General features: G+C 37.3%; 16 protein-coding genes and 1 pseudogene across 16 annotated transcripts; 14 read left to right on the forward strand and 3 right to left on the reverse strand.

The window, feature by feature from the left end:
• The first annotated feature begins 9828 nt into the window (after nt 1-9828).
• On the forward strand, nt 9829-11640 carry LOC140169197 (uncharacterized). Its single transcript, XM_072192455.1, has 2 exons — nt 9829-10372; nt 10586-11640. Exons 1-2 carry the CDS (start codon nt 9829-9831, stop codon nt 11638-11640), a joined length of 1599 nt encoding a protein of 532 aa, XP_072048556.1.
• Nucleotides 11641-22110: 10470 nt separating this feature from the next.
• LOC140169198 (uncharacterized) lies at nt 22111-28826 on the reverse strand. The gene is made up of 3 exons (XM_072192456.1): nt 28779-28826; nt 23591-24647; nt 22111-22325 (listed from the first exon to the last, which is right to left on the reverse strand). Exons 1-3 carry the CDS (start codon nt 28824-28826, stop codon nt 22111-22113), a joined length of 1320 nt encoding a protein of 439 aa, XP_072048557.1.
• A 1047-nt stretch (nt 28827-29873) lies between these two features.
• LOC140169721 (acid-sensing ion channel 1B-like) lies at nt 29874-37048 on the forward strand. Its single transcript, XM_072193016.1, has 3 exons — nt 29874-30373; nt 31289-31380; nt 32542-37048. The coding sequence occupies exons 1-3, from the start codon at nt 30179-30181 to the stop codon at nt 33662-33664; spliced, it is 1410 nt and encodes a 469-aa protein (XP_072049117.1). The 5' UTR covers nt 29874-30178; the 3' UTR covers nt 33665-37048.
• Nucleotides 37049-40379: 3331 nt separating this feature from the next.
• LOC140169720 (acid-sensing ion channel 2-like) lies at nt 40380-47824 on the forward strand. The gene is made up of 4 exons (XM_072193015.1): nt 40380-40466; nt 43758-44034; nt 44672-44763; nt 45898-47824. Exons 2-4 carry the CDS (start codon nt 43780-43782, stop codon nt 47021-47023), a joined length of 1473 nt encoding a protein of 490 aa, XP_072049116.1. The 5' UTR covers nt 40380-40466; nt 43758-43779; the 3' UTR covers nt 47024-47824.
• Nucleotides 47825-53935: 6111 nt separating this feature from the next.
• Nucleotides 53936-59829, forward strand: LOC140169722 (acid-sensing ion channel 1B-like). The gene is made up of 3 exons (XM_072193017.1): nt 53936-54198; nt 56657-56748; nt 57458-59829. The coding sequence occupies exons 1-3, from the start codon at nt 54004-54006 to the stop codon at nt 58587-58589; spliced, it is 1419 nt and encodes a 472-aa protein (XP_072049118.1). The 5' UTR covers nt 53936-54003; the 3' UTR covers nt 58590-59829.
• A 3800-nt stretch (nt 59830-63629) lies between these two features.
• Nucleotides 63630-69895, forward strand: LOC140169199 (acid-sensing ion channel 1-like). Its single transcript, XM_072192457.1, has 4 exons — nt 63630-63824; nt 64601-64692; nt 66087-67116; nt 69851-69895. Exons 1-4 carry the CDS (start codon nt 63630-63632, stop codon nt 69893-69895), a joined length of 1362 nt encoding a protein of 453 aa, XP_072048558.1.
• A 3088-nt stretch (nt 69896-72983) lies between these two features.
• Nucleotides 72984-82107, forward strand: LOC140168923 (acid-sensing ion channel 1C-like). The gene is made up of 3 exons (XM_072192239.1): nt 72984-73605; nt 74319-74410; nt 78568-82107. Exons 1-3 carry the CDS (start codon nt 73411-73413, stop codon nt 79712-79714), a joined length of 1434 nt encoding a protein of 477 aa, XP_072048340.1. The 5' UTR covers nt 72984-73410; the 3' UTR covers nt 79715-82107.
• Nucleotides 82108-84585: 2478 nt separating this feature from the next.
• LOC140169723 (acid-sensing ion channel 1B-like) lies at nt 84586-89778 on the forward strand (the record flags this gene model as incomplete). Its single annotated transcript, XM_072193018.1, has 3 exons — nt 84586-84834; nt 86720-86811; nt 87960-89778. Coding segments are annotated over 3 exons (1464 nt in total), but the record flags the coding sequence as incomplete, so codon positions are not given.
• Nucleotides 89779-112156: 22378 nt separating this feature from the next.
• On the forward strand, nt 112157-119720 carry LOC140169201 (acid-sensing ion channel 1-like; annotated as a pseudogene).
• A 5263-nt stretch (nt 119721-124983) lies between these two features.
• LOC140168924 (acid-sensing ion channel 2-like) lies at nt 124984-129722 on the forward strand. The gene is made up of 3 exons (XM_072192240.1): nt 124984-125185; nt 127109-127200; nt 128578-129722. Exons 1-3 carry the CDS (start codon nt 124991-124993, stop codon nt 129695-129697), a joined length of 1407 nt encoding a protein of 468 aa, XP_072048341.1. The 5' UTR covers nt 124984-124990; the 3' UTR covers nt 129698-129722.
• Nucleotides 129723-140228: 10506 nt separating this feature from the next.
• Nucleotides 140229-141626, forward strand: LOC140169202 (lengsin-like). The gene has a single exon (XM_072192458.1). The coding sequence runs from the start codon at nt 140229-140231 to the stop codon at nt 141624-141626; it is 1398 nt and encodes a 465-aa protein (XP_072048559.1).
• Nucleotides 141627-146926: 5300 nt separating this feature from the next.
• Nucleotides 146927-149990, forward strand: LOC140168926 (lengsin-like). Its single transcript, XM_072192241.1, has 2 exons — nt 146927-147025; nt 148356-149990. The coding sequence occupies exon 2, from the start codon at nt 148373-148375 to the stop codon at nt 149792-149794; it is 1422 nt and encodes a 473-aa protein (XP_072048342.1). The 5' UTR covers nt 146927-147025; nt 148356-148372; the 3' UTR covers nt 149795-149990.
• Nucleotides 149991-160942: 10952 nt separating this feature from the next.
• On the forward strand, nt 160943-168667 carry LOC140169724 (uncharacterized). Its single transcript, XM_072193019.1, has 2 exons — nt 160943-161102; nt 166770-168667. Exons 1-2 carry the CDS (start codon nt 160999-161001, stop codon nt 167074-167076), a joined length of 411 nt encoding a protein of 136 aa, XP_072049120.1. The 5' UTR covers nt 160943-160998; the 3' UTR covers nt 167077-168667.
• A 745-nt stretch (nt 168668-169412) lies between these two features.
• LOC140169203 (uncharacterized) lies at nt 169413-169823 on the reverse strand. Its single transcript, XM_072192459.1, has one exon. The coding sequence runs from the start codon at nt 169821-169823 to the stop codon at nt 169413-169415; it is 411 nt and encodes a 136-aa protein (XP_072048560.1).
• Nucleotides 169824-182055: 12232 nt separating this feature from the next.
• Nucleotides 182056-202056, reverse strand: LOC140169204 (uncharacterized). The gene is made up of 8 exons (XM_072192461.1): nt 201810-202056; nt 191256-191672; nt 189460-191203; nt 188194-188302; nt 187093-187306; nt 186385-186518; nt 184985-185266; nt 182056-184082 (listed from the first exon to the last, which is right to left on the reverse strand). The coding sequence occupies exons 1-8, from the start codon at nt 201934-201936 to the stop codon at nt 184041-184043; spliced, it is 3069 nt and encodes a 1022-aa protein (XP_072048562.1). The 5' UTR covers nt 201937-202056; the 3' UTR covers nt 182056-184040.
• Nucleotides 202057-204946: 2890 nt separating this feature from the next.
• Nucleotides 204947-230914, forward strand: LOC140169725 (signal recognition particle receptor subunit alpha-like). The gene is given in 17 exon segments (XM_072193020.1): nt 204947-205101; nt 207794-207877; nt 208594-208791; nt 209944-210058; nt 211356-211533; nt 213014-213167; nt 215739-215857; nt 217375-217496; nt 219406-219492; nt 222817-222989; nt 223887-223947; nt 223950-224021; nt 224024-224098; nt 225487-225572; nt 226270-226446; nt 226857-226907; nt 226909-230914. Coding segments are annotated over 17 exon segments (1947 nt in total). The 5' UTR covers nt 204947-204984; the 3' UTR covers nt 226987-230914.
• Nucleotides 230915-236148: 5234 nt separating this feature from the next.
• Nucleotides 236149-271197, forward strand: LOC140169726 (uncharacterized). The gene is given in 9 exon segments (XM_072193021.1): nt 236149-236354; nt 242127-242232; nt 248286-248406; nt 252276-252372; nt 259503-260402; nt 260404-260863; nt 260866-262915; nt 262917-266609; nt 266612-271197. Coding segments are annotated over 9 exon segments (8298 nt in total). The 5' UTR covers nt 236149-236245; the 3' UTR covers nt 267374-271197.
• Nucleotides 271198-284934: the final 13737 nt, after the last annotated feature.

Below are 284934 nucleotides of genomic sequence, written 5' to 3' on the forward strand. Positions count from 1 at the left end.
AAATAACATTTAAAAAAAAACATTTTTGAAAATTTGCTGCAAAACATTCTAATTGTTATTTAAGTGTTGACAAAATATTTTGTAAAACTCTGTGCCAAAGTTATTTTATAATGACATTTTGACAACAAAGGGGGAAATTTTAGACATTGTTTTGTATTGCAAATATTTTGGTCAACATTTATAAAAACAATTTGATCCTTTTTGATCCATATTTTTAAAATTAAGAAAAAAACCAAACATTTGAGAAGCAGGGTCTAGTTTTGTGTCTTGAGAACACAAATATGCGATTTTCATCAATTTGGATATTTAGGGTAAGGTGTCATGGTGATCCGAGAAAAAATTTGGATTCCTTGCATTCTTTCCTTTCTGAAAAGGTATACTATTATGTACTTACCATCATTACTTTCCAATACAAAACAATGTCTAAAAACCCACTTTGAGTGATCCTTAAATGTTGTTAAAACGTTTTGGCCAAGCCAAAACAGGTTTATAACACATTTATAAAGTTTAACGTGTTATCAAGAAGCTTAAATTTGTTGTGGTAGAGAAGAGAGATATATTCATTATGCAGTTATGTCTACAGCAGAATTCACCGCGACCTTTGCGGGACTTAAACCACATTAAGCCATGATTAAACTTATTGAAAACAGCTCAACTATGTTAAATCGGGGATGTGTCTCATATCCCTGGTTAAATCCAAAAACACATGTTTCTGATTTACCTGTGAGATGTTGCAATGGGCTGTGATGAAAAAGGTATTATAATTTCAGTTGGATGCACCATTACAAAGCAAACGCCAGGTAACAATACTGTGTCTGGCCTTTGTTTCCCAAATGAGAACAATAATCTGCATATTGTTCACAAGCCTTGTTGATGGTACAACTCATGTCAAACTTGTCAAAGTAATTGTGATTGTATCACACATGTAAATGAAAAACATGTGGTTTTAGACTTAACACGGTTTGGAAATAAGTTTTTGTTCTAAGTAGTAGAAGTTGAACTCAATAGGTATCAATTGTTACGTTTTGGGCTTTTGTTGCGTATTGGGCTCTTACAGACGCATTCAGAGTGAGACAGCTCTGTTGAGAGGGCATGTCGATTGTTTTTGCGATCATGCCCTTAATTATATTTAATGAAACCCGTTCAATATTCCCAACATTCGGTGATCATATTTCGTCAAATTATAACAAAAATTAGGATGTGACATTATTTTTTGGTAAACCGAAAATACGCTAAATCAACTAGTCAGTAACGTTGCCCGTCTGTCAACCAATCACGCGCGCCGTTAGATAACGTATATGTATGTAATAAGATTTTCTGGTCAACTTTAGCACGCTTTTATAATAATAGTCAAATTTGACCAGAAAATCATATGATATCGTTTTTCTAGACATGTTAGAAATTGTGTAAAATGATAACAGAACTAGACTGTGTTTTTCCTTCCGGGTAATAATTTTAAGCAAAATAGAAATTGGCATTATCAGAACGGCGTGGTTCAACATTTCTGCTCTTGTTCTGATAACACTGTTTTATCTAATACTAATATGTTCCTTTGCAGTGGATAAAGGTTTATAACCATATTTCAAAACTGTGACCATTGTACATACCATTCGCCAGTTTTTGTTTTTTTTTCCCCGTAGTCTTCTCCTCTGTCGTCATCAGGTTGTCCCGTGGCCCAGTTTGCCCAGCCCAATTCGGAACGATCCTCCTCCCATTTCCATTTCCCTTCACGCTCTTCATACAGACCTAAAATAGAACACAAATATTTGGAAACACATAACGCTTAGTCAAATTGCTTTTCTTTTTCATCAGATGGCCACCCGTTTACATGTACACACTCTTGAAATAAGTGGAGTAGATTTCTTTTTGACATTTGGGGGATGAGGTTTGAAAATAATTTCTTGAAGTATAGTGAATCCAGCACCTTTTGGCGAAAGAATACGCTTATTATACAAATGCGCGCGAAAAATTGGTCCATTTTGAAGCTAAACTGTTAAAATATGGTGCAAATACTCGCGAAGCGCGCAAAAATTGCACTTTTAGGGCTAAAATGATCACATATGAGGTTAATTTGGTCAGAAGCCCACATACAGGCGTCAACATTGGTGGGGAAGGGGGGGGGGGTGATTGTATGGACCACCCCCTGGCAAAATATTGGGGGAATTTACCCCCATCACCCGGGATCTACGCCTATGCTTGAAATTATGCTGTTAATGTTCTACTTATGTTATGAAGATGAAGAGCAGCAAGGAGTGGTTCAAAAATGGTAAAACTACAATAATTTTAGTTGGGTTATGTAGGAGTTAGAATATAAAACACCTTGTTATTTTGGCTTCAAATGGACAGAAATCTTTCCTGAATACTAATATTATTTCAGCATTTTGAGTAAAGAGTAACCAAATAAAAATTGATGGAAATCAAGGCCTATCACTTTAAATTTTAAAACCATGATGCTTGTGTGCGGGTGTGGGGTGTTTGTTCGTATGTGACTATTTGTATTACTATCAAACCGTTTCTGTAGTTGTGGGTGAGTGGGGAATATTTTGCTAGTCCGAAAAACAAAAAGGGTCGCTAGTCCAAGTTAGGGTTAGGGTAAGGGTCATGGTCAGGATCAAGGTTAGAGTCGGGGATAGGGTTGGGTTAGGTTGCTGACGAACTTTTAATAATAGCAACCCTTTTTATTTTTCGGACTATCGAGCCTTAGAAAATAGCGAACCCATCCGTGAGCCATATGGACAGGGGCGTAACCAGCTTTCTTGGTCGGAAGGAGGGGGGGGGGTTAAAAATTTGGGGAAAAAAGGCGAAAAAATATCCGGTTGCATCATTTTCACCCGGTAGTATCGGTAGGATATATACTTTTGTTTTGAGAAAAACTGTAGATGTAAACGTCTTCGAACTTCCCCAAAAAGGACTTTATTGGGACAATGTGCGCGTGTAAAGAAATTGGTATTTTACACTCTTTTGGACAATGCTCGTAATAAACTTTGGTGGGAAACGGGTTCCTCGCTCATTTTCTTTTCCTTTGCCCTTCCGATTTTCTCTTTCATTTTTTTTTCAGAGGGGCTGTTTTCTCTTTCATTTTTTGTCGGGGGCACTCTGCTCACATCTGCCCACCGCTGGCTACGCTATTGCATATGTGCTTAGGCTGTTGGGGCGCGTGTGCGGTGTGTATGATTAAATTGGTATTTGCGATTTCGTGGGCGTTGTTGTTTATTATAAGTATTCAATTAGGAACACTTGTGCGCGGGTTTGTCATGCTAAATCACCCACCTGTCCAGACGTACTCAGATTCTACCGTATTATTAGGATTGATTTCGTAGTTATCGGCTATGAATTTATTCTCATCTGCATCGTTAATAGTGACCAAATGTCCTCCTCTGTTCCCACATTTCTGGCCGGCCTTGTACTGTGGCACAAAATCGTTGTTGTTGAACCAATAACACATATTGTTGCGGAAGTTTTTCTTCCAACCAATAGGGCAGTCTGAAAAGAAGCATAAACAAGATATCCAAACCGATGTATTACTTAGGAACTACTGTAAAATTACGCCACTGACGTTCGTGGCTTCCACAAAGCCTTGACCGCTAGCTGGACACCCCCATTATAGCCTTGGCCTCTAGAAGCTTAATGTTTTGCATGCTGGCCATAGGCTTCAACACAAAATGTCCAAATGATTTTCTCTAAATATCAAGAGCTATCTTAAGAGCGGCTGAACCAATACCGGGCTTGTTTGTACTCATTTTAACGCATTTTTTATATTGATTCGAAATATGGTGATGAAAATTTACAATTCTGAAATTGTTGAATTAAAAAAAAAGAACTTGTCGGCTGCAATCAACACCCGCGTGGAGAAAGTCAATAATTATCAACTGATTATTGCTTACTCTGGTTTGAGGTCAGATTGGACGTAGAATATTTCAAGGGTTATCAGCGACTATATACAAAGTAAAGTTATTTACCCATTTACAGTGCTTACTGTTTCAGTGTTTAGTCATATATTTTCGTTGTGGCTGGTTTTGTAGTTGGAGACCGCTAGAATGGCTATACCAGTCGAAATCTATACACCTATGTAATACATGACCTTAATCTGCTACACAGGGGTGTTGGTTTCACATAGAGTCACCCATTTAGGTATTAAAATGTTGGTATTTATACAGCGCCTTTCACATGTGAACATGTACCAAAGCGCTTTACATTTATTCCGCCGTCGTTAGAATATGTCAGCTGCCATACAATGCCCAAGGCATGCTCATACCTTTGGGCGGCGCTCAATGGACAGTATTCATAACAGCTCCCCATTTCACACCTGGGTGGAGAGGAGTAATCGAGATAAAGTGCCTTACTCAAGGGCACAACACGATGGCGTCGCCGGGGCTCGAACCCGCAACCTTCCGATTATGAGTCCTAGCCCGTTCCGCTCGGCCACCGTGCTCCCTATAATTAATTAACCCTATTTGAAATTCATACTCCCTGTGCAGGAGATTAAGGTCATGTTTTCCATTGGGGGTGTATGGATTTGTACTGGAATAACACAATGTAGTTTGCAAGCCTAGTGGCCACCACCAGAGTCAGCGGCATAATTATGAAATGCACACTAAACTCATAGAAAGGCACGCTCTGTGTTTATTTTTATTTAAATGGGTTTGATTTATACCTAGAATGGTAAGTCAAGTTACTCAATTTACTACTGAAACAATAAGTAATCTTTTTTAGCGGTTTCCCCGTTGGACAAGTTTGGAACTGTCTCCTGACCAGTGTTCAAAATATGCCTCAAAAGTTACAGGCCAGCCGGGCTTGACCTTAAAAAGTTACCGGCCAGCCGTGCCGGCAACTAGATGCCAGTCAGAAAAGTTACCGGCCAGGCCAAAACGTTACAGGTTAATGGCCGGCTGACCGGCTCTATTTCGAACGCTGCTCCTGACAGTCCCCGACAGTTCCAAACTTGTCCAACAGCGAACCCGCTTATAAAATACTAACTTTGATGAACTTCCGTCGTAAAGGCATATCACACAATTTACTACTGACACATTTTGAGTCTTTGAGTGACAACAACAGCAAATCTACATTATTTTTGTTGCAGGAGAGTTGAAGGAGAATGTTTGACACACCAAAACTTACCAACGGGTAAACCAGGCAGCTGGCCTTGGGTGACGTTGGGTAAACCAACATAGAACACCACCAATGCGACTGCTAACAAACTCCTCATGATGCTACACAGTTGTCAGGTCTTTATCCCCAAAATAAGTCTTTTAACAAACAAAGTTTAATTTGGTTTGAACTGAAAATAACGTGTTTCAAACCCCGAAAACTCTACCGAAATGATACGTTATTGTGAGAAACAATGTTCAAAAATCCATATGTGGCATGAAGTGATGGTCACGATAAGCTTCCCGATTGGTGAGTAAAGGGAGATTGTACAAAGTAGCCTTTTGTATGCTTAAAAAGAGAATTTTTATAGATTTTAGATTAAAAGCTTTCTCCATGGTAAATCTTATTTTGTTTGTTTTTAATACCAGAAACGGTCGACAAAGTTGAACTAGTGGAGATGCAAAAAAAAAAGCTCTAGGTTTTGTTCTAACAAGTACTACTTGAGACAGCCATCCTATAATTATGCGTAACTATCACAAAACACAAATTTAAACATGTATTGAGCAATAATAAAACCAATAAACTGATAGTATAAACTGCGCTTGCAGCTCGAATAATAGTCAGTGAGAGTTAAAGGAACATTCAGAGATTGTCAAGGATGAAATACATTATATCCCACATGTTTGCACTTTTATAAACTTAACTAACCCCTACATAGACCCTCCCTCGGGTCCATGGAGAACGACTTGTAATGTAAAGTCTGCACAAAAAGAAACTCAGCTGTTATAAATACGCCTATAGCTTGAGATCTAATAATTGTTTTCACAATATTTCTACATAAAAAGAAGGATGATTTATATACGCGCATTTTGATACCCCATTTGTCAAATGTCGTTCAATATTAACAACACAGTAGTGCTTTTAAAGAAAAATACCCGAATTTAAAAGTTGCAGTTTACAGCGATCAATGGTTATTACGCAAGCATTGTGGCACGTAAAACCCTCCATTTATCTTCGCGCTGACTTCAAATCAATACAAATAACTGCAACTTTTAAATTCGGATATTTTTTCGTTAAAACCCAGCTGTGTTGTTAATATTGAACCAAATTGGACAAATGGGGTATCAAAATGCGCGTAAATAAATCATCCTTCTTTCTATGTAGAAATATTGTGGAAACAATTATTAGATCTGAAGCTATAGGCGTATTTATAACAGCTGAGTTTCTTTTTGTGCAGACTTTAGATTATACAACATTAAATAAACCCGATACATGGACCCTACCAATGTGTAGGCAAGTTGCCTTCCAGCTCCCAGCATTTTGTGGGAGTTCACTTTTACCGATCCTGGGTCAGACGAGTTTTCTATATATCACATCCGTGGTCTCACTGTATTGCCGTTTGTGTAAGCGGCTACTTAGCCTGACCAATTAATGTAGATCTCAGCAAGCAAGGCGATATTTGAAATAGGTTTTCATTGATCGTCTATTGATCATAACCAATGCGCGCGCAAAATGACAATACAACTGGGGCATGCATGTTATGTGCCTACCATATTTGAATTGACAACAGTGTCATCGACCCTATATCTTCATGGCAGAAATCGCCATGGTAGGTTGAATCCACAGCCACGATTGGCCATTTGGTTCAGACCTTTGAAGCTATTTAGACGAATAATTAGTCGAGGGACATGACTAAGGCTACTCACAATAGCCGGGTAATTGATCTTGGTTGTGCGTGAATAAGCTTGTATACCCCATTGAGGTCAATGGTCATCGACTTTTATACTGCCTAGTAGTGAGTTTTGGTTAGATTTTGAGTTCAAAGCGCACGGCCAATCTTCAAAGCGCATTCTAGCGACTATCATATCTGTTCAACACGTATTTTCAAGTGTATGAGACCACATCTGGTTTCTTGAGAAAAAATCATTTACGGGAGATATTCATCATTTTCTAACCCGGTATCTGAAGATTTTCGTCTGATATCAAAATCGTGCATAGCAATTCACGTGTATCGATCCCGTGTATTCATTTTAGTGTCTCTGCTGCACCAAATAATTATTAGCCAGGCGGTGTCGGTGTGCGGGGCTATCATAATTGACGCCACAGTCACGTTACATAGCTTGATAATTATTTGGAAGGGAGTTTACTATCAAAGCGGAATAGTCTGGGTTTAGGAGAGTTATTATAAATACAAATTCCTTTAAAAAGGAACAGGGCGAGCAAATGAGGAAGTGTCAAGATAAAGGTGTAGTTATTTTATTGTTTTAACTGTTTCTATAATTCGCATCGATCATAATGAGTATGTTTTTACCTCAAATGACAAGGACTACGGTATTTAGCCCATGATCTTGCAATGAGACTGTACTCAGTGTATGGACAGTGTAGCCTATTTGTCTAATCATGTTGACTATTTAATTCTGACCATTGTGATTAAAACAGGCTTTCTTTCTCAGATTGGTGAGCTATTGTGTACCAAGTGATAAGACCGGGCACGTGTAATAAAAATACACTGGATAATTCCTGACAGCCTATTTACTGGCAAAAGGTGGGCCAAATAAATCTTAGTTGATTCTTGAACACAATTTAAGCAGGAACCTTGAGGCAGAATTTGAATACATATACATAAACGTTTACTTAGCCTAACAGTCAATGAACGTTCATTGTTAGCATAATAAGTAGCTTTGGGTATCCTATGTTTATGAAAAAAAAGTGTTTACAAACGAATAACATCTGTTATACATATACATCTACTTGCTAATACACTGAAAGTCTAATAGAAATGAAGGATAATGAACAATCACAGAACATTTATTGTTGATTAAAGTACCTATGGGTTTACAATGTTTACAAAATAAGAGCGTTAATGTTTTGTACATGAAGTTAACATCTTTGCTACATAGCTAGTTGTTAATACATCGAAAATGTGACTAGAGATTTACAATTTGATGACATTCAAAATAATTTAGTATTGAAGAATTTCAACAAATTACAGAACTTTCATTTGTTGACATACTAGCAATATTGTTAACAATGTTGAAAATCATGTTCATAAGCGTAACATCCTCTATACATCTATTTATTAATGTTCATAAACGTATAACAATTTGATACATCTATGTCTTAATGCTCATAAACGTAACATCCTCGATACATCTATTTATTAATGTTCATAAACGTCCTTGATACATCTATTTCTATTTCAATGCTATTTTATCTCCGTGTTCTGACAATAAATTTGACCCGAATAACATTTGTAAGAGGTAGAAACCTATCAGGCGGCGAGTGGCATGATAGAGCCGGCAACTTGTGACACCGCCCGGCCGGCCGTATGGCATTTTCCAATATACTCGGTTAATTTTGTGTGGTTCATTATCGAACCCCAACGGTCTTAGCTTGTATTTATATTATTTATTAACATAGGCCTATTTGTTTGTGATATTTCAAGCGTTTTAAAATTTTAATATAATCCCATTCAATTACACGATTGACGATGGAAATTTACTGAATTTAGAGAATGCACTGCGACCACCACCTGAAACCTATCAAAATAATATTATTAACTAATCCCATAACTGTTCAAATAACAGCCTTCACTTAACAGACATTAATTCTCAATCGGCAGGATCCATAAGTGCTAAAGTAAATATATTTTCTCTTATCGCTTGCCTAAGTTTCCCCATTTAAGGGGTGGGGTATGAACGTTTGGACAGTATTTATTGTGGGATATTAGAGCACATCAGACATGTTGAATTGCATTCTGAATACGAAGAATGTCCTTTTGATATAAAATAATTTTGATTTTTTGAAATTCGCAAATGATGATTTTTACTTAAAGTGTATGTAGGTGGGATGAAAAAGCCGACGATCAATTGAAAATTTAGACCTTTCGTATTGAAGATATGGATCTTTTTCCCAAAACACAAACAAATTAGGTCATTTTGCGGAAAAAATCCATATCTTCAATATGAAAGGTCAAAATTTTTCAATTGATTGGCTTTTCCTCCCAGCTACATACACTTTAAGAATATGTCATTAGATTTATAGAATTTACTTCGAGGACTGTTATATATCAAAAATATGAAAAATATCAAATTTTAATAATTTGTCATAAAATTTGTATTACATCGTGATTTTCAAAAAATGAAAAATTATTTGATATCAGAAAGACATCATGTTTGGAGCCTGTGCTGTGTTGACTGCACATCACTTTTTACTCTCCACATTTGATCCAGAATTTCACTTTTTCTGGGCCAACACTCCAGCATCTACTAGACCAGTTTGCTATCATATTCATCTTAGTTGTGAAAATCTGGACCAATTTTCTTTGCTGCTGTTTTGCACATGTTGGACTTAAGCTTACCTACACAGTATGATATGGGATGCCAAGGTTGCTGAATTTTGTTACCTGGTGACATTGCTTTCTCTCATCATCAGTAACTCCCATGGTGGCATAGATGCCTTGTGTCTACACTAAGGTCAGTGGTATTTATTCCGATTATGTTTACATCGAGTGCCATTGCTGTCATGGACTTTTGCATCAATTCTCAACTGTGATATCATACTACAGTAATCAGGGCGTGGCATCTCTTCACTCTGCAGTATACGTGGTTCCCAGCTCACGGTTTATCATGCCATACTCAATTCAAAGTTATGCAGCTCAAGCAGAGTATCTTCCTAGCCAGTTATAAAATCCTTGGCCATTTATGTGTTTGCTATATATACTTGTACATTCTTCTGACTATGTATTCATCTAACACTGAAATGAACCCAGGTCCCAGCACAGGATCATCCTGCGATAGTATTTCTTCAAACTCAAGATCAAATAGTAGCAATACTAAATGGCATTGCTTGGTGTGTAATGAACCTTGCGTGTGGGACGAACCTGCTCTAGGATGCGATAAATGTGCCGCAATGTATCACAGGCGCTGTATGGGCATTACCAGCTCTGTATACCATGATATTGTCAGTGCTGGAGCAAGTTGGACATGCATTGGTTGCGAGACACCAAATTACTCCCTACATCTATTTGATACATTCACGATAGAGACAAATAACAGCTTTGAGAGTCTTGATCCTGTATCATCAGAACCACTTCAGTCACCTCTCGGCAGTGATATTGGCTTACCAAAATTTGCTTCATCTCCAATTCAACATTCAACCAAGGTTAAAACGACTAGCAATGACTCTCTCAGAGTTCTTGTCATCAATTTGCAGAGTGCTAATGCTAAGAAAGAAGCCTTTTGGAATCTTGTAGACTCTGCCCATCCTGATGTGATCATTGGATGTGAAACATGACTTTCACCTGCTGTACATAACAGCGAGGTTATTCCTCCTGGATTTGAGACTGTGCGTAAGGATAGACAAGATGGATATGGTGGAGTCCTCATCAGTACACGATCTGACTTAATATGCCAGCAGATCTCCATTGAAACTTCAAGTGAAATTATTGCCATCAAAATTGAGCTTGTTGATCGTCAACCACTTGTGGTCTGTGCAGCTTATAGACCTAACAACAACGATGTTGATTATATTCTGAAACTGGTCCAAGACATTGAATCGATAGCCAAGAATTATCCATCATCAACTTTGTGGGTAGCTGGAGATCTCAACCTACCAGATATATATTGGGAAAACTACTCAATCATCAGTTACCAATACCGCAAAATAATAAATGAAACATTCTTGGAAACCATCAATAATGTCGGTCTTGAACAACTGGTTGATGAGCCAACCCGCGGCACAAATATCCTGGACTTGTTTCTTACCAACAGACCCTCGTTTGTCAGTAAATGTAAAGTAATCCCCGGGGTAAGTGACCACGAGGCTGTATTAGTGGATTCTGCTACAAGAGCAAGGAGACAGCGACCTGTAAAGAGGAAGATCTACCTCTGGAACAGAGCCAAGTTAGACAAGATCAGGGAAGATGTTAAAGAATTCTCTACCGACTTTGTTGCGCATAATGACACATCCACTCCAGTGGAGGAGCTTTGGAATCTTATTGATAAGAAGCTTTGTCAAGTTATGGAAGACTGTGTACCCTCCAAGTATTCTTCTCAGCGCTTTAACCAACCTTGGATCAACTCATCTGTGAAGAAACTTTCGAGACGTAAGAAAAGAGCTTTTAGAACAGCCAAGAGAACCAAATCCCCAACTGACTGGCAGTACTACAAAGAACTGAAGAAACTTGACCAGGCAGAATGTCGCAAAAGGTACCATTCTTACGTTAACAATATGACAAGTGAGAGCTTTAGCTCAAACTCCAAGAAGTTTTGGCGATATATCAAGAGCAAGAAATGTGACAACTCAGGTGTGGCACCTCTCAAGCGGGATGGTATTGCACACAGCAACAGTAAGACCAAAGCTCAGATCCTGAATCAACAGTTCACTTCCGTGTTCACATGCGAAGATACAGATAATCTTCCTGACCTGGGACCAAGCCCCTACCCAGAGCTACCTGACATTCAAGTTCATGTTTGTGGTGTTGCCAAGCTTTTGAGAGACCTTAATCCTCATAAAACATCTGGTCCGGATGGCATAACATCAAGACTTTAAACTGAGGTGGCAGATGAGATTGCACCTGCACTGGCACTTCTCTTCCAAGCAACCCTGAATCAAGGTTGCATCCCAGCTGTTTGGAAGGAGGGATTGATAACACCTGTCTTCAAGAAAGGAGATCGTAGCACTGCATCAAACTACAGGCCTATCTCCCTGACATCAATATGCGGCAAAATTCAGAAGCACATCATCCATAGTAGCATTATGGCCCATCTAGATACACACAAGATCTTATCAGATGACCAACATGGTTTTCGCAAGCGCCGCTCCTGTGAGACTCAGCTCATACTTACTCTGAACGACCTTGCAAAGGGATTGAACTCCAAACAGCAGATTGATGCAGTACTACTTGACTTTTCCAAGGCTTTTGACAGAGTTCCTCACCAACGCCTACTTCTGAAACTGCATTTCTATGGTATCCGTGGCCAAGTATTACACTGGATCAGAGACTTTCTCACTGGCCGCACCCAGCGTGTCTTAGTTGAGGGTCAGTCTTCAACCACTTCAAGTGTTACCTCTGGTGTACCACAGGGCACAGTCCTGGGCCCTCTGCTGTTTTTGGTCTTTATCAATGACCTTCCTTCGATGGCTTCATCTGCTACCAGAATGTTTGCAGATGATTGCCTTATGTATCGCACCATTCATGATACTTCTGATGCTGCAGCCTTGCAAGCAGACTTGGACAACTTACAGCAGTGGGAACAGGACTGGCTGATGGATTTCAACCCAAGTAAATGCGAAGTCATCACCATCTCCAACAAGAGAAACTGCATCTCATTTCCATATACCATCCACAATGAAACTCTCAAGAAAACAGACTGTGCCAAATACCTTGGTGTAAACATTACCAGCAACCTGTCGTGGAGCACCCATGTAGACAAAATCTGCAAGAAGGCCAACAGCACTCAAGCATTTCTTCAGCGAAACATCAGAAGCTGCCCACAAAAGATCAAAGCCAGATGTTATACTACACTTTTAGCCGCACTGTACAGCACCTTCATCTATTTTCTGCACCTTTTGTGTTTTTCTGCACCGCACTTGCTCCATGGATGTGATAATACTCGGCCACCGAGGGATACATCTCACCACAAAGAAGAAGACATTCTTCGTATTAGGAATGCAATTCGATATGTCTGATGTGCTCTCATGTCCCACACAAAATACTATCGAAACGCTCATTCCAGATCCCTTAAGTACTCTCTTTAATTTACTCAAGGTTGTGTTTGTATAAATGAATTCAGTTATATAAACACAGCCTCGTGAGAAGGACATGTTGACATAAATTAATTGACTGCGTGGTTATAGTATCATTAACACAGATTCTATACGCTATAGCAGAACAACAAGCACATACAGGCAAGTATTTTGCCAGTATCAATAAAACTATAATGAGGCTATTAATGTAGCCCAACTGTACGTGGTGTAATACCGCTAAATCTTAAAGAAATGAAAAATATCTGTTGCAATTTTCGGATTTGCATAAAAGTAATTCTAGTTCATCCAAGTTGTAAAACAATTATTTCTTTTAATACAAACACATTCCTTGGTAAGACAACTTTATAGCACTGTTTGAATATCAACATGAAGTAGTAATGACAAATTTAAATGTACACTATCGCCTCTGTAGTTTCCTGATTACATAGACAGCACGATTATTTTATTTTTATTCTGCAACGCTGTGAGGGAGGAAATAAGTAGGCCAAAACCCATCGCAATAAGGACGAAAAAATAAACAAGTTGGTCTGTTGAGTTTTCGTTGACACACAGTGCTCTAGAAGCACTATAACTTTGTTGTCATTTATAATTAGGGCTTAGTGGTGTGTTGTTTTAATCTTTGGAGTGAAGGAGAAGATGGTTTTAGCTCTAATTATTTACCCACAGATGGAACCCAGACTGTGGGACAGTCTAACCCCTACAATGACTAAGCTAGACATTGCGTGTTCTTATTTGAAATTACTTGGTACTCTAGGTCGGTAAACATGAGTAAGATTTAATCTGTCCCTAGAGAAGTCCTTTTCAGAGGGTTGAGTTTTTGGAACTCTAGCGAGTGCCATCTTCAGAGCAACTAAATAAACATGATGATGCGCCAAATATACACTAAGGTGTCAAAATGCGCAGAAATAAATTCTGCTTCCAACGCATTTTACAGATTTGTAATGCAATAGCCCCTTTTTGAATAATGGCCATTATTTAAGGGGGGTTAGTTACTTTTTTTGAGATGTTTATTACTGGTATCGAGCAATTTAATTCAATTTAAATTTTAGATATCACTCATTGCAGGCATTAATGTTCTAGACAGATTTAAACGCACGTTCTACATCGGTATGAAAAACGATATAAAGCATTTCTTTTCATATGTAGCATTGGAATGATGTTATTTTAATACTTCCATATGGTTCACATTTTGTGCTGTTGTAGGGAGCCAAAAATGATTTGAATTTTTTACCTTTTCCTCTTTCTCACTCTCCCTCATGGTCCCTCAGCTCTTCCCTTGTTTTCTCCATCTTTTCTATGTGTCTCTGTTTTATTTTCTGTATGTCCAATTCGCTTCAAATTGCACTGCATATGACAAAAGACTGCTACGTGCTATTGTCTATCTTGTCTACACACAAGCACCGTAAATTAGATTTTAAAAAACTTAATATTGTTAAAATAATTATATTTTTACTTTACAATTGGCATTTCTTTCCTCAAATTGATATTGATATTGAGCCTGTACAAAAGCTCATATGATATTAATAGCGATGCAGGCATAAAACAAGAATGGAAACATTGTGTACCAAACCACCAATAGTGCCTTTACAAACCAAATTAGATTACGATCTAACGATCAGAACGATAAGGGGTCCGCATGTGAAACTGCATATCCATCTAGACAGAAGTAGACCATGAAAGAGATGCTCTTGCACGTCGATTGTAACAACTTTAATCCCAAAATTATCGACACCTTTCAGAGAGCTTGCATTTTATGTAGACTATCTTTACAAATAGTTTGCTTGCTTTTGTAGTTAACTACGGGTAAATCATATAAAATAAAGACTTATTTACGCTATACACTACTTGACCAAATTGGTCAGGCATCTTTAGTTGTTTTATTCTGTTAATAAAAAAGTGGATGTAGCCAGTGCGAAGCTTCATTATGAACAACTTCTCAGGTAACAACTCTGATCATCTTTGTAGTGGAGAGGATACCATTTATATTCAAGACGAAGTTGCAGCTCGCGATTGGCTCAAATCAGACACAGACATACTCGTCAATGGATATATCCTTCCCCTTATAGTCACTATGACAGGACTGAGTAACTTAGCATTCATCTACATGGTGTTAAGACTGAAACGAATGCATACGATAACCAATCTGTATCTCGTTGGTGTCTCTACTGCAGATCTACTCATAGGATGCATTGCACCAGCAAATTTTTTGCTCACCTTCTATGCCTTACCAGTGAGTCTTCATGTTCCTTTCAAAAATGAGTATTACTGCTATATTTCTTTCTTCATACCGTACTGTGGATATTTGACCTCAATTGGCATGATTACGTTGGTGTCCTTCGAAAGATATCTTGCGGTGTGTAAGCCTTTAATACATATGCGACTGCAGAGCAGGAGCCGAGCCGTTAAAATGACGGCTGTGGTGTGGATTTTAGGGGTAATCTCTGCCTTCACTCTTGCACCAGGTAAAGGAAAGGTGGTCAAGTTTTGTTTAATTTGGCCTGATGACGAAATCTATGCTAACTATTTGACTAACTTTCGCACATGCGGACCAATGGGTACTGGTGTTATCCTAAAGCTGTATACGGTAATTATTGATATAATTGAATTCGGTTCTCTTGTACTGGCAATGGTTATCAACAGCGTTCTTTACGCGTTTATAATCCATGCTCTGTCAACGCGTTCAGTGGCATCATCAGAATCATCAAAGCAGCAAGACCAGACCATTCAAGTTCGGAACCAAGTAGCAAGAGCTCTTGTTATTAACGGTATCGTATTCTTTGTCACCCAGTCACCATACAGAGTAAAGAGTCTGAACACCATTGTTCAAAACATTAATGGCTTTGGTTTTTTATCACGAGGCCAAGAAGTGACAATAACTCTTGTTGGCCGTGGTGGTTTATACGTTAATTCTGCAATTAACAGTTTTATTTACGCCTTCAGTAGTAAGTTTTATCGCGACGGTTTTCGTGAAGCATTTGGCTTCTTGTCCAAGAAAGACAAACTTGAGCAGACAAAGATGACAAGCATATCACAAGGAACATCTTCTGCAAGTCAAATTAATGCGTAGGTTCTATATGAATGAATGGCGTGTACACTGACCTTGTGTCAAGGTCACAAGCGTTAATGAAATATCATACGAATGATGACTTTAAAATGGTTGCATCTTGCAAGAGATTAAACATTAGTAAGCGTATATTTTCTTTAATACCATTAAAGTAGCAATCAGAGTACCCATACCACGCTACACAATTGAAGTACGACCGCCTCATGTGAATTTATTCTCGAACCTATTTAAAGTAAGTATTGGATTAACTTGACGAGGGGACAAGAACAATAATTACAGTTGTTGGGTGCGCCGATAATTAAATTAAATCAACCTTTGTTATATAAAGGGGTTGGCATTTTCTTCGGAAGGCGAGGGGTCACAAAAAGTCAGCTTCAATTTTCGGCAAAAAAAATTATGACCTCCACCGATACACCTTAACCCTTACACAAGCTAAAATTGTATTGAAATCAGTTCCGAAGAGAATGCCAGCTCCCTAAATAGCGCTCATTCGAAAACAATATACCGCCAATAGTTTAATTAGGCTTAATCAATCACAACTGATTTTGAGTTTACTGTTCCTAAAACTGAAAATGGCAAGATATTTAATTATTTGATATTTATTTGACATTTTCCCTGTTAAATGACATTTTAATTACATTGATTTGCTACTTTCTTACTTTGATCATCTTAACTATTATGCTAAACAAACAAAGAACACCCCCGCATTCGTATTAATGTATAAAATCAACAATGATTTCAATATTATTAAATTCATGTTGATATTGGGCTGTGACCAAAATAAAGTAATTAATAATTAAAAGTTTCCTCGTACCTTTTTAAAAATCTGAAACAGTAAATAAGATTAAATAAGAATTATTTGTGAAGGGCCTTAACGTAATTTATAGTGTTTTTTGGAGTCTTAAGTTTTTGCGAGTATGATTAGCTTTAATTGCGCTCTCTCAAAAACAAAATGGTGCCAATTTGTTTAATTAGCGTTAGCGTTATTAGCGCGGTTTCTTCTTAATTAGCGCTAATTATACGAATTAGCAAGCATCCGGTAATTAGTGCTATTGCGCTAATAGAGCGCGTGGGAGAGTTCTAAAATGATATTTTGAACGAGCGCAAGCTAACACGCTAATTAGCCGCAATTAGCGCGTTTTTCGGACTTTCTTTCTTGCTACAAACATCCTCGTACTTGTCATTCTCCCATACATTTATTTGCCATTAAACTGGCTTTTTAGCACTTTTATCAAATATGCATTAATAAACGCGAATTGTCCTAATTACTTCGAAAAATGAAATAAAATGAAATTATCAAATAGCACAATAATAATGCTAAATAGCGGCAACGTGTGGTAATTAGCGTATTGAGCTCAATTAGTCAGGACAATGAAAATGCCGTCAGAATGTTTGTTAAAAGCAAAATCCACTTGATTTTGTTGCTTTTGAGGATGTCAAGTGTTTAAAAAATAGGGTGCCTTTTTTTTTTTTTCAAATGGGCCAAGGGTGTCAAATCCAAGATGACTGCCAGTTAACCAAAATATATTGAACATGTTCCGATCAAGTTGTGCAATACCTCAACCTCATATCAATTTGTAAGCGCTTTGGCAAAATCATAGTTCTTTGAATTTACAACCGTATGGCAAAACAGGCGAAATCAGTAACTTTTTGCACAAGATTTGCAACTTAAAGAGAATTAGCCATTGCTCATTCTAATGTAGCTAGTAAATGGAAAATATAAGTGTGCTCTTTCAATTAATGACATAAAATTTGAAGAATATTGTAAGGAACACTTGAGGTTTTGACTTTTAAAACCTACATTTTGGTCAAAAAATATGCTTGGATAGGTAGTTTTCAACAGATTTACCACATTCGCCTTGCTATAACATTGAATTGTGTTATCTGTGTTAGCTTTCGTTCGATACAACACAATTCGGAGGTTTTGGCAAAAAAACAATCACGGATGTCTATATTTCATTAGATCTTACACAGCTCTTATGATGCTATGCATTCAACTGTGTAGTATAATACAGACTGCGTGGAGACCAGACTCGCTGTGCTGGAATATCTGTGTACTCGGGTGTATCGAGGTGGAAACTGTGCGTAGATGCATTTATAAGAGAATCGTTTTTGTAGTCAAACCTTTTCATATGCTTATCATACGGAACAAAAAAGTCAATGGCCGCATATCTCTAGGATGTTTAATGATAAAATAGGTAAAAGGTCAATGAACTTTAGCACAGGAGTCAAATTTCAAAATTCTCCGATTAAAGCGAGTATGAGCTAAATTATTTAGCTTGGTTCAAGGAACAGATAAATGTAGTTTTGCATTGATATGGATTCAAAATGTTAATGCTAGATGCTATATAAAGGGTCAAGATTTCCTACATTGCACACCTAGGTTTCATTATCACTGAGGTATAGGACTTTTTATTATTTCGGAGAAGAGCAAGTAGGGCAACTACTTGATTATATTTCTACATGTTCATACTACATACTCTGAAAATTTTAGAAAATTCGCACGAGGCCGTTTTTTTTTAAATCACATTTTGTTCCTAAAATGGGGTTATAGCGCCCTCAACGGGCACTCTCTCCATAGGGCTACATGTAAAGACCAGTTATAGACAAATGGCCCTAAAATAAAATGGACTCGTGCAAATTTCCTCAAATTTTGCGTATGATGTAGATTTAACATCTGGAATGTAATGCAAGTGATGTCGTTGCTGCTCTTCTAAATTCATTTTTAAAATGTCCGCCCCAGACCAAGGTGTGTAGTACATGGTGTTTGGTTTGTGACTTCAGTTCTATTACCATAGGCATACTAACATTGCAAAAATGTTAAACTATTCTATTTTGATTCCGTGTGTCAAGAGCAAAAATTTGTAATCATTTTTGGTTGAATCAGAGAATAACCGCTGTAAAAAAGTTCATTAACCTTTTTAACCTCTAACTTAGCATTCTATGCGACCATTGACTTTTTTCTTCTTTGAGGTATTGTATACCTTGGTCGCACCATGTTGAATATTTTATGGTTAACCGGCGGTCATCTTGGATTTGACACCCTTAGCCCGTTTGGAAAAAACTACATTCTAATTTTTTGAACACTTGACACCCTAATCAAGTAGAATGTTAATTTTAACAAACATTCTGCACGAGATTGCATTGCTGGTCAGACTAAATGTGTTAGCGCTTATTGTGATGATTAGCGAAAATTATGCTAACTAGCGGGACACCCGCGCTACGCGCGGGTCCCCGCTAGGTGAGTAAATGGGAGAGCGTTCACTAAAACAGGAGTAAATACTGAACAGGTAGAATCATTGAAACGGTAAATTTTATTTATCTGAACCTGACCCTCCTTAAGCCTACGTTTCCATTTGAACTTCTTTCTTTCTTTTTAGTTTCTTCTACATGGGCCAATTTTGTTCCATTTAAAAAATTCTGCTGCTAAGCTTGCGATTTTCCGTTGACCATGTGTTTTTATTTATTCAATCCCGTTCCCGTTATTTTCTAAATCTGTCCTTTCTTACATTTCCCTTTTAGCTTCTTTTTTTATTTGCTGCATAGCTTGTGATTTCCCGTTTTCATGTTATTTATTTAATTCTGTCCTCAGTTTAATAGCCTTTTTATTTAAATTTCCTGATCTTATTATAGCTTTTTTTTCTTACATTTCCTGAAGAGTTTCTTTCTTTCCTTCTTTAGCCTATTTTATTCCCGTTTTCATTTTGTGACTAACTATAACCCACATACTCGTACAGCCTGTTTGTCCTCATTTTGTTTTCTTTTTTACTTATAGTAGGCCTACCTCAATATGTTGTTTGTACTTTTTAACACACATCTTTTTTCCCGTATTTATTACGCTACGGTCGTTAATATCATTCATTACGTGTCTCTGCGTCGTTTACGCGTGCCATGGTGTAGTGCTGCGTTACCCGCGCGGTATCGCTTCGCTACGCGAGCGGCTTGGCATTAGATACGCCCGTGCGACGCGCAGGGCTAGCTTAGTAACTGACTCCTTTTTTGTTTACCTAGTATAGCAACGGACCACATTTTCACTGATTTTGAGGCCAATTCTTGACCGTTTTCAACCAAATTTTCGCATTACCGTTTCCGTATATTCCGCGATCTCCCGTATGAATTTGGTGACATTTGGATCGAAACTGACGGAGCCTTTATGTGCATACATAGATAGATACATAGATAGATACATATATATAACATTCCCCTATTTATAGTAAGATTCGCGAGCATGCGCTGATTGTGCTAATTAGCGCTAATTGTATTTTTGCGCTAGTTGTGCTTATCCACACTTGTCTACGGAACTCCACGTTAATCTGAGTTTCAAAGGTAACACGGCGATGCATATTTAGTATAACTGGTATCAAGCGAGTTAATTCAGTTTACATTTTAGATATTACTCATTGCAGGCATTTATTTTCTAGACAGGCGTAAACGCATGATTTACATCGCTATGAAAAGTGATATGAAGCATTTTTTAATGTAGCCTTGAAATGATGTTATTTACTTGCATACGATTCAGAATTTTTTCTGTGGTATGTAGCCAAATAATGTTTTGTATTTTTACCTATCCTTCTATGTCACTCTCTCCATCTTCTCATCATACCGCGGAAACATGGCAGGTTGCCTATGGGGGTCGACGCTAAGTTAGGTACAGCGTGAGCAAACTCAAAAATAGCGCATATATTCGCGAGCGTTCACAAGCTTCGGGCATAATATGAGCGATGTCGCAAGGTCTGAACGCTGTACCGGCGTCAGCTGAATTCAAGTACGCTTAGAGAGTACAGACATGGAATATTCCAATCTGTGTGTTGTTAATCTAACAGTTACGTCTTTTTCGTAACAACATGATATATACCTGGCATGTGACGTAGTGATACGCAATCATGGTTGAATTCGTATGATATTGCACAAAATCAGTAAATGTTTCACCACCGATTGTTACGTACCTTGGCTCGTTTTATCTTTTCAGTTTCCGTAAGTCTATTGTTCAGATACGAAAACGCAAGGGATTTAGTAAGTTTACTCTAACATGACTTCATTGTTAACTTTGAAGTACCAATCAGCTTATTTCAAAAGAGTTAGTTGCTTATGTCAATAAAAGCGGGAGAGACAACGCCGCTGTTTTTAATGGCCTAGCGCCCTCTCGTCTTTGATGCATGCCAATCCGAATGACAAAGTCCACTTTTTTCTGTAAAACGTTGAAAATAAGCTCTAAAATCACAAAAGGCCCGCTTATGAGCATATCGCACCCCTATGCACTTGTGCAGGGCCACAGTGTCGCCCTTCCCTCGTATCAATGTCTATCTCCCTATTTTGCTTCCTCCTGCCCCCCCCCATGATCAGTCTCCCCACTCCCTCCCCGTCCCCCGGTCCCTACTCTCTCCTCTCGAGTTCTTCTTTTTCTAGTCTTTCCGTCTCTCCCTCTCCTCTCTTTCTTCCTCACCCCCTCCCACTCTCGCTTGTTCAGTCTCAACTTAAGTCTCTCCCTCCCTCCCTCCCCCTCGCGAAATTTATCAGTATGATCCATGCCCGAAAATAAGCTCTGCAAAAATAAACATTTAAAATAAACCCGAGTCTTGCATATAGGCCCAACCAATTATCAGCTTAGCTTGCCATGAATAGAATACATTATCTTTGCTCCAATGCAAATTCTTTTGTATTGCATTTCAATGTAAAACATGATTACCAAATCACCACTTGTACGCGCCTCATTGGGAGATTTTAGACGCTCGTTTCATCGCCAATATGAAAGACTTTTGCTTATAACTTGGCAACATGGTTAGTATTATATTTCAATGCAAGACTTTTTTTACAAGCCACTTACGTCTAGGCGTAAGTGCATATACACCAAACACAAGTCAATTGAAGCCGTACAATTTACCGCGAATTTAGGACCGTAACATTTAGACTCTTCTTTTGTCTAGATTGGCACCCAACCGCACATCTCAAGGTTTTATGTAAAAATCAATATAACTTACCAAAACGAAAACTGAAATTCACGAGCTTCAAATTTTCAGTAACTAACAAAAGGCTAGAAGAAAAGATTGGTCATACCTGGGAGACTACCACTTCAGAATAACAATGACTTACAAAAACTATTACGGATACGGAAACAGAAACTGAAAAGATAAAACGACGGCTTGTCAGAAGGTCATTGCATTGTACGCAGCATCCCATCCATACATAACTTACGGATTAATTTTACTAGTACGTGCTGAAGGCGTTCCTTGCGAGATGTTTGTCATCTTTGTCTGTTCAAGTTTGTCTTTCTTAGACAAAATGCCAAATGCTTCACGAAAACCGTCGCGATAAAACTTACCACTGAAGGCGTAAATAAAGCTGTTGATTGCAGAATTGACGTACAAACCACCACGACCAACAAGAGTTATTGTCACTTCTTGCCCTCGTGATAAAAAAACCAGTACCATTAATGCTTTGAACAATGGTGTTCAGACTCTGTATTCTGAACCGTGACTGGGTGGCAAAGAATACAATCCCGTTGATAACCAGAGCTCTTGCTACTTGGTTCCGAACTTGATAAGTAAAACCAGTACATTGATGATCAGAGTGGTTACCCGAGACGTTGTTCATAATGACGCTTCGCACGGGCTACAACTACTTTCTAAATTTATTTATGTCTGGTCAGGTTGTCTGTAGCTTAAATAAATATTATATGATTTATCTGCATAAATCAAGCGAACTATTTTGAAAAAAAATTCTACATAAAATACAAGCTTGCTGAAAAGTGTCGATAATTTTAGTATTAAAGTTGCTATAATCGGAGTGCTAGAGCATCTCTTTCAGGGTTTATTATACCTCTGTCAAGATGGATATGCCGTTTACACAAGGACACCTTCCCTTTCAGCCCTCTAGATCATAATCTGATTTTGTTTTATAAAGGCACTATTGGTGGTTTTGTTTCCATGCTTGCTTTTATGCTTGTATCGCTATGAATATTATATGAGCCTTTGTACAGGCCCAATTTTAATATCAATCCGAGAATAAAATACCAATTTACAAGTAAAAATACATTTTAACAATGTTAAATTTTCTTTCATTGATTGTAATATTGAATTTTTAATATAATATAAGGTGTGTGTGTGTGTGTGTTGACAAGATAGATAAACGCATGTAGCAGAGTTTTTGTCATATCCATAGCTACATAGAGACAGAGAGGGAGAAGACAATGTATGAGCAGAAGGAGTATGAGAAGATTGAAAGAATGACTCAATAAGTCAAAATACAAAACATTATTTGGCTACATACCATAGAAAATAAATCTGAACACATGCAAGTTAATAACATCATTCCAAGGCTACATTAAAAATGCTTCATATCACTTTTCATACCGATGTAAAACATGCGTTTACGTCTGTCTAGAATATTAATGCCTGCATAAATGAGTGAATGTTCTTAGTCATCCAGTAATTTCAAACAGAGTTTTGGAATTAAATCTAATACTGGAACTTACTTTTTACAACTATTGCGACGTTGCGTCTGGAACCACCAGACTTCATCAGGCAACTGACCCGTTGGACTGGTCACGTGATAGACGGCTAGGTATCGACCCGATGGCCCGGTGACATGCTTGAGATCAATTGAAGCGGAGTCCCCCTTTCTTGTTCAGCGACGGTTGCTCAATGCGTTCCCAAATGGCTTCTTTTATGCCTCTCCTATGCCATTGTTCCTCCTTGTCAAGAATAACGACTTCCTCGTTCTTAATTGAGTGTCCAGTGTCCTTTAAATGGAGGTAAACAGCTGAGTTTTGCGCTTTGTTGGTACTCGGTCTCCTATGTTGACCAATGCGGGTTTTTAACGCCTGTTTGGTTTCTCCAACATAAGCCGCTGAGCAATCGGTGTCACCACACACAACTCCGTACACTAAGTTTGAGCGTTTGTCCTTCGGCTGCTTGTCCTTGACATTGACCAGTTTCCCGCGAAGCGTGTTCACTGGTTTGAAGGATGTTGTGATTCCGAAGGATTTGAAGTGATTCTTCACGCGTCCCGAGATTCCCGAAATATATGGTATAGTAACGCGGGCCCTGTTGGCTTGACCACTCGCGTCTCCGGTCTTTGGCTCCTTACTCTTGGTGGCTTTGAGAAAGGCCCAGTCCGGATAACCACAGTTATTAAGGGCTGTTTTGATGTGGTCCTTTTCCTCGGGAACTTGTTCAGAGTCACCAATGATGGTATCAGCTCTATATTGGAGAGTTCGAATTACTCCTAACTTGTGTACGAGTGGATGGTGGGAACCAAACTGAAGATAATGGTCAGTATGTGTGGGTTTCCTATACACCTTATATGTCAGGGTACCATCGCTTTGAACGGATATTAAGCAGTCGAGAAACGCAAGGGTATCGTCTTTGCACAGTTCTTGAGTGAATTTTATGTTGTCATTGACACTATTGATGTGTTCGAAGAACCCGTCGAGCTCGCTACGGTTGAGTATGACGAAGGTGTCGTCGACAAAACGCAACCAAACCCTTGGTTTTGTACCCGGGTACGACTTCAAGGCCTGTTGTTCGAAGCTTTCCATACACAAATTCACCACTATTGGTGAAACGGGGGCGCCCATAGCACAGCCATGTTGTTGTTTGAAGTATTTCCCCTTGTACGAGAAGCAGGTAGTGTTCAAACAAATTTCAATCAGTTCAACGATTTGTTCAATCTTCAAGATTGTCCTTTCACTCAGTGTATTATCACTCTCCAAACACTCTTTCACAACCTTGAGGGCAAAGTCAGGTGGTATACATGTGAAAAGAGCAGTTACATCATAGGATGTTATAATTTCACTTTCGCTTAACTTGAGATCTTTTATTTGGTTGACAAAGTCTTGTGTGTTCTTGATATGATGAGGTGACCGACCAACTAAAGGGCCAAGTATTTTGGCAGCGTGTTTGGCGAGGTTGTAAGTTACGGACCCAATTCTACTCACTATGGGCCTGACAGGTATTGGGTCAGGTTTGTGGATTTTTGGAAGCCCGTAAAACGCCGGTACCACAGGCTCAGAGGGGGGGTCTAACGATACCTAGCCGTCTATCACGTGACCAGTCCAACGGGTCAGTTGCCTGATGAAGTCTGGTGGTTCCAGACGCAACGTCGCAATAGTTGTAAAAAGTAAGTTCCAGTATTAGATTTAATTCCAAAACTCTGTTTGAAATTACTGGATGACTAAGAACATTCACTCATTTATGCAGGCATTAATATTCTAGACAGACGTAAACGCATGTTTTACATCGGTATGAAAAGTGATATGAAGCATTTTTTAATGTAGCCTTGGAATGATGTTATTAACTTGCATGTGTTCAGATTTATTTTCTATGTTATGTAGCCAAATAATGTTTTGTATTTTGACTTATTGAGTCATTCTTTCAATCTTCTCATACTCCTTCTGCTCATACATTGTCTTCTCCCTCTCTGTCTCTATGTAGCTATGGATATGACAAAAACGCTGCTACATGCGTTTATCTATCTTGTCAACGCACACACACACCTTTATATTATATTAAAATTCAATATTACAATCAATGAAAGAAAATTTAACATTGTTAAAATGTATTTTTACTTGTAAATTGGTATTTTATTCTCGGATTGATATTTAAATTGGGCCTGTATAAAGGCTCATATAATATTCATAGCGATACAAGCATAAAAGCAAGAATAGAAACGAAACCACCAATAGTGCCTTTATAAAACAAAATCAGATTATGATCTAGAGGGCTGAAAGGGAAGGTGTCCTTGTGTAAACGGCATATCCATCTTGACAGAGGTATAAATAAACCCTGAAAGAGATGCTCTAGCTCTCCGATTATAGCAACTTTTACTAAAATTATCGACACCTTTCAGCAAGCTTGTATTTTATGTAGAATTCTTTTTTCAAAATAGTTCGCTTGATTTTGTAGTTACCTACAGATAAATCATATAATATTTATTTAAGCTACAGACAACCTGACCAGACATAAATAAATTTAGAAAGTAGTTGTAGCCCGTGCGAAGCGTCATTATGAACAACGTCTCGGGTAACCACTCTGATCATCAATGTACTGGAGAGAATACCATTTATATTCAAGACGAAGTTGCAGCTCGCGATTGGCTCAAATCAGACGCAGACATACTCGTCAATGGGCACATCCTTCCCCTTATAGTCACTATGACAGGACTGAGTAACTTAGCATTCATCTACATGGTGTTAAGCAATCTGATAACCAATCTGTATCTCGTTGGTATGTCTACTGCAGATTTACTTATCAAGTTCGGAACCAAGTAGCAAGAGCTCTGGTTATCAACGGGATTGTATTCTTTGCCACCCAGTCACCGTTCAGAATACAGAGTCTGAACACCATTAATCAAAGCATTAATGGTACTGGTTTTTTATCACGAGGGCAAGAAGTGACAATTAACTCTTGTTGGTCGTGGTGGTTTATACGTCAATTCTGCAATCAACAGCTTTATTTACGCCTTCAGTAGTAAGTTTTATCGCGACGGTTTTCGTGAAGCATTTGGCATTTTGTCTAAGAAAGACAAACTTGAACAGACAAAGATGACAAACATCTCGCAAGGAACGCCTTCAGCACGTACTAGTAAAATTAATCCGTAAGTTATGTATGGATGGGATGCTGCGTACAATGCAATGACCTTCTGACCAGGTACGTAACAATCGGTGGTGAAACATTTACTGATTTTGTGCAATATCATACGAATGAGCACTATCTGCCGATCTAATACCTCCAATTGGTCAAGTAGATAATATCTTCATTTTAATCACCAATCAGAATGGAGCTTTGCAAATAATTCCCCTAAATTGTTATTGATTATTCAAACAATGTTGCTGATTGGTCCAATTAATAATGAAAACTTCTTTTTGACCAATCGGCAGGTAGTTCTGGGATGAATGAGAGCCTGCGCAATAATTACAGTTGTTGAGTGCGCTGATTGCTAAATGAAATTAACATTTGCTTTCGTGAAGAATTTTACTTCTTGTCATAGTTGAAGATAAAAAGATGACCAGTATATTGCAAGCAAAATCTTCTTCAAGTAAAATTAATACATAATATCTGTGGCTGAAATACTGCGCATACAGTAACAATATTGATGGCAACACATTTACAGATTTGTCTGCAATATATTCCTTTCAAATGTTGGTATCTCGTATTCATAGCAAGCAAAAAGAGCTTGAACCTCATCAAAATGCCATTAAAGTAGCATTATTAGATATTATATTATTTCAACATTTATTTTCGGCATTAATGTTTCAGGTGTTCAATGTAAAAACTGATTGCGATGTACTTTACATTCGGCACTCCATCCTGCTGTTATCTTCGCTGCATCCTGGATCCAAGGCCATTTGACAGAGACTAGCAGATTACCAAAAATATAATCTCAATCATGGCATTTCTAAATTTTTTGGTGTTTTGGGAAAAAAATCCATATCTTCAATACGAAAGGTCAAAATTGTCAATTGATCGTCGGCTTTTCATCCCACCTACATACACTTTAAGTATAAATCTTCAGATTTATAAAGTTTACTTTATATAAAAAAATATCAATTTTTAATCATTTGCCATAAAATGTGTATGACATTGCGAATTTCAAAAAATCAAAATTATTTGATATCAGAAGGACGCTCTTCGTATTAAAAATGCAATTCGATATGTCTGATGTGCTCTGATGTCCCACAATAAATACTGTCCAAACGTTCATACCCCATCCCTTAAGATCACAATTGAAAATTCAAGGTGAAAGTTGGTGCTTCAAATGTGTAAAAAGTAAAGACTGAAATAGGAATTTTCGTCTCTGTCAAAAACTAATTTTGGGGATTGTAAAAATACTATATAAACACGACCCTTAAAATTAAAATTGGTATGCATGCAATTGCGAATGCTGTAGTAGGGACACGCAACCGAAATTAATGTAACATGACTCTAAGGTAATTAAGGCTCATATAAAATTAACTTCGAAGAAAATATGGATGCGAACATTGAAACTGTGCTGAACCCAATCTCCACTTTATTAGGCCGTATAAAATTAATGTTTTGGTTCTCGTCCTGGGGATTTTCATGAATTGATGAAGGAGGGAGGTGTTTTTGTTTGTTTTTTTTTCAATGTAAAATTAGCATTGTCAGTAGTTTTCGGTCTTCTCCAACAGTGGTCGAGGAAACGATGAGGCCCTTTTTTTTCAAATGTGAGATTCTGAGGATAAACCCCTAGAGTACCACAAAAAGACTTGGAAGTGATGCTTGTTCTCTAATAAACTTATTTATGTGTATGAAGATTTCATAAATCATTCCAAAGTCTAAAAAAATAGAAAAATCTAAAAAAAAAAAAAAAAAATATGACAAATCCCAGAAATTGAGGAGGGAGGGGACGAGAACCAAAATATTAATTTTACACGGCCTTATAAGTAATGTAATAGACTTGCGTGTGGATAAACTGGATCTTGACTTTCCGCACTAAAACCTACATATTGTTTTTTACCTCGGTTTCTTTTCCTCCCGGCTTTTCTTATTTTGCACCACATATTCTGTAATACATTAGATAGCCCAATACTTCAAGAATAATTATGTAATTATACCTTGAAACCAATTTGTAAAGCATTTAAAACATAGCTTTGAAAAATTGTTTTAGTTTGACCACCCTGTATAAACACAAAAAACAGCGAGCATGTTACTTCAAGCGCGTCTCTTGATTTATCATAATTATGCTTCTTTAATAGCCGTCGTTGCATATTTTGAAATGGTAAAATAACAAATTGCTTTTTGAAAAAAATACTAAATATTGCGAAATCAGTGGAGGTACGTTAATTTTCCTTCCCATTATACGTGTTGCTTATTAACATAGAATGCCTGACCTCACCCACCTGACTCTCCTCCGGGTTTGGCTGTTGGAAACTTTCAGATCTGCCCATTGTACTTGAGACCCACACCGAATATTGTCAGTTGTCGGAAATCATTGTAAAGATAATAATTATAAAATATGTACTTAATAAAGAAGATACGTTGTCTGTACAATTAGTGTTACATAAAATAAATATTATATTATATGTGGCAACCAGATTTGCCCAAACATTCTTTCGATTACCGATATTTCACTATATCTGCCATTATTTTGAATCTAATCCTTATTTTGTTTAACGTTTACGCAGGGATAAGCAATGTTTTTATTCATGAATTATAAAAAATATACAAATAGTATTACAAGTATTTAAGAAAAAAGTAAGATAGGAAAAAATTGCTGTTATCCTCGTCATTCTCTCGTCACTCCATATAGCTATACGAATATTTTTACGCGGTACTATAATTAGCCTGACATGACGATCAAACTTGTTTTCAAGATGCTTTAGTTAATCTGTCATACCATGTGAAACCGAATATTAAAAGTGACCAAAAGCTTCTGACAATCTAGATATTACTCATGTTATATATATATAGGAAATATTTGTAATTTTTTTAACCAAACAGGCAATTGCATAATTTGTCTACAGTAATAAAATAAAAGCAAACACGGGCAAATTCGCCGCTTTTCCGCCAAGAGTCACCCAAGTCGTATACATCTAATTATTATTATTTTTTTGGTCTTGGCGAATACAGCTGCATTCATTGTGTGCTTAATTAATTATATTAAGCTTAGGAAAGACATGAAGGCTGATTACAATATTTTGTTCTATTTCATTTTTCATAATTACAATTGGAGGAGAAAAAAGTACGAGTGTTCATTAATTTATTGCTGTTACTTTTATATTACCGTATACTGGCATGAGTAGCAGGTGTTTTAATACTGCCTTAATTTAGTTAAAGCTATATTTCTCAGAAGGAAAATACTTAATCTAAATTATGTTTACTCAAGCAGCCCACAGAAACATGAAATGCAAAATTACATCCTTTCATGCATGCAACAAGTTTATGTTATATAAGTGCTGTATTAGCTTTCCCGTTCGTTTAATGTAGATCTCTTATGGGAGAACACAAAGGACAAAGGACGTCAAACAACAATATCAGTACATTTTTACAACTGAGTCCAACTCTTCGGATTAAAAAGAAAAAGGATACGGGAAGCAGAGGGGCAGCAGGAATCAAACCCAGGACCTCTCGTTACTTTTACAATTAACTTAGCCCAATTTCAGTAAGCAGGCCTATGTCGGAACAAATATACAAATGAATTCAACTAAAACAGCCTTGTAACGGTTCCAGATGACACTGAAAAGGGAGTTTCAAGCGACTTTTATTTATATTACGAAAATTCTTAACTCCTCGTTTCGACATGAAACTGGATCTTGAGAGAGAGTTTGCGGAAAATACCAGTCTTCATGGGATTGCTCGTATTTTCCAGTCTGCAGGGGTTATTTTAAAGCTCATATGGTCAGTAATCTTCTTGACAGCTTTTGGTCTGTTTATTTGGCAGTTTTCAGAGCGAATTACAGCATATCTGAAATTTGATTACAACACTCTTGTTGAGGTATGTATCCCAGTATCATGGTTATGTTTAGCTCTTGGGTAAGTGGACATTTTTTTGCTACTCTGGGCAGATTCTCCTTTATTGGAAACATTATTTTGCCGAGAGAGTGCAATATAGGTCGTATCAACCATTTTTATCATCAGAATAAGGTTATTTGTGATGTGATCAAGCAAAATCAGTCGAAAATGGGAAATATTGATTTTGAGATATAACAAAACAAAGGATGTATTTCCTTTTGTTTCCAACTGTTTTAGAAATGCAGTTTTGCAAATGCTGTTTACAATCCTGTAAGAAACTGAAAATTGAATATGTCAGACTTCAGACTGATTTTACTTGATCACACCACATTTGTGTTTTAATTTGTTTGTTTATCTTTTATTATTTATTTTAAATTAAAATCTAATTATTGCTTCTTAGACTTATAAAATAGCTTAAAATGAATGTGTACATTTAACTGTATTGTGATAATTATTTTATAACTCAGTTTCGCCAACAAATATACACGACTATGTTGCACTCAGTCGTCGATTTTTCCTGTAATTTTTTGAAAATATTACATTTGCTTTTTCACATCGTCGTATCCTTCTAATACCTGAATAAATAAACATGATAAAGAACGACATGAAACAAGTATTATGAATATAATGCCATCATTAAAGAAATGATACCAAGACACCAACTAAATATTTGCTTTTTTGTAATTGTAAAAGAAATGTTGCAGTAGAATTGCATTCATAAAGGTAATTGATCTACATGGTGTGGGGGTCATGTGATGTATGGTGTGTGGTTTTAGTACGTGCATGTGTTCGTTTACTTGTGTTCATTTATGTGTAAGTTTGTAGCCTGGTTTGTGGGTTTGTATGGTGTTAGTGTGATTGTGTTAAACTTTCATTTCGTGGATCTATTTTTTACCAGGTTGAACATCGATCCAAATTAACTTTCCCAGCCGTGACAATCTGCAACTTCAATCGCTTTTATAGTTCCCGAATAGCTGAAGAATATCAAACGTAAGTGACGATCATTTCAACTAAATTTATATAAACTGGGCTCAAAAAGAAACTTATCATTTTTCCCAAGGTCATAACTTAAAATCCTGTCCATAAAAAGAAACCAAAATTGCACACAGGATTACTTTAATACTCTAATCTAAACACTGGTCAGTAACCAAACAGTTGTCCAACGGACACAACAGCAAAATGCACTTACATAGAACAGCTTCCTAGACCACATTCACAGCCCAATAATTGGCACCCAACACAAGAAACCCGTGAGTAAGTGGAATAGTGTGGAACAAGACCTGTTTCTTGAAGAAAGTGTATGAAAAGTAGAAGCAGCCACGTTCCACACTATTTCACTTACTCTTTGGAAAGTATCACCTGTGTAAGGATTTTGTACGCATTCTCACAAATTTCTTTTGCTGAATGCCAATTATTCACCTGTGAATGTGGTCCAGAAAACGTGTTCCCTGTCAGTGCATTTTCCATCGATTCCATCTATTCTATTCCATTTCTATGGCAACAGTCACCCTATTGAATTATTGTTCTCCATTTTACCTACAATTTTATATTATAACCAGCTTCTTTGAAGCGAAAAAGGGCATTCAAATAGGGTGCTTTCATCCTGAAAAATTCGCGAAATGAGATGCAAAAAGGGGCGTTTTCAAAGTTCGCGACAAGCATGTGTACCCGCGGATACACGTAGTGCCGTAACCAGGTTCATTTACTCTTTATGTTCATGTAATCTTTATAGAAATAGTTCGAAGTAGAACCTAAAACGTTCCTCCGCTGTCCTCTATGTATATAACCTTAAATAGTTCTACAAAAAATTAAAAAAGGTTCTGCAAAGGCCAGAAAGAACCATAATGGTGTTTGTTTCATTTCCTAGAATCCCTAAAACCCTAGTTGTCTTGTCTTAGTACCGCTAAACCCCTTCTTTCTAAGAGTGTGATTTTGTAGGAAATCACCGGATTGAATGGACTTTATAAGGTCATCACTGTCTTTTTCCAAACAAAACTAAATATCTCGGACATATTCCGATTTTTTTCGGGGAGGGGGTAATCCGACGTCATTCCATAGTAATAGCGTCTCCGTGTTCTGTTTTTAATGAATTTGGACCCAATTTGGATTTTAAATCAATGTTTGTTCTCTGGTTTTCTCAATCTCCTGCAGGCAATTGGACAAAGTGTTCGGATTTGCAGACACTTTGAATTATTACTACGCATATTCTTCATATTCTGAAAATCAACCTGAGAGTTGGGAGGATTTCAATAGCGATTTTGATTTTGAACTATTTGGTGAACAATCAGGATTCCGCCTCAACGACAGTCTGCTACGATGTGATTGGAAAGGGAAGAAAGACTCTTGCTCTGCAGACAATTTCACTGCGATATTTATACCAGATTATGGTGTCTGTTATCAGTTTAATACTGATGACAAAGATGAGAATCGACTGCGGCAAACTTTACCAGGAGCTGGAAATGGATTGAGTATTTTATTAGATATTAAGCAAGAAGATTATACAGAGACTTTTAAACAAGGACATCATGAAGCAGGGTTGAAGTTTGTTGTCCACGATTGGCATGACCTAGCTCTTGTTGCGACGCTGGGACTTGCCATTCCGCCTGGGTTTCATACATACGCTGCTGTGAGGAAAAAGAAGTACGAAGAATTGCCCAAACCTTGGGGTAATTGTAAATCTGTAAAAGATGGTTATAATAAGAAAGTTTGTCTTAGTGACTGTCGTCTTGATCACATCGTCAGATCTTGTAACTGCCGACCATTGGGGTATACAGGTAATACCAAGATTTGCACCCCAGACCAACAAGCAAATTGTGTAGCTAAAGCGCTCCAAGAATACCGCTCATCAGGCATCAGTGACGAATGCGATTGCCCTACTCCGTGTACAGAAATTGTCTTCACGTCATCACTTTCAATGACGTCATTTCCGAGCGACCAACTAGCGGAAGAATATCTAAAGGAATACGGGACACTTCAAACTGTTGTTGAAGATAACTCAAGTTTTTCATTCAGAGATGATCTCAACCTTCGTAAAAACTTAGTCTATCTAGATGTTTATTTCGATGAGCTAAGTGAAACGAGGTTTAAGCAGGTTGAAGCTATGAGTTGGTCAGCCTTGCTCTCTGATTTAGGTGGACAAATGGGATTGTTTCTGGGTATGAGTGCAATCACAGCGGCCGAAGTATTGGAGTATCTTGGGAGAAAGACATATCGTTTGTTTAAGGGGAAGCGGTCAAATGACAACAGAGTAATGGAGCTAAATCAATCCACGTAAATGTATAATGGACTATTTTTGTCATTCCCGAAATTCTTTTCAAAGAAACTAAAACTACGTCATCGTCAATGCTCACAATACGCACGTTTCGAGTTTCTGATCTATTTCAAATGATTATGACGCAGTTTGAGTTTTATTTCGGCACTTACAAAATGGTTTTAACAGATTAGTTAATATCCTAGCCAGCGATGTTATGTACAGAATTGTTGTCTACCCAGTGGGCACAGGTTGAATCAACGTTGATACAACGTCAAAGTTTCAACCTAACCTGATTTCAATCTGATTTCAACCTAGAGGTTAGTTGAAATCAGGTTGAAGTCCATTTGCAAATACAACGTAATTTTAACCTGATTTCAACGTCGAAATAGATTTCGACGTCGAAATTTCAACGTGATTTCAACGTCAGGTGTGCCCACTGGGGCTAGCTACACTAACGACCGGTTATATAAAGACAGATTTGATAACACGCTCTGAAAGTGTAACTTGATATCCTCGATATCTTTTGCTATAGCGCCATACAATGTCGAATACAACAGCAGCGCTCGCACGATGGGAAATAAGGGGATGTGCAATTATTATGAGCTCTGTTGAGGGTAAAATTGGAGGGGGAGGGTACAAGAAATTTTTGCCCAGCCATAAGGGGATGGGCAAGCAATATTGGCAACCCAGAAGGGCAAGCGATTTTTGGCATACATTCATGCATGGTGCGCCTTTTATATAAAACGCCCTAGATAAGGCTCAGGAAAACGCTTGAATCTTCCTGCTCGCTGCACTCGCAGTATATCTAGACCATTAAGGTTTACAAATTGGGATCTCAAAATATTTTCTTTTACAACGGGGGAGGCAAAGAGTTTATTGCAGGCCGAGAGAAAGGGCAAGCGATTTTGGCGGGCCGAGAGGGGGAAAGCAATTTTTGGCTGGCCGTTTGAAACTTTTACCACTACCACCCCCGGGCTCATAATTATATTGCACAGCCTCTAACACGGAAGTGTTCTAAAATGCAAACATCTGAATTTTGAATGTTAGATTGTTCTAGATCAAAAAATTGGCTGAAAATGCTTTTAAAACGAATATGACTGCTATATATATTTGCGCAAATATTAACATAATAGATTATAAAATAATCACGAAGGTGAACTTGTGTGTATTACCTTTGCATACCGTTTATAGAGCATAACTATAATAGAACTATATAATTTATTTGGCCAATTACGCTATTAAATTACATACTCTTAGGTTTGGATGGTCTGGAATCACATTTTGAAATACACTCTTAGAACAAATTTTTGTCTGTCCTCTATGTAAAACTCTCAAGAGAAACGATTTTAAAATGGCTGTACACCACGAATGAGCCGTATTTTCAGTTACAGTGTATAATATACATTAAGGTCGTATTCATAGGTACCTTAATTTGGTGCTACATGTATCTTATTCTGATAGCGCCAGTCAAACACCTTTTAAACCAATATACAATCCTATTGCTGAAGAGGATAATATGCTTCTATCTAATAGCTCTAGTCTCTGTTTGGTTTGGTTAAATCCTGTTCAAGTGGTGTTTTACAAAGCATTGCATTTAACTATGTAATGTATAACCAACAATTAACAATGAGAGGACATTCCTGAACCTCGTTGACTTGGCGATGATTATGACTGATTGATATTTATAACCATCAATGTGGAAAAAGAGACACATGTAGAACCGAAAAAGGTACCAAATGTTATAAACTTGTTGTACACAAAGAAGTGTAGGTACCACTTTTTAGAGTCATATTTTAAGCTCCTTCCACGTTCAAAAATTGGTAAATTGCAATTTCAACTGTGATAAATATAACCTCAAACCCCTATAAATTTGATAATAACAAAATAAATTTGCATAAAGTCTGAAATTGTGTTCTTCATAGAGCATTATAATGTAAACTTATGGTAAGCACATTTTCTATCAAACAAAACAATTATTTTGCACCATCTCCCGACACACCCCAATTAATATTTAGCCCGTGCGGTTTATACAGACCCCTTCCAGACCAGTCTTAGAATTAGCGAAAAATTTTTTTTAACTTTTTTAAAAACTTCTTAAAACCCGACTCGGGTACCGTTGAAATGTCAACCAAGCATTTCACTGTTTCGTAGTGAATCAAGGCCATGGATGACGTCGTCCTACCATTTAGGCTATACTACAGTTTATTCATAAATAATTGGCTATACAAACTCGTTCAAAATGTATCTCTTTTTGAAGCACAACGACGACAGTAGTAATATTGCTTTCCAGGACGTTCACTTCCGGTTCCGGGTCACCAGGTCAAAGGTCAACCCAGGTCAAAGGTCACGAGGTCATTTCCAGGTCATGGGTCATGAGGTCAACCGGAAATACCGCCATTGTGAGTCAGCGTTAATATTTAGGGACGTTAATATTTAGGAGCGTTAATGTCAAACGGAAATGATCAAAGGTCAACCGGAAATACCGCCATTTTGAATCGACGTTAATATTTAGGGGGCGCAGCACTAATTCAGCGTCCCATAGGATAACGTGTGAATTCGGCCTACTTCAAACGCCATTTCTGGTGTCCCTGCAATACTTGGCAAAATAAATTTGGTATCAAATTAAAGCTCTGTTTCTCTAGATTCCATAACTTTTGTCGGCATATATCGATGACCGTTGACTTTTTTCGCTATTTTGCGGTGCAAAAAAAAGAGCTAAAAATGTACTAAACTCACCACTCACATTTCAAAATCGGGTTTTCTCTTAATCCGCCACAGAGAATCGCTTTTGAGATCAATTGTCCAGTTTTTTTCTGCATGTTATCATTAAAGACACTTGTCGAATTCATATGAGCCGATATTGAGTGATTTAAAGTGAACATGTCGGTAGATATGGTCGCTACAATCTCATATTCACTATGGACTATATTAGCCGAATTTCGTTGTTACATAAAATGCGGAGTGATTTAGTGTTGCGTCCTCTTAGGGACGTTAATTAGTAGGCCTAGAATACCATCTTAAATTTTCATAGCTCCCATTCAATGTGTTCCGAAGTTGAACATCGTTGAGCGTCGTTGCGAGTTATTCCCTAAATCTTAACGTCCCTAAATATTAACGTTGACTAAAAATGGCGGTATTTCCGGTTGACCTCATTACCCATGACCAGGAAATGACCTCGTGACCTTTGACCTGGGTTGACATTTGACCTGGTGACCCGGAACCGGAAGTGAACGTCCTGGAATGCAATATTACTACTGACGACCTATACATACGAGTATATACTGCGCCAAAAAAGTATTCTTACACTTGGAAAAAATCCTAATTCTGTAGATAATGACACCACATTGAATACAATGTGACCTCAAGAAACAAAAGACCTGAAAAATAAAATAAAAGTTATGTAAAGTACAGAGAAGATACTGAAATAAAACTTCAATTAAGAAACTGTGTTATCTCTTTGCTGTGCTTGTTAGAATCTGTTGCGCCTTTGTGGTCACTTTTAAAACTGGACCTTCGTCTAATCAGTTGCTTGTAACTTTACATCTTGTGATCGCAGTATTAGAGTCTATAATCTCTCTTCATATTCTGCAAAGAGCAAACTCACTTCCTTTCCACTTTTGTACTCATAAAAAAACCTGTTAATAGACCATCAAAAAAAAATTAATAGTTTACAACATTTCATGTGGGTATTCCCCATATGATGTCATATCAACTTCACAATATCCCCTAATGGTGAAATTCACTGAATATTGTAGAGAGCAGGGGGATTTCAAAACAATCCAAATTAGATATAATACAATTTGTTTTGATGAATGAGTGTCATCACTCATGAAATAACTTTCATTTTGTAAACAAAGATAAACAAAATCAAATTACTCAGGCCACCTCATAGAGTGTAATCAAAGTGTAAGCAGTAGCTGGACAGTGAATTAAAGTTTTAACTTCAACACTACACTATTTTTGCTCACCTGGAATGTTTTCACTAGTCCGACTAGCGTCTTCAGCAGATGGTGATGCTGTGATGATATCTTGTCTACAATCGGGATATCTCTCACTGATGACGTCATATGACGCTAGTTGGACTGATGACGTCATATGACGCTAGTCGGACTAGTGAAAACGTTCCAGGTGAGCGAAAAATAGTGTAGTGTTGAAGTTAAAACTTTAATTCATTTTATCTACCACTACGTATGAATATCCACTCGTATATAGTAGCTGGACAGTTTGGTACTAAAATTTCCGCTTGCGACGTTTCAAAATTAATTCTCGCTTCACTTACCATTTTGTTAGTGAGTGTGACCCGCTTTTTTTAACCTTGACCTAGTCGGGTAAAATTCAAATTGGCCGCCATTTTCAGATAATGGAAATAGCATATAGCATGATGTAAATTACCTCTTCGACAGATGGTTTGAGGCAGTGGATAGTATAACAATAGTACGCAACAACATGTAGGGTTGTCGATTGAATGCGGTTCTTGTTCAATTGCCCAGATAACTGTTTGTCGTGTTTATTGAGCTGTTCACATAAACACTTTTTCATTTACTGGAGCTTGAAACTTGTCGAATTGTCGAGGTCTTTTTAGTGATGGACACTAAAATATAGATAAAATTTATCGAGTTTCTAATCAGATAGTGAGGCAGACTAAATATGGATACCTCAAGATGCGGACAGAATAAATATAAAAAAACAATTTGGCATGTATAGTCATTAATTTTTAATATGCCACAAAATTACTACTTCCGGAAGCAAATGTCAAGCAGTTACGCTTTTTTGACGCCAGTTTGATTTTGTAAAATTGACCTAAAATTAGACAATTTTGTTCGGAATTTCAAAATCTTCAACACCTTCTACACTTTTTATGGATGAAAATTGTTCCGGAATAATTAAAACTGTTGAATTTGGCCTTGGGACAATTAGCTAGCATACCATCTAAATAATTAAAAACTAAAAATGTGTCTGGTTTCTTGTACGACAAGAATTTGATGATCATTTTAAAAAGCACTTATCACCAAAAATAAAATAAAACTAATATCGTTTCATGTCATGTGTGACAAAAACAAAGTTGTCATCATCATTAACATCGTTATCATCAACGTATGCATGAGTGATAATGCATTCATCATTAGTAGCAACAGGTACGCTAATTTCATGCAGAATCCGTGGTTATCATGGGATTTTTCGACGTAGCCGGCTGAGTAATTGACAATAATGATCCACAAAAGCATTAGGAATATCATCAAGTACAACTTAATCGACAGACCGTAAAGGTGATTGATATAGACATGAAATGACGATCTGCTGAATATTTTTATTGAAATAATTATACCGCCTACCACTTTAGATGTACTTTCATAGCTTGGTAGGAAATGAACAAACCGTGGAGAAAAAGTCCTTTTTATGGGAAGTACAAAAGAAATCAGAGATGTCTATGTACCAGAAAAGACCAAAAAGTGGATAATTTAACATTCGGTGGACTATAATTGATGCAGTGCTTTTCCAATTTTTTTGCTTTTGATTTTTTTTGGGTGACGCGGTAATACTCCTGTGCAAGCCACTTCAAATTGGAAGCATGCTGAATTTGAACCAACAATTTTGGTATAGTTTACAATTCTGAACCCATGAGTGCAACTCTTCGAATTGAATAGAAAACTGGTACAGGAAACAGAATGATAGCTAGAATCAAGCCAAGACATCCCTGACCTCGTGTTGCTTTTACAACTTTATGTAGGTTTGCATTTTATATAGGCTACACCAAGAAGAAAACTTTAAGCGTCAGGCCATTACCACTTTTGTTCCTATATCAAAAAATATTAGCTCCGCGTTTTGACATGAAACTGGATCCGGTGAGAGAGAGTTTGCGGAAAATACCTGTCTTCATGGGATTGCTCGTATTTTCCAGTCTGCTGGTGTTATCTTAAAGCTCATGTGGTCGGTAATCATCTAATCAGCTTTAGGTCTGTTTCTTGGGCAATTTTCAGAGCGAATTACAGCATATCTGAAAATTGATTACAACACTCTTGTCGAGGTATGTATTTCATTTAATTATAAGATAACACTGCGTGAAAAACATAACAAATCATCTTAAAAACAATAAATTTTTTTGTCAATTTTCTGTGCTCCCCTTGCTGATTTAATACTAAAAACACGGGCATCTCCATTTGTCCTCTCCACTGTCGCTTCCCGGGTTGTATCGTCGTAACAATGATTATCGGCCACACGACAGCGCGGTTTAATGGCTGGCGCATGTCGGATACCTTCTAAAGACGCCTAAGATGATACGCCAAACCTTACACGTCTAAGATGCAATCTTAGACGTCTAGAGTGCAATCATAGGCAGATGGTAGAGCAGTGGTCACGCAAACCAGAGGTCTTTTTTCATTTAATATTGTTACCTGATCAGTAATTTTTCTCTGTATATTGAAACTGTTAAATATCACTTAAATTTATGAAAGTATGCATCTTTAGACAAAGACCTGACGAATCCATATGTCAGGTCAAATTTGGGCAATATTTTCGGGCAACAAAGCAAAACAATTATTCAGTATAATTTTTAAAAACTATATATAAATAAATAGGAAAGAATTTTTATCAAGTTTGGGTTAAAAAGGGGGTGGGATTTTTTCCAAGCCTGAGCATTTTTACCCAATTTTTCCCTCATAGATGGATTCTTCGTATGTGTGTTTGTGTTCAACTTTTTTCTTTTCTCTTTTGACCAGGTTGAAAATTAAACCAAATTAAATTAAACCAAATTAACTTTCCCAGGCGTGACAATCTGTAACTACAATCGCTTTTATAATTCACGAGTAACTGAAGAACATCGAAAGTAAGTGACGATCATTTTTCAACCTTTAAGGAACAAACCAAAAGATCGATGACGTCCTATAAACGTAACTAGTTTCGTTTCTCGGCCGACCCCTCCCTCCCTGCCAGAAACGTAATCCTGAAATGTTGACAATTTTGGGTCGTATAACTTAAGGTATACTAAAGGGGTATTATTAAGCTGGACATATCATAGAGGGTTACCCCTAGTATCGCCGTGGATGGGTAAATAAAGCCGGTACAACTTGTGACACAAGTACACTTACTGATTTCCTAACAGAATTTCTCAACTTAAAAACTTGAAATACGTATAATGTAAATCTAAGTCTAAATTGGGCTATATACGTATGTTTATTTATATTTGGCTATTTTTCTTTCGCACAATTCGATTTTGTCTGCACACATTGTTCGGCATTGTCTAATGACACGTTGGTTCAACAAGTCAATGACTTGTAATGGACAACGATGTTGATCAACAAAGTATACAAGAGATTTACGACCTATATGTCATTTATGTTATCATTATGGTTTGGTCGATTACAATCTCAGTTTTGAAATTGGTGTTGCATGCAACATAAACATGAGACTTCATCCTGTGTCCCTCAAAATGGCATTAGCTTAATTAATTGACTTTGCAATATAAGCGCTGTTAAACTTCAACATTATGAAATTATCATATTATTTGCCGCTTTTCTTCCCATTCTGGGTATTCGGGGGGGGATTTCAAAACCCATTTGAAGCATGATGAGTTATATTGTCCTCCATTCTAATGCGAGATAATATTATTAGGGATGACCAATGAACCATCAACTTGATTAGAACACTCCCATAGACATGCTGGGAGCTCCGCTGATACTTGGACACCTATATATAAATAATTTTATGGACTCACTGCAATAAACGGATTAAAAGTAAATGATCATTACTGATAGGTGGGACAATCAGTTTCTGCTTCTTGATTTCAAGTGTTTTAACTAAAACTCAAATTCAGGCCAGCTATCATTTCATGTTAGAGTTCATTCCTGGAACAGTTTCACCTGAAATTTGTAAAGAATTAGAGTCAATTTAGAATACAAACCATGATTTTGGCCCAGTCCCAATTCTTTCCTTTTTTTTTTATTTGTATGGTCAATATTTACCATTAATGATTTCTCTATTTTTTAACTTTACATTTTACGATGCTGATTACTTAGTATTTAATTTTGTATTTATATGTTTGATGTGTTTTGTTTATATCATGTGCATGTATATATGCGATTATTATCTTGTAAATTTGCAAAATATGTAAAATCATATTATAATATTTAAACTGAAATAAGGGCCTGATTGGAAAGCAGTGCTTGTCACTGAAGCTGTTTTACTCTCAATAAAGATAGAATTTGTGTGCTAGCTATTATAGTAAGGCTTGTGTATTTGATATGGTTCACACCACCAGGTACTCCGGTTCCTTCTCTTTCCAAAACTGGGTCATTGTTTTCACTTGCATAGCTAATAAGTTAAATTAAGCTTGCAAATGATGGTAACCGATATACGGTGTTTCATGATGATTGAGCACAACAAGAATGACGGGGAAAGTTTTGGGTGATGCTATAAAGTGCTTAAGTGTCGCATGTAATTATGCGCCCTCAAATGCTTGCATTTAAAATTGCTCATTCAGTGAGTGCTCAGGCCAAAAAAAAAAAAAACAAGTTTGTTTCCTGTAGCGCGCGCACTTCGTGTTTGACGGCTTAATATAAAACACTACTGGAGTAAACATTTACACATTACAAAACAAATAAACAATATAAATATTCTTGAATATGAAGAAATATGATGTTTTTTGTGTGTGTCGGAGAAACCCACTGTAAATTCCCATTCCAATTTGCAGCGAAAAGGGTTTTGTTTTTTTCATTTCAAGACATGGATTAAAAAAACGCATTTCGCATTTGACTTTTTGGACACCTTTGTCATCATAGTCATTGTCATAGATGTGGTAACATAGCATGATAGTGGTTCAGCCGAAAGCCGTGTATTAAAGACAAAATAAGGCATATACATTTTCGTTTTTGCCAAAATTTTCATTTCAAAAATGATGACAAATTGAATGACCTATCCTTCACTTTTAAGCACTTTATAAACAATTTAATTTTTTTACACTTGCGCTGGGATCACTGAATAAGCCTTTAATGTAATCAACTGATACAAATCATGAATAAAATGTTTATAAGTAGTTTATTAAATATGTTTATTTAGATATTTTTAAACAGTTTTGCAATGTTTGCTTTTGATAAAATAAAAACCCATTTTAATGATTTACAAATATACAGTGCACAACTTATAAGTTCCCCCTAATGTTCTTTCCACCGGCATGTCCAGGATCTGTTCCTGCGGGGGCTCAGAGGGGCTTTCAGGGTTATGCGGGGGGGCTTAATGGCTTAAATCGCCATAAAACGGCTGATTTTACATGATGTTTAACAAAGTGCGGGGGCTTCAACCCCAAAGCACCCCCAGACATGCCACTGATGATGGCTAGCTGGGTCAAGGACTGGGTTGGGTAAGGTCAATGGCGTCGGGTCTCTGTTACTAGGCAGAGGATACTCAGGATAGAAAAAGGTGTCTAAAGTAGGAGTGGGTCTACAAGAACATGACGAGGATCTAGCTACTTGTTATCTATCCAAAAGCATGGAAAGAATGTGAAACAGCACATCAGATCAGTGTATTGATTGCAAAATTTAACGAAATATGATACCACACATGCCATATATGCGCAGCTCTACTTCATCTGATACCCCCCCCCCCCAGAGCGCCCCCCCCCCCACCACACACACACCCCAACATGGTGGCCCAGTCCAATCAATGTATGGCATAATTTTAAGCATTAATTTACTAATCTTTGTGCAAATAAAAGGTGATTTTAAGTATATTTCGCTGCAAAAATGGGTTTCCGGTGGGCAAACTTTGCCCCCCCAATAACACCCCCTGTGCAGCTGATTTCAAAACGTGTCCACCCTAGGGATGTAGCCTATAGTCCATATAATCCATCTGTATAGGACACGTTTTTATATCTTGCCAAGTCAGTTTGCATCAAAATATGGGGGTTTGCTCCCTGGGTATGTTATGAAAACATTTTATACCCTTATAAACATGATAAACCGACATTTAAACTTTTTTTGGCAACCCTTTCTTACCTTTTGCGAATGATGTCGAAAACGTTTTGTGTTTGCTGGATTTCTGGTTGCGGTCCCAGAAATACATTTTTATCGGTGATACAACAAATAAAAGGAATTAAACTATAACATTTTCTCAACGTTTCCAGATGATGCCATAAAAAGGGATTCATGCGACAGACGATTGTCATTTTTGTTTATATCAAGAAAATTCTAAGCTCCGAGTTCGACATGAAACTGGATCTAGAGAGAGAGTTTGCGGAAAATACCACTCTTCATGGAATTGCCCGTATTTTCCAGTCTGCTGGGGTTATCTTAAAGCTCATTTGGTCGGTAATCTTCTTGACAGCTTTTGGTTTGTTTGTTTGGCAGTTTTCAGAGCGAGTTACAGCATATCTGAGGTTTGATTACAACACTCTCGTTCAGGTATGTATTCCAGTATCATGGTTATGTTTAGCTCTTGGGTAATTGAAATTCGTTTAAGGGGGTACTACTACACCCTTCGATAAATTTGTGACTATTTTTGCACTTTTCTCAAAAACTAATAACACACTTGTGACAAAAGTTATGTATATTATAGGGGCAAGGAATCCAGTTACTACACTGAAATTTCAGTGACCCAAGACAAACGGTTCGTTATTTATGATAAGGAATGAGGTACCGCTAGGATGTACCTCATTTTCTATCATATTTACTGAACCGCTTGTCTTGAGTCACGACCATCACATCGTCGCGTCCTTCTTCTGATGCCTGAATAAATAAACGTGATAAAGAACGAAATGAAACAAGTATTACGAATATAATGCCATCATTATAGAAAGGATAACAAAGCATCAAATGAATTTTTGCTTTTTGAATATTGTAAAAGAAATTTTACGGTAGAATTTCACAGCCTTCATAAAGGTTACAGACCTACATGGTGTGAGGTCATGTGATGAAGGGGTGTACTTGTGTTCATTTATGTGTAAGTTCATGGACCGGATTGTGGGCCTGTTTCGTGCGTTCGTTTGTGTGTTTGTGTTAACATCAGTTTCGTCTTTTCATGGATTTATATTTTTACCAGGTTGAACATAGATCCAAATTAACTTTCCCAGCCGTGACAATCTGCAGCTTAAATCGCTTTTATAGTTCCCGAATAGCCGCAGAATATCAAACGTAAGTGACGATCATTTCAACTAAATTTATATAAACTGGGCTCAAAAAGAAACTTATCATTTTTCACAACTTAAAATCCTGTCCATAAAATAAACCAAAATTGCACACAGGATTACTTCAATACTTTACTCTAAACACTGGTCAGTAACCAAGCAGTTGTCCATCGGACACGACAGCAAAATGCACTTACTTGGAACAGCTTCCTGGACCACATTCACAGCCCAATAATTGGCACCCAACACAAGAAACCTATGAGTAAGTGGAATAGTGTGGAACAAGACCTGTTTCTTGAAGAAAGTGTGTGAAAAATAGAAGTAGCCACGTTCCACACTATTTCACTTACTCTTTGGAAATTATCACCTGTGTAAGGATCTTGTACGCATTCTCACACATTTCTTTTGCTGAATGCCAATTATTCACGTGTGAATGTGGTCCAGGAATCGTGTTCCGTGTCAGTGCATTTTCCATCGATTCCATCTATTCTATTCTACAGTCACCCTATTGAATTATTGTTCTCCATTTTACCTACAATTTTATATTATAACCAGCTTCTTTGAAACGAAAAAGGGCATTCAAATAGGGGTGCTTTCATCCGCGAAATGAGATGCAAAAAGGGGCGTTTTCAAAGTTCGCGACAAGCATGTGTACCCGCGGATACACGTAGTGCCGTAACCAGGTTCATGTACTCTTTATGTTCATGCACTCTTAGAAATAGTCCGAAGTAGAACCTAAAACGTTCCTCCGCTGTCCTGTATGTAGAACCTTAAATAGTTCTACACAAAATTTAGAAGGTTCTGCAAAGGTTCTAAAAAGGTCAGAAAGAACAATAATGGTGTTTGTTTTCATTTCCTAGAATCCCTAAAACCCTAGTTGTCTTGTCTTAGTACCGCTAAACCCCTTCTTTCTAAGAGTGTGATTTTGTGGGAAATGCCTTTATATCATCTTTGAATGGACTTTATAAGGCCATCACTGTCTTTTTCCAAACAAAACTAAATATCTCGGACATATTCCGATTTTTTTCGGGGAGGGGGTAATCCGACGTCATTCCATAGTAATAGCGTCTCCGTGTTCTGTTTTTAATGAATTTGAATTTAATCAATGTTTGTTCTCTCTGGTTTTCTCAATCTCCTGCAGGCAATTGGACAAAGTGTTCGGATTTGCAGACACTTTGAATTATTACTACGCATATTCTTCATATTCTGAAAATCAACCTACGGAGAGTTGGGAGGATTTCAATAACGATTTTGATTTTGAGCTATTCGGTGAACAATCAGGATTCCGCCTCAACGACAGTCTGCTACGATGTGATTGGAAAGGGAAGAAAGACTCTTGCTCTGCAGATAATTTCACTGCGATATTTATACCAGATTATGGTGTCTGTTATCAGTTTAATACTGATGACAAAGATGAGAATCGACTCCGACAAACTTTACCAGGAGCTGGAAATGGATTGAGTATTTTATTAGATATTAAGCAAGAAGATTACACAGAGACATTTAAACAAGGACATCATGAAGCAGGGTTGAAGTTTGTTGTCCACGATTGGCATGACCTAGCTCTTGTTGAGACGCTGGGACTTGCCATTCCGCCTGGGTTTCATACATACGCTGCTGTGAGGAAAAAGAAGTATGAAGAATTGCCCAAACCGTGGGGTAACTGTAAATCTGTAAAAGATGGTTATAATAAGAAAGTTTGTCTTAGTGACTGTCGTCTTGATCACATCGTCAGATCTTGTAACTGCCGACCATTGGGGTATACAGGTAATACCAAGATTTGCACCCCAGACCAACAAGCAAATTGTGTAGCTAAAGCGCTCCAAGAATACCGCTCATCAGGCATCAGTGACGAATGCGATTGCCCTACTCCGTGTACAGAAGTTGTCTTCACGTCATCACTTTCAATGACGTCTTTTCCGAGCGATAAACTAGCGGAAGAATATCAAAAGGAATACGCGACACTTAAAGATGTTGTTGAAGGTAACTCAAGCTTTTCGATCAGAGATGATCTCGATCTTCGTAAAAACTTAGTCTATCTAGATGTTTATTTCGATGAGCTAAGTGAAACTAGGTTTAAGCAGGTTGAAGCTATGAGTTGGTCAGCCTTGCTGTCTGATTTGGGTGGACAAATGGGATTGTTTCTCGGTGTGAGTGCAATCACAGCGGCTGAAGTATTGGAATATCTTGGGAGAAGGACATACCGTTTGTTTAAGGGGAAGCGATCAAATGACAACAGAGTAATAGAGCTAAATCAATCCAAGTAAATTTGTAATGGACCATTTTGGTCATTCCAAAAATCCTTTGCAAAGAAACCGAAACTACGTCATCGTCAATATGCATGTCGTTAGTGCACACTTTCGAGTATCCGATCTACACCAAATGATATTACGCAGTTTAAGTTTTATTTCGCTAATTTCAATAATTGTCAATTGGTGGTGGTTTTAACAGATTAGTTAATGTTCTATTCAGCGATTTTATATACAGAATTATTGTCTAGCTACACTAACGAACGATTATATAGGTCGATATTGATAACATACTCTGAAAGAGTGACTTGATATCCGCGATATCGTCTGCTATAGCGCCATACCAGGTCGAATTCAACAGAAGTGCTCGCACGATTAGAAATAAGGGGTTGTGCAATAATTATGTATCTTGGGGGAGGGTAAAATTGGAGGGGGCAAGAAATTCCTGCCCACCAAAAAACCAATTTTTTGCATATATTCATGGGACGCGTTTAAAATAAACCGCTCTAAATAGGCTTAAGTAAACGCTTGAATATGCACATTTTCTGCTCGCTGCCCTCGCAACATAGATCTAGACCATTTTCGGTTTGCAAATTGGGATCCAAAAAAGTTTTCTTGTGCAAAGGGGGAAGGCAAAGATATTTTGCAGGCCGGGAGAAGGGGCAAGCGACCTGTAAAAAATATTATTGACAATGTTGAGAGTAGAAATTACAATCAATCAAACTATCAGACAATATTTAAAACATGTATGTATAAATAAAAAATCTTTTAAAAAGAATTGGTGGCTTAAAGCCATAATATGTGATTTACTCCACAGCGACGCCCTCATTTTTTTTTTTTTTTTTCATTTTTGCATGATTGTAATGCCCAATGGTGTTCTAAAATGCCATGTGAAAGACTAAGCCTAAAGTGTTTTAACTAGAGTAACATTTTTAAATTTTAAAACTTAAAAGTTTTTATTTTTAAAACCGGAGATCTCCGGTCGAGTGGTGGCTATACACGTCGCGTGCGTGTGTATTATAGAATCATTGAATCAGGTGACTGTGTACATATCGCTATTCGTGTTACGTCTTGACGTATAAACTGTGTGTATATCGCTATCATTCTTACGTCTTGTTTGTTCGTCCTAGCTGTGTGAAGTACGTCAATATTCATGATAATAGTACGATCGCATTGTAGGCACTGGAATGAAGAGGATATCAATTTTCTTCGTTTTACCTCATTTGTTTGGCTCATTTGTTTGGCTCGACAATGTGATGTGAATTTAAACAGGTATCTTTTATATGCAAATCACATAATAAAAATGGCTTTAAATTGTTTATGGCATGTAATTGTAGGGTTTGTATTTTTGAAGGTTGCGAATGGGAACGTATTTTATATAATGCAATTGACTGTAACACAACATTGTAAGAATGAATGGTTTGTTGATGAATAAAATGTTCTCAAGATTATAATTTGATACGCCATAAAAATGGATGAAGGTTGTGAAGTAAATATAGAGATTGCATTATTCCATTGTGCGTGGACCGTGTGTTTATACAGCGTTCAAAAGGTGCGTATATATTGCTAGTCTCGGTTCCAAACTGGATTGTGCTCCTTTTCAAGAAGAAGAACAAGGCGGCTGGAACAAAGACTAACATCTGATCTGGTCACAAGATGGCAAATTACTTCGTGACATCCGGGTCCTATGTCTACTTCAATACAGCATGCTTTTTGATTTTAACTAAAAACCAAGGGTAACATACTGCTTAAAATTAATTAGAATTGGAAAGATTGCGATTTCCCAACGCCGTAATCGTAAGCCCGTAGATCTTTCAAAACTACTCTCCTGTATCGAAGCGATTTTCATGTTGAAATGAACGTTGAAAATGCACAAAATGTGTCCATTTTGGAATATGTAACAGACAGTCAAGGATAATGAACATACGAAGGAAAGTCTAACTATTATTATGATACTTTCTGTTTGTACGAAATCATTACAATAAAACAACAGGGAGGTGTGCAAATTTGACTTCATTCATACGCGCGGTTCATTCGTACAAATTATCCATTGAAATGCATATGAGATCAGCTGTATAAAAAAAATGACATTACGATGTGCCTTGAAAGTCAAATTTTCAATTCTTACGGTTGCTTTATTATAAAGATTTCTTACAAACAAAAGGATCATATTAATAGTTAGACTTTCATTTGTATGTTCATTATCCCTGAATGTCTTTAATATATTGTTAGTTTTGTGCGTTTATAGGTTAAATACCACTAATAGGCCTGGGCGATACATTGAAATACGACGAGTAACTATTTGTTTTCATGGCATCTGAAAAGACTGCATTAAAATCGCTGAAATTGATTATATAGCCAAAAAAGTACTTTTTAAGGTTTGTTGCTTCAGAATGGCATATTTTCTCTCATTATATGACATTTTTGTTGTAATAGTACCAAAATTCATACGCACGGCTTCGGTTTTTAGTAAATATTTGCCCTACCATATTGTACCTTTCAGCTTCGAGGGCGCACTGACACTTTAAGGTGTTTACGGTTCAGTGCGTTAAAACAAGAAAAGTCTCAGGTCAACCTATGTTGAGTTTTTGATCATTTGGCATCTAAATCATATAATTTCACCTGATATTAGTGGCATTTAACTGTGAGAGTTCTGAATATGAGAACATTCCACCCGAAATTAGCCATTTTCCCATTGAAGCCCGTGTAATACATAATTAGTGGTATTTAACCTTCAACGTTGTCTCCTCGTTTATTTCGGACGTGCAAAATCTGGCTTCGGTACAGGAGAGTGATTTTGAATAGATATACGGGCGAACGATCACGGCGTTTGGAAATCGCAATCGCTCTAATGCAAAGATTTGTACATAGTAAGAAAATAGTACCGAACAATACAATACTTTACTGTTAGAATTTTAATATAGTTGGGTTTAGTATTCATAATACAGGTTGTATCAAAATATTTTTTCTCCGACTGATTTTGTTGTTTAAACACGTTGCTGAAATGTATTGGTGACTTGTTTGATATTCAAATGCCTGATTTAAATTGAGAGCTTTGCACGGACTTCCTTCTTTGTACTTACTTTAAGGGAAGGGGTATGAACGTTTGGGCAATATTTATTTTGAGACATGAGAGCACATCAGACATGTCGAATTGCATTCTGAATACGAAGAATGTCCTTCTGATATCATATAATTTTTATTTTTTGAAATTTGCAACGTAATACACATTTCATGGCAAATCATTAAAAATTGATATTTTGGATATTTTTCAGTACTTGAAGTTATACTTAAAGTGTATGTACGTGGGATGAAAAACCGACGATCAATTGAAAATGTTGACCTTTCGTATTGAAAATATGGATTTTTCCACAAAACACCAAAAAAGTCTTTTTGAGAAAAAATCCATATCTTCAATATGAAACGTCAAAATTTTCAATTGATCGTCGGCTTTTCCTCCCAGCTACATACACTTTAAAATGTATCATTAGATTTATAAAATTAATACAAAAAATACTGTCGAAACGCTCAAAACGCTCATTCCAGATCCCTTAATCACAAAACTGGCTTGGTGACGTACAGGGTGGTCAAAAAGAACTAATCAAAAAATTAATTAATTAATTAATTTTGTAGAGGGGGCATTTTTTTTCATGTTCCTCGTATCATGCTTGAGAAGATAAGGTCTTGTTTTATATTTATTTCACCCCTTATTTATTTCTTTATTTTTGTTTTTAGCGTTTCATAATTGCAGCGCTCTCTATAATATGTTGGACGTAATTTATTTCCCGAGCCGGACCGACGTGTTTTTTTAGCTGTTATTGTCCCCGTTACAGAAAAAAAAAAGTGCACAAAATATATTTCCCAATATAATGTATACATTTTCACATAAAAACAAATAATTTAAGAGTTAAAATGGATGTGAAAAAAAAAAAAATTACCGAAATTACGCCACCGGGAATCGAACCTTGGCCTCCAGCGTGGCAGGCGAGAATTCTACCACTGAAACACGAGAACGGTTGAACAAATACGGGAATTTTAAAAATCATATATTCAAGTCAAATAATTGCAGTCTCTTCAGCAGCGTTTGGTTCCGCTCTTTCCAGCCACGATGTATACAAAGTCACAAGTAGCATTATACAAATTATAATGAGGCGGTTTACAGGGGTGAAACCCCTGATTCCCAAAACGCCGTCTGATTGCGAAAATGCGACCCTTTTCCCACGTGTTTATTACAGGTACACGTAGCTCCTATATATCTGAGTGGGTCCCCCAGGGGCAAATGATAATATTTTAAACAATGGTGTGACGTCACGGCTTCTTTTAAAATTGGCACTCAAACTCAGTCCAATACAAGAATGAACTGCTGAAATTCATACTTTAATAATCTATCTTCATGTATAACCGGTTATTTGGGATCATTACCGTCCCGTTATCTTGCTATTTGATGACAAAATCAGCGGGACAAAAATACGTACCGAGGAAAAATATGACACGGCTCACCGGAGATTTGCTGGCTAGCGCCTATTGGCCGTTGCCGGCGGAGTGGAATAGCGTCCAGAAAGATGTAGATCAACAAACTCTTACACAGACCAACGAGAGCAGAAAATAGCGTGTGCAATGTCAACATAGCCGGAAAGCGTAGACGATGACGATGATGAGTGGAAGCACTGTTGTATTAAATCTGGCAAACAATTGCTGCATATGATTCCTCCAGGACAATATCTCCAAATTGTAAATTCCAACAGAAATGACAGATTAAGTACTATAATTATTTAAGGTATTTATAATTATTTGCAGCAAAAACACCCATTTATGGTCATATTTCATTGTCATTCCAGGTAAAGAAGCAGACCGTATTCTTTCACATACTTTTTATTCCACAAAAATCGCACTTACGGATCCCAAGAAACTGCAATTTGAAATGAAGCATCTTGCGCGATCAAATGTATTATTAATGCATTTTATTGGTTTTCAAGCAGTGATATTTATTATGTATTTTATTGTTTTTCAAGTGGCGATATATAACATTTCTACAGTCAAAAATCTGTATCTCATAAAGCAAATAAGCTTTTATCATATTATCTTCACAATAAATTGTAATAAATCAAGTGCCTGCTTCTTTTACATGTTGTGTGTAATAAGTTGCCATCTAATGTGCAAATTAGGTTTTGGACTTTTTTTCAAAAAAAATTAAGCATTTTATAAAATATCTGCTCTCATACTTTTTTTTGCTGCTTTGTAACTTTCATTTAAAAAAGAATTACAGCTCTAGCATCTACAGTTGCGTTCAGGTTCTATTTTGAGACCCGACACCTAAAATCCAAGATGGCCGCCAAATAAATATGCAAATGAGATTTTTTTTTTTTTTTTGCACTTTTCTGATTTTTTGGTCTCAAGTGTCATTTATACCAAGTATGGTGTTCCTAGCATGTTTAATTTAAAATAAACAATTTTTGTTGGACTTCTTCCCTTAAAACCTAGCTATGATATTAATACAAAGTTTAAAAGTGCCTCAAATTATAATCATGATAATGGTAAGAATATTTTCATGAGGTGAAATGTGGATTATTCGATTCAAACAGTACATTTCACCGAATGAAATGTTCTTTCCATTAAACGAATGAAAACAGTTAAGATTTGTTTTGTATTACTCCTTCATAAATTCCCTTCCCTTTCTTCAACTTAATTTCATAAATCACGAGGAAAACGACACAAATAAAAAAAAAAACCTCTAAACTATATGCGCCTTTGTGTAATGGGCTATTCCATTTAGAATCCACTCCACACCACCCATGTGGAAGATTTTGGAAATATGTTCCACAGAGGGAGTATGAATTTTAAATGGAATATGCACATTAGGCAGCTCCATTTGAAACTCACCCTCCATCTGTGGAAGATTCAGGTTGAATCTTTCTCAGAGAGTGTATGAAATTCAAATGGAACCGCCAAATGTGCTAATTCCATTTAAAATTTATACTCCCCCGTGGAAGATATTTCCAAAATCTCCCACAGGGGTAGTGTAGATTTCAAATGGGATAGTCCAATTAGCGACCATACCATCTTAATAATTGAAAATTAATAAAGTATATGTCGCGTTATTTTTGGAAAAAAGCTTGATGATCACTTATAAAATCACTTATTACCCCCACAAATATAATTAACATGTGATTAATTAAAATCACATGCCATGCGTAAAAAGAAACAAAGTCGTCATCTTTATCATCAAAATATGATTGAAACATTCAACAGGTACGTTGACGTGCAAAACCGCGAACAGTGGACAGTTTTTTTCTCAAATAAACTCACCAAAACCTGCGCAAGCCCTTGATTACGCCACTACGCTACTATAATTATGACATCAATGCTCAAAGAGAAAGCTACTAAATTTGAACCAGTAATATTGATACAGTTTACGACTCTGAATCTAAGATGCAAGTAGCTAGCAAACCATCTTAATAATTAAAACCTAATAATAAAATATAAAATTAAAATCACTTATTACCCCCATATAATTAACATGGCATTAATTAAAATCACATGTCATGCGTGAAAAGAAATTAAAGTCGTCGTCGTTATCATCAAAGTATGATTGAAACATTCATCTTTAGTAACCCAGGTTTCTCAAGGCGAGAACAGAGGATTTATTTGTTTGTTTGTTTGTTTTCGAATTACCATTTCGGCATGGTGATGGGACACCATGCAAGCCCTTTGTTGCGCTACTATCTAACATCAGGGTTCAAATTGGAAGGTAGTGATACAGTTATACGACTGAAAGTCTCATCAACTCCTCAAATTGAGTAACAGGACACGGCAAACTGAAGGACGACAGAAATCTGGCATTGCTTTTACAATTACGTGCGCCCAACTTCAGTATGTAGTCCTATATCGCAAGAAATATAAAAAGGAATTCCACTAAGACATCCTTGACACCGAGAAAGCGGATTCGCGCGATCGACGATTATCCTTTTTCGTATTAAAAATTTCAAAGCGTTTTCGGCATGAAAGTTGATCTTGAGAAAGAATTTGCGGAAAATACCAGTCTTCATGGCATTGCTCGCATTTTCCAGTCTGCTGGGGTTACCTTAAAGCTCATTTGGTCGGCAATCTTCTTGGCAGCTTTCGGTCTGTTTATTTGGCAGTTTACAGAGCGAATTACAGCATATCTGAAATTTGATTACAATACTCTTGTTGAGGTACGTATTTCATTTCATGGTTATTGTTAGATATAGGTGAGTGGAAAGTATGTTTATAACAAATATCTAATATCTGGGTACCCAGCAAACACTAAAACGCGTTAAAAACGTTTTAAATAAGTTATATTTTGGCTTTTGGTTTAGGTAAAAATGTTTTAATAACATTAAAATGTCGGGTTATATAGATGTCATGAAAACGTTTTAAAACGTTTTGTATGAAAACACACTACAACAATATTTTTTAAATGTTTTCAAAATGCTATTGTAAACTATTTTTGCAAACATATTTTGTCTAATATTTTGTCAACGCTTAAATAACATAATGTTAAAATATTTGCACCCAGCAAACACAAAAATGTTTTTAAGATGTTATTTTCAAAACGTTTTTTAAATAACATTTAAATGTCGGGTTATTTTATTTGCTGAGAAACGACCGGCCCTTTGTTTTAACATTTGGGCCTTTGGGGCCCCTAGTCTTAAACATCTGGGGCCAAAATGGGCAGAAGACACATTACAACTTAGGGCCCATACATGTGCCACATATGAGCCCTAGTGCCCTTGTAGTTTTATATGCATAATTCTCAAGGCTATCAGTAGACTCCAAGCTGGCCTTGTTAATCTGTTGCCCCTTATTTTAACATTTGGGGCCCTGGGGCCCATAATATATGACATATGGGGCTCATGTATACTTGTATATATAGAGTACCCCTGAGCTATCAGTGTACTAACTCAGGACCCTGAGGCTGCTTCATTTGATGAGAAACAGCATGCTTTGTATTTTTACATTTGGGCCCCTGGGGCCCGTGACCTTGACCTCTGGAGCCAAGATGTGCAAAGGATAAATCTATGGGTAGGGCCCATAAGTGTATCACATATGGGCCCTGGGGCCCTTATAGTTTTAGCACTAGCCTTGTCAATCTGTTGCCCCTTTTTTTAACATTTGGGGCCCTGGGGCCCATAATATATGACATATGGGGCTCATGTATACTTGTATATATAGAGTACCCCTGGGGCTATCAGTGTACCAACTCAGGGCCATGAGGCTGCTTCATTTGATGAGAAACGGCATGCTTTGTATTTTTACATTTGGGCCCCTGGGGCCCGTGACCTTTGACCTCTGGGGCCAAGATGGGCAAAGGATAAATCTACGGGGTAGGGCCCATAAGTGTACCACATATGGGCCCTGTGGCCCTTGTAGTTTTAGCGCTAGCCTTGACAGAATGTTGTGTTTAATGGAGGAGGAGAAGAAGGAGGAGAAGAAACCATAGAATGGCAATATACCCGTTCATGCTTCGCATGCGGGGTATAAATATTTTGTAATGTGACCCGGCAGCACAAATGAGCCGTAAATTCCCTAAATTGTATTCTGAGTTACGGTGTAAAATGTGTACGAAGGTCGTATTCATCGGTAACTTAAGCTGGCCCGACATCTGTCTCATTTTGATAGTCAAAAACTAATCAATAATCCTATTGTTGAAGTGGATAATAAGCTTCTACCTTAGATGGCTATAGAACTTTTAATAGCTCTGGTCTTTGTTTGCTTTTGCTAAATCCTGTTCAAGTGGTGGGTTACCAGGCATTGTATTTTGTACAGGTATGCATAACCAACAATTAACAATGAGAGAACTTTCTTAAACCTCGTTGACTTGGGGATGATTTGAAATGACCGCCAATTATGACTGTTTGATATTTATTGCCAGCAATGTGGAAAAAGAGACACATGTAAAACGTAAAAGCTATAATTTTGTTGAAGGAGCAAAGTTTAACAAACCATAACCCCGCTTCTGGATATCGTTTGAAGTCAAATGATATACCATTTTAAGTTTATGATGTTTATTTTTAAACACGAAATAAAACAAAATTGACCGGGGAGGAATTTACGGCTCATTCGCCGTGAACGGTCACATATAATATTATGATGTATTGTTGACCAATTCAAAAACACATTTTACAATAACATGATCAATGTTGTTGTAGTGTTCTATTGATAAACAACATGTTAAAACGTTGACCTTTATATAACCAGACATTTTTAGCGTTTTGACCAATTGAAACACGTTTAAAAAAAATGTTTGCTCAGAAAATCCACCCTAAAAGAGAGAGCACCAAAACATCAACGACTGATTTCAATTTCACTTTTTTGCTTTCTAAAAATCTAAAAAGTCACTTTGGCGCAGAATTGCATTCCTAAAGGTAACACAATATACCTGTATTCTTTATGACGTGTGTTTGTATGATGTGCGTTGTGTGGCGTGTACGGTGGTGTGAGAAGTATGCGCGAGGGGTTGGGAGTACAGAGAGAGGGTTGATTATGTGTGGCATATAAGCTTTCGTATGTATGTGCTGTGGTGCAGGGGTGTGCATTTATGTGGCAGCTTGTGTGTTTGTTTTGTGCGTTCGTCAGTGTGTTTGTGTTCAACTTATTTCTTATCTCTTTTTATGGATCTACTTTAACCAGGTTGAACATCGATCCGAATTAACTTTCCCAGCCGTGACAATCTGCAACTACAATCGCTTTTATAATTCCCGAATATCTGAAGAATATCGAAAGTAAGTGACGATCATTTTTACACAATTATTTTTACACAACAGCTACCTTCGACTACGTCTATAAATACGTATTTATAAATACGCTCGTGACCCATGGGTATTGGGCACGACATACTGTTACGAGTCGTACTGACTCAAGGCCAAAATCACCTCTTACCCAAATTCACACGAATGCACAACACAGATACACTGTTTGATTAAGCTAACAAAATCTAAGTCTTTAATTGAAAGCAAAATATAATTCGTACAATATATGACAACAAATAAAAATACAAAAGTAATCAAATAATGATATTTCACTCTTTTAACTAATTAGTACTTAGCCAGCATTCTTCTTCTTGAAGATAACATAGAGTTCTTGCAATGTTCTGGACAGCTAATGTATATATCCTTGTGCTCTTGTCCTGCGAAAATCAGCGAAGTCCTTTGTACATTTGCACCTTTTTTTTTATCAAATTAGTCTTTTTTTTTTTTTTTTTGCGGTGATTTTTAATCTATATACTGTACATTTTGTGTGCATATTGAGGGCGCTATATTTTAAAGTTGTAAATACATGCCGCGCAATGTTGTTATACTCATTTTTTGGACATATTCAGCCCTTTTCTTGTTTTTTTTACCTTTTTTAACATTCTATTAATTGTTTACGTATAATTTGGATCCAAGTTGGATTTAATCATTGTTTGATTCTCTGTTTCCCAATCTTCTGCAGGTATTTGGACCGAGTGCTCAAGTTTGCAGATACTCTGAATTATTACGACGCATATTCTGAAAACAGCGAGGGATATGAATCAGCAGAGATTTGGGACGGTTTGAATGACGAGTTTGATTTTGAGCAATTCAGTACCCAATCTGGTTTCCGCCTCAATGACAGTCTGCTACGGTGTGATTGGAAAGGAGAAAAGGACTCTTGCTCTGCAGAAAATTTTACTGCGATATTTATACCGGATTATGGTATCTGTTACCAGTTTAATATCAATGATAAAGACGAGAATCGACTGCGGCAAACTTTACCAGGAGCTGATAATGGATTGAGTATTCTAATAAATATCAACCAAAAAGAGTATACAGAGACATTTAAACGAGGACATCATGAAGCAGGGTTGAAGTTTGTTGTTCATCAGTGGGATGACCAACCTCTCATTGAGACGCTGGGGCTTGCCATTGCGCCTGGGTTTCATACATACGCTGCTGTGAGGGAAAAGAAATATGAATCATTGCCCAAGCCGTGGGGTAAATGTAAATCTGTAAAAGATGGTTATAATGAGAAACATTGTCTTTTTGACTGTCGCCTAAAACGCATCGTCAGTACTTGTAACTGCCGACCATTGGGGTATACTGGTAAGTCCCAGATTTGCACCCCAGACCAACAAGCAGATTGTGTAGCAAAGGCGCTCCAGGAATACCGCTCTATAGCCAGCAGTGACGTATGCAATTGCCCTACTCAGTGTACAGAAGTGGTATATACGGCATCACTTTCAATGACGTCTTTTCCGAGTGATGAACTCGCAGAAGAATATCAAAAGAAATATGAGACATTTATAGGGGTTGTCGACAAAGACAACTCAAGCTTTTCGAACAGCGGAGATCTCAAACTTCGTAAAAACTTAGTCTATCTAGATGTTTATTTCGATGAGTTAAGTGAAACTACATTTAAGCAGGTTGAAGCCATGAGTTTTTCGGCCTTGCTCTCTGATTTGGGTGGACAAATGGGATTGTTTCTCGGTATGAGTGCAATCACAGCGGCTGAAGTATTGGAGTACCTCGTAAAAAAGATATATCGTGTCTTTAAGAAGAATCGGTCGACTGACAACAAAGTAATAGAGCTAAATTCATCCACGTAAAAAGTAATAACTATTTAGAAAATTCCAAATTTATTGACTTTTTCAGTAATCCCATAATCATTTGCGTGTATACCTGTAATGTTGTCACGCACGCCGTGGCGCGCCGTCACTTCACGCCTTTGACTTTGAAATGCGCAGTAACGATGTTCGTTAAGGGGAGTGCACATCGACGTGACGTCAAATGACGAAATCTCAAGTCTACCCGCAAAGGCTTACGGAATTTACCGAAAGAACCAATTGTCGAAAGCCTTTGAGCATATCGGTAATTCGTGAACTTATTTACTAAGAAACTAACTGCTCACTTTGATCGGTCGAGTGCGCGCAATGACGATGTTATGATGTAGTTTGAGTTTTTGTACCAGAGGGTTTCGGAAATTACATAAATGATTAATCAGTGATGGATTTTACATTTTAATTGAAACGAACCTGGCTGCTAATGTACCTGTCAAATTTATCAACTGGCCCAAATCATAGCATTATTTTTTTTCATATATATAAATAATATTCATCATTAACATACTGCGTCGCAGGGCAGGAAATACCTCATAATGTACATTTTTGCTTTTACCCATTTGGCAAATATAAAACCTAGACCTACCTTGACCAATGGCGTTCACCCAAGTTGGGGTTTAGTGGTGTTATCCGCTTCATGATGTCCTGTCATGCCACTTCCTTCTGTCTTTAGATAGCCTGCTAGCTCTGTCAAAAGAGCTGCTTTTCACTTTGTTAAAGTTTGTTTTCAGGCCGTCAGTCCATCGTTTTGGTAGTCTACCTCTTGGTTGTTTAAAAAGGATATGTGGCACAAATGGCTGCATTCTCTGTATACCGGAGCCTTTTTGTAGAAATTCTGTCCATGATGGGAAACTCCATGTCAAAGGAATACCGAATGGTAGTGTTTCGGATCCTGTGGAGACGTGACACTCCCATTTTTTTGCGAAGGCACATCATTTCAAATGCTGACAGGACAGGTGTGTAGAAATAAATTCTGCTTCCAACGCATTTTACAGATTTGTAATACAATGGCCCATTTTTGAATAATGACCGTTATTTAAAGGGGGTAGGTTACTTTTTTTGAGATGTTTATAAGAGCAGTTTAGTTGGGAGCCTCGGTAGCCTCCATCATACTATCGGTACTAGTGGTGTTTAAATGTTTTCAAAAAATGTTATTTTTGCAAACATCTTTGCCAAATATTGTGTCAATACTTAAATAACATTATGTTAAAATATTTGAACCCAGCAAACACAGAAATGTTCTTAAAATGTTTTTTTCAAAACCTTTTAATAACATTTAAATGTCGGGTTATATAAAGGTCATATTGAAAATATTTTGGGCAAACATTTTTCGCAAAATATTTTTCCAAACCCATAATAACATTCTGTTTAGAATTTTTTGTATCAAGTTTTCAAGAATATTTTTGGAATGTTATTAAAACGTTTTTATACCCTTTACATAACCCGACATTATTTAAACGTTTTCAGAAAAACATTTTTGTTTGCTGAGCAGTAGATTATCAAAAAATGTTTTTTAAGGTTATGAAAACGTTTTATACTCTTAATATACCCTTTATATAACCCGACATTTAATCGTTTTCTGACAACCTTTTATAACCTTTTGCGAATGATGTCGGTTCTCCTGGTCTCGAGGTCTCTGTGCGAGACCGGGTTCGAGACCGGCAAAATAGCACCATTCTGGTCACTTCACAGCAATTCTGCTCAGACGGTTTTCATCAATTGAATTATTAAATATTAACTAATTAAAATTCTCAATCTTATATCAGGACCTACCCATTTATTTTCAATTAGGTCCAATTAGTAATGTTTAAAACATTGTATGAATTCATTGTAAATAAACTCAATCTCAATCTCCAAAATCCAGTTCTGTTAAAATCTAAAGAAATTTCATTGGTGCGTTTGCCCAAATAATCATAAGTATACATGCCAAAAAGTGGCAACATGAAAGGACTAACAAAGGTTACCAGATAATGGTAAAATGAACATTCTAGTAACAGTTATAAAACGTTTTCATAATATTTTACAATAACGTTTTCCGATTTCGTTGCACAAACTTTTATTTTAAAGTTGAAAAAACATTAACATTTGGCAGAAAACAGTTAACAATAATATTTACACAACATTTTTATAATATTTATGATAACTACATGTATTATTTAAAAATCATTTCTAAAGTCCACATTAAAGGCCAAAGTTATAAAAGCGTTATACAACGTTGTGTTTGGGGAGAAATTATCTTGAAATATTATATGAACGACTTAAGTGCATTAATTATATCTTCAAAAAGGGATATTTTGGGGCGGGTGGATCATGTTTTTTTTTTCAAATTGAATTTCATACTTTATAATGGTAGTGATAGCAGATAATGCTACATGCAGCTTAATGCACTATGATCAAAGACGCATTGCATCTTAGAGCTTTTTATATGTGCATTCTTTTATAGCTTTTGGGCCCAATATTATCATTTCGATGTTACTAACGGGTCATTTGAACAGCTTTATTTCTCTTGTTTTGGATCCTAATATTTTGAAAAATGATTGGATTGTTGGTATCCTTGCTTAAAAAACCAGCACTAAAAATGGATTGTATGGCCCATCATGTACCAGTCACCGAGATAGTTATCATTCATTTCAAGCCCGGTCTCGGTTTCGGTCTTGGTCTCTGACCTGCCGGTCTCGGTCACGGTCTCGGACCAGTCGGTCTCGGTCTTGGTCTCAGTCTCCGACCAGCCGGTCTCGGTCTTGGTCTCGGTCTCGGACTGCCTGGTCTCGGTCTCGGTCTTGGTCTCGGATCTCGACTACAACACTGCTTAAAGGTCAACAAGAACATGACAATGTGAAATAGGAGTATGCATGATTGATTATGCTAAGTGATACCAATATATTTAATTTTATGAGTTGTTACTGATTTGCGGTAATAAATACACGTCAAATACTTTATAGATTTCTCGTTCTCCGTTTGTCTAACCAGTTTTACTAGCTCTTCGAGTGATTTTTCCTCGGGGTTTCGCGGCAAATCCCAAAATCAGAATTCTTCGATAAGTGAGCCCTCATTATAATTATGCTAAGATATGTTGCAAACGATAACAAACGTGTGCTTCACTTTATTGTGACTGATTACATTCATTATGTATCATACAACTTATTTGTTCCCAAAACATCTGTATAATTTAGTGCTCAACTGAATGCGATCATCATGATTAATGTCATATGTTTATTTATCAAAAATCGACTATGATATAATCGATAACTATAACGACTTAATAAGATTCATAACAAAGCAACAGAAGTTCACTACTATCATTAGTAAGCGCCGCTTATAGTGGTTTGGTCATCTGCTGAGAATGGATGAGATTTACATCCCTAGAACATCTATTTCTGGTATCCAACCCACGAAAGAGAAGACAGACCTGACGTGCAGAAATGGTAATAGTAAATGGTAATAACTAAGTAAACTTTAATAGTTGCAGTTCAACGATTTTAATTAAGCACCTTGGTGCAATTAATGACATTCCATTTAATTGATTAAAATTTGAAAAATATATCGAGTTTCTAATCAAATAGTGAGGCAGACTGAAGATAAATTTCATCAAGATGGGGACTAATTGGACAAGAGCAACAATCTGAGCATTTGGTGATCAATTTGGGAATTTATAAGCCCTAAAATGACTAACTTCGGAACACCAAACTGTTTTTGATTGGAATTCTTAAATCGAAACTGTTTATGATTGGAATTCCTAAATCCTCTTGACAGGTGTGGTTAGCCCTTGGTTCAATTAGCTAGCATACCATTTTACGTGTTTCTTATCAGACGATAACTTGATGGTAACTTATAAAATCACTTATTACCAAATTACCAAATTACTGCCCATCAACATAATCACCATACTCATCCTCCTCGTCGTCAACACTATCATAATCAATTTAATCATCCTCCAGGTCATCATCATCATCATCATCATCATCATTATCTTCGTTATCCGTGTTCTATAAGTGCATATCCTATCAACGACTGCTATACCTTGTTTAGGACTTTCAAAAGAAGTACCTGCATGTGCAACCATGAGTGTTTCAAAATATCCCGCCAAAGTCATGCAGGTGACTCCGAGGTCGTGCATTGAATTGGTTTGAATGAGGAATACCACGGGAACTAGCGCCTTTTGTTAGAAGTCACACATGAGTAAAGTGGATAACCTCTATTATTATCATTATCATCATAGTCGTCGTCGTCATCGTCATCATCTTCGTCGTCGTCGTCATCATTATCTTCATCATCATCATAATCATCATCATCATCATCATCATCATCAACAACAACAACAACAACAACAACAACAACAACAACAACAACAGCAACAACAACCTAATAGATAATGATATACAGATATCAGCGCAAGTCTGCCATATCAAAATACAACAAAAGATCCACTTAGCTTACCTATTAATGGTATACGGAGAATGGTCATTATGATACAGCCTGTTTAAGAGAGTGGTTCATCAGGGTTCATCATTGTTTGTTGCCGGCGTTGTCATGGTACTTTTTCTACTTTTATCTCTTGATTAATTGAACAAAACTGATCAACATGGTCAAGATAATGAATTAAACCAACAGACCTTAAAGTTAATTTGTACCAACGAAATGATAATCTGCAGGGCCTCATCACATGTCTCTTCTTGGCTGAAGCATTTGACCACTCACTGTTTGCGGTGGCACACATCGATGTGGACCTAAAGCGTAATTTAGTGACAACAACGAACATAATCCATAGCTTGGTACGAAGTGAATTCAAAGAGGTCATCCCAAAATGGATTCGAACCAACAGCAACTTTTGTATAGGCCTATAGTTTACAATACTGGTCCTGTATAAGTGTGAATCTTCAACGTCCAACGAGAATAAAAAAGAGACAACGGGAATCGACGCAATGCACGAGCCAAAAGTATAAAGGACATCAAATTGGCAGAAATTAAGATATAGATCTCTAGTTGACACCAATCACGATATTCAAAAACATTCAAAAGTTTTTCGACATGAAACTGGATCTTGAAAGAGAGTTTGCAGAAAATACCAGTCTTCATGGGATTGCCCGTATTTTCCAGTCTGCTGGGGTTATCTTAAAGCTCATTTGGTCGGTAATCTTCTTGGCAGCTTTTGGTCTGTTTATTTGGCAATTTTCTGAGCGTGTAACAGCATATCTGAAATTTGATTACAACACACTTGTTGAGGTATGTGTTTCATTATCCTGATTATAGTCTATTCATAAGTACCATTGATTGGAAAATATAAGAAAAATAAAATGTTCAAAGTTAAAATTCTCTGGTCAGGTACATCTTTTTATTGCAAACAATACGTTTCCCATATTTTTGAAATAACATCACTTTGGCTTCGTAGCCTTTAACTGCTTGAATAAATAAACACAATAATAAAAGAACCGAAAGAAATAAAACAACTATAACATCAACGCAATAAGGAAATCATTATGATAGAAAGAATAGGATACCAAAACATCAACTGCAGATTTCAAATTACTTTCTTGAAATTTCTTGCTTTGTTAAAGTTTTAAGGGATAATTTTGGTGCAGAATTGCATTTTTAAAGGTTACAACTTCGTAAAGGTTACAACTTCGTAAAGGTTACAACTTCGTAAAGGTTACAACTTCGTAAAGGTTACAACTTCGTAAAGGTTACAACTTCGTAAAGGTTACAACTTCGTAAAGGTTACAACTTCGTAAAGGTTACAACTTCGTAAAGGTTACAACTTCGTAAAGGTTACAACTTCGTAAAGGTTACAACTTCGTAAAGGTTACAACTTCGTAAAGGTTACAACTTCGTAAAGGTTACAACTTCGTAAAGGTTACAACTTCGTAAAGGTTACAACTTCGTAAAGGTTACAACTTTGTATCGTGTGTGGGAAGTTAGGATGCACTAGGGTTATACTTTAAATTATGTTAGTCTTTTGTTTTGGGTTTTTACGTTTGACTTATTACGTCTTTTTTGACCAGGTTGAACATCGATCCAAAATAACTTTTCCAGCCGTGACAATCTGCAACTACAATCGCTTTTATAACTCCCGAGTAGCTGATGAGTATCGAAAGTAAGTGACGTTTATTTTTCAACACAATAACAGGCACTGGAAGAGATGTTATTAATTTCAACGTTTTATCCCCTGGTGTCTGTGCATAAATGAATCATCCATTAAGTATTCTATTTTAATCCATACACCTCTTAAGGGAAAAATGCTTGCTTGCCTTCCACCGACGGACCCAAATTGTCCAAAATCAGGGTCGGCACTTTAAAAAAAAAATCAGTTATTAGTTTATAATTTTAATGGTTTTTTATTACTTTTTCTGTGTCTAAATTTCATATCAAAGCTAAATTTGACCAACAAGAAGAAAATCATTAAACTCATTATAACATTTATAACAATCCATTCATGCATCAATGTTTCCAATAAACTTGGCGTCTTATGCCTGTAAGCAGAGAAGATGACTGTAAGTATGCAGTTGTTCTAATTGAATAAATATCTATTGTGTGTCTTGTGTATTGAACGTCTGAATTGGAGTATTGATGTATCTTTGCGCATGACCAATGTTCATTGCCTAAGAGGCCTATACAGTAATAATAATATAATAAAAAAATATTTTTGACCGACCCACCCACCCACCCCAAAAATCCCACTGGAGGGCAAGCAAACATTTTTTTCCTTGGCCTTGTGGAAGACATAACCTTAATCTCCCACACACAAGGGGTGTAGACTTGAAATGAAGTTACCCATTCATGTTTTCCCGTACCGCGGCCTTTTTTCTCTCCACTAAAATGATTACCTTCTGCTCGCTTTATCTGCGTTTTCTATATAAAGCAGAAGACACCGCACACGGTATTTAATAGCCGCTGATGACGATTCTGCGGGGAAAACAGTGTGTGACAATACTAGGGCTGTCAACTCAATATGTATTGAGCGTGGGCACTCTCTCACGCTCTAACGCCAAAGTAGTAAAATCTCACGCCAGATAAAGTAGATCTTACACGAAGAGCTACCAAAGTAGGAAAATCTCACGCATAGTCAAAATTTTACGTAAAAATAACCAATAATAGTCTAAAATTGGTGCACAAAATGCCTTCATATTTACTTTCATTTTGACAATCTTTCCAAGGCTGAGGGGGCAGACACCTTACTGCGCCGGGCAAGCGCGAAGGGTGACGGTTCAAATTTATAATCTTCAGACAATATCTCACTCCAGCCAATTCCAAAAAATTGACAGCCTGGTGTATAGTTAAGTTCGACCTCTTTGTTTGAGTAGCCAAACGTTAAACTTTGACCATTTAACCGTTATTACAGTGGACTTGAAATGCACATTACTGTATATTCCTGTGTTATTCGATGTCTGGAATCAACTATTGCATAAAATATAGGCCAACTTGGCTTTTTTTTCTTTAAAAATTAGTTTTAATCATATTTGGTTTTCTGGTTTTCTCGATCTCGTGCAGGCATTTGGACCGAGTGCTCGGGTTTGCAGATACTCTGGATTATTACGAGATAAATTCTGAAAACAGCTGGGGAGATCAATCTGCAGAGAGCTGGGATGACGAGTTTGATTTTGAGGAATTTGCAGATCAATCCGGTTTCCGCCTTAATGACAGTCTGCTGCGGTGTGATTGGAAAGGGAAGAAAAACTCTTGCTCTGCGCATAATTTTACCGCAATCTTGATACCGGATTATGGTACCTGTTATCAGTTTAATGTCGATGATAAAGATGAGAATCGACTCCGACAAAATTTACCAGGAGCTGGTCATGGGTTGAGTATTTTATTAGATATTAATCAAGAAGATTATACAGAGACTTTTAAACAAGGACATCATGAAGCAGGGTTGAAATTTGTGGTGCATCATTGGAATGACCCACCACTTGTTGAGACGCTGGGGCTTTCCATTCCGCCTGGGTTTCATACATACGCTGCTGTGAGGAAAAAGAAGTACGAATCATTGCCTAAACCCTGGGGTAAATGTATATCTGTAGAAGATGGTTATAATAAGAACCTTTGTCTTCTTGACTGTCGTTTAGACTTCATAGTCGATAAGTGTCACTGCCAACCGTTAGGGTATGATGGTAACACAACGCTTTGCACCCCAGAGCAACAAGAACAGTGCGTAAGCAAGGCGATCCAGGAGTATCGCTTATTAGGCAGCAGTGAGGAATGTGATTGTCCTACTCCATGTACAGAGGTTACATATAGGACGTCACTTTCAATGACGTCTTTTCCGAGCGACGAACTCGCGGAAGAATATCAAAAGAAATACAGCACACTGAAAAATACTGCGGATAAAGACAACTCAAGCTTTTCGATCAGCGAAGATCTCAAGCTTCGTAAAAACTTAGTCTATCTAGATGTTTATTTCGAAGAATTAAGTGAAACTGAATTTAAGCAGGTTGAAGCCATGAGTTTTTCGGCCTTGCTATCTGATTTAGGTGGACAGATGGGGTTGTTTCTCGGTATGAGCGCAATCACTGCGGCTGAAGTATTGGAGTATCTCTTTAAAAAAATATTTCGTTTATTTAAGGGGAGCGATCAAATGATAACAAAGTTATAGAGCTGAATCCATCCGCGTAAAAGTGTAATAAAATATTTCGCTGATTCCCGAAATCTTTTGCAAAGGAACCGAAACTACGTCATTGTCAATGCGCACAGTGTTTCGACTGATCGGGATTATCCCATGACAATATGACGTAGTTTAGGGTTTTATCGGCAAGGAAAAAATAAGGTATATTGCTGATCGAGATTTTTGAGCAAACGTGATGCATGCTGGGAATAAAACGTGCTCAAAAGTTACAATAATTCCAATCAAGCGTCTACACTGTGCATGTACTGTGTTATGCTTCGTAGTGACGATTACTTCATGCTGGTTTCATACTTTATTCCGCTTGCCACTGTGCGGCATGACGCTTCATCATGCCGCTTGTACTTTTCTACAAGCGGAGCGGCACACCGCTGAGCGGCAGCGGCATGCCTATATGAAAGCCAATGTTGCCGCTCAGCACCGCTCCAAAATCGTATTTTGTTCTCATACGTCAGAGCGGCCCCGCTCCGAGTTGACATGAATTCAACTCCCAGTGCTGCTGCCGCCGCGGCAAAGCGGTGAAGTGATCGATATATCGGCTTGCCGCTGGTCACAGCTGGCGTTTCTGGTGCGACTGCGTAGCAAAGCAAAATCATCTTCAGAGTGTCAAAGCGGCAAGCGACAGGAAAGTATGAAACCAGCATTAGTTAGGCACCAGAAGCAAATTAGTTCGATCTTTCAATCGACCATCGATGCTTGATCGATCCTTATTATTAATGAAATCAATTAATTTACTATTGTTAATTGTGATATTATAGTAATTTTTACCTGTTGTGATATTGACCAATATAAATTTAGCATTAATTCTCATAGTGGATATAGTGGATATAGCTTATTAATAACAAGCATCGAAGCAGCATCGACGGTCCATGAAAGATCGAACAAATTTGTCTCTGGTTCGTTCATACTACCACCGCATTTGCGATGCGTTGCTTTGCGATGCGGTGCGGTGCCGTACTGAAAACTACTGCATTGCGATATCGCAATGAAGTTAAATAGATTTTAACTTTCAATTGCGACGAGTTGCGTCGAGTTGCGGCAAAAAGTAATCGATATATCGGCATCGCAAAGCAACGCATCGCAAATGCGGTGGTAGTATGAACGAACCTTTACAGTCCATATCGCGACGGACTTCTGAAAATATCCAATGCGACTTTGGTTGTGCGCCATAGCGCAACTGACAAACGGCGCCCGTGTACCGCGTAGCTGTACCGCGCCATTGTGACAAGATCACGCTGTGAAGTTCTAAAAATAACAAACTCGGTCAAAAGGTCAATTTGGACACAACTGCGTATGCTCTATGCCACAGGAATCCTGTTGAAAAATCCGTCACTTTTTTCCACGTTTTCTCAGTCCTCAACCCAGACGGTTAACGACTGAGGTCTACTAAAGTCTACTAAAAAACGATAGAATTCGTTACCCGATAGCGCGAATTTGAGCCCTTTTTCTTCCCAGCATCCATCACTTTTGCCTATCGATCGCTAGCAGCAATATACCTTATGGTCTATTGGTGATTGTTTGTGATGTTTATTTAATGGCATATTCAGCGATTATATACACAAAATTATTTTCTATCTACACTACCAATTTATATGTGTAGACCTACGACGGGCGGTCAAAAAGTTCGCCGAACAAGGTGTGCTACTTTGACGCATGGTAACAGAATGTGGTCTCATTTGAAAGCATGTTCCTTCAAACATTACTGCCAAAATATGTTTGCATCACTGTATATGGGTAGGACACCACAGGCGTAGCAAGCGGGCGGACAGGGTGGATGAAGTCCATGGGCCCGATGATTCAAGGGCCACGTGATGTACTCTTGACTATATGGCTAGGGATAGGGCTGTTAAATTAGATGATAAAAGGACTCCGGACTGTTCCTTGTCCATGGGCCCCGAGGCTATTGCTACGCCCCTGTAGGACACCCTACAGAGGAAGCCTACCTTCTTGAATTTACAGGTTATACCAGAAGTGGATACAGGGTCATCATGGAATTTGATCCCGAAAGAGGTGTTGAAATGCTATGAATGGTGATGAGGCCCTTAATATTCAACAGCAACGAAATTGTCCGTCGAGTTCAAGGATGAAATGAGCGTCCTTGAAGATCATCCAAATTCCAAAAGTCTTTCTGACGTCACCACTAATGATATACGTACTGGTACAATGGCATTGGTAATGAATAAAGAACTAAACAAGAAAGATGAGATAATGTCGAAATATATCAACTCTGATGAAAGTGTTTAAAATTAAATCCATTAACATTTGGGTATTCCAGGGTGTCTTCCAGATGCGGGTCCATGAATCTTCATGCAAAAAATTGATACCAGTTGACCTAATCAGGTCAACACCCCCTATACACCCAGAATGAGAACCAACACCAGTGTCGTCTATATTTTGCTAAAAGTGATAAGACATACATTAATCATTGGAATCTTGAGTCCAATTAGTGGAGGCACCTAGATCTCTCACCCAGGGAGTGTCTTGATGACAGATCATTTGCCAATTGAAAATACAAGAACAGGCATATATCATTCAATTTTGATAGCAAAATTGAGACAAGCTATTAAGTGAAGAAGGTTGGTGGTAGGAATGGGACTGTTCTCGGATTGTATTTTGTGTTGTGCACTCTTCTCAGTTTGCCAAGCTGCCATATTGTCGTCTAGGCATGGCCTCCAGTTAGCGAAACCTATTTTAGATTTTAAATCCTACCTTCATAATATCAAGTTTGTAGGTGATCAATACTGGTGAGCCTTCACTGAAGAATGTCTCATGAAGCAATCGGATGACTTCCATTTTGTTGAAATAGAAGGTTTCAAGAAAAAAAATTGAGATGGGTTCATTAAGGTATGCAGTGATCATATTCAAGAGTGAGATAGAAAGCATTTTGCTAGTACTCTTCCCAAGTACCTTGTTCTACGAACTTATTGACTGCCGCTCGTATCACTTTCCACTTTCTCAGTTTGATATCAAATTTTGCCGTAATCGGATTGCTTTTCGCTTCAATGGCACATCTATGCTAAAATCTGAATTTTGATTAAATTTGGGGTGTTCTGGTTCACCAAATCGCTGAATAAGCCTATAAAACGAACGCGAATGGTATGCAAAGGTGTAGACTTTTCCGTAGTCCACTTGCCCAATTTGTATACTTTGGCTATTTACATTTAAGCATAAAACTCTGATTTGTATTAATTGTGTGCAGTTGATAGAATTTCACATCTGATCTTTTCGCCACCTTACTCCCTCTGTTTACTAGCTTCCCAAGTGGACTAGTTACTTTGGGTTGCGGTTAATATTCTTAACACGGGACTCTATGGAGAATTAGGCCAATTTCTGGCCTAACTAAAATTGATGTAATGCATCTTTAAAAGGATCTGGCTTGTGATTGGTCGCCCAAGGTGTATGAGCGCGTCTTGTACGTCCAGGCTTTGTGCCTGCTGTTAAATTGGATTGATAAACAAGTATGATTGACAGTGTGTGTTAGGGACTAAGTCTCCGGTCAAATTCCTGTTAAACTCGGGCTTTCGCGATTAATAACCTGGTAGATTCTAAAATCAGAATTGTTCAGCTTTAAAGTGCCATTATAATTATGTCATTATAAGGAAGGTTTTTTAAGGAATGTTTTTATTTCTAACTCTAATGGTGACCCGCAGGTCAAATTGCTAGAATTGTACATTAACACTTCTAAACAGACACAGTGCAATTTGTAGGCAGCAGCTTAATCAGCGCCAATATTGCAACATTGAAACAAACAACTATACAAACATCCAATCCAACTCAACCCCATCACCCAGTAGACAATGAGGATTAAGTGCCTTGCCCAAGGACACAATACGTTGGCACGAGCGGGGCTCGAACGCGCAACCTATGGATTATGAATCGGGCGCCTTATCCACTCGGCCACACGTACTATAATATGTTGCATTCAATAATATAAGCCTACGTATAGTTTGTTGTTACTGTCACTAATATAATAATTGTATTAAACTTTTTCATAACCATTTATTAGAATTTTGATGTCATAGATATAGGTATAATTCGAGTTCAACTGAATGCGTTCATCATGATTAATAACATATGTTTATTTATCAAAATCGACTATGGCATAGTCTAGCAAAGGTGTAAGATTAACTGAATGTAATGTTGTATATAGATTAATTACTAAGGTGCAATAATTGTGTGCGTTTCTTGGCATACCATTTTTATAGCATAACTCAAACATAGATTCCTTCAGAAACAACACAATAAAAAAAACCTACTTCTTTGGACTTTTACGTTAATAAATTAGGGGTTCATTCATATATTTTCATGACTAAACAACCGTTTAGTCATGAAAATATATGAATGAACCCTGTTCATACATACCAGCTTCTTATTTCATCAAAATAATAACAAAAATGCAAAGTAACATCATTAAAAACCGTAAATTTCCTTCGTTTTCCCTACCCCGTGATCGCACATCGGGCCACCGGGCATAAACGCTGTTTATGCCCGGCTCTCGACCAATCACGCGCGCCGTTACATAGCATGTATGTATGAACAATTTTTATGTCTTATTCATATAATTCCTCAATCTAGAAATAAGTGGTACACTCCTAACTTGTGTTTTGTACAGTCTAGAAATAAAAGAATTTAGTAAACTTGTTACCGCATTATAATTTAGTAAGTTGAAATTAAGTCTAGGCCAATATGTTAATGATGTCCTTGTTCCTCCTCATTTTCAATAGAATAACAACATACTGTTGGGTATATACTGCTCACCATTTGATATTTCACAGTTATAATGTTTTGTAGTACAGCAATTTTGAATAAGCGCTTTGGTGTAATTAGCTAGCATACTATCTACAGAATTATAAACTGAAAAAGTATGTTGGTTACTTATCAGATAGTGAGGCAGACTAAAGATGGATTCATCAAGATGAGGACAGAATAGACAAAATACCAATTATGGTTTGTATTGATAGTTTTTTGAATAAGGAGCAAAATTACCACTTCTGGAAACCATAGAACAAAGTGGACATATTTAAAGTAGCTACACTAAAATAAAATCCAGTTTAACTTTGTACAATTTGGCCTAAAATTGGACAATTTTGTTCGGAATTTCAAAATCTTGCACACCTTCTCCACTTTTATTATGGATGAAGATTGATCTGGAATAATTTAAACTGTTGAATTTGTTTGGAATTCCTAAGTCTTCCACAAGGGAATGTGGTTTTCAAATGTAATACCGTAAAACCTCGACGACAAGCATATAGCGTGCTTTCGATGAAAGCTAAATTAATCCAGACGCATTGACAAAATTATAATATTATGGAATTTGAGCATATACATACACGTACTATTGTAAGATCAATTTATTGTGTTGGCATATCTGCGGCTGCTTCGTATTAATTTAGTTTTCACCAAAAACACTCTGTATGCTTGTAGACGAGGTTTTACGGTAAGACGAAAACTTGACGATTACTTATAAAACCACTTATTACCAAAAAAACCTAACATCGTTACATTTCATGCGTGGAAAAAACCAAGGTCCTCATCATCGTTATGACCCTGAGTGATACATTCTCAGTAGGAGCAACATGTATGCTGACTTCGGGGTTGTCATGACAATTTTACAACGTTGCTTCCTGATTAATTAAGTTAATTGACAATAATTATCCTTTAAAACATTAGAAATGTAATTATGAATATAGACGTAAGATGACGATCTGGTAAAAATCGTTATTGTTATTACAATTATTATACCGCCTACCACTTCTGTTTCCAGACATGCATGGATATATTTTCATAGCCTGCTATAAAATGAGCATATCTTGAAGAAAAACAAAGTGGACTTTTTTTTATGGCAGGCCATAAAAGAAATCCGGGACTTCTTCATATGAGAAAAGGCCGAAAGGTGGATGATTGGTGTCCATAATCTGATATTTGGTCGACTTTTTGGGTGCGTGAACAGTGGACATGTTTTCTAAAAATATTTGTTTATGAATTGTCATTTTGTGATGCTGGATTTGAGCCAACAATTTAGTATAGTTTACAATTCTGAACCCATGAGTGCTACTCTTCGAAAAAAGAGTGGCAGCGAGATAATACAACTAATTCAACGTTTTCAGAAGACACCGAGAAAGAGAGAAGATTTTAAGCGCAAGACGGTTACCCCTTTTGTTCGTATATCAAGAAATTATTAGCTCCGTGTTCGACATGAAACTGGATCTTGAGAGAGAGTTTGCGGAAAATACCAGTCTTCATGGGATTGTTCGTATTTTCGAGTCGGCTGGGGTTATCTTAAAGCTCATTTGGTCGGTAATTTTCTTGGCAGCTTTTGGTCTGTTTATTTGGCAGTTTTCAGAACGAATTACAGCATATCAGAAATTTAATTACAACACTCTTGTCGAGGTACGTATTTCATTAACATGACTATAGCTTATTCATAGTTAACATTGTGTGGAAAATGTAATTTTCTTTGCACCGCTTGTTCATGTTGTTCATTTAATATTATTACCTGGTCAGTTTCTTAAGTTCAAGTTCAATTTCAATTGTATTAAATTCATTCTGACCTTTAATCATATATAGTACTAAAAATATTTTCCATTAAAAAACAGCACAAATACATAACAGTTATAAGTTATTTTAAAATACAATGTGATAAAACAATATAATGATGAATGCTTTTTTATGTAAAGTGTTACCATTAAATGTCAAGTACACTATTTCTTAGAAATGAATGCGTGAAAAACAAATGCAGCTAAGCCCAGGCCCGTACCCGTACGCAGGGGGGCGCGACGCACCCCCCCCCCTTTGGAAAAGTATACAAAAAGTCCCAAAACGGGTTTTTACGCTTCTTTGGACAAAAAAGGTCCAAATTTTATCCACTTTTCACAAAATCACTATATATTTCTCAGAATAAATGCGTAAAAAACAAATGCAGCTAAGCCTTCTAAAGTGTTCGAACCTAACGTGGCATTTTGACGCAGAATAATTAGATTCTTAAAATGTTACATGTTATCATGATATCTACTTACATGGTGTGTGGGGTGTGTGTAGGGGTGCGTTCGTATGTGTGTTTGTATTCAACTTATTGTCTCTTCATCTTTTTCCATTTTGATCAGGTTGAACATCGATCCAAATTAACTTTCCCAGCCGTGACAATCTGCAACTACAATCGCTTTTATAGTTCCCGAATAACTGAAGAATATACAAAGTAAGTGACGGTAATTTTGGACAATAATGTTTGTACAAAATCTCTCCTCAAATTTGAATCACGTAGCCAGCAAACAAACAATGTTTTCTAGGTTGCCAGAAAACGTTTAAATGTCGGGTTATATAATGGGTATAAAACGTTATTATAACATTCAAAAACATTTTTACTAACCTATTGCAAATATCCTAACATAATGTAATTTCAGTGTTGACAAAATGTTGGCCAAAAAAAATTTGCAAGATATATTTTACAATAAAACTTTTTAAAAATATTATTGTAGTGTGTTTTCATACTAAACGTTTTAAAACGTTTTCATGACCTTTATATAGCCCGACATTTAATGTTATTAAAACATTTTACCTAAACCAAAACACATGATATAACCCGTTTGAATCGTTTTAAAAATGTTTTTGTGTTTGCTGGGTAGTTTCATTCAAAATGATTTTTTTCTGAAATTCAAAGTGGATCTTAAATGGAAAGGTCTAGGAATTCTTATTTTGTTATTCTGAGCCAAAAGGAAACATTTGTTGATAGTGCTTGAATTTTTTACTACTATCAACGGATTTCGTAAACATTTTGGATACACGTTAGAGAAATATGTTAAAGAAATAATGTTGTATGTAAAATGGGAATAAAATGTTCCTCATTTCTTTTATGACTTGATGAACTTGATGTGAACTTTCAGTGCTTCACACCTGTCAAAAACCGAATTGGATAAAACGTTTCTATTTTCAGAGTTACTGAGAACCTAATTAAGCCATAGGTAAACCATTTCCATGACCAAACTATTATAGCAATATTGAACAAAATAGCATTTCTTGTCACCTATACCACCAGTTCTGCGCAGCGATTTTGGTCAAACGCGCTACGACATTGTTCTCTTCGCCCCCATAATTAGCTTTTTTGAGACTTATAATAATAATAATATTTATTTGAATTACTTGCAAAAATACAAAAGTAACAAAATAACAGTAGATTTATACACACTTTACATTTCTTACACATGACAAAAGCAAGTAATTCAGGATGAGTGAATGGGCTGAAAAGTCCAAACACAGAAGTGCCCACTCATCCTGCACATGAAAGAATAATTTAAAATTAAATCATAAAATACATCATAAAATAGAAAAAAGCAACATTTTGGAAAATAAAACCATTATGAAATGTTGAAACAATATTATAAATGTGTAAAATACAGGCATTTGAAAATACATAAGCAAAAACATGTTACACCACAAAATCATTTAAGCATATTCAAGTAAAACGATTTACATTCAGACTAAAAATACGACAAGGCTGTTAACATGATGTAATTCAGATGGAATTCCATTCCAAAGACATGGAAGTGAAAAAACATAGAATTAAAGAAAGAAGAAGATTTGGCAGTTTGGTGCAATAACCTAGAATTATCCAAAATACTTCTTTGAACCAGAGAACTAAAAGAAGCAGCCCCAAATTCATTGATTATTTTAAATACAAAGGCTAATCTTTGACATTTGTAAACATCCTCAAGCTTAATCAATTTAAGGCCTACAAGCCTCTCAGAATAAGATGGACGATCTTCAAAATCAACTTCAGGAAAATCTTCGTAGAACAAAGTACGAGTGATTTTCCTCTGGATTTTTTCTAACCTATCAATATGATTCCTTTAAATGGAGACCAGACACAAACACAATAAACAATGTGAGGCAAAATAAGAGATTTGTAAAGATTGAGTAAAGCATCAGAAGTCAATTCCTGGTACATCTAACTATGAAACCAGAGAGTTTAGAAATCTTATTAGCGACATTACTAATATGAGAGTCAAAGGAAAGGTCCTTACTGAAAGTAACTCCAAGCAGCTTGAATTCATCAACTTTTTAAGCTCATCACTGCCCATAATATAAGAACTACAGAATTTGGGAGACTTAGATCTAGTCATGTGCATGGTGGAACACTTTGAAAGATTCAAAGGAAGTTTGTTACAAATTGACCACTGAAAAATGTTTTCAATGTCCTGCTGAAGAATTTTATGGTCTAAATCACCATAAATAGGACGGACAATTCAATTATCATCAGCAAACTGGAAAAAGAAGAAGAAACCACATCATTTAAGTCATTAACAAACAGAAGAAATAAAATTGGACCAAGAACAGAGCCTTGAGGAACACCTGAAGTTACATTACACCATTCAGAAACTACACCTTTGAAAATAATCCTTTGCTTACGCATGTACAAAAAGTTTTGAATCCACAAAAGAAGTTGACCTCTAATTCCCATAGAATGAAGTTTACCAAGCAAAAGATTGTGATCGACTTTATCAAACGCAGAACTAAAATCTAAGAAGATACCATCAACTAGCCAACATTTACGATCATCCAATGATTTACTAAGCAGTAGGAAAAATGTTGACAATATTTGCTCACAATTTCTGCCACTGCGAAAACCAAATTGATTATCAGACAAAATACCATTTCCATTGACATAATTCATTATACGAGAAGAAACTATCTTTTCCATAACCTTACCAACAATGCTTGTCAAAGAAACTGGGCGGTAACTACTAACATCATCCTTGGGTTTACCAGAACCCTTATAGATAGGGACAACATTGGCCTCTTTCCAAGCACTAGGTACTTGACCATGTTGCAGAAAAATATTGAACAGATTACATAACACTGGAGCTAACTCATTACAACAGACCTTCAAAAAGACAGGAAGAATGCCGTCAGGCCCAGGAGATTTGGATGAATCAAGATTATTAAGAACATCCACCACTTCACTTACTGTAATAGGCTCGAAAGAAAGGGGGGCTGCACCATGCGAAGGAATAGAATTGGGCACTTTATCAACTTGCTCGCTTTAACAACGTCTTCATCAGCGGAAGACACTGCAATAAATAACAGTTGCTGATGAACCCAGCAAACACAAAACGTTTTCGACATCATTTGCAAAAGGTTATAAAAGGTTGTCAGAAAACGTTTAAATGTCGGGTTATATAAAGGGTATATTAAGAGTATAAAACGTTTTCATAACCTTAAAACACATTTTTTGATAATCTACTGTCAGCAAATAAAATGTTTTACAGAAAACGTTTAAATATCGGGTTATATAAAGGGTATAAAAACGTTTTAATAACATTCCAAAAACATTCTTGAAAACTTGATACAAAACATTCTAAACAGAATGTTATTTTGGGGTTGTAAAAATATTTTTCGAAAAATGTTTGCCCAAAATATTTTCAATAACGTTTTAAAAACGTTTTCATGACCTTTATATAACCCGACATTTGAATGTTATTAAAAGGTTTTGAAAAAAACATGCTGGGTTCAAATATTTTAACATAATGTTATTTAAGTATTGACACAATATTTTGCAAAAATGTTTGCAAAAATAGTTTACAATAACATTTTTGAAAACATTTAAAAATATTGTTGTAGTGTGTTTTCATACAAAACGTTTTAAAACGTTATCATGACCTTTATATAACCCGACATTTTAATGTTATTAAAACGTTTTTACCTAAACCAAAAGCCAAAATATAACTTATTTAAAACATTTTAAAAACGTTTTTGTGTTTGCTGGGGAAGACGTTGTGATAAATTAACCGCTGCGCCTGTCGTTAAACGGCAATACATCCGCCAAACGTCGGACTATACTGTGGCCGTAAGGGCCACTATATATTGCGAGCATGTTGCCCTTCCCCTTTGTCCGCGAACAAATTGCGGAACAAATTGAACGTTAAAACGACCGTAAAAACATCGGACGGTATACTGGCCATTTTCTAACCTAAATAGCAAATGGGCATTAAAAGCCACAGTATTTATTTCAATGTCGACGTTTAACACTTATGCTTTAGTCTTTACAGTTGCAAAAACTAAGGCTTGACATATTCCCGGTTTTCTGGGGATGGCTCAAACATCAACTTTAAACGGGCTTTTAAAGAAAATCGCTGTCTTTGTTCCGACCAAAGGTGTTTAAGATATTACCAAAAAAATACTATTTTGGACACATTTCGGACACATTATAGGTTTAGTTGTTGTTGTTGCTGCTGTTGTTGTTTCGAACACCCTCTATTCCGCAAATAAGTGTGTTATAAACGTGCTCCATTTCCGATGACCCACGCGACGTTGGTATTAATCATTGTTTGCTTTTCTGGTTTTTTCAATCTCCTGTAGGCATTTGGACCGACTACTCGGGTTTGCAGACACTCTGAATTATTACTACGCAAATTCATATGTTTCATCGCTTGAAAACCGCTTGGGAGATCAACCTGTAGAGAACTGGCAGTCTTTCAATGACGAGTTTGATTTTGAGCAATTCGCAGCCCAATCGGGTTTCAGCCTCAATGAGAGTTTGATATGGTGTGATTGGAAAGGGAAGAAAGACTCTTGCTCTGCGGATAATTTTACCGCAATCTTTATACCGGATTATGGTATATGTTATCAGTTTAATATCGATGATAAAGATGAGAATCGACTGCGGCAAACTTTACCAGGAGCTGAAAATGGATTGAGTATTCTAATAGATATTAATCAAGAAGAGTATACAGAGACTTTTAAACAAGGACATCATGAAGCAGGGTTGAAATTTGTTGTACATCATTGGAATGACCCACCTCTTATCGAGACGCTCGGGCTTGCCATTGCGCCTGGATTTCATACATATGCTGCTGTGAGGAAAAAGAAGTATGAATCATTGCCCAAACCTTGGGGTAATTGTGAATCTGTAAAAGATGGTTATAATAAGAAAGGTTGTCTTAGGGACTGTCGTCTTCATCATATCGTCAGTAAATGTGGCTGTAGACCATTGGGGTATACTAGTAACTCCAAGATTTGCACCCCAGACCAACAATCAGATTGTGTAGCTAAGGCGCTCCTGGAATACCGCTCGATTGGCAGCAGTGACGTATGCAATTGCCCTACTCCTTGTAAAGCAGTGGTTTATACGGCATCACTTTCAATGACGTCTTTTCCAAGCGACCAGCTCGAGCAAGAATATCAAAATAAATATGGGACATTTGTAGAGGTTGTCGACGAAGGCAACTCAAGCTTTCCGACCAGCGGAGATCGCGACCTTCGTAAAAACTTAGTTTATCTAGATGTTTATTTCGATGAGTTAAGTGAAACTAAATTTAAGCAGGTTGAAGCCATGAGTTTTTCGGCCTTGCTGTCTGATTTGGGTGGACAAATGGGATTTTTTCTCGGTATGAGTGCAATCACAGCGGCTGAAGTATTGGAGTATCTCGTGAAAAAGATATTCCGTTTATTTAAGTGGAATCGATCAAATGACAACAGAGTAATAGCGCTAAATCCATCCGTGTAAAAGTGTAATTGACTATTTCGGTATTTCTCAACAACCTTTGCAAAGAAACAGAAACAACATCATCGTTAATGCTCACGTCGTTACTGCGCACTTTCGACCAGTATACCCAATACCGTTATAATTGAAGACCGAATTAAAAAGACTAGTTTACGTCTGACGTCAGGGCAAAGGCGCGGCATGATTGGTTGCTGACTTGCGCAGTACAGTATTTTTGGTCTGGTTGACAGGACGTTATACGCAAATTAGTCTTTTTAATTCGGTCATCAATTATACGTATACCAAATACCGTTACTGAGCTCGTTGGACTGCTCGAAATTTCCCAACAACAATATGACATAGTATTGATATGACATATATGATGGGGCCTTTATTGCAATAACAGAAAGTATATTGGTGATGATTTTTGTAGCTTACTTAATACCTATTCAGCGATTTTATGTAAACAAACATTTTTTAACTACACTACCAATCGATCACCAATTTAGACAATACATATGAAAAGGTTTGGTTATAAAACGATTCTCTTATCAATGCATCTGCGCACAGTTTCCATCTCGATACACCCGAGAACACAGATATTTCAAAGCACAGCGAGTCTAGCCTCTACGCAGTCTGTGTTTATACTACGTGGTTGAGTGCATAGCATCATAAGGGCTGCGCGAGATCTAGTGGAAAATAGGCATCTGTGATTATTTTGTGATTGTCAAAACCGCCAGTGTTCCCTTCATCCAATCAGAATTGTTTTATATCGAACGAAAGCTAACACTTCTCCCTAAAACACTTTTTTTTTTCATTACGTCAACAGATAACGCAATTCAATGTTTATAGCAAGGCGAATGTGGTAAATCTGTTGAAAACGACCTATTCAAGCACAATTTTTGACCAAAATGAAGGTTTAAAAGTCATAACCTCAAGTGCTCCTTAGTTCCTTACAATATTTTTCAAATTTTATGTCATTAAATTAAAGAGCTCACTTATATTGTCCATATACTAGCTTCATTTCGATGAGCAATGCCCAATTCTCTTTAAATTGCAAATCTTGTGCAAAAGGTTTTTTCGCCTGTTTTGTCATACAGTTGCTAAAGAGCGCTTACAAATTGATATGGACCTACCGCTTTCAAACGTACTTGAATTCTATTTTCAGTTGGATATCCATTTTGCCGTTATCAGGTTGTTTTCACGTTTGCCATTTTTCCGCTTCATTAGCATATCTATGCTTGTTCAAAAAATACAAAAATCTGAATTTTGATCGATTTTAGGGTGTTCTGTGTCACTAAATCGCTGAATAAGCCTTTAAAACGAACATGACTGCTATGTATATAGTGTATATAGGTGTAAAATGAACTTAATGTAATGCTAGATATAGATTAAGGGGTCTGCTAAAGTTTGACAAAATTTTGCCAAAATGGGAGGAGTCTTTTATGTTTGCTGTGAATTTCTGCCCAGAAATATTGATCACAGGTGGTTCATGTAAATGAGAAAACTTAACAATTTTAGCATGATCACTTGCGTAAGGTCACAGAAAATTATGTAAATAGGCTTGTATTTGATGTTGCATTTTAGCTCTAGCACTTTTTTTGCAGACGCGATTTCATGATTTCGTGATTTTCATGTTTACAGATTCCAAAAATTCAATAAAATGGAAAATATTTACTCTTCATTGCAAATGTTACTGCTATTTCAAATTGCTCACATTGAATGGCTATAATGCTTCAAGATTCTGGAAAAAATAGTGCTCCTTTGTCTATAAGCGGAGTAATATTTTACAGTTCAACGTTTTAGTTAAGCGAATTGGTGCATTAATTAAAGGTGGGTAACCTGCTTGACAATCTCATCCCCCACTTTACCTCATCAAAATTCTGATTTTGGTATCAGATGAAAGCTCATATTTTTCTCATAAACATATTAAAATTTGACGTTCCAAATCGGTATATTTTCGAAGAAATCATCAAAAAACTGTCGAATTAGTCTAAAATATGGAATACCATATTTGAGACTAATTAGGCAGTTTTTGATGATATCTTCGGAAATACACTGAGTTGGAACTTCTAATTTCCATATGTTTATGAGAAAAATAGCGCCTTCCGCTTCAAATCAATATTTTACATGATCATGATGATTATCATTAATAAAAACAGTGTAGACTACCAATATCACGCTGTATAAATGTCAGTAATTCCATTAGGAATTAGTCACATTTACAAAAAAACATTTACATGTTCTTTTTGCATGAATGTTTGAAAGGGACGACATTTTATGTTATACGTTAGTTTTAAAGAATTTGATTTTCCAAATTATATCAGGTCACTTTCCTTTAAGTTTACACACCATCTTAATTAAAGATATATTAAAGTATATCGAGTTTCTAATCAGATAGTGAGATAGGCTAAAGATGGATGCATCAAGATGGGGATAGAATAAACAAACAAAAAAACATTTGGCATGTAGTGATGATATTTTAATATGTTGCAAAATTACCACTTCTGGAAAGTGGCAAAATGTCACCAGCTACAAGAAAATATAACCCACTTTAATATTGTACAATTTTACCTAAAATTAGACAACTTTTTTCGGAATTTCAAAATCTTCCACACCTTCTCCACTTTTCATGGATTACATATTTGACTGTTAAATTTGGTAGGAAGTTTGGTTTTCAAATGTATTAGAATAATTAATTAAACGCATTGGTGCAATTAGCTAGCATACCATCCAGTGGCGTAGCTAGTGGTTGTGGCGCCCAGAGCAAGAATATACAATGGCGCAGTCATAACAATTATTAATTGTTGATCCCTTCGCTACGTCAGTTATACGATCTAAATAAAGACAAACTAGAAAGTATGTCGGGTTTTATGTACGAAGAGGACTTGGTAATCACTTTTAAAATCACTTAGTACCAAAAATGAAATAAAAAGTAACATCGTTTCATGTCATGTGTGACAAAAACAGAGTTGTCGTTATCATCACCATCGTTATCATCAACGTATGCATGAGTGATAAATTCATCATTAGTACTAACAGGTACGCTATTTCATGCAGAACCCGTGGTTTTCATGGCATTTTTTCGATGAAGCCGCCTGATTAATTGACAATAATGATCCACAAAAACATTAGGAATATCATTAAGTACAACTTAATCGACAGACCGTGAAGGTAATTGATATAGAACTTTTTCCCTAATTCCCGTCATGCACTATTCCAGAGGGGGGGGGGACTTCCGCCCGACGGGTGTCGCAAAACACATCATCTCCCCGCGAGTGTACAGAGTTCTGATAATTACATTCTGAAATACGGACATTTCGGCTGGTGCCGTCATCGGGAAAAAGGAAGAAAATGAAAAACACAGATGTTCTACAACGCTCTGTATCTGTATCATCCGTGTATTCAATAATAACATAATAGAGAGATTGCGATGTTCCAAACGCACCACGTGGAACGTACGTTTTCACGTACGTTTTTACGTTCGTTAATACGGTGTTAAATATTGCAAGTCTCGGTTCCAAACTGGATTGTGCTCATTCGTCACGAAGGAGAACAAGTCAGCTAGAATAAAGACTATAATATTTTGATCTAATCTAATCTAGGTCGATAGAGGACAGAGGGCATAGTGATTGAAAAAGACAGTAATCTGAGTCTCTGCCTAATTCAAACAGGCCGCTCTTGATTCTGGCTAAAATTTTGACCTACATGCTGATTAAACTTAATTGTTTTTTTGTGCTCCCCAAATATTATAGTTGCCCCAAAACATATATTTTGGTAGATTAAAGATCACTACATCCATACATCATGAATGAGACCTGAAAATTGGGCGCGTTGGGCGCGTTGCATGGACAAAATCAGCATATTTCAACATAGTATCTGCGTTTAATTCTACGTTGGAATCCAAAATGGGAAATCGCAATGTCATTTTTTGTACGCAAAGTATCACACACATTTCAATGGGCAATCTTTGCGTATGAATATTGCGTTTAAATTTAGTCCATTTTTAACACATCGCTGTACCTTTATTATAATGATTTGTTACAAACATAAGGATCATAATAATAATTAGACTTTCCTTCGTATGTTCATTATCTTTGACTGTCTTTAACATATTGTGAAATGGACAAATTTTGTGCATTTTCAACGATGTATCTACGTCGATTTTGCACGTGGAATATCTTCAAAACTAGTTAAATACGTGACCTCGCTTCGATGCAGGTGAGTGGTTTTGAATAGATCAACGTACGTCCGATATCTACGTTTGGAAATCGCAATGTCTCTAATTAGCAACATCGATGGCTTTTTACGAAAATCCACATAATATGGAATCAGTATGCCCATTATTAAGACTAAATAATTGCCAAGACCATCGGATCTATGAGGTTGATTGACTACGTCATACCCCCTCTTGGAATAGTGCATGACGGGAAGAAGGGAAAAGGTCTATAGACGTGAAATATCATTACTTTTATTGACATTATTATACCGTCTGCCATTTCTGTTTCCTGGCATGTGTGGATGTACTTGTTTTGTGGACTTGTTTTTCAAATCTTTTGCTTTTGAAATGTTTATGAAATAAGAATATAACAACAACAACAACAACAACAACAACAACAACAACAACAACAACAACAACAACAAATACCAAGGCTCAAAGTGGAATCATGATGTATTTGAACCAACAATTTTGGTATAGTTTACCATTCTGAACCCATGAGTGCAACTCTTCGAATTGAATAGAAAACAGAAACAGGAAACAGGGTGATAGCGAGAATCAAGCGAGGATCTCGCGTTGCTTTTACATCTTATGTATAGGTTTGCATCTATTGATACACATTAGAAAGAATTCATCTATTCAACATTTCCAGATGACACCAAGAAAAACTTTTTAAAGGCGATTACCACTTTTGTTCGTATATCAAGAAATTAATAGCTCCGCGTTTCGACATGAAACTGGATCTGGAGAGAGAGTTTGCGGAAAATACCAGTCTCCATGGGATTGCTCGCATTTTCCAGTCTGCTGGGGTTATCTTAAAGGTCATTTGGTCGGTAATCTTCTTGGCGGCTTTTGGTTGTTTGTTTGGCAGTTTTCTGAACGTGTTACAGCATATCTCAAATTTGATTACAACACTCTTGTCGAGGTATGTATTTCATTAACATGAGTATAGTTTATTCATAAGTAACATTGTGTGGAAATTATAAAAAATTTTCACTCCGCTTGTTCATGTTGTATTATCTGAGTCAGTTTCTGAAATTCAAGTGCAATTCTATTCAGGCTTAGGCCCATAGTGTTGCAAAATATTTTCATTATAAAAAACCACAAATGCACAAACAGTACAGGTTATTTTTAAAATATAGTGTAAAAACAATAAAATGATGAATATATTTTATGTAATGTATTACCATTTCTTAGAATGAATACAAGACAAACAAATACAGCTAAGTATGCTTAAGTGTTCGAGTCTCCCGTATCAGTGGCGTACCCAAGGGGGGAGGGGCAGCTGCACCGCGTTTGGTCTGTTTATTTGGCAGCTTTAAGAGCGAATTACAGCACATCTTTAATTTTATTGTAACACACTTGTCGAGGTGTGTATTTCATTAAATCATAAAGTAACATTGTGTGTAAAATATAACAAAACATATAAAAATAAATAAATAAATAAAATAAATGTAGATATTTATATAGCGCTTTATGCCGTAAACAGCCTCAAAGCGCTTTACATTTATTCCGCCGTTATTAGAATATGTCGGAACCACGTTTGCTGCCTAAAAATGGCGCAGGGTTCACCAGTACAACGACTGTGACTACCCCTAACAGCTTCCCATTGCACCTGGGTGGGGTGAAGCAAGCGAGACAAAGCGCCTTGCCCAAGGGCGCAACACGGTGGCAGGACGGGGACTCGAACCCACGCACGTAAAGCAAGCTCTCAGATTATGAGTCCAAGGCCGCAACCACTGCGCCACCGTGCCCTCTTTATATCTTTGCCAATTTTCTTTGCTTCCCTTGCATATTCTTAAAATTAAAATTTGTTACCTGGTCAGTTTCTCAGCATATATTCAAGCCGCTTCTTTATTTTGTCCCCTGTCGCTTCCCGGGTTGCCTCGTCACAATTATTGATATGATCGTCGGTTTAATGACCAGCGCCCGAGCAATTTCGCCGGCCATCATAATACTGGATAGCTCAGATGGTAGAGCACTGGTCACACAAACCAGAAGTCGCTGGTTCGAATCCAGCGTCAGGAAATTGTCTTTGCTCCACTTTTTTACGTAGTATTTTATCTGGTCAGTTTCTCTGTGTGTATTTTTTACCAAAAAAGTATTTGAAAGTCAAATCTTCATTTGTCCCAGGTTGTATCGTAGCAATTCATAGGCGTGAGCCTAGGCCACACGACAGCACGGTTTAGTGGCTCTGATCAGCGTCCGAGCAATATCGCCGGCCATCATAATACTGGATAGCTCAGCTGTTAGAGCACTGGTCACGCAAACCAGAGGTCCTTTTTTGAATGTAATAGTGTTACCTTATCAGTCATTTTTCTTTGTATATTGAAACTGCTAAATATCTATATGTCCAATTTGAGCCAAAATATTTGCAGCATTATGACAAAACATTATTCACTATAATTGTTTGAAAACTATTTATAAATAAAGATGTATCTATAGGGAAAGTCTTTTTTATTTCTTTGAATTTTGATCAAATGTTTGTGGTTAAAGTGTTTTTTAGGATTTTTCCAGACCTGGAGAATTTTTGCCTAATTTTTTCTCACAGATGGACTCTGTACCTTCAACAGATTAGCAGTCATAAGGCTCAAATGCTTCCATAATACTGGCTTTAAGACTAATCTTAATGCTTGAACAAATAAACATGCGCAAGAAAGAAATGTCGAAGATATTTTGACACAAGTCAGTTGCATGGTGTGCGTGTGGACCACTTGAGATATGTGTAAGGTACACAAATTTCCCGTGTGGGTTGCGTATGTGTGTTTGTGTTCAACTCATTGACTCTTCGTCTTTTCTCTTTTGACCAGGTTGAACATCAATCCAAATTAACTTTCCCAGGCGTGACAATCTGTAACTACAATCGCTTTTATAATTCACGAATAGCTGAAGAACATCGAAAGTAAGTGACGATCATTTTTTAAACCATTGATAAGCACTGCACTGGAACGGCAAGAATCAAGTTCGACGTTTAGTGCACGTTTATCTCCTGGTTGAAATCCACACACCTCCTATGGAAGACGTTACCTAAGCCTTCCACACAGGAAGTTTAGATTCCAAGAATACATTAAGGGTACCGAAGAGGGAAAGGATAGGGACATTCATATGCACTATAGGGTCCACAACTTATAAGTTCCCCCTAATACTTTTTGATAGAAATCAAATTGTAAAATCTTATGAGTAACCTTATTTGTTTTACAAATCTGAACCAATTTGTAGTGTCACACACCATTGCGTTCGGTCACAATGGTTCATTTTGTAAAAGAGAAGCAGTTTTAAAAGTTGCACCTGAGTTCATAGGAGTCAAATGTCAACAAATACAGTATGTCAGGCCTGTTTATGTGTTTATAATGGAAATGAAACTGAACGTCTAAAATGTTCAATAGAAAATGTATCCTACTATATTGTTAACAAGTGCATTACAACGTCGGCGCATGATCTTTATGAAAGTATGGATTCGTTGCTGGATTCAGCCAGATTTTCTATTGACATCTCCTGACGGCTAATTTTTCACTTCTCCTGGCAGCTGTAATTTTGTTTTCAATGTTCGAATCGCATTAGGCGTATCTCCCATATGACGAGCAATTTCTTTCACTGGTATATTTTCATCCAGCAAATCGGGCAAACGAGGCATTATTAAAAATGTGACTTTTCACATTTGATGAACTACTGGCGATGCATGGTCTATTCTCACTGCAGTAACTATTCCTCCCAGTTCAGCCATTGTTATTAAAAAAAGAAAAGGTTTAAACACCTGCTTTGCTTTTGAAAATGAAGAATACCAAATATCAAGTTTTCTTTAACAAACACATGAATATTCCTAGCCTACTGTATTGTATGTTTAGAAGAAATAAATTAAATTCAGCGGCTATTTTGCATTTCTGGCAGCCATTTTTGCTTTCATTTCAAAAATATCAAATAACAATTTTAATGACTTATCCTTCACTTTTAAGAAATTTATACACAATTTAATTTAATTTTTTACATTTGTGTTGGGATCACTGCATAAGACTTTAATCACTGTTTGGTTTTTTTCTCGATATCATCCAGGCATTTGGACCGTCTACTCGGGTTCTCAGACACTTTGAATTATTACGACGCAAATTCTGAAAACAGCTGGGAAGATCAATCTGCTGAGAATTGGGATGACGACTTTAATTATGAGCTATTTACAGCCCAATCCGGTTTCCGCCTTAATGACAGTCTGCTACGGTGTGAATGGAAAGGGAAGAAAGACTCTTGCTCTGCGGATAATTTTACGGAAATCTTTATACCGGGCTATGGTATCTGTTTTCAGTTTAATATCGATGATAAAGATGAGAATCGAGTGCGGCAAACTTTACCAGGAGCTGAAAATGGATTGAGTATTCTAATAGATATTAAGCAAGAAGACTATACAGAGACCTTTAAACAAGGACATCATGAAGCAGGGTTAAAGTTTGTTGTTCATCATTGGAATGACCCTCCTCTTGTTGAGTCGCTGGGGTTTGCCATTGCGCCTGAATTTCATACATACGCTGCTGTGAGGAAAAAGAAGTATGAATCATTGCCTAAACCCTGGGGTAAATGTGAATCTGTAAAAGATGGTTATAATAAGAAAGATTGTCTTAGGGACTGTCGTCGTGATCACATCGTACTTACTTGCGACTGCCGACCATTGGGATATCCTGGTAACACCACGATTTGCACCCTAGACCAACAAACAGATTGCGTAGCTAAGGCACTCCAGGAATTCCGCTCAATAGGCAGCAGTGACGCATGTAAGTGTCCTACATCTTGTACAGAAGTGGTCTATAGGACATCACTTTCAATGACTTCTTTTCCGAGCGACCAACTCGCGGAAGAATATCAAAATAAATACGGGCCACCTAAAGAAGTCACTGATAAAGACAACTCAAGCTTTTGGATCTGCCAAGATCTCAAACTTCGTAAAAACCTAGTCTATCTAGATGTTTATTTCGAAGAATTAAGTGAGACTAAATTCAAGCAGGTTGAAGCCATGAGTTTTTCGGCCTTGCTGTCTGACTTGGGTGGACAAATGGGGTTGTTTCTCGGTGTGAGTGCAATCACTGCGGCTGAAATAATGGAATATCTCTTGACGAAGATATTTCGTTTATTTAAGGGGAAGCGATCAAATGACAACAAAGTAATAGCGCTAAATCCATCCACGTAAAAAGTCAAATGGGCATTTTAGTAATTTCTAAAATGTGTACCTTGTTAAGCTGAATTTATACTTCGTCGCTGAGCGATGAGCGATTGGCATTTGACCAATAAGGTAGCTCGCTTTCCCAACGCAACAAAAGGAGCCTATCTCATTGGCTAAAACCCGTCGCTATCTCTCAGTGATGTAGTATAAACTCGGCTTTACTGCTTAAAAGCTTATACACAACGGCGACATGCCATCGTTTTTGTTTTATTTCGGCAATTACAGAAATGGTTAAATGGCGCGATGGTTTCGGCAGTTCAACTTATTGCATATTTGTCTTTTTTTGTGTACAATTATTATTGTCGAACTAAACTACCGACCGATCAATAATTGTATATAGAGATATGTATTGCATAAAATATGTAAATAACCATACAATTTTCACTTAGAGCGGGTTATTTATTTTAATTCAATTGAATTGCTATTATCGATGTCTATAGTGGGCAGTGCCATGCGTCAGCGCATTAGGTTCAAAAGATTCAATAAATTACACTATAAGGCAGTTTAAAATGGAAAAATAGGTAATTTTAAGCACGATTATCTCATACTAGGAACTCTTACAGCCCTGACAGCAAAAAAGGACATGATCAATTAAGGCATGTAAGGGTAGAAGGAAGTTTTATCATTTAAAGTGTAAAGGTTGCCTGTAAAATATTGATTCCATTTATAATAATAATAATAATAATAAACCATGCTTATATAGCGCTTTACACCAAAGTCCCTAAGCGCTTAAACAAATTATACATAGACAAAAACATAACAAATAAACATTAGTATGCAATTTTAAATAAATAAGTTTTCAGAGATGTTTTAAACTGATTAACAGTCTGAGAGTTTTTCACATGTAATGGTAAACTGTTCCAAAGTTCAGAGGCAGCAATAGAAAATGAGCGATGACCATACTGAGTAGAATATGATGAGCTAGTTAGACGAAATTGTGTTGACGATCGAAGACTACGTGGAGGCGTGTAATGCTGTATGAGTTCTTGTAGATAGACAGGTGCAAGATCATTAATACATTTATAAGTGAGGAGGAGAACTTTGTATATAATGCGGTATTTCACAGGTAGCCAATGTAAATCATGAAGGATTGGAGTAATGTGATCACGTTTCTTAGTAAGCGAAATTAATCTGGCAGCCGAGTTTTGAATTCGTTGGAGTTTGGAGATCTGTGAGTCGGGTAAACCATAAAGAAGACTATTGCATTGGTCAAGGCGACATGTAATAAAAGCGTGAACAAGCATTTCAGTACAATTTTTATCAAGATATTTTCTGATCTGGCCAATTTTATACAGAGCAAAAGATGCTGAGCGACAAATGTTATTAACAAAAGAATCCATTCTCAGATCATTCTGGACAATTACACCAAGATTGCGAGCATTATTTACAGGTTGGATAAATGAGTCACAAATTTGAACAGGTGGTAAAGGTGAATTGTGTCTAAAACGAGATGTGATATGGATTACTTCCGTTTTGTCCTCATTTAGTTTTAAATCGTTCATGTTTGACCAGGTTTTAATGTCGTTTATACATCTTTCAAGCTTTGGAAGAAGATATGAACGTTCACATTCATCGAGCACAATATATATTTGAGTGTCATCGGCATAAATCATTTTACTGAAGCCATGAGCATTAATAACATCTTCCAGAGGGGCTGTGTACATGGTAAATGATAGTGGTCCAATCACAGATCCTTGTGGAACACCCTCCTTTGGCACATGCGCTTTAGAAATAGTGTTATTGATTGAAACAAATTGTGAGCGGTTGTTGAAGTATGAAGAAAACCAGTTTAATACAGATCCAGTAATACCATATCTCTGGGTAAGGCGGTCAATAAAAATATCATGGTTGATAGTGTCAAATGCAGCAGAGTAATCTAGAAGTATTAAAACAGCTTCCTTTCCTTTGTCTACTGCCAACAACAAGTCATTATATACACGAAGTAGCGCTGTCTCAATACTGTGATCAGATCTATAGGCCGACTGCATTTTACCGCGAAGATGTTGTGAAGTGAGATACTTATGTATTTGTGAAGAACATGCACGTTCAATAGTTTTAGCGAGGAATTTGAGATTGGCCACAGGACGATAATTTTTCAGAGTTTCACAGTCTAAGCTTGGTTTTTGATGAGTGGTGTGATGAGTGCAGATTTTAAAACATCAGGAAATTTACCTTGCTGGAATGATAAGTTGATGATTTTTGTGATGATAGGAACAAGCTCATTTATACATTTTTAAGGAGCCATGTTGGTATTGGATCCAGCGTGCATGAAGAAGATGGTGATTTCATGATGATTTCCTTTACCGATTCCTCAGACACCATGGCTAATTCAGAAAGTGTCGAAGTGCAAGAATAGCTTGTTTGAACACTTAAATGTGATGGTGGTGATTCTTCCAAATTAGCTTTAATACGTTGAATTTTTTCTGCATTTATATATAATATATAATTGAAGACCGAATTTAAAAAAATAGTTTGCGTCTGACATCAGGGCAAAGGCGCGGCGTGATTGATTGCTGACCCGCGCAGTGCGGCATTTTTGGTCTGGTTGACAGGACATCATACGCAAACTAGTCTTTTCAATTCGGTCTTTATAGCAAGATAAAATGCTAATTCAAATAAAACCACACAGAGCTACAGGCTGATTCAAAAAGAAGTAAACTCATTCGAGTGAATGTTCATGTGTTGGTACAGGGGGGGCCGGCCAAGATTGGCTCAATTTTGACGTTGTCATTGGTTTTACACGTAAACACAAAAATGTCTCAAATTATTCCAAAACTGTACGTATGTTATTAAGCACTATTTTATCAGTCTAAATCCGTTGAGGTTCGCCAGTGAACCTCATTGTAAGTACTGTTTTTTGATTTTTTTGTATGAATAACGCACGATATGTTACGATATATACTGATTCCCATCCCCGGCGATTATTAAAAATGTTTTCTTTGAATTTAAAATTATTTATTTTCATGTGAAAATGTATATATTGCACTGGGAAATATATTTTGTGCATTTTTTTTCTGTAATTGGGCCACCCGGCCAATAGAGCTAAGAACGGATCTTGGCTCCGGGAAAAAATAATTGCGTCCATCGTGCAGGCAGTGTTGCCGTCATATTGTCTGTTTTGTTTACGCTTTTGTCTGTTGCCACATTGAATAATGTAGTCCACCATCGTCTATGTTGGTAGTTACAACAGCAATTAAGGTTTAAACAGTCATGCAACACAAAAAAATAATTGAGACCAACCTCAATATTTCGACGTGAAGACACACATCCTCATCAGGAGAACTCCAAAGATGTTGTGAATGAGTTGACTTCACGATTGACCAAAGATGACCTTCATTCATTTGACCTATGGTTCAGAATCTGCTCTATTAAATGGTATTTTCATTTAAATAAAAATAAATAAAAACAAATAAATCAATTTCGGATTTATATAGCGTCTTTTTCCAGATCTTGCCGGCTTCAAAGCGCTGTAATTTCGCTGCCATGGTGAATCATCACAATCAGATGGCATCAACTAGGCCAGTTACTGCCAAACCTGACTCAAACCTATTCGCACTTAGATTGAAACATCCACCAATTTTCTGTGCAGCTCCCCAAATTCCATTGGGTGAAGGACATTTTTGATAGCCAAACAACTAATCACCGAGTTTTGTAAGCAAAGAGGAAACCGGAGATCCCGGAGAAAACCTGCGAGACCGAGCAAGGAACCGGAATAAACCAAGTTCAAATACAGTTCTTGCCCGACCGGTCGGGGCTTGAACCCGGGATCTCAGTGGTACAAGGCGAGGGAACACCCGCTGCGCCAACTTGCTCATTTACAGCGGATTCCGTACAAACGTGCTACAAGCAAGAGTATCTTTTTGAATCACCCTGTATATCATCTCTATAAAAACAACGTGTATCCATTTATAGCATTTCTTCCTTCTTGTCTTTCTTATTAATTACACAAATTAATGTTTCCACTTGAATGGATGTGTAATGAACAATAGGGGTAGATACTTATGATGGTCTACGTATGAGAGATGTGTGCCTTCTCAAGTAAAAACGCAATATTCTGAATTTAAGCTGCAAACAAAGATACTGCCTTTTTACTATTAAAGGGGAAGGTGAGGCAGGTGTTTTTTCAATCAGTCCGCTCTTATTTTCTGAAATTAAAATACAGTATCTACATACTGTATATCTACATTATTAGCATTTACTTTGTATTAAGGGAAAGGGTATGAGCGTTTGGGCAGTATTTTATTGTGGGACATTAGAGCACATCAGACATATCGAATTGCATTCTGAATACGAAGAATATCCTTCTGATATCAAATAATTTTGATTTTTTGAAATTCGCAATGTAATACACATTTTATAGCAAATCATTAAAAATTGATATTTTTGATATTTAACAGTACTCGAAGTAAACTTTATAAATCTGATGATTTATATTTGAAGTGTATGTAGGTGGGATAAAAAGCCGACGATCAATTGAAAATTTTGACCGTTCGTATTGAAGATACGGATTTTTTGGGTTCCCTTAATGTTTTCGAATTTACTAGAGATGTTGCAATTTCCACTCGACGTGATCGTAGACCATCTGTGACGGCATGATATCGCTTAGTGGTATGGATTCAGATTACGTACGTACGAAACGAAAGCGCGGACAATGTAAAGAAAATGCAAAATATATGTCAGTTTTAAATGATATTAAAGACCGTCACAGACAATACCAGTCCTTTTGTTATGATCATGCATTTCCTTTATGAAACAAGTTAAGACATACTTTTGAGGTACAGGAACCTGAATAGCGCCACCCTTATTTACAGCTGGCACGGATGCTTCTTTCATCTTCGGGCGCGGATTAGTTTTGGGTGCCCAACTCTTTGACTAGATCAAGATACACCATTGTGTGATGTTCTGAACATTTCTCAATTGCAAAAATAGGCGTAGATGCCGGGGGTATATGGTCAATTCCAGCCAAAGCGGGCCAAAATTCTCTCTGGGGCCATTTTGAAAATGTTTTCCTTTTCAATTCTAGACTTATCAAATGAGACGATCATGTCTAGTGAATCATCAGGTGGAAGTGCCATCGGATTGAAAAATAACTTTTCTTGCTAGACCAAATAAAGTGTTAAATGCGCATATGCATGTTACCCACGAATTCAAGCATTTTTCACCAGTTGTACGCCATAAAATTTCACTTTCTTTTATATCTTTCAATATTTTATGTGTGACTCATATACACTAGAAATCGGTGAAGACTTTGAACGTAAAATAGAATTTTATTACATATATCTACAAAGAAATATTTTGGTTATTACAAATTTTAAGAAAGAACCAGGTGTACAGTTAAGATTGTGTCAATTCTTCGAACTCTTTCCAAAGTGGCTGTCATTTAACATTACTGTATTATTTCGAAAGATTAGAATAAATGCTTCATATAAAGTCAGATTTTGTATCTCGTCGCAGGATGAGGATCTCGGATGGATTCGTGGGTAACAGCGTCTGGAAAATAGCAATTCCTATTAATTTTTTTAAATAAAAATAAAAAATACTTTTCCGTATGTCAATAATTCAGGCTGCAATGGCACTAAAATGAATTTTAATCAAAATACAGACTACATGGGCTATTTAGAATGGATCATTATGGCATTTTGGGTATAAAAATTTTGAGAATAATGAAGTTGCCAAATTTAAATAGACAGAGCAAACAGTTTTATATTATTATTTTAGTAAAATCATTCCATATTTTCATGCAGCAATATTCTATTAACTCGTGTTTGACAGTTCCTATGAACTAAAACACTATCAATACATTGTTAACTATAATTTAAGTAGGGATTCGTGGGTAACCAAAATGTTCGTGGGTAACACATATTTGAAGGTATGTATTGGTAAGCGGCAACATAGAAAATATTACAGAAGGTTGGAAACCACCATGCGGTTATTCCTCCATTGTGTTTCAATGATTCCTGTTTCTCTAACCAATTGCATTTACCCAAAAATGGTAATTTAGGATAATCAATCAAAACTTCATGATGCAGCTTCAGTATACCTTCAAGAGGACGCTATTAAACAGGACTGTTTTGGAACCTATTTCGCATGTTTTCAAAATGTTAAGATGCATAAGAAACATATAATTTACGAGTAAATCATTGGATTCGTGGGTAACGCCGAATTCGTGGGTAAAGCTATAAGTACTATAGTACCGTTTGGGGTTTGCGTTTCTTAGGTGTATAAACTGTAAGTACTGTCAAAATTATAGCATACCCATGGCTTGAATATGTGCTGATTTAAACTTAAAATAAACAACCTCCTTATTTTTCAAGGTTAGCATCTATTCGGGATTCGTGGGTAACAAAAGTTTAAACCGTCGTAGATTCTTTTTTAAAGCGGTGAACGTATTTTTATGATTTACAATTTTAAGCGCTTGTCAAACTAAATTCAGTGTCCAAATTCATTAAATATCAATTTAAGTTATGGCAATTATATTTGCTGGACTCGTGGGTAACAGTTGATACGTGGGTAACGTCAAATTTGATTTTATGGAATTTTATGGGTAAAACGTATTTGCATAAAATAATCACTTGGACCTCAGAATTATAGAACGAAACTTCGTTTCATGATATAGTCATTTATGGCATATTCACTTAATTTTTTTCAGAACGATCATTTTATTTTTGATACGCGGGTAACAAAATTATTAGCCAAATTGACTTAATGGCCTCTAGAGTCCACAAACTTTGGTGGAATTCAATCGTTTTACATATGATGAGAGATCATGCAAACGTCTATCTAACGGTAATAATTTCATTTTGATTGAAGGACATTCAATGACATATATGGTGCTTTATCTTTGAATTCGTGGGTAACGCCAATTCATTTAAGCTATCATAACTTGTCCCCTGGTATGACTTGCTAGTAAAGGCCTATATGCACAAAGAGAGCACATTGGACGTGACATGATATGCTCCATCAATAACGTGATTTCCTTTATTAATGACATTTTAAAGTGGAAAGTTAACATAGAGAGAATTTTGTCCCGCTTTCGCTGGAATTGACCATATATCCTCCCAATATTTTGCCAGGGGGATGGTCCATACAATCATCCCCCCCCACTCCCAATTTTGACGCCTGTATGTGGGTTTCTGACCACATAACCTCATATCTGGTCATTTTAGCCACCAAAGTGCAATATTCGTAGCTTCGCGTGAAATTATTCCACATGTGCACCGTATTTCATCAGTTTAGCTTCAATATGGCACAATTTTACTCGCGCATTTGTACCATAAACTTATTTTGTCGCCAAAATGTGCTGGATTCACTATACTTCAACAATTTTTTTCCAATCCCATCCCCCCAATGTCATAAAGAATCTACGCCACTGATTGCAAATCTTTTCATTTAATTATATGAGGAACTGTCAATATATTCCTGCAATTATTATTTATATCCGCTCAAGCATGACTTTGATGAAAGGTACTAATGATAAATGCAAGTTTGTACCTTTGTCTTTCAAAACATCCAACAGTTATTATTAGAGTACCTTGAATTACGTAATCTCATTTGCATAAAGCAACTGTCAGCATTGGCGTGAAATTTGAATTGCAGCTAAGAAACGTGTAATAAACGAAGCAGAAGTATGTACCAAAGCAGTTTACAAGCCCTATCGTTTTGTATGAGGTAATATTAGTATATTCAATTGATAATTGTGAAAGATGAAATGGATCCATTTAACGACAAACCAAAATGGTGTGAACAACAATCAAAATTATCTCCAAAATGAAGAATATGAGAGATCATAATCAGGACAATAGAGATTGATGCAATACAAATATGAATATGCGCATGCGTTAATGGTATGGATGATTAAAAGTACCGAAATGTATGAATGAAGGATGATTTCATCAAAAAAGCGCTATAAATATGATTAAATAGTATTAAATATGATTAAATACAATGTTACAATGTTACAATGTTACAATGTGAGTGATTTGCTATACTAAGTCTCATGCTAGTTCCTCCCAAATGCGCCTCTTTGCAGACGACTGCTTGTTGTATAGGTCAATAACATCTGAGCATGACTCACTGGCCCTGCAGAAAGATCTCAATTCACTTGTTGAATGGTCTGACAAGTGGCAAATGTCATTTAATACACGTAAATGTAAGACATTGCGAGTAACTACAAAGAAAACTCCTATCATTTATATAGCATGGGCACTGATAACCTGGAAACCGTATCTCATCACCCATATCTGGGGGTTGAAATCAGTAGTAATCTAAAGTGGTCAAATCATATCAACAATATTACTGTTAAAGCCAACAATGCTCTATGGTTTATTCGCAGAAATCTCTGGAGGTGCCCAAAGTACGTAAAACAGCAAATGTACTTCGCATTGGTAAGACCGCACCTTGAGTTTGCTTGCGCTGTATGGGACCCCCATAATGTGTCCGACATCCAATACAGCGCAGGGCAGCTCGGTTTGTATCCAACAATTACCGGAGAACAGAGGGCACGGTCACTAGTATCCTTCAAAATCTGGAGTGGCCATCCCTTGAGCAGCGAAGAAGACAACATAGATTAACAACAATGTATAAAATTCAAAATTGCTTTCATGCAACTTTGTTGAGTATGTAGATGTAGATGCTAAAATAAAACGAACCTTTTGAAATTCAAATTTCTTATTCAATCCAGAGACTCTCTATCATGTACTACATGACCTTTTGAAAATAAAGGGTTCAAAACGGAAGAAATGTTTGGTTGAACAAATTCATCAGGATCGGTAGAATAAAGTCAATCAAAAGGTTCTTGTTTCTGATCCAATAAATTGTACTTACTGAGGACATTTCGATAACCACTCTGTTATCTTTATAAACACTGAATGAAGACTGCTACTGTGAACTGGTCATCCAATCACCTATTGATTTCTTGGTGATTGACTTGGTGTTGCCACTTTTTTCCTGTTGAATCTTTAGAGAGATTTTTCACAGGATGTAACAGTTCATCAAAAATGTGAGAAAGTTGATATTGACCTTCATCTCTGTTCATGGTGGCGCCCCTTCTCTTCCTGCCCTCTATAACCTCCTTGACTCAACGTTTATATCTGTCTTGCTCCGTGCCTATGACCTCTGCCTCCTCCCAACCGATGACATGGTTCCTCTCTGCAACATGATCTGTGATGGCCGATTTATGTTGTAAGCGATTCTTTCCTGCTTGCTCTGGTGACTGTTTTTCCCAGTTCTTTTTCTGCTTCCGCGCGGTGCTCATCCAGTTGAGTGCCAAATTTCCTTCCTGTCTCACCCACGTATGTGAGATCACAATTAAAGCAAGGATTGTTGTATATAGCTTGAATTGTCTTCGGATCACGTTTATCCTTCGGGTGCACCAGATGTTTCCTAAGGATGCTGTGCGGTCGCATAGCAGTGGAGATGTTGTAGGATTTCATGACTTTCGACACTCTTTCGCTGACGCCGTTTACATACGGCAGGACAACCATCCCTTTGCTCTTTGTCTGTTCTTTCTTTCTTCTGTACTCTTGGTGGATTTCTTAGGTTTGACTGCCTGCATCTGGTCTTTCACCCGTTTAAATGTCCAATCAGGATAACCACACACTTTCAGCGCTTCCTGAACTTTTGTCTTCTTCTATGATCTTATCTTCCTCATCGGTTATAATGCGTTCTTTCCTGTCAAACAGAGTTCTTATGACACCCATTTTTTGGTGCAGGGGTGGTGGGACTGGAAACTCAGGTACTGGTCAGTATGGGTTGGCTTGCGGTAGTCGAGAAGCTTAACCGTAGAGTCTTTCTGACTATGAGGGTACCCAGAAATGGGATGGTTCCTTCTGACTCTTCCTCATACTTTATGGAGTCTGATTTATCAATTTTGTTAATGTGGTCCGTTAGCTGTTGGATAGTGTTTCTATCCCAAGGATGTCTATCCCAAGGAGGGGAGCCGTGGTAATAGCTTGTTGTTCCAGTGCTTCCGCAAAGATATTAGCCGCTATCGGTGATACTGGGCTTCCCATCGCAGTCCCAAACAACTGGCGGTAAATCTTCCCTCTGAAGGTGAAATAGGTGGTGGTCAGAATAAAATCCAGAAGTTTAACCACATCCTCACTAGTCAAGTTGAAACCTGTTTCTTTGTTGTATACTCTCAACACGTTTTCTTTTTCCAGTTTGTGTTTCACTATGTCCATAAACTGATCAATTTTTCACATAATGCTGTGTATTACCAACCAAACCACCCAAGCTATCAGCCAGCCATCTAGAAGTGCTGTACCCAATGGTCGCCGTGTATAAATCCACAATTGGACGCAGTCGGGTGTAGGCTTATATATTGGGGGGGGGGGGTACAATACAACCTAGGTACATTCTCGGCCGTCGGGTAAAGATCTTTATAATTTTCTTTCTGTGATCTTATTTTCCTTCTTCAAATCTGAAAGGATAAACACAAGTTTGCGTTTGCATTTTGGCGTTGGGTCAGCTGGTAGCTCTTCATACATTTCTTTTCTTTATCGCTCAACTCTCTTCTCCTCTATCTCTCTTCTCTCTCTCTCTCTCTCTCTCTCTTCCTCTCTCTCTCTCTCTCTCTCTCTTCTTCTTCTTCTTCTTCTTATCGGATGTGTGTGTTTGTCTGTCAACGAGGTCTCTGCACCCCACGCCCCGCGTTTAGCAGAGTCCTCGTCAATCATCTTTCCCCCTCCCATTTTCATTTTGCTCAACAACCTAATTCTAAAATATAATCTCTGTCATCATGTATAGCCCCTCTTACTGTAAAGTATGCAGAGATTGACTCATTAACATTATTATCCATTGTATCAATGCATTTTGTAAAAATATCTATTGTATCATACTTACGATTCTTATCATGCATTACTATGCAGTATATTATGCATCCATCATATCAAACATTTAAAATGTACTCTGCCATCACTATAAGAGAATTAGAAATATTATTATTATACTATTTTATCATTATGTTATTATATTATTATATTATTATAATATTATATTATCATTACATTATTATGTTCTTATAATATTATATTAAAAACATTAAAAATTTTATATTTATTTTCATGTATTACTATGTTATATTTTGATAGTACATGTATGTATTATTCACTGAGCGTGTTTGTAGAGAGCCAGCTTATCAGTTGTTAGGCGCTTATCATCGTAGAAGTACTTCAAATTCAATTGCCATTGCAGTGTGGTATTTCCGTGATAAACTACTAGTACTACAAGCACGCTCGTAATATCATTATGCATTATGTATTTTGGTCAATCATACATAGTAATGTTATTCTAATTTAAGGTTACACGAAGAAACGTATAAAAACGTATAAAAGACGTATAAAGTTGTTCTCTAAAACCGCGTTTTCTCAGCAATCAAATATCGCAGTGAGTCAAATGTTGGTGCATGGATGTATCTTAACATTATTTTTGTTTGTTTATATAAATTTTTAGAATCCGTTTGAAAATCCTTCGTTTAAATCATTTTTACGCACCATGTTCACAAGATCAAAAACACGTTCCATGCAGTTTTTTTCAAAAATTCGCTCCGTATAAAACTACGCCGGGTGATTGTTTTCTCCTTTTTTTTTTTGTACTACAAATCGACCAAAGAAATAATGTTGCCATGGGGAAGAACCAAAAACAGTACCGATTAAATTTTATTAGCCCGTTTTTGGACGCAGTCGGGTGTAGGCTTATATATTGGGGGGGGGGGTACAATACAACCTAGGTACATTCTCGGCCGTCGGGTAAAGATCTTTATAATTTTCTTTCTGTGATCTTATTTTCCTTCTTCAAATCTGAAAGGATAAACACAAGTTTGCGTTTGCATTTTGGCGTTGGGTCAGCTGGTAGCTCTTCATACGTTTTCTTATCGCTCAACATTTCTCCTCTATCTCTTTCATTCCTCTCCCTCTTTCCTATTTTCTTCTCTTTCTCTCTCTCTCTCTCTCTCTCTCTCTCTCTCTCTCTCTCTCTCTCTCTCTCTCTCTCTCTCTCTCTTCTTCTTCTTCTTCTTATCGGATGTGTGTGTTTGTCTGTCAACGAGGTCTCTGCACCCCACGCCCCGCGTTTAGCAGAGTCCTCGTCAATCATCTTTCCCCCTCCCATTTTCATTTTGCTCAACAACCTAATTCTAAAATATAATCTCTGTCATCATGTATAGCCCCCCTTACTGTAAAGTATGCAGAGATTGACTCATTAACATTATTATCCATTGTATCAATGCATTTTGTAAAAATATCTATTGTATCATACTTACGATTCTTATCATGCATTACTATGCAGTATATTATGCATCCATCATATCAAACATTTAAAATGTACTCTGCCATCACTATAAGAGAATTAGAAATATTATTATTATACTATTTTATCATTATGTTATTATATTATTATATTATTATAATATTATATTATCATTACATTATTATGTTCTTATAATATTATATTAAAAACATTAAAAATTTTATATTTATTTTCATGTATTACTATGTTATATTTTGATAGTACATGTATGTATTATTCACTGAGCGTGTTTGTAGAGAGCCAGCTTATCAGTTGTTAGGCGCTTATCATCGTAGAAGTACTTCAAATTCAATTGCCATTGCAGTGTGGTATTTCCGTGATAAACTACTAGTACTACAAGCACGCTCGTAATATCATTATGCATTATGTATTTTGGTCAATCATACATAGTAATGTTATTCTAATTTAAGGTTACACGAAGAAACGTATAAAAAACGTATAAAAGACGTATAAAGTTGTTCTCTAAAACCGCGTTTTCTCAGCAATCAAATATCGCAGTGAGTCAAATGTTGGTGCATGGATGTATCTTAACATTATTTTTGTTTGTTTATATAAATTTTTAGAATCCGTTTGAAAATCCTTCGTTTAAATCATTTTTACGCACCATGTTCACAAGATCAAAAACACGTTCCATGCAGTTTTTTTCAAAAATTCGCTCCGTATAAAACTACGCCGGGTGATTGTTTTCTTTTTTGTATTGTACTACAAATCGACCAAAGAAATAATGTTGCCATGGGGAAGAACCAAAAACAGTACCGATTAAATTTTATTAGCCCGTTTTTGGGAAAATTTTTCGAGAATATTGTACCACAAAACACTGTTATGTTACATTATCGATATCTGGATTGTGGAACATTAATTTTGATTTCTAACTGCCTACATTATTTCTCAAAAGTATGTCGATTCCTTTACCATTTGAATTTCACTCCAAATTTAAGCTACTTTTGCAAAAATCGAGGTTTTTCGCCATCGATACCTCCGACATTTACAGCGGTGATGAGATTGTTTATCATAAGAGCGGCTGGTATGCACTATTCCATAATAGTCAGTTTAAGATCAATCGATTTCACAGATCACTCGGTAGCTCAATCGGTTAGCGCGCTGGCTGGACTCACGTTCGACTATATAACACTATAGTTTTGAGCTGGAAAACTTTGGTACGGGTTCGAGTCCATTCCATTTATTTTATTTTATTTTTCTGTCACTTTTTTTCTTTTTTCTTGTTTGTTTCTTTCTTTCTGACTGCAGCGATTGATTGTTTTTGCCCGTTTTTTTTCATTATATAATTCAGGAATTTTTAGGCTATACTAGTCTAATAGGCGCGGCCTATGAATATTTTTACAAATTAGATTAACAAAATATTGGTTGTTGGTTTTATTACTGTTGTTGTAGTTATTGTTGTAGGCCTATATATTGCATAATCAGGGTATAAATAGGCATACTAGCTATTTTAGCCTATAGAAGCATTGATTTATTTCACGACAGATATCATCCAGGATAATTTTAAAATTGAAAATTTAGAAAATCCAAAGGAAAATTGCCGAAAACGGCTGCCCACAATCACACCCCCCCATCAGCCCATATGGTCCTATCATGGTCGCCCCTTCCCTATCCCTGCAACATTTAGGATGACTCACGAGACGCGGTTTGTCCGTGGCCCTAGTTCAGATTGATACACTCTTGTACGCGTGAGTTCATTCTTTTCTGCATGGCTGTTTCCATTATTAACTTGCGCCCCTCTGGAATCAAGCCTTGAAAATCAATTGTATTTAACCTTAATTATATTGATTTAATTGTTACTGCCTAAATGTATTGAGATTTATTTATATACCAATGACTCTTGTTTACATTTAATGTTATTACTTTGTTGAGCTATTAGTATCACTTGTATATTGATGTTGATGATATTGATGAAAATAAAATATGAATGAATGAATGAACATGGACATTACTTGCTCGTCATATTTGTCCTTGTCCAACACGACAGTGGAATTTCCCTTGTCCGCCAGCAAGATTGTAATATCTACCGCTTGTTTCAGGTCTTTTATGGCCTTCCTTTCTTCTTTGGTAACATTTTGCTCTTATACTTTTGAAGACTTTAACGTGCTCGCTACTTTTCGCTCTTAGTTGGATTTTATCATCCTGAGGTAGGTGTTTACATGCCAACTCGGTAGCCAATACAAATTCTTCCCCACATATCTCTGGTGGCAAAACGGCTAAATTGAGTCCTCTTGCTAACACGAAATGTTAACACGAAGAAATGTTTATGATTTCACCACTTTCATTTTTTAATAATCAGTAGTTTAATACCTAATTGTACCTGCTCAAAATAAATTATTGGTATATTTCACATAATCCTTTATCTTTAAAAAAAAAATAGCATAGGGCTTAGAGAAGTATACAATCAACCATGTGTTATCGTTCTACCAAATTGCAAAACCACGCAAGATTCCATACTCTGGGTTAGAATTATGTAACAATGCCTCGATTAGGCTCGTCATTTTCTCCACTACTTTCACCATAATTCAGGAAGTGTCAATAATGCTTTTGTGTTTATTATTTATTAAAATATTATAATAATTTATTACGTAATCAAGTATTCAACCTCGCAATTACACATTTGTTTTGAAAGACAAACTCGTATTTATCATAAGTCATAGCATGGAAGAAAGAGATAAGAAGGAACCACAACGAACGCATTCACTTTGTCCACTCCCTTTACCGACATTTAGTTGACATTGTTATTCATGAGGATTTACTTTGATCAATACCCCGCGTTAAATAGGTGATTGGTATTGTATTCCATGTATTTGCATGTCTTCTGGAGCGTGTGTGAAGGATGATTTGAACTAATGACCTTCCGTGCAAGCACCCTATAGGATTTTCTTTGGTGACGTGATCATCGGTCATTGATGGCCTACATCTTTTTCTTCCATTTTGCCCAATTTTTCCGAACTTTGATGACTTTTTTCTCAGAGTTGGCAGTCTTTGGCACTGAAACGAGTTAGCTAGTTACGATTATACACATATAAACTATTAAATTAAACAGGTTTTATGTACCGGACTCAACCGGAACATTGTGCATTATTTAAGAACATTTTACATCTATTTTTCATCGAAAAAGTCACCAAAATCTTACCTTATTTGCTAAAGATGAAACTCAGCAAAAAATCGGCCGATTTTGATTACCTTTTCGATGTTTTATAGGACATTTTCTACACAACACGATCAAGAAAACAGTTTGACTGTAGATCCCAAAACAAAGCTACTATACATGTTCAGAGCATCAGTGAAATTCCATAATCTTACTTCTGGGTAGCGTTTGTTTGTTCGTGGATGGGTTTGTTATAAATTTTTTCCAGTAATAATTTTGCCAAGCATCGATCGCGGTAAATGGATCATACATGAAAGTAAGTACCATTAATAGCTTTTCTTTTCATGCGTCAATAGATAAGCGGATTAAAACTTCGCCGATCGAAGTCGTTGTGGTTCCTTCTCATCTCTTTCTTCCATGGTCATAGGTACTCTAGTCATGCTTTAGCGGTGATAAATAATAGTTGCGGAGATATATTGACCGTCCCTCGTAATAAACAATCATGGCTAATCATCTTGCTCCGAAGGGACACCCATTCTGCTACGAAGCAGTACCGGAACTATCAGAACAAAAATGCGGAAGAATTTTGTAGTGTGGTGCCTGTAGGAACTGAGCATTTACTGCCCTCTAATTTGTATGTATATCTTGAAGCAAAAGTTATAAATTATGCATCAAAATAGAGCGCAGCATTCAACTCAGCACCATGAAAAATCCTTAAGGTTACACGAAGAAACGTATAAAAAACGTATAAAAGACGTATAAAGTTGTTCTCTAAAACCGCGTTTTCTCAGCAATCAAATATCGCAGTGAGTCAAATGTTGGTACATGGATGTATCTTTACATTATTTTTGTGTGTTTATACACATTTTTAGAATCCGTTTGAAAATCCTTCGTTTAAATCATTTTTATACACCATGTTCACAAGATCAAAAACGCGTTCCATGCAGTTTTTTTCAAATGTTCGCTCCGTATAAAACCACGCCAAGTGATTGTTTTCTCCTTTTATGTATTGTACTACAAATCGACCAAAGAAATAATGTTGCCATGGGGAAGAACCAAATACAGTACCGATTAAATTTTATTAGCCCGTTTTTGGGAACAATTTTCGAGAATCTTGTGCCACAAAACACTGTTATGTTACATTATCGATATCTGGATTGTGGAACGTAATAATTTTGATTTCTAACTGCCTACATTATTTCTCAAATGTCTGCCGCTTACTTTACCATTTGAATTTCACTCCAAATTTGAGCTACTTTTGCCAAAAAACGAGGTTTTTCGCCATCGATACCTCCGACATTTACAGCGGTATTGAGCTTGTTTATCATAAGAGCCTGTTATGCACCGGGGTTATGCACTATTCCATAATAGTCAGTTTGAAATCAATCAATTTCATATGTCTCTCAGTGGCTCAATCGGTTAGCGCGATGGACTCACGCTGGACTATATAATGCTAATGTTTAGAGCTGGGAAACTTTGGTACGTGTTCGAGTCCCGATGTGGTCCATTTAGTTTATTTTTGTCTCACTTTTTTTCTTTTTTCTTGTTCGTTTCTTTCTTTCTGACTGCAGCGATTGATTGTTTTTGCCCGGTTTTTTTTTCATTACATAATTCAGGAATTTTTAGGCCTATACTAGTCTAATAGGCACGGCCTATGAATATAGGACCTATTTTTACAAATTAGTAATAACAAAATATTGGTTGTTGGTTTTGTTATTGTTGTTGTAGTTATTGTTGTAGACCTATATATTGCATAATCAGGGTATAAATAGGCCTACTTGGCCTATTATAGCCTATAGAAGCATTGATTTATTTCACGGCAGATATCATCCAGGATAATTTTAAAAATTGAAAATTTAGAAAATCCAAAGGAAAATTGCCGAAAACGGCTGCCCACAATTACCCCCCCCCACACACACACACATCAGGCCATATGGTCCTATCATGGTCGCCCCCTCCCTATCCCTGCAACATATATAGGATGACTCGCGAGCCGCGGTTTGTCCGTGGCCCTAGTTCAGATTGATACACTATTGTACGCGTGAGTTCATTCTTTTCTGCATGGCTGTTTCCATTATTAACTTACGCCCCTCTGGAATCAAGCCTTGAAAATCAATTGAATTTAAACTTAAGTATTAAATTGGATTGAACTAGGCCGGGAAACTAGGGATAGAGTAAGGGGTTCAAATGGGATTTTTTTTTAACTTTGACCTAGTCGGGCCAAATTCGAATTGGCCACCATATCTAGATATTAAACGGAAATTCTATATTCGCATATTGGCAACGTGAGCAGCTAGCATGCACTCATCACTTGTGTTTTGTACACTTCAGGAATAAAGGGGTCTAGTGAACGTATTATCATATGTGATGCGATCAAGCAAAATCAGTCGGAACTCGGAAATATTGATTTTTGAGATATAGCCAAACAAAGGAACTCTTTCGTTTTGTTTCATATTGTTTTGGAAACTCTTTAATTGCTTATATCTTTGGAACTGGTTGTTTAATTTCAATGTTGTTTGCTGCAAAATCCAGCTTTGTAAATGCTTTTTACTATCCTACAAGAAACTGAAAATGTAATATTTCCGAGTTCCGACTGATTTTGCTTGATCGCATCACACATTATAGTTGAAATAAAGTCAAAGTCATTGTTCCTCCTCATTTAAATAATATTCTGCATGTCCTTCAGTTGGAATTTCTCATAGAACAACAACATACGGTTTGACCATTTGGAATTTCCCATTCCAATAGAGCAATAAAATACTGTTTGGTTTGGATGTTTTGGAATCATATCTGGAATCTCGGGGAGGGGGGGGGTTCTTGGAAAATATTTGTACGGGGGTGATGAAAGTATATTTCAGAATGTTGACCATCTCTATACCTGCGTAGTGCACAAAAACCACCCGATTACTATACTTCGCTTGTATGTTAACCATCCCATCTCTTTACCATTTTTACTGAAATGGTGACCCATCATTATACCTGTTATTAAAGGGTGACATTGACAAAAAAGATTCACATAACATGATACATGTACTTTCAGTTTTACAATCATTAAAGCAATAATGTGTGATTTGCAAAAAGAATAGATTCCTATTTAAATGTTTTAATTATCCCCTTTTAATTTCGAGCCAAACAAACGAAGAAAATTGCGATTTCAGTCCAGCGCCTACAATGCGTGTACTACGCTCGCCGATCATAACATGTAATACTGCACGGAGCATTGCGCTCGACGTGTGCACACATAAGCTGGCATCCACGGGAGATGTTAGCAAGCAGTCGATCGATGAACTATGAGTAAAACCGGGTCGACCCGGTTTTAATATAAAAAGTTAAATTTTACTGTTATTGAAGCACTTCAGGCTTAGTCTTTTACGTGGTATTTTAGTACACCACTGGGTATTATAATTATGCAAAAAGTAAAACTCCGAGTAAAATTGAGGGCGTCGCTGTGAAGCAAATCACACATTATGACTTTAAGTGCCTATTTATTTCAATGTAAGCGCAGGGGAGTAGCAAAAAATTACAGTTGCATCATACAATACATAGAGACTGTATGTCTTCGAGTTTCCCAAAAACATCTCAATACCATCACAGAAATAAGGGGTCATGAATATACCCGAAAAAACTTCAAAACCACCCCCTCCCCCCCAGTATACCAAAAACGATGAAAATGCATCTCAAACACTCCGGGTCTGGAATTCACTCTTATCTGTCATGTAGAACCCTTAAGAGTTCAACGTTTTAGTTAAGCGAATTGGTGCAATTAGCTAGCACACATTTTTAATTAAAACATAAAAAATATATCGAGCTTCTAATCAGATAGTGAAGTAGGCTAAAGATGGATGCAACAAAATGGGTACAGAATAAACAAACAAAAATTGGCATTTAGTGATTAATATTTGAATAGGCCGCAAAATTACCACTTCTGGAAACCATATAAGAAAGTGGACAGATGCCAAGCATCTACACTAAAAAAATCCAGTTTAATTTTGTAAAATTTCCCTAAATTTATACAATTTTGTTCGGAATTTCAAAATCTCCACTTTTTATTGAATAAAAATGTTCTGTAATAATTTGAAGTGTTGAATTTCAACCAAATTCAAAATATTCCTCAAGAGGGTTTTCAAACTAAGGGCCTTGATGTAATTAGCTAGCATACCATCTAAAAAATTAAATACTAAAAGTATCGGGTTTAACGACGATAACTTGGTAATCACTAATAAAAATCACTTATTTCCAAAAATAAAACAAACACTAATATCGTTTCAAGTCATGTGTGATAAAAACAAAGTTGTCGGCATCATCATCGTTATCGTCAACGTGTGCATGAGTGATAATGCATTCATTAGTAGCAACAGGTACGATAACTTCATGCGAAACCCGGGGATGTCATTGCTTGTTTTTGACGTAGGCCCTTGGTTAATTGATCCACAACAGCATTAGAAATATCATTAAGTACAAATTAATCGACAGACCGTAAAGGTGATTGATATGGAGATGAAATGACGATCTGGTAAATATCATTATTTTTATTGAAATAATTATACCGCCTACCACTTTAGATGTACTTTCGTAGCTTGGTAGGAAATGAACAAACCGTGGAGAAAAACAAAGTCCTTTTTATGGAAAAGTAGAAAAGAAAACAGGGAGTTCTACGAGAATCGACCGAAAAGTGGACGTTTAATGTCCATAAGTTGACATCGGTGGACTTTCTTGGTGTGAGAGCAGTGTTTTTCCAAACCTTTTGATTTTTAATTGTTTTGGGTGACGCGAGAATACTCCCACAAGCCACTGGTTACGCTAATGACCAAGGCTCAAATTGGAAGCATGCTGTATTTAAACCAACAATTTTGGTAAAGTTTAGAATTCTAAACCCATGAGTGAAAATCTTCGAATTGAATAAAAACAGGTACAGGACACTGAGTGATAGCAAGAATCGCGTTGTTTGTATACCGTTATGTAGGTTTGCATTTATATACACCAAGAAAAAAGTTTAACCGTCAGGCGATTACCACTTTTGCTACTATATCAAGAAATTATTAGCTCTGCGTTTCGACATGAAACTGGATCTTGAGAGAGAGTTTGCGGAAAATACCAGTCTTCATGGGATTGCTCGCATTTTCCAGTCTGCTGGGGTTATCTTAAAGCTCATTTGGTCGGTAATCTTCTTGGCAGCTTTAGGTTTGTTCGTTTGGCAGTTTTCTGAGCGAATTACAGCATATCTGAAATTTGATTACAACACCCTTGTTGAGGTATGTATTTCATTATCATCATTCTTATTGTTCTTGTATTTTATAATATCATTTCTGCAATTTCCTATATTGATCATCGGCTTTTCATTCCAGCTACAAAAACGTTAAGTATATATCATTCGTTTTATAAGGTTTACTTTGAGGACTGTTAAATATCAAAAATTTTAAAAATATCAAATTTTATTAATTTGTATTATATCGCCAATTTAAAAAAATCAAAACTATTTGATATCAGAAGGAAATTCTACGTATTCAAAATGCAATTCGTTATGCCTGGTGTATTCTCAGCTCCCACAAAAATACTTTGCAAACGTTAATATCCGATTTCTTAATGCCTAGATAAATAAACATGATAAAAAAATAAATAAATGAATATCAGATAATATGAAATGAAATATGTGACTGGACACCACGAATCAGCCATAAAGTCGGCCCCAGTCAATTTTGTTTTATTTCGTGTTTAGAAAATATATATCATAAGCTTTATTTGACTTCAAACGATATCCAGATGCGGAGTTATGGTTTGTTGAACTCTGTTCCCTCAACAAAATTGTACCTTTTTTTTGTTCTTCATGTGACTGTTTTTCCACATTTCTGGTAATAAATATCAAACAGTCATAATTGGCAGTCAGTTCAAATCATCCCCAAGTCAACGAGGTTCAGGAATTTACTCTTATTGTTAATTGTTGGTTATACATACCTAGACAAATACAATGCTTTGTTATCCACCACTTGAACAGGATATAACCAAAGCAAACAAAGACAAGAACTATTGTATAGAAATTGGTAGAATCTTATTATCCTCTTCAGCAATAGGATTATTGATTGGTTTGAACAGTGTTTGATAAGATACTTGTCACACCGAGTTGAGATACGACCTTCAAGAACATTTTACACTGTAACTCAGAATGCAATTAGCCGAGTTTACGGCTCATTCGTAGTGTCCACTCACATATTATACAGCCTGTAGCCCGGGCCACCAATACAATGGTGCAACCAAAATGATTCCAGACCGAATATTCAAACACTAAGTCAAACCCTATTTTTTGTATTATATACTGTACAAGAAGCCCTTCATTTTTCTTTTAGATTATTGTTCAGTCCTGCGTTGCAATTGAATACGATCAGTCATTTTATTTAATATCTTTTTGATACCTGTGGAACTGATGGTATTCATACAGTCATACAGTACGCGGATTTAGGGTTTCTCTACCGGAAGTCAATTGGTGCCGAAATTCCTTCCCAAAATGCAATAAGTGTTTTGCATAACAATAGATACAGTTCGGAGGTTTATCAATATTCTTTGTTATGCAATACGCATATTGGTGGGAAGGAATTTCGGCACAAATTGACTTCCGGTAGAGAACCCTAAATCCGCGTATAGATCAAACACAGATGAACAGATCCTGCAACATTCATTCATTACTTACATTAACCAACTACACTGACTTTTTCTTTTAATTTCTTGTTTCTTTTGACCAGGTTGAATATCGATCAGAATTGCCTTTCCCAGCCGTGACAATCTGCAACTACAATCGCATTTATAGTACCAAAATAACTAAGGAATATGAAGAGTAAGTGACGATCAGTGTCGAAAACAATAACAAATTTTTATATTTACTGATACTAAAAGAGGTTTTACGGGAACACGGTTACATTCTAGTTAAATTTGAACATACTCCTGCAAGACCAAGACTTTTCAAAATAATTATTACCAAATTGGGGCTTACTTTTGGGGCTTACTTTGTATGCGCCACCCAACGCATTCCTGTCCTAATAAATCTTCACATGTTCACATATGTGACCCGGCAGCACAAATGAGCCGTAAATTCCCTAAATTATATTCTGAGTTACACTGTAAAATGTGTACGAAGGTCATATTCATCGGTAACTTAACCTGGCCCGACATCCGTCTCATTTCGATAGTCAAAAACTAATCAATAATCCTATTGTTGAAGTGGATAATAAGCTTCTACCCTAGATGGCTATAGAACTGTTAATAGCTCTGGTCTTTGTACAGGTATGCATAACCAACAATTAACAATGAGAGAACTTTCTTAAACCTCGTTGACTTGGGGATGATTTGAAATGACCGCCAATTATGACTGTTTGATATTTATTGCCAACAATGTGGAAAAAGAGACACATGTAAAAACGTAAAAGCTATAATTTTGTTGAAGGAGCAAAGTTAAACAAACCATAACCCCGCTTCTGGATATCATTTGAAGTCAAATGATATACCATTTTAAAGTTTATGATGTTTATTTTTTAAACACAAAATAAAACAAAATTGACCGGGGGAGGAATTTACGGCTCATTCGCCGTGGACGGTCACATATCACATATAATATACAGACTTGACATTTAATATGGTATATTTCTTCACGAAATGCCAAGACTAATCTGCAAGGGGTGTGTATAAACCGCACGGCTAAATATTGATTGCACATTGAAAGTGGATTTCAGTTCAGATGAATACCAGTTTCTGAGGAAGTTTAGGAAAAATCACCTTAAACCGCTATAAATGTGATAATAACAGAACAATGTTCCATAAAGTCCGACAATGTATCCCCCCACATATCTTAAATTCAACCTCCTTAAATCCGCCATTTTAGGCAAATGCATTACATTATGAGCACCCTTATGTAATTTCAAGGAAAGCACATTTCCATCGAAACATTTATTTTATACCATCTCCCCACACACACACATTAATATTTAGACCATGCGGTTTATACAGACCCCTTCCAGATTAGTCTTGGTACTTCGTGAAGAAATATTTCATGGTAAATGTCAAGTCTGTATATACAATTTTCATCTGCATGTGGACCTTTTTGTGAATACGTGGATAAGAACCAAACGAAATAAGTGAGTGAGTGAGTGAGTGAGTGAGTGAGTGAGTGAGTGAGTGAGTGAGTGAGTGAATGAGTGAGTGAGTGAGTGAGTGAGTGAGTGAGTGAGTGAGTGAGTGAGTGGTGAGTGAGTGAGTGAGTGAGTGAGTGAGTGAGTGAGAGAGTGAGTGAGTGAGTGAGTGGGTGGGTGGGTGGGTGTGTGAGTGGAGTGAGTGGAGTGAGTGAGTGAGTGAGTGAGTGGTGAGTGAGTGAGTGAGTGAGTGAGTGAGTGAGTGAACGAGTGAGCGAGTGAGTGAGTGCTCCGTTTTCTATGAATTTATTACTGTATTATTCGGTCATCTGGGGTTTTTTTCTCGATCTCATGCAGGAACCTAGGAAAGTATCTCGGTTTCGTAGACAATTCGAATTATTACTACTTATATTCTGATAATAGTTGGAGCGATATATCGTTTTTCGATTTCAAGCAATTTGCTGAACAATCTGGTTTCAGCCTAAATGACAGCCTGGTATGGTGTGATTGGAAAGGGAAGTTAGATTCTTGCTCTGCTGATGATTTCACTGCGATATTTATACCGAAATATGGCATCTGTTATCAGTTTAATATCAAAATGGCAATCGACTCCATCAAACTTCACCAGGAGCTGGTAATGGATTGAGTATTCTAATAGATATTCGCCACGACGAGTATACGGAATCTAGTGAATATGGAAATCAAGAAGCAGGGTTGAAATTTGTTGTGCATAACTGGAATGACCCTCCTCTTGTTGAGGCGTTAGGGCTTGCCATTTCGCCTGGGTTTCATACATACGCTGCCGTGAGACAAACAAAGTACGAAGCATTGCCCAAACCTTACGGTAAATGTAAAACTGTAAAAGATGGCTATAATAAGCAAGACTGTTTAATTGATTGTCGTTTAGACTACATAGTCGATCAGTGTGGCTGTCGACCGTCTGGGTATCCTGGTGACGTCAAGTTGTGCACCCCAGACCAACAAATAGATTGTGTCGATGAGGCGCTTCAAGAATACCGCTCATTAGGCAGCAGTGACGAGTGCGATTGCCCAATGCCGTGTACAGAAGTTGTGTATACAACATCACTCTCAACGGCTTATTATCCGAACGACGAATTCGCGAAAGTATTGGATCAGCTAAATTTTTTGGGCTTAAGCTTGTCAAACCTTCGTAAAAACTTAGTTTATCTAGACGTTTATTTCGATCAAATAAGTGAAACTAAGTTTAAGCAGGTTGAAGCCATGAGTTTCTCGGCCTTGCTGTCTGATTTGGGTGGACAAATGGGGTTGTTTCTCGGTGTGAGTGCAATCACAGCGGCGGAAGTATTGGAGTATATCGTGAGAAAAATAATTCGTTTATTTAAGATGTGATGTACCCTGTATAATTGTGTTTCATGAACTAGGGGAAGTTACCTTTATAATCATGCAATAATTTGTTTATTATGACATCATGGGGGAAACCCAGATGAATGCAATAACAACATCATTTGTGAAGACTATTTATGTCATGGGAAAATCCCTGAGACCGATTGTGAAATGGACATAATAGTGGGGAAAACCCACAGGAAGTGATGTAAGGTGAAATGTGAATGTCTATGATTAGAACAGTGGGAAAATCCCAGATGGGGGATAAAACACAATGTTAATAATAATTCTAGGCAGACCTGTATCGATTTGATTGTAAAAATGTGGTTGGTGTAGTTATCTCTCAAAAAAGAGATCAATAATAATTAAGCTGGGTACTCAGAGAGTATTACAAAGTGTGGCCATGGAGGATTCCTACAGTGCTACAAGTTCAGCCTTGACTGAAATTATGATTATTATTTCGGAGGTACGAAAATGGACCAAAGTAAGACATCAGGGTCTACTGCGGATTGTAGAGGCGACTTTATGAAATTTTGTTACAATTATTATCATCTGGATACAGATCTGACAGGCTGCAATAGCCTTTATTATTGTCACAGTTGATAGTGTTGATCTGGGCTATGCTTACAGTCCAATTCCTTGAAAGAAAGGAAATTACAAACCAGAAATATTTTATGTAGTCAAAGTGCTACTATTTACCAGTGTTGTCGGAGAAGATCTAGAATACGTCAAAGAACGTTATTCTTCCAAGAAAGGAATATATATTCTTCTGTCGACTTGCTGAAGTCTGGTGTTTTGATTCAACGCAACTGTCAAAATAAGTGGGGACAGCTGCATCGCAGTCCTGCTTCCTGAAGATATTGTGTGAAAGGAGGAAATAGCACCAAATTTGGAGAAAGCAGCGCAAGGAGTTAAATTTGGAGAACTGCACAAGGAGTTTAGCATAGGAGAACGGCGCAAGGAGTTTAGCATAGGAGGACGGCGCAAGGAGTTTAGTATAGGATAATTGCGCAAGGAGTTGTAAACGTGTTTGGAGAACACCATTTTCGTGTAAGGATTTTATACGCAAGGAGTTATCAATGCAAGTGTACAAAGGACTTCGCTGATTGTCGCAGGACAAGTGAATAGGGATATATTACATCAGTCGTCCAGAACATTACAAGAACTTTATGATCACCAAGAAGAAGAATGCTGGCTAAGTACAAAATAGATAAAGAGTGATTATATTTGATTAATGTATATGTGCATTTGTAGTCATTATATTGTACCAAACGAAACTTGCTTTCAATTAAAGACTTAGATTTTGTTAGCTTAAACGAACAGTGTATTTGTGTTGTGCATTCGTGTGAGTTCGGGTAAAAGGTGATTTTGGCCTTGAGTCAAGTACGACTCGTAACAAAATTGGGGGCTCGTCCGGGAAATACACTGTAAAAAAAGTTAACATTAATTTACTGAGTCTTGAAAGTGAAAGTACAGTATGGAGTTCAAAGCAGGAGAGTTTCTTGAAACTATAGATTGGGAGAAGTTTGATAAGTTGAAGAAACCTGATTTAGTAGCATTTGCAAAATACTATGAATTGGATGTAAAGCAAGCCAACAGAAAACAAATAATCAAAAATGCCTGAATTGATGTTTTGGTTGATGAAGAGTATTTTGAAGAATCCATTTTGGAGAAGAGAAAAGAGGTCAAAACTGAAATCGGGGATGCAGTTAAGTTGAAAGAACTAGAAGTTCAGGTGGAAATGGAAAAAAATGAAAAAGCAATTGCAGTTGGACATGCAAAAGCTAGATATGCAAAATAAAGAAAAACAAGAAAGATTAGACATGGAAAACAAGAAATTAGAAATGGAAGAAAAAGCACACCAAGAAAAGATGGCGCTTGAGCACCACAAATTAGAAACAGAAGAAAAGGAAAAGGTAGCAAAATTGGAACTTGAAAAACAAAAGTTGGAAATGGAAGAAAATTTGAAACAAAAAGAAATTGAAGAAAAGTACAAGTTTGAACAAGAGAAGTTGGCAAAGCTAGGTGACAAATACTCATCAAGTTTCTCCTCAAAGTCAGGGTTTGATGTTACAAAGTATGTAAAGCTGGTGCCTAAATTCAAAGAAAAAGATGTTGACGAGTATTTCCAACATTTTGAAAAGGTAGCTACAAATTTGAAATGGCCTCCAGAGCATTGGACCCTACTTTTACAAAGTAGTTTTGTGGGGAAGGCCAGGGAAACTTACTCAGCTCTACCAATAGAGAAGTGTAACAGTTATGAAGAAGTCAAACAGGCAGTCCTTAAGGCCTATGAACTGGTGCCTGACGCATACAGACAAAAGTTCAGAGATTCAAGAAAGAAGCAGAACAAAATTCTATTTGCTTTTTACAAACAAAAATTCCTTTAAAAAGGAACATGTGTGTGACAAGTAGTCACTGTATAAAGTGTAAGAGGTGTAATGTAACTTCCAAGTTGACATTGTTATAAGTTCGTGTGAATGAGAAAGACTTTAAGAAAGTGTTCATTACATTCAAACTTTCTTCTTTTAAGGGGGAGGGTGTGATCCCAGCTAACCAAATAACGTTCTCAAAACGTTCTGAGAAAGTACCGTTGACGTTTTCTAGACGTTTCGATAAAACGTTTTAAACACGTAATTTTGTTGAAGGTGTTTTACGTTCTAAAGACGTTATTAAAAGACGTACTAAAAACGTTTTCACAACGTAAACAACGTTTTAAAAACCTTTCTTTCTGTCACCCAGGACGTATCCAGGACCTACAGAAAACGTAGCGGACGTTGGAGCACGCAACGAACGTACTACGAACGTTGTAGAAACGTCCAAAACGTCCTGAAAACGTTATAGGAACGTAAAAAACGTATTGTATATTTTGTTTTTTATTGCAGGACGCACTTATGTTCGTTTCTACTACGTATTTAGAACGTTATAATGACGTATTGAAAACTTTTATTAGTACACTTTACAAAGTACCAAAAATATCATACATAATATACAAAACTATAAGTCCGGCTTCTAGAAGAAAAAACGCGGTCCATGGCAGTTTTACAGTGACCAAGTGACGAAAACTCCGGACGAAAACTGTAGTATAAACACGAGAACCGTTTGTAGTGATACGTCTACCATGATGATGATAGTATTCACACCAAAGGTAATACGTATGACCTCAACAGTTACGTGTTCGACAGCAGCAGCAGGTTCTTCATTTTACCGGCAGGAATATCAGCATGATCCCGGGAAAAATATACACGATAAGCAGAAACACATCCCTGTATGCATAGGCCTACCTGTTTGGGATAATTATTATGTTTGCACCTTAATAATTCCGCCAATACATGTACCGACAAGATACTTGCATTACAAACACTACAACACACTTTCCGTTTTCACAGGGAAGTGGTTAGTCGGTAACACAAATCAAGGAAAAAACATCACTATAGGCCTACCTGAAAATGTCACTTCTTGGAAAACGTTGATGCTTTGATAATATATATATAGAGAGGAATTATTCCCGGAGCCATGTGTCACAGTGAGATTCCGGCATACATAATAATACAGTTGATACATACACGTTGCACATAGTACTGTACTTGCTTTGGTGAGTGACCGTTTAAGGTCAAGTTCAACCTGATGCATTCTTTCCATATTCTAGCTGCGTGGGTGCTATCATAGTCTTGCTCTTGAGGTCAAGACACAAAGTGAAAGTGTATGTGTATACGCACATATACACCGTTTTCATGGGACCATTTGAAATCTTACTTCCCTTTCAGTTTTTGAAATGTTTGCGTTCTACGTGTACATATAGGCCTATAGAACTATTTATGCATGAGTATATAAATACAAAATTATATTGACTCCATAGGCCTATGCAAAATGCAAATAAACGCGTCATCTTCTTGTACACGTTTATGAATAAATTAAAATCAAATTTCTACTTGTAGAATTTAAATTCTTCTTTTAGGCCTACATTCTATTGTACATTTCCAATATTCTATTGATAAAGAAACGTTTAACAGACGTCAGCACAATACGATTTGAGAAAGTTGCAGGCGAATGTTTTATACACGTCGCGAAATAACGTTCAGTTTATAACGTTCACAATACGTCTTGTGAACGTCCTAATAAGACGAAATTAAAGCTTCAACATTATAACCAAATCGCAACGTTTTAAATACGTTTTAAACACGTTTTGGAAGACGAAGACGTAAAAGACCTAACCAGAACCTAACAAAAACGTTTTGTAAACGTTTTGTGTTTGCTGGGATGTACCCTGTATAATTGTGTTTCATGAACTAGGGGAAGTTACCTTTATAATCATGCAATAATTTGTTTATTATGACATCATGGGGGGAAACCCAGATGAATGCAATAACAACATCATTTGTGAAGACTATTTATGTCATGGGGAAAATCCCCTGAGACCGATTGTGAAATGGACATAATAGTGGGGAAAACCCACAGGAAGTGATGTAAGGTGAAATGTGAATGTCTATGATTAGAACAGTGGGAAAATCCCAGATGGGGGATAAAACACAATGTTAATAATAATTCTAGGCAGACCTGTATCGATTTGATTGTAAAATGTGGTTGGTGTAGTTATCTCACAAAAAGAGAGATCAATAATAATTAAGCTGGGTACTCAGAGAGTATTACAAAGTGTGGCCATGGAGGATTCCTACAGTGCTACAAGTTCAGCCTTGACTGAAATTATGATTATTATTTCGGAGCTACGAAAATGGACCAAAGTAAGACATCAGGGTCTACTGCGGATTGTAGAGGCGACTTTATGAAATTTTGTTACAATTATTATCATCTGGATACAGATCTGACAGGCTGCAATAGCCTTTATTATTGTCACAGTTGATAGTGTTGATCTGGGCTATGCTTACAGTCCAATTCCTTGAAAGAAAGGAAATTACAAACCAGAAATATTTTATGTAGTCAAAGTGCTACTATTTACCAGTGTTGTCGGAGAAGATCTAGAATACGTCAAAGAACGTTATTCTTCCAAGAAAGGAATATATATTCTTCTGTCGACTTGCTGAAGTCTGGTGTTTTGATTCAACGCAACTGTCAAAATAAGTGGGGACAGCTGCATCGCAGTCCTGCTTCCTGAAGATATTGTGTGAAAGGAGGAAATAGCACCAAATTTGGAGAAAGCAGCGCAAGGAGTTAAATTTGGAGAACTGCACAAGGAGTTTAGCATAGGAGAACGGCGCAAGGAGTTTAGCATAGGAGGACGGCGCAAGGAGTTTAGTATAGGATAATTGCGCAAGGAGTTGTAAACGTGTTTGGAGAACACCATTTTCGTGTAAGGATTTTTATACGCAAGGAGTTATCAATGCAAGTGTACAAAGGACTTCGCTGATTGTCGCAGGACAAGTGAATAGGGATATATTACATCAGTCGTCCAGAACATTACAAGAACTTTATGATCACCAAGAAGAAGAATGCTGGCTAAGTACAAAATTGATAAAGAGTGATTATATTTGATTAATGTATATGTGCATTTGTAGTCATTATATTGTACCAAACGAAACTTGCTTTCAATTAAAGACTTAGATTTTGTTAGCTTAAACGAACAGTGTATTTGTGTTGTGCATTCGTGTGAGTTCGGGTAAAAGGTGATTTTGGCCTTGAGTCAAGTACGACTCCTAACAAAGAGGACAACAAATAACAACAGAGTAATAGCACTAAATCCGTAAAAGTCTAATTATTGACCATTTCGGCGAAATTTTGACGAAATTCGGTCGATTCATAATACGATGCGCCTCCAACGTTTGCTTGGGTAAGGTCAAAGTACGCAGTGCATAATGGGAAAATGTCGACATCCAAACCTGCGTAATAGTACGAATACATCATAAATGTCATTGTGTTTTAAATGTCAATAAAAATTAATGATGTTACACGCAAATCCGTGGTAAAACACTAATTTACAATAATAGTAGATGCATGTCTATCTATTGATTACACGGAATCCTTCGTGGAGCTGTTTTCAATTCAGCATTATTATTATCACACTTGCGTGAAAATGCAGTGATGGCTAGAACGGCTTTGTCGACTCTGAAGGTCAAAAATTGGACTGGTAAGAGCAACCGCTGGTGGCGCATCATAATTGTGAATCGCCACCAGGTTTTGAAGTTATTGGATGAAGACAAACATTTTGACAATTTTTTTTGACATATGGCCCCCTCTCCATAGAGGGTCACGTGGGGGTCAAAAAGAAAAATTGTCTAATGTCGTCAAGAGACATGTCAAATTACTCGTCTCATCACAACGATTACGAAAATATATAATTTATCATACATTTTGAGCTCGTTTAATGAGTTAGAGGGTCAACTGAGTTCAAATTTTAAAACAACCTTCAAATTCAACAAACAAGGTGTAATATTGCTCGTCTTTGCACCAATATGGTTAAATATTTCCAACATCTGTATTCAGTTTTGAGTTATAAGCTTTTGTTTCAATCCGAGCGCAAAAACACCGTAAGTCCAAAAATGATAAATCAAACAATATCGATCAATATTGCAGATATTTACTTGCTTGATATACAAAATGATTCTTCTTGCCTATTCCCATGTACCTGAGAAGTATCAATATTGTGGCTTTTTTGGTTTCCAAATTATTTTATTTAAAAAAGTTTAAACGATCATATATCTTAAAATGCCAAATATGGACTTACGGTCTTCTTGCGCCAGATGTCCAAATGAACAGATTTTGATTGTCAATTTAATATTTATATTCCTGGATGACTGAGAATATACACAAATATATTGACAGTGGTGGACGCTAAAATAAAATTAATGTTCCACTCCTGGCCCAAATGGCCCGTAATTGCAGCCATCCAGTATTATGATCATGATTATCTTTTGCAAAATACTGTAAATATATAGGATGGCATTAAATTTGAACTGTTTCTAAATTTGTCTGTTTTACGTTAACGGCCCAAAATACAAACAAGGGAAGAGGCTTACCCATCATACACTGCAACATGGAACATTCAAACATTAGAGTATGCATTATGAGTTGAGCCAGCCGGTAGCAAATATAATCAATGCATCCCTTAAGCAAAGTATTGTTCCAACCCAGTGGAAGGAAGCCAATGTCATCCCAATCCTTAAGCAAATTCCACCGTCAATCGACAAACTACGTCCAATTTCTCTGACACCGGGACTTATAAACGTCGCCAAAGGAAGAGTTTGTAAATGTATTGTTGATGCCAGTCATCCCCGTGTTGATCAAAGACAATTTGGTAACCAAAGGGATTGTTTACCACCCACTGCCTTATTGTTGTCTATCACCATTTGATTTCAGGGGCCAAGAAATCAAACAATGTTGGCACACTTGTGCTAACAGATTTTTCGAAGGCTTTCGGTTTGATTGACCATAAGATCACAGTCACAAACGTGGTGTTTCTCCTTCGCTTGTGCAGTGGGTGGTGGACTTCATTTCTGGGAGGAAACAAAGAGTGAAGTACAAAAATATTTACTCTGATTGGGTAGAATTACATGGTGGTGTACCTCAGGGCACTATCATTGGACCTATTGCCTTTTTAGGCATGCGCTCAATGAGTTTGATGACAACAGAATGAAGGTTTGGAAGTATGTTGACGACCTTACAATTGGTGAAAATAGAGCCATCGATGATGTCACTAAGGTACAACAGTGTTTGGAATCTCTGCATGAGTGGTCTGTCAGTAACAAACTTAAGTTGAATCCAAGTAACTGCCAAGCCATGAGTGTATACTTTGGTAATAACAATCCCCGAATGTTGATCTGCGCATCTCTGAGAACTCTGTGGCAGTTGTCCAGAAAGTCAAGTTGCTGGAAGTTATCATCCAAAATGATCTGAAATGGCAAAGCCAGGTAGACAATATGCATTCCAAAGCTAATGGAAAAATGTTCATGTTACGTAAACTTAAAGAAGCAGGTCTCAACGCAGGTGAAATCCTCACTATCAATAAAGGTTATATGAGACCAGTGTTAGAGTACGCGGCCCCCTTATGGCATGCAGGTCTCGCTCAGAGCCAGGAGGACCGTTTGGAGATAATTCAGAAAGTTGTATGTAAGCTACTCCTTGAAAAGGAATATAGATCTTACTCCGACTCCCTTGCAACTCTGGATCTTGAGCCTCTACACACCCGTAGACGGCAGATTCGCAAGGAGTTTGTCTCCAAAGCACATGCATCTGAAAAATTCTCCAGACGGTTCCCTGCCACTGACTATTCATCCTCAATGACCCTAAAAAAAGCCCCCTAACGTCAAGAGTTACAGGTGGAAAACCAAAAGATTCAAGGAAAGCCCAGTTCCATACATGGCTGAACTCCTGAATCGGGCTTAGTAATCTCCTGTTCATCTAGTGATTTGGTTGAACCATTTTATTGTGCGAATGAATGGATGGGAGGGACCTGGTGTGATTTGTACTTTCAAATCCGCAAGTGCAATTCCCTCTCCTGTCATATTGTCATATTGTCATATCTTTTTATTATGCCGTCACATTGATATTTTAATAGGTTGAGTTTTGGTGCAATGATAAGTGTGGGAGTGCATCAGTGGATGGGGTGGGTGTGTAAGGGTATGCGAGGGGTGTATAAGCTACAGCTATATTTAACTTTTATTTTAACTTTTATTTTTGATTGTACTTTTAATATTGTTTCATTGAGCAATAATTCAAAAAATGCCTAATGACAAGTTTCATAACATATCCTTCACCGTAGTGAATTTGCTCTCAATGAGAGAAGACACAACTTATTTTGCTCTGAGTTTGCTGTCTTTTTTGCTACTTATTTCAATTTGAACTTGGCTTCAATTTTTGACTTGAATTTGTTTTTAAACTACAGCATGTAGTTTTTGTTGTTTGCTTTATATTTTGTTGTCTGTCCCTGAAGAAGAGCAGTTTATCTGCTCGAAACGTCGGTTGTTTTTTGTCTGTTTAGTGTTTGACTGCTATGTACACAGTGATTTTCATCACTTCCAGTGTACTGTTTTCCTGACACTTTTGTGGGCTCTGGAATTGGCAATTTTTGGCCATCGAACTTTGCCTGTTTTGTGCCTACTCTGGATGTTTGGTTGCTTGTCTGTTTATATGCACAGTGATTTTCATCACTTGTTCTAGTGCAGTTTTGTATTACCATTGATCCTTGTTGTTTTTGCAGGTTCAGCACTTCTGTGGGCCTTGGAACTGGTAAATTTTGGCTATCGAACTTTGCCTACTTCTTCTGCCTACATTTGCTGTTTGTGTCCCCCTGCATACTGTCTAGTCTGCATTTTACTTGTTTCCCCACATCAAGTTGGTGTACCTTGCTTTTTTCTTTCCTGCTGTTCTTATTCAAGGTATCCTCTTGTATCATTTATTGATCCTTGATGTGTTTTGTGTCCTCGTCCGTTGGATTCACCATTACCTACTTTTCCTTCACTTTTAGACAATTTATTGCAAAATTTTAATTTTTTACACTGTCGCTGGTATCACTAAGTGGACATTAATATGCATATTGAGTTTAAAATGGCATACTTTTCTGGTAGGTCCACTGTTCATGTCATCTCCGCTCTCGTAAAGAAAAACATGTGATAAGAACCCAATTCTTGTTATGAATACAACATGTATAATATATCACAAAGAAATAAATTGTATGATAAAAAAATGTTTAATGTCTCGGTTTTATTATTGCTTCCATTAGAGTAAAATATTGTTCAGTAAATTTTTCATTTCGGTTGCTAGTACCAACGGCCTTCTTTTGTTATTTGAGCAATATCCCCATAGCGATGGGGTGATTAATGTTCAAACACTAAATTGACTAACAAGGTCTAATAATGGGTTTTAGTTTGACGGAGTTTATTGATTGGAATGGTTACGTGTCATTAATACACACCTATGACGTTGTGCTATTGTTTTACCGCTCCGTTATTTTGCACGAATGGAGCAATGATAACAATAACAAGCCATTCTAGTACAGCTGCTAACTCAAAGCATTGTGCACTTTTTAGTAGAAGCATGAAAATTTCCACACATGAAGTACATGGTTCAATATTGATTTTAAGACGAAGAGCCATTTTGGATTTGACCCCTGGTGACCGCTAGAGGTCACCAAAGGTCATACAGGGGTAAAAAAATGCTCCGATATTGTTTACAGATATAACAAATTACTCGTCTTATCACAAGGATTAAAAACGTGTATAGTTACTCATTTTTAGGCAAAATATCAGACATATTTGGTTGCACAACATAAAGAATTAAACCTGGGAAGCTACCAATTGCAGAAATCGAAGATGTCTCAGACACAATGTTGCTCATATTGGCATGACTAATGAAGTTATTGGTTGTTGTTTTTATTTGACCTAGAAAATTAATTTCAAAGCAAAGAGGTGTATCTCAGAATTGTTTTCATTTCAACATCTATCGATCGACTTCCAGCACGACTATGCATAACAATAGAGGCTAGTCTGTAGCGTTCTGAGTGTATAAATAATTTAAACCTGGAAAGAATGTCAAAGCATGTTGGCAATTTGGATGCATGATTAATTTAAAATTGAAGTATATCAAGAAGTAGACTTACATTAATCGATAGACCTTAAATGTGATTGGTCGAAATGTAGTGACAATTTGGTATACTATAATTTCCAGCATACATTAGATTTATTGAAGACTTTTGCATGCGGCCTGGAGGTATCAAATGACTAAAATGTGATTTTGAATAGTCGCATAAGTAATCAGTGCCGATTTTGGAAGAAACAAATTAGAATGCTTTAATTGGCGGGAGAGCATCAAAGAACGCCAAAAGTACTAGACCATTGATGTCCATTTGACTTTTTTCCCAATGGTGATCTTGCGAGAACAGTGAATTTGTTATTGCTCCAAAATACATTTTTGTCGGTGACATAACATATAAACGGAATTATACTATAATGGCATCGTAACGTTTCCAGATGATACCAAGAAAGGGGATTCAAACGACAGACGAATGCCACTTTTGTTCGTATATCAAGAAAATCCTCATATCGACATGAAACTGGATCTTGAGAGAGAGTTTGCGGAAAATACCAGTCTTCATGGGCTTGCTCGTATTTTCCAGTCTGCTGGGGTTATTTTAAAGGTCATTTGGTCAGTAATCTTCTTGGCAGCTTTTGGTTTGTTTATTTGGCAGTTTTCAGAGCGAATTACAGCATATCTGAAATTTGATTACAACACTCTTATTGAGGTGTGTATGCATATTTCATTATCCTGATTATAGTTTATCTATAGGTATTTACATTGTGTGGAAAATATAACAAAAATCATTTTTGGCCAATTTTCTTTGCTCCCCCTTGTTCATTTAATAATGCTACAAAGTATTTAAAAGCCGCATCTTCACTGATCCGCTCTGCTGTCGCTTCCGGGGTTGTATCGTATTATGGGCGTGATCCTCGGCCACACGACATCACGCACAGCGACATCGCTTGGTAAATAATTACATTGTACAGCAGGGAGACTAAATCAATACCCGGGATCAATACACGTGTATAACCCATACACGGGCGATCAATGTTATTGATCAATATTGCGGACCCTAGATGCAGGGGTGGATATCAAGGGTCTTTGATATTGATCAATAATTTGAACGTGTATGGGCCGCATAAGGCAGATGACGTACCAGGCTCACTGACATCTACAGAGGTCAGTCACCAAGCTATTGTCAATGGCCTTTATTTATAGTCGGATATCCCTCGGCCCATTATACGTCTCAAATCTATTAAACAGGTCGGAACAAAAGCCATCCGTGGCTGTTGAAACAAGTGGATTCGATCTACCATCATGGTGATTTCTGCCATGAAAATATCGGGGCGATGACACTGTGGCACGGAATGCCACGGTTTAATGGTTCTGATCAGCACCTGAGCAAGGTATTGTAATTGGAATCGCCGGCCATCATAATGCTGAATAGCTCAGATGGTAGAGCACTGGTCACGCAAACCCGAGGTCCCCGTTCGAATCCCGTTTCAGATCATTTTTATTTGATTCCCTTTATCATTTGATGTTGCTACCTAGTTAGTTTTCCTGTATTGTTTACTAAAAAAAGTTTTAAAATAAATTCTGTGAAAAGTACATACTGCAGTTACTGTCCGTTTTCCTATACACAATACACAGTGCTCTCACCATTGACGCGTGACCCTACAAATGATGTATGTTGGGAGAATGGACACTTGCCTAGTTAACATCACTGTGTGAAAAATAACCAGCCAATATTTTATTTATTCTCCAAAACTTCTAGCAAATATATTTCTCTAACATGACCTAAAATTACAGCTAGGTTAGATGTTCAGAAATGGTCGTACTTTTGTAAAATATGAGTGAGGGCAAGGCATAGCTAGCCAACTCCCTGTGTTATTTGAATGGAGATTTGACCGAAAATATTGGTATCGGACCGCTCACTTCTGAAGGATGCCACAAAAAAACCGGTAAAAGCTACATTTAAATTATTCTAAATAGGTTCTAGAAAATAAAGTTTTGTAACATGTCCTAAATTTTTAGCTAATTTAGGTGTTTGGAGAGGGTCGTACTTTTTGTGTTTTAGGAAGGACATGTAAACGACAGATAACACCAAAAATATGAAGAAATTATTTCTAAACCGTGTTAAGTCAAAAATCATTATGTTGCTCATTTTCAAGAATGCTGGTTTACAAAAAGCACGACATTGTCTGATTTCGTGAACAAAGCCACACATAACATTGTTTCCTTTCGTTTCCTTTATAATCGGTTACCCAACTGAAGCTATGAATACCAGCTTTATTGCGATATCGCACATGAAAACAGTCACTTGTGCACAACCAGAGAAGATCCGATTTAATCAGTTGAGCTGTTTCAATGAGTGTTATCTTGGTTTAATAGCTTTTAATGGGGTTAAGTCCTGCAAAGGTCGAGATGAATTCTACTGTAGACATGACTGCATCATGAACACCTTTTTTGGAAACAATTGTAAGACATTTTGGCGAAGAATAACTGCATTCTGAAAGGTTACACACTTGCATGGTGGGGGCAGACTGTGGGATATGTATAAGGCTTATACATCGCCCGTGTGGGGTGTGCGTTCGTATGTGTATTTGTATTCAACTTCTTGTCTCTCCGTCTTTTCTCTTTCGACCAGGTTGAACATCAATCCAAATTAACTTTCCCAGGCGTGACAATCTGCAACTACAATCGCTTTTATAATTCACGAATATCTGAAGAATATCAGAAGTAAGTAATTAGAGAATAAACGATAGGAATTTTTATTTTGACTATCCTCTACCGTGTGATAGACGACAGGCAGGTCCAATATTTTGAGTATTGGATGCCGGCGATAAAAATATTGGACCTGCCTGTCGTCTATCATAGGTAGAGGATAGTGAAAATAAACATTCCTATCGTTTATTCTCATTCTTAGTCAGTTAAATATTATTTTAATAACTGTAAACTATTTTTTAAAGCAAAAGTTAAGTTACCGTCATAAAAACTCCCCTTATTATAAAATGAACGAATTAACGTATTCTGTTGCGCGTACTGCCAGCGCGTTCGCGTACTCCGCACTAGTCTACGCATACAACGCGATACATATGCGCACATCTACAAGCGTGTTACGCGTTATCAACACGCATGATGACGTGGGGTCGTCTACGGCCTGATAGACGGCACCCAAAATCATGCGATTGTCCAATCAGATTATGTGTCTACGAACTAGACCACTCCCACTGACTAAGAATGACCATTGTTCAACCTTACACAGTAATAAACAACCTTTGATAAATCACTAGAACCAGACCTGTAAATACGCTCTATTGCATCTCATTTTGCGCCTACAAATATGGCTTGCACCCTACTTTAAAAATAGTGCAAAAAGAGTGCAAAATTGCGATACAGTTTTTCCCCCTATTCTGCTGCCACCTCAAACCCCAAATAATATTTAAGCAGCTCTGCAAAAATATATCGCATTTCATGTAATGAATTAAATCACCTTAGTTTGTTTGCGAGTTGTTCGCTATATCGGCGTCAATCGCTGATGAAGACGATGGGTGAAAATTAACCACTGCATCTGTGGCAATGAAGCAACACGCACTATACGGTTGCCTATTATGGGCCATTATATAATTGGACGTTCTGAGGGCATGTTGCCGTTACCCTTTGTCCGCAACTAACGTCAATTAAACGAACAAAGCCCGGAACAATGGAACGTTAAAACGATCATAAAAACATCTAACTATGATATAGTGGCCTTTATCATGTTTATACTGACCTAAATAACAAGTAGGCATTGTATATAAATTTAGTTCGATGTCGGGTGTTTGACGCTTGTTCTCTATCTTAACAATTGCAAAGCATTGACATGATCCTGGTTTTCTCAAACATCAACTTTGAACAGGCTTTATAAGCAAATCGCTGTCTTTGTTGTTACCAAAGGTGTTGTGATATTTAATACCAAAAAAATACGATTTCGGACACATTTCGTTCGGACATATTCTGGGTCTTCTTTTGTTGTTGTTGCTATTTTTGGGTTATAAACGTGATCCATTTTCGATGACCCACGTGACGTTGGATTTAATCATTGCTTAGTTTTCTCGTTTACTCGTTATCTTGCAGGCATTTGGACCGATTGCTCGGGTTTGCAGATATTCTGAATTATTACGACGCAAGTTTTGAAACTACCTGGGGAGATCAATCTGCATGGGATGACGAGTTTGATTTTGAGCAATTCGCAGCCCAATCCGGTTTCCGCCTCAATGACAGTCTCCTACGGTGTGATTGGAAAGGGAAGAAAGACTCTTGCTCTGCGGATAATTTTACTGCGATATTTATACCGGATTATGGCATCTGTTACCAGTTTAATATCGATGATAAAGATGAGAATCGACTCCGGCAAACTTTACCCGGAGCTGAAAATGGATTGAGTATTCTAATGGATATTAATCAAGAAGAGTATACAGAGACTTTTAAACAAGGACATCATGAAGCAGGGTTGAAATTTGTTGTACACCATTGGAATGACCCTCCTCTTGTTGAGACGCTGGGGCTTGCCATTCCGCCTGGGTTTCATACATACGCTGCTGTGAGGAAAAAGAAGTATGAATCATTGCCCAAACCGTGGGGTAAATGTGAATCTGTAAAAGATGGTTATAATAAGAAAGATTGCCTAGGTGACTGTCGTCTTGATCACATCGTCAGATCTTGTGACTGCAGACCATTGGGGTATACGGGCGACACCGAGACCTGCACCCCAGACCAACAAACAGATTGTGTGGCTAAGGCGCTCCAGGAATACCGTTTATTAGCCAGCAGTGACGCATGCAATTGCCCTACTCAGTGTACAGAAATTGTTTATACGGCATCACTTTCAATGACATCCTTTCCGAGCGACCAGCTCGAGCAAGAATATCTAAAGAATTATGAGACATTTATAGAGGTTGTCGATGATGAAGGCAACTCAAGCTTTTCGACTAGCGGAGAGCGCAATCTTCGTAAAAACTTAGTCTATCTAGATGTTTATTTCGATGAATTAAGTGAAACTAGGTTTAAGCAGGTTGAAGCCATGAGTTTTTCGGCATTGCTATCTGATTTGGGTGGACAAATGGGATTGTTTCTCGGAATGAGTGCAATCACAGCGGCGGAAGTATTGGAGTATCTTGGGAGAAAGATATTTCGTTTCTTTAAGGGAAAGGGTTCAAATGACAACAAAGTAATGGAGCTAAATCCATTCGCGTAAAAGTCTATTTGACTATTTCCGTAATTCCAAACAACCTTTGCAAAGAACCAGAAACTATCGTTTGACCAGCTCGTAATCGACGGGCCTTATAACATCGCGGATTAATATCAATATATTTTATTTCGAGAGTTGTCTTGTGACATCCCGCATGAAGTATCACAATTTATTAATTCAAACTCCTATGATCTATCTACTTTATTTAACAATCACAAAATAGATCAGATATGCCACACTAAACGTGGGTCTACTTTTCGGTAAAAGCCTAACAATTACAGCCGATTACGATCTGGTCGCTAATGCGCACATCGTTACTGCGCACCTTTGATCGGTCGAGCGTGCGCAGTGACGACGGGATGACGCAGTTTCAGTCAATCACAGGAATCACAGAAATAGTCAATTGATGATGGATTTTGCAGTTTAATTAAAACTACCTGACTGACAATATATTTAGGTTTAAAACTTATTTTAGATATAGATCAATCACAGAGGTGGATGATAAAATAACTATTCCCACTGCTGGCCAAAATGGCCCATAATTGCAACCATTCAGTGTTTTAATCATGATTATCTTATGCAATACGATAGATAAATAGGATAACATAAAATTTGAACTGTTACTGAGCTTGCCTGTTTTATGAGAGTGGAGATACTGCCCAAATTACTTTTCCATTTTTTTTTTCAGTTTGGTGAACAGCTGTTGCATTGAGACCTACTTCAGCACAAATAAAAAGCTTTTTTTGTCTCATTTTGATGCCAAAATAGGCTAGGCGGCGCGGGATGAAGGGTGACTAATGTTGTTTCCGCGGGAAAAATAAAATATTTATGGAAAACACATACGTTACTCGATAAAAACATTAGAAAATAGGTCAATGTTGGAAGCATTTAATATTTAAACTATTATTGATAACGAAACAAAACAGATGGTTGTCTACCAATTTTCCGGGAACAAGGCGCTTTTCCGAATTGTTTTTGTTCAGTACTGTTTTGCCCCAAACATGCCAAAGGCTCATTTGTCGAAAATGTTTTAGTCCAAAGATCCTTTTGTCCGCAAATGTCTACCATTTATGCTCTGAATGGTTATTGTTCCTAAACTCTGAAAGGTTTATATACAGTCATGGACAAAAGTTTATATTAGGAACAGGTTTATTGTTCTGAAATAGTGCTTAGTTGAATTTAATTGAAAGATACAAATGTCCGTCGATTTTTATATCACACAGTTTGTCAATTAAACAAAGAATTGCCTGAGGAAGCGCATTACAATGTAAGGATCACAAAATGAGATTAAAGACACTAGCAAACTTTATTGTTTATACAAAAATTTAAACTCTCACTATGACTTGTTCAGATAAGTCTCTTGCTTGAGAAAACACAGCTCAATATTTGGTATGTCTACCCCTTGCCAGCTCAAGGTCATGTACGCGACGTGACATTCCTTCGATCAGGTTTTCCAAGGTTCCTTGTGGAATATCTCGCCAGCAAGCATTGAGGGCGTACCTATGTTCCTGCAGGGTGATTGGTTGGTTGTCCATGTTATCTAACCTGCGGGATACTTCTACCCATAAGTTCTTTGTAGTGTTCATATCCGGGTTCAAAGGTGACCAGTCCAGGCGTCCAACATTCTCATTTTCAAGAAATTCCTTCGCAGGGAGGGCTCTGTCCGCCGTGGTGCTGTCATCTTGGATCACGAAATTGTTCCTGAAGTCTCTTCTTGCAAACGGGAGCATAACTGTACCAAGAACATGCAGGTATTGGTCCTGGTTCATGTGTCCTTCTAGCATGTAGAGGTGTGATTTCGAACTACTGTGAAAGGCTCTCCATACTGTGATTCCACCACCATCTCCCTGGACTCTAGGCAGGATATAATCCTCAAGTAGGGCCTGACCAACCTGTCTTCAGACCTTGAATCGGCCACCATGTCTGTAGAGGAGGAACCGGGCCTCGTCAGTGAAGATCACATTACGCCAGTGGCCTACTGTAAAATTCCTATGTCTCTGTGATCAAAGTAAGCGCGCATGCCGATGTCTTTTCAGAAGTATTGGCTTTCTTATTGGTCGTCTTGCGCGAAAACCTGCACTAACCAGTCTATTTTTAGTTTCCTGGTAACAGGCACGTTTATGGACCTCAGCCATTCTGTTTGTAGCCGAGATCCAGGCTTCGTGCGGCCATTGCGACAAAGTCTCAGGAGAGATCGGTCTTCCCTGGCGGTTGTCTTTCGGGGCCGACCTGACCTTGGTCTAGGTGTAGTAGTTCCGGTCTCTCGACGTCTCTTCAAAATTTTAGAAACTGCACCTTATGTAATTCCTAAAGCGACACCAATATCCTTCTGTTTGTAGCCATGGTTACGTAAGTCAATGACGCGGGCGTATAAGTCTGCACTCAACTCCTCAACTCACACCCCATGATCAGAAATATCATATACAACAGACAGATGCAACAAATTAAAGCTGCTTTCTTCACACGGTAATGCAAAAGCCAATGTAACCTTAAGAATCATATCGCTAAAAAAGCCATTGTCCTATATTACGTATTATGTGATATGGAATGGTACCTAAGACCTTGCCAGATACCCGTGATCCATTTTGCATGGCTAACGGGTCATTGATGGTAAGAAATCTTCACTTAAAAACAGAAATAAAAAAAAAAATAAAAATATTCCAAACTTTTGTTCATGACTGTATAGTATGTGATGTGCAGGCAAAATCAGTCGGAAGTTGGAAATATTGATATTGATATTAATATTATTATTAAAGCACATTTCTATAGCGCTCTACAAATAACACAGCGCTTTTGCTAAAAAACACATATTATGGATACCAGAATAAAAACGACAACAATATATTACACATTAGGAAAAAGGCACGTCTTCAGAAGCCGCTTAAAACAGCCACAGATTCCGCTTCTCTGACATAAACAGGGAGCTTGTTCCAGAGCTGGGGTCCGAAAACGGTGAAACAGCAATACCCGGCTCTTTTATTGGAGCAAACTGTATAGAGCCTTGTTCTGTCAGATGATGAGCGAAGCCTGCGACTGTTTCTAGATGAATCTGAATGATTATAAAGCGTGACAAGATCTTGCAAATATGCCGGAGCACTATAGCAGTACTTGATATGCAGTTGTATAATGTGCATCATGATTTTGAAATTAATTCTTTCTTTCACCGGGAGCCAATGGAGGGTATTCAACAAATCGGCAGAGCACCTGTCTTGTCCACATGCAAAGATCAGCCTGTCTGTCATATTTTGGAGACGCTGCAGCCGTTTTAGATCCATTTTCAATATTGATATTGAATATTTCTTTGCTGACTTTGCAATTAAATAAGAAATGATAAATTCTTGTAACAACTTGAATAAAATATCGCATACGTTTATGGTAGGTCCACTGTCCATAGCTTCTCCGCTCTCTTAAAGACAAATTATAGTTGAAACATAGGTGATAAGAACACAAGTATTTGAAATGAAAAACAAATCTGATAAAATAATACAGTCATGTTATTAGGTATGCTTCTGTTTAACTTGTTATGAATAAAATATGGATGGTGACAAAGAAATACATTTTATGATAAAAAAAAAGGTTAATGTTTAATTCATCGGTTTTATTATTGTTTCAATAGATTAAAACATTGTTGCGTTTTTTGTCATTTCGGTTGCCATTATCGGTTTGAGAAAAATGTTTTATGGTGCGTTACACACAGGCACAACGCATAGACGTTGATCCACAAGCCTCAGCACACTTTATAGGTTGTCGCTGACCACTATGACCCATATCATTCCATAAATCATTTAACAACAATTCAGGGACTATGCAACTTTACGAGCGCACACCCTAGACATTCCATAATTGACCTTCACAACCAGGATCGTGCGGGTTTATAGACGCCGTATTCAACGTTAGCTTTGGACATTTAATTATTTTCTTTATTTTCCACCCGATAAAATATAAGATATCCAAAAGATAACGCTAAATACGGCACCTCCGCCTAATGGCCTAATGTTACAATGAGACGTTGCATACCATTTCTAAAAATAATTTCTGTATAAACTCTGTAAAATGTAATTGAAAATTTAAATATTAATTGGATTTATTTAGAAGGGTAAGGTTTCTGTTAAAACGCAAATCCATTTGTAATTGTGTTTAACCATCGAGCTATAATATCTCGATGTAACTAGCTACGACTCTATAAAAGTACACACAGCTGGTTTACTGATATCAAGTTTTAAAAACGGTATTATATTTAACATGCAAATTCAGTTAGTACTGGTATAGATTGTGACCAAGAAAAGTCGCACATCACTGAAAGTCGTCAAATCGATCAGCGAACTGCATCATTCTGCTGTGTAGTCTTAGCAACCGAAAATTACAGGTAAGCAACTTTGTGCAATGTTTGAAAAATTATATTACAAAAGTTAAAACACTGTTCATGAACTTTAAACTGTTGCGATTTGGTAGTTCACAGCATCTTGCAGATGGTAGTGAGCTTTGGTGGCAAAAATTGCATTGATCATTTTCATAGCGAGTGTGTAGAAGAATTCAGATATCACAGATATAAATTCAACCCCGATTATAGATGGTCAGATATATCGGGAACTGAAATATATAGCAAAAACTTATTTAATGTATATAAAGCGTAGCTTTCTCCTGCGCATTTTGATACATCTTTGTTCCTCTACGATATCGTTCAGTCCAGTTATGGGCGCTTGAGTGGCTTCAAGTCGGATTTTGAAAGTTGCACTTAGCTCCTATTCAAGCCAAATGAGTTGTACTGTGACCACGTGTTGCAGCCCTAACCAGAGAGTTCTTGGAAACAGAGAGGGTGGATACTCTCGACTGGCCTGCAAAGAGCCCTGACCTTAATCCACTAGAACACTTGTGTGACACTCTTAAGAGGAAAGCTAACAAGACAATCAAGCCTGACACCACCTTAGAAGGCCTTCGGCGCATCCTGCTCAGGAAATGGCGAGACATTGACCAAGGACATCTTGTTCAGAGCATGCGACGACGAATCCAGGCAGTGATAGACAGTGATGGTGGGCACACCAAGTATTGGGATGTCAGCAGAAAGAGTTCATGAGATAAGTCAGAGATAAGTAAAGGGTAGTAAGTATTGAAGTTGGAAGTCGAAGGAGTAAAATAAAGTAAAGTTCATGGTTAAGTAAACAGAGCACATCGGTGTCCTTTGTCTTGATTGTGTGGGGTGTGTGGGGGGTGTGGGGTGTGTGGGAAGGGGGGTGTGTACACGACAAATGCATTTGGCTTGAATAGGAGCTAAGTGCAACTTTCAAAATCCGACTTGAAGCCACTCAAGCGCCCATAACTCAACCAAATGATATCGTAGAACAACAAAAGAGGTATCAAAATGCGCAGGAGAAAGTTGCGCTTTATATACATTAAATAAGTTTTTGCTGTATATTTCAGTTCCTCGATATATCTGGCCATCTATAATCGTTTCGATACTTTCTGGGTTGAGTTTACTTTTGTAGGTCCTGTGGATTTGAGTTATGTTGTAAAGAGGGCTGAAACAACAACACTTTTGTAAAACGTAAGTAACTCATTACCAACAATAAATCAAGGAAGTTTTCAAAGTATATGATTTGTAGAATGCATTTTTGCAAAACATGAAAGTGTTATTTTTCAATAATGTATTCATGGTATTGATTAAGGTAATGAAAATCGATTTCTGGCTGCTTCGATCAACAATACCTCGTCTACCCTTAAGCATCACTATTATGTTAAATTCATAAACAGGGTGTTTTAGTTCTTACAAGCAATATACGATTTTAATTCTAAAAGACTTTGAGGTATTTATCATTTATTATTTAGAACGTCCATGTGTTTAACTTAGTGTTGACATTTTTTAATTTAGTACTTCCTATACCTTAAAGTAGGGATGACCAATGAACCATCAACTTGATTAGAACACTCCCATAGACATGCAGGGAGCTCAACTGTGCACTGCTTGCACAGACATTTCTAAATTAAGCTCATTCTTTTATTTTTCATAATTGTTCTGTAAAAATTGGAGATGTTAATGCCAATTATGTTTTGTAACTATCCTGCAAATTACAGCATCATAACTTATTTGGTTTTTCTGTAAGTGTGAGTCAAAATTGGTCCATCGCCACAGTGCGCTTAATTGCTAGTCGCCCAGTGCAGCACTGCTCAGAATGGCACAAAATATTCAGATGAATAAGATCAGGTGAACACCTTGACCTACTGAGCTGTAGTTTGGCAGAGTTGTTGTTATTACCTCTATCATACCCTCTGTAAAAAGGAAAAAAACGGACAAGTAGATCTCGAGTTAAAAATTAAATCACCAGCTTCCCTTTGGAATTTCCAAACACCTTTCGAATCATGTTAAATAGACACCTTTCTGAACATAAATATGAAGTTTCATGCTCATTTGTTGTATTATTCACCTGATCTCAACCCTAAACATTTTCTTATATTTATACCATCTGCACTGACTTGTTGCTATACACGCACAGGAGCTGTACTTTTAAAATACTCGCCTAATCAATAATGAGTCTTTCACTCCATTGTTAAAGTACTGTGCTCCCTGTAGCATATAGAGTGACCAGGCCCTGGAGTGTGATGGTTTTGTAGCACATGACAGTATTCATTCAAGCCTATCAAGGTCAGTTATTAGCCACTTGCTGAATGGCTGGGCATTATCAGCTATCAAAGAGATACCTTATGCTGCTGCCAATCACAATAGAGGTTAAACATTTTGTTAAAACCCCAGAAGTGATATCAGGACAAAGCTGTGCATGTTGGTACTTGATTGTTTGGATTCCTATGTTGAAAATCCCTTGTAGTACATTAGTATTTTTCTTATGTGTAGTGTATATTGTTGTGGAAAAAAAGTTCACCTGGACTTTTGATTTTGTGCCACTTTGGCCATTATGGATGATTTTTGGCAAATGTTTTCTAAAAGCATGATTTCAGTGCCTCGGTTTGAAGAAATACTTCATGCTATTGACTAGTAAAGTGCCATTTCATAAGAAACCCTTTGATACTTTCACAATATGCTTGTTTCATGTTTGCATATATATTAAAATAAAGAAATATAAAAAGGTAAATATATGCTTATACCAATTTTGCTCACATTGCTATATTTAGACTTTGTCAATTTATTTCGTTCCAATGACCGGTCAGAATGGGAAACTTTGAAAATTCATAATTCGAAAAGTTTTTGACCGATTTTGACCATTTAACCACCAAAATACTTCTGTTGATGAGTTCTTTCCAGAAAACAATATTTTGTAGCATAAGGGGCAACATGAAATTATGATGGTCATCCCTACTTAAAGGAAGTCTCCGGTAATCACGCCATTATGCCTTATATGTTAGGGGAAAAAAATCAAGCACGAATCACGTGGTTTTATTAAAAACAAACTCATTTGGCCATAAAAACGGATAAAAACAGTCGTCTCTCAATACGCGATATTCAAAATGCCCTCGCCAAATGTGTCTAGGGCAATGACGTCATCGTTATTTGTGCTCAAATGTCCCCAGCCTTCATTGTATTACTGGGACGTCATTGCATCAGACAATTTTGGCGCCCGGGAATTTTGAATATCGTGTGTTGAGACACGGCTAAAATGGTTTTTATGGTAAAAATATGAGTTTGTTTTAAATAAAACCGGAATTCACGCTTAATTTGGGTGTACTGTATCTTGGGTCACATCTGAATCAGAATTTGACCACATCAGTATAGTTTTATAAATGTAAAGATTGTTAATCGAATCAGGGTTTTTTTGGCCCCACCTTGAAAAAAAACATTTTTAATTGCAACATTTCGAGACTACGAAAAGGTGCTATGCCATGACAAAATTGGACAAAGAGTAGGCCTATGCATGTAGTCAAGTTGGCAGTTGTTTTCTACGGCAATAGGCTACTACATTTGAAATTTATACGCCTCTGTGAAACATGTTTGATTATCTTATAGCATTATGCAATGAATAACCGAGTAGCCTTCAACATGGGGTGTGTAAATTTCAAGCAGAGCAGCCGATATAAATACCCAGCAAACACAAAAACGTTTTAAAAACGTTTTAAATAAGTTATATTTGGGCTTTTGGTTTAGGTAAAAACGTTTTAATAACATTAAAATGTCGGGTTATATAAAGGTCATGATAACGTTTGAAAACACACTACAACAATATTTTTAAATGTTTTCAAAAATGCTATTGTAAACTATTTTCGCAAACATTTTTGCCAAATATTGTGTCAATACTTAAATAACATTATGTTAAAATATTTGAACCCAGCAAACACAGAAATGTTCTTAAAATGTTTTTTTCAAAACCTTTTAATAACATTTAAATGTCGGGTTATATAAAGGTCATGAAAACGTGTTTAAAACGTTATTGAAAATATTTTGGGCAAACGTTTTTCGCAAAATATTTTTTCAACCCCAGAATAACATTCTGTTTAGAATGTTTTGTATCAAGGTTTCAAGAATGTTTTTGGAATGTTGTTAACACGTTTTTATACCCTTTATTTAACCCGACATTTAAACATTTTTGTTTGCTGAGCAGTAGATTATCAAAAAATGTTTTTTAAGGTTATGAAAACGTTTTATACTCTTAATATACCCTTTATATAACCCGACATTTGAACGTTTTCTGACAATCTTTTATAACCTTTTGCGAATGATGTTGAAAACGTTTTGTGTTTGCTGGGTATGGATTGAATATTCGTATTAGACTCAGAAACGGATTTTATTATAAGAAAGTTATCTACAGTTTGTCAACTCTGAAGTACAAAGTACCGACGCGGACGCACACAATGTGCCGACTTTTAAGGCACGCATACTTGCAGCAGATACGCAGCACTACACACTGTTAACGCGCTGTATACGCGCGCGTTGTCACTTTGTACTTCAGAGTGGACAAACTGTATCCCACGTAGTCTCCTTCGCAGCCGGATTATGTCGTGTATGTTTGCGATTGAGCCTCATGCAGGCTATGATGCATTTCGCTAGGAATGCGACGAACATCATTCGAACCTAATATATACCTTAAGTTGGTACTTCACCCCCTGATAAATTTTATGACTAATTTTGCATTTTTCTCAAAAAATAATAACATTATTATTGTATATATGTTAAGAAATGAGGTACATTCTAGTGGTACCTCTTTTCTTATCATAAATAACGTACCGCTTGTCTTGAGTCACTGAAATTCCAGTGTAGCAACTGCATTTCTTGCCCATATAATATACATAACTTTTGTTACCAGTGTCTTAATTTTTTTTGAGAAAAATGCAAAAATAGTCACAAATTTATCAAGGGGTGTACTACCACCTTAATACCTATAGAGTTATGTCTTCCGCTCATCTCCAACGGCTCAGTTGGTTAGAGCGTTGTTCTAGTATTACAAAGGTAGTCGGTTTGAATCGGGCCACATGCACTGGGGTGGTTTTTTTTCAAAGTTTATGAGCACTGGCTACTCGGGGAAAGATTAAAAATTTGTTCATTTGTCATGAAAATTCGGTGGATGCGATCACAATTAAGCGCCAAAAATCTAAGGTCGACTGAGTATATATTGTTAAAATTGTTAAAATGTTCAAAGTCTTGTCAAGGTCATAGTTAAGCGTCAGAACCATTAAGGTCATATTATCAAGGTTAACAGATTGTTGGATTGTCATGAAACTTGGTGGATATGATCACCCTTGAGCAACAAAAATTATTAAGGTCGTCTGATAATAGATTGTTAGATTATCGTAAAACTCGGTGGATGTGATTTCCATTGAGCCCTTTGTTACAAGTATGAATTACATGTAGACCTATTTAGCACACATATCTTAATTCATCTTTCAACATGAAAGTTCTTGAGTATTTCAGAGTATTTCCCTTTCATTGGATGTGATTGCCATTCACCCCTTTGTTAAAAGTATATATAAAATGTAGACCTATTTAGCACACATTTTTCAATTCATCTTTCACAGTATTTCCATTCGAAGTATGTCATTGGTGGTATTTACCAATAAATACTGATATTTATCACCCGTTTTCACACACACAAAATTACTAGCATTTCTAGCAATTACTAGACATGCTAGATGAGTTTTTGCATAAGAAAACGGACTTTTTGAGGAGAAACGGATAAAATGAAGAGAATGTCAAATTTTCTCTGTTTTGGGGATGAAAAAAATGTTTCTGGTGAGCTCTCACCAGTTTCAATGAGAAAATAATGACTGACACACACCCCCCACACCCCCCACACACACCCACACCCCACACACCTATCCCACACAATACGATGAGAAAATTCATCGCGACACCACCAGCAATTTTCTTCATCAAAAACTTCATCTAATGACGATAAATATCAACGGATTACCAGGGGAACAGGCTATCCCTCTCATCTAGATCTTTATGATGTTGCTACTGATTCCACAATTCTTATCACAAAGTTGTTTTGAAAAATAAATATCAATTGTTATACTTCGTATTTTTTGTCCTCTGCACATTATCTTCTTCATACAGATATTGACTACTAACGCATGAGGAGAAAACAAGAGTATTAACATGGACCTGAAACAAGTCCTGGAGTCAATCATGACGAGGAGCAAGAGTACTGACATGAATCTGAAACAAGTTCTGGAGTCAATCAAGGAAAATAATATTGAGCAAATCCGACTAGAAATATCTGACCAATATGGCGTAGCAAGATGTAAAACAATCCCTGCTAGACATTTTGAAGAAAAATATAATTATGGTCACAACTTCGTTCAGTTAGGATTCATGGCATACGACCCAATGGGGCATAGGATCAAAGGCACTGGTTTTGCGGAGGAAATTAATTTTGGAGACACTGTCTGCTATCCTGATCTTAACACATACACAATACTACCATGGTGTGAAAACACAGCTCGTGTGCTTGTTGATTGCAAGACAGACGGGAAACCAGTGAAAAGTTTTCCTCGCGGGATCGCGAAAATCCAATGTGACAGACTCAATGAACTTGGATACTCCCTTCTCGCAGCTCACGAACATGAATTCCCCATTTTCAAGCATGGAACTCGAATTCCAGCCTTCGATTCCTACCAATGGAATGCAACTTCACGATGCACGTTTAACCCAGCTTATACGAAACAAATCTTACGTCAACTGCCATTGGTTGGAATTGATATACAGGCTATGGAAAACGAGGGTTCTCCAGGTACCATGGAAGTAACCTACAAGCCTGTTTTTGATATTTGTGCCGCCGATCATGCACATACCTATAAAGCTGCTATGAAAGAAATTGCCCAACAACACAACTACGTAGCCAGCTTCATGACCAACCCTGCTCCTGCTAGTAGTATAAAATCAGCACAGCTGAATCATTCACTTTGGAATAGAGATGGCAAGACTGCCTTGTTCTATGATGCATCCTCTCCAACAGGTCTCTCCACTGTAGCTCAGCATTGGATGGCGGGTATTCTTGCACATGCTCCTGCAATAACCCTTCTGCTTTGTCCAACGATCAACTGTATCAAATGCCTTCAACCAAACTCATTTATGCCAATAAATACAACTTGGGGTTTTGATAACCGGAGCTGCCTCTTACGTGTGAAGAGGCAGGGCCCACACCGCACGTACATTGAGAATCGTCTGTGTGGCAGTGCTGCAAGTCCGTATCTTAGTCTTGCTGGAATGCTAATTGCAGGAATTGATGGAATTCAACGTCAACTTCCACTTCCAAAGCCAGTCACTGGGTCTGCCTATGAAGACAAGAATCTGCCTTCAGGAACCAGTCGACTACCAAACACTATGAAAGATGCAATCCAAGCATTCTTAGGTGATAAGGTGGTCATTGAAGCACTTGGAAGTGATTTTGTCAAAGCGTTTATCGCTGCTAAGATGCATGAGATGCAATGTGAAGAGAATGCTAAAGCCAAAGGCGATGAACACTGGGAAGAAAACTATTATGCATTTCTGTAGACAATAAAAATTATATCTTTTTCATCTAAAATGAGTTGACATGACAAAATGTGCTCTAGAACTGGTTGAACTGTAAACAACATTATGTAGTGGAATTCGTTCTACTTCAATCTAGACCCTTAGTACCCAGCTATTATGTAAAAATTAATAAGAAACAAATTGGTAAGGCTAAACAAAAATAACGCTTTATCTCAAAGCCCATGGCAGTTTCAAAAAAGTTTTTTTAAACTTAATTTTGAATTAAGATGTAATTTTCGAGTGTTCAAAATTACACTATGTAAAATTGTTTTTGATTTGCACAATCCAGTAACTTTTCTTCCAAATTTGTTACAGAATTTCATGATTTTACGGCAAAAATCTATATAAAAAAGGAAATAAAATGAATTTGCTGCTTCAGCTGACATGGACGCGCTAAGAAAAACGAACGCGCGCGTGGGCTTTAAGACATAATATTTTTGTAGCCTAAATGACTAAATAGCAGACAAGGGTCGATCCTTCATGTAATTATTTCGTGTAATCTAATCCTAATCCTAACTCTAATCCTAACCCTAACCCTAACCCTAAGCCTAAGCCTAATCATAATCATAACCCTAATCCTAACCCTAACCCTAACCCTAACCCTATCCCTAATCCTAATCCTAACCCTAATCATAACCCTAAACTAACCCTAACCCTAATTTCGTGTAAAATTACATGAAGGAATAACCCAGACAGGTGTGAGCATGAAGATTTCACACCACCAAATAGAATTATATCGTTGTGCGCCCTTAATTTCACTTCTTAGAAAAACCCATGGATTTAAGCATTAAAATGAGCAGAAATTTGCATAATTTTAGCCAAATTTGGATTGGTCATGATTAGTAATATTATTTCCTGCAAGTGTACCACAGATGGGTAAGATCAAATAACTTTTAATGATTTTAAGCAGCCTTTTCTTTACAGAAACACTGGCATGGTTTTGCCTGTAAAATAGGCAATTCCCAGACATCGTAGACTTCGAGGGCCAGTCGTAAAAAATAATGACGGTCAACCTATATTTTTTCCCAGCCAGAGGGATCAGGCAAGGGCTGATTTCAACCATCATGCATAGCTGTCGCTTAAAACTAAGTCGCTCCTGTGAAGAAAAAATGACGTTTTCTTGAGGCAAATTTAGCACATATCTCTATGGGACTCTGATTTGGTGGTGTGAGATCTGAAAATCTAAGCCTATTAGTATCAGAAAAAAGAGCTTTTATTAAACCATGTATCAGAATAGGTTAACGTTCTAAAAATATAGATAACAAGTATGGGGTGAAATATGTAGCGCGTGGCGCAAGCATGCAATATTCATGCTAGTCTCTTGCCTATATATAATTGTGCTTACTTTATGTCTGCCTATATCTTGTACCAGGGGGATGAAACTGTATATTCACGGTTTTCTTATTAGCATTAAGCATTTCTATAGACAATAAACATTCTTTTCATTCTCAAAACGAGTAAACTTTTAATCTCAAGATTTATTGATAGTTATATTCTAACTTCAATTGAAATTTTTGTGAAAGACGTAATTGTTGTTTTCACTCTTCTATTACATGACTATATAATTAACACTTTTGTGACCGACTAATTTTCTTATTTCTAATCCAACAACTAACTAGTCAAATTAGATACTTCTGAAACACTAATGATAATAATAAAGAGTTATTGATTTGACTAATCATTGATGTGATGACTATTAAAAGATTTGACAAATCAGACCATGTAATGAGTAATTTAAGTTACCGTAAGGGCAGTTACGGCGTTGCGGACGTACATTTCACAGACTTTGAGGACCCATATCTTCTAACTTATGGAGGCATATGGATTTTGAACACTTTTGTTAGAAGTATCTCTGATAGAAATATAAAACCTAAAAATCTAATTCCAATCACTTTCTCAGTTTGCATGACAGGTCACAAAAACACCCCCGTTGCGGACGTACTCTCAGAAAATGTACTTGATAATGTCATAATTACTCTGAAGTGTACAGATCTTTGATGGAAACTAATACAGTTTTGTTTGCATGAGGGACCAAGCTAAAGAAACACAGCAAAGACAAAAGTCTGGCTTCTTTATCTTACAGGTTAAAATTACTCGGTTTCAGCTGTTGCAGACATACATTTTTTGTGTTGCGGACATACGTTCTGATTTTTGTCAATTCGTACGTCCGCAACGAGTTCCGGATCCATACAAAGAAGCATTTTCAAAATAAAGTATACTTAATTTTGAAAATGTGCCAAATTATTAATTTGTTTCAAACAACAAAAAGAAATGGTACAGGGTGGTTGAAAGTGGCATTTTTAGTAATGTACGTCCGCAACTTGTCATTTTTCATATTTGCCCATATCTTGAAAAACAAGATATTCCTGAAAAAAATTGGTGTCAGTTCCAATTTACAATATAATTATAATTTGAATGTAATGTTAAAGATAGAATTGCATGAGAAGTTTTGCACTGCAGGACTGACAGGAACATTTAGTGCCGTGGTAATTCATTTATCATTACACTTAGACCTACATAAGCCTGTTTTGGCGCAACGTCAGGCTTCAATTCTAGCTTATTCTTCAAATTTTCACAGGACGAAGATGAATCGAAGATCATTCGATATTTATCATGGACTAATAATATAGAGCACGTAGTGTGAGTGTCCTCATGATGATGACTTGCAACTTCAAACATACAAACCATCTCAAAAGTTAGGTCTTTATAGTAGGAAACTTTCTTTTGCGAAAGCACCATGTCAACAATGCCCAGAAAAGTTGCTTTTTGCCTTGTAAAAGTATGTAAATTTTCGCCATTTTCTGTTATTCAGCATGGAAGCAGGTCGATTCGGACCCAAACCAATTCGGCCACAGTTGACTTGGCCATATGCCATTTGGACCCAAGCTAAGTCAGCCACAAACCAATTCGATGTTGACAGAAACGATTTAATATGTTAATGAATATATGTGACCGTCCACCACGAAACAGCTGTAAAGTCGGATCGCGGTCAATTTTGTTTTTATTTCGTGTTTAGAAAATATATATATCATAAGCTTTAAAATAAAAAAATCATTTGCCTCCAAACGATATCCAGCAGTAAAAAAAAGAGGGTTAAGTGCCCAAAGTACAAAAAAGTCACTATATCTCATTAACCAATGATCCTACAGATATGCGACCACTGGCTTTTTTGTTCCTTATGACCAGAAGAAAAAATTTACATATCGCACGACTCTCTAGGGTATTTGGTTAAAAGATAGAAGGTTAAGTGCACAAAGTACAAAAAAGTGGCTATATCTCATTAACCAATGATCCTACAGATATGCGACCACTGACTTTCTTGTTCCTTATGACCAGATGAAAAGTTTGACATATGGCACGACTCTCTAGGATATTTGGTTAAAAAGATACAGGGTTAAGTGCACAAAAAGTGACTATATCTTATTAACCAATGATCCTACAGATATGCGACCACTGACTTTTTTGTTCCTTATGACCAGAGGAAAAGTTCGACATGTAAAGATAGAGGGTTAAGTGCGCAAAATTAAAAAGTTACTATATCTCATTAACCAATGATCCTACAGATATGCGACCACTGACTTTTTTGTTCCTTATGACCACAGGAAAAGTTCGAAGAATGGCCCGACTCTCTAGGACATTTGGTTAAAAAGATAGAGGGTTAAGTGCACAAAATTAAAAAAGTGACTATATTTTCATTAACCAATGATCCTACAGATATGCGACCACTGACTTTTTCTTATAGGGGAACTTGAAACTAGTCCCGGGTTAAGTGCACAAAATTTAAAAAAAGTGACTATATCTCATTAACCAATGATCCTACAGATATGCGACCACTGACTTTTTTGTACCTTATGACCACAGGAAAAGTTCGACGAATGGCCCGACTCTCTAGGATATTTGGTTAAAAAGATAGAGGGTTAAGTGCACAAAATTAAAAAAGTGACTATATTTCATTAACCAATGATCCTAGAGATATGCGACCACTGACTTTTTCTTATAGGGGAACTTTAAACTAGTCCCGTTAGGGGTTTGTTTTATAGAAATCTGGTCCCGCTGGAGGTATATATATATATATTTACTAAAAACTACTCCCAGCAGAGGTTACCAGAAAATCCTTGAAAACCCCACCCCACCTGTATGGTATCTAAGATTTCGCTTGCTATTTGAGTGGCGTCGCGGTTTGCGAACGGGCGATTTCTACTATTTCTCAATTTTTCAATTTTCTATTGTATTTCTTTCCTTCATATTTTCATATTTTTAATATTGATATTGAATATTTCTTTGCTAAATTCTTGTAACAACTTGAAAGACTAAATTGATATAAGATTGATTGATAAGATTGCCTATTGATTTAAAATATCGCATACGTTTATGGTAGGTCCACTGTCCCTGGCTTCTCCGCTCTCTTAAAGCCAAATTATAGTTGAAACATAGGTGATAAGAACACAAGAATTTGAAATGATAAACAAATCTGATAACATAATACAGTCATGTTATTAGGTATGCTTCTGTTTAACTTGTTATGAATAAAATATGGATGGTGACAAAGAAATACATTGTATGATAAAAAAAAAAGGTTTTAATGTTTAATGCATCGGTTTTATTATTGTTTCAATAGATTAAAACATTGTTGCGTTTTTTTGTCATTTCGGTTGCCATTATCGGCCTCTTTTTATGATTTGAGAAAAATGTTTTATAGTGCGTTACACACAGGTACAACGCCTAGACGTTGATCCACAAGCCTCAGCACACTTTATAGGTTGTCGCTGACCACTATGACCCATATCATTCCATAAATCATTTAACAACAATTCAGGTCTATGCAACTTTACGAGCGCACACCCTAGACATTCCACAATTGACCTTCACAACCAGGATCGTGCGGGTTTATAGACGCCGTATTCAACGTTAGCTTTGGACATTTAATTATTTTCCACCCGATTTACACGGGTGAAAAATAAAGAAAATGTTAGATATCCAAAGATAACGCTAAATACGGCACCACCGCCTAATGGCCTAATATAACAACGAGACATTGCATACCATTTCTAAAATGTAAACTCTGTAAAATGTAATTGAAAATTTAAATATTAATTGGATTTATTTAGAAGGGTAAGGCTTCTGTTAAAACGCAAATCCATGTAATTTCGTTTAACCATCGAGCTATTAATAGCTGGATGGTTTAACTAGCTACGACTCTAAAAAGTACACAGCTGGTTTACTAATATCAAGTTTTAAAAACGGTATTATATTTAACATGCAAATTCAGTTATTACTGGTATAGATTGTGACCAAGAAAAGTCGCACATCACTGAAAGTCGTCAAATCGATCAGCGAACTGCATCATTTTGCTGTGTAGTCTTAACAACCGAAAATTACAGGTAAGCATCTTTGTGGAATAGAATGTTTGCATAATTATACAAATTGTATTACAAAAGTTAAAACACTGTTCATGAGCTTTAAACAGCATCTTGCTCTTTTTGGGTCAACCTTTTCGGGCTGTTGAGGAAGGGACGGCAAAATTTCTTTTTATGAGCAGCGATGAACATGTACCCGGTGGTTATACCGCGGAGCGCGCAAAACTTTTCCTTTTACTCTATTTTAGCCCAAAATCAACCAGATGTGTTGTATTAATACCGGGCAATTTGAAATATTTATATTATCTTGATCAAAGTGTTTAACCAGCTAAAAAATAGATAGAGCCCGGTAAAGCCGTCTGTAACACCTCCCATCCCACCTCTAACACCCTAACACACACCCTCAGACCCCCCCTGTTGCGGCGAAATGGTGTTTCCAGAGGCGTTCGCAAAATTTATGTTTTACATTGTAGAGGAACTTTCCTTGTCATTTGTCGGTTGAATCTTTTTAAAAAAATAGATATATTTTAAACACGGATTTTTAATCTCATTACACTGTTTTTTAATCTCACTGCACGAACGTGCCAGAAAGCACGTTCAAATACCGCTGCACTACGATTGAAAGCCAGGCCAAAGCTGACTCGTTTGCTTGATATTATTTCTTTCTGACTTGTTTCAAAATGTATTGACTTTATGTCATGCACTAGACATGCGAGATGAAGTATAAAGTAAATTTTTTATTACTTCCGTGGTCCGAGCTGTGCGCCAAGCGTAGACGAACGTACACACAGAAGAAATAAACAATCACGCTGATTGGCTGATCAACGGACATGACAACAAGCCGGTTGAACCATTGGTCGTCGGCGCGGCGCGTAGTAGGCGACCTTGTCACTTCTACGCGATCGCAATTCACCAGCGCGTACCCGGACCACGGAAGTAATAACAAATTAACTTTAGGATGAGAAACGCACATTTTGAGGAGAAATTGCCGGTTAAAAATGAGAATGAAAATTTTTCTCTGTTTTTTGGATGATGAGAAAAATGCTGAGTTTCAATGAGAAAATAATCAGTGACACACACACAAACCCACACCACCCCGGCACCACCACACCCCAAATACTACGATGAAAAAAATCATCTCGACACCAGAGCAAGTGTTTCTCATCCAAAACGTCATCTAATGACAATAAGTATCAACAGATTACATTGTACTATGGGAACAGGCTATCCCTCTCATCTTGATCTTTTTGATGTTGCTACTGATTCAAAAATTCTTATCACGAAATTGTGTTGAAAAATAAATATCAAATGTTATACTTGGTATTTTTGTCTGCACATTGTCTTCTTGATACAGATATTGACTACTAACACATGAGGAGAAGCAAGAGTATTAACATGGACCTGAAACAAGTCCTGGAGTCAGTCATGACGAGGAGCAAGAGTACTGACATGAATCTGAAACAAGTTCTGGAGTCAATCAAGGAAAATATTATTGAGCAAATCCGACTAGAAATATCTGACCAATATGGCGTAGCAAGATGTAAAACAATCCCTGCTAGACATTTTGAAGAAAAATACAATTATGGTCACAACTTCGTTCAGTTAGGATTCATGGCATGCGACCCAATGGGGCATAGGATCAAAGGCACTGGTTTTGCGGAGGAAATTAATTTTGGAGACACTGTCTGCTATCCTGATCTTAACACCTACACAGTACTACCATGGTGTGAAAACACAGCTCGTGTGCTTGTTGATTGCAAGACAGACGGGAAACCAGTGAAAAGTTTTCCTCGCGAGATCGCGAAAATCCAATGTGACAGACTCAATGAACTTGGATACTCCCTTCTCGCAGCTCACGAATACGAATTCATCATTTTCAAGCATGGAACTCGAATTCCAGCCTTCGATTCCTACCAATGGAATGCAACTTCACGGTGTGCGTTTAACCCAGCTTATACGAAACAAATCTTACGTCAGCTGCCATTGGTTGGAATTGATATACAGGCTATGGAAAACGAGGGTTCTCCAGGTACGATGGAAATAACCTACAAGCCTGTTTTTGATATTTGTGCCGCCGACCATGCACATACCTATAAAGCTGCTATGAAAGAAATTGCCCAACAACACAACTACGTAGCCAGCTTCATGACCAGCCCTGATCCTGCTAGTAGAATAAAAGGAGCACAACTGAATCATTCGCTTTGGAATAGAGATGGCAAGACTTCCCTCTTCTATGATGCATCCTCTCCAACAGGTCTCTCCACTGTAGCTCAACATTGGATGGCGGGTATTCTTGCACATGCGCCTGCAATAACCCTTCTGCATTGTCCAACGATCAACTGTATCAAAAGCCTTCAACCAAACTCATTTATGCCAATAAATACAACTTGGGGTTTTGATAACCGGAGCTGCCTCTTACGTGTGAAGAGGCAGGGCCCACACCGCACGTACATTGAGAATCGTCTGTGTGGCAGTGCTGCAAGTCCGTATCTTAGTCTTGCTGGAATGCTAATTGCAGGAATTGATGGAGTTCAACGTCAACTTCCGCTACCAAAGCCAGTCACTGGGTCTGCCTATGAAGATAAGAATCTGCCTCCAGGAACCAGTCGACTACCAAGCACTATGAAAGATGCTGTCCAAGCATTCATAGAGGATAAGGTGGTCACTGAAGCACTTGGAAGTGATTTTGTCAAAGCGTTTATCGCTGCTAAGATGCACGAGATGCAATGTGAAGAGAATGCTAAAGCTAAAGGAGATGAACACTGGGAAGGAAACTATTATGCATTTCTATAGACCACTTGACATCATTGCATTTATCAACAAAAGGGACTGGTCTATCGATATGCTTGAACGAATCGCTACGCTGTTCAATGGCTTTCTTGTACTATATGAAATATGGTGGGCGATTTAAAATGCACGTGCCCTGAGCACACTACAGGGCAAAGAATAATAGAAATTGCCATAATTTGCGGGGGCAATGCCGGGCAATGACGTCACATATCAAATGTCCTATAGACAGTAAACATCCTCAAAATGACTAAACTTTTAATCTCAAGATTTATGAAAATTATATTGAAAGTTTAATTGTTTTTTTGTGAAAGACGTGATTATTGTTTTCACTCTAATTTCTATTACACGACTAGAACTTTTGTGACCGACTATTAGTTGTAGGTTTGAAGAATAAGTTGTCTTGCATAACTAATCAACTTTGTTGCATCACTTCTGTGTGAAATATTAAGGTTATATCATCCACAGGGGGTGTATGGCTTTCAACTCGAATGGCCCATTGGAGACTCTTATCTTAAAAGAGGTTGATATTATGACATTAGTACTAGTATAAGATAAGATGAGATAAGATAAGATAAGATAAGATAAGATAAGATAAGATAAGATAAGGATAACGAACTGAGTGCAATGCATTAGGCTCTCGAGCTAAATGCAATAACTCCACGGCGCGTGCGATTATCTTGACGAATGCATTTGCACGAGTACATTATCCGTCATATACTTTGAGTGTATTAAAACAATAGGCAATATTAAAGGAGGATTTCGTGATCCTAGCATCCTCTTTTTATGACATTTTCAGTAGATATCCACGAAAAAAGCTTATTTCCAAAATTTCAGTTGATTCCGATTTTGCGTTTGCGAGTTATGCATGATTATGTGTATTACACTGCTCCATAGACAATGTGTTGTAATTTCGTTCTGGTGCACCAGAACGAAATTCAAATTTAACGATATTTTTGCTAAACGAATTAATCTGCAAGAAATATTTGGTACATAAACATTATGTAGCCAGAGGTATCCAGTGGTGTAAAAATCTCAACTTTTTTTGGGAAAAGTGGGGGGATGAGGCTGTGGATCACGAAATGCCCCTTTAATTGCTGCATTCATTATATTAGTTTGAATATTAGGTAAAATATCTTATCTAGAAGTATAGGATAAGATAAGATAAGATAAGATAAGATAAGATAAAAAAGGAAAGATAAGAAAGATAAGATAAGATAAGATAAGATAAGATAAGATAAGATAAGATAAGATAAGATAAGATAAGATAAGATAAGAAGATGCGTCTATGTTCGAAACCAACATGTGGTATATATAAACACATGATCAAACCTGGATCTCCTATACTCTTTTCAGGCCAACTTGACATCGGCGGGCTTCACTATGGGGCTTTTACAGATCTTAGTAATCGTTGGTTTGGTATTTTTGGGTTGCGGATATGCACAAGATGGTGAGGCTACTATGTGTGTAATGTTGTTTTATAATTTATTTTGCTCGATAAACCTACTTGTATCATAATAAGTTGAACAGCACGTTCATTCAAACTACAAGGGGCCCCAGTGTGGCACCTTTGCCGATTTTCTAACAGCAATCGTTGTTTACGTGGTTATGGTGAATGCATATTAACCGTATCGAATAGTCGAAATTATAAATAGCAAACATTTCTAAAATAAGACAATTAATAACGACAATAGACACTATTGTATTATACTCTGTTATTCCGAGGAAGACAAAATGAGGAAAAAGCAAGCAAACACGAAACAAACACAAAACACAGGAACCTCTGCACCATGTACTTTCTCATTATGCTGTATTATTATTAGAAATAAAAATGTTTATTTGATCTGTATAACCACCAGGTGTTTCCTTTTTTGTTTTCATGGAAACCAAGTACATGATTAATATTGCAAGTTAAGTATAATCATGAAATTATATCCTTTTTCCTAGCACACGCTCTGTACTGGTACTTTGGTAATTGAATTCTGGCCGGGTACCCATACCAATTACCATGCTCGATCCGAAAAAAAGTGAGAAAGTCTCAGGACTCTCACAATCAAATTTAAAAAGTTCCCCCCTAATACTGTTTTTTTTTTTTTAAACGAAAAATACTTTACGAAATGTAAAAGTGTAAACGGTATAATGTAGCCTTATTTGTTTTACACAGATGGACTTAATTATAGCGCCACACTTTATAGTGTTCAATCACAATAGTTCATTATGTGAAAAAGAGTTGTTAAAATGGCAAAAAGTCCATAGGAGTCAACTCTCAAACAATACAGTACATGCAGGTCAGGCCTATTCATGTGTATGTTAAAGGGCATATATAATTGCTCGGACAACATCATATCATTGGCAAGCTAATATTATGAGGACAATGAAAATGACTCCTTTTTGAGAAAATAAGACGTTTAAAATTTATATTCCACAAAAACCAACTGTCAGCGGTGAGTTCTTTCGAACGAGACAGATGTGACCTAGAAAAAGTTGACGTCATGAAATGAAAGGCACCCGCTTTGAAAGAATTGGCTGTAAACACTCTCTATGCACAGAGCGTACACTATTGTTGTTCTCAGAAAAAAACCTTGGTTTTTAAACATATGGATAAAATCAGTCGCTTCTTTATTATTTATTAGTAAATTGTGATATTACAATTCAATTCATATGTATATTACCATCATGAGAAATATTTGGACTAAAAAATTAAAAAAATATTTTGAGGTTAGAATTTGAGCGTGATCAATCTGAGACGAGTATATTCGGGTATACTAGTCTCAGTGATCAATACTGTATTTATTATGCAAATAAACAATTTCAATGGGCCAGTAGCTAACCCTTTGGCCATTATGTTATCATGAACATAGCGGAACGGTGGGTAATCCCACTCTTGGTATTGGTATGGTTTATTCTATCTTACGTTGTTTTAATGTGTAGTGATAGGTTTAAATGAAAAGATGTTCGGGATTACCCCACTCTTCCCTATAGTGTCCGCTTAATTTACTTACGGCATTCAGCCCGCTGCCTTGAAAATTAATTTCGCTTCGAACGGGGGAAGGACCCGTAAGAGGCCTAACTTTACCAACACAATTTCTCTTTTTCCAGGAGAAATATTCATTAAAAAAAATTGCAACGAGTGTCAACTTGTAATGTAATAAATATTCTCTTCGAATGGAGTTAAAGTTGTTTTTGCAATAGATATGCCCTTTAAGAAAAACCTGCTATGGACTCAGGTGCAACTTTTTAAAAACGGTCTCATTTTTACACAATTAACCATTGTGACTGAACGCAATGACGTGTGACTCTATAAATTGGCCCACATGTGTAAAACAAATACGGTTACACTTAACTTTTTACATTTTTAAATTTTGTAAAATATTTTTCGATTTATTTTAGTTTTTAAAAGTATTAGGGGAACTTATAAGTTGCGGCCTTTATAGTCCTCAAAGGGTATACCAAATTTGCTGACTCAATGCCCACGTATCTTATTTAGGGGATTTTTTTATACAAAATAATTTCACAAATTTTGTGACTTTTTGACTTTCAATGGTCATTTCTGGTATAATAATTGTTGTATTTGTGCACCTGGTCTTATGGCGAGGGACCTTAAACTACAGGCTGTATTCAAAATGATCATCAATTTGGATGGTTATCTTCCGAATGCAACATAAGGTCACCTTGAAATGATCATAATCTATGTTCATATTACTGGTTATGGCATTAATCAGCAAATTATGCGGATCCTGTATTGCATTTTGATTTGGCAGTCATATTTACTGGAAACTGATGGGTACTAAAATTTTGATACAGCCTGTAGTCCCCTTAGGGGTATGTTTTGATAGAAATCTGGTCTCACTAGGGGTATATTTTTACTACAAACTAGTCCCGTAGGGGTTACCTCTAGGAACCCAGATCTAGCATGGGTAGTCAGCAGAAAATCTTTGAGAACCCCACCCTGCAGGGGCATAGCCAGCTTTATTGGGCAGGGGGGGCAAAATAAAATTTCAGGGGCACAAACGAAAATAAATTGCAGTTGCATCATACATATCACTCATAGAAATGACTTATTCGCCTTGTTGGCGCAATTCAAAGGAGTAAGTTTGGACAACTCAAAAATAGTGTAAAAGTTGCCAAAACAAAATTCATTTTAGTTATCCGAACTTAAAAAATGCTGAAAAAGCTCAAAAAGTTCCGTCAACTAATCAACTTTGTTGGCATTACTTAAAAAGTTGATGTAAGTCGTTGCGTCAACTTTTTAAGTAATGCCAACTTCTGAATTCAAGTTCAGGGAACTTAGAAAAATAAACAAGGTTCAAAGAACAAATTAGTTGAGTTATTGTAACTCAACATGTACGTTGATGTAACTCGTTCATATTAAGTTACTGGTACTTATTGTTTTGAGTTATTCCAATTTGGTACTTTGTTACTTAATTCACGTAATTGGATCATTTTCTGCACAATTAGCAGTATTCAAATATTTATTTTTGTAATCAGTGCAAAATTTTGTATACTATAGCATACCTCTAGAAAATTATGCTAACCTAGTTTCATTTTCTGAGTTGTAACAACTTAATAAAGTAAGTGCAAATGAGTGCGACCAACATAATGATATCGAGTCAGGGTTACTCAAAATTGTACGCGTTGGCATTACTCGGAAAGTTGACGCAACGACTTACATCAACTTACTGAGTAATGCCAACGAACAATTTCTATGAGTGATAGATACCGGTTTTGTTTATTAGAGAGACTATACATGTCTTCGAGCTTCCAAAAAAACTTTACTGGGACGATTAGCGCGCGTGACCCACAAAAATTTTGTACTCATTGTATTTTACACAATTTTCGCCAATGATCGGGATGAAAAGGGGTTTATTATGTTAAAGGGGTTTATATTATGTGCGCATTTTGCAATATTTTGGCCCATGTTCGGGGTGAATTTTGGTGGACAAGGAGCTCCTTGCCCATTTTCTATTACTTTGCCCTCCAGATTTTCTACTTCATTTTTGTCAGAGGGCACTTTTCTCTTTCACCCCCCACCACCACCACCCCCTCCCCGGTACGGTATCTGTACGATTATCTAAGATATCACTCGCTTCGCTCGCTCGCGGTTTACGTACGGGGCTAGTTCTAATGTTTCTCAATTTCTTTCTTTTGCTGTTGTATTTCTTTCCTTTATATTTTCGAGTCTGTTCTTATTTACTTTCCGTATCTTTTGCTATTTTTCTCTTAAATATTCAATCAACCATAACATGATAACAGTGTAGTTGTTTGCGACCTGAAATATACCAGTCCCACTGAACAAACTAAAGTTTTCACAGCACCCGCAAAAACTCTTGCTTTCACCGAAGTATTTTCATATGTGTCGACAATTCTTTCAATTGCCGTCGATGATTCAAAAAGTTGTATTTACTTTGATGATTTTGATGGAAAGACAGTAATGAAATATGATGCACAAGGGAACAAAGTACAAGTCACTCCAATTGGAAAAGGTAAGAATAATACTTAAGATATAGGATTTTGTCTTTGCCTATCCAATAGCGTGTCATAATGGATGCGCTGCCCAATATTTTGATTAGTGTATACCGGTGCAGCCAATATCCACTCCGACTAAAATAAAAGCACTACCACTACCAATATTGACCATTGGCCAGCCCATTATTATGACACGATATTGGATAGGCAAAACACAAAATCCTATATTTTATTCTCATTATTATTCAGTTTAGGTATACTTTTATGAGTAAAACTGCTTTTTTCAAGAAAAAAATAAAGTTACTTTTGTGAAGACATCCCCGTTATTTTAAATGAACGAAACCGTCACGAACATCAAAGATGCTGACCCAAGATCATAGAGGATCAACAAGCTTGCCGCCAATAATTAAGGTTAATGTTTCACATGAAGGTTACTCTTGCTTTTTTGCCCTGCGGGTCGCTTTTATTGGGGTCCCACTTGGAATGTTTTGTCGTCGTATGGGAGTCGCTGACCTCGGTGCTGCCTTGATGTTGTTTTCTTATTAAGCAAAAGTAACCTTAATACCTTAATGTAAAACAGTAACCTTAATGTAATTTGACACCACAGAATATATATTCTACTTCTAATTTTTATTTTTTATTTTTATTATTACTTTCCATCATTCTTAGTGGTTCTTTGTAGCCATGCGGGGGAAACTACATATAAAGCACTGAGCAATTAGTAATCGTGGTAGGCATACTCAATATCCACATTTCCTACTTTGGTCTAATAGAGCTGATCATGCAGATCGTGTTTTAACAGCCTTGGTTTAGGATGATAAATTGACGAACTTCAGGTAAACGTCATTTGTAAGACATTTTGTTTGTTTGTTTGTTTGTTTGTTTGTTTGTTTGTTTGTTTAAACGATTGCAGTGCGAGCCAAGCTTGGCCCTTGATGGGACCAGGCTCATACAATGAATGATCAAGCTAGGCTAAAAATGCTATTAAAGCATGTTGACCTATATGTAAGATAAATTTTGACTGCCACTATTATCATGATTATAGTAACAATTTATCAATTATTTTGATAAACAGAATCTGTAGAGCACGTTACCATAGATGAAACTGGAACTATACTTTACTACTTTGATTATGCTGGTAATGCTTTTAGCGTAGATCTGACCGACACGGATCCATCTACTATGGCACAGCAGATAGTCTCAACAGGCCGCGTTATAAGCACAACCGTACATAAACGGTGAGAAAAAATCTTATCTTTAATGATAATGAAGATTTTGAAGAAGATTTTGGAAGCATCCCAGAATACACCATGTGCTGTACATTTGACATTTTTCAGTCGGACATATTTCGGCGCGGGAATCTTGAATATCGCGTCTAGAGAGCCGGCTGTTTTTATTACCTAGTGGGCACGCGGGTGGCATATGACATATTCTGTATACACACGTCCACATATGCATAAGAAAAGGATTATGTCCTTTAATTAATTGCAATTAAAGAATCGCAACATTATACCTGAATCGCAACATTATACCTTAGGTTTAGCTAATGTAAAGATTAGAATTAGGTGATTTATGTCCCATATTTGAAACTATCATTAATTGATCTCGTATACACTGGTATGTAGGCTAATGTGTTGTTTGTATTACCCCGCATGACTGCTCATATCCATAAGTACCAGACTTGAGTCCTGTTTATCAGGGACAGTCTGTGTAGCTCAGTGGTAGAGCGCTCGCCCGACAAGCGAGAGGTCTGGGGTTCAAGTCCCCGCACAGGCAGGTATATGTCCGGAGTTTTTTCCCTGGTATATCTGCCTATGCATGTTATGTTTCCATTTGTTCACGTTTAATTGTGCTAGTGTGCGATGCGTAATTCTTCTTTCCCCTGTATATTGATTATAATTAAGAATAACGATTAAGCATCATTAATTTGATCTCGTGCACTAGTTTGTAATGTTTAAATGTTTCCATGTTCCAGTGTATGATGCGTACGCCTCTTCCCTTGTTTATATAGCTATATTTCTTGACAACTAAATGGAGTAGATGTGCAGAACACATGTCACAAGGATTAAAATATGCGAACAAAATCATCGCGTGGGTAAAAATGCCATTTTTTGGTAATTTTTGTTCAGTTTTGACCAGAAAATTTGTTTTGACGTATATAAGGTATACGGGGATGTGTCGCTCTGCGGCTCTAGAGGGTCGCTTTTTTTGCAAGAAACCCATAAACATGGGTCAGGATTTGAGAATAGTCTAATGGTCAAAACAAAACTGTCACATCGGCAGTTTTTCAGGTAAAAACTCCCTAAACATGGTCCCGATTTGAACATTTTTTTTTCAAATCATCTGGTTTTTTAAAGTCAAAAAATCCCTAAACATCATGATGGGTAGGGGTTTCAGATTATGCGTTTATGCGGAATTTAAGGGCCTTTCTTTGATAAGGTGCGTACATGTATTTTCAGACCCGCCACTTTCAAAGATCATAACTTTAATACGTATCAAGATTTAAAAAAAACCACGCAGTTGTTGAATATTGACATTAATTTTATATCTTAAAACATCAAAATATTGGAAGAAGTTCTTATTTTCGAGAAAATTACTTGTACAGGGTGTCAGCCCCCCCAAGTCCCGGTGGGCCGTTCATCAAAACTTTGGATGCTGGTATCTTTTATTGGATAATTTCAGCAGCGTAAAAAACACCGGGATTTACAAACTAAATTTGTTGTCTACACTCATAGAAATGACTTGTTCGCCTTGTTGGCGCAATTCAAAAGGTGTAAGTTTGGACAACTCAAAAATAGTGTAAAAGTTGCCAAAACAAAATTCATTTTAGTTATCCGAACTTAAAAAATGCTGAAAAAGCTCAAAAAGTTCCGTCAACTAATCAACTTTGTTGGCATTACTTACTTTTTAAGTAATGCCAACTTCTGAATTCAAGTTTAGGGAACTTAGAAAAACAAGGTTCAAAGAACCAATTAGTTGAGTTGTTGTAACTCAACATGTAAGTTTCTCACTCTTGTAGATAAACTCTGTATTTGGACTAAACCAAATATGATTACATCAGGTAATTTTAACAACTTTATAACTTCCAATTTACAGTCAGCTTATTGCAACCTCTGGACAGATAGTATTAATAGTGTTAATAGTAAACTTAGAACTTACTGTATGTTCAAGAGATCTTTTGATTTAGAAAATTATGTTACTATGTATAGCCGTTCACATAGATTAAATTTTAGTAAACTTAGAATTAGTGCTCACTGTTTAATGATTGAAAAAGGTCGCCACTGTCATCCAAAAATAGATGTTGAACAACGACTCTGTAAACTCTGTAACTTGAATGTTGTTGAGGATCAGTTCCATTTTATTATGAAGTGCTCTCATTATGACGATCTTCGTACTAAGTTATTTTCTGGTGTTAAGGAAATTTACGATATTGATAAACTCAGTGATAATGATGTTTTCCTTCTAATTATGAGTGCAGAGGAATATGATTGTATTTCTTTAATCCTTGAATATGTTAATGGTGCTTTTACTACACGGATGTCTCATGACATTTAAATATACCATACTTTACATTCCTTATAGTGTGTGCTCGTATTACAAAGTACTATAGCATTTTATTATGTTAAACTGTAAATATTATCTTGTGTTTTATGTACTTGTGTTGTTTACTTACATGTATTGTTTACATTGATTATACCTAATGTGTGGTAAATATCAATAAAGATTCTGATTCTGTAAGTTGATGTAACTGGTTCATATTAAGTTACTGGTACTTATTGTTTTGAGTTATTCCAATTTGGTACTTTGTTACTTAATTCACGTAAGTGGATCATGTTCTGCACAATTAGCAGTATTCAAATATTTATTTTTGTAATCAGTGCAAAATTCTGTATACTATAGCACACCAAAATTATGCTAACCTAGGCTAGTTTCATTTTCTGAGTTGCAACAACTCATAAAGTAAGTGCAAATGAGTGCGACCAACATAATGATATCGAGTCAGCGTTACTCAAAATTGTACGCGTTGGCATTACTCGGAAAGTTGACGCAACGACTTACATCAACTTACTGAGTATTATCAACGAACAATTTTTATGAGTGTATTGTGGAAAAAGTTATTGTAACGCATCTTTCATAGCAAGGAGTAAAAATAATTTCACCCTTTATGTCTAAAATTTCCTGTCCCGAAATTTGCGTCATTTACCGTCACGAAAATTGAAAGCGCTCTGAGAAGAAGACAAATTTTGTTAAGTCATATAGGCCTATTTGACACGCAGAGAACGAGCCAATCTGCTGTGATTAGACAAAAACGGCCCTCGTGTTGGCGCAACAAATTCATCAAAACTAACCATTTCATACAGGTGGGTACCTTTATTAATCGTCATCTCCGAACGCTTCTAATCACTAAAATGTTCCCATTATTTTACTTTTTTTTCTATTTATTTCTTTCACCTCCCTGATTGACCAAGTTCGTTTATTTCGTAAAATACCATCACGTCATACTCCGTCACCATTTTGTAATGGATATGACGTTCGGAGATGATTTTAGTATGAGAGAATCATTTCTGTCACATAACGGAGATGATACAGCAGCATCTCCATTCGTTGATATCATCTGCGTCACTCTACAAATAATGCTCCGTCACTCTACAGATAATCCCCTCTTTTGACCTTAAAACTGGTCAAATGGATTTGTGTTGCATAATCTTGTTTTGGTTATACTCCTTTCCTCTGTAGGTAAAAAACAAAATGTTCAATATACGACATATTTTTGCTCTAATTGAACTTCGGTGCAATTGTGACGGAGATGACGATGGAGATGACATTGGTAATAAAGATTGAGCCAAACACTTTTTTTACTACATTGGAGGCATAACTCTTTTAATCTGCAAAAAAATAAACAGAAAAATCATTTTGAAATGTCTATTTACCAAACCATCAACCATAAGCACCTTACTGAAGAATACCATAAAAATGGGGTTAACTTTTGGCACTTTTCAGAGTTTTTAAACCACTACTTCCAAACAAAACCAATTATATTTCTAATTATCTCTTTTTTATGACATTAGGGTGGCCTTCTCCCTTCTACACTTTGATTTTTAAAATGATTTTTTAATAATTTTGTAAGGGTGCCCTAGGGGTTAAAATAGCCTGACCAAAGTTACCCCACATTTGGGTCAATGACTTTGGTCAGAGTACGGTATTACATTCCATGAAAAAAAAATCTAAAAAATTGATCTTCGCTCTATGGGCAAGTTGTTGTTTTTTGTGACATTTGACCCCTTGCAAAATTCATCAAGCACACATTTTTGCTCACAAATATCGATTTTTATTTTTTCTGAAAAAAATGTAAAAAAAATACTAATTTTTGGTCAAAAATCAAGGAAAAAACTTCAAGGAAATTGGACATGAGCGACTATTATTTCTTCCAAATATATTTCTTAACAAATTGACACCAAATATGACTAAAAACAATATTTGCTGTACGAAAATATGACAATTTAAAAAAATATATTTGACCGACCAAAGTTGGGTACCCCGCTGACCGAAGTTACCCCATTTACGGTAACCCTTACGTCTAGTCAACATTTTCCAATGTCAGCGCTCAACTCGGACACAATAGATGAATAGACATAGTCCGTTCAGTAGTTTCAGGTCGTTGACCTCTCATGCTAATGTCACGGCACGAACCCGGAAGTTGTGACAAATTGTAAACAAACACACTCTTTTTTTTTTTTAAAGCAATGGCGGGTAATTTACCACCAAGTGGAGTAATTCTCAGGCTTCGCGAGGTATGCGAAAGAAGACCTCAAGAAATGACTGGGAAGTCAGTGAGGGTCATGGGAAAGTGAGTATGACTTTGATTTTGAAATGGTCACGCTGCAGTGTACGTAGATAGTATAGTATTTTTAAGCTTACTCACTCAGTACACATCATCACATGTAGACTCAGTTGCACTGCAAATTACAACTGATGTAGACTAGATATACATTATAAACTTGTCCACGAAGGCATGATTTAAAGGGGCATTTCGTGATCCACAGCCTCATCCCCCACTTTTCTCAAAAAAGTTGAGATTTTTATATCACTGGAAACCTCTGGCTACATAATATTTATGTACAAAATATTTCTTGCAGATTACTTTGTTTTGCAAAGATATCGTGAAATTTGAATTTCGTTCTGGTGCACCAGAACGAAATTACAACGCATTGTCTATGGAGCAGTGTAATACACATAATCATGCAGTAAAAAATATAGATTGGAATATAATCAATAATTATACAAATGTAGATGAAGCTCTCCAAACATGGACAACACTGTTTAATGAAGCATGTAATACTCATGCTCCAATCAAAGAGAAGCGTGTGAAAACCTCTCAACCCGAGTGGATAACAAGTGAATTTTATCTATTTGTAAAGATCGTGATTATTATTATGCAAAAGCACATAAAAGTAATGAACCTAATGACTGGCAGATGGCCAAAATGTATCGTAATAAAGCCAATAATTTACGTCTAAATCTCAAGAGGAAATTTTATTCTGATTCCATAGCTAATAATGTAAATAACTCTAAGAAATTATGGTCTACGATAAAGAAACTTTTACCATCTAAATCTTCATCAACTACCACTACTGTTAAAAATGATAATGGTTTTACATCTACTGTCAAAGAAACTGCTAATGTATTTAATGATTATTTCACTTCAATAGGTTCCACACTTGCAGAAAAATTTGATAATGTTCATATTAACAATAATATCCAAGATTCTGATAGTTCTTTCAGCTTTAATTCTATTTCTTCAGATTTTGTTTATAAGCAAGTTTGTGATATTCCTAACAACAAGTCAACTGGTATTGATGATATTAGTGTAAATTGTAAAACTTCTTAAACTTGCTGCACCGTATATATGTCATTCACTTTCTTATATTTGTAATCTTTCGCTTTGTACATCTATGTTCCCAACAAATTGGAAATTGGCCAAAGTTACTCCAATCTTTAAAGCTGGAGACAAATTAGATGTTGGGAACTATAGACCTATTTCTGTTTTGCCTCTTATCTCAAAAATTATTGAAAGATCTGTGCACAATCAACTTTATTCATACCTTACAATCTCTGGTATTCTATCAGCAGTGTTCGAATTTAGGAAAAATAAATGGTTGTCCCACGGACAACCAGATTACAATTTCTGGTTGTCCGTCTAAGTTTTTGGTTGTCCGTAGGCCTACAAATGTGACTTTTGGCTAGATTTATGGACAACCGAATCAGTATTTTTGGTTGTCCAGCGACTTTTTTAGTTGTCCCGGGCAACCGGACAACCAAAATTTCGAACGCTGTCTATCAGATAATCAGTCTGGTTTTCGTACAAATCATTGTACTGCAACTACTCTTATTGATGTTGAAGATTATATATTGAAAAACATGGATAGTGGACGTGCTTGTTGACCTTAAAAAAGCATTTGATTGTGTAAATCATTCTCTCTTGATTGAGAAACTTTATTGTTATGGTGTTCGAGGTAATTAGAGTGGTTCAAGTCGTACCTTAATAATAGAGCTCAAGCTGTAAATATAAATTCCACACTGTCTAACTTTAAAAACATCAATATTGGAATTCCTCAAGGATCTATACTTGGTCCACTTCTCTTTATTATTTTTGTAAATAGCTTACCTGATACTGTAAATTGTAAATGTACTATGTATGCTGATGATACCACACTTCTTTGTACTGCTAATGACCCTTCTACTCTTCAATCAGAACTCCAGACAAACTTCAATATTATTACTGATTGGTTCAAGAGTAACAATCTTACTTTAAATGCTAAGAAAACCAAGTTTATGGTCTTTGGTACTTCGTCATATATTAGAAAAGTTCAAAAATGTTCACATATATTATAATAATGATAACATTGAGCGTGTCGAAGAATTTAAGTACCTTGGTGTCACATTTGACCCTATCTTGTCTTGGTCAAATCATATTAATAAAATGTCTTCTAGTATTTCCAAACGTTGTGGTATTATCAGACGTATTAAATATTTTGTTCCAAAAGATACTCTCATCATGCTTGCTATGCACTTGTCATGCCAAACTTCGATTATTGTAGCTCTGTTTGGTCAAATTGTTGTGCTGATCTTTCAAACACTCTTCAAATTCTGCATAACAGATTAGCTCGCATTATCCTATCTGCTGATATTAGAACACCTGTTAATGATATGATGAGTATCTTACAATGGAACAAACTAAATGATAGATGGTCTAACCAAATGTTGGTTCTAATATTCAAATGCCTTAAAGGTATGGCTCCAAGTTACATATCATCTCAATTTAATTTCATGTATAGCATGCATTCTAAAGGCACAAGGAGTCAAACCAACTTTAATCTCCACGAAGTGTCATGGAATATTAATGCAGGGAAAAGGACTTTTAATTCACGTGCTGCTAAAATTTGGAACAGTCTTTCTGCTGATATTAAATGCAATTATGAATCCATGAGCCTCTCTCAATTTAAGCATAGGATTCATTCTTCATAATTTTGTTTATTCCATCTGCATCATAATCTATTTGTGTGCTCATATGTAATTTTTAAGTTGTATCGTAAAATAATTTATATTATTTACATGTATGTACAGTATTTATATGTAATTTTAAATTTGTTTTAACTTAAGAATGTTGTACTTTTTTTTTTTTTTTCTCCTTGGAAATCAGTGTTTTAGCATTGAAGGGGCTACCCTGCCTAAAGAAAGAATAAATAAATAAATAAATAAATAACTCGCAAACGCAAAATCGGAATCAACTTAAATTTTGGGAATAAGCTTTTTTCGTGCATATGTTCTGAAAAATGTCATAAAAAGAGGATGCTAGGATCACGAAATCCTCCTTTAAGAACTTCAGTGGCGTAGATTTCTTTTTTGACATTGGGGGGGATGGAATTTGAAAAAAAATTCTCGAAGTATAGTTAATCCATCACCTTTTAGCGACATAATAAGTTTATGTTACCGAAGCACGCGAAAAATTTTGCTATTTTGAAGCTAAACTGATTAAATATGGTGCAAAAGTAGAATAAATGTGCGCGAAGCGCGCGAAAATTTGTATTTTGGGGGCTAAAATGAGCAAATATGAGGTTAATTTGATCAGAAACCCATTATCAGGCGTCAACATTGGGGGGGATGATTGTATGGACCATCCCCCCTTGCAAAATATTGGGGGGGATTTATCCCCCCCATCCCCCCCGGGAGCTACGCCTATGAAGAACTTTATGGTCTTGCTTCAAGATGAAGACAGAAATTTAACATATTAAAAACTAAAAACTTATAGGCCTACATTGTACTATATTATTTGTGAAATTGCCATTTGCATTGAATGTCACTCAGCTCAGACTCAATCCCAATCAGTCATGAGTTGAATTCAGTGCAATAAAAGGCCCCATTCAGTGATTTGCTCTTCGGGAGGATCACAAAAATCATCAGAAGTGAGGTTTTGACTTTAAATATATATGCTTCAAGCACAATGTCGACTAATTACCAGAACCAGAAGAATACCTTATGCCCGTTTATGCCTGGGTGTTTATGATGTGGCTAGCCTGCCAAGCAGAAATCTGTGTATTATTTTGAAGACAACATTTTTGCAAGAATCTGTATTGCTTCAGAGCGACGCCCGGAATTTCTACTCTTTACTTGATTGTAATGCCCAGTGCTTTTAATAAAATTTAAGTTTTTGGCCATGTGTTTTGAACTCGCCACCCTTAGCGTTACATCACAAATATTATGAATTTTTACACCAAGAATATCTACACAACTATCAACCCTAAACTAGCAAAAGTATACATTTTTGACAAGCTGAAGGCATAAGCAATTCAAATATACACATTTCAACTCATTGTACAGGGTGACCTTGAAGTTATACAGGGTGGAATAAAAAAATTCCAAATAAAAAATGGGTCACTTTTAATGCATTGCTTATTACTAACTTGCAGTTATAAACTGAAAGTAAACAACATTGATTTGGATAGAGGTTGGGGGGCCTACTGACTTGGGAAGAAAAAAAATCACAGCTGTTTGGTAATCTCGAATACAGGGTGTCCCAAAATATGTTCAATTTTTTTTACAATTCAACATATTTTGAACTGCAACATTTTACCCCTAACCCATACAGAAAAAGTAAGTCTGTATTTAGATTCCTCGTCAAATTTCCTCTTAGAAAATGTATAATTTGACTATGATAGGATAAGTAATTAAATATTGACAGCAACTTTTAGATTTTGAAGACATCCGCATTGCTTACTACAGTGTTTACTATGAAACGGGTAGTTTTGTACGTAAAAGTTTGTATTTTATAGACTAAACCAATCATAAAGAGTTCAAAATGATTTAAAAAAACAATTAGCATATTAATTAGCAATCTTTCAAAAGAGCTCTTAACCATGCCTGTAGCCCATATGGATGCAAAACCGCCTCAACAACCACCTCGGCCATTCTGAACTCAAAAAACTAAAACTCCACTATCTTAACTGATAAACAATTCTCCTTTGGAGGTCTGTTAGGGTACTCATTTAGCTACAAAATGACACCAAACACACTACAATACCTTTTGTTTAAGCAGAGATATGACAATTTGTACGAGTCTTGATTTGGAAAAGCATAACAAACCCACCATTTTTGGGTGGTGAGTTCAAAACGTGTGGCCTTTTATATCGGAGATCTCTGGTTTCATTCCGAGTTCACTGATCGAATGATTGCTGACATGTCTCATGTGAGTGAGCTCATGCATTCAATCAGTGAGGTATAAACAGTGTACATATCGCTATTCGTCTTACATCAGTTCTTATTGATACGCCCCAGTTGCATGAACCATGCACCAGTGGCAGCACTATACTAACAGTACAAAATAATTCTTGCTCATCCCGTTAGCCCTACTTTAATTGGCCATGTCCCTAACAAGCAAATTTGTTGATCCCTCCCAGAAAAGAATTCACTTCCCTCATGCCACCCCCCCCCCCCCCTCCCCCCAAGAAATTCCTGGTAGCATCACTGAACTCCGCTGAATAGTACATAATAAGATAGGTGAGCTAATGTACACGCATTGTAAGCGCTGGAATGAAATATCAATTTTCTTTTTGTTTACCTCATTTGTTTGGATCAAAATTAAAAGGGGACAATGACAATTGTGATCAGCGTGTGATCAGTGAAACCAACATTTAAATATCTATTCTTCTTCATGCAAATCACTTATTATTGCTTGTGGATAGTATAGCAATGTTTGCACAGTTTTTGTGGGACCTGGGAGCACATAAGACACACCAAATTGTATTCTGAATATAAGGAATGTCCTTCTGATATCGAATAAAATTTTGATTAAATTTTTTTTGAAATTCTATGACCAGAATCGTGACGCCTATTTTGTACGTATTTGAACCCTTCAGACATGCACCAGATACAGTTTTTGCACAGTACAATGTACTTTGAAAAGACTATAAATTTATATTAAGAATTTTTTTCTCTCTCTCTTTTTTTCTCATAACAGGTTAGCATCTCATAACGTCATCCAAAGACAAGCTGCCATCACAAGTGCTGAAAGAAATGATCAACAAAGCCGACTAAATATTGACACCAAACTCATAGAACCATTTGATGCAAGACTAGGTTCCATCTTTCAATTTATTGGAGAACTTGAAATAAGCGCCCTCAGTGGCGAACTTGTGCTATGTGCCCGGGTGGTGCAGTGCATCGATGGTATTGATGTAGCTATGTATTATAATGCATTGGACTTGCAGAGGGAATACTTGGAAAGCAGTCGTAATGAACTTTCAGCAGGAGCAGTAGCGAGATGATTCCAGATGAGTGATGTTACTTTGATGATAGTCAGAGCTGTACGGTGCAACTATTTTAGTCACATTGGCGACTTGATTTTTTCTGATGCGACTAAAGTAAACCTTCAATCTGGCGCCAATGGCGACCAACTGTTGCGAGATTATATGGACAACATTCCAGCGTGATTCTAAACTTTGCCAATACAGATTAATACTGATCAGGGCACAAATTCTTGTACTGTTTACACGCTAGCTCCCAAGTTACATCTTAAACGTGTTGTATCACTGCCATTTTGTATTATATCACTCATACATAAATTCTAGACAGTTCATTGGTTGATTACCATTTATCATTTTTACTATCACCCTCTCCGTGTGATAGTCTTTACCATCATGTGCTCTGCCGTAGTGCGTAGTGCGCTGACTCTTGGACTCGCCGATTTAGTTATGGGGTGGACCCCAAAATGTGAAGTATATCATGGCAAAACATGGTGTTATGTTGATGAAAAAATGTATTTCCTACCTTAAATAGTATTTTAGTAATAGAATTTATGCATGAGTGATATAAAACAAATATTATCTGTCTTAAATTCGTGTAATGGTCGAAATATAATCACTCGGTGAAAGATGTATTGTTCCATTCCGGCTCGTGGAATAATCCATCTTTCACCTCGTGATTATATTTCGACCATCACACTCATAGACAGTTAATATTTGTATACTATGCGACCATTTTGGGTAAAACTGTAAGATTGTGACCAACAATCAACAAAATTAATAGTTGTCACACCTTGACAATAATTATGTTGGAACTCTTCATTGCCGCTCTTGATAGTTCAGTAAATTTGGATAAATATATTTGATGAGAAGTACAAATCTTTTCTTTCCCCTTCCCTCTCCCATTCCCCCTCAATCAATGTTGGGGAGACTGGAGAGCGAAATGAAAAAAGTGCTTTTATCAGCATTTAACTGGGGGAGAGGGGTGGCTATTTTACATTTAGTATGCCAGAGTGTGCCAACATTAATTTCCTTGATTGTACATGTATGTAGGTCAACTAGAGATATTCATTAGTTAAACTGACATGATGGACTGTTAGGTCTATAATAATCTAGGGCACTTATTTTATGACATATTTGCATCTACCATGTGACCTTAGCCATCAGCGCATCGCATATTAAGTTCAATCCACGTGATAGCAACAAATGCTGCACACACAGTACAGGGAGGGTGGTACTATTAGTTATTAGGTGAGGTTTAAGTGATACGGACTCCGAGACTAGATGTAGTCCGTATCACCCCAAAACCAAACCTAGTAACAATTTTATCATACCGTATAAATAATCTCTCATAACCAAAAAAAATCACGGGCATAATTCTTGGCTGGAACAATTTTACTCAAACCCGTCTACACGATAATCTTCGTAAAGTAGGCCTAATTCTACAATAAAGCTTAAGAGCTCAACCAGCACGGTCATCTTCAACACCCAACTCAACTCTGCTGAGACCACTGAAGCCCTGCAAATTTTGTTCAGAAAAGTTCTCTGTATTATTTGGAGTGGCAAACGTGTTTCAATACGGACACACCGGCTTTGTAGCCGATTATGGCGATTAGTAAGCCATACTCGGCAGTGGGGTTTGACTCCCACCCTTTTTATTTTACCCCCACCCTTTTTATTGAGGCACCCTTTATACTGAAAATTCCTGACCCCCACGCTTTTTACTGAGGCACCCTTTATACTGAAAATTCTTGACCCCCCACCACTTTTTGCTTTTTCCGCTATTTGTAAACATTGACGAAGTCACACGCAATTTGGTTTGAAGTAAATCAAGTACGCCGAATTCTGCACCTATTTCGCATGTGCGAGTCCAATGTTTTCTGGTTCTGGGTTCTGGTTCTGGTTCAGGTTCAGTCGGAATCACAGTCAAGCTGCATCTTCTCCAACATTCTTTGAAGATTTGGGTGGTCAATGTGCCGTGTGTGTCTCTCGTAACTTCATGGAAGAATAAATTAATTACTTATACATGTAGCTGCTTGAGGTCCTACTTTTGACCCCAACTGGTTCCAGTCTGTAATTGTTCTGGGAATGAAGCTGTATCTGTGGACGTCTTTCTTTACATGTGGCGGTAGATCTTCTGTGATCCCTTCTGTTAGCCCTGGTGGTCTTTGTGAGTTGAATGATGCTATCAGCCTTGATCCCCACCTCGTTGTTGATGATTTTGTTCATCATCTGGATTCTTGTTTCTTTCCTCCTGTGTTCTAATGTCTCCCACTTCAGCTCCTCTATCATCTGAGTGACACTATCCCTTTGTTTGTAGTTGTTGAGGCAAAACCTGGCAGCTTTCCTCTGGATTGCTTCTAATGACTGTACATCTCCTTCCTGTATGGATCCCAGACACTACTTGCATACTCCAGTGTTGGTCTCACAAGAGTTTTGTAGGCATTCTCTTTGATCTCCCTTGAACAGTGCCACAAATTCCTCTTAAGGAAGCCAAGGACACGGTTTGCCTTGGCTGTTGTCTTGTTGTAATGAACATTCCATCTCAACTTGCTGTCGAGTTCCACACCTAGGTAAGGATGGGAGTCAACTTCCTTCAGTGTTTCCCCACAGAAAGTGTAGGCCTTGTCAGGTGGTAATTTGCTGTTAGAGATCTTCATAACAGAGCATTTGCTGGGGTTGAAGGACATGGACCAGGTGTTTTGCCATTCTTCTAGCTTGTTTAGATCTTCCTGCAATACTTCAAATTCGCTGTTGATTTCCCGATGCATAAAGTACGCAATCGTCTGCGAAAAGTCTTGCAGTACAGCGTAGATTCTCAGGAAGGTCGTTTATGTATATCAGGAAGTCTAGGGGGCCTGTCACGGTACCCTGAGGAACACTTGATATGACTATTCTCTCCATTAAGTTGATACATTACGTGAACAATGCAAATTATATGGGAAAAACTACTACTGTACTGTAAAATAAGCATTTTAATGAATAACTGTACTTTTATGGCGTTCAAATGTTGTTCTTGTCATGAAACTTGACGTACGCTATGTTCAGCGACTATATCCTACTTCTTCCGTGCTGCTTCGCTCAATCAATTATGCATGATAATGACGTCACTCATATACGATCAATGTAAAGAAAAATAACATGTCATGGAAAATCGGGACATTTGCATATGACGTAGGTGTTTTGGCAGGGCTTCCGGGGGAGGATATTGTGTACATTGCACTGGATTCACGTAAACAAGCGCGCCTGCATCAAATGGAATTTTATCTTGCGACATAGTGTGCAAGTTTTGGTGATTTTTCTTGGAACTATGATTATTTGGGTGGCTCAGTGGTTACGGCCTTGGACTCATAATCTGAGAGCTTGCTCGGACGTGCGTTGGTTCGAGTCCCGTCCCACCACCGTGTTGCGCCCTTGGGCAAGGCGCTTTGCCTCGCTTGCCTCACCCCACCCAGGTGTTATGGGAAGCTGTTAGGGGTAGTCACAGTCGTTGTACTGACGAACCCTGCGCCAATTGTAGGCTGCAAACGTGGTTCCGACATATTCTAACAACGGCGGAATAAATGTAAAGCGCTTTGAGGCTGTTTACGGCATAAAGCGCTATATAAATATCTACATTTATTTTTATTTTTATTTATTTTATCATTCAATAAAAAGTATACTGTAAGTTCGAAGAAGCGCCACGCTTTTTATTTCAATCCCACGCTTTATATCAGTCCACGCTTTTTACCCAAAAAGTTTAAACCCCCACGCTTTCACCAATTTTCAGAATTTCGAACCGGCACGCATTATAAAGCGTGGACTGCCGAGTGTGTAAGCGCCATGATCTTTATGAAACAATCGTTGCTGTGCATAGTTAGTGTGTTACATGCGCTGTTTTGCCCTGATACAGCGCGTTGGGACACACTCAGGGGGTATGATACGAGAAATATCATGTCAGTAAATTGGGTCGCTTATCCAATGAAAACACAGAAAACTACTTGATGGTATGATCAAATCTGTTTTACAGCCTCTTAAGATATTGGTACAAGAATTTAGCCCATGACTTCAGCATACTATTTTTGTCAACTTGTCCATTGGCCAAGTTTCACAACTTGCCCACCAGCATCACAACTCTATATGGATCCTGGGTTTCTGTACTTGAAGTCAGTTTGACCAAAATTACCAATGACGTATCCTGGAGCAACAACCTCAAGCATATGTGTACTTCCATATCAAAACAATGCACTTGTCGGCTGCTACATGTGTCTCATTTTACATAATAGTTAGGAATAAATACCAGACTCATCTCAAGTGGAGGTCACCTCAAATCATACCAAAGTCACTTGATTTAGGAATACAGAGAACATGTTCCTAAACTATGTGACCTGGGGATGTTTTGAAGTGACGTCCACTTGAGATGAACCTGTATATTGTATTATGGGAAAAATTTGCAGTTTTGAAAGTTGGCCATCATCAAATTCAGCAACAAGACTCAAATAAGGGGTCCTAAGTTTTTTTTCCCAAAATTAAAAAATAAAGGTTATTATCTAACCTGTGTAATTCACTCCTTGTGCTATTTACAATGTCAAACATCAGGTGGCCATAATGGCTCATATTATATGAGAAAAGATGTTGCTTTAAAAATTGTGCTTTGGTCTATTTTAAAAATCCCATAGAATGCAACATGCAACTTTCTCAAAACTGCATCTTTTCTCTCATAATGAACCATTTTGACCAAATACAATAATGTGTGACATTGGACCAGTAGTTTCAAACAAAATGTGCTACCATAATTATAAACTTTATTTATTTTTTTAATTTCGTAAAAACTTTTTGATTTATTTTAAAGTCTTACTGGGGAACTTAAAACTTATTGCAGACTATTTAACATAAATTGTGCTCTAATGGGTAATTCAATTTGATATCCATACACCTCCTGTTGGAGACATGACCTTAATCTCTCACAATCATGGTGTCTAGATGCCACCTATTCACGATTCAGGTAATCCCATTTGAAATTCACACTCCCTGTGTGGGATATTAAGATCATGTCTTTCATAGTGGGTGTATATGCTGGCGAAGTTACGTAATTAATCGGATTAATTACCATAGCAATAGGTGAAAACAATTTTGAACACATCGCGCTTCACTACAAGCAGGTTACACTCATCACCTGTGTATCATCTGCAATCATAGATTGAATACAAATACTGGTCTTTTCAAAGATACTAATCTTACAGGTGCAAGTGATCAGCATGATATAGTTCAATGCAGAGGTACCGCGTAACATATCAGTGCAGCGCTGTATATTCAAAAATTGTTTTCACATATTGCTATGGTACTTCACCAGCGTATGGATTTCAAATGGATTAGATTTGTCCATTGTACACTCAATAAGTGGATCCTGGGTTTATTTACCGGAAGTCAGTTTGATTAAGCCCCAGAAGTTATGCTACACATCAGTAATCTTTTTGAATCACCAATGTTTGGTTGAACATTATACATTTACATACAGAACAATTACAGAAAATAAAATTCAAAAAATACAGATATTGCTTTTCTTGCTGTCAGATATATTTATTTTCCAAGAAAGTACATTTGTGCAACCTATATTATATTTGTTTTACACAATTTCTGAGTAATAAATGGTCCCATAATACTGCCCTACCATGACAAAAGAGCACTACTGACAATTTCGACAAAATTTGTTTTTCAATGACTACATTCAGTTGTTATCTACCTTCAAAATATATGAAACGCCTAAAATGGACTGTTCCACTTGAAATCTGAAATACTCCTGTAGAAGATTTAAGAAAAGTCTTGCTCAGAGGGAGTATATTTTTCAAGTGGAATTGGCTAGGATTAATTATTTTGAAACCTATACACCCCCTGTATATCTTCCACAATGTGATACCCACCAAATCAATGGGCTATTCCAGACTATTTCCAGTTCCCCTATGGAAGACATGACCTTAATCTCCCATACAAAGGGTGAAGATTTCAAATGGGATCACCCATTCAGGTAACCCCATTTGAAATTCGCACTCCCTGTGTGGGAAATTTAGGTCATGTATTCCATAGAGGTGGATGGATTTCAACTGGAATAGCCCAATATGTCAGTTGTACCTGTTTGTCACAGTAGGTCAGAATAGTACTTAAATATTATAATAATTAATATCACCATAAATTAGATTCCTATTTTGACATCCTTAAAATTACTGAAAACCAAACCTTGGAACTTTTCTCATCAAAGTTTCAGAGTATGTTCAATTTAAGGAGAAAAGCGTCTATTAGGTCTGAGGTATAAAAAAAGAATGGCCTGGTAGATGGATAAATTATGCAGGATGTCAAAATTTCTGGAATTTCCAAAGTTAGTAACTGTATTCTATTGTACCATTACAACTTCTTTGCTGAACTTCCAAAGGGGTCAATCAGTAGAGTACAACAAAACATTGTTAACGATATGCGGTAAAGGCCATGCAGGCTATAGTCCAAGTCCGACATCTTTGTGGGCAAATTATTTGTTGCAACAAACATAGTTCAGAAGTCAAGCCTCAAAATACTTTTGTAATTTTGGGGGCTACTTTTGAAGAAAAAAATCACCCCAATAATTTAAATTCAGGGGCTACTTTGAGGGCTAAATACCCATATTTGCCATTTATTTTGAGACACAATCCTCAAAATTGTTTCCTTTTACGGGCTACTTTTATCAAAAATTGTTGTCGTAGGATTTTCGGGAGAAAATCGTCCTTAGCCCCGTCTATTTTGAGCCCTGACTCAAGTGATTAGCTTTAGATGTCGGACTATAATACCCTGGCCTGGCTTATAAGTCTGAGATTTTAGACAATGCTATTCTGTGTAAATACTTAATACAAGACAAGACTGTGTTTAGAGTTATCAAACATCTTTTACACTACATTATACAATACTAACAACAATGATACACTATTGTTTGTTAAACCAGTCGGTACAGGCGGACACACACTTGGATCCTGATAGGACCAGCCTCAAACAAAATCTTCGAGCTATGCTAAAAAGCTTAAGCATGCTGGCCTGTATGGAGAGAAAAAAAACGGAATTGAAGAACAAAGAAAAGCCACTGCCAACAAATCAATTGTACAATTGTGCTCTTATCCCTTGGGTTGAGAAATAAGAAATTGAAAGCTCTTATTCCATGCCCTGATACAAAAGTAATGAGGGTAGAGTAAAAATTATTTGTCTCCGCAACCTTTGCCCAAAACCCGACTATGCACTGTCTTTTTTTTCAGTTGTTTATTTTTCTTCTTCTTTCTGCTGCTTATTTGAAGATGATGGGATACAAACAATTAACCATAAGCCACCCCCTCAATTTTGTTCCTCGTTATGCCAAAGTATGTGGAAACCATCCTAGACTGCAGCCCTTTATGTACCGTAACCACTCGGGTATAAGCCCACCCCCCTAGATGGCAGATTTCACTTCAAAATGGGGTGGGCTTATACCGGGAGGGGCTAGTACTTGAATTTAGAAATAAGAAAAATCATCCCCATTTGTATATGCCCAATGTACCAGTAATTTCTATCATCTATGTCAATTTCTTAACATTCTAAGTGTGGAATGTTAATTATCAGCTGATTTTTTTTTTATTTGTTCTTATATGTGAGAGAAAAGCATTGATTTGATTTAAGAACTTGGCCAAAATTTAGTACTGGGCTTATAGCCGAGTGCACCCTTGTTCCCAGAATGTTTCGAAAAATAGGGGATGGGCTTATACCTGAAGGTGGGCTTATACCCACATGGTTACGGTAATGGGCCTTTTTTAAAGGCTTTTTATTTTATTATTAAAAATAATGTGCCCACGTGCAACAAACAATGTGTTAACGCACACAAAATCTCCTTTTTTGCAAAATGGTTGAGAGACATTCTTTCATTTACCTACATGTACAAGTATTTCTGACAATTTTTTCTTTTCATTTCAAAATGCTGAAAAGCTCATCAACACCGGAACTTGTACATTCCTGAGAAAATTTCTATGCTACTAAAAGAAAGGCATTTGTTTTATAATAAGGCATATCTCAACAGCAACTTTGCAGACAACTGATTTGATTGCATTACAAGTTCAGCACACTGTAAGCTAGTCTAAATAATAGGAAAACATTAACATGATTTCACCTTCTATATATTATTAACCCCCTGAACACTACCTGCCGATCTCACATTGCCTCTGATTGGTCAATTACATGATATCTTCACTTTAATCACCAATCAGAATGGAGCTTTGCAAATAATTCACCCCATTTTTTTTGAGTGGTGAAATTATTCTAACAATGTTGCTGATTAGTCCAATTGATAATTATAAATTCTTTTTGGCCAATCGGCAGGTAGTTCTCTTGGGGTTAAAGATATGGTTATATAAACTTTCCATATGTGATCCGATCTGGTCCATGGAGGCCAAAGGAGGCAATTTTGAAAATTATTAACATATAAACATTAGGCTATCATATACATTTTGTACTGAAAACATCAAAGGTCTAGCATACTCAGGGGCGGATTTAGGGGCGCACCCGGCGCGCGCCCCCTCTATTTTTGCAGAACGGCGTCTGACTCTGTATTTTTGCAGAGTGGCGCCTGACTTTGTGTGGGCGCCGAGCCTCGGCGACGGCAGGCCGATCGGCGCCCCCTCTATTGAAACTTCCTGGATCCGCCCCTGATACTTGATTCTATGGTTTTGTGATGTCTACTTTCATATGTATTTTATGGTTTTTACTCCATATTTTTGCCTTTATCTCAATTTCAAATTTGCCGCCTTCGGCCTCCATGGACCAGATTGTGTCACAAATATAATCTTCTGTAAGTCTTGTTTAATAAAAATTTAATAAAAATGATCAAATGTCAGGTATATGTGACATCATCATGGCCATGTTTCATGCAGTAGCTGTACAACCAATCAGGGTTGCCAAAAAGATTTCAGCCCGAATCGCGGGTCAAATAATCGAAAAGTCACCCAATTTTTCTCTTTACCATTGGTTTCTATGGGATGTGAACCTATCGGAAGTCTCGGGAGACAATGTTGAAAAGTCGCCCAATTTTTTTTCTTAACCATTGGTTTCTATGGGACAGGAAATTGTCAAAAGTCACGGGAAAAATCTTCAAAAGTCACCCAATTGGGCTACCAAATCGCGGGTTTGACAACCCTGCAACCAATGGAATGACACAGCATTTACCAGAATATGCAGTGTCATCACTGGGAAGCTGATCATGATGCGAAACATGAGTGGGCATTGTATTCTGTTTCTTATTTAGAACACTTCATTCCCTTAAGCTGCTGTAATTGCAATATTTCATTGCTTAAAAACTATGGACAAACTTTAAAGAAATCTTTGTAAATAAGGGACCGTTCACAAACACTTGTAGCGGGGGCCTGATGCAAAAAAATTTTATCGCGAACATTTTTCAGGCGCCCCCTTTACAGACCTCGAAAATTTCAGGGCCCCCTCCCTTTTTGACATGAAAATCATGAGTCAACCCCATAGAAAAGCATATAAACTCAATTTTTCCAGGAAAATTTGTGGTCATTTTTTTCAGGCCCCCCCAGGAGGTTCAAAAATTTTCAGGGCCCCCTTTTTGCATCAGGCCCCCCTAACAAGTGTTTGTGAACGGTCCCAAAACTTAGATCAATATGTCAGCTGCTTGCAAAAATCAGTAGAAATCTAATTAACTTTTTAAAGGATATCTTCAAACATTTTTGACACCAATACATCTCTCCTTTGGACTCATTTGTAATTTACACTCTTCCCTATTTATAAATAAGCTATTCCACTTGAAATGCATACACCCCCTATGGAAGACATGACCTTAATGTCCCACACAGGGAGTGTAGATTTCAAATGGAGGAGTCACCCATTCAGGTAACCCCATTTGAAATCCACACTCCCTGTGTGGAAAAATAAAGTCATGTTTTCCATTTAGGGGGGTGTATGGATTTCAACTGGAATAGCCCTATATGAACTCCGTCGTTGGGCATGAAAAACCTCATGTGTCATTGGCCCCCGAACATGCTTAAAGCAAAACCTCCTATGTAACTTGTTGGCAGTTTTGTTTTAAACATGTCCAGGGGCCACAAACACATAGAAGGTTTTCCTGTTCAATGACAAAACATTACACACATTTCAAACTGACAATTAACAACAAACATGTCCGTGACATTGCATCTACTTTGTAGTGCTATAAACTAAGTACGGTATTAACATTGTGAAACTGAAAGTTGTCCTCACTTTCACTGATGACTCACCAGGCTAATCAAAGATAACACAAATACAAAACACCAAGAAATTTGGACTGCTTATTATATTTACCACATGTTTATCATTCACTATTGAATGTAATTGAGCAAAATTCTGACAAGAACTGTAAGCTACACAGCAGTCAAAAAACATTAAAAGCTTAAACTCTCTCCATGCAGGTGTCAACTGCAGATGACAAAAAATTTCATGACCATATTTGGAATCAGCATGAAAAATGCATTAAAATGAGTACAAACAAGCCTGGTATTGGTTCAGTGGTTCGTTAGCTCTTGATATTTTGAGAAAATATCTCAAAACTTTTGATGTTGAAGCCTATGGCCAGCACGTAGAGCATTAAACATGTTAAATGCACATTACAGTAACAGGTTTGTTTTTCAATGTTACACTGAAAAACAAACAACTTCTCAGTTCATCAAGGCTAGAATTTGTTTATGAGAATCTTTGCGAGAATTGAGTTGTGGATTCTCACCAAACATTACGTTTTGTAAGCTTTTGTTTCCTAGAGAGATTTGATCATGTCTCACCTTCTTTTTCAACCAAATTGACGGTAATAACTCTTGTAGTGAGGGATCAACATTTTGCCACCACAAATTGCCTCAGGCAAAACTCACTTCCTGAATACCACACAAGGTCATTTTTATGTAACTCATTGACCCATTTGTATAGCCTTTAGCTATAATGATATCCTTGTGATCTGGTCAACTCATTGACAGATACCAACCTCAGGAGAGAATTCAATTTTTGATCAATTCTCTCCAGGTAGTGAAATGTAATGAATTCTAGCCCTGCTCTGTTGTATGATAGGCAAATTTAAATGCTTTCAAATAAAAACCCAATTGTGAAAAGTTTATGCTGACTTGTGCATCCTGTCAATCTGGCCAGCAAAATACTATCATATACAGGGTTTTGATTTATTTGTCGGTTTGTTCTTGTCATAAAATTTGTTCTGTGCTTGTCATAAATTTGTTCTTCAAATAAACTTTCATAATTATGAAATATCAACATTCTCACAATTTTCACAAAATATAGAAACAGACACACATAATTTATGCTATTTACAGGCTTAACTCCAACACCCCACTTCCGGCATATAGCCCTCAAGCTTGATTTAACATTATATACTGTGTAATGTAAACAAAGCCACCAACAATTAATTAATACACTGGTGAACACTGCAACATTTCCTTTCCTGTATGAGCCCTAAAGCTAATAGAAATAGTATGTACATTTATAACAATCGAGATGATGGTATTCACATTTTCCGGAATTCCTAGAAACCTTGGCAAAGAAACAGAGATCATGTCTGCGTCATCATCGATACACAGGTTATTACTGAACACGTTCAACTGGTGGAGCATGTGCATTGCACAATAATGATCAGTGCATCAATGATAATGCAGTCTCGGTTTGTTTGCAGACGATTTACAAAATTAGTGAATTCTATTAGTACACAAGTGAAAACAAAAACGACTTCCTCTTGGTTTCCATATCAGTTTCAAGAGCTTGTATACAGTTGTCTCCATCACATACTGTTGTATCTCAAAAGGCTGCCTTGTGTGATTTTTAATATCATTGTTGTATTTTATATTGTTATTTTATATTTCAGCATGCTTCTTTCTTTATAAATGGACATGATATTATAATATTGTGATAATACCTCAAAATTGATATTTATATAATTTTACAGTGTATCTCATTCTCATCACAATTAGATGACTATAATAAAAAAAAGTCACACGAGGCAGCCTTTTGAGATATGACAATGTCAATATGTGAAGCAGACGATGAAATGATCACAATCTATGGACACAATGGGCTATTCCAGTTGAAATCCATACACCCCCTAATCTCCCACTTAAGGGTGTAGATTTCAAATGGAGTCACCCATTTGAAATTCACACTACGTGTGTGGAAGATTTAAGTCATGTCTTCCATAAGGGTATACAGATTTCATCTAGAATAGTCAAATCCTGAAATACAATCATTATTAATATCAACTTCATGACTCAGTTTTAATTGTTTTTGAAACTTTCTTTCGCAAGGTCATTAAAAGGGAAATTTCTAATAAACAATTAAAAACTGAGACTCAATGTAATAATGTGGGCTAGTTGAAGAAGTTAACCAACAGCGACAAAGTAAGAACAGTCGTATCATCAACGTACATGTACACATTCATAATATCAATATGTCATGACTCAAGTTTTAAATGAAACTTTGAAACTTTTCTTTCACAAGTTCTTTAAAATGAAAATTTCTAATAAACAATTAAAACTGTGGGAAAGTTAAATAATGAAAATATAAAATCTCAACTGAGAAACAATTTTATACCATGAATCATTTTTAATCATTATTTATATCATAATAAATTATATCCGGGCTCTATCCATTACAGGATATTACACATTAAATATAAATATATATTGTTTTAAAAATTAATAATATTTTCAATAACATGATAGTACATACTCCATATACTCCAAATCTATAGATCTACATGTATAACTATAAACTACTAACTACGATATACTTTGAAAATACAGTATGTTTTTTCGTTATATGCTTGCAACAATATTACATTGTTGACAAAGTGCACTGTAGTATACAAATATTCACATAGTAATTACTGACATGTTCAATACATGATATATATATAACTACCCATACAAAGCAGGTATCACATATCACATCACTTTAATTCTACACCATGTGTCTTAACCCCCTGGACATTACAGGTCATCTAACAGCATTTCTGATTGGTTGATAGCTTAAAATGCCCATTTCAATTGCCAATTATGACCGGGCTTTAAAACTATTTATGGTCAAACATGCATTTGCAGATGATCTTATTAATACCCTCCTTGATTGGTTAAAAATTGGACACAATATTCATTTTGGCCAATCGGCAGGTAGTTCTCATGGGGTTAATTGCTGGAATACATCTTGTGAGGACTCACTGGCCACTTCACAGCCACTCTTCAAATTCGACAATTATAGCAATCCACAAAGTATAGTTAACATTTTCTATCCAAATTTGTAAATCAATCAATTAAATCACTGGTATTTGTGAAGTGCCTAAAACCAGAAATAATTTAAAATTAACAGTTCAGTGAGTGATACCTACCACATGGGTATTACATGGAATAACAATCCTGATACAATTTGATCGACTTGTTTGTTTAAATAAAAATAAGAAACATAAAACGTAACATATTTTTGATACTTAAAATGAAACAGATTTGACAGTAATTTGTATGAATTAAGAATCTGTAGAATTGTTTTTATGCAAGCATTAGAGGAAGCAAAATGGATCAAGTCATATCAGGAATGTTATCTATCGCATACATTTTTTTCTTAATATTAAAAAAGGATATATATATGTCACTCTGTACAAAAATACTCTGTGTATCATGTCAACACTATAAACTAGAGATTTAAAAATCCAATAAGCTGATTATTTTTTAAAGGATATATAACCATGCAATAAATTCAATTGATAATATTTTACATAACAAAACATAAATGTATACTTACAATGTATACTTTACATAAAATCCAAAAATTACGTAAAAGTTGATATATATTTAGTTTCATGATTTCATATTTTCAGAGTACAGTAATATCTAGTACATAATATATAAAGACCACACAAAAAGTAATACAGCCGTTATAAATATGCCTATTCTGTCGGTCCGTGTCACGTCACTTCCGGTTGATGATGTTCGAGTGAAAACAAGTCCCTGATTCGATTTTTGTTGATGATTTCTGTCATTGGTGTTATGTAAATTTCGACCGCAAATAGTCAGTGGAATCACGCAACCGTTTCTAAGTCTTCAGAGTGGAAGAAACTTACTTGATTTACCGTTTATATACTGACAAACTTAAAATTAAATTCCATGGTCGAGTTCGAAATTGAATATCACTCCAACAACATCGCTATGTAGCCTCCTTCACAGTCGGTTTCTGTTGTTCATAACGTTCCGTGAGCCACATGCAGTTTGGGCCCGAGACTAGAGATAGCCCGGATGTCCGACCGACAGAATAGCGTCAGAACTAATAATTATATGCACAATATTTTAACACAGAAAGGAGGATGGTTTATTTATGTGTATTTTGATACCACATTCGTCTAATGTCGTTCAATATTCAGTATTATTATTTATATCAGGCTTTTTATCGATACAATAAAACTGTATATTGTACAATATTTGCAAAATACCGGATACGCGTATCGCGTACGCGTCGCGCGTTATCATGGTGTCAGCACAACGCGTCATGTTACAACAGCACAATACACTACAGACACCGTAACGGCTCACAGGAGATTTCGTACTGTAAACAAGTAAAATCACAAACTTAATTCACGGCAATTCTGGATGATGATAACCTTAGGAAATATAATCCACATCTACAAATAAACCTTTATATAATTATTCCGAAATTGTCTTTTGAGAGTAAAGAGCAGAAAACAAGAAGGTCAAAAGGTAAGCTTACATTACGATAGGCCTACACATTGGTTAAACCCGGTAGCTAGGTAAGCTTAAATTTTCATTTAACGCATAGCAAAAGCCTGATATAAATAATAATAATAATATTGAATGGCTTATTTTAGGTGTGATACAAGAATATATTGCACTTTCGATAGAAAATATTGCACTCGTCTTCGACTCGTGGAATATTTTTCTATCTCGTGAAATATATTCTTGTATCACACTCAAAGCCATTCAATATTATATAAGTGTTTTAAAAGAAAAATACCCCAATTTAAAAGTTGCTGTATCAATGGTTGTGGCATGTAAAATCAGACATTATCTTCACGCTTAATTCAAAAATATAACTTCAACTTTTAAATTCAGGTTTTTTCTTTTAAGACACTCCTGTGTTGTTAATATTGAACAACATTTCATGTATGGCGTATCAAAATGCACGTAAATAAACCATCCTTCTTTCTATGTTAAAATAATGTGAATACAATTAATAGTTCTGAAGCTATCTAGGCATAATTTATAACAGCTGTGTTACTTTTTGTGAGGTCTTTGGGTAAACAGAGGTATCACGGTAGTAAATGATGCCTGCATCATTTTACATAATCAAAAAATATGCAATTTGTTTTATCTTCATGTTTGCAATGATCTGGAGCTCAATGGACTATTCCAGTTGAAATTCATACACCCCCTATCAATGACATGTAACTACCTGCCCATTGGTCAAAAAGAAGTTTTCAGTCTCAATTGGACCAATCAGCAACATTGTAAAAAATAATTTCACCACGCAAAAAAAATGGGGTGAATTATTTGCAAAGCTCCATTCTGATTGGTGATTAAAGTGAAGATATCACACAATTGACCGATCAGGAATATGGGAAGAGGTCAGATTTTAGGATGTATGAGGAAAACCTGGGGAAAAACCTATGAGGATGGTCATGGATCGGCAACCATGCTCACTTACGGTACTGTGAGGAATTGAACCCAGGCCACAGTGGTGAGAGGCAGGAAGTGCATCAACCACTGCACCAACCCCTGGCCTACTCCCAGTACATGACATTAATCTTCCACACAGGGAGTGTGAATTTGGGGCTACCTAAATGGGCGACTCCATTTGAAATCTGTTGGGAGAGTAAGGTCATGTCTTCCATATATGGGGTGTAGGGGTTTCAACTGGAATAGCTCTGTACCTAAAATAAACATGATTTCACTTATGAAACCTTCTGTGGCTCAGTCACAAGATATTCATAATAACACACTCATTACCTCATCAGCTGGCAAGAATCACATAATCATTCCTTGATGCTGGAGATAGAGTGTAAAACTGCTACACTAGCTTCCAGAGAAGTATGACAGTCTTATGCTCTGATTGACTCAAGCGTCCTGTTTGTTAATGAGAAACATACTCGGAGCCTTTATGTGCCCTTCAAGAGCACCACTCTGTGCCAACGAATCCTTTGATGTGTAATCGGCCAATCAGGCTATCAGTTTGATGTTAATGATTGTCAAATGATTGAATCAGCGAATCAGAACCTCACTTGAGTCACTTCTATGTTTACGCTGATCTGTCAAAATATGAACAAGTGCCCTCCTTCTCTGCAGGAGATAGTAATGCCTCCACATGTAACATCAGGGAGGCATGCTTGGTCACAACTTTCAAAGTATCATTGTTATCCGACTTTTACAATTCTCATTTCTCATCATCGTTGAAGTTGTTAATTGATACTTCTTTTATTGTTTCACTGGGTTTTTTTTTAACTTTCCTATATACATGTAGTAAGCACTGCTTGTAAGTATCTTTACATTTCACTTGGGTCTGTGAGATTTCATTCCAAGTGTCATTTTCCCGTAAATAAAGTTTTACAAACAATGGCTTCATATTTGAACATCAACCTTCCTAAGCATATCTATCACAATACAGTATATAACATTACAATCTCAAGACAACTTATTCACAAGGTTATGCCTTTGGAATCATTTTAAGTGCACTACAAAAATGGCTTGCAGGACATAAAACCCTTCAAATTTTACTGCCTATAATAAAACCAGATTCATAATCAACATAAAATGCATGTAAAGCATACATGTACATTTCTCTTCCAAAACAGTTTTTGAGTTGCACATATCTTGACTTTATACACTATAGACCTCCAAATCGATAGAGACTCGTACAAAAATACAATACCTCAGTTAGTTACACAATAGCTCAGTTACATATTCCTTTCCCTGTTGGGATGTTCATCATTAACGACCACTGTGAGCCTGCCCTGAAAGATGCTTCTTTATCTATAGGGAGGAACAAAATAAAATAGATATCATAAATTAAGATTTGTTTTCACAATCTGAGACTGAATTACAAAGACTAGTTTGCGTCTGACAACCTGTCAACCGTAACCAATCACGCTGCACACTTTCCTTAATGTCAGACACAAATTAGTCTTTTTGATTTAGTCTCAGATTATAGTTATATACATTATCCATTGTTTCCAAATTCGACACTCTCACTTCACTTGCAAGATAATAAATGTACAGAAGTACTTTTCTTCATGTCAGATTTTGCCCTATCAGATTGCTTTCACATTGCTATTTGTCCCCGATTCATTAGCATGTATATGTCTGTTATGCACAACTCTGAATTTTGATGAGCATTATTATCTATTCAAGCTCCAGTGACATCGCATGAATATTGTCCTGGGTAGGATCCATTCCACGTGTAGATATAACTAGCACTACAGCAATACATCCAAAGTTCCAAGGAAATAAATGAGCTGGAACAGTGCATTCTGGGTTTTGAAAATCACTGATAATCTTGTTAATGTAAACAGTTAGAGTAGTGGTATCATGTGAATAGTAATGATCTCTGAAGAAACTTTTTGTGGCTATTTTGAACAGGGCTTGACAAAGAATTCAAATATCACAATTACTCTTTTGTAGGTTTTGTGGTTCTCAAGTTATGTTGTAAAGTGTGTCGAAACGAAACATCTTTCATAAAATGACACATATCTCAAGAACCACAATACATTATGCCATTTTTGAAAGTGCTTATTTTGCATTCCGTACCCATTCAAATCTTCAAGGTGTAACTTTTTATTAATCCCCTAATCTTTTAATTGACAATGAAAATTGATTTTTTTTTTTGGAGTTGAACGACCATGACTACTCCTATATGCCTTTGTAAAATCACTCACCACATCATGCCCATTTTGGACCAGCCTTGCCGCTGTATCTTTCTCAGCATTCTCAATGCTCACATTGGCACCAAACTGCATCAACGTCGAAACAACTCGTAAGATCTCCTCCACAGGTATTTCATGTCGGCCCACGATTAGATGGAGGGCGGTGTTCCCATTGTACATCTGACAGTTGACAAGTTCTCCCGCATTATCGCACTGTTCTAACAACAAGCGAGTTATTTCCCGTTTGTGCATTTCAACTGCATAGTGCAGTGCTGTCTTCCCACTTTTTCCATCCTTAAAAATAAACAAATACCACAAGAAACAATATTTATTTTCTTTTTCAAAACAGCAGTGGCGTAGATTTCTTTTTGATATGGAGGATGGGGTTGGAAAAAATGTCTTGAAGTATAGTGAATTTAGCACCTTTCGGTGACATAATAAGTTTATGGTACAATTGCAAGCGAAGCGCACGAAAACTTTTGCCATTTTGAAGCTCAACTGTTGAAATATGGTACAAAAATGGAATACATTTGTGTGAAGCGCAAACAAATTTGCACTTTTAGGGCTACAATGAACAAATATGAGGTTAATTTGGTCAGAAATCCACATACAGGAGTCAACATTTGAGGGGATCCTATGGCAAAATATCGGGGAGGATTTATCCCCCCATCCCCCGGGATCTACGCCTGCAAAACAGTAATACACAAATCCTGAAGTTGGAATGGATTAAACCATTCAAACAAAGCAGTTTGGAAATAGTTGTATTTAGCGCTTAGAACCCGGGGGGGGGTTCTCAGTACAAATGACCATACGGGGACGTGCCGCAAATATGGGTAGCATTTTCAGCCTCTTGGTATATCAATGACCCTTTTTCAAAGCCTATTTTGGTATATGAATGGGTCCTTTTTCAAAATTTTCTCGATTTTTTAGGAAAATAGCCCAATTTTTAGTTAATGTAGCAAAAATTTTCATTTTGGGAAAATTTGTAAAAACCAGGACAATTTGGGGTAAATTCGGCCGAAAATTTTGACTTTTGGTATATCAATGGGTCCAAATTTCTTGAAAAATTGGTATATTTATGGGTCCACTTTCAAATTCTCAGCGGCACATCCCTACCAAAACCAAACTTGAGTACCCCCCCCCCCCCGGGGCTTAGAAGGAGGTCATGTCTGTAATACAACCCTAACCCTAACTCTAACCCTAAAACTAACCCTAACCTCCTTCCTTCTAAGCACAGTAACACAATGTTTACTAAGCAGTTTGAGCCTACATCAACAATTGACGTTAATCTCCAATACAGGGAGTGTAGATTTCAAATGGAGTCAACCATTCAGACAACACCATTTGAGATTCAGATTTCCTGTGACGAAGATCAAGGTCATGTGGTTATCTCTGGTCATACATGTACCTACCTGACACATTGCTGAAGCCCCATATTTGATGAGTACTTCAATGGTTTGTAAACTGTCAATTGTTACCATGTCTCCCATGTGATCTACAACAGGTGTACCATGTGACTCAACTGCAATGTGAAGTGGTGACCTCCCTACAGCATGAGAAACAAAAATGGGGAAATCAAACAACTGTATGCCATGCAACTATGGTACAAAATTGTGAATCGAAGTTGCCTTATATACTTTTTAACACAGCAGTCCTAGAAATCTGTGAAAAGAGAATTTCACAAGAATGTTTTGATTCATACAAATAAAGTTGCAGTTCCTTCACACTGCCTACAATGGGGGAGATTAGATTGTTTATATTTCGTCGATGTTTACAGATGTCGAAGTTCTTAGCATACACAGCTGAAATTGTGTAAAAACTTACTGTAATATGTGAAGCTCAGGATCTCATGATTAAATCAATGGGATATTCCAGTTAAAATCCACACCCACAGGGGGAGTATGTTTTTCAAATGTAATTGGTCAGGGTTAATCATTTTGAAACCCATACTCCCTCTGTATTATGGCTTTACCTATATCTTCCACAACTAGAGTGAGCATTTCAAATAGTTACCCAACTATCTATTCTATTCGAAACTCATACTCCCTCTGAGGAAGACTAAAGCAAAATCTCCCACAGGGATATAGTGTGGATTTTAATTGGAATAGCCCAATCCTCACCTTCAAAATTCTTGGCATCAATAAAACTATCTGGTGATGATCTTCCCAAGCCTTGGAATATCGCTTCAATCACGTCCACAAAACCTTGCTCTGCTGCGTAATGAAGAGGTGTATTCCCTGCTCGTTCTGCTGGGATGGTTGGGTCAGCTCCATTAATAATCAAGTGATACACAAGTTCTGGTTGGTCAGTGGCTGCTGCTAAGTACAGAGGCGTCTGCATATAGAGATGGGTTGAAGAGATTGTTTTTTTAATGCTCTGCATGCTGGCCATAATCAAGTTTTGAGATATTTTCTCAAAATATCAAGAGCTACAATGTATTTCAAGAACCATTAAATACATGGCTTGTTTGAACTCATTTTAATGCATTTTTCATGCTGACTTACAGCCTAGTCAATTTTAACACCCAGTTTTCAATTACAAGGACAGTAATTATGAATACATGTAATCTGTATGTATTTGTAATTTTAGACTAGACAAGATTTCAATAGATTCTACTTCACAAGACGCTTGTGAGTAAAGGTTGGTATAGATGACTTGACTTCTGACGTCAATGCCTGGCAGTATGCGCACGCATCATCACAATTTCCATTGTTTTTTGCCTGGCACTATGCGTACGCATCATATTTTCTACAGGGCTCATGTTTTTAAAACTCCCGCCACATCACAATAAGGCTATTGAACAGTGTAGTGGTTGCATGGAGTTCACCCAAGCATATCGATATACCAGTCCCTTGCCTTTGTTGATAAACATTGAGGTCAACTCGTCTATACTAGCAATAATTATTTGGACATGCTGAATCCAAAAATGGTGGATACCACACTTTATTTTAATTCTACAACCCTCAAAATGACCCCTACAATGACCCCATATGATTATGCAGGGGTCAAAAATTAAACATCCTCAAATTTCACTCAACAGCATATCAAATTATCTGTCTGGTCAAACAGATTGCAAAAATATAAAATTTGAATGTGTACAATATGTGGTTGCGGAGTTAGGTGCCAAAAAGAGTCAAAAAGGGATGTACAGGGGTTGCACATTTTTTAAGTTGCTCCGATTCTCGCAATTATTGATTGATCCAAACCCTGCCACCACCTACCTGAGAGAGTTTGTTCCTGACGTTAATAGCATCTGGATATTTCAGCAGCCGTTCCACCAATGCAAACATGAGGAATTTCATTCCATGAATAATCGCAAGGTGAAGAATCCTGTGAACAAATAAATTCAGAATAAAATCAGCCAAAATTTTAACTAAAAGCAATATTGTCACATTTTTAAAATTATAAATTAGAATTTTTTTCCACAAAATCAAATATGTCCCTTATTTTAATTTTGAGCCCAGCAAAATGAGGTAAAACAAAGAAAATCACTATATCATTCCGGTGTTTATAACTCCTAACCAATGCCTCGATCGTTAATGAGGTATATTGGATGTGTCTATACTATGATCAGCTCGTAATCAACTCAAAACATAGTGTATTGATATAGGCGTTCGTTAAAATTAACGCATGCAGTAACAAAACCCGAACAATTGTTGCCTATTACGAGTATATGTACCTTGCAGGAAGGAATTTTGGAGCGATTGCCGAATAGGGTGCAACTCTACTAGTCTTATTACAAGACTGCCCCACCCCAACCCTAAACCCTAACCCTAAACTCCGTAAACGAGGACTGAACTCAAGTCTAGCAGGTTGCACCCTATTCGGTAATTGTACCGGAATTTTGGTACAAACTGACTTTCGGTAGAGAAACCCATGATTGACGTACTACCTGCCAATCTAACATTGCCTCTGATTGGTCAATTACATGATATCTTCATTTTAATCACCAATCAGAATGGAGCTTTGCAAATAATTAACCCCACTTTTTTTGTGTGGTGAAATTATTCTAACAATGTTGCTGATTGGGCCAATTGATAATGAAAACTTCTTTTTGACCAATCGGCAGGTAGTTCTCACCCGGTCCCCGCACTCTGCACATCCGCGGGTATTCATGCTTGTCGGTGAACTTTAAAAACACCCCTTTTGCATCTCATTTCACAAGTTTTTAGGGAAAAACACCCTTTTTTAGCGATTTCGCGAATTATTTACCCTTCGACAATACCACTATTTTCGCTAAAATGCGAACGATATTTCTAATATACCCTTTTCTGGCAGAAACGCGTAGGCTGCTTGATGAAAATACCATTTTTTTCAATTTCGCGAACATGTGGTTTAAAAAAACACCCCTTTTTTGTGTGTTTCGCGAATCGCGTTTCTTCATCTGAAAACACCCCTTATTTCGCGAAATTTTCGACGAGCATGAATACCCGCGGATGCGCGGAGTGCGGGGACCGGGAGTTCTCATGGGGTTAAATGTAACTTACGTGTCCTGATCTTGTTCATCCTGTTCCTTGAGCTGCGCATCACTAAGACACGCCACTTTCTGTCGCCATTCCTGCGCCTCATACTCCTGCTGATTGGCTGCTTGGATCGGCACCACAGCTTCAACCGGAACTTGGGGCTGATGTTGAGATGTCTTTATTACTTGTTGTGTGAAACCTTGGAATTGCTGTGGTACAACTACAGCCTGCTGGGGTGGAGGATATTGGTGTGCATGTACAGCTTGGGCAGGTGACACGCCCGGGGGTGGGGATCGTTGCGGCTCTTGCGACTGATGAGGCTGAAATTCCTTGGGAGATGGTGGGAAAGAGTCTACTGATGAAGCTGAATCTGGTGAGAGTGCCGCATGATAGTTGCTGAGATACACTGTGTCTGGTTCTAAAGCTGCTTGTGGACTACCTTGCTCCAAATAACCTATAATCTCTTTCACTCTCTGGTCCTTGTTGGCGTCTTCCACACATTTTTGTCGTTTTGGAGATGTTGGTTTATCGGTAATCTCTGTCACTACGCCAAAGTTACTACTCCCGGCCTTGGCCTTAACAGTGTGAGATATCGTGTACGGGCTGCTAGGGGAAGGTGCTTGTGGAGAAGGTGCTTGTGGAGAATTTGCAGGGGGTAATTCTGGAGACCGAGTTGGTACTGTCTGGTATGGAGATGTAGGGGGAAACATGGTTTGTGGGGGACTGCTTTGATTGCTGTATTGTGGACTAAGTGGATTTGAACCTAAGTAAGATGCTCCATCAGAACTGGTGGACTGAGGTGAAGCCATATCCTCCTCCAGATGAGTAGGTGAATCAGGCCAAAGGCTTTCCTCGGGTTGCTTTGTTGAGACCGCCACTGTTGGCATTGTTATCATGGACTGTTGCGGCTCTTGCAGTTGCATTAATGGGTATTGATTCTGATGTGGAGTAAACTGCTGATGATACAACTGCTGAGGTTGACTGTACCTTTCACTTTGTTGATATAAGCTTGACACTGGTGGTACAATGATAGGCTTACTTGAATGATGAGGTGATGATGGGAGCATGATCGGCTGCTGCTGCTGCATGTTGTAACATGGCGGTAGTATGTTCTTCTGCTGCAGCTGAACATTCCGTCGAACGAACTGACCTGCATGAGAATACTGTTCCAACTGATTTCGATCAATGAACGTCATCTGAAAACTTGGTATTGGGACATGTCCACTTATATTAGTTGTCGGATATGACTGTTGTCCAACGAAATGCCCGCCGGTCATTGGCATCGAAGTTGGGTACTGATTCTGAGAGTCATCATTGACTCCTCTAGCTATAATCTCTGGTCTCCTATCTCCTGACACACCTTTACTGAACCTCCCAGAGTCTTTTTTACTTCCACCATCTTCTGGTTCTTTCTTCACAATGGTTTCTTGTAATGAACGCTCTTCATCATCTGGTTCTTGTTTTATGATGATGATCTCCTCGTCAGGAGGAATGGTCACTGTGTCCTCCTTCTTGACCACAATAACCTTTGACTCCAAGCCATCATCTCTCACATTTAAGCCTCTGCTCAGATCATCTGCTAGATCGGACACCTGTTGATCCCTTTCCTGTTTGATTCCGTCTTTGCTCACTGCAGCAGGTGCTATCTGTAATGAAGCCCCCAAGCTCTCTGCCAACTGGTCAATGTCTTTATCATCTTTATTCACTTCTTCCTTTTCAGTTTTGATCCCTTCATTCCCTCCTTCAAAAACACTACCCGAATCCAGCCCTGTAGGATCGCTATTGGTATGTATCATACGATAGTGTTCCTTTTATAAGACCTTTCTGACGAGCCGCTGCCGCTGCATTCTTGGATAACATGATACGTTGCTGGGAGAATTGATCACCAAGAAGATCAAAGCTCGCCGGTTTCGTACACAATTTTCCAGCTTTCTCACTCTCTTCATCAGGACAAGATGTCGTCTTTTTCTTGAGCTCCGCAGAATCATCTGTACTTCCATTAAAGTCTGTAGCATCCCCATCTCCATGGCAACCATTGCTCACCTTTTTTCCATCATCCATTTTGTTGATTTCAGTTTTCACAAGTCCGTTTGTTTCTATCTTTACTGGCTTGACTGGGCTTCTGTCAAGACAAATCATATCAGTCTTTACCAAGTGAGCATTTACGTTCTTTGTTCGTTTGCCTTCCATCTTCACATGACCATTTTCCTTGCACAGCTTGTCATCGGCAACTGCTCCTGTAACAACAAGGAAAAAATGTAAATATTAAAAACTACATTAAAGGTGATCATAGAACAAATTCATCAGGATTGGTAGAGAAAACAAGTAAACAAAGACAGTTTGAAGTATCTGATCCAGATAAAATGCATTTAATGTGTACGTTTCAGCAACCACTGTTGCCTTTGTCATAGGCCTACTTGATGAGGAGTGACTGCAATCTACTGACAACCAACACTAGAGGGCTTTCCACCAGGCCGTTGCAACTCATATATACTAGCGCAATACAAAAAGGTGGCGACAGCGTCGGCTTTCCCTGTGTATTACTCTGCGCTTAAATGGCGTCCGATGGCGTCGCCAACAGGCACCAAATTGATTCATGGGCGGCGCCATATTGGAAAAGTAAAGAAAAATGCTGCCGCCACCACGATAGTACTAAAAGCTACGTAAAAAATATATGCGTAGTGCTGTGGAGACTTATGCTAATTAAAGAAAAATGCTGCTGCCATCTACGTCCACATGTTGCAGCGTGACGATCGCTGACCTCACATCGACGAACGGAGTTGCAATTCCATCGCACTTTGTGCTCTATTCTTCTTCCATGTTTCCACCGTGATTTTTTTTAGGTTGCCAGTTGGTTTCCTTCTGGGGATTTTGGTTTTCCTGCGACAGGGATCAGTTTTTATGACCTACCTTTAATAATTCATTGTAAACGGGAAGTTTGACGCTTGTGAAACCTTACTTGATTTCTTAAAAGTTTAACCCCCATTTTCATATTCACCATAATTTGTCCTGGAATCAAATGGGCCATTCCATTTAAAATCCACACTACCCCTGTGGAAGATTTAGGTGAAGTCTTCCACAGGGGGAGTATGAGTTATGAATACAACAGACAATTAGGTAACTTCCATTTGAAATACTCACTCCAGTTGTGTAAGGTATGGGTAAAGCCATAAACACAGGGGGATTATGGGTTTCAAAATGAGTAACTCTGACCAATTACATTTGAAAAACATACCCCCTCTATGGAAGATATTTCCAAAATCTTCCACAGGGGTAGTGTGGATTTCAGTTGGAACAGCCCAATACAGCGCAGGGCCTGCACTGCAAGCTGCAGCAGCAGCAGCAGCCTGGTAATAAACAGTTCAGAGGAAATTGACCAAATTTTTACATACCCTAATAATTCCCTATAAGGGATGTGTAAACTCTCGGGTGATTCCCCATATTTTTACATGTCGTGTACCCAAAGAATTCTTTGAACAGAGGATGTTTAAGCTTCCGAAACATTGGTTGGTTTGGCTTTTTAGACCCGCCAAAATTTTCATATTCACCACATTTTTATCATCCATGTATAATATAAATACTGTGAATAAGTGTACATGTAGGATGATAGGAAACATGTAATGACAGTACCAGTAGCATGGCCACTCTTATATTGAAGAATTTTAGCCCCATTTTGACCATGTTTGTCAAACTTCACCACACCCCCCCCCCCCTTCCACCTTCCTCCCCTGGCCCACCTCTGAAAATGTCCACCTTCCTTTGCCCCCCCCCCCCCGCCCACCTATGAAAAAGTCCTGGCTATGCAACTGGATAGTGTGTATGTACCATACCATAATACATGGAATCTCAACCTCCTTACCTTTTTAGATATAATTCTTAAATCCAACTCTTATGTGTATGGTGCTTATACAGTACACACACATGTATTCTACTTCCTTGCTTAACTTTCCTGATCATTAATATTTTCCCAACAATAAAAGCAACCACCCATCCTACAACTTACATTGATAGTATCCCCTAAAATATATAGTTACATGTATTATGGGAAATCAAAACTTTTTTACACAAGTTTCCTCGTCACAAACATGTCTACAAAATCAGTGTGACGTCTCAAAATAACCGTACAGGTCACCCACTTAGATTTTATGCATACACTTCCTCTTCCATAATTGGAGATATAAAATCAATATGACGTACTTAGTATTTAGCACGTTTGTCACTACACTAGCCTTATTATAGGACATTTACATTGTATTGTGTAATGTGGAAGTGGTAAAAATATGGGGAATATAAACTGATAACACTTCCCCATTCCTTCAAAATATATTTTAACCCCATGAGAACTACCTGCCGATTGGCCAAAATGAATCTTGTGCCCAATTTTGAGCCAATCAAGGAGGGTATTAATAATATCATCTGCTAATGCAAGTTTGACCATAAAAAGCCTAGTCATGGCAATTGAAATAGCATTTCAACTTAGGGGCTGTGCAATAATTATGAAAATATCCCAACGGCCTGCCAAAATTGCTTGCCCCCCCCCTCTCGGCCTGCCAAAAATCGCCCCCCCCCTCTCGGCCCGCCAAAAAACATCCCCCCTTTTGAACATGCCAAATGTTTGGGATCCTGATTTGCAAAATGGCTTAAATATATGTTGCGATTTGCATCTTTAAGAGTTTCCGTACTGTTTTCCTGAGCCTTTTTAGAGCGTTTTAAAAAAATCAAAAAGGTGCCCCATGAATGTGTGCCAAATATTGCTTGCCCCCCCCTCTCGATTTGCCAAAAATTGCTCCCCCCCCCCAATTTCACCCTCCCCCAGGGCTCATAATTATTGCACAGCAACAACCAATCAGAAATGCTGTTAGATGACCAGTAGTTTCCAGGGGTTAAAATTAATAATTCAAACCCGGGAATTCAAAGCAAAAGGTATTCTTACTAATTATTATTCTATCTACAGATTCTTCTTTCCATCAAAATGAGAAAGTACTTAACTAGCTTTTTTAGTACTAGCTTTTTTTTTTTACTTTTAGTTAAAACTTTAAAAGCATGCACACATCAACCAAAAAATCTACTTTCACTAGCTTCTCACACACGCTCATCCATCAAGACATCAGAATAACAAGTACATTCATTAGTTAATGACCTTGAATATTTGGGTATAAAAACTAATCCTCTACAACTTGAGGTCAACTTTGAGCTGTGATTGTTGAGTGTGGGTTATTGAACTTTGTCATTGAGGAGAGACTATTCTGGCTGGCTCATAGGGCTTCAATTATATACAGTATTATATTGACACTAAAAATAAAATTGATCGGTTTTGATTTCCACTTCCTGTTCAATTTTAAGTTAATTGACTGAGATGCCGTGCAGTTCAATGTACAAAGTGCTAATTGCTGAATGACCTTGCACTTGGCTGCTTTATATGGGAAATCCCCAAACAGTGCAGGGGATGTCCCTTGTATATAAACAAAGACACAAGGGAGATAATAACTATCATTGTTCATGACTTTGTTTACATTGATTAATAGTATTTTTTCACATGAACCTGAAGCTACATCACCAGAGTTTTGCTTTTTAAATATTAGGATTCATTTTGTTTGTCCCTGCCTCCAATGATCCTCCCTATAATCCCCAAAAAAGGCAACAAAAAAAATGGTTGTGTTGCCCTCAACCGACCTACCCTAAATCATGAAAAATCAGGGTCAGATGAGGCTGTGGATTACAAAATGCCCTTTCAAATCAGTCTACAAGAAACTAAACATCATAAAACTTTAGGGGCTGTGCAATAATTATGAGCCCCCGGCAGGTAAAATTTCCAAACAGCTTGCCAAAACTCACTTGCCCCCCCCCCACTGCACATGGTCTATATGTTACAAGCACAGCGAGCTGGAAAATTTTCATCTAAGCGTTTCCGTACTGTTTTAAATTTGGACATGTGCATGTTCTTTTAGCTGAAAACACGATGTTGTGGACCAAAATATGCTAAAATTGCAACATTTTGCGCACTTCGCGCACACCGGACCTTTCCATAGCAAAATTCGCCTTCATTTTAGGCAAAAATTGTCTGAAATTGAAATTTTCTTCGCGCACATATGTCCTAGAAAGATTGATCTTATAGTAGGTCCCCTATTTGTAAACTAAAACTTGGCCACTTGAGTGCACATGCCTTCCTCATGGAGAGTTTGGGGCCTCCGAATTTTGGGATGGCCCAGGCCCCCCCCCAAAAAAGGTAAATCTGTCCCTGGTCCACATGGAGCAAATCATGTCATTTAGATAAGTTTGAACTCAACATCACTCAGAATATTTTTGTAATCTTGAACAAATGTAAATATTGCAGGCCTGAACAATACATGTATTATAAGAAATGAGGTACATTCTAGCAGTACCGTACCTCTTTTCTCATCATAAATAACGTACCGCTTGTCTTGAGTCACTGATATTCCAGTGTAGTAACTTGCCCCTATAATATACATAACTTTTGTTACAAGTGTGTTTATTTTTGAGAAAAATGCAAAAATAGTTACAAATTTATCAAGGTGTGTACCTGTTAAAGCCATATATTGTACACTGAGGAGAACGCCCTCAATATTTGTCAAATTCTGTTTTTACACGATTGTAGTTCAACTTTTCTGTAGGCAACAAAAGACTAGAAGAAAAGGATTGTTCACACGTACCATGCTAACACTTCAAAATAACAATTTTAATTTTTCCACGCTGATCATAGGCCTACATTGTAGTACTGCTAAAACAGTGAGAGGGGGAAAAAGGTAAAGGAAATACAACATCCAATATAATTCAGATATCCACATATTTCAAAAGATGACACAGGTGAGAGTTGGGGAGGGGATAGACTGGCCCCAGTCTCGGTTCAGTTCCATCTCTGGATAATGTAACAATAAATAATTACATAATGCCCTATTCCTGTAACCCCCTCCCCTTAGTTTTCTCAATGCCCAAAACCCATTCCTCTTCATCCACAAATCGACGCCACTGATTACACACACAGTCAGTGCAGCAATATAGAAACATACTCGTATTATTAGTGAACGCGAAAGTACATTGAGCGCTGAATCCTCGACTGGTCCAATCTGTTTCAGATCTCCCATCCAAATAATCGTTCAACGAAGCCCGGTGATTCTGATGTCAATTACGAAAGCCCTGCCCCAGTTTCAATTCACATATGGTACAATGTAGCACAAAGCTATGCCGTGGGATGTGACGCAAGATCGGATGGGACACTTGTCAACAACTGAGAGGTATTGAGCTCAAGTGGCACGCGTCTGATAGACCCATGGTACGCGCAATAATAAAAGGCAACCACTCGACTCGGACTTTTGTCCATATTGCGTATATTATCGCGTGCGGTTTGCGAATGTTTGCACATTATTTAGGTAGGGAAGCCTTTTCAAATATCCCAGCGCTGCCAAGCTGCGTTGATTGGTCAGATACAATATCGTTCTTTTATGTAGTGAAAACATGGACGTGGTATATAGAAAGATTGTGTGACTCCAAATCCGTAAAAGTGAACTCCCAGCATTTTGTGGGAACTGGAAGGCAAATTGTTTACAGACTGGAAGGGTCCATGTATTGGGTTGATTTTTAATGCTATGTAATCTACATTACCAGTCGTTCTCCATGGACCCGAGGGAGGGTCTAGGGAGGGGAGAGACAGACAGACTAGAAAGAGAAGAAAGCGAGAGGAGAAGAGGCAGGGGTCCTTTTTAAAATGTCACATTAATATAGACCAGAATGACGTCAAATTTGCGTTCGGACCTGATGTAGGCCTATCCTGCCTAGTTACATGAGAGACACAAGTAAGATTGCCCACTTGAAGCACTTGACTTATCCAACCTTTATTGACAGACATAAGTGTGATTGACAGCACCTATTATTACCTCTTGAAATGAGAAACATGATGCCCAAACGTAACAATGAAGTCAAATTACACACCATCTCACTTAATCCGTTGCGTTTTCGTTTCTGAACAATAGAGCTGCCGAAACAGAAAAGATAAAACGACAGCATCTCACTTAAAATCCCTTGCGTTTTCGGTTCTGAACAATAGAGCTCCCGAAACAGAAAAGATAAAACGACAGCATGTATGATGCAATAATGCACACATCATGACACATGCATGGCATGATATGTCTTGAAATACCCTCCACTCAAGCATGCAAGCATTAACCAATCAGGAGTTAACATGTTGGCAATTTAGAAAGGGTTGCCATTTCATTCCTTTCTGCACACATTGGGTGCTATCACTGCTATGGATTACTGTGGTCTGTGGACACACAGAGACTATTTTATTGCTTGCCCTGCCTTGGGCTGTATTCAGGGCTTGACTTTTACACATGCCCGCACGCCATTCCCGCATGCCAATGGCGTGTACTTTTGCTGTCGGGCGTGTAACTTTCTTTGCCAGTGGAATTTGTTCCACTTTTGCACCAAAGGCCAACCAAGCCCCGAGGCCCCTTCACAATTTTAGCTTCGATAGGCTATGGCAAATGTTTTTCTCTCACTTTGCGCCCATAAAGGTGCTGGATTTACTCAGGGACCTTGTATGGAGGGACTGGAAACGGCTTCCATCCATTGTACCATGCGAGTTGCTGGTTTACAAATTATCCTCAGTTGAGCAAGCATGAATAATACGTTGATCAATAGACGCTGGTACGAATCCAAGCACAGTTCCAACACAGCGTGTGGCTTGTCTTGTACATTGCGAAATGAGCCTACATGTACATGTTTGCCTATAATGACAGACTCTAGAAATGCCAACATAAATCTTCAAAGAACATCATATCTTAAGAATTATTTCAGTATCTAAATCAGTAGGAATACCAAGCGTACGGTGTACACATTCCAGAAAAAATATAATTTTGTTTGTTCTATCATTCTGTATCTCCACAAAAGTATCACATTTTGTCTTCAAAATCCTATGTAAATGATTTTCCATGCTACACAGAAATTGTGTTTGACAAAGGGTAGACATTTTACACAATTTTACATAGATTAAAAAAGGTATTGGATTTTTTTTTTTTAATATTTAGTAGGGCAACATGAGTAAATAATAAAATTCAAACATAGCGCCCTCGGCGCAACTCAAGATACAATCGAAGGTCGAAAAGATAATCTGATAACAATAGCTTGACAATAGCTATCAATAATCTGTTTCCAGTCCCTTTATACACGGTCCCTGATTTACTTTACTTCCAAGAAATGTTTTAACCCCCCTCCCCCCATGTCAAAAAGAAATCTACACCAATGTTAAAATGAAGAACAAGTCACAAGCAGGGCTCACATCTGAAAATTTGTTAAATGCTACATGTAGTTGTAGGCCCAGTGTGCAAATTAAGAAAAAAAATCAGGTCATCCAGCGGATGACCAGGTCATGAAATCTGGTCATCTGCCAAAATTTGTGGTCATCCGTATATTTTACAATTTAAGAATAAATTTTAATTTTTAAAACTTAAATTAGAACTTTACATATTAAAACACATTTTTTTTGTTAAATCAACCATGAATGATCCTAGCTATATCAACTCTAGGTCAAGTAACACTTCAAAAGTATGGGCATCCGACGGATAACCTGCAGTGAATTTCTGGTCATCCGCCAGCAAATCTGGGCTTCAGGATGACCGGATGACCACTTAATTTATACACTGTGTAGGCCGCTATTAAAATTACTAGACTATCGTCTATCACCTTCTTTTTTCACATTTATTGTGGCATTATTTCCTTCAAAAATTCGGGCTTGTAAAATTTCTGCCAGGCGTGTAACTTTTTAGAGTGAAGATCGAGCCCTGGCTGTATTGGGGTGTAATAAGTAGAAATCATGATTTGGGGTTATGTTTTGGGGCATATACATTTTAAACCAGAGAAGATGAGAAGAAATATACAACTGAAATTTGACTGTGGATATTTAGCCTTTCTTTATGAGCCCAACCCCTGCTGGGTAAAATTTATGAACGGCCTGCCAAAAATCGCTTGCCCTCCCTCTCGGTCTACAAAAATTGCTTCCCCCCCTTGCACATGCCAATTTTTATGGATCCCAATTTGCAAACCAGGGGTAGGGCTAGGTTGCTTTTTGGGGTCCCGGACCTACCAAATTAGAGTTTGGACCCCCTGTTTTTAAATTTTCTGCAAGTTCAGGGGTCCCTGCAGACCCCCAGTTTTTCAATCTAGCGCTATTGCAGACATACTATTTATGCTGCATTTGTGCAACTCGGACTCACCAAACTCTACTCTGGACCCGAAAGACGGGTGACAGCTAGTTTCCCATAATAACTGGGAATAAATACCCCCGGTAAATACCAGACTCATTTCAAGTGGAGGTTACTTCAAATCATCCCCAACTTCAAGTCACATTGCTTATTAATACAGAGAACATACCATAACCATGTCACTTGGGGATGATTTGACTTGACCTCCACTTGAGATGAGGCACATGTAGTAGCCGACAAGTGCATTGTTTTGATATGGATGTACACATATTTTAAAGCGTTTACTTTCCGTACTGACATTTTCCTAACCCTTTTTAGAGCATTTGATTTAAACGGCGCCCCATGAATGTGTGCCAAAAATTGCTCCCCCCCCCCCCTCTCAGCTGGCCAAAAATTGCTTTCCCCCAGGGTCTTAGGCAGTTGAAGGTTTGGGTGTGTAAATTCAAAAAACTAGATGTGTAAATTTAAGATTTGTGTACCGGTACAAGTTCGTACAACACTCTGGTACAAAGTATAGGCCATGTGGACAAAAACTGGGTGTGTATTTAGTTATAAATTCGGGTGTGTACATGTAAAACACTCCCTACACAGCTGGCTGCCTAAAGTCCTTGTTGCCCCCCCTGTTCAGCTCGCCAAGAATTTCTTGCCCGCCACCCCCCCAATTTTACCCTCCCCAGGCACAGGCTCATAATTATTACACAGCCCCTAAAACTTGTGCAGATTTTGGAATGTACACAACTTTGAAAGCTCGTCCACATTATATTTTACTTTGGTGATTTGCTGCGCAAGTCATCTTACATACATGCATACTCATGAATGATGATACACTGACGTATGACTTGCCCAAACCGGGTATACATGTACACACTAGTACGAGGAACCCATACCGCACTTAGCTCTGCTAGTACGGTATGGGATGATCTGTATGCAGAAAGTTAGTGCAACGTAATTTCAATTAGAGCTTGTACGAAAACATACAAGGCTTTTTTGTCATAATATTTAAAATTACACGGGTTGTTGTACTTCTTACCGAAACGTTCATGTTTGAAATTGTAATTAATACTCCATTAGGCCAAGTAAAATAAAAAACATGTTTCACGTCCGGGTTTTTGGAAAAAAGGAGGAAGAGGGGGCTTTTTATTTTTTATTTATTATCGCAAAATCAGTGTAAAATCGGTGTAAATACCCATAAATTAGCTGTTTTAGCACTATACAAAATGACTGTTAAAAGGAGGAGGCCTCTTTTTATTTGTTGTTCTGAGAGTTAGGCCCTCTATCTAACTATCACAACACCTTATAAAAGTGTTTCTTGTATATTAGCAAGGCTATAGAAAGCATCTCTACTTCCTAGACATATTTTTAAAAAGTTATAAAAAAATTTCAAAAAATAAAAATAAAATTGAAGAAACCTTAAAAAAGGAAGCGGGAGGGGACGTGAAACATGTTTTATTTTTTATTTGGCCTTATGAATCCAGAAAGAAAAAAATATTCATTGGTACACGATCCAGTGCAGTGAGTGTCAAAAATCCCTGGAAAATAAGTCATAAATCACAGCGATAACCGAGGGCAGTCCACAGAAAGTCTAGAAGTTTACCCAGTCTATATTTTGCGTGAGCACTGCGTCACTTGAATTTTAAACTAAACTTGTTCAGGCCAGGTCAGAGGTTACCTTGAACAGAATTATGATTAGTGCTGTAAGTTAACATGTAACTTTTCCCATGCGGTTTTTTTCATCTTTTGTGGCGATTTTTGCATACAATGCAGCATTGTTCTTTATAAGGACCTCTAGATTAGTTTGATGAACAATTTAGAGTGAGTATATCGATGCACTCAAACTTAGATGGCTCTTCGGTGCAAACTTAAAATAGGGCAGCATCAATAACGAAAATGTCATACCGATAAATGACACGTCTGTTTTGCCCGATTCTTTAAGTTTGCCTTGCGAACTATGAAGTATATACACACATGCAACAACCGGTTCATTTTCCCCACTTCATTGCGGTGTTGAACTGTATAAAACCAGAACCAGATCCCAACGGGACTGAGTGAAAGCTGCTGTACAGCCGCAGCCTATAGCAGCTGATGCATGAACAACCACAATTAATGCATAATTATAAACAAAACACATTGTCATTGGACATTGAAACAGCAACTCACCAGTTTGTTTACTTGTATCTTTTCCCAACACACACGATACATCAAGATCAAGATCATCTTTAACTCCACTTTTCAGTGTCTCCTCGCTACTTTGATCAAATTTTGTTACCTGATCTACAGAAGGCATTTTCAAAGTTTATTCTATAACCAAATCGTCAGCTATATCGACGAGGATTTTCGGTACAAAATACAAAATTATTTCATTACATTTTAACTTCCGTGTGCGTCTCGTCGATCTCTCTCCAGCTCCAGATTGCAAATGGCACGACGTGTGTGTGCTTGATTCTAGAATGCGATGGAAAATTTTATAGATATAAAAATAAATCAGCAAATATACATCAAATAAAATTTGAAATGTATGGCTACTTTATAAATTGTTTTTCTTGACAGTTTCACAGCACCACCCAAAATATTATTTAATGCATTTATACTTTTAATTTAGAGAAACTTTATTATAAAAATAAACACTCCCAGCACCAATCAATGAAGCGTGTAATGTAAATTACGCTTTATGTTTAAATTGAATTTATACTAGATCGCTGAGCGATAACGATTGATTTTTAGCCAATGAGATACAGAGCTATTTGTTGTATTGAGAAAGTGCGCTATCTTATTGGTCAAATACCAATCGCTCGCCTGAATCCGACGGCGGAGGAGACTACTACAGGGAATATTTAGGGGAATCCCCATCGCTTTAATGATGATGTCATGAGTGATTATGTTATTCATTCACGTCATGAAAACAGAAAGGGAGATGCCCGGGACGAAATTCTCACAGAGCTTCTCAGAGCGCTTCAGATTTAAAGCTCAAAATATTTAAATAATTATTATCACAGGTGGGTGGGTAAAACACAAAAAGTAGCAGTCACGTAACAATGAAAGAACAATGTTGAGTTTATTCCGATTTTGCGTTTGCGAGTTATGCATGATCCATGATGTAGGCATTATTAGCCTATGTGTAAGGCCCATGAAAGTCAATTCCGAGTTTATCGTCACTTTTTTTTTTCAGGTTGGTGAGGTGACTTTTTCATTTTTCATTTTTCATTATTTCATCAGATTTAATTATTGACCTAAAATGCGTGTTAATTTAAAGCAAAATGGAAATAAATGCGACAAAGAAATTTTCACGAAAGGTAGGGACTAGAAAAGTTAGAAAAGAGTCTGGTTTTGCTTCCAAGTTATGAATTTACATGTTTTACAAACAAAAATATATGTTTCCAATTGTTAAACCTATTGAAAACACTGATAATTTGAAAATAATGAATTATTTTGGCATTTTTGAAAATTTGACGTGGGTATTTTTGGTTTCCAAAAAGTGACGCGGGCGGGGGACGATAAACTCGGAATCGACTTTCACGCGCCTAATATGTATACACTGCTCCATAGACAATTGTAATTTCGTCCTGGTATACCAGACCGAAATTCAAATTTGACGATATTTTTGCTAAATTAATCTGCAAGAAATTTTTGGTACGTAAACACTATGTAGCCAGAGGTCTCCAGTGGTATAAAAAAAATTTGAAAAAAGTGGGGGGATGAGGCTGTGGATCACGAAATGCCCTTTTAATACTTTAAAGTGTAAAGTAAAGTAAAGTAAAGTAAATGACCTTCAAAGTTCGACCCCTCGTGGGAATTATAGGGGGTTAGAAAAAATCAAATCTAGTTTTATCATTTGAGCCTAATAAGTTGAGGTGTCAAAGGATGACAAAAACATCGGGTTCCACTCCCGGTTCCACTAGTCAATGTAACTGCTATCATGCGCGTATTTTGAGGGGGCTTTGGGGCGCCAGCCCCCCGCGGTAAAAGCAGAGGGCGGCCCCGGATATGGAACACTCTACCTCGTGACATCAGGGAAGCTGGTACACTCCAGCTTTTCAAAGCAAATCTGAAAACATACCTGTTCAAATAGTTTTAATCATGCTCTTATCCAATTGTCTTGACATATATTATGCTTTGTATTGTTTGTATTAGTTTATAATTCATGTAGCTGTATATATTCTTTTGTAAAGCGCTCCGTTCTTTGTGGGGCGCTCAATAAATGCCTATTATGTTATGTTAAAATGAAGGGGCGGCGGAAGAAGAAGGGGCGGCAAATACAGGGGCGGCCAAAACGAAGGGGCGGCAAAAAGAATTAGTAAAGTAAAAAGGGCGGAAAAAATTTGATAAAGCATTAAAAATTGTGAAAAAATGGTACTAGGCCTATACATCAAAATTTGCTGCTTTTAGGGCGCCAGCGCCTGAAACGCTTTTTTTTTTTTTTTTTTGCTCTTCACTTTTTCAAACGACCGAGAAAAATTTGGGTCAACCTTTTCGGGCTGTTGAGGAAGGGGCGGCAAAATTGAATTTTCTTCAGCCCCCCCGGGTTGGGGCGGCCACGGTACGCCACTGGCTATCCACGAGACTCCCACAGAGCGCCATTTTCCGAGTTTGACATTAATATTTTATGTTTTTCCTTAACAAAATATAATAAGAAAGAGGAATATTTGGAAAAAACAAAGCAACACCCTGCTCCTTTTTATTTGATGATTGATCGACTATGAAATTTTGCTAGCCCCTCAGAGCATAGACCAGTTACACTCACTTCCCAAGCATAGGCGTAGATCCGGGGGTGGAGTCTCGCCCTCTCAAAAGTTTGCAAAAATTATTTCAAGTTTATAAAAACTTATTTGAGTTTGTAAAAATTATTTGAGTTTGTAAAAAATCATTTGAGTTTGCAAAAAATATTAGAGTTTGCAAAAATTATTTGAGTTTGCAGAAATTAATTTAAGTTTGCAAAAATTGTTTGAGTTTGTATAAAATCATTTGAGTTTGCAAAAATTATTAGAGTTTGCACAAAGTATTTGAGTTTGCAGAAATTAATTTAAGTTTGCAAAAATTATTTGAGTTTGTAAAAAATCATTTGAGTTTGCAAAAATTATTAGAGTTTGCAAAAATTATTTGAGTTTGCAGAAATTAATTTAAGTTTGCAAAAATTATTTGAGATTGTAAAAAATTATTTGAGTTTGTAAAAAAATATTTGAGTTTGTAAAAAATTTTGCAAAAATTATTTTAAGGTTGCATGTCCCTGGAACATGTTGTCCCTCATGGTACACCGTAAAAATCCTTGCTCATTACAAAAAACGACTGGACAAGTAGATTATCATCATCAATACGTTCCATCTGGAAGGAGACGAAAATGTTGGATTTATTTACCATTTTTAGTAAGGGTGGGATTGTACTGTGGTACTTCCAGGGGACATGTCAGACATTTGGACCTCCTGTTAATGCCCTGATCAAGAGTGTAATTCTTCAGGTAAGTGTATAGCCGAGAAATAGAGGAATAAATCGGCAAGTAGAGAATACGTGTTACGATGGTAGACGAATTCGGAAGCCGTGCGTTATCTTTACATTGATCGATCCTGACTTTTAGACCACCCGCGCTATATCATGATATAGGGCTCAAATATTACTATTTCATCAAGGTTTAATATTCTAACAAGCTTAAACTAAAAGTTTCATCTAAGGATTCAAACTTTAAACTATTACGCAAAAATATCCAACAAGCTAAAAACGATTTTTACCCGTTTTTTAACAAACTAAAAAAAAAAAGAACCAATTTTTGAAAAGAAGCTTAAAACATCCATTTTTTCATCGTAAAAATCATCTAAAAATCTTTAAAAATACAGTGACCTACCTAATATTACTAATCTATGTTTCCGATGATATCCAAGAAGCTAAAATATTGTGAAAGAGGGCAGGGCTTTGAGTAATGAGGAAATTACGGGTAAAATACATCAATGTTTTTCCAAGAAATTTGCCATCTTGAATAAATGCAGAATTGCGTCACGCAGTAAAACGATGTCAAACGCGCTTGAAAATGCATGATACGCTAGCGTAAATTACCGTCAAAACGAGCGTACATCAAGCGCTTGTGCTACGCAAAAACTTCGGAGCTGGCATCACCGGTTTTGTTACCAGCTCTTTTACGTCAAAAATAGCTATAAAAACATGAATTTTGGAACAAAATAAAGCTTGTTCGATGGAATAAAAGGTATGTTTGCACAGTTGAAAACATGTAACCTTGTGCGAAAGTTTAATATGATAAATTTGCAATTTGTACCTTATAGGCTTAGCTCAGGTGTCTAAAAGTCAAGGGCTTTAATTTGATTCAGTTTGATGGCAAATTTGAATTCACCTTTCATACCGTACCTACATCAAGCATGTCAAGGTTAAACATGTTTAAATTAAACTATACAAATTACAAACGTACCTTTTATTTTGTTGAACAAGCTTTATTTTATTGAAAAGATTCATCAGGAATACAGTTATCAGATTACAAAATTTTCATAGTAGAAATTCCAATAGAAAAACTCACTTTTTTTCCATACAGTTTCGGCAATCCTATCTGTTGCCTTTCTCAATGGTATATGCCATTTGATCCCTTGTTGGATGGTATGGCGTCATCAGAAGATGATGGCGCCCTCAGGATCAATTGGTCATAGACGCCACGTGACTCAGCCTAATGAACAGCGACGAGGGGCCTTCCAACTGAGTCACGTCTATGACCAATTGATCCTGAGGGCGCCATCATCTTCTGATGACGCCATACCATCCAACAAGGGATCAAATGGCATACCATTGAGAAAGGCAACAGATAGGATTGCCGAAACTGTATGGAAAAAAAGTGAGTTTTTCTATTGGAATTTCTACTATGAAAATTTTGTAAGCTTTATTTTGTTCCAAAATTCATGTTTTTATCGCAGTTTTTGGCGTAAAAGAGCTGAATGCAAAACCGGTGATGCAAACAAAACTTTCGCGTAGCACGAGCGCTTGAATTGATGTACGCTCGTTTTGACGATGATTTACCCTCGCGTATCAAGCATTTTCAAGCGCGTTTGACAGGTTTTTACTGCTTGATGCAATTCTGCATTTATTCAAGATGGCGAATTTCTCGTAAAACGTGATGTATTTTTCTTTAAAGAATTCCCTCATTTCACAAATTCTTTCCACTCATCTGATGCTGCTTTTACGAAGGTATGTTTCTTGCTTTTCCGATAATTTTTAAATTGTGTTTTGAGACAAAAACTTTCTAGCAGAATGGCAGTTTTCATTTGTTTTCAAAAAGTTGTTTTGACCTTGTGTTATACCCCATAATTTCCCTCATTTATCGAAGCCCTGCCCTCCTTCTAATACATCATACATGTACCTTGACATCAAAGTGTTTGACAAAGTTCTGTTTAACCTTGATGCAAAAGTAGGCTAAACCTTGATGCAATTGCAAAAGTAATAATTTAGTCCCTATATAGCGAGGGTGGTCTAAAGGAAAATATCGCCAATACTATAATATTTTGCAGTACCGGTACCGTACTAACCTTTGATGAGAGTATATTATAAGCGTATGTACATCAACTCGCTGTGCGTATTTACTGTGTTGAAACGCACACTTGACTTGCCCAGTCAGTGTCTCTCTGAGACTCTTGATTGATTTGATTGGCTGCTGAGGCTAGACGTTCGTTTTTTCGTATCTATGTGCTTGTTGAAAAGGTACATGTATATTCTGTACTTGAGCTTTCTAAATCCATTCAAAACTATTGTGCCCAATTTTATAAAAGTGACCAAAATAAAACTATTATAAAACTATCAACATAGATCGTGTTGCAGATCATTATGGATTCTTTGATATTAGTGAAAGTTTTTATGAAAATTCGTACCGGTATGGTATCGGTACTTGAAAAATGGCTTTTTTGGGACAATCTTAAAATTTGCGGTTGGATCTTTAATGCGCGATTATACCCAAAATGTGCAAATTTCGGCGCTTTTTGCGCATCATACATTTTCCCTAAGTCCTTAGCTATAAATAAAAATTATGCCCTGCCGACGACTTTGTGCACATTCCAGACTTAATTACTGTAACCTGGTACGTTAGTAGTGTGAACGCTGAATGGTATGGTATGCTCAATATACCCAACTTATTCTGAAAGTCATTTTGTATCTTCTTTTGACAGGAACGTGGTGGGAGCAACAGCTTCACTCATGGGGCACTCACTCTCAAGTACAAGCTAGACAATGAGTTTGAATTGGTCTTTGTTGTAAGTATTTTATCTGATACATTTTCATACATCAGTAAATGGGTCACATAGGGACCGTTTAAGATTTATGCCAGGGCCTTGGGTGGAGTGGGAGTTTTTTTTGGTGGGGGGTCTGAATTTTTTAACTTGAACCATGAGAGGGAATTTTATTAAGTCATAAATATAATGGGAAACAAGGGTGAATCTGAAAATTCTGAACAGGGAGGAACATGAAATTCAATATATATTGAACGGTCCCTGGAAACCACAAACTATGTTACTAACGCTTTGTAACTTTTGGCAACTTATAGGCGCTGTATAAATAGTTGTTGTTTAAACCTCTTGAATTATTCCAAAAAAGTGTCAAAAGGGTAAATTTAGCATTGATCAGTGATCACCTTTTTCATCACAGAATTCTTTTTTTGCAGTCTTGATTACAAGCCTTCAAGCGATTCTGATTCGCACACTGACGTGTCTCTAGGCGAATCTGCTCAGATATAGGTGTAAACTGCTGCAACAAAAAAATATTATGTGTTTTAGAAATTGTCTCTCTTTTAAATTTAACTTTTAAAAAGTTATGTATTCCCTGGACAGACCCCTCTAAATGTTCAATACCGCACACAAGCCCTGGCCACCTGTCCAAGACCAGATAGATTTTCAGGAAATGGATATGTTGCCGATTTACATCCCTGGTTGTAACTATTATCTGTGTGTTGACTTTGTATAATTTCAATTAGGTTGCTTATCAGAAGATACTCTCGCTGGCATACGTAGACAAATTTATTGACGATATCCACCAGGAGTTTCGAGACAAGTACAAGGATGATTTGAAGAACGGCAAGGTGTATGGCTCATTTGATTTTTCGGCCGAGTTTAATCGACTCTTGAGGTCGGCAGAGCAGGCCAGTAAGAAAGAGGCCAAAAAGGGGATTAAGGTAAGGCCAAAAAAATTGGTTGTATTGGCATTACTGGCTGACACAAAAGTAGGATAGGTATTAGGAAGGCAAGAATTTTTTACAAAAGCTGTAAATTGCTTTTCATAGATCTTGGCACTTTTTATATTAATTTTTTTTTCACAAAAAACCTAGGGTCATGCCTATTTTTGGAGTTGGTTGGGTGACGGCAATACAACGCGATATCTTAAAAAGACATTAATTTTGGTTTTGTTTTTGTAAGAAATTACTAAATAAAGTAGTCAATAGATGGAGAATTATGTTCTGCATATTTTGATGCATCATTTGACATGATGCGACTTTATTATAGCAATTTGAATTTTAAAAAAAGAGCATTTTAAAAGTGACCAAGGTTTACATCGACTTCTCTTGGACCACACTAATTATGAGCACAACGAGTGAGCGTTGATCTGTCACGCTGTAATGAGCCTGTTACAAAAGCTGAGTGGGAATGGTCCCTGAAGGAAGAAGTATCCCAAATGCATCCCTTTTGAAATCAAAATGCTCTCTTTTTACATTCAAGTTGATATAACTTGAGGGAATAAAGTCGCATCGTGCTGAATAAGGTGTCAAAATATGCAGAACAAAATTCTTCATCTATTGAATTTATTTGTTTTTGCTTTTAGTGTAAGGATACCTTATGTGAGCAGTATGTTGGCAAGAGGCGACAACAAGTCCCCATGTTGCTAACCTGAATCAGTCCAGGCCCCACGGTGGGGCATGGTGGCATATTCCCCCAGTCAGAACTCTTGCCCCCCAGTAAAATTCAAAATTGCAAAAATTTCCACTTTTTGCACCAATTTTGGGCAACATTTGTTGATTTTGCCCCCCAAAAAATTCACTTTGCCCCCCCACATGCCCCAAAAAAAGAATTCCTGGTGCCGCCACTGACCTTACATGTAACAGGGGTGTGAGAGTTCAGATTAAAATCTGAATTCAGATTTTTTTATCTCAATTTTTATCTCTTTTTCTGCTCTTCCTCTGTACAAAAGTATAGGAGCCTTCCAAATTTCAGACTTTTTCAGATTTTTTCAGATATTTTTATCTGTGGTCACTCACACCCCTGATGTAATAGAAAACAATTTCCCTGTTTCAAGAGACTTATTATCATAAATATCACTTTTGTCTCTGCAGATGAAAACTTTTGAAGAATCCCAGAAATCCAAGAAGACAGTGGAATCGATGATAAAGAAACCAAACAGTAAGGACGAGAAACCAGGCAAACCAGAAAAGAAACCCAAGAAACCAGGTGAGCTATGAGTCATTCTTAAACAGCTATAATAATCTTGTAAATCTGATTGGCTTATCATCGTGTCTGAGCCGGCTTATATCTCGCAATAGATAGGTGCGTACTTTGTGTAATGACTATACGCAAGAATACATGTGTATGCACTGCCGCAGCATGGCGCAGCACTGATCATGAGTGCCGGCGTGGTATTTTGCATACGGGATTGTGAATGAGGACTCGATGGGTTCACTAACTCCATACACGGGAGTGAACTTGATAAAAATGGTCACAAAAGGAGACATAAATTACATTTTTTTAAAGTTTAATCTGTTGAAGAATGACAATAAAAGTATTAATTTTAGACCCAGTCGTGTATCTATCGCCTGATAACATAGTACCTGTAGATACAGTTTCATGTGGGATAACTCGGCGTTCTGCCTCATGGTTCCGCTTAAAATAATGGTATCTACCATGTGTATCTATCGCCTGATAACATAGTACATGTAGATACAGTTTCATGTGGGATAACTCGGCGTTCTGCCTCATGGTTCCGCTTAAAATAATGGTATCTACCATGTTATATCAGGCGATAGATACACGGCTGCATGGGTCTCAAAGCAATACTTTTATTCTCTAATTTGAGTTGTAATTAACTTTATATGTGAAACGATCTGGTCATGGGGGCCAAAGGAGGCATTTTTGAAAATTGAGTTACTATAACTATTACCTTATACGAACATTAGGCTATCATATACTGAAAACACAAAAGGTCTACACTTGGTTCTAAAGAACTTTATGAAGTTTTGTGATGTCTATTTTCTTATGTATTTTATTGTTTTTTTACTCCATATTTTTTACTCCTTTATCTCAATTTTAAATTTGCCGCCTTTAGAAACACTAAAACACAGGTGGATCCCCAGCTGTGACACGCTCCACTCCCGCTTTAATTACTCACTAATTAATAGTTGAAGATTTTGGGGAAACACCCTGTGGCATCTCTTAACTATGCTGTATTCACACAACCTATCGCAGCCAACAAACCTTCCAAGTTTAAATAGTATGCAAGAGCTCATGAAAAAATATCAGATCAAATAATTTTCACAAATAAACATTTCAATTCAATTCAATTTTATTAAAAATACACAGCTGGGTCTAAAACATTTTGTTGCAAGTACCTTGTACTTAGAGTTCAATTAGGAATGCGCTACATCATGAAGTCCAAATAAGGACATTCTAAAAAATTAAGTTGACCTCCCCGACAAAATCTTTGAATGTACCTTTGATGCTAAAATGGCATATTCGTCTCCCTTTTTTGTAGCCGAACCAGTAGCAACCAATACCAGTTCACCAGCTTCTCCTAAACCCGTCACCAACGGCAACAGTGGTGGAGGTGGGGACGACGTTGTCCTGGATGAGGAGACCATCCTGAGAAATCGCCAGCGTCTTTTCAACAAGAACAAGCCCAAAGCGCCCAAGAAAGTGGAGAAACCTGCAACGTAAGTAACAGGCATGAGAATTTTCAGGTTTGTTTGTTTTTGTTACCAAAATGTACGCATTTTTATTTATTTTGGGGTGATTTTGCCAAATTTCACATGGTTTTTCAACCAGTTTCAGGTTTTTCCATGAAAGTTCATTCTCATGCGTGAAGTAATTGTTATTTGATTCTTCAATGGCCCATTCCAGTTGAAATCCATACACCCCTATGGAAGACATGACCTTAATCGTCCACACAGGAGGTAAACCCTGCATGTGAAATTCACACTCCCAGTGTGGAAGATTTAAAAGATCATGTCTTGTATAGGGGTGTATGGATTTCAACTGAATAACTCAATGCATAAATTCACTTCATTGGTAAATATTACGTGTAAAATGACCAATATGGAAGCCGTGCAGGGTGTTATCGACTGAAATAAAGGATTAAAACTGGCGTAGTATATACCGTAATTCAGTCTATTCAACACAAACTGTTGGGATCAACCTATGGTGCACATTTCATATTTCTGTTGGAATACACTGTTTATGTTAGAGATATTGTTATGATTACATTGAACAGAGTTGAGCATTTGGCCATGATCGTGGGTAACTATGTCCCATGTCCCTATGGACCTCTGTAAAGTAAAGTTGGTATTTTAGTGTTTAGGAGAAGAAAAATTGTACTCATCATACAGTGGATGGGTAAAAATGCTCTAGAATTTAGCTTTTTATGGTAAAAATGGTTTGAACGCAATTACCCATCCATATTTACCAAAACTAGTGTAGAATAAAGAGTCATTGGTATACCAAATGGCCGCCCATATTAGCATTACATCTCTGTATGGTCATTTGTTACAAGTACAAGATTACAACACTACTACTTGCTTACAATTCAGTACATGAATTCAAAACCCATGAGAAGTGATTTTGAGAAAAAAACACCTGTGTATCATTTTAATTCCTTCAGTTAGAGATTTACCTGGTCAATATGAAAAGTTTTACATGCAAATGAATGGGTTCAACTGTATTAGGTATGACGATTAGCATTTCAGGGGTTCATTTTAAGTGCTGGACTTGGGTGGTTTTTTGAATCATATACAAAGACAACAATGTTGGAATGAGATTACCACTAGTAAGATAATACAAAATAAAGCACACAGGCATGTATAATGTTGATAAGCATACTGCCATGTAATATAAACCACACACTTTCCTTGATTAAACCCATTTTTTTTTCCAAAAGTCACTCTCCAGCTATGAATGTGTTACAAGTGGACTTTTATACATACTGGATTTCAATCAATGTGTTACAAGACTCAAATCCTGGACTTGGGTGGTTCTTTCATACATGCTATTTTTCACATAATCTATAGACACAGAGGATGAATTTGAGTTGTTCTTTCATACATATGACATGCCTATGTATAGCAACAACTCAATTTGGCCAAAGTATGGACTTGGGTGGGTTTTGTATTCATATATTCAATTGATTATCTTGTTCAGAAAACCACCAAGGAAGAAAGGAAAAGAGTTGCGGCAGTGGGCCGATGGCGGATCACAGAAGGATATGGCCAGCTTGGATTTCAGCGGTGGTAAAGGACAAGAGAATGGTAACGGTGCTAATGGCAATGGAGTGGAGTTCCCTCTTAATGAAGAGGTATGCTATTAAATTATGCTATTCCAGTCAGGGTTGTTTGATTTAACCCTATTCTATTACCCCCTATGGCTTAATATGCATGTAAAAAAATTATTTACACAAATATGGTCTTATCTTTGGAATAGTTTTGATAATTTATCACTTCTCTATCAACAAAACACCTTTTTTCCTAATACAACTGCCATTAACACATCATAAAATGTTTAAAATGTTGGAAACCTGCATATTTTGACCATTTTTAGGCCAAATTTTGCCCTAAAAATAGCCCAAAAATGCCCATAAACTTTCTAAATATGGTCCAAAGTAACTCGGATTTCTTTTTATTATATGTAGAAACACGGCAGTGTATTTAAAACTGCATAAAAATGCCACATTGATGTACTCATACACTTCAAAATTGTAAATGAAAATAATTTTTTGATCAAATTTGGCTATGAGCTCATTAATTATTCATGAGCTAATTTGCATAATATTTACATAATTAAATATTAAACTTGTTTTTCTAAAAGCTTAAAAGTCCAAGCTTGCCAATGGTATGCCACTTATTGGTTTTTACCCAACCAATAACACTGCAACGCAGTAGTTAATATGATACCTCCACACCACTCAAATATACCACTTTTGTGGGGGTAATAGAATAGGGTTAAATCACATGATTTTTTTTCAAAAAAATCATTGATTTAAATCAACTTTTTTTATTTTTTACCATTTTGGATAAACTAAGTAAATCAAGTTTCATTTCTGATGCTTCTACAACTTTTGGATACAATTCAATACCTCTATGATGACATTTTATATATTGCTATAAATTCATCTTTAAGGTGCAGGATTCAACAGGTTTTTCCCATTTTTGCCAAAAACATGTTTTGAATTTTGCTCATATGTCTAGCATTCCACTGGTCGCTTTTGAATTCATCATGGGGTATAGTAGTTCTTGGAATTTAAAAAAAAATTAAAATCGATTTAAATAAAAAATATCCGATTTTTTTATTTTAAAAAAAAATCATCAACCCTGATTGAAATCCTTATACTCCCTATGGAAGACATGAACTTAATCTTCCACACAGGGAGTATGAATTTCAAATGGTGTTACCAGAAAGAGGGACTCCTGTTGAAATCTACGCCACCCTGTGTGGGAGATTAAGGTCATGTCTTCCATAAGTGTATGATTGTCAACTGGAATATCCCATTTTGATGTTCATACCGCCGGCATAAGACAAAACATGATGTTTTCAGAAAATTGCACTTGAATTTTCTAACATTTTGGTTATTCCTTCATGTAATTTTACACGAAATTAGGGTTAGGGTTAGAGTTAGGGTTAGTTTAGGGTTAGGGTTAGGATTAGGGTTAGGATTAGGGTTATGATTATGATTAGGCTTAGGGTTAGGATTAGGGTTAGAGTTAGGATTAGATTACACGAAATAATTACATGAAGGATCGACCAACATTTTGGAAATAAAAGGTTCCTGCCAAAATTTGGTGTTGGATATTTATTTACCCAAAAGCATATAGTTTATTGATTATTTTATTTATTTCAAGCCTAATTTGTGGCATGCTCTAATTACTGGTAATTAGCCTTGTTATCCTCATTTTAATATTGAACTTTCAATGATTTCAAAGCCCATTTAGTCCCACAGTCAAATTCCATGAAATCAGGGATTTTTTTTATAGGCATGTCATCACTACAAGCATGCAACTCAAAAACATGTCCGCAAAAGTGAATATTTTTGCATGTGTACATTTTGTGGTTTGACTTGTTTTCAAATTTCATCGTTGGGCAGGAAAAACCTGCTATGTGTTTGTGGCCCCTGAACATGTTTAAAACAAAACTGCCAACCAGGTACATAGGAGATTTTGCTTTAAGCATGTTCAGGGGCCAATGACACATGAGGTTTTTCCTGCCCAACAACGATTTGGAACTTTTAGTTATCTTACATAGGTCTATACATAAAAAGAACATTTGTGTGTTTTTATATTTGCGGTAGCTGCATTGAATACAAAAAGTGCAAAAATGAATGAACCTTTAACATTCTGCGTGTTTACACTGAGCACTCTGTATTTTTACCCGGTATTACCTGATAACCCACAATCCGATTCAGGCAACAACCAGCACGTTTCTACTGATGCTTAAAATAAGGGTTGTGGTGTGTACCGGAAGTACTGAAAATATTTTCTTGACCCCAAGCTGCTTTTACAGTCACGATGTGATACATAAAATGTACATAAAAGAAGTTCAACACCCAGCAACCGTTAACCGTTGTGTTTCCACTGGCAGAAATACCGGGTGTCACACCACATCGTCTACCTCATGAGGTGGATCACGGTTGCCGGGTGTCCACACCGCATCACTCTGAACCGATCTGTTTCCACTGAGCACATTAACCGGTAACACTCTAAACTAAACCACATTACCCGCCAACCGTTCCCCAGTAGAAACACGCAGAATATGTGCCGATTACAAGCAAGCAGGCACTAAAAGAAGCAAAGTTTGCCTGGCATACTAGTCTAATCTCTTGCACAGAATTACTGATATCATTAATTTTCCTTTTCTCTCTGTGGTTGCCGTATAGCGTGACTGGGTAGGCACAATGAAAGGGGAACTGCAGAACATAGAAGAGGAGTCCAGTGAGGAAGATATACCAGATGAAGAAGAAGAGGAGGAGGAGGAGGAGAAAATCACCAAGAATAAGTAAGTCTACCTCTTGAACTAGTGTTAATGATGTCATTAATCGATGAGGAAAAGTAGGGGTCCCAAGATGGATCCTTGAGGGACCTCACAAGTGCTGGATAAAGAACGGGAAATCGCCAAGAATAAGTAAGTCTACCTCTTGAACTAGTGTTAATGATGTCATTAATCGATGAGGAAAAGTAGGGGTCCCAAGATGGATCCTTGAGGGACCTCACAAGTACTGGATAAAGAAAAGGAAATCGCCAAGAATAAGTAAGCCTACCTCTTGAACTACAGTGAATTGAAGGCTAAATAAATAGCACACACATTTGAACTTGATGAGCCCCAGTGGGGTGTAGAAATCGGGATTAGGTCATCAAGGTCAACGATTTGGATAGGTGGGTAGGTTGTTTCATTTTCATAAAATGCAGCTAAATACACTGCCAATTGTTTTGCGTCCATGTAAATGTTGTGGAATTGGTCTATCTGTTTTAGCGGGTTCGCCGTTGGACAAGTTTAGAACTGTCTCTTTAAAAAAAACCGCTTTCAACAGGTAGCTCTGACTTCTTCAGGACAAAGTACCTAAGAATGAGACATGTAGGTCGCACTTTGCCTACTGATGGCTCTGGAAAGAGCCGTTCACTGGACTGCCCCTTGTCAACAGAGAACACTGAAGCAGATCTCACCTATCTGCTAATTTTAAAGGTAGACAGTTCTAAACTTGTCCGACAGCGAACCCTCTGAAACCCCACTAATTGTTATGAATTCCCGTCGTAAAAGCCTATCCCACAATTTGTTAATAATTCAATTTGATTTGATTTTAGGGTGATTGGGGTGTTTAGGTATTTTGCACTTTTCATTTTTTGGCCATTGTTGATGTAAAGACGAGTAAGAGCCTTCAGGCCATATTTTGGTAATTTTGCTCTTACAGTTTATGATCTTATTGGAAATGAGTCAAGGAAGCCACTGGTCACATTTATATTTCCATTATGTATTGTGGTTATGGAGTTACATTTACGACAAATAATAGGCCAAAACGAAAGTCTTTACCATTTCCCCCCTCCCAGGAAATATCATGTACATTGGGGAAAAATAAAACCCATTACAATAAAACTTGAGATCTCACATATTGTACCCATTCCTTTCCCTGATGTGAGTGTGGGCTTTATTTTTCTCAGCATTTGAGTACAAATATTGCTAGCTCAGGTAGCACTCCAACTCTTTTTTTTTTTTTATGACAACTCCATTTTGAATGTTCTTTTTCTATTTTATGTAGGCAAGCTAAGTCTGGTGGCGGATTTGAGTCAAATTTTTGGAAGGTCATTTTGGGGTCATCCAAGGTCACCCACTCCAACTCCCTGTTATATGACAACTCCATTTTGAATGCTCTTTTTCTATTTTATGTAGGCAAGCTAAATCTGGTGGCAGATTTGAATCAAATTTTTGGAAGGTCATTTCGGGGTCATCCAAGGTCACCCACTCCAACTCCCTGTTATATGACAACTCCATTTTGAATGCTCTTTTTTTATTTCATCTAGGCAAGCAAAGTCTGGTGGCGGATTTGGCATGTTTAACATGTTCCGTGGTCTTGTTGGCTCCAAGACACTCAGTCGTGAAGACATGGCTATGGTGCTGGACAAAATGAGAGACCATCTGATTGGTAGGTGTTATGAGTTGTGTTCCGCGTAAAGTTTCGGAGACGTAAAGTAAGAATAATGACTATTTTTAAAATTTGGGCCTTTTTGGACTGAGGGCGGATTTGGACATTTTTGGACCAAATTGGCATAAAACCTCTATTTTATCACTCGCTGCGCTCGTAAATGGGACTTTTTGGGTCAAAAAGGCATTAAAAACCTCTTTGGCATTTTTTTTGGGGGGGGGGGGTGCGTCGCACCCCTCTGGCTACGGACCTGCTCATAACAGATAATTCTCTTCTGCTGTATGCATAGAATGAATGTATATGGTATTATGTTTATTTTGATCGAGAATATGTGATGAGTCACAACAAAAGGTACTTCTTGTCGGTTGCTACATGCATCTCTTTTTCCCACAAGGGAAAAAAATCAAAAAATACCAGACCATCATAATTGGTGGTCAGTTCAAATCATCCCCAAGTCAACAAGGGTTCAGGAATGTCTTCTCATTGTTAATTTATTTATTTCAACTTTCTTTATACAGGGTAGCTTCTTCAGTGTAAGAGCACTGTTATTCTTGGAGGCCCTGTGACATACAGAGTGTAATTTAATTAAATATTACACAATATTACAAGAAAACATACAAAACCATTATAAAGAAATTACAAGAATCATGAAAAATTATATAAAAGTGAAAATCAATGAACAGTGGGGTTTGTGAGAGCTCTTGATTTAAATTCACTTAGGCTCAAGGAAATATAATTATTGCGTAGTGTCAACATCAACAGAACTATTCCACAAATTTGCTGCTCTCACCTGAAACAATCTCTTACCAGAGTTATTGTTAAATTGAGGAACAACAAGTGAATTGGAGGAAGTACCTCTTGTGTTATGATCATGAGTGAATTTGGTAAATGAAAATTTGGAACAAAGATAATCAGTAAGGCACTTATAAACACCTCAAAAGAAATAAGTCCCCCTCTGAACATGTCGTCATAACATCGTAAGGTTTTATTTTGTACCAACAAAACTAACTTTGAAATAATTCTATGACTGTTTACTAAGTGCTGTGTGAAATGAGAGATTTCCATGACTTCAGGGCTGAATGAGCCTAAATTGAAGGCAAAAACTGCCCTTTTCAAAAGTCACAAAGTAGGCCTATGCTTGTCACAAAAGTTGATTCATGGCTAATGATGGCTTGTTACTAATGGAAAACCCCATGTGTTTGAGTGCAGTTTAAAATCCTCACCAAGTGAACATTTACTGTAATGTGTATCGATTCTTGATCATTCAGCCATGCAAATCCCCTTGGTGCAGAGTTCAGCACAGTGAGTTGTAAGATGGTCAGTTCCATTCCTTGTCCCAATACGCCTTGCGGTTAACAAGCATAGGCTTACTTTGTGACTTTTGGAAAGGGCACTTTTTGTCTTCAATTTAGGCTCATTCAGCCCTGAAGTCATGGAAATCTCTCATTTTCACACAGCACTTAGTAAACAGTCATAGAATTATTTCAAAGTTAGTTTTGTTGGTACAAAACGAAACCTTACGATGGTATGACGACATGTTCAGAGGGGGACTTATTTCTTTTGAGGTGTTTATAACATAGTAAGAATATGATTATAATGGTTGCCTAATATGTGTACCTATACAAATTGAAATCCTTTGTTGTCCGCCACTTGAGCAGGGTTATCCATAGCAAAGATTAGAGCTATATAAGAATCCTATAGACATCCTATCCAACAATAGGATTATAGAAAGGTAAAATTTTTAAAAAAGGTGTTTGACTGGAACTACCAAAATGAGATATTTTTAGGAGCTGACAAGAGGTACCTTTCGTTGTGACTTGTCACATGTATTTGCATACAAATAAACAAGATAAACTTACATAGTTGAAATGTTATATAATATTTTGTCTTTTTTTCCAAATATTTTCAGCTAAGAATGTTGCCTCTGATATTGCTGAGAAGCTCTGTGAATCCGTTGCTACTAAGCTGGAGGGCAAAGTCCTGGGCACATTTGACCGTAAGTATTGAAATTGGCATCTGGGCGAGGGTGAAACTTAACAGGTGAAGGGCCTCGTTCCACGCCCCTTGTTCCATTCTCATCGTTTCACGGCTGTGACTCGTTTATTGTTTCTCATGAGCGGTTAAAAAAACCCTGACCAGGCAGTACTTTTATCCCAAAGCAGCGCCCGTCATGCTGTATGAAAGATACATAGAAAATACTAAATGGAACTGTGAAAGATCATTTTCACTCAAATTATTGGTCATTTCAAATGTCCTTTCAACAAAATGCAGAGAACAAACTCTCATATTTTGCCAGTTTTGTTGTTGTTGTAAAATAATTTTCTTTTGCACAAAACCAAAATATTTTACTCACTTGACGGTTTCGCCCATCATGGTCGATAGGCATCATCAGAATGATGTTGGATGATCCTTACTTCCGGTAGGGCGTATCCCGTCTGTAGAGGGTGTATTTACAGCCAGGAGAGGATCATACACGTGACTAAGGTAGTGGGCCCTGTCTCTGTTCATGACATTGGGTCCTCGTCTCCTGATCCATATTGATTCTTTGACATATCTGGCATTTGCATCACACTCCTTGCTAAGAATTTTGGCATTGTCCCAATTGATGATATGATTGTGTTGCACTGCGTGGTCTGTTATAGCTGACTTGGATTGTTCACTCGCTGATTGTTTTCGGGTTTGCCGTGTGTAATTTATAAACAGCGGTTCGGCGTTGCCATGGGTAGCCCGGTTTCCCCGGTGGCTAATTTATATTTAGAGTTCTTAGAGCCACAGCTCCGCTAGATTGTAGACCTAGACTCTGGAAAAGATACGTCGACGACATATTGGAAATTGTTAAGGAAGACCAGGTCGATAACCTTACCAGTCACCTAAACCAGAGTGATCCAACAAGTAGCATAAAATTCATGTATGAAAAAGAGCAAGAGGGCACCATTCCATTTTTGGACACTCTAATAGTCAAATAGCAGATGGCTCGGTCAAGCTGTTAGTCTATAGAAAGGTCACCCACACTGACCAATACCTAAATTTTGACTCGCACCATCCCATACACCACAAACTAGGTGTAATTCGCACTCTGTTAGCAGGCCTTATATTAAGTATGCCTGGACCAGGAGCTAAAATGAACAGTGTTGTAACGGAAGACGAGGACAGAAAACAAGAAGAAGAGAAGATCAAGCAGGCGCTCGGGCGTTGTGGCTATCCTAATTGGTCCTTTAAGAAAGTGAAAGAAAAATGGTTAACAAACAGAGCAAGCCCAACACCAAGAAAGACAGTAGCGATCGGACCAAGGGATTTGTCGTGATCCCGTACGTAGAAGGACTCGCAGACAAAGCCAATAGGATCTTCCGAAAACACGGAATTGCCACTGCTATGAAACCTAACACCACGCTCCGAAAAATGCTGGTTCATCCCAAAGACAAAATAGACCCACTTAGCACAACTGACTGTCATTTATGAAATACCATGCGCAAGTTGTAATCACTCATATGTTGGTGAAACGGGAAGAAAATTTGAGACTCGTCTAAAAGAACACCAGAAAGAGACAAGACAGGATGTCAAAACCAAATCAAATTACACCCGCAAACCCGAAAACAATCAGCGAGTGAACAATCCAAGTCAGCTATAACAGACCACGAAAAGTGCAACAAAATCATATCATCAATTGGGACAATGCCAAAATTCTTAGCAAGGAGTGTGATGCAAATGCCAGATATGTCAAAGAATCAATATGGATCAGGAGACGAGGACCCAATGTCATGAACAGAGACGAGGGGGCCCACTACCTTAGTCACGTGTATGATACTCTCTTGGCTGTAAATACACCCTCTACAGTCGGGATACGCCCTACCGGAAGTAAGGATCATCCAACATCATTCTGATGATGCCTATCGACCATGATGGACGAAACCGTCAAGTGAGTAAAAAATATTTTGGTTTTGTGCAAAAGAAAATTATTTTACTGTATATCTACAAACCTGATGAATCTATTTAGTGATTTGTTGTTGTTGTTGTTGTTTTTTTGGTTTTTTTTGTTATTTGCCTTCAGGGTTCATAATATGGCAGTATTTTACCTTGTTTAAGCTTGTTTACTGGTGTAAATTTTTCGATTTGCAGCATGACCTCCATCTCAAATTTCACTTTATTTCAGCGATGCTGGTGATGGTGTTTCTAGATAGTATTTCTCACTATTTTAAAATTCCCTAAAAACATGAAAAAAGTGAGTCCTTGTAAGTTCTTGTTCTGGCTAAATATAACCAGGACTCACTTTTTCCAAAACTGACTCATGGTAGAAAAGCTATTAATTTTACCTTTGCATCTGGGTTTCTTCTAATAACACCTTCAACAACCCATCAGACCAGGGGTGCATTTCACTGACATTTATGACACGTCAGGTTGTATACGCCGTGCATTCTCTAAATTCAGTAAATTTCCATTGTCAACCGTGTAATTGAATGGGATTATTTTTAAATTTTTAAACGCTTGAAATATCACAAACAAATAGGCCTATGTTAATGTTAATAAATAATATAAATACATGCTAAAACCGTTGGGGTTCGATAATGAACCCCACAAAACTAACCGAGTATATGGAAAATGCCATACGGCCGGGGGGGTTTCATAAGTTGCCGGTTCTATCATGCCACTCGCCGCCTGTGACACGTTGTGAGTCCAAACCCAACGTAAGACAGTCTTCCATAGAATGCGTATGTTAGAGGTACGGTATGATAAGTTAGGACACATCACAAATGTTAGTGAAATTGACCACTGGTCCCAGTTCTGTAACATTTACGTTAGTGAAATCATCCCCTGGACCCTATAAGTTATGGCTTTTTGTCATGGGGCGGTAGAAAAGACAATCCATATTATCCCACCCCTAAAGTGAGCCTAGTTCATAACAGAGCAACTTGATGTTGTACTACAAGCCTACAAGGAACTCATCTACCATTTTTAGAACAACTGATTTGGTGTGTTGAAGGTATTATATGTGCAGAGATGCTACTTTTCAGGTTTTAGCCTGAATTCAGGTTTCTTGTGAGTCCAAATTCCGGCGTTTTTATTTATTTTCAGCCCGTTTGGGGGCTTTTGGGCCTGCATTCACATGCTTTTTCAGGTTTTTCTCACCAGTTTCAGGATTTTTGAGTGAAACTGAGTGACATCTCTGTATGTGAATAGACCAGAGTCAGCAATAATGAAATTGAGATATAGGCAAATGTATGGAGCAAAAAACATTAAGGAAATGGACATCTACTGTTGTCAGTACAGATCCAACATTACCTTTGTGTCTTTAACTCTGGTATGACTGTTTTCATTCTTGCAGGTGTGGCATCTGTGGTCCGTGAGGGCCTTCAAGAGTCCCTTGTTCAGATCCTGTCTCCTCGTCGACGCATTGACATCTTGCGCGACTGTATGGAATGCAAGACCCGCGGCCGACCTTACAGCATCACCTTCTGCGGAGTGAACGGAGTAGGGAAATCCACCAATCTTGCCAAAGTAAGTCGTACGGATAAGATGGGTATTATAGACATTGTTTTCACAGAAATTTATACAGTATGCACAATAAATTAGGTACCCGTTTTTGAACATGACCCACATCCAAAGTGAGGGTGAATTTCAGCAATCAAGGTACCTACAATGTGCACACGGATGTTCTCTTTAATTTGAGCTACCAGTAACATCAAATTACATGGAAATCTTCAAGTTGAGCAACAAAAACAGAAAGGGCAATTCACAAATTCTTCTTTAGTTTCCGTTATTGTTTAGCATAGCAGGCTCCATCGTCTGCACTCTCCATACATGCAGTTGATTGATTAAGGATATTATCAGAGGATGTATAATGGGGTTTCTGACCTTGGTATGTCTGGCTTTTGTACATATGTGGTGGCACAGTTGACCATACCTTGCATTGGGATTGTGTGCAAATATCTGGTGTTTTCATCCTTTGATTTAACATTCAAACCATTGAGACTTATGAATAAAATTAATGCAGTGGGACATTAAGAATGTTTTCTATAAGAAAATCCAATTTAATTTGATACGCCTCAACTATTAGCTCGTTGACTGCAATTTTAAAATTACCATTTAGTGTGTGCACTGAGGCCATTGCCTCAGTGCATTTTTTCAGGTTTTGCATTGTGCCCCAGATCTTTGTCAACTGATCAAGGCATTCTTCATCTCTTGTTGGCCTTGGTGCCCTTCTTTGTCTCTGCCCATTGCCCTTGAAAATGGGTGCCCCTAAAAAATTAACATTTGAGCGTATACACTCATGTACATGGCCGGTTTATTGGCAAGCTTATGGTGCAACTCACTAAAACCAGTGGTGTTGAAGCGAAATATACTGTATATCATTATCCAGTTTCTAGTGTCATGACAACTTCTTTCTTTTAACAGATCTGTTTCTGGCTGGTAGAGAACGGCTTCCGTGTCCTCATTGCTGCCTGTGATACCTTCCGTGCGGAGCCGTGGAGCAACTCCGCACCCATTGTCGCTCATCTCAACGCTCTCCACCCCCTGAGGAACATGGAGGGCGACACCAGTGCAATTATATGAGAAGGGCTATGGCAAAGATGCAGCTGGCATTGCTATGGAAGCTATCAAATATGGTAAGGGTGAACATATTCGTAAGGATAGGATAGTGTTGATAATTTGTTATAAGTGATCTTAATGAATTGTTACTGGTTGATCAATCAAGTGAAAAAAGTGTGCAAGACAAAGAAGTTATTTTAATAATGCAAAGAATTTTTTGTAATAACTACGCTGCAGTCACTGTTTGTTCTTAAGATTGACACCCTACTCAAAAACTTCCAGGTAAATTTGTGAAACTATGATCAAAAGTAGGACATCTTTCGTACTATTTTCTTTATATTTGAACTGATGAATTTAGTTGGAACTACAAAGCGTTCCTCAGTGGGGCTGTACATGAGAGGTTAGTGACTGCGTATCATTTGTTTTGAGGGTATTGTGAATTATTATTTATATCAGGCTTTTTATCGATACAATAAAACTGTATATTGTACAATATTTTTTAAATATTGTACGCGTATCGCGTACGCGTCGTGCGTTATCATGGTGTCAGCACAACGTGTCATGATGCAACAGCACAATACACTACAGACACCGTAACGGCTCACAGGAGATTTCGTAATGTAAACAAGTAAAATCACAAACTTAATTCGCGGCAATTCTGGATGATGATAACCTTAGGAAAAATAATCCACATCTACAAATACACCTTTATATAATTATTCCGAAATTGTCTTTTGAGAGTAAAGAGCAGAAAACAATACGGTCAAAAGGTAAGCTTACATTACGATAGGACTACACATTGGTTAACCCCCGTAGCTAGGTAAGCTTAAATTTTCATTTTACCGCATAGCAAAAGCCTGATATAAATAATAATAATAATATTGAATGGCTTATTTTCGTGTTTCGACTTCGTGCAATATTTTTCTATCTCGTGCAATATATTCTTGTATCACACTCAAAGCCATTCAATATTATATAAATATCTAAACATTGTGCTTTGGAACCAAGGAATATCCTGAGGTCCAAAGCACAATGTTTAGATATTTCACAATGCCCGAAAATATCTGATGCAAAGTCATTAACCTCATTCATAACCGTCACAACCGTAATCATAAAGATTTGAAAACAAAATACAATTTTAACTGTATCTTTTGTTTACCTTGTAAAAAATTGAATAGCCGAAATACAGGGAAATATAAATAGAGATACTGCCAGCAACCAATCACACTAGCACCCAATCACGCGGTGTCCAAATATTATGTGGTCATTGTAAAGTGTACTTTTAGCTACGTCATAAGACAAGGTCATTATACTTTTTCAATAACCTGCATTTGCATTCCCATATTTGAAGGTTATTATCTGTGATTGGATTAAACACATCATGTATATTCATGAGGTTATGAATTTCACATGGATCATCCCATTGTAATCACTTATCTCATGGTATTGTCTTTTCTCATTGTAGCCCGTGACACTCGATTTGATGTGGTACTGATTGACACAGCTGGTCGTATGCAAGACAACGAGCCTCTCATGAGAGCTCTTGCCAAGGTAATGGGAACACAGAGTTTGGCCGGGAACACAGAGTTTGGCCATGTGATATCAATTTGATCAGTCATAATCGGTGACTATTGCCCCATCGGATAGTCTATACTTCAGGTGGTGGTGACCACTTCATACCATGTTGTTCATACCATCCAAGCGAAACAATTTTGGGTTTTACATTTTATCAGGGACTGTCTTACTCTTTTATAATTTGCAGGAGAGTATTAAAAAGCTCTTCTGAAGCCTTCAAGGAGAGCTGTTTAGAGCATTTACAATAAAAAGGAGAGAATGGTCAACTAAGGAGAGCTAAAAATCACTCCTGTATCAGATTTATCAAGATTTACGGAGAGAAGTAGAGAGCGATTGCTCTCGCTCTCCTCAAAAGGCAGTCCCTGTTTTACCTGGGAAACAAGAAATACATGAGATTTCTTCTGATACCAAAATCTTATTTTTATGAGGAAAAATGGGAGGGATGAGGCTGTCATAACTTGACTAATTAATCTGATCATACTTCTTAACCCTAATACAGACCAATCCAACGGCATAATGAAATACATTTCGATTATCTGACTTGGCTCTTTTGAAGCAATAATTGTGGTGATATACATCTGCAGTTGCAGAAACGTCTGGTGGTGATTTCGTCTGCAATCACAGAGACGTCTGTGACTGGAATTTTAATCTCAGTTCTTTATTTTCTCTACAGCTGATCAAGCTGAATCAACCAGACCTGGTACTGTTTGTCGGAGAAGCGTTGGTCGGCAACGAGGCTGTGGACCAGTTGGTCAAGTTTAACCGTGCTTTGGCTGACCACTCTGACACGGAAAACCCCCGGTTGATCGATGGCATTGTGCTGACCAAGTTTGATACCATTGACGACAAGGTAGGTGATTGGAATATGGGCATTTTCTATGATTATATTAATCCTAACCCCACATGAGTGCTTTGGACAGGAGTGATATCTTGCTATTTTGTGACTTTGTGGTATGACCCGATTTTTTTGTGGTTCATAGACAGAATTTCGTAAAACCTTGGGCTCCTTTACCCATCACAAAGTGCATGTTAAAACATCAATATCGTGTTCAGCTTGTCAAAACACCCACAGATGACCGTGGAGAATTATGAAGACAAGTTTGAGAAAATGAGTTAATTGTAAATGCTCAAAATACACCTGATTTTAGATAAAAAAAGTATTTCAAATAAATAATTAAATGTTATTCAATCAAATAATCAACAGAAATTAATGTTCCAATTTTTCTCATCGTGAATTTTGTTTATTTCATCATTAATTAGGTTGGAGCAGCCATCTCCATGACGTATACCACCGGTCAGCCTATCGTGTTAAATCGGTACTGGCCAGACCTACCGGGATCTCCGCAACCTGAACGTCAAAGCTGTAGTCAATGCCCTTCTTAAAACTTAAGTGTGCAACTCGTAGAGTAGCTTTTTTCTTGTTAAGATTCAGCATCGGCTGCCATTATTTTCCCCAGCAAAGCATCCATACCATTCTTCTTGTGTGTCAGCTTTATTTGTTTTAAAATTTTGAGTGCAAAAACTCCCTGGGTCATGCTCTCCTCCAACCCACCTGAACTTGTTTCGATCTAGTTAAATAAAATTAGATATGATATCAGAAAATTGTCAAATATTCTGTAATTTTTTTAAAGGGATACATGAAGGGAAAACACTTGTTTGTGCAGCTGATGCTGAATCTTACAAAGAAATAAAAAAGTATGGCATTTTAAACAATTTTATTATTTATTGAAATGGATATAATAGGAAAATTAATATATGGGATAGGGGAAAGTAAATAAACTAGAGTGGAAATAGTAATAATATTTGCTTTTAAGATGTGACATGGTATTTTGTTTGGGCATTTTATTTTCAGTAATCGTTTTGTTCAAGTTGATGTTCAATTTGATGTGAAACACAGCTTTTTAGTGAAAACTGATAAACTTGTATTTACCCAGGAATAATGCTTAAAGTTTGGATTGGGAGTAAAAGTAAAGTCTTTAGGTCTATACTTCATGTAAGTCTACACACAATTAGCCTATTTCTATAGTCAAGACTTCAATGAGGGATTGGGCAATTATATTCTGTAAGCTGTATAATTCCTGACTTGATGCTAGGCTAACTCTGAGTAGACTTACATCAAGGTGATACCAAGCTTTCTGATTTTCTTTTGATCATGCTTTCTTTTTAAAGTAATAAGAAAAAACTTCTTAACACTACAATTATGTCACAATTAAGGGTCACATATAATGGGCTTTTCCAATTGAAATTCATATCCCCTATGGAAGACATGGCCTTAATCTCCCACACTGGGGGTTTAATTTCAAGTGGAGTCACCCATTCAGGTAACCCATTTGAAATTTCACACTTCCTGTGTGGGAGATTAAAGTCATGGCTTCAATAGGGGGTGTATGGATTTCAACTGGACTAACCCAATATCTGCTTATATAATTTGTAATTTCTTGTATCTAGTAGAGCAAGGGTGGCTAAGCGGCAGCCTGTGGTCCACATGCCCCCCCAATGATATCCAATGTGGCATGGGAGACTTTTTTACAAATAAAAAGAATTATCTGTATTAACAAAAGGTTAGTAATAATACTGTATGCTGCCCAACAAACTGTTTGAAATTTGCAATGTGAGCCTCGGGTCCAAAAAAAAAGGCCACAACTTAAATTTGGACGTTTCAAAATTAATTAAAGTAAGTGACACAAAAATGTATCTTGTAAAGTTTTGTGTTAAAGCTAAATTTGGACAATTGTTGAATGCAGCTGATGCTAATTAGACACAAATTTACAAAATTATTAACACTGATGAGTAGTTTCATGTAAAAGTTACATTCCATGTTGTCCTGTATTTTTTGAAAGTAAACTAATTAAGTAACCTAAAAAGCAAAATTCCTTTTGCAAAATTCATGTTCGATTCCAGTTGAAATCCATACATCTCTATGGTAGACACAGCCTTTATCAACCACACAGGGGGTGTATATTTTAAATGAAGCCACTCATTCAGGGAAATCCATTTGAAATTCACACTCCCTGTGAGGAAGTTTAAGGTCATGTCTTATATAGGTGTATGGATTTCAACTGGAATATTCCAATGAGCGTGCAGTGCGTAATGATGCAGTGCTAAGCATCCATTTGCTGATATGACCATAGCTTACCAAGCCCAGATACTGACTTATTTTGAAATAAGAAAAACAAAAGGTACATGGTAATTTGCCACCAGACTTTTGTTTTGAACAGTTATTGTTCAAATGTTATTTGCTGAGTTTGCCAGGGAAAGTTTGAATACAAATACTTGAAGAAACAGCACAAATTATGAACTTTCTAGGACCAAATGGTCAATATATAATGAAGTAAAAAGTGTATAAAACTAAAAGGCAATTGTAATATTTCGCTGACCCCAAAAAGCAAAAGTGGATGCAAATTTATGTAAAAAATATGATTCTTCTTTCATGTAAGCCTACACAAAATGAGCCTATTGTCAAGACATCATTGCGGGATTACAGCTTTATTCTGTAGGCTGTATTATTACTTTCTTGATATTTTAGGCTAAATCTGATTATTCTTACATAATGAAGATAATACACTGTACCCAAAAAAAAATATATATATATTTTATTTCCCAAAATATGAATTTACAGAAAAATGGGTAAAACGATAAATTATCCACCAAACACAAAGGATGTAAAACATTTTATTGCTTTAGGTCAAAATTTTTTTAATAACATTTAAATGTCAGGTTATATAATGCCATGAAAATGTTGTCAAAATGTTATATTGAAATGTTTTTGTTTTTTTTGCAAACATTTTGCAAACAGTATGTCACAATGTTTTCCAGTAGCTTTTAACACTGTTATTAAAATGTTTTACACCCTTTATAAATTTAATTTTCTGGAAATTTTTCTGACCTTTCACAAAAAAAAAAACACGTTTTTGTGTGCCGGGTACTGGGTACACAATTCTATCCTAGTAGCTAGATGACTACCGTATTTCGTCAAATAAACGCCCCCGGGGGCGTTACATTTTCCCAAGGGGGGGGGGGCATTTATTCAAGGTCAATTTTAGAACGATAAAAAACGCTAAAATGATGAAATATGAACTAGAAACACTGACTTCTGGCTCACTTCCGGTTTCCAATCCAGATTTTCGCCAGTTATTGACGCTATTATCGACCATGTGGGGAACTTGGTAAGCTTACTACACAAGATGGCATGGAAATATCAGCATTTTTGAAACATCTTGGTTGAAAAAAGTGGTGGGGGGGGCGTTTATTTGAGGGGGCGACTATTTGACGAAATACGGTATTTAATTTTTATTCTGTAATAATGAACTTGTGTTGGGAAAATTGAAGAGATTTTCTGTTGTTGTAATATAGCTCTTGAATCTCACTGAAATTCTATGTTGGTTTAGCTGGGGGAAGGGAGGTGTGTGGGAAGAATAGAGATGGGAGGGAGGGAAGATGTGTGGGAACGAAAACCGAAGTGATCTTGGTGATCTTTTCTCATGAAATATTTCATTATTTTTTATAAAAGAATGCATTATTTTGGGAGGATGTAAAGAATCATAGAAAGCAAGGGAAATATGAGAAATGTTATGATATAGATTGTGTTCTTTTTTTCAAGCTTTTGTGATAATAAATGTCAAGAAACATGCATTATTATCACTTTTCATGGTAATAACATAATCAATGTTTCATACTTGGACCTAAAAAAATAATTGTTTGATTGGCGTAACCCTAAAATTGCACCCAAAAAATTAAATAAATTTAAAAAAAAAGAAGACAAAAAGTTCCAAGGCCTTTATCAAACATAATTTACAGCTTCAAAAATCCCTGACCTACCTACCCTAATTTTTTAGTATTTAATTTTTTAATGTTACGCCAATCAAACAATTTTTTTAGGCCTTATTAAGTCCTTGAATTGGGGCCTTAGGACATGTGTATAAGTTGTACACTTCTTAATCAAATTATGATGTATATTATGTATATAAAAACACATAAAAGATATTCAGTATTTCTTTGTGAACAATGATGTATTATGTATTTCAATGTGGTCTTTTTGTGGATGGTTTTGTGTCATTTTTGGAAATATTTTTGAAATATAAAATGCTAGAGATATTCAAACACACTTTTTTTTTGTGTAGATTCTTGTATTTGATGAATGATAATGTTTGTGTTTACACATTTCTCCCATTGTTGGGAGAGGTGAATATTAAGTAAGTATGATTCTTGTGCTGATGACATTTAAATGATTGTGCCATATTATGGTATGCAAATTGTGGACTTGGGAAACATGATGATATATGGATAATAAATGCCTATGGAGGCATGATGCAAGAGTACACCTTTGTGTGTGTGTGTCTATAATAAATAATGTGTCCATAACAAATAATGACTGCTATCAGTTTTAAGATGTTTTTGTGAGATTTTGACATACAACCATGCTCCTGGACCAGTAAATCAACATCAACTAAGTTGTTTGGGTGTTTCTTCTTTTAAGTACATCCTTGGTATACACAAAATAGTTGCGTTTGAAGGCTAACCTCCTCCGTATGATGCCTAAAACGTAATCGTGAAATGCCTAAAAGTGAAAATTCATCCTTTTCTGATCAATTTTAAACCTATCTAGGCCCTATATAATAACCCATTTGTGTTTCGTTATAAAGCGTCATGGGATCTTATTGGCCCATAGGATATAGACAGTATTGATACAGCTCAACTTATCATACTTTTCCTACATTCGACCTTTAATGATTTTTGAGTTGACACAGTCATGAAAATACTTGACAAGACCATTAGTAGCCCAGTTCTGAACCTTTTCATTGATCATTCATAACAATAGGTATATGATGGATCAGTGAAGATAAGAAGGGATTGTAATATCCGTAACCTTGATATTATAGTACATCTCGAGGAAAAAGTGCAATGGACATGTTTTCATTTTATGTTTCAAATATCCCACGCATGAAAATTGAGTATTTAACCCAAAATGGAAAATGGAACAATTTATTGGAAATCTGCTTTAACAGATTTTTCATCTTTTTCTGCACTGTATTATACCTAAATTAAGAAATTTGATAAATATTCAAAGAAAATATAGGTCATCCAAAAATTGTGATTTTTACACATTTTGGGGCAAAAAAGGAAAAATAAGGAAAAATATCAAAATCTGTCTAACAGTTTCATTCATCAAGTCATAACAAATGGCCTACATGCTTAATTTCTAATAAAATATTGAAATTGTGAAAAATATAGGTATTTATTGATTTTCATGTTTTTTCTTGCAAATATGCTAATAATATGCAAATTATGAAATTGCAAAATAAAGTTTCTACATAGCATACATCTTTCAAGTATGATGTTCAAAATGACAGACATCAAAAAGAGATTCGATGAAATGTAAAGGTGTAGTATCAATTTTGGCATGGACTGTCTGGTTAGGCAAAGTACGGTAAGTTGAGCTGTACTGATCTGGAGTCACCAAATTACATAAAAACGTTCTTAGGCCATACTTCATTTTTTCATGTCTTCTGCCCCCCCCCCCCCCTCAGAAGTTGAGAAATTTCCCCTAGCGCTATTTGGGCCCCCGCCCCCTAGCGCAAGGAAAACTAAGGAGAGAGAGAGGAAAAAAGGGAGGAGAGAGGGAGAGGAGGGGAAAAATGGTATACTATATATATATCAAAATGTGTTGCTTTTAGGGCGCTAGCGCCTATAATCCTTTTTTTTTTTTTTTTTTTTTTTTTTTTTTTGCTCTTCACTTTTTCAGGAAGGGGCGGCAAAATTTTTGTTTGGTGGATTTGGGCCCCCCCCCAACCAGGCTTCCCCCCCCCCCCCCCTGGAAAAGTTTTTCTTCAAATATGCCGCCCATTATTTTTCTTAGAGTGTCATTATCATTAATGACCCACTTTTTCTTCAGCTTTACACCAAATCTGCAAAAACAATTGGACAAATTTAGCCATTTAAAGGGGCATTTCGTGATCCACAGCCTCATCCCCCCACTTTTCTCAAAAAAAGTTGAGATTTTTTTATCACTGGAAACCTCTGGCTATTTAATGTTTATGTACAAAATATTTCTTGCAGATTAATTCGTTTAGCAAAGATATCGTGAAATTTGAATTTCGTTCTGGTGCACCAGAACGAAATTACAACGCATTGTCTATGGATCAGTGTAATACACCTAATCATGCATAACTCGCGAACGCAAAATCGGAATCAACTGAAATTTTGGGAATATGCTTTTTTAGTGGATATCTAATGAAAAATGACATAAATAAAGGATGCTAGGATCACGAAATACTCCTTTAACTGCAATATTGCTTATTTTTTTCCAATACACCGATTTGGAACTCCTAATTTCAATATGTTAATGAGAAAAATAGGATTTCTCATTTGATATTAATTTATTACATGAATAGGGCACCATTAACAAACTGAAGACTAGATGTATTTAACATCATGATCATCAAGCTGTTAAAGTTCCATAAGGAACTTTTACAAGTCCTATTTACAAGAAACATTAATTTACGTGTTGTCTTTTTGCATGAATGCTTGAAAGGGACAACATTATTGAATGATTTTCATGTTATAGAATTAAAAGAATTCCATTTTCCAAATTTTCAGTTAGTACGGAAATTCCGAAGAAACTGCAATGGGGGCACCAGGCATTTTTTTCGGAGGGGGCATGGGGGCATGAGTCAATTTGGGGGGAGGGGGCAAAATCAACAAATTTTGCACAAAATTGCCGCAAAAAGTAATTTGTTTTGTAATTTTGGGATATTTGCCTTATGTGTGTGGGGGATGGGGGGATGAGCCGGGGTAAGATAAATAGGCCTGGGGGAAATACCGTAGTGCCCGCCCCTTAGTGCCGCTTCTGAGAAACTGGGGGAATTTTATGCATTTTTGCCCATTTATATTATCACAGTGCATGACTGATGACCCTGATGACATAATTAATGTAGGCCTAAACAAAATAAAATGATAACCATGGATGAATATTTAAAAAATCTTGTCTTATAAAATCTGAACTTACAGGCCCCCTATACACATTCATGCCTTGATAAATTTTGAGTGAAATAAAGCCCGGTTGGTTTAGGCCCCGTATCCATAGGCTGTTCCCTTGTGGCGTGTGCCCTTGTTCCGTGTTCACTTGTTCCCATGTGACCTGCCACACAGACAACCTATGGATACGGCCACTAAGCAAAACAAAGGTTCGTTGTCTGTGTGGCAGGTCACGATAGGCCTATCCGTGGGAACAAGTGAACACGGAACAAGGGCACACGCCACAAGGGAACAGCCTATGGATACGGGCCGCCTTAGGGTTGTGCCGCTAAGAAATATACTGGACCCGATCAAAATTGTCCGGACCAAATTAAAAACATTGATGTTTTGATGAATCTAAAACATAGGCCATGCAGCTTTACGACCAATGCCCCTTTCGGCCTGCATGCCGAAATCGCCTGCCCCCCTCTCGGCCCGCCAAAAATCCCCCCCCCCTTTACACATGCCAAATTTTGTGATCCCATTTGCAAACCTTAAATGGTCTAGATATATGTTGCGAGCGCAGCGAGCAGTGTTTTCCTAAGCCCTTTTACTTTTTAGAGCGTTTTTTAAAAAGGTTAAAAGATACCCCAAATTGCTAGCTCCCGCCTTTCGGCTCGCCAAACTTTTGCCCCCCTATTTTACCTTCCCGGGGCTCATAATGATTGCATAGCCCCTATGGCCTAATTGTCTTCGTTTTTACAACTTTCACCGGGGCCAGATCCGGAGGCCAGATTTTGGGTAAAATAATTTTATCAAAAATTTGACGGCGAGGTGAAAGTTGAACTTTTTCCTGGAAAAATGAGAACATTTTGAGTAGGGCAAAGAACACTGATCAACATGCCTTTTATTTGAAGCTAATCGGACATACTGTTTGAATACGGCTGGCCTGCAAACATTCTAAATTTCTTTGAATTGTATTCGTTTTAACAATAATCAATATTGTTAATGAGCTAATTGATATGACTTAACAGTACTCATTATAAAAAATAAGTCATTTTTACCAATTTTTGCTATTAAAAAAAACAATGCATAAATGTTCATAACATTAATATTTAACAGAATATTGGAACTTGGACAAAGTGTTCCTGATAACTTTGAGATAATTTAGCCTATGCATAATTAATTAGCTGGCCGCCATAATCTGCATAATTAGCTCATTAATGCAAATATGCAATTTAGAGGGTGGATTCACTACCGGTAGGCCTACTAGCTGGTAGGCCCCTACTGACTTTTTATACATTTGAATAATATTAGAAACACTTTGACCAAGTTTCTATGCAACATAAAAGTTCCCTGAACATCATATGCATTGATAAGATACAAAGAAAACTATAGGCTATAGGCCTAACTCAGTTTGATATACCGGTAGTTTACCCTAGGCCTACTCTATAACATGCTCAGACCAATTTAATGCCTATGCCATAGTCATAAATAAAAAAAAATTATGTTATTAGGCTTAATCATGATGAACGCATTCAGTTGAACTCGAAATTACATCAAAATAGGCTATTAGTAAATGGTTATAAAAAACAAGCAGATATAATTATAATTTAGTGACAGTATAGGCTACCGGTAGGCTCACGGTAGGCCTACGTAGGCTTAGGGCCTAATGCAATTTATGCAACTATGATATGGCACTTCAATACTGAACAATTCTGATTTTAGAATCTACCAATTTATTAATCACGGGGAGTACGGTCACGGTGACTAAAAAACTCAGATATGAAAATCTATAAAATAAATAATGCATTAATTAAATCAGAGTTTTGCACAATGGGCAAGTGGACTACTACGGAGAACTATGCTCCATGGCAGTATAGCCTATAGGCCTACCACTTTTTATGACATTAAAATGTCTATAAAATCATGGAATAGCCTAACTTGGAAGGTCTTGTTTGCTTACTGTTGATGGTAAAGAAAAGTTTTGAAATTTTCACCAATAAACAAATTATTGTTAAACATTACTCAATAAAAATTGAATAACATCCACTTTTTCCGCACTAAACTTCCAATGGGCCAATAAAAATACAACTTGTCTTAGTTCGCCTAACCCACAAAAAAAAATCACAGGGCAAGGTGAATAGCCATTTGACTAATTAACCTGAAAGAAAATTTTTCACATTATTTTAAATATTTTTTATAGGGTCCTACTCTGAAAAAGGCTATGATTCATTGAAAAGCCGGGTGAAAACCCGGGGGTGAAAAGTGGACCAGTTTTCATTGCAGGTGTGAAATTTTTTTAATAGAAAATAGCGCCCTCTCTAGCACATCATAACTCTAAGACTAATTTCAAAGCGGGAAAGTGACTTTTAAGGTTAAATTCTCCCTGTCTCTTTCTGTAGATTATTTTTGCTAAATTATACACCAGAAATTATTTAGGTCATAGTATATATTAATTTAGTCAACAATTACCCCCTTCAGTGAATAAGTATAATATCAAAATTAAAAACAAAAATCTAAAGTGGTCTCATTGAAATGCTTTGAAAATAGTGACATGAGTGAAAACGAGGCAGGTCATATTCAATATGGCGGACAATAATCAGTGAGAGTAATTTCTGAATTGACGCATTTGGAGACATTTCTCCTGTTATTTTAATCAAATGGAGACTATATAGATTATTATTCTTGTAATTATGGACACAGAAGAAACTTCGCAACACGCCTCTGATGGAGCTGATGAGAATCGTGGAACGGAAACGGGTTCAAACACATCAACAAAATACGTGAATGGAGAGGTTGACAGTGAGTTTTACTATGTTTATTGTTCTGTCATGCATGCATGCTCGCATCTGTCATGTTTTATTGTCAATGTAAATAAACAAATAGCATAAACTAATGAACACATGATGAATAGGAACTGAGTTCGAGTTTGTCTCGCATTGTTATGATATATTTTTAGCGTTAGAAATTAATTTCTTAGGGGATCAGAATGTCATTAAGCTTACCGACTTCTTCACAAAATTATTTTTTGAAAATTTGTAAACACACGCAGCAGAGCAGAACTTCATTCAAGAAGTTGGCTCTGTACGTTCAACGTTGGCTCAATGCCATTCTGTGAATTACTGTACAGGCATATGAGTATAATGTAGGGTCCGAAGTTCACTGTTTTCTAAAATTCATTTTCCGTGTTGTAATCCGTGTTGTAAAATTTGTAAAGCTTAAAATATATTCATGTATTATAATTAATATGAACAATGATATTAATGTCACCGTAATTCCGTAAAGTACCGTATTCAATATCGAGATCAATATACCCTGACCTGATTAGAATATTCCAGGCCGACTGTTACGATGTTAGGAGGGATATACAGGCCTTGCTTGGTCTTTTGAAAATTACTGCCTGGCAAGTGACAAATCATGTCACTCTCCTCAAAACTTGCCAGGTGTGAGCTGTAGGTGAGTGATTTTAATCACTTGTATTAATTACACCAAATGTAGGCGAGTGATAAAAAGCTCTCCTCAGCTTCATTTTAGGCGAGTGATCACTCTCACTCGCCTCAAAAGACAAGGCCTGGATATAGGGTGTTCATGCCTCAAGTGGTAGTTTATGTATTTCGGTATTATTAAATGATTTAGGGGTTCATTCATATATTTTCATGACTAAACGGTTGTTTATGCCCGAGGGGCGAGCGGCCCGAGGGCATAAACAACCGCTTAGTCATGAAAATGTATGCATGGACCCCGCTCATACATACCAGAACATTTTGTGCTTCTTATTTCATCAAAATAATAACAAAAAATGCCAAGTAAATCATTAAAACCGTAAATTTCCTTCGCTTTTCCCTACCCCGTGATCGCACATCCGGGCCACCGGGCATAACCGCTGTTTATGCCCGGCTCTCAACCCATCACGCGCGCCGTTACATGTATGTATGAACAGTATTTTTATCATAGAAATTGACACACACAACTTAATAGGGGGTACTACACCCCTGTGATAAATTTGTGACTATTTTTACATTTTTCTCAAAAAATAATAACACACTGGTAACAAAAGTTATGTATATTATTGGGGCAAGGAACCAAATTACTACACCGAAATTTCAGTGACTCAAGACAAGCGGTTCAGTACTAATGTACTATATACATGTATGGTCGGAAATAAGGTACATCCTAGCGGTACCTTATTTCTTGTCATAAATAACAAACCGCTTGGCTTGGGTCACTGAAATTCCAGTGTAATAATTGGATTCCTTGCCCCTACATGTATGTATGGCCCATTTCACGGTTAGGCGCCACTTTTTGATTTTCAACATATCTGGCCTGGTGTGTAAAAAATAATGGGGTTACAGAATTTACTGTTGGTGATTTTTCATTGTCTCTGTAGGGCCTACCTCCATTAGCTTAATCGGCCTTTCTAGTTTTATCTTTCAGGGCGCACAGGGGTCAGAAGTGGTCAAAAAACCACATTTCACTAGCAACCTGGAAACAGACATTTATTTTCCAATGCTGCCACTTTTAACTATGTTGAGCCTACCAGCTGCTTTTGTTGTTTTTATGTAGTGAACAAGTTGCACTATACAGCCATACATGAACAAAGTATTAGTTGTCAGTTAAACTAGCATGAGAACCATTTAAATTTCTGAATTCGGATGTGACATTTTCCGCTCACATCTATGTACCTTATTCAATGTGGAATAGATCGACTAATACTTTACATGAATGGCAAACTAGTGTGTTTTAGTAAAGTTCAGAGTCTTGTTACTATTTGTTGAACAAATTACACTTGTTGCTCTTAATATGTAGATACAGCAATATTTTGAATTTTTGCCAACAAATTCCGTTCACAATTTTGTCACATCCGATTAATTTTCCAAATAGTATAATTTATTAACAAAATGTGGCAGAATTTTTTCTCCTTGATTTTTTAAAAATCTCCTGCTATGAGCTATCTAATGACACCATTTAATGAAAACTCCTTCATCAACTTAGCTTGCAGATGTCATTTCAAAGTTTCCGCTCACATGTGTCACATCCATGGTACCTGTCACATCCAAAATAGTTTCTTCAAAGAACTAAGACAGGAATGGGACTAGGATGCCAGTTTGAAGTTATTTCATTACAGGTTTGTGGGGGATCAAAAGGCACAACAAATCTTTAATTCAGTATGCCTTCTTTAATTGTGACAGGAGACCCAAAAAGCTTCAATTTCCGCTCACATGTCACATCCTCAAAATTAGTAGTTTTTAGGCCAAAATACTTAAACAACATGATATTTGACTTTCTAAAATAGGTTTATTATTTTGTACATGTCATATATGATTATTTCAAAGCTTTGTCTTTGTCTTTAGAGGACAGTTTTGTATACAATTTACAGAAGCGGATGTGACATTTTCAATTGTGAACGGAACATTTCAGTAAATTATAAACATTTTGCTTGTCAAAAATATAAAGGGTCAGGAAAAACGTTTTAGCATTGCTCAATTCAATAGAAACTCACAAAATATATGTGTTTGAAGTGCCCAAAGCTTATATTTTTGACAAGCAAACTGTTTATCATAATGAAACATTCCGTTCACAATTGAAAATGTCACATCCACTTCTATAAATTGTAAACAATGTTTTAAAATGAACACTAACACAGGTACATATGTTTCAATATATCCCATTTAATTCACTGAGTGTGTGAAAACTCTTTGAATCATTATTTTCTGAAACATACTCTGCTTTACAGTGTGTGGTTTCCGCTCACATTGACATCAGTCACATCCAAAATTGCACAAACATCAGAATCTTGAATTTGACCTGTGTTTTCAAACTGGCTGATATTATTTGTGAACATTACCCATATTATGACCTTCAAAGCTGTGCAATATCAGAGTCATTCATTGATTATTAAAATTGTTGAGTAAACCTTTTCATGTCAATTTCCCTTTTTACCACAAAAATTACATTAAAGTGGCCATAAATTTGTCATTACACAACAAAATTTGCCCAAATTTGGTCAGAAGGGAGCGTATGACATACTTGTTTATTTTAAATATCTATGATATATGTATTGGACAGTCAAAGTATAAATATACACTACTCAATATTGATCAAATTTGTTAAAAAATTACATAACATGAGATAATAAATCATAAATTTCTTCAAGAAGTAGCGAGATTTAAGCTGGGAAATGATATTTTATGAAAATCTGGTCTTATTTGGAAAAGAAAACCCCTATTAAATTAAATTTAATCCATTTTGAAAATTTCGAGTTTTTTTCACTAAAAGTGGCGCCTAACCGTGAAATGGGCCGTATACATAACTTTTGTTACCGTACCAACCCCTGTGTTATTAGTTTTTGAGAAAAATGCAAAAATAGACACAAATTTATCGAGGGGTGTAGTACCCCCTTAATTATGATTGTTTTTAACAATTTTGTCACAATACAAAAATGTCATTTTCCGTATGTTGTACCTCCGATTCCGTGATTTTTTTCCGTAAAACAGAAAACTTTGGACTCTAAATAATGTACATAATATGAACATGTAAGACCACTGGTGTACAGTATGTAGAAAGTCATGTTCTGATCTGTGATGAAATGTACAGTACATGTAAACAAGATAGACTCCGACTTGGCTGAAACAACAAGAGATTTGCTTTGGTACAGCCATTCCATGAGAATGGCTGTGTACATGTGTACATGTACACATACATGTAAATGTAAGACCCATAAAACCAGTACCACAAATTTGTTTACCACACCCAATCATGCCAATTGCCTGAATTGGGGACATGAATAGCCTGCGCCTGGCCCTGGCTGGGTAACAGTGAGCACATTTTAGAGAGGGCTGTACACTTTTCTGCAATTGACATGACATGCCATGGAGTGCATTCTTGTTGAAGGAGGTACTGACTACTGGTACATGTTGGGATTTATTATTGTTTCCCGTAGAATGGGGTGAATAGGGACGCAGCTAGGTGAATAGGGACAAAAATGAGAAAAGTTTTTGAAATCTCAATTTTTCTCATTTGGTTAATACTTTTTTTTATTTCCACAGATTGAAAGAGCAATCAAAACGTGTTTAGAAAATGGTTCAGCAAATGTGAAAGAATAAATATTAAATTAGGATACAGGGTGTCCAAAATAAAATTATCTAAAAAAGGTTCTAAAACACGGGGTGGTCAAAACTTTCCTACTCCCACAGCCACTATTTTAGAAAATGAGCTGAAAATTCACCAGTACGGTATCGGTACCTAGTCTGTTAGGTCCTACAACTTTCTCTAAAAGACTATAAGATTATTTAGTAATTTTTAAAATATTTTTCAGGTAAATGTCACCTAATACAGGGTGAATACTGAATAGGGACACCCTTGCCACAACCACCCTTACCCCACCACACCCTATCTTACCAACCTACATGTACCATATCTCCACCCTTACCCCACTACCCTCATGAACCTACCCCACCACCTTAACTCTACCACCACCACCCATAAAATCACTATACCACACCGTGACCCCACTAGCCTCACTAAACCAACATGTACAATGTACCATCCCCACTGCCCTACCGTAAGCAAATTTTTAGTCGCGACTATTTGGGTGGCGATTAGTCGACTTCTAAAAAAGCTTCTGTCATGCAGACCTGGGGACTAGGAGAAAACACTTTTTATCAACAATATTTTGACGCCCTGTGAGATATTAGGATTTGGTTTGTGAATTTAGTGCTACATACATACCTTGGGCCGTGAGAAAGTGCCTCAATGTGCGAGACAAAGGCTGTAATTTTTGGGTAATTTTGTCCCTGTGAACCAGTGTTCGAAATAAGCACTTAAATCCTCTTGTCCTCTTGTCCAAAAATCACTGGGGACAACCATATTGAGCTATGTACTTATCCCCTGAACAACCACTATATTTTACCTCCAAAATCATGATTTATAAAATTTAAAACTTGACATTAAATTGTGACTTTTGACGTCATGTTTGATTGTAATTTGTATTTAAGTGAGATCTATAGACCACACTGCTAGCACATTATAATATGATGTGATGTCCACTTGTTCAGCATGTCCAGTTCTAAATATTTTTAATTAACCATTTCACTGAGTTTTAAACTCAATGGGGACTGGCAGTGCTTGCCTTGAGATCCGCATTAATATCAGAATGGTGAATTTTGAAGCTTGCAGAGGTTTAGCAATTTGTGGCTACGGATTTTCCAGAACAAAAGACATCAAACAAACTTGATTTTTTTTGCACTCAAAAATACGACACATTTTGGGGACAACAAAACTGTAATGAGGACAAGCAGAATTTATGCTTTAGTTATCCTTGGGACAACCTCCATATTTTCCTTATTTCGGACATTGCCGGAGGGGGTACAACTACAAAGGTATCACTGGGGATCAAGTCAAATTTGCACTTTCTTGAAAATTTTTTTAATGTTCTCCAAACTGTTTGATTTACACATTTTTTCCTACATGTACCTACACTGGCATGCAACCCAACTAATATTAATCACGATTCAGAGTTGGCAACTTATAAATTAGTTGTGCTTGTTTTTGTTTATCAATTTTTTTTTTTTTCAGATATGCCTCAGCAGCAGTGCATCTTAACAACTCTTGCTCCACTTGACATGGCGTTAGACACGGCATCAAACACTGAGGGACAGGCTACGGAGAGCAAAGAAAAACTGTAAGTAGTATTCATTCCATGTAAGCACCCAGGGCACTTAAATTAAGTCAATTTGATGGTGCTAAATTTGTTTTCCATTAACCCCAACTCTGTCTCTGCTTTTTGCCTAAGTGGAAGGAAAGAAAGATGTAAGGAAGAAAGAGGATGATGAGAAAACTTATTTTCCTCACCCAGGATTTGACCCACCGACCCCTCGGTATATCCGCTGTGTGACCATTACCCGGCCAATGTTTTTATGCGTACATGTAGTTTGTCAGGATTGTCAATCGGATTATGTGTGATGCATGGTCTTGCTTCGTGCTGTAGTGTTTTGTATTGTTGACATGGATAGTAGGCCTAGTGTTAGGGTTAATTACAGCATATCTACACTGCACACTGGCTTTCTGTTAGGCCCCACCAAAGCAATGGACTTTTTAATTTTTAGTGAGCTCATTTTTAAACAAGGAAGACACTGAAGTGACTGAAGGTCTGGGACCTCTCGGATTGCATGGCTACCCCATTAATTCCAGGGACTGTCTTTTGGAATTTGCAGGAGAGCAATCAGGGTTATAGCCATGCCGGTCTGGGGTAACCGGCACGGACCGGCGCCAGCTGGCACTAAATAAAAAAAAATTCCCACAAATGTTTCCCCGATCCCTTGTGTTTGCTAAAAAGATTGTCCCCCGAGCCAGTCCTCTAATTGGATAGTAAAATTTGCCGGCACTCAACTTGGGCTAGCTATAACACTGAGAGCATTATAGTTCTTCTGGAGCCTTCAATGAGAGCTGTTTCGAGCATTTACAATAGAATGTAAGGAGAGAATTGTCAACTAAGTAGAGCTAAAAATCACTCTCCTAGATCAGATTTAAGGAGTGCTGATTGCTCTCGCTCTCCTCAAAAGGCAGTCCCTGTAATTCTATCTACATGTACTGAAGGCCCAGCTATATTGTGTACGTCTCGTCTCAAGTTGAGAGTAACATGCATGTTGGATTTTACAGTGGCTGTTTTGAATTGAGTGTGCTAACCTAATACCGCGGGTGTATACACATGCGTAGAAGGGCGATTTACCCATTCGCTGGCAATGCAACCGTGAAATGCACTGAATAATTTCAATTTGAATCTGCCAGTGCCAATGCGAAATCCAACATTACAAGGCATACAATGTAGGACTTTATTCGCTGTGTCATTCCTAAGATAAAATTAAAACATACATAAATGACAGATCTTTCAGCGTCTTTGGACCGAGACTCTGGAACAATCTGCCTTATGATAATCTGCTACAGAATCACCTGACTACAAATGTAGCCTCAAGAGTCAGTTATTTAAAATGTTAATTTATCTTGTATGTAGTTGTAGTGCATGCTTGATTGCTCTACATGTAAAATGTAGTGTATTGTCATAGTTAAAGTTATGACATAGTTAAAGCTATGACAATACACATGTAGTGTATTGTCATAGTTAAAGTTTTGATTTATGTATTGTAAATTTATCAAACACAGTGGTGTACCGTGGCCCCAACCCCGGGGGGCTGAAGGAGAAACAATTTTGCCGCCCCTTCCTTAACAGCCCGAAAAGGTTGACCAATTTTTTTCACGGTCGTTTGAAAAAGTAAAGAGAAAAAAAAAAGGATTTTAGGCGCTAGCGACCTAAAAGCATCCTTTTTAAAAATTTTTTTATGGTTTTTAACTTTTTCCGCCCTTTTTCTTTGCTAATTGCTTTTGCCGCCTTCGCTTTTTGCCGCCCTGTTTGTGCCGCTTCTTCTTCTTCCGCCGCCTTCGCTTTTTGCCGCCCCTACTTTGACCCTGGGAGGCTGGCGCCCCCAAAGACCCCCCCCAAAATATGTGCATGAAACAGAAATTGCGCTCAATATAACTCCAATGTTGCACATGCATACCATATTTCCTTGAATAGTCGCCCCCCCTGTTGCATTTTCAAAAAGGGGGTGTTTATTAAAGGTCACTTTTAGAACGACAATTCCCATTTAATCATTAGGTAAGCTGAAAACCCAAGCTGAAATGACGAATTATTACCTTAGGAACGACGACTTCCGGGTTTATTGCCAGATTTTTACCAATTACCGATGCCATTAGCGAACATGTATGCACCTTTATAAGCTTACTTCACAAGATAGCATGGAAATATCAGCATTTTTGAAACATCTTGGTTGAAAAAAGTGGTGGGGGCATTTATTTGAAGGGCGACTATTCGAGGACAGTACATGCATGACCTGAAACTGTGAACTGTAATACTACAGTACAGTATGTATAATGTGCTTTAAAATCAGTTTACCTAAAAATACTACTGGCCAATAAAAATAACACCACCAATAGTATTTAGTAAATGTACCGTAATAAAATGATCAAAAAGCAGTTCTACAAAGAGGAGAAAACCATGTAAACAAAGTACATGTATCCATTTCAAAACATTTTCCAATTTTACTGAACAAGGCTTATTTTTATAGTGTCAAAACCACTCCCTGTACATGTATAAAGTCAATGGGGTTTCTCATGATAGAAAATGTTGAAAGTCCATAGCACTTTCTTGGCAAAAATTAAAAATGGGCATGCAAATATTTTTCACAAATCTACACACCCTGTATCAAACCAAATGACACCGTAGCCAATGTTTCTTCCTTCAGGGTGTTATGGTTAGTAAAATATACCTGAAATATTGATGAAATATTAATGTAAAATTAATCAATGGAAGCCAGTTTTTTTTTGTGTGTACATATGATTTAATTATTTAGTTTATTTTTGAGTGACCCAGTTTCCTGCAAAAAAGTAAGTGACTGGAAGTGCTAAATGGAAAGCTCTCTGAGGATCTACCTTGTAGGATAAGGTACTAATTAGCCCAAATTCGGTGCATGAAATTAAAAAATTTTTATGCGATGTCGTATGTATTCTTACTACATATAATGGCTGTGCATGTAAATTGTATTACGGTTTCCTTCTGAAATGTTTGCATCGGCAGTATCATATATTCAGTTTCACAGTTTAATAAATTTCTTGAATGTAAATACATGTAAACAAGTCACAAAAGAATTAATTAAAATACAGAATATAATACATGTACACGTTCAAATGTACTCCCCATTTCAGAAAAATACAGCACTTTTATGGGATTAATTAAAAAATATTATCAAGTTCTGCCAAATGAATACAGGTAGCTCATTCCTAATCATTCAATACTAATGGAGATACAAGAAAGTTCACTATTTTACAAGTTGTTTTAAAAAAAAGAATCATGCATTTTTTGGCATGTTTTTTGACAATGGAGTCACAAATATTGGTCGATCCTTCATGTAATTATTTTGTGTAAGCTAATCCTAACTGACTAACTCTAACCCTGATCCTAACCCTAAGCCTAATCCTAAGCCTAATCCTAATCATAACCCTAATCCTAACCCTAACCTTAACCCTAACCCTAATAATTTCGTGTAAAATTACATGATGGAATAACCCAAATATCAAAGACTTGATAAGTCTTTATCATTCAAAATATCGTATATGCTGAAATTTTGCTGAAATTTTCATTTTTTTCGTGTTACTTTTTTTATTATTGTCATGTCTTTTCCAAAAATTAGAATGTATTTATTGAAATTAGATTTTATACAAGTTTAAAAAAGTCTTGACTTGATTGTCACAGCATGGGAAAACACCCTAAAAATGTATGTTTTTGGAATAAATTTGGCCAAATAGTGAAATTTAACTTCTATTGCCAGTAAATTAGTACCGTACTAAATGAATTTAATTAGGATTGATATTTGTAGTCTCAAAAAATTAATGTATTTTTCTGGAATTGGGTGTAGGTAGAACAAATAATGTAAATTTATTTATGAACATTATTCAACTGTACCAGGTACATGAAGTTGTAGTCTACTGTAGTAGACCAGTTTAATTTATCATTCCCTAAATTAATCTCTCTGAACTGGAAAACTCATCATTCCTGTTCTGATTCAACAGCTCAGATAATCAGATATCCATGAGAAAACTGGTCTACTGTATTTCGAATAAACAATGAACTATGCACTCTATAGTGGGTATGATGTTACCTCATTAAAAATGCAGTCTTGGCTGTTTATGCACATCCTGTGGTTTTTACCAATTAAGCCGTTTGAATAGCCGTCCAGCGCATATTATTTGCACAAGGTCCAATGTATACGCTTGACGTCGCGCACGTATACGCGATGGTTAAGCTGTCAAATGAAATCTGAATAAACGTTTACCTGACCCAGATAGAGCTATGATCAGCTATCCCACGTGGGTTGGGTTCAGTGAACACAGTGGGTTGGGCTAATGCATAAACATGTATGCTTGCCTATCTGTTATTGGTTAAGATTTACCACCCACATTGATTTTTACTTCATTAACATTCATCTCAGATTCGAGATGAAAGAGGTTGAGTCTATGTGTTAAGATATGGTGGGTCACACAGGTCATATCCAACTACCGCAGTCCTTTTTTCTCTGGGCAGGGCAGTCACTGTGATGTGTTTCGTCATAGATTTTAAATGGTTTCATGCATGAAAACGTATACATGAATTGTTTATCAAAAAAAAAAAAGAAAAAGAAAAAAAGGAATGCAGCGCAGTCTAATGAAGTTGTGGCTTGTGGTATTTGTCATTCAAGGGATTGAATACCGTACATAATGTACCGGTAAACTTCCTCCCCTTCTTTTTTTTAAATTTATTTTTTCACATACTCTGTGAATGAATGACCTCATATTGTACCTTTAAAGACACAGGTTTCACCATCTACGCTGACAATATTTTGCCATTTCCAGTCAATTGATTAAATTTTATTGAATAAAAATCAATTGAGGTAGATTTAGGAGGAAGGGGAAGTGCACGGTGCATACATGTATGGAATAATAATAGTAATAAAAAAGACGGGATGTGTTTTTTAATGAATTTGCAAATAGGTTTAGGAACAAACGCGCAATTTTTATGAATAGTCATTGCTAGGTTTGTTAGTATAGTTATGTGGCATTTTGCTGTTAGTTGGTGCAAGATGTGGGCGTTGTGTGCAGGGTGGTGATGATATGATCATGTGGGATAAGTTGTACGAGGATTTAGGTATTGAACTTCATTTATCTGGGAAGGAGGCAGAGAACAGGTGCCATTGCCATAGAGATGAAAGGTGAGAAGTGGACAGACAGTGATTACACCCCTTGATAAATTTGTGACTATTTTTGCATTTTTCTCAAAACGTAATAACACACTGGTAACAAAAGTTATAAAGGAATCCAGTTACTACACTGGAATTTCACTGACTCAAGACTAGCGGTATGTTATTTATGAAAAGAAAAGAGGTGCCACTAGAGTGTACCGTACCTCATTTCTTAACATTATATATGATGAACCACTTGTCTTTAATCACTGAATTTCAGTGAAGGGGTGTAGTACCTAGGCATGTTCACGATAATGTTATTATCGTCTATCGCGATAAATTTTTGTTTGACTAAAAGTTGATAATGTGATGAAATTGAAGAGAAGTCATGTTTACATTATGTGACTAATTTTCTTATACTGTACTCAGTGGCGGCACCAGGAATTGGGGGGGGGTGAATATCGGGGGGCAAAATTTTGCACAAAATTGCTGGAAAAGGTGGAAATTTGTGTAATTTTGTGGAAAAGGTGTAGTAGAAGTGTGGGAAAAACTGGGGTGGGGAAAGAAAATTTTTTTGGGGAAATGCTCCCTTGCCCCTTCCCACCTCATAGTGTGGCCACTGACGGTACGGTACTGCACAAAAGGTACATGTATGATGTTGTTATTGTTTTGTTTGTTTTCAGGATTTTGTAAAAAAATTTAAAATTGGGTGCTTGCCCCAAGGTTTATTGTCTAAATGGTTGGTAAAAGACATCATACAAAGTTTTGAAACATTATATCGAATTTCATACACTTGAACACATCAGAATACTGAAGTACAATAATTTTCGCTCCCAGTTTTATTGTCTAAGAATTGTTGGTGTAGCTGCTTTCACAAAATTCTGAAACATTTCAATCAAACATCAGACACTTGAACATATCAGAATAATTTTCTTGAACATTTCTTCCCTTTTTTTGCTATTCACAGCCCGAATGCCAAACAGAAGCGTGATTCTCACAATGAGATTGAGAGGAGGAGGAAGTGTAAAATCAACATTGGTATCATCAAGCTTGGGGAGATCATACCAAGCTGCATCAATGCCAAACTGGTAAGGTCATCAGTCAATTGGACGTAGTGCAAAAATGAAGGCTAATCACTAAGGACCGTCGATGTCAGGATAAAAAAAAAGATATATTGGCCACTCAATATCGATAAAAATCGATAAAATACATTTTCCTCCCAATTTTACTCGTATGTATCTTCTACAAAATCCATGATACATGATAACTACATGCTATTAGACTTAGTTCATCCCTCAGTTTTTTCATTCTTAGCTGGCATGGAAAGACAATTGGTCGCATGTCATGAATTGGTCATCTTTTGTGTAACATAATGTAAAATGAGGAAAATATCACCAATTGTGATTCACTTCAACACAACTTTTAATAAATACATTTTAGACCATTATAAGTATATATTTCTGGAAAGCTTATATTACAAGGATGCCAAATCAACAAAATATAACATCATAATACAGGGTGGGTAAGAAATATACAGGGTGGAACATCAACAAAATTAGCACCTTTCTTGTCACAGTGAACCCCATATTTTTCTTTTCTGAAAGCTATGTAGCTCAAAATAAATATGGATTCAGAAAGACATTTCATAGGCCCTTCAAACAAATTAGGAAGAAAGAGTTTGGTATCCCTTGTGTTAAACATACAGGGTGGTCAAAAATTGTAAAATAATTTTACAATTTTTATGACATTTATCAATCAAAACTTCTTTCCTCCATTTCTGTCACTAAAACTAATAGCATAATTGAATTCCTCATCAAATTTCCTTAAAAATATGTGTACTTTTGAATAAACAGGATGACTCGGGCCAAAGATGGGCCATTTAGAAATGTCAGAGCATTACATGTACACTTTGTACAGTAACATATAGGAAAAACTGTCTTAATTAGCATTTAATTAGACAATTAATTAGTTACATCTTTTGTTACAGTTGATCTACTATGAGGTAGATCTACAATCCAGGATGATATATGTGCAATTTGTGGTCCATGCTAGTTGTACTTTTTAAGATACAAAGGTTTGAAGTTTGCCATATTTTCACAATTTTGTGTACAACCCTATGGGGCTCCCCCGCCCCGGCTCCCCAGCCCCGGCTCCCCCATTGACACATCTTACATATTGACATATAAATCTCAAAGTAGTTGTCCAATTGACTTGGGGTTTTTTGTATTTGACAAAGAACATAATTATCTACAAAATGACACCAAACTTTCCACAATAGGTACTATACTTTTAGAATAAACCAAACTTGAAGTGTGAAGAAAGCATTTTCATGTTACGGCTCCTCCATTTTTGGGTGACCTATTTGTGACATGCGACCAATTGCACAATTTAAAAAAAAATATAAAAGTATCAAAAAATCAGAAAAAAGTCCTTTTTTTCTGATTTTTTGATACTTTTATCATTATCGACAATTCATATTGATATTGATTGGATAGTAGATTTATTGATTATTGATTATTATCGATATATCGACACTTTCGACAGTCCTTACTAATTACCTGAATTGAAAAGTGGATTTTTCTCCATTTGAATGGACAGAGCAATTTTGATATAGCCTCAGTAATATCAATTGTGAGGATCCAGAAAGGGGAACCGTATACATGTTGATCGCGATTAAGTTTTGTCGATTGACAAAAGTTGATCCAATATGATCTGATTTTGGCATAAAATGTATGTCTAGGATTGCTCCGTATTTATTCCTGAGGAATGCGAGCAAAGGTCTTGTTATACTAAAATCACACCTAGGTGAGCAATGGTAAGAGAGATCGCATTCACACATCTTTAGACCAAGCGTGGATTAGAGAGATTGCAATACCGGAAGTATGATTGCAACTTCTCACAAGTGTAACCAGTTTGGGCTGGTTTGAGGAAAGTCCCTGCTCATCTCATATTATCACTGCATACTGTATGATTTCACTGTTGTTTACAAATTTGAGGGTAATTGGCATAATAAATCCTCAAAAAAAAAATGTAGCTATTCAACAAGAATTATGTTCAGGAGATGTCCAATTCATTGAAGTGGAATTAGGTAGGATGAATTCTGCATCGTAAGTTTGCAGATTGTATAAAAGATGCTATTTTAGGGTTGTAGAATTCATTACCATCAATCCATCACTATCTTGGAAATCCATACAGCTTTACGCTTCAATTTATGTTAATATGACAGGGTATTTCTCTCGGCATGTCAAAATGTTGGTGGTGCAAGTGTTCAAAATTGGTCGGACCAACCTTAAAATTTGACCTACTTTTGTAATAATGAGAATCAGCAAAAAGCAGGCAGTTTGCAAATTATTGACCACAGATGTCATTTTAACGCATGGCAGGGTTTACCAGGGATTTTGTTTTCTGTATTTTTACAGAATTCAGGTTTTTTGTAATCCAGATTTACGTAATTTCTTTTATTTTCAGCCCATTTTGGGGGCTTTTTAGCCCAAATTTACACGTTTTTTTCCCAATTTTTCGTATTTTTTCTTCAGGGTTACTTACATCCCTGGTTTACATGAACAATATCTCAGCAAATTATATATTTTTCTACATATTTTTCATAAATATATACAGACCCACTACAACTTTTAGTTACACATGATTGGTTTTGAATTCAAATCAGTGGTTTGGAAAAGACACTGGAGCTGCCAGGAAATTACAAGAAAGCTACCTGTATTGAGTATCTTTGCTCAGAATTAGGAAGTGGCATGACCTTGTGGTTTCTATTAATGTTGCTGTGTGTGCTATTAAAGTGTAGGGTTGAGCATTGGTGTTTGCCTGCAAGCGAGGACACACACACAAGATTGTGGACTTACCTCCAACCGAGGACAGTCCTCCGTCTCAAACTGCTGCAACATACCTCAAATGCATGCTAAATGCATTTAAGCGATACTTGCACAAAACCGTGGACCATACGTGTACAAAATACAGTCAGCAGTTGATGGCTAAAATTTTGTCATTTTAGTCCACGGTTAGGCAATGAAAACACCATACACATATCCGCCGTTAGATAGCAATGTACAATGTCCGCTGTTAGCGGCAAACACACACAGGGGTGGGGGTGTGTGTGCGCATGCACGCTCTTACAGTATCTATGTTCTGGGTTAACTTGTAGTTGTAGAACTTGTACCGATAGAATGTTGTGGATATTTTCGTTGCGGAGGCCCGGGGTGCATTCACAGTACATCGTCACTGCATATGTCCTCCACGGCTTTGTTACACATAAAAATGTATGTATGGAGGGGGTAGGCTTGTATAGTCCTAGAAAAGACACTGTGTTTTCAAACAATGGCCCCACAGTTCCATTTCCTACCAATATTTACATACACCCACAACATAGACACAGTATGCAAAAAATGCACCCGTATTCATATTCTTGCTGAAGTTGGAAGTATTTGCATTAAACCATTTTGATTGCATATAGTCATTGTTCTATAGGTATGCATGCGGGTATTTCTGTTATCGGAGCCAGAGATAAAAATACTAGTTTGTGTCTGACAAGACTGACATCATATGTCAATCAAACTCAGAAGCGATTTGTTTACGTGTTGTCTTTATGATTGAATGTGGTTGTAAAATAGTGCACCTTATATGGTTAATTTTGCACCTTCAAACATACAAACCATCTCAAAACTTAAGTGCTAATATTAGGAAACTTTCTTTCCAAAGGCACCATGTTAACAATGCGTAGAACAGTTGCTTTTTTGCCTTGTAAAAGTACCATAATTTTTCGCCAATTTCTGACATTCCTTTCCTTCAATGAAGGCACCAGATGATTCAAACTTTACGAACTTCTAACCAATGGGTAATTGATTGATAGTGATGTCAGATGCAAGCTAGTCTTTTTAATTCAGTCCATTTCAATAAATTTAATATGTACTGATATTTTCAACATAATTTGTTTATTTCACAGAGTAAGAATCAGATTTTGGAGCATGCAGCCAATCACATCGTTGACTTGACGGAAAAATGCGAAAAGCTTTTAACATCCTCAGCATCTGAAACGCAAGGTAAACAACAGTCCAGTGGGATGTTATTTCATTGGTGGCAGCTATCTTCACATGAAACCTGCCTTTTGTGGAGCTCTAATTTTTATTTGTATGAAATTATCAGCTCACAAAGAGAAGATACTTTCCCCCTAAAAGAATTGGATAGCAATGTTTGCATTCTGATTGAGGAATGTCCTTCTGATATCAAATAATTTAATTTTTTGATATTCGTGATATGACACAAATTTAATTGCAAATTATTTTAAAAAAAGGTCTTTTTCGGAAAAAATGTCGAAAGGTCAATATTTTCAAACAGCTTTTCCTCCCAACTACATTAAAAGTACATATCATTCGATTTATAAAGTTTGCTTTGAGGACTGCTATTAGAATGTCAAAAATATCAATTTTTAATCATTTACCATAAAATGTTTATTATATCGCGAATTTAAAAACAAATCAAGATTGTTTGATATCAGAATGACATTCGTCATATATGCAATTTGATGTGTCAGATGTGTTGTCAGGTCCCACAAAAAATACTGTGCAAATGTTGCTATCCGACCCCTTAAATGTATGAACTTGTTTAGGGCACTCAAAGGTACGAGGTAGAACTAGCCCCATTCACAAACTGCGATGCCTCTCGAAAAGTGAGCGGAGCGAGCACCGAGGTCAGCCCTCAAATTTACCCACGGCACCCATTATTAGTATAGTCACCAGAGGGGGTTCCCATGCACCGAGTGCTTTTTTTTTCTAACTTACATTTCTGTAATCCTGAAGGTGTCTAGTAAATGAATTTTGATGTTCCCAAAATTAAATATTGTCCCATGGGGTTCATTTGGCGGCCATCTTGGATTCCGACAAAATTCAATTAAATTGACATAACTTTTGAACTAGACATCATAGGAAGACAAATGACCCCATTTTTCGGGATAATGTGGACATGAGCAATCAATTAAAAGGTTTATTTTCATGATTTAAACATGTTGGATACATTAAAATGCAAAATATTATGTCCCATGGCGTTCATTTGGCGGCCATCTTGGATTCCAACAAAATTCAATGAAATTGACATAACATTTGAACTAGACATCATAGGAAGACAAATGACCCCATTTTTCGGGATAATGTGGACATGAGCAATCAATTAAAAGGGTTATTTTCATGATTTAAACATGTTGGATACATTAAAATGCAAAATATTACTAAAAATAGTATCTTCAAGGCATACTGCTCTGTATATAATAGGAGCTCTTTTGGTACATTGAGAAGGATATTTCACCCTATCGCATGGATGATGTCTGTAATCACATTCCGGAGAGACTTGCTGGTGTAGATTTATATAGAAACAATTGGATATCATCGAGGCTGCTACCAAACCTTTACTGAAAATCAATATCGTTTGAAATGTAGTCGGTGCAGGAACTAAGGAAGCTTCAACATCACAATCCTCTCGTAACCGTAAATTACAATTATCAACTGTCATGCGACTGTTCCCTCCAAAATGTATCTTTTGTGAAAGACTGGAAATTAAAGTGTCTGGAAAGACTGAGAGACGCATCAAATTTCCAGTATTCAAGGACAAAGACGGAGCATTTAAGGAGCCTAGTTGGAAACAGATTGAGCCTCGGGCACTAGAACTAGGACTACATCGTCTACATAGCATGGTGCTAGGTGAGGACATCTTTGCAAGAGAGGCGAATGAGAAGCTGAAGGTCCTACTTGAGAACCACATTATCCATGACTCGCTGGATATAACCATGACACTGAGACATATAACTTCGCCTTGGAACTTGAGACAGTGCTGGCCAAGGATCTTGATGAGGTTTCCACATCCCTTACTCCGCAGATCATTACCGGCGAGGGAAAGGATGTGTTTCATCTCGAATGGGACAATCTTAACAAAACAATGACGAATATTCATGGGTCAAACGTGGTGAACAGCACTGGTGGGATAATGATACAAGATGTGAAACCCGGGTTTGATACCACTAACTAACCAGGATCGGACTCTCCCTCTCTACGAGCGTAGATATACCCGAGACCATGGCTTTCGATCTGTTCATATCTGTAGTCAAGTCGTGCCCAAATGTCCTGAGGGAACCGTGTTCACTCCGCCCATGAAATGTACTCAGCGTTTTGGCATGATTATCCACCACTTCACTATAACTATGCAAGATTTTTAGTTCACTAACACCAGTTCTAGCTAATAATAAGTTAAGTCATGCACCTAGAAGAGAAAATAGTAAATAATTCAATAACATCAAAATATCCTTCTCAATGTACCAAAAAGAGCTATTATATACAGACGAGTATGCCTCGAAGATAATATTTTTAGTAATATTTTGCATTTTAATGTATCCAACATGTTTAAATCATGAACATAACCCTTTTAATTGATTGCTCATGTCCACATTATCCCGAAAAATGGGGTCATTTGTCTTCCTATGATGTCTAGTTCAAAAGTTATGTCAATTTAATTGAATTTTGTCGGAATCCAAGATGGCCGCCAAATGAACCCCATGGGACAATATTTAATTTTGGGAACATCAAAATTCATTTACTAGACACCTTCAGGATTACAAAAATGTAAGTTAGAAAAAAAAAGCACTCGGTGCATGGGAACCCCCTCTGGTGACTATACTACATGGTATTTTGCCGTGGGTGCCCACCCACTGCCGTAATGCCCTCAAAATATGTCCTTTACCCAAGGCAGTCTGTCATTTGCCGTGCCCTCTAATGAAGTTGCCGTCGGTGCCCCAGCCCTGCCCCTTCATTATAAAATCATCTATCTATGTTTGTGTGTGTTTTCATCACTTTTGAGAAATTGCCTTGGTGCCCTTCTCAAATTTTCAACAGTTGCCATGATGCCCTCTTGAAATATTACAAACTGCCTTGCTGCCTTGCCTTTTAAGTGGAAATCCAAGGCAATTTTCAACTTGCCCTAAAAAAGTTGCCATGCCCCTTCAGATCCTTAATTCGAGGGCTGACCGAGGTACATGTATCGGAGTACAGCACAGAGCCTGTGCTTGTACAAGGCACTATTAGTGATTTCAGTGAAAGCTTAAAAATATTTGAAATTTGTAGGAGTAGCTTCAAAGGGTGGAAAAAAATTGACAGTAAAATGTAGAGATATTTTGTTAACATGGCTGAAATGCAATACACATAGTATTGAAAGCTTCAAAAAAGAAATGGGTAAGCTAAAATAAAAAATAATTTAACTATAAATAAGTTACAACATATTGAACATTTATTAGTACAATGGTATGAATATTTTCATGAAGTGAAATATGGACTGCTCTATTCAACGAGGCTTTTCCAAGTTGAATGAAATAGTTCCTAGTTAACTTTGACTGAATGAAAATATTCTTTTCAAAACAAATAAATAACTTTCTTCCACTTATTGCATATATCACCAGGAAAACTAAATAAATTGAAAAATATCTAAACTAGTCTATATTTATTTTAGAACCCATGGCGAGTTGGGGGTGATCACTTCTAGTGCTACAATGTATACGCTTGCATTTGTTTTACCATGGTACATGTCGCTATATGAGAGTGCAATGGAGAATGGCCTATATTGCACTTGTGCAGAGTGCATTAGTCTTTGCTAAAAATAGCAAAAATAATCAATAGTAATTGACCAATAAAATGACAAAAATCTTTGTATGAGAGATAATAAAAGTTGATACAAGGCGACATGTGAAGTTGATTGCAATCTGCGACCAAATTCAGGGGGGTAGGCATCAGTTCTTTCAGGATGCATTTCAATAGTTATAAAATAATTATTTTACCATGAAACATTATTGTCTCGCCTGATAAGGCAGGAGACTATATAATCACTTTTCCGTATGTGTGTGTGTATGTGACAAATTTGGTTAAAGTTTTGGTTAAAGTTTGCCTTCCTCCTATTTTCTCGGAGACTATGAGGCGCACGTTCCTCAAACTTGGTGGGTGGGTGCATCTTGACCCGAGACAGAACCGGTTTGTATTGGTTAGTGCGTCAAGGTCACTGAGGTCATGTAGGGGTCATCTGAGGTCAAATTAGTAAAACTGTCGTATGGGCATGAAACTTGGTTGGTACAGTCAACATTTAAAGCCAAATTTTTGGAAGGTCATTTCAAGGTAACCAGGGGTCATCTGAGGTCAAATTAGTAAAACTGTCGTATGGGCATGAAACTTGGTTGGTACAGTCAACATTTAAAGCCAAATTTTTGGAAGGTCATTTCAAGGTCACCAGGGGTCATCTGAGGTCAAATGAGTAAAAACTGTTGTACGGGCATGAAACTTGGTGGGTACAGTCAACATTTAAAGCCAAATTTTTGGAAGGTCATTTCAAGGTCACCAGGGGTCATCTGAGGTCAAATTAGTAAAAACTGTTGTACGGGCATGCAACTTGGTGGGTACAGTCAACATTTAAAGCCAAATTTTGGAAGGTCATTTCGGAGAAGGCCACCAGGGGTCATCTGAGGTCAAATTAAGTAAAAACTGTTGTACGGGCATGAAACTTGGTGGGTACATTCAACATTTAAAGCCAAATTTTTGGAAGGTCATTTCGAGGCCACTAGGGGTCATCTGAGGTCAAATTAGTAAAAACTGTTGTACGGGCATGAAACTTGGTGGGTACAGTCAACATTTAAAGCCAAATTTTTGGAAGGTCATTTCGAGGTCACCAGGGGTCATCTGAGGTCAAATTAGTAAAAACTTTCAGATAGGCATGAAATTCGGTGGGTACAGTCAACATTTAAAGCCAAATTTTTGGAAGGTCATTTCAGGGTCACCAGGGTCATCTGAAGTCAAATTAATAAAACCTGTTGCATGGGCATGAAACTTGATGGGTACGGTCACCATCAGCCAGATAATCGTGCCCAGCCGATAACCACCAACTTCATTTACCTCTACCAAAAGTAATCGCGAAAGCAGGCGAGACTCGTGGTTCGAGAACCGCCTTGTTTTGATTTATAATTTATCTGTGGTCAATTCAAAGTAAATTTAATTCATATCACAAACGTTTGCAATTTGTAAAAAATATTTATTACTTGGGCTGGAAAAAATGAAAATTTCCCTGGAAGATAATCCAAAACAGTGACGTAGCAAGTGGGGGCCAGGGGGCCGGTGCCCCCGCTCGTCATGGCCGGCGTTTCATGGTGAAAAAAAAATTGGGTTAACAATAGTGTATTTTTCACCCCGGGTGACAGAAAAAAGGGTAGAATTGTAAAAAAATGATGAAAAATTGTTAATTATACATAAAAATTATGTGTTTTTATTTTTTATGTTAGTAGCGCCTATTATCCTTTTTATGTATTTCTTTGTTTAAGGACCTTAATTTCCATCCAAACTTCCAAATTTCCTGGGAAGGAGTTTCCCACTTTCCACATTATTTTCAGTCCTGTCACACCATTAATTACCATTTATAACATCTAAAGAACAATAAAATCACCATAGTTCTGCTCATTAGCTATTCGCCATTCGCTGTGACCTAATTAAAAACGATGGACCATAATAATCAAGTGCTGTAAACATGTTGGCATTGAAAAGTCACATTAACCGAGCTGATCTCCATGGCGATTGAGTGTTTTCTGCCATCCATGATTTAAATTGAGTTGTAACTGGAACACACCACCAGCGAGAGTTTGTAATTCTAATTGCACAGGTGTTTTTACCTAAGCAGTGTAAGGTGTTTCTAAATATTTTCATCTGTAAGCTATGCCATGCCTACCATTGGCAACCCAAACCATGCATGTCAACAGCATGTGTATTTCACTCTGTACAGACTGATTTCAGGGAATTTTGTTTTGGCAAGCCCTCACCTGCGTGTGTGTACTGATTCATGTAGTGGTTTGCCGTTGTTTTTATAGTTTCAATTCAATTTCACAGAAGTCCATCTATGAATCTTTAAATAAATAAACAAATTTATTTATATTTTAATTATTATTTATTCATCGTATTTAGCTTCTGGTTACCTGCACAGTAGAACATAATTTTCAGTTCCTGAGTTTTAACAAATAAATTGAATTATCCGTAGTTCCGTACATATTGTTTTCACACTTCCATTTGTGGACCTCAGTTAATTTAATAGCAGTTGAGGTACATGTAGATACCTACTTTTTTTCTCAAATATAATTATTAAGCTGAGAACAATAACAAAATAGCCCTGAGGCATTAATAATATAAGAACGTCAATAGTGGCAGTATACAATGTAGTGTAAATGAACAATTATATTTGCACTGCAAATTTTTTTCCAGGAAAGGTTCATTATTTGCAATTATTAGTCTGCTATGAATATACCTTGTATGCTGACTACTCTTTCAAAAAAATTATATTGAAAAGGGACAGGACATTTTTAAGGGTCATCTCATGGCCAAATCATAGAATGACACTATTTTATCGAGAAGGAAGGTTTTATACATGTAGGACATTTTGAACTTTTTTTCTGCATGTTCTGACCTTGTCATGCATATTTTAAGACCTTTAGGCTCATTATGATTTTAAAAGATGTTATTTTGTCGACTCACGTCTTTGTCATATTCCCCACATAAAATTAATGTATGTTAGAGAAATCAGGAATTTTGTAACAAAATTAAGGTACTTGAACAGTTGATTAAAAACATGTATTTTAATTATAATCCTAAAGCTATAGGGTGGCAGTCCTTATATGTGTGCGGTACATCCGTATCAAATGTATGCACTTGGCGCCTGCTACATCTGTCTGTTTTGACATAATAGCAAGGAATAACTACCAGACTCATCTCAAGTGGCGGTCACTTCAAATCATCCTTAAAAGTCACATGGCTTAGGTAAACAGAGACCATTCCTAAACCATGTCATTTGAAGTGACCTCCACTTAAGATGAGTCTGGTATTTATTCCTAGCGATTACATAAATGAGACACATGTAGCAGCCGACAAACTTGTGCATCGTTTTGATATGGATGTCCAAAACAAACATACTACAAAAAGCGTATCATGGAATGCTGGTTCAAAATTGTGTAACTTCATTAATTTGATAATTATATGTTATTCTATTTAGTTATTGTTGGTGACGTTTTAAAGCAAAACATTTTTGGAGGTTGACAAGACTGAACTAATACATTTTGACATTACACATGTTTTTGTCAGCTCATTTATAATTTCTTATTTTTTCTCTATTGCAGCGGAGGAGATAAAGCATCTGATGAAAGAAAATGAGAGACTGAGAGGCGAGAATAAACGATTCCAAGAACTGATGAAAACTTTGCAGATCCCGCCAAATGGCGTAGCCAATCCTGCAGCCTATCTGAAAAGCAAAGGCAAAAAAACTGAAAAACTGATAGCCATCTCCAAAAGTAATGTCAGCACTAGCAGCGTGAAGCCAGTGGTGACGACCAACACGCCACGCGTGCTGACGACTACTCAGAATATGACGATTCTGCCGTCGACCAATCAGATTGCTGGCGTTAACCAAGTGGGGACCAACCAGGTGGTGTCCCAGCCTGGGGTTGGTAATGCCATTCTGGTACAGAATCCTAACGGAGGGTATTTTCTTGTGCCGACCAATAACGTGAATAAGAATGTGACAATATCCGTGCCAAACAATCAGGGGCCGCAGGCGATAGCACCAAATTCCATCACAGTTGTGTCAAGTGCTTCGGGGCAGTTGGTTAATTCCAGCGTTGTATCAAATCAAGCGACCCTCGGACAGTCTACGATGACGACAACATCAACAGGCACAGCAACGGTCACTACGCAAGCAGTGAGCACACCTATTGCATCTGCAACCCCACAAGGTGCAGTGGTGCAGGCACCAGGAGGTATGCAAACTATAAGGTACTTGGTGCCCATGAATCAAAACCAAAGCCAAGCACAAACAGTAATGGTGATGGCAAAACCTAACAACCCAACGGTGCCGATACGCATCGCACCACAGGTGATCCTCCCTCAGCCAGCTGCGATCCAGACATCAACTAGCTCAGGCGTAGAGAAAAGTGACAATAAAAGAAATCATCCCTCCAAAAATCAAGAATCTGTGCTCTTCAGATGCAGATTCGGAGCAGGGAACCTCGGGCGCAACTACAAATCCAGTCACTGTTGGACCCAACCAGGTGGTGTTGCAGCGCCCTCCCATTCAGACGACAAGCGTTGCACAAGGTGGGGTCAATCAGAATATGGTCACCATGCAAGTAGTGCCTCCTAAACCAGTTCCTCAACAGATTGTGTATATCCAGCAAAATGGTCAGCTGATCCCGGTCGTGATTCAAAATCCAAATGCCCAGGGCACGCCTACTGTCATCCAGCAACCACAGTTACAACAACAACAACAGTCCCAACCGGTAGGCGGAACCCCCAATCAGACTGTTATGACTATTCCGATCAATCAAGGCCAAGGGATGATTAATAACAGGCAAGTTGTAGTGGTTACGCAAGCATCACAATTGTCGAGCGGAGTCATCACTTCAATGAGCAACACCAACACAACGACAATGGCGAGGATGGCACCTTTATCGGTGGTAACGCCGCAAAGCAGTAGCAGCTCTTCGCAAATACTGCCGATGATATTTTCGCTAAAGCGGCTGAATCGATCTTCTCGCCAAATACGCTGAACGACAACTCGCCAACGCTTAATTTTAATGAAACAACGGAAACGAGCGTCGCTTCTGCAGCATCACCGCCAGCTTCATCCACAGCGAGTGGGGGATCACTGCCACCATTTCCAATAGCAATTCAGCGAGCTGACGATAATGTGGCCAGTTATCTCAAGTCGGTCAGGCTTGGCCAATCAGAAGCTGCTAAATCTCCAGTGGACACAGACTCACATGGGAAGAAACAGAAGAAGAGTAAAAAGAAGAAGAAAAAGAAAGAGAAAAATAAAGAGAAAAGTAAAGAAAAATCGAAAGATAAACCAAAGGATAAAGACAAGAAGAAGTCTAAGAAGGATAAAAACAAAGATGAGGACAAAAGTAAGGAAGTAGTGAAAACGGAGGATGATAATACAATAATCAAAGAGTTGGATAGGGGGATTGCCAACTCGATTGACGCACTTCCCGACTCCACTTCAGGAACAGCCATCATAACTGACACACTGCTACAAGAGTGGATAGAAAAAGAAGCAGGGCTGACTAATCCTGATCAGGATGGAGACAGCAGAGGAGAAACTATAACCAATGTAACTGTCAATCAAGATAAAAAGGAAGAGGAAGAGGAGGAGCCAATGGACGAAAATCCAGTTCAAAATAATCCATCTGCCGAGTCTGCTGTCCCATCAAATTATTCAGCTGAAGCTCTGCTCGCCGGGAGCAACGACACCCCACAAGCAAATTCAACTCCGACAGTGCCAACGACAACGGCGTCAAACATAAGCACGCCAACCACAAGCAGTGGAGAAACGAACACCACTAGCAATTCGCAGAATCCGTTTGGCTCGTTCCCGTCATTCAGCTTTGGTAGTGATATCTTGAGTAGTTCAATGAGCGTCAGTGGGTTACCGACGTACATCGAAGATGAGCAGTCCGACGAAGCAAAAACACCGAGCGGTAACGGAGGATTGACTTCATTGAAAGCACTTGGGACAATGAGAGATTCGATCTTGTCATTTGGCGGATCGCAGCAGACAAGTACAACTCAGGCTTCAACATCGCAAACACAGAGTGATCAAGATAACAGTAATCAACAGAGTAAAGATGATATCAGTGATAGGAGTAGAAGTGTGTCACCAGTTCAAAGTTTGCCGATGGACTCCCCACCAGCACCAGCACCAGAGAGAGATGCATCCTCACCAGAAAGCACACACGGTTTCTCTACCTCGCCAGAACCTCCAAATCTGTTGGGATCCGGAAGTAACCTTCTCTCTGATAACTTGGAACCGAAAGATTCAACACCAGGGCAAGAGGAAGAAGAGTCGGAAGAACCAGAATATGCTCCACAACAGAATGAACCTCTGTCGTTGTTTCCGGCATCACATAATTCCTCCTGGATATCACATCACTCGAGGGCGTCGCATCTTGCCAGCGGTCTCAAGAAACAAAAGCCACCTGTTGCTCCACCTACTAGTCTGCCGATCCCGATTCCTGTAACCACCAGCAGCACCACCACCACTACAGCAAGTGATAATCCTGCAAACATTCCTCCTGGGTTCTATACTCTTCCATGGCTTGGACCTCCAATCACATCAACATCAAGCAGCTCAAGAATGACTCCTACATCACAGGTGACGAGCAATCTTGAAAACAGTAGTCTGCCAGTGCCAGAGAAATTTTCAATTCCAAGGCCAACGTACTTGCCAACGCAACAAAACCCATCTCCATCATACGTACCAAATCAGCATTCATCTACAGCACCGTCATATGCGCCCACCCAGAGAAGCTCTTCTCCGACTTACGTTCCGCCCCATCGGAGCTCTCCCCCATCATACTTTCCCAAGATCTCCACCCAGTCTTTATCCACATCAAGTCCGCTGACAGTAGACACATCAGTAGCCCACCCAATATTTAGTTCATCGAGTCAGCTTATACGCCGACAGGTCAAGTGTCATAACTACTGCTCATCAACCAACATCTGTTTCCACAACAAATTCAAGTGCAAGGTCAAAATCTAGACCACCGTTGACAAAAACAAAGTTCTCGCCATCAACAATCCATCGCACGTTAACCTCTGGTATTACGGAAGAAGAATCGCCCGAGAAGACGGAAGAACCAAAGGCTGAAGCAAAACCTACCAAAGAGCAGCAACGAGAATGGCAACATAAAATGCCAATGCAAATCAAACCAGGCCCAGAAATCAGATCCAAAGATGGATTATTGGGAAGCAGTAACCCGTCAGCTCAACCTGCTGCTGCACCTCTGGCAAAGTCGAAAAATAAACGAAGCAGGAAAAAGAAAATGGCTTTAGCGGCGGCAGCAGCGGCTGCCAAAGACGCATCCAAAGAACCTGTCGATGGTGATAAGAGTCACTTGGAAGATATTGGCAAACGAGAATTACCAAAGAACTTAGTGGATCAGTTTCCATGGCTTGCGGATTCGGAAAATGAAAAGAAAGCCATGCAGAATAAGGCCCAAGGTGAGAGGTTGACGTCATTCAGTATTAAGAGTATCACACAACAGATTTCATCAGCGAAAGCAAGTGAGCCATTGTTGCAGAAGGCTATCACTACTCCATCATCATCGTCTTTGCCATCAAGATCACCGATGACAGCATCAACAACCACCCCGGAGAGCAAAGTGACGTCCAGTTACTCACAAAGTCAGGGGTCTTCTGCAGCAACACCGTTCTGGAATCCATCTACTACTGGCACCTATCCTCGAAGCACCGAAGCAACTACGTTGATGTCATCAAGCAAGCCTGCTCCAGCAGTGTCTGTGCCTTCGATGCCACCAAGCAAAAGTAGGATTGAATACATGCCACCGAGACAATCACCAAATAGCTTCAATCCATCTCTTGCCTCAAGTACTAATACCGGTTTGTCTCACAACCAATCTCCGGTTCCGCTGCCAAATTATAGAGGGACTGGTGGTGAGAGACAAATGCCATCTCCAGTTGGATTGACGACGTCACCACAGGCAACTGATAACCAGCAGGGTACAGACAGCAGAGGTAGAAAGCCACAATTGCCGAGAAAACAGAGTTCTTTCAACCAGAAGCATGCCCATCATAGTGAAACATCGCCAAGTCCTTTGAGCTCGCCTCCTGATAGCTCCAGCAGTCCTCTCTTCTCGGACTTCCAACTTGGTGGCATCCCTTCTAATCTGCTGCCTAATTCTGGAATGGATAGCAGAACGACACCAGGTGGTATGAATCACAAGCAAGACTCGAGCCCACGGTTGCAGATGAGTAATCCGAACTCTCCTCTTCGCAAGCGACCGCCGTCTCGTAGCTCTGCCTTGCCTACGCCACCTTCGGATAACTTTTTATTCTCTCCAACTGGCAGCAGTAGCAGCACTGCCAATCAAAGTTCAGTATTTCCAAATCCAGGAACAAATCGATCAGATAACAACCAATCTGAAGCGGACGACTTCATGACGTTGGCTCAAGCGGAGAAAAGTCTTGACTTCCTGCCTTCGAGTTCGCCGGACCAATCCCAAAATGTGGATGCTATTGACCTCACTGCCTTGCCCATGTTTGATACACCAGCAGGGACACCTGCAAGTACTCCGTCAAGCATACAGGGTAATGTGCAATCAAGTGCTCAGTCACAGCGTCAGCAGCATCAACAGCAGCAGCAGCAGATCAGTGGTAGGACATCTGTAGATCAGCAACAGCAGATCAGTGGTAGGACATCAGTAGATAGGCAGCAGCAACAACAGCAGCAGCAGATCGGCGGTAGGACATCAGCAGATAGGCAACAGCAACAGCAGCAACAGATTAGTGGTAGAACATCAGTAGATAGGCAACAGCAGATTAGTGGTAGGACATCAGTAGATAGGCAACAGCAGATAAGTGGTAGGACATTGGTAGATAGACAGCAACAGCAGCAGCAGCAGATGAGTGATAGGACATCAGAACGGCAGCAGCAACAGCAGATGAGTGATAGGACATTGTTAGATAGGCAGCAACAGCAGGTCAGCGATAGGGCATCTTTAGAAAGGCAGCAACAGCAGCAGATCAGCGATAGAACATCTTTAGATAGGCAGCAACAGCAGGTCAGCGATAGGACATCGTTAGATAGGCAGCAACAGCAGCAGATCAGCGATAGGACATCGTTAGATAGGCAGCAGCAACAGCAGATGAGTGATAGGACATTGTTAGATAGGCAGCAACAGCAGCAGATCAGCGATAGGACATCGTTAGATAGGCAGCAGCAACAGCAGATGAGTGATAGGACATTGTTAGATAGGCAGCAACAGCAGGTCAGTGATAGGACATCTTTAGAAAGGCAGCAACAGCAGCAGCAGCGTATCACCGATAGGACATCATTAGATAGGCAGCAACAGCAGCAGCAGATTGGTGGTAGGACTTCAGGTGATCGGCAACCCCATTACGGACAATCTCAAAGTATAAACATGAGACCCAACCACCCGAGTCATCTCATGTTCCAATTACCAAATGCCGCCCAGAGACAAGCAATTGTGACTTCATCACACAGCATGACATCTAACACGGCATCGCAGAACAGGTTCATGCCATCACCTGAAATGCATCATGCCAATCAAGGAACCAAGAGACCGGCAAGCGATAGCAACCACCCACAGCCAAGCCCAAAGAGAACGGCTAGTGGTGGTGGACTGCAACATCCTGGCCAACTTTCTATGCCTCTTATGCAAGGACATGAAACTAACAGAGGCATGGTGTTGGAGCGAGCGCCCTCACAGACGCCGCACATATACAGGGTGGATCATGGAATGCACAGGGGTCCAACTCCTCCGTCTGCCGTTGCACAGCAGCAGGTGGGTAGCCCACATAGCGGACTGCAGCATAACCAAGTGGGTAGCCCACATAGTGGGCTGCATCATAACCAAGTGGGTAGTCCTCATAGTGGACTGCAGCATAACCAAGTGGGTAGCCCACATAGCGGATTACATCATAACCAAGTGAGTAGCCCACATAGTGGACTGCAGCATAACCCACGATCGGTAGAGCAACAACCATCCTCTGGCCCTGCTGAAATATCACGTGTTCCGACGTATGATTTAAGCCAGCGTGTTGGAGCTCAACGAAACAGACCGCCTGATATGGTGGCATCGTCAAGACAAGAAGCGACGAGAGTCCCTACATATGATCTAACTCAAAGTGTTCCTCCCCAAAGAATTCGCTCTGTTGAACGACAAGCAGTATCTGAAACAAGAACTCCTACCTATGACTTGTCGCAAAGTGCCGGTGCACAAAGAACTCGTTCCACTGAACATCGGCCTTCTGTATCTGAACAGCAAAGAATTCCCACGTATGACTTAACACAAAGTGCAGGCACACAGAGGAATCGTTCTGTTGAACGACCAACCTCCAGATCAGAGGTCCATAGAACTCCAATATATGATTTAACACAAAGTGCGGGTAGGAACCCTGTTGAAAGGCACCAACAGTCCAGGTCAGAAACACAAAAGGCGCCAATATATGATTTGTCGCAAAGTGCGGGTGCGCAGAGAACTCGTTCTGCTGAGAGAACATCGTCAGCATCAGAAACGCAAAGAATCCCTACATACGATCTTACGCAAAGTCCTCATCGCGAACCGGTGCAGCCACCAAAGCAACAAAGAAAAAGGCCACAGAATAACACAGAGCAGTACTTCCCCGCTTCGGACAGTACCAGTAGTTTACGTCACATGGACTCACACGGTATCGCTCAGGAGTCGAACCCTGGACAGGGTTCCCTTCACAGCGTATGCCTAGTGTGTCAAGTGCTGAACCATCATTATCAAGTCCACCATTTTTGCCAAATTTCTCTTCACAGTCGCTGCCATCATCTATGAGCCAATCTGAATCAGTGAATACATCTAGTGCTTCGATAGTGCCAAGTATATCGCCGTCGAGGCGAATTCGAAGCGATATGCCCACTTACCTGCCTCATCCACATTTAGCGCCAATTCTTTCGAGTCCACCGCAGTCATCGAAGAACAGCATTGGCCGTGAAGCAGAAATCAGCACACCTTTTAATCCCATGTGCCCGCCCGCTCATGCGCGCGCGGGTCTCGGCATGAACGTGACGCCGAACTTCCCGTCCGTATTCCACGAGCACCCGCACCAGCATGCACCACCGCCATTCAATGTTGCAAAAGCTCAACTTCCCGGCGGCGTCGGGATGCACGGTTTTAACTTCAATATTTTCAACGATGTGGCAGGACCAAATACAAGTCATTCAGATACGCCCGGACTGCAGGTACACTCCATGCATCATTTGCATGGTAATCATGGAGGGATGTCTGTTGAAGACTCGATGGCGCACATGCGTAGTAATGTACCTGGTAGGCATGTACACGGACATCCGCAAGCGTTTGGAAATAATATGAGAATTGACAGCTTGTTAGGGCAAAATGTATCTGCCGACGGAAGAACGTTTAAAGTTGGCGTCACCCCCATGGGGGCGCCGGTTCATTCGTTTGGACCAGGAATGCCCTTCTAACAGCAAATCATCAATGTTACTTTTTATGTGAAAATTTTAATTGTTTTAAATTATAAATTTTAAGAAATTGTACAAACAGGCTGAATGTGATATGATATTATGAATGGTTTTAATCTTCTGGTTAAATTGTTTAAATTTGAAGAGTTGCAATTACAGTAATATTTATGTATGGGAACATGCATAAGGTTGGTGAAGGCCTATGTACGACCAAAATTAACTTATTTTGTTGGGGAGGAAGTTGATTGGGCTATTCCAGTTGAGTCCACAGAGGAGTATGTTTTTCAAATGGAATGTGCTAAGGTTAATTATTTTGAAATCCATACTCCCTCTGGCTTTACTTATAGCTTCCACAAAGGGAGTATTATGTTTCAAATACATGTAGAAGTCAACAATTCTACATGTAACTTCCATTTGGCATACTCTCTCCATTTCAACTACAGTTTGAAGTACAAAGTAAAGTACGCAGTAAATTACACATTTTCGACGCGCCGTAATGTCAAAAGGAATTAACACGCAGCTGCTAGCTCACACAAATGCATGAGCGTCTTAATACACGATGCACGATACACATAATTTGCGTACCTTACTTCGTACTTCAAAGTGGACAGACTGTAGAATAGCCGTTATATTTCTTGCGCTACACTTTCAAAGCTGAATGTTATTTTGACTAATTTCCAGTTTGTATCAAAATTATATACCCTGTTTTTATATTGAGTTTGGTTGTGGCGTAGCTGCGCATTTCATTAGTCGCAGTACCAAATTGTAATTACACAGCGTATACACATGCATGTTCAAGGGCTTTTTTGTCCACACGCTTACGGCGTGAACACATAAAGGCATTGACGTGACTGACAAACTTCGAGGTGAAACAAGGTTTAGTTATTAGTATGTTTACAGCTATAGGGCTTCATCAACCTTCATTTGTTAGCTTGGAGCCAAAGAAGATATCTTACCCTTCCCAGAATCCTTTGCAACATGATACATTTCATCAGATGGCATACCCATTGCATTGTACAGGTTCCTTTGTTTTCATTTTGAGAATAGATTGGTTGAATGTGGGTCGTTAGTCAAGAAATAGTTTGCAAGATGCGGATGTTCTCTGTTCATTGAGGTACATTTCGTTACTATCGACCCATGTTGCACTAGATAGCAAATCAGTACAGAGAATTGAAATGGAAGAAATGCATTATGGGAAGTGTACGATATCTTCTCTGGCTTGGATCACTTCAAAGATTTTTCAATTTATAGTCATTATTAAGAGAATCATGAGCAAGTACATTCAATGCCACAACAATTTAGTGTGTGGAATCAATAATACTGGACTCAATGGGCTGACCTACAATGTAAGTATAGCTTGCAAATTTTCTTCCAATCTTAGTGGAATTTATTTGAGCAATGCAAAGATGTACACCCCGCTGCATTTTGCCAGAAGAAGCGCTGAAAACAACTGTTTATTCCCCAGGCAGATTTATTTAACCCAAATTTCGCTCCAACATTGCAAAATTTCTCAGACATGTAATTTCGTACATGAGGGAGCAAAATGTTCCTAAAAATCACAAAATTTCACTTAACAGGGGTGTGAAATCTCCTCTTTAAGCTGAATTCCACTTTTCTTGGAAATTTCTTGGAGGCAAAATTTTAGCTTTTTCTTTCATTTTCAGTCCATTTTGAGCATATTTCAGTGCTTTTCCTCTTTTTTGAACAAAGTTCCTCATTTTTCAATAGAGGTCACTCACACTCCTGCTTAAAATAACAGAATTTCCCACAAAGTCCGAAACTTTTCCCTCAAAATCCGAATATTTCCATGGAATGAGCATGATGGTTCCAAATTTGTGTCCCTATATTTTACGTCTCTTACCAAAGATAATCTCGAAAGCAGGTGGTCGCAAAAGCAAGCGAGGCTATTGGTTTGAGAACACCTTGTTTCCAGGCCCTGGCCAGATGAAATCTAGTATGATTGTACAGAAAAGTTGCAAGTTAACACTGGTTTGTCCTGGAGGCTGTAAACAATAATTGTTGCACTAAAACTTCCAATTGATTTTAAGTTTGATGTAATGTATGTGTAGATCAATCTGCATAAATAAAACCCACTGAAAATATTCAAAGTCATATAAACAAAAACATGGTAAAAATATCTTGGTCAACTTCATCCCAGAAAGTTCAATCTCAAGAACAATTATTTGAATAGAGATACTACTGGTTGAATTCTTCATCCTGTATAAGAAACACATCAATTTTATGCAAAGTATTTTATTATTTTTATTTAATATTATGCATTCAATTCGAATTAGAGGTTTGTTTTGTTTTATTGAAAATGACATGAAAGAAATATGTTTTTACATTCTTAGACCCAAAATGTTTTACTAATTTTTTTTCTAAAGTAGCAACAAATTTCTTAATAACGTACTGTTCTTTCTATTCAATTGCAATGTTTTTAGCAAGAAAACAATAAGAAGTTTCAAATCAATATCAGAAATGTTCAGAAAGCCAGGTCACATGCACCAGGTGCAAACGCATCATAATAAAGTGTATGTGAGTGTCCTTCCACGCGCATAAATTCATGTAAGCGTTCGCCAGAGCACAACAACCTGCGCCCAACGGCTGCTTGATGACCCGGAAAATTGTTACAAGCTGGGTCATCATAAAAACAAATGTCAGCTGTCTTTATAAATGGGGGTTCCAGGGGACTATCTTTTGGAATTTGCGGGAGAGCATTAAATAGCTCTTCTGGAACCTTCAAGGAGAGCTGTTTAGAGCATTTACAATAGAATGAAAGGAGAGAATGGTCACCTTAGGAGAGTTAAAATACTCTCCTATATCAGATTTCAGGAGAGCAGTAGAGAGTGATTGCTCTCGCTCTCCTCAAAAAGCAGTCCCTGAGATTCAGCAATCTATTTAAATCACAACAACCAGTGCCCAGCATTCTGTGGCTTATTTTGAAAATCAGCTGAAATTGAGTAATTTTGAATTCTTTTGCCAGAAGACTTTTCTTTCAAGTTATTTTAAGCAAATTGTCACAAATTTAAACCTTGCTTGTAAGTCAATTGAGTGCATAATAGTTAAGTTTTGTAGTTCTAAGTTCAGTCAAATTTGTATCATAAGTTTTGTTGGTCTGAGTTCAGTGAAAATTGTATCAAATGTTGTACCAAAGTGAAAAACATTGTTATCTCAACACATTTAATTGTCAGTGCAATATTGGGGTTCCGTAAATATTTCAGTCCACTAATTTAAGGCCAAGTAAAGAAATCATGTCATCTTCACATGCTTCCTTCTGCCTACATTGTATGACTGAATGCTGTGAGAGAGGTAATTTTCAAAATGTAATTTGTCACAATTTTCTAATTTTGATCTACTAGGCTTGTTTTTCAAATCGCAAGTTTTATCTTGCATAGACCACTACATGAAAGAATGTATTTGCATGTTTTTATTATTGCAGTAAATGTGCTGAGTGTGAATATTGATGTTGCGGTAAAATGTCCGCTTTTACAGTATTTCTATTTAGAAATATGTCAGCAGAGATGATATCTTACACTTCCCACAATGCATTTCTTCCTATACTGATTTGCTATTCAGTACAACCATGGAGGTATATAAATAAATGGAGAATGATCTAGCCAAGCATCTTTTGTACTACGTTGGTTATGACCAATTATTGTTGAATAGGCAATTTCAGGGGATATTGATTATGCTAAGCTGATTACATTGTTAAGTCTGTTTCACTGGTCATTTATTTCAATGGGGTGCTAAATGCAGTTACTTATAATGTTTATTGGAAAGTGCTCATGTTTCAGAAAATTTAATATCAAAATGTCATTTTCACCAAAAAATTGCATTGAAATCAGTCTTTTTTTTTAAAATAAACACCCTATCTGTAGGCCTATATATGTGGTCATATTGTGACCCCCTACATTTTGGTCATGATTCTTGAAAAATTAAATTAGGCTATGACCCCTATTTTTCTTTCCAAAAGTTATGACCCCCGGTATAGGCCTATTTGGAACCCCCCTCCAAAGAAAATGATGGCCCCTAATAATATTAATAATCATTTAGGCCTAAATACTGATAATTATTTATTATAAAATGAGAAATTTAATGATGATGAAAAGATTTTAGCTGAATTCAAGTACTTCCGTAAATTTTACTCGCTCTTAACTCAATTCGCCCAAATTGGCCCAACATAATTTTTTCACAATCGGAAGGTAAAACCGTTTTGCTTTCATTTGCACTATATTTGAACTCCCTCAGACCCCCTTAAAAGCTTAATATATGAACATGAAAACTAAGTATATTTGTCAAGATACGGCACAACTAGTGTTGAAAACAGTTTCATAACTTGAGAACAGAACATCCAAATTTCATCGGGTTTTCGCACAATCATACATTGAAACTATAAGCTATCAAAACTGGCGACTTTGAACAGCTAATTGACTAGCTGACGTCATTATACAGTCTCTTTTACAAGCCTTCCGATGCACGGGTCAATGTAGGGTCAATTCCTATGATGAAATTTTGGGAGTGACGATCAATGAACCATGGTAGAGTCTCATAACCATCGTGGAGATCAATAGCTTGGCTGAAGTGGCTAGTCATTCAAGTTTGGTGACTCATTGAATAGAGGTAATAGGATAATCTCCACTTAAGAGATTAGAATTCTGGCGATCATTCTCCATTTATTTATATACCTCCATGGTACAACATGGGTGACAAGAAATATGGATGTAAGATATGGATGAGCTCTGTTTATTGAGATATTTCTACAAATGCATTGTGGGAAGTGCAAGAGATCTTCTCTGGGTTATCAGTAAATCTGAATGAAGATGACATGTTTATTTTACTTGGCCTATACACCAATCCGACTAGGCCATAACTGCGGTGTCCCCGGCGTAAATCTGCGATGTCCAAAAGTCGGGGGTTCTGTCAATTACTTGTTAGTGTGCTATACAGAATTGTACACAAACAGTGATTTTCAATACACGATCATAAATTGATTGAACAAATTCAATCTCCCTCACTGGTACATCCGTGGTTCCGTCAGGGTCAAATACAGTAAAAGCTTATCGGATTGGTGTATGAAGAAATAGACATACATTTGTGAGGGAATTTGCAATTACTTTGCTACCAACAGTAAACTACATGGAAATTACCAACTACATGTAGTAATAAATATAATCAAGGATGCTGGACTTGATAAAAATGTTAAGACACAAGTTAAGTAACATGTCTTTATCAGAGGCCTAAAATGTATAATAATAGTCCATTGATTTAAATGTTTAATTGTTGCTACTACCTCAGTCAATCAAAGTTATGTACACCAGACTTGGACTTTAAATAATTAGGCTATTCCAGTTGAAATCCATCACCCCCTGTGGAAGACATGACCTCATTAATCTGTCACACAGGGGTGTGGATTTCAAATGGGAATCATCCATTCAGGTGCAACCACATTTGAAATGCATGCATCTTATGTGAAAGATTAAGGTCATGTCTTTCATAGGGGGTGTATGGATTTCAACAGGAATAGCCCATTTCAGTGGGAGAAATTTCATAATGAATATAGTGAGAATCATGTATGCCACTCTTGTTCTGGTGAAAGAAGTGTGAGAATTAACTTCAGGTTTCGTTTTTGAGATGTAAAAAAAAACGTTTATCATTTATAACTTAAGAAAACTTGAAATTATGTGATGTCCTATTATTTAAGAGTAATTATTTTTGTGCACAGAATATAATTATGAAATTAGCCTAAATAATCTTTTTACAGGGCATTTTTTTTACAGATCTATCCCTTTGTGTAATATTTATTATGGATTTGAAAAATCATGAAACTGCTGTGAAAAAATGTGATTTTTAAATTTTTTAAATTATGAATTAGAGAATTGGTAATGTTAACAGTAATTTTGAATTACAAATATGTTGTTGCTGATATAAATTCCAGATATAAATGTGTGGTGCTGTAGACATTTGCATTTCATTTGATATCCATGCATCTCCTGTGGAAGACACAAGCTTACTCTCCCATACAGGGAGTGTGAATTTCAAATGGGGTACCTGAATGGGCGACTCCACTTGAAATCTACACTTAACTCCCTGTGTGGGAGATTAAGGTCTTCCATGGGGGATGTATGGATTTGAAATGAAATAGCCCAGTAAGTTTAATTCTAGCGAAAAGAGTGTTGTTGACCTGGGGTCAATTTTGCGGAGTTGAAAGGCATATGTGGGTACCAAAAATGCTCTAAAATAAAAAGCAGAATTCTTTTTACCAGATTTGCATAGTGTAAGGGTCTTGTGCGTAATTAAGCAGTGCTGCTGTTTGGCTGCTTTCGCAATCTACCAATAGGCAACAACATTATGAAGTCCTGCCCTGTTGTCAAATTTGATGACTAATGTGTATTCTAGAGTGGCAAGTTTCCAGTGTTCTAAAAAGGCAAATTCTTGTTTGGGTTTTTTTTTGGGGGGGGGGGTCTGCAAAATCCCCAAAATGCACCAATTCTAAGACATTTTGTCAACATTCAACAATTCTAGGGCATTTTGTCAACTTTCTGCATTATAAGAGGCTCAGAGAGCCAAAATATAGTTAATTTCATTTGATTTTTAAAGTACCGTACTATGGGTTTCAAGGCAAGTAAAATAAGGCATTAAAAAAATATCAATAAAATACGGGTTTGTTTGGGCCTTTTGCTGAATTTACATTCAAAATAGCCAATAGTTTAGGTGGAAATAAGTGTAATTTTGCAAAATTGCCTTTTCTGTTTTCTACTCCAATTCCGTGATATATTTTGGCCATTTTTCGTAAAAACAAAAAACTTGCCACTTTAGTGTTTTCTTTGTTGAAGGAATTCTGCTTGACACTCAAACACTTTACTAAAACCCTTAGCAAAAACAATTAGTTTAGCACTAACTTTGGTCCTCTACCAAAATTCAAGAACCTATCCTTGCATGGAACTGGGTGGGCTATTGAAGAGGACTCAATTTTCTGACATATGTGACCCATCACATCGAAACAGACCACCTCGCGGCAGAAATGAAAATGGAGATTTAAACATTAAGATAAACTACTGCTTTTTAGCTTGAAAATGACACCTTACTTGTTGAAATCAGGTACAGTAAAAATGTTTTATGAGGCAAAACAAGCTCAGAATTTTTTTTATTTTCTTTATATTTTTCCATCTTCTTTCATTGTTATCTGCCAATAAAGCTAGCCGCGAAGTGGTCCGTTTCGATGTGATGGGTCACATATTTATTATATTTCAATATTGGTGCTTGTAAATGTACCTGATAGATAATACTGAATGTCTTGATCTTAATGAAATGCATGTAGTACTGATAGCTACATGTAATAGAAATGTATGATAATAATCACCTTCACACATATGAAAGCCATATTGTAACATTTGCTGAGGAGGACGCCCTCGAAATTCTGTTTTTTACACGATTGTAATGTACTTTAGTAAACTAACATACCCTGCAAAAATCAAGACTTACGCAGGCATGAGAATTTTCCTGCTTTTGAAGGATTTCCTGCTTTTTGTGGTCCAAATTTCCGACTTTCTTGGCCTTTTATTTAGCCTCATTTCACAGGCTTTTTCAAACTTCAGGTTTTTTCATGGATGATCATTCTCATGCCTGCTTTAGGTGCTGTAGTTTGTAAAAATCCGAGATTTCGAATAAATCGTCTAAACCAGATGTTTTTTTATTACAATCAAATATTAGTCAGACACATACGTGATGTTCATGTGATGACTGTAAAAGCTAACATTTTGAAATGCAAATCTATTTTTTATGGAAATGTTACAATAATGGCTTTAAGGTGGTACTACGTACACCCCTTGATAAATTTGTGATTTTTTTTGTTGCATTTTTCTCGAAAAATAATAACACACTGGTAACAAAAGTTATGTATATTATAGGGGCAAGGAATCCAATTACTTCACTGAAATTTCAGTGATTCAAGACGAAGTGGTTCATATGTGTTAAGAAATGAGGTACATTCTAGCAGTACCTCTTTTCTTATCTTAAATAACCTACCGCTTGTATTGAGTCACTGAAATTCCAGTGTAGTAATTGGATTCCTTGCCCCTATAATATACATAACTTTTGTTACCAGTGTGTTATTATTTTGTGAGAAAAATGCAAAAATAGTAACAGATTTATCAAGGGGTATGGTACCACCTTAAATAGGAGAGTTGAAAATACACATTCGAAAAGACAAAAACCAGTTACTAAGTTGAACCAGACTTTAATGCCCGTTGCAGTTTATATTGGATGATTTCATTTCACTTGACACAAAGGCAGACAGTAAAATGGGGGGGGGGGGCTTCTTTTGCAAGTTTACAAGTACATACTTGTTTATATGAACTCCTTGATTGCATTTTTGCAATAATGTGCCAACCGTTTAAGGCACTGGTTACCTATTGTTTGATTTTTAGGTCTTTCGTCTATGCCATAGTAATTTTACAATTTTACTAGCTGTTCAAGGTTGTGCCATAAACTGGCTAACCAGTTATTGAAATTCATCTTGAGTGATTTCAGTTTGAAGACAGAACCACTGTATCTTGATCCTCTTGGGCTAATGAAAGTTGATTCCCAGTTACCTGTGCCGGAATATTGATGGTAAAATAATTCACTATTTCCATATGCCATTATTTGATATTTTGACAAGTTTTGGAGAAACAAAAACTATTTGAAACTATTCGTTATCAAGGAAAACAAATTTTAAGCATCTTTTTTATGGATATAATTATATGGGGGTATAATACAGTCAACTGACATGACATCATTCTTGCTATCCTTTACCACATCCTGGTTTTGACTCAATTGTACCACAGTCTTAAAATAATGAATAATGAAAAAGTCACCTACTTAAAAACAAAACAGTGACTGGAAACTGGGATTTGACTTTAATTACCCGTATGTCGTTATGGAATTAAATAATGTGAATTGATTGAGAAAACTTTTGTTGTGATTTAGCCAAAATAGTGGTTCAGATGATTTATTTCAGCAACATGAGAAAGTTATATCTCAGGCACTCCCAAGTCCAAAGTGAAAAATTATGTGATGATTGAAATTTTTTGACAAGAGGCATAGCATAACTGGGTTTTTTATACATATACAAAAACTGCTTTAAAATTTGTGTTCATCCCAAGAGCAATAGTCGATTAGAACTCGCTATCTAACAATCCTGGAAATAGAAAGTTGCAAAGAAAGCCATCCAAAATCAAAAGTGATGAGTATATAAACATGTGAAACACACCAAACCCTGTCCGGTTAACCCCTTGGGCTGTTCCAGTTAAAATCCATACACCATTTATGGAAGACATGATGTTATTGTCCCACACGGGGAGTGAAGATATCAAATAGAGTCGCCCATTTAGGTAACCCTATTTGAAATTCACACTCCCTGTGTGGAAGATAAAGACCATGTTTTCTGTTGGGGTTGTGTGGATTTCAACTGGAATAGCCCATTGCAGGTTAAGATGAAGAGTGACAGGACAACCAAGTGATTTTTGCCACTCTTCCAGAGTAGGGTTAATTGCATGGACGAAAGAGGTAACAGACAAACTGCAAACAGTTAAAGTCTCAACATTACCTGATAATTTTTAGTGTCAAAAATCACGTTTTCGGCCGTAAACCGGAAGTAGTGATCCCTTACACTTTTGGCACGCACTTGCAGCGATCAACACATGGCTGTGGCTGAAGTGCTACCCGCATTTCATTGTTCCATGAAATGCGATCGGTCCTCATGAATATGCGAGAATTCACAGCATACAATGCACAGGGACTTTGACTGTTGATAAATAGTCTGTAGTAGTCTGTAAGATTGGATGTTGTGTCAAAGGTCATGACATAACACCTAAGCCGTAGGGGCACTTGTTTGTCATAATTACTATTATTGTCGATCCATTTAGATGTGAATGATTTAGGGATTCAATCATGTTTCACTGCTGTTCATCACCGATTAACAACGATGCGTCGGCTGAATGGTTTACTTCGCGAGGGCAGCTAATTAGCTGCCCTGAGCGAACTAAACCACGCAGACGCGAGTTGTTAATCTGTGATGAAAAACGGTGAAACATGATTGAATCCCTTTCAACAACGAAACAAGCTAATGATGTCTAATTCACATGATTCTTTCATTCGGAATATCCGTTTGTCATTGCCACTCAACCTTGCAAGAAGATCACAGTAATATTTCTCTGTTGATATCAGCAATGAAATTAAAGAATAAAGCGGTAATATTTAGCTGCTACCGCCAACATAAAAGAGTTCATAATGCAATGCGTTCCAGGCATTATATACGCATAACCTTGCGTTTGCGTATATGCTACTGGACTGTGGATTCATCACCGATTAACAATGCTTGGCTCCTGTACAAAGGTATAGGAAGAGTTGTTGAAACTGCATGAAAGTGACATAGTTAGTGGGCTTTGCAATTAAGTGAAGAGCAAATTTGCCCCGTCTAAACCTGAAACTATTCCTGGTTTGCATAATTATTCTTGTGTAATACCTGGTAGATTGATACATTATGGTTTGATAGAGAGTGTGTATGATAGTTATTAAATTAATCTATAGAATACTATTTATGCATAATTTATGTATCAATAATGTAAAGATAAAATGGTGGTGGGAATACCAGTGTTAATATGATTATATCAACAATTTCATCCTCGGATGAGAAGTATGAAAGATCTGAAATTTTTACGAGCTTAAGTTCATTTATTATGTACAGAAATTGTTTGGTTATTTTTGTTATACTTGTCACCTGTGTCTTGTCTGTACATTTTCTTATATTCTAAACTTCAACATCAAAAGGAGTCTATTAAGGTATACATAAGCTGTAGTATCTATTGTATCATGTAATGTGTATAAGTGATAAGCCCCCATGTTGGATAATTTGTCATCATTCTTTGTGATTTTGTACAGATACAGTATGTGAAAAATTTAATGTGTGTGCATGTGGGTGGTGTAATGAGTTTCAGTTTTTTATGGAAAAGATGTATGGTCTAAGTACATGATGAGAAAATTACGAGAATTATACAATTTAATGTGTCACATATTGTTAAGGTTTACAAGACTATTCTTGATTTTTTTGAAAAACCAAACTTGTAAACTTGTGCTGACATTAAGATTTTTATTTATTTTTTATTTTTGACATGTTGCGTATATGGGTTCTGCATTTTTGCAGAAACAAAGTTCATAGAATTTGTTTATCGATGCGGACATGCGTGAACATATGATGTCATTGGTATTTGTGTAGGTACAAAAACATCAGCATTACAAAGCGTTATTTCATAATCTGTGTCCGACTGAATTGTTGTATATTTTTGCGTTGCAAACTGTGTGTCCGACTAAATTGTCGTATATTTTGCGCTGCAAACGTTCACTACATTTGATCTTAACAAATAAAAAAGTATTGCCTTTATGTCAGCATACTCAGCCTAGTATCAAGTCTGGGATTATACAGGTTACCCCCCTGGACACTACTGGTAATCTAACAGCATTTCTGATTGGTTGATAAATTTCAGTTGCCAATCATTACTAGGCTTTAAACTATTTATGGTCAAACTTGTATTTTGCAGATGATTTTATTAATACCCTCCTTGATTGGTTCAAAATTAGACACAATATTGATTTTGGCCAATCGACAGGTAGTTCTCATGGGATTATGGAATAAAGTTGTTCATTCCCTCAATGAAGTCTTGACATTAGGCTAATTTAGTTTTGGCTTACTATGAAGGATAGGCCCATAAAACTGACAGAATGACATCACATGTTCAGGTACCATATCCACATACAAAAAACAATTGTACCCAATGAAGCCGTGATATGTAGGACCTATTATAGCCTTTTATTATAGCATTTTAATGTTTTAAATTTCCGGCAGTGACTCAATGCATTGTTGGGAAACAAACCAAAAGTTTGATGATGTCTTTCTGTTAAGCGGGAAGGGTGCAAAAAAGTGAAAAACTAGTAAAAAATATTGGTCAAAGTTGATCTTTCGGGTTAGGATTTTCAACATTTCACACAGAGGTTTCAGGGAGGGGTCAGTCCCCAAAGGAGGTCATCAAACTTTTGGGTTGTTCCTGTATTCTAATTTCTATTGTTCTTTTTATTATTGTTTAAATATGTTAATAATAGGACCAGCGTTCGAAATTTTGGTTGTCCGGTTGCCCGGGACAACTAAAAAAGTAGCCGGACAACCAAAAATACTGATTCGGTTGTCCGCCGGACAACCATAAATCTAGCCAAAAGTCACATTTGTATGCCTACGGACAACCAAAAACTTAGACGGACAACCAGAAATTATAATCTGGTTGTCCGTGGGACAACCATTTATTTTTCCTAAATTCGAACACTGAATAGGACTAATTTTTTTTAAACAATCAGGTGTATGAGACAGTTATTGGAAACCACCAAGCCTGAAATACTATAAAGCATTCTATTTATTTTGTTCACAAGCAGTTACTTAGCCCTGAAAAGTTTCCCCCAAAGGGGTTTTGTGGGTTGGGGAGCTTGGCCAGATGGTTTTGATGCATTCTATCAACATTTTTTGAGCTGGTATAGTAAAATCCATCTTGGCGTATAATAATAATGCATTTGCACTATGGGTAAAGTGATTTAATATATTTTCAAGTGCCTTTGCAATTTGTGATGGATTTGTTTGGAAGTTTTGCCCATTTTATCAACTGGTTGAGAATTACAGGCAGCATCAAAGTTACTGGTACCCATCAGTTTCCAGTAGGACAAGATTGCTACATCAATATGCAACAAAAAGTTGACCTAGTTTGTAGATTGAAAGGTCATAACACTATCCATTCTGGTCGATTCAAGAGGATCCAATGTTGTATTTGGAAGAATCTGTCTTTTCAATAAATATCAAACCTGATGGGTTACTAATCACATTGATGAAGACCACACACACCACTATGAAAGACATGACCTTAATCTTCTACACAGGATTCAAATGGATTCACCCATTTAGGTAGTCTCATTTTAAATTCACACTCCCTGTGTGGAAGATTAAGGTTGTGTCTTTCATAAGGGGTGAATGGATTTCAACTGGAATAACCAGTGCAGATGCAATCATATAAGAATAGTAAATTTTATATTGCATTGATGAGATCTGTGTTGGAATTGTGACATGGATCTAGTTGTTTTGCATATCAAGCAAACATTTCAACTGCTCAGTGCCAGAAGTGAGTAAGTGCAGTAGCTGCCCTGTGAACATTTGGCAACTTACACACAGTTTATTGTACTCATCTACACATGGCAGCTATTGCACTTGCCCACTTCTGGCACTGAGCAGTCAATTTATAAAATCAGCCCCTAGTATAATATGAGCCGGAACCACATTTATACAAACCATTTAGTGGGATGCAAGTCTAAAAGCCTGCAAGTCTAGCGTAATCTTACACTTGTACAAGGAAAGTCAATACTGCCTCTATGCATTTCAAACAGTCCTGTGTACTCCTCAGCTTTTAACGTTTGACTTCATCAAAACAATTTGGTGTTGCAATTTGGTACATGTTAAATTTCAAGTGACTTTCCTGAACTTGCCAATATCAAACTGCCTTGTACCGAATGGACCATATTTTGTTCTTTAAGCATTGTATTCGTAAAAGGAATTAGTATTTAAAACATGCGCAAGTGCATATTCATTTATCTAGTGTGGTAGATGTGCTTAAGAACGGTATGTATTAAATTGTGACCAATCCCTTGTTGACTAGACAAGGGAACAGTCACAATTTCATACATTCACACCACATCTAGGAAAAGCTAGTCAAAGTGGTTTATTGGACATAAGGACCCATTATAGGGACTGAAACCTTCAGTCTTCAGCTGGGGGTTGTCAGTGATGATGTTGACAATGACATTGTGCCACTTCAAGTTCAAGCGAGGGCCAAACAGCCTAAGTCTCTCACTGCTTTAGTTCTTCATCGATGTACATTACTGGAAATTACCCAAGATCAATAAGTGATGACATCACAGTGCTGATGAAGACTAAAGGTTTCATTTGCGGCAAAATTTTGTTCATGCAATCTAAAGTATTTTTGTTCGTTTTTGTGTATCAGGCATTATAACATTTTAAAAATATCATAATATATGATTTGGATCTGTTTTGGTGCCCTTTTATTTTGATTGGACATACAGTGTCATTCAAAAAGTTCATGCCTTGGTCACAACTATTATATAATGAGCATTACTTTTTGAATGACCCTTGTATTGCAAAAGTAAAACATGTTTATTTGTTACTTTTAGTGTAAATAGGTGTACATGCATTGTAGCCTAATATATATATAAAAATACAGGTATAATAGATGAAATTAATGTGTATGATATTGTACAAAATCATCTTGTAGTTGAGTGAATTTCAATCCTGTATATTTTGTACAATCCATCTCAAACTTATGTTCCATCTCATACATTTTTTATAGAAAAAAAAAAAAATGAATAAAAATGATAAAACAAGTCAGAGAACAACAAAATACATGTATTGGTTTGTGACTTTTCTTTCTTTAAATGGTACTCTGTGTGAAGACATGCTTTGGTTCTGATGGGACCAGTGCGAGCAAAATACTCATGCCAGGAAAGAAAGCCTTTACACATGCAGGCCTATTATAATATATGGAAAGAAAAAGCAGAATTGAAGCATAATGAACAATAAAAAGGCCACTCCCAGCAAATCCACGTGTCCCCAAAGTTAAAAAAAATCTGGCGTAAATATCTGTAACATTGTGTGCATCAAACATTTTCAAGCTAAAATGTGTCATTTGGCAAAATGCCAAAAATGTAATGGTCCAGTATGAGCTTTAGTGCCAGAAACATACATCTGCCGAATATGGTTGGTGATGATTATATGGTCCACCTCCCTCCCCTCCCCTCCCCCATTGTCAAATATTGGGGGCATTTATCATCATTAACATGATGGAATTTTTTCCATATGTAGGGTGTGTGGCTGGTATGTGACAAATGTGGTTCAAGTTTTGATTAAATGCTTGTAGGTGAGCAGTCCAAATGCTATTGCAACCAAACTTGGGTCATAGCGCATGGTGCATTAGTGGTATCAAAGGTCACATACGGACTTCAAAGGTCATCCAAGATCAACTAGGCTGATATAAATGAAAAATCTGGTCTCATATGAACAGCTCAAAACCAACTGCAACCAAATTTGGGCCATAGCTGAACTATGGGAACTCTAGTGTAATGGTGTTACGCTCACACTGATGTCAAAGGTCATTTTTGGAAAGAAAAATAGGGGGAAGGGGTCATAAAATTTTTGATGACCAAAATGTAGAGCTATATAGGGAGTCACCAGCATAGGACACGCAACACGGACGTACGAGGCTGGCGAAGATACAGGGCTGACAGCCCCATTCACAATACACGGTTAGCGATTATAAATGGACAACATACTTGCAGTGGGGTACTTTGCAGAACCCCAACGGTTTTAGAGTAAGATAATTTTGCTTTGACACCACATAACAAATTTAGAATTGTTTGTGAAGATTTCATGATTATGTGTTAATCCAATGGCGACGTCAAAAATAGCGATATCGCATCCACCATCATCTGTCACCAGATGCCCACAGATAGTGTGTTTATTTTATTTTAGAAAGACTGATTTCAATACATTGTAGCCTGTTTAGGGCGTAAAGTGTATCGGTGGTGAGGGGTCATAAAATTCTTGTTGCTGAAATAGGGGGTTGCAATTTTATTGACACTTTTTGTAAATTTGGGACCCTCCGAAGAAAATGATAGCTCCCTAAGCAGTGTTTTCCTCGGTTCCTTTCTCCCTTTTCTTGTCTCTTGTCTTGTCTTGTCTTGTTTCTTTTCTTGTCTCTTTTCTTTTCTTGTCTTTTCTTTCTTTTCTTTTATTGTCTATTTTCTTTTTTCTCTTATTTTCTAGTATCTTAAATTTTCTTGTCTCCTTTCTTTCTTTCTTTCTTTCTTTCTTTCTTTCTTTAAGTTAGGCGTGCAGCCTAACTTATTTTTTTCTTGCTGTTTCTTTCTTTCTTTCTTTCTCACAATTTACTACTTGTGCTACATCCGTGATCGGATTTCGACCAAACGCATACCCAAGCCGTATTGGGTAGGTGGCTACAAAAGTCTTAAAATGTTTTAATATCGGAGGTCATCCAGGGGTCACAGGGGTCCGAAATGGTCAGTTTTGCCTCATATGTGCCGCACCCCCCATTATAATTAGGGGCAAAACATGGAGACATCTGTCTAGTGTTGTGATAAACAAGAGATAACCACAGGCAATGGTTCTGCTGTCTGTGCTTCAAAACGTGTAAATTTTCGTCTCAATTGGTCTAGTGCTAGGTGGTGAATGCCGTGCATTCTCTAAATTCAGTAAATTTCCATCGTCAACCGTGTGGAAAATGTCATACGGCCGGGCGGTTTCACAAGTTGCCGGCTCTATCATACCAGTCGCCGCCTGGCTATTGCAGCTGCAATCCATACATCAAAACATGTAAATTTTGGCTATTCCAACTGCAATCCATACACCCTTCATGCAAGACATGACGGGAATCGTCCACACAGGGAGTGAATATTACAAACGGAGTCACCCATTGAGGTAGGCCCATTCGAAATTCACACGCCCTGTGTGGGAGATTAAGATAATGTCTTCCGGAGAGGTTGTATGCATTTCAACTGGAACAGCCCAGTTGGGGTGTGTGAAACCGCAAGTGGGCGATTCACACGAAACAAACTGAGGTATGTTCAGATGCCAATTTTGTTACATATCTTGAGTGTAACTTGTGATGTGATGCCTGTATGCTAGATATAAACAGCTACAACAGTATTATGCATTGCTTGAGATAGTCATGTCTTTAAATAGGTGTGATTGCAGTTGTTTGTACATGTACATGTAGAGATGGCAATGGTATTAGAAGCTATTACATGTGGTTGTGAAATAGGCTATTGTGGGAAATGACTTCATTCAATCAGATTTGATCTGAATATTGTGAGGTTAGTGATGCAGTGGTATTAGTACTATAAAAGCTTTTGTGCTGCACTGGTACTGCACACACGTACTTTTCTTCTTTCTTGAAGAAATGTATCGGAACTGGTTGGTTGGTGTGTGTGTGTGTGTGTGTGTGGGGGATTATTGATTTTCATAAATGCATCATGCCTTCCCATGATGCATTTATGAAAATCAATAATCCCACTTTATAGTTTCTACAGATGACTTAATAATGGTAAATAATGGGGGGGTAAGTAAAATGTTGAAATATGACCGCATTAAACTGCAAAGGTCATGTGAGGTCAAAGGTCAGGTCAAATTACAAGTTGCTCGATTGGGCTGTAACTCGGGGAAAATGATCCCTGACACTTGGGGAGTATAAAACCACAAAGGTCAAGTGAGGTCAAAGGTCAGGTCAAATTTGAAGTTGCTCCAATTAGGCTGTAAGTCAGGGAAAATGATCCCCGACACTTTAGGAGTATAAAACCACAAAGGTCATGTGAGGTCAAAGGTCAGGTCAAATTTAAAGTTGCTCCAATTGAGCTGTAAGTCGGGGAAAATGATCCCTGACACTTGGGAAGTATAAAACCACAAAGGT

The sequence above is a fragment of the Amphiura filiformis genome, chromosome 14 (genome assembly GCF_039555335.1).
Source record: "Amphiura filiformis chromosome 14, Afil_fr2py, whole genome shotgun sequence".
Classification (NCBI taxonomy): Eukaryota; Metazoa; Echinodermata; class Ophiuroidea; order Amphilepidida; family Amphiuridae; genus Amphiura; species Amphiura filiformis.

What these genes read in the sequence shown, in the direction of transcription:
- LOC140169204 (XM_072192461.1), bottom strand. Translation starts at nt 201,936, where the DNA reads ATGCCTTCTGTAGATCAGGTAACAAAATTTGATCAAAGTAGCGAGGAG. An exon ending in TCAGGAACAAACTCTCTCAG is followed by an intron (nt 187,307 to 188,193) that starts GTAGGTGGTGGC and finishes CTCTATATGCAG; the next exon opens with ACGCCTCTGTACTTAGCAGC. An exon ending in GGGCTTCAGCAATGTGTCAG is followed by an intron (nt 185,267 to 186,384) that starts GTAGGTACATGT and finishes TTTATTTTTAAG; the next exon opens with GATGGAAAAAGTGGGAAGAC.
- LOC140169722 (XM_072193017.1), top strand. Translation starts at nt 54,004, where the DNA reads ATGAAAGTTGATCTTGAGAAAGAATTTGCGGAAAATACCAGTCTTCAT. An exon ending in ATTACAATACTCTTGTTGAG is followed by an intron (nt 54,199 to 56,656) that starts GTACGTATTTCA and finishes TACTTTAACCAG; the next exon opens with GTTGAACATCGATCCGAATT. An exon ending in ATATCTGAAGAATATCGAAA is followed by an intron (nt 56,749 to 57,457) that starts GTAAGTGACGAT and finishes AATCTTCTGCAG; the next exon opens with GTATTTGGACCGAGTGCTCA.
- LOC140169720 (XM_072193015.1), top strand. Translation starts at nt 43,780, where the DNA reads ATGCGACAGACGATTGTCATTTTTGTTTATATCAAGAAAATTCTAAGC. An exon ending in ATTACAACACTCTCGTTCAG is followed by an intron (nt 44,035 to 44,671) that starts GTATGTATTCCA and finishes TATTTTTACCAG; the next exon opens with GTTGAACATAGATCCAAATT. An exon ending in ATAGCCGCAGAATATCAAAC is followed by an intron (nt 44,764 to 45,897) that starts GTAAGTGACGAT and finishes AATCTCCTGCAG; the next exon opens with GCAATTGGACAAAGTGTTCG.
- LOC140169203 (XM_072192459.1), bottom strand. Translation starts at nt 169,823, where the DNA reads ATGCATCGGGAAATCAACAGCGAATTTGAAGTATTGCAGGAAGATCTA.
- LOC140169199 (XM_072192457.1), top strand. Translation starts at nt 63,630, where the DNA reads ATGAAACTGGATCTTGAAAGAGAGTTTGCAGAAAATACCAGTCTTCAT. An exon ending in ATTACAACACACTTGTTGAG is followed by an intron (nt 63,825 to 64,600) that starts GTATGTGTTTCA and finishes TTTTTTGACCAG; the next exon opens with GTTGAACATCGATCCAAAAT. An exon ending in GTAGCTGATGAGTATCGAAA is followed by an intron (nt 64,693 to 66,086) that starts GTAAGTGACGTT and finishes GATCTCGTGCAG; the next exon opens with GCATTTGGACCGAGTGCTCG.
- LOC140168924 (XM_072192240.1), top strand. Translation starts at nt 124,991, where the DNA reads ATGAAACTGGATCTTGAGAGAGAGTTTGCGGAAAATACCAGTCTTCAT. An exon ending in ATTACAACACTCTTATTGAG is followed by an intron (nt 125,186 to 127,108) that starts GTGTGTATGCAT and finishes TCTTTCGACCAG; the next exon opens with GTTGAACATCAATCCAAATT. An exon ending in ATATCTGAAGAATATCAGAA is followed by an intron (nt 127,201 to 128,577) that starts GTAAGTAATTAG and finishes GTTATCTTGCAG; the next exon opens with GCATTTGGACCGATTGCTCG.
- LOC140169198 (XM_072192456.1), bottom strand. Translation starts at nt 28,826, where the DNA reads ATGGGCAGATCTGAAAGTTTCCAACAGCCAAACCCGGAGGAGAGTCAG. An exon ending in CAAACCCGGAGGAGAGTCAG is followed by an intron (nt 24,648 to 28,778) that starts GTGGGTGAGGTC and finishes TTTGCCCTCAAG; the next exon opens with GTTGTGAAAGAGTGTTTGGA. An exon ending in GGAACAATGGCATAGGAGAG is followed by an intron (nt 22,326 to 23,590) that starts GCATAAAAGAAG and finishes TTTTATCACGAG; the next exon opens with GGCAAGAAGTGACAATAACT.
- LOC140168923 (XM_072192239.1), top strand. Translation starts at nt 73,411, where the DNA reads ATGAAACTGGATCTTGAGAGAGAGTTTGCGGAAAATACCAGTCTTCAT. An exon ending in ATTACAACACTCTTGTCGAG is followed by an intron (nt 73,606 to 74,318) that starts GTACGTATTTCA and finishes CATTTTGATCAG; the next exon opens with GTTGAACATCGATCCAAATT. An exon ending in ATAACTGAAGAATATACAAA is followed by an intron (nt 74,411 to 78,567) that starts GTAAGTGACGGT and finishes AATCTCCTGTAG; the next exon opens with GCATTTGGACCGACTACTCG.
- LOC140169197 (XM_072192455.1), top strand. Translation starts at nt 9,829, where the DNA reads ATGTATTCATCTAACACTGAAATGAACCCAGGTCCCAGCACAGGATCA. An exon ending in TCCTGATGTGATCATTGGAT is followed by an intron (nt 10,373 to 10,585) that starts GTGAAACATGAC and finishes TGGTCTGTGCAG; the next exon opens with CTTATAGACCTAACAACAAC.
- LOC140168926 (XM_072192241.1), top strand. Translation starts at nt 148,373, where the DNA reads ATGAGGAGAAGCAAGAGTATTAACATGGACCTGAAACAAGTCCTGGAG.
- LOC140169724 (XM_072193019.1), top strand. Translation starts at nt 160,999, where the DNA reads ATGGCGGGTAATTTACCACCAAGTGGAGTAATTCTCAGGCTTCGCGAG. An exon ending in TCAGTGAGGGTCATGGGAAA is followed by an intron (nt 161,103 to 166,769) that starts GTGAGTATGACT and finishes TTCTCATAACAG; the next exon opens with GTTAGCATCTCATAACGTCA.
- LOC140169202 (XM_072192458.1), top strand. Translation starts at nt 140,229, where the DNA reads ATGGACCTGAAACAAGTCCTGGAGTCAATCATGACGAGGAGCAAGAGT.
- LOC140169721 (XM_072193016.1), top strand. Translation starts at nt 30,179, where the DNA reads ATGAAACTGGATCTTGAGAGAGAGTTTGCGGAAAATACCAGTCTTCAT. An exon ending in ATTACAACACTCTTGTTGAG is followed by an intron (nt 30,374 to 31,288) that starts GTATGTATCCCA and finishes ATTTTTTACCAG; the next exon opens with GTTGAACATCGATCCAAATT. An exon ending in ATAGCTGAAGAATATCAAAC is followed by an intron (nt 31,381 to 32,541) that starts GTAAGTGACGAT and finishes AATCTCCTGCAG; the next exon opens with GCAATTGGACAAAGTGTTCG.